The sequence below is a fragment of the Corythoichthys intestinalis genome, chromosome 8, assembly GCF_030265065.1.
Source record: "Corythoichthys intestinalis isolate RoL2023-P3 chromosome 8, ASM3026506v1, whole genome shotgun sequence".
Lineage (NCBI taxonomy): Eukaryota > Metazoa > Chordata > Actinopteri > Syngnathiformes > Syngnathidae > Corythoichthys > Corythoichthys intestinalis.
The window spans coordinates 51,410,563-51,632,616 of NC_080402.1; the positions used below are offsets into that span (position 1 = coordinate 51,410,563).

Genomic DNA, 222,054 nt, shown 5'->3' on the forward strand with positions numbered 1-222,054 from the left:
GAGTCAAGTTGTCTCCCGGGCAAGATAGGACAAGATAGAGCAGTGGTAATGAGCCAGACAGTGCTATTCGTGTGTGGTAGGCGTGTCTATACACCTAAACACCTGTAAAAATGTAGTGCAAGTGAGAAGACACTTAAGGAATATAGCAAAATCATAGCAATGGGAGAGTTACACCACACCCAGTGACTCAGTCACATAAGTATCTGTTCAAAGAAATGATAGACAATGAATCTCATATGCACATTAGTCATCAAAAGTGTGGTTCCAGGCATAAGAACGAAGGGTAATTTCAACGTCAAACCGGTCTGTGTGAAATCAGGAAGTACATGACTGGCTGTAGAAGAGGATTGGCTGGGGACCTTAGATAAATAAAACCAAAATAATACACAATCCAGTGGTTCTGAAACTTTTCATTACTAATGTCACCTAAAAATTATTGAGCACTCAAAGTACAGGTAATCCAGGGGTTACGACGTAACCAATTTACGTGATTTCTACTTTCCGACGCCAGGGTATCATCTGCTCTTTTGTCGCCAGTCTTTTTTAAATGTTTTAATTTTTTTAAAATAATGTTGACTTTTGTTTTGTGATACATGCTTTTGTTTTGGCGCAGGAAGCATAGAGCAGGTAATACTTCCTCACGCGAGTTAGAGTGCATGTATACACGAAGAAGAAAGTATTTGTGCACACACGTCCTTGATCTGATGGGAGGAGGAATTGGTTTGCTCAGTGGAATGTTGACTCATGCTCGGTATGAGGGAATACAAGAGACCAATGGGCAGTGCAGCCTCAAACTTTGACCTGTTTATGAAACATGCTGTCAAAATGAGAAGAATTTGGAATGGGTATTTGCCAAATTATTAGCTATTAGGTATAGTGGTCTTGAATTAGAAAAAAAATGCTTTATTATCTAAATCTGAAGGTTTCGGTGAATCCACATGTGAAGCTTGTGGTGTTCGGTACCTTTTTGATATACGTAAGCGCTCAGGGCCAGCCTGGAATCTCGACTCCCTGTATGGCTCCGAGAAAATCTGACGACTTGGATGAAATAAAATCATCGATTCAGAAATTGCAGGTCACCATGACCGACTTGATTCAAAGGCAAAATCAAGAAATCTCCAGCTCCAGCTACTGCGGGCTGAAAATGAGAAACTCAAGCAGGCGGTCGAGGAGAGAGATGTTCGCATCAAAAGGCTGGAGTTCCTAGCAGACAAGCTCGACCAGGGCAGACGTGCAAATGATCTCATCATTTCTGGATTACAACTGAAGCCTAGATCATTTGCCGATGTCACTAAAGGCTCCCTACAAGGGGTGGACCCAAGTGACGCTTTAGTTGCACAACAGGTAATTTCCAAACTACAAGAATATGGAATAAACGTCAAATCGCAGGACATCCAGCACTGCTTTCTGCTCCCATCTGGGGGGTCATGAAGCTGGCAGACCACAAGAGCAAGACTGCTCTGCTCAAGCAGGGCCGCAGCCTGAAAGGATCGAATATTTTTCTGAATGACAAGTTGACCCGCCGGAATGCAGAAATTGCAAGAAACGCAAAATTGCCGGCACCTGGGTCTCGGATAGCAGAATCCTCATCAAGACGCAAGACATGAAAACCAAAGCAATAAGGCGTCTCAAGGAGCTGATCCAATTCGAAAATTAATGATGACATCTGAAACCCTGTGCTCAATTCAACTAAAAGTGGATGACCAGAGTGAAGAGTGCTATGACGACCCAAATGAAAATCTTGACCCGCACCACAACTTCTACAACACCATATCGGATAAATGCAAATACTACTCAGTAGATCAGTATAACGATTCCATGGATTTGGGCGGTAAGCTTTCACTAATTCATTTCAACGGCAGAAGTCTATACAAGAACTTTGATCACAGTAAGGATTATCTACTTTCAATACCAAGTTTGATGTCATTGCTGTTTCGGAAACCTGGATAAAAGATAACAAAGGCTCTGACTTTAACTTGCATGGATACAACATGGCACTAATGAATCGGACTGCTAAGGGGGGCGGGGGGTGTTGCCTTGTTTGTTAAGGATAACCTTAAGTTTGATATCTTACATGACATGTCCACTAGGATTGACGATCTCGTGGAATGTATCACAATTGAGCTCCTTATCCCCAAATGTAAAAGCATAATTATAATTTGTGTTTACTGAGCTCCGGATTCAAATGTTCAGCTTTTCACTGAGTGTTTGGAAAAAATACTGTTTAAAACGATTAATAAGCATGTTTTTTGTTGTGGGTACATCAACCTAGATTTACTAAACCCCATGAATAATTCGCACATAGTAGACTTTGTTACTACCATGTTCTAGGCCTGCATCCTTTAATTACACAACCAACTAGAATTACGTCACACAATGCCACACTTATTGACAATATTTTCACAAACATCCTGGTGAATGAGACTCAAAGTGGTATTCTAATTAATGACATCTCTGACCATCTACCAATCTTCACTAACCACACTCTCCACAACTACTGCACAAGTCATACAAAGACAATTTACAGGAGACTTAGATCTGACCAGAACATTGCTGAGATGAAAAAAGATCTCCTAACTCAAGACTGGGATGGTGTTTTTAATGAAATTGGATGTACAGTAAATGCAACTTACGGCTATTTTATAAGCACACTTCAACGGACATATGACAAACACATGCTACATTGTGTAAATGGATAATAATTTTTGGGAGAAAATTGCGATGCTGTCTTTGCGTTCACAGGTGACCTTGGGGTCACGTCCTGCCAATTTCAGGGCACTTCCGATTGATTTGGGGACATTTCAGGTACACTTCCCGTTGATATCAGATCATTTCCTATTGATTTGGAGACATAATATGGTCACTTCCGTTGATATTTATAGGTACATGGTGGTCAATGGCATAGACTTACATATACGTCAATGGAATCCAAGTACATTGGCATCAGTAGAATTGACATGTATGGCCGTCAATGTCATGCACGTACATGGTCGTCAATGGCCAGGAATGTACATGGCATGGACATACATGGCCGTCAATGGCATGGATGTACACGGCTGTCAATGGACATTAACTTCATTGGCGTCAATAGAATCGAGACCCATGGCTGCCAATGTCATCGACATACATGGTTGTCATTGGCAAGGCCGTACATGGCTGTCAGTTGCATAGATGTACAGTACATGGCTGTCAAAGGCATCGACTTACTTGGGCACCAGTTGAATGTCAATGGGCTGTAATGGTAATGGTAATGGTAATGGTAATTTTTTGGTCAAAAATCACAACCACCCATGTTTTTCTGCCATTGACAATGAAGGGGAAATTTTAGCCATTCAAAATGAATGGAACAACATACCGTAATTTTCGGGCTATAAGCCACTACTTTTTTCCCTCATTTTGAATCCTGCAGTTTATTGTCCAGTGCGGCTTATTTGACAGACGTCATTAAGTGTCATCCAGCAAATTATGTCACTAACTCCATTAATGTCCAGCTCGGATCTTTTATTCCATTCAAAAGCGAGATAATTTGAAAGATAAAACAAAATGACAGCTGTTATAAGCATTCATTAATGCTCATGACAGTGTCATTTCAGAACTATGATTGTCAAATGACAGTCTTATGGCACCACTGTCAAATAAAGTGTTACCAAATACCATACCTAGCAATTCATTAAACAACTGGGACAGTAACTAAAGAAATAATTAGCACAGAACAGGAATTTTGATTGCTATTTACATCTGTAGCGCTACAGTGCATGCTAGGAGGCATGTTGTACAACAACAGTGTTGAGAGCAGGTGGCAGCAGAGGTTGACTGTCACTCCCAAGGGAGCAGTGATGGCCAAATGAAGCTTCTTGAAGCAGTGATGGTGTCTTATAACAGTCGTATGATGCCGCTGTCAAATAAAGTGTTACCGGTTAATATCTTCCGGTGTAAATATCTCATTATACAGTGAGGACAGCTGAGGCTTATGGTGCAGTGTGGCTTATCTATGAACAAATGTCGTTTTCTTGTCAAATTTGGTGGGTGGCGGCTTATAGTCAGGTGCGCCTTATAGTGTGAAAATTACATGGTAGTACATGGCAATGGTGGGCTATTAGAAACGAATGGAAATTTTTTTGGCGAACTTTGGGGGAACCGTAGGTTTTTGGCATATTCTGTATAATATTTTTATGCCTCACCTACCTGAAATTTTTTACTTATGATTTGTGTGAATTGGATAAAAATTGTAGGACAAGATACATTTTGGGACTTTTTTTTTTTTTCAAAAAACCCGTGATTTGGCGTCATTAGTCATTTTTTGGGGGTCATTTAAAAGATTCTCTACCTCGCACGAGAATTCCGGTCATTTCGGTATATGAATTGTGTCCATGGGATAAACTGTTTGGGTTGTGCGGTGCGCCAAAGAAACGCCATTAAAAAAAAAAACGAGAAAAAAAAAAACAATAACATACAGTAGATGGTTGCTTTAGCGTTACATGCAAAGATATCATCCAATTTAGCAAAAGGCAAGGAAATATAATGTTTTTTAATAGCCTAGTTTCCTAAACCGGTTATAGCAAACATTAAAATTCCATATGGGATTCAGGAATTTGAATCGGTTCTAAATAGCACCTTTTTGTGAGATGTTTAACCATGTTTCTGTTCACACTGCAGCCATTTCATTTAATAGGTGTCTTAATAGTTTTACAGTTATTGTTTTCGCTTGAAATTCCTTTCCGACTTTAATCCTTCAGAACATAAAGTTACCACTGAAACATGTCTGAGCTATACTGATTAGTCATTAACGTATAGAGATAAATTCTTTTACGAGACAACCAGTTAATGTTTTTCATGAGATGTTAAAAATCTGTTACTACCAAAATAGCATATATACTATAAATACATAGGAATTGTGACTTTTTTATCATTAAGTTTAAGGTTATAATTTAATTAATAATAACGGCACACACATTTTTGATAGAAAAATGCATGTTTTGTTATGTTATGACTTTAGTTAGTGGATAAAGAAACTCTGTTGTCAGTTAGGAATTGATTCATGATAGTCTTGTTTCAGACAGACGCATATTATTAAATAGCATAAAACAGCTACACAGTCCTCAGTATCTTCCAGGTAATTTGTACATAATAGCCCATGTTTTTATATTGTTTTTGCTATATTTTTTCATGACAGAATCTTACTTATTGTAATGGTTTTCTACGACTAATCCTGATTTTGTAAAAGGTAAATACGAAGCTCTGTCATCTTTCTGCTGAGTGGCACTGAATAGAGAAGTCATGCTTCATTACAACTATGATACCCAAATAAACAAAACAAATCCAATAATATTGTAGGCTTTCACAAAGTGTAATATTGGACATGATGCCAAATCCACTTTTAGATCGTGATCTTAAAAAAATAAATACCACTGTACTCTTTGATGTGTTAGTAGTGTAAACTGCATAGTATAAAATCCACTGCAAAGAAGCCATTAGAAATTAAAATTACAATTTAAATGTGCAATGTGCCACCAAATCATCCTCACCAGCGGCTGCCTTTTTTCTTTTTAAAGTAACTCCACTCTTTTTCTGCTTTATTATTTTGAGTTTATCATCAAAACCTTTTGTCATGATGGTTTAAAAAAATCTACATTATGTTTGTTCTCAAATCTAAAAAAAGAATAAGAGAACATTATTTTGAATAATGTTTACCTACTTTCACTATTTTGAAACTAAAATGTAACCCTAAGTATTTAGACCTGGGGCTATTTTTCCTGTACTATTGAAGTAAACACCCCCTCAGCCGACTTTGTTCGAACTTGTCAGCTGAAGGTATGAGTCACAGAACATATACATAAAATCACAGGTATTTGCAAGGAAGAGCACAACATATTCTTTTAGCACGTGTGTTTTATAGTTTGGAGGAGATCTATTTTCTTTTCTTTTCTTTTCTTTCCTTTTTTTTTTTTTTTTTTAACTTTTTGAAAAATGATCTGAGAGGCAGGTAGGACTCATTTTACTTATTTTTCTGAAGATGAAAGTTTTACATGGTAAATTATAGTGCATCATTTCAGCTTTTCTTCTCTGAGGTAGAAAAAAATTGATCTCTGCACAAAACATTGAAATAATTCGTGGAAAAATATAAAATTAGAACAAATTTTACATTTGTATACATACAAATACATAATGTATTTAAAATTTGCATCCCCACAAGAGGCACATATTATAGTTATTGTAGTTATTGTTATTGGCAACAACTCATTTTTTTCTGTTGCTGTTACTGTTGCTGTTGCTGCACATTGGGTTTAGGGTTTAGATCAGAGGATTGATTGCACTAATTGTTTTTTATTACAGATTTGTATTTCAATATTTAATTATCTAATTTACTGTTAATTATTCCTTTAACATTTTAATGTCAACTATTTTTTGAAAGCCCTCCGGGATATTTTAGTTATTTAAAGCTGCACTATAACTAAGCATAACTGCACCTAAGATAATAATATTTAAAATGAATAAATGAATAAATAAATTATATTTCAAAATGAGTCACCATTCAACATTGAGATATTGTTTTTGTTTTTTTTTCGTATTTATGCATATGAATGAGTTTCTTGGTGTAGGTAGAAGTTACTATACATACAAAATCAATATAAAGTAGAGCATCATGCAATATCCAAAGGTTTTACAACCAATACAATTTTTGTAATAATATTTCAGATCTGCATTTTGCGTGAATGTTGGTAATCACATAAAAAACTACCTGTATTTACACTACTGTTCAAAAGTTTGGGGTGGCTACGACCCCAAACTTTTGAACGGTAGTGTGTATTTTTTAAAGAGCCAGTTAAAAGATGGAGCACTGCAGCAACTACAGCCACATTTCATTGTAACTGGCTGCTTCAGTTGATGTTTGTGCAGTAGAGTAAAAATGACAGAGAGAATACATGAAAATGAAGAAAAACAATTTTTATTTACTGTATACAATATACTGTATGTGAATGCACTGTTAGCGGCTTTAAAATTCAATCATTTTTGAAAACATTTAAAATAGGGTCAAACACTCTATTGCTGATTGTCTTTTTTTTTTTTTTCTCCATAAACTTAAAACCAAAGGTAGGTTTTAACTGTTTCGAAACTCTGTAGGACTATGTTTAAAGTAAAATGCTTATAGAGTGCATAAAAAGCCACACCTTTTTCTAGCTTGCAGTGAACACTTTTAATCGGCGGCATGTTGGGTTCTGAAAAGCCTTTGCCCTGGAGACACAAATGCAAAACAAGCGCCCTGACAACCGTTAGGAAATTCTTGAAAAAGATTTGGTCAAACGTCGGCTTTTTTGTTAAGAGTTTAAATGTATTTTTATACATTGCCGTTTACATTATACATTACATTATACCCGTTTTATATACCCAAACTACTGCTCATGGTATTTTGTTACACACAGGATAATACAATTGTATGGTGTGAGCAAAAGTAGAAGTTACTTCGACAGATACCTTTAAAACAAGGGAGCCCATTACGTCACAATGCTACACTGTCAAATATGATAAGTTGTCTTTACTTAAAAATTAAAAAAAATTAAAAAAAACGAAAATAGAAACTTGCTGCTTTAGAAAATGTAATTTATGATACTTACATTAATTAGATGCAATTTACCCTTCCCCCCCCCCCAAGTTTTAAGAACACAACCTTAATAATTTGATTATTGTAAATGGTCTATTTTGTGTTTGCAGTAATTAAAATAACTTGAATTAGATTACAGTAATTTATTTATTTTGATTTTTGAGTACTCAAGTGATACCTTAGTTAGCTTTAGTGCTGCTAATATGCAGGTGAACTTCATTTCATTTTTTTTTTTTAACTGAACTAATTTTCATTTTCAAACAGTAATGACCCTATCCCCAAATACACGAAGGGAGAACACTCAGTGGATTAACTCAGTGGAATTAAACTTTATTTCAAAACATGCAACAATGCAATTAAAGCAACACTAGGTAACTGTTCAACCTTTATAAAATATTTTCATTAGATTTGTAATGCCATTTCGACTGACATCTAGTTGAATGACAGCTCCTCTATAGAATGAGTTGGTATGTATCACTTTCACCGGCACTAATTAACTTTGAGGAGGGTGGCAGGAGGTGGGGGAATAAGTTACAGAATCAAATGTTTCTCATTGTCAACATTGTCATACATTTAGCCACAACTGGATTCATTACCTTATAACAGTCCATCCTTCACACTGCCGCTGGAAACAGAAATGTCGTTTAATCCATCTGCAGGTGACTGGGATATCAGGATTTTACAACACTGTGTGCTGGTCCCTATGTGAAACTCAGTCTTCCTTAAGGCAAAACACTACTGCTTTTGTCCACCTGCTTACTTAGTGTTGCTTTAAGACACAAGAGACATTGGGTCTTGACACGCTACTTAATGTTTTATTAATGCTTGGTGTGAAATGAACAATAAGTAGTTTAACCAGAGCTCTCTTCAACAAGTAAATATTGTGGCGAGCAACATGGAGAAGAATGACAGAGGCTAAATTTTGCTATTAATAAATGCTCTTCTTATGCCCCATACGTACACCACTCGACCCCAAAAAACAGCACACGTTGTTGAACAGAACACACATGACAAAACAACATCAATCACTAATCTTGGTGACTCGATTGCCACAACTACCCATCATCCACTGTGGCGGAACAGATAACAGTCGCTCCATTATTTTACTCATTTATAAAGTGTCTCGATGCCATACACAACAAGGCAACTCGATAGTTTACAAAAGCGTAAAAGTTGTATATTAGCATTTACAGTGTAGTGTGGGTAAATAGCGGCACCGAAAAAACAAATACACATATGTAGTTGATTAGGTTGTTGGTGTTGGGCTGCTGAAGGACATGACACGTTCGTGTCTCTAAAGCAATGAATACACTGAATTTAGTTGCTATCGCCACTTCCGGGAGATGATTGGAGGAAACTTTACGTATCGAAATCAAATCATGAGGTTTGGCACGTACTCTTTGCTATTTTTGGCTCTTTAAATTGGCTGACCGAATGCAACTTCTAAAAGGATAGCGGAAAGTAATCATTTCTCATTAAAACACATAAACATTACCATTAAAAATAACTAATAAAAGCATTATATATCCCCGACCCAAAAAACTGCACTTTGTTGTGGTGTTTTGGGTAGAGTAAAAATCAGCCCAGCGGAAAAAAGGGGTTTAAACACGCATGTAGTTCCGATGAATTCATTTGAAAAATCTTAGCCAACACAAGAAATTTCAGTGTTATAGTGTCTTCTCATTGAAATACCTTCTGAAAAAAATCGACCTGACCTTTGGATTATCTAAAACAATGCATGTAAATGGAGAGTACTTATATAGCGCTTTATCTACATTGTTACAATGCCCACAGCGCTTTACATTAGCCCACATTTACCTATTCACACACACATTCACACACCAATGGTGCTGCTGCCACGTAAGGCGCTGCCGACCCATTGGGGGCAAGTTAAGGTTCAGTGCCTTGCCCAAGGGCACTTCGACAGTGGGCAGTCATAGCCGGGAATGGAATCGCTGACCCTTCGGTCCCAGGACAACTCAAGCTACCAACTGCGCCACGGCCGCATGTGGACTGTTTTTTTCCCCTTTTCATGTGTATCATCATTATCATAATATATGAAATGTGAAATCTGACATATGACTTCTGTTGTAAAATTGGCAGAGCTTTAAATTTGTCCTTAAAAAAATAGATTAATACATTATGAACGGCTGTTTCATTTATTTACTGTTCTGCTTTTTGTTAGAGAACAACAAATTTATGTCTAAAACGGGTTGTTTTTGTTCATAAATTAAAATCTTTTACCCTTCCTAGGTATTTGTACTAAATCAAGCCTGTAATACCAGAGACATGAAAATGCACATATTCAAAACATCGTTATGAACGTTGTCAGTGCTGGTTTGAACTTGAAATGGGCGAATAACTACAGTATCAGTCATTCTCAGCCCTGGGCTATGTCATTTCTGGAATCCAAGACTTAAAAAGATATAACATGATGGAACATTGAATCATCTTTTTTTCTTCTAGGTACCTGTTCCCTGTCTGCTAAGGCAAAACCAGTTTAATTTGGATCAGCACCAGAGGGAAAAAAATCTTCCCTACTTCAGAACATTGGTTGGCTGGTGAAACAGGCAAAGAGAGTTCAATAGCTTTAAGAGCTAAAATGAGTTCAGGCGTGGGACTTCGGGGTGAATTAGGCTCCTCTAGCATGTCTTCTGGGTTTGTGACTGTGGAAGACAAGAAAGAAGGAGGTACAGGTACTGTAACCTTTTCTAGGGTGTCCAAAACCTCCAGTGCAGATGGATTTGGGCAACCGACAAGAGGTTCGGCGTCTGCAGTTGCGTCTTCTCCTATTTTAAAGGAGAGGAAGATTTTGACCACTCAAACCATATCCCACCCTGATGTTTTTGACGGTTGGTCATACTTTTAGTTCCCTTTAAGATATATGACAAATTACATCAGTTATTCAATTCAAATAGAGATTATAAATGTCCACTTTTGATGTGTTGACATGTTTCAGGGAGTTCAAGCACAGACTCATCTCCAGAGTATTCCAGGAAAGATTATGGTAAATGAGTTACTTTGAAACACTTTATGAAAATTGTCAGGCAGGTGCTGATGTTATTCAAACTGCCAATCTTGTTTTATAACAGGCTCTTCAAAGGCAACGTCACTTTCCACCACACGAGGGCGAATTCCGAGTCGAGGTGCATATGCAGTTCCAAAATCAGCAAAGTTGTAGCGCGAAACCACTTCTGATAGCTGTGAAACTCATTTTGTCTGGATGAGTACTTTATGCTGCCCTCTGGTGGGCAAGATGCATACAACAAAAGGGGCTGCAACCATTGGTGGTACCTCTACCTACGAAAGTAATTGGTTCTGGAAGTAGTTTCGTAACTTGAAAATTCTGAAAGTAGAGATGTGTTTTCCATGTAAATACCCGAATCTGTTCCAAGCCCCCCCAAATACATAAATCAGACATAAATCTGTTATAGTGCATTAACATGCATCAAAACATGTAACAAATAATTGTTACAATTAGATTATTGCACAGTAAACATAAAATCAGAGTGGTGCATAATGTAAAAAAAACCAAGCGTAAGGAATAAAAGTTAATACACTCATGTAAAGCTGTCGGAACACGAGGGGCGAATGATGAGGACACTGGAATACACACATACACATACAGTAGATGTCCCTCTTAGCCAATTGGATGCTAGGGATGCTAGGCAATAGCCAATGGCAGAGCAGCTATAAGTATGTTACATTTGGTAAACTCTGGGAGCAGCAAGTACCAGCCAAACTATATTATTGCCTTTTGTATCCTGAAATTTCTTTTGTAACAAGAGGCAATATTTCCTCATCGAGGCATCTTAACCTGAACATTCTGTATGTAGAGAAATTCGTAAGTAGAGATACCACTCAACAGCGGAAACCAGTGCGCCTCAATTATTTTCGTGCCCCCCCATCAGGAAGATGTAAACGTTTCGCTGTCCTGCTGTTTTCTGTGTGCTCCTGCTTGGTTCAAAAATACTGCGCACACTGAAAATGCGCGCGCCACTGACACCCACTGAGTGGATGTGCTATTACACTTTTTTCTAGTACGGCAAAAAAGTATGTTCCCCAAGGTCAATTGGGGCGCCACACTATTTGAGAAGAACTGGTATAAACAATGATGTGCTAAGTCTTTAATTCCTTATGTTTTACTGTATGTCTATCTTATTTCTATAGGTACGTTTTTTTCAAATATAAATATTATTTTTGTCATCCCCTGGCATTTTGGGATTTCATTGCACTCTCTTTGCGTATTTCCTCTTTCAGAGAGTGAGATCCGAGCCAGGCTTCAGAGCGCTTCTCCCCCAGCAAGTTGTAAGTATTTAGCACTGTCACTTTGGTCTTATGCTATTAGTTTTCAGCACACCAAACAATTAATATGCATTTTGCAGGGACGGAACTGGGCGATGTGAAGCGTCTGCTGAGAGGAAGCCAGTCTGAGAGCACCAGCACCATTCAGTCCCCGCAAAACTCTTTGCCCATCCCCAAGAAGGCCAGTGTGGAAACTAGAACCATGTCTGAGAGCACTGACTCCGGCACCATTCAGTCTCATAATAACTCATTGATTATTCCCAAGAAGCCCAGCGTAGACACTCGGATCATGTCTGAGAGTACCAGCACTATTCAGTCGACTAACAACTCGCTGGTTGTCCCCAATAAGGCCAGTGTAGAAACCAGGATCGGGACAGAGACATCAAAATCAGGTCGAGCTTTTGTGTGATGAACAAATTCTGCATCTTTGCAATCTTTTCTTTTTTTTTCCTCTCTGGAGATTCTAAAGACTTAGTCATTAATATTTCCCTTTCCTTCTGCATGTCATATCCTTCATATGTGAAAAATCTTACCCCTGATCACAAGAAATATTATGATCTCATTGTCTTCAATAGGTTTGTTCACTGCTCCTGATCACTATGGTGGTGTTTGGCCTGGAAATGTTAGCAGTGTGAACAGCAGCTACAGCTACAGCACAAACCCCAGCAACCTAAGCACCACATCGACCCTTTACCACTCAGGTCGGTCTAATAATATACTATTCTGCAGTTTGTCACTGTGGACATTACAGTGGCTCACTGGTTTGCATCCCTGCTTTAATCTTGCTTTGTTTCGGTCCTAAACACATTCAGTTATCACCAAGGGTGAAAGTGGCTAGAAGTTCTTGCCAGAACTCCATGACATGAAGGTCGTCACAGAGCCTGAATGTTTTATTTTTTATTTTTATTTTTTATTATTCTTAATATTAGTTGTTGGAGTTGAGGGGGGAGGTAAAAACTCCTAAAACCACTGTAATGAAGACAAAAATGCCTTTGGCACAGTTATACCTATAACACATACACAAAAAAATGGTTTTACACATGCATTAAGCTACACATACTAGTACTGTCACAAAGCATATACGAGAAACTGATTTTCATTCAAAATTGTACTTTTTCAATATTTGCAAAATAACAGTTAACAAAACAGCAGTAACCACAACATACATTAACAAAAAAAGTACAAATGACTTACATTATGCACAGTGAAATGGAATATATTTTGAAGATCAGGCAATCATTGACTTTTTTTTTTTTAATTATAAGGAAATAAATAGGTAACCGAACATAAATGAACTAAAATAAGTCCAAAGTGAACATTGATATGGAAGGTAGGTGGTGCGTGCCCTCTTGCCATCCCTGAAGGCCAGTTGATGGGTGCGCGGGTGGCCCGGGGGACCACCCTGGATCCTGGGGGGGTGATGATGGCTCCTGTTTTTGGCTGTTCTAGAATACATTTGCATTGGAACCAATCAGAGCTAACTATTGATGCTGATCACATGTTAGTATGCCAGCCAATTGAACGGACTACTGAGTCCAGTGTGGTTTGCTGCGCGCATGCACAAATGGACGCAACTCATCAGACTCAAATAACTGCGGCAGCTAGGAAGAGCTCCATGCAGTCCATGGAATAAATAAATGATAAATATCAGTGGAAAAGGATTACGCTACACAAGCACTTTATTATACTTGTTGTCCACACTTGTGTATGTAAATCTAATGTTGGTAGATTGTTTTCTTCTTGGAGATGAGAAGTGCGTGTGGAAGCCTGGCAGGTTTATTTTTCAAAATAGGGTTTTGACGGTTGCTGTCATATTTAATTTATTTATTTATTTATTTAAAGCATCGTTCCGCTCCGTTCCAACTCACTTTAACCCTTGGTCATCACTCCTTCAATATCCTTGGTATTTGTTCAAAAGAACAATCTCTGCATGCTTATAATTTCGATGTTTATATTTTCCTCCAAAGATGGTTCAGTCACAGAAATAGTTGTTTCATAAAACACTTTTATGTAATCACAACATTACATTGTCGTGACCGAAAGGGAAAGCTGTAGGAAGTATTTGCAGACTGGAAAGTCTGACATGGACACTTACATAGACTGCCACTGGGCCCCAGATGAAGGATGGCTATTTTTTTTAATTAATGTACCTTATCACACTACTACTGACTGACATGATTTGTATCTCCAATGAATGTACATTGTGTGTTTTAATATTTTGCAATTTTAACAGCGTTTCATCTGTTGTTCAATATTACTTCGTATAGGAGGAGGAGGAGGAGGACTTGGAGGAGGAGGAAGTGGGGGAGGAGGAGGACTTGGAGGAGGGTCCGGAGGAGGAGGACTTGGAGGAGGATCCGGAGGAGGAGGACTTGGAGGAGGAGGCCTTGGAGGAGGATCCGGAGGAGGAGGAATTGGAGGAAGAGGGATAGGAGGAGGTGTTCAGAACAATATGGCCTTCAGCTCTTCCCCTGTGCACAGCGGACTATCCGTCAGCAGCACCGGTGAGTCTTTGGTGTTGATAAAGTCATGATTCATCATAAAATCACTCCAATTATGAGGCCCACTTGTGTTTTTTTGATCCTTTAGTGCCAGTGTACGGTGTTCAGAATAACCTCATCAGTAACACCAGTCCTGCAGTCCACTCTCCTGCTGCAGCTAATCCCCAAATAGGTAATCATGTCCAGATAAATTTAATGTAACATTTATAATATGCAGGAACCCGTATCCAACTCATTTACTGATAATGACAAGTATACTTATTATTTTTTTAATGAGGTAGTTGGTTCCCTGATGGGTTCATTGTGGATTTAAACCTTAAAAACAGTCTTACTTCTGTACAACTGCCTGCAGATGGCAGCGATGCACTATTTTACACTAGATAAGCACAGTTCACAGGTCAACACAACAGGTTTTTGGAGAATATATGCAGCATATGTAGTTAAGAATGTAATGGTACTTGTATTTGACCCGTACGGTCACAGTATGGGCATCACGGTTTGGTGTGCGCTGTCAGACGGTGTACATCCAGGGATCGATAGAGGTAATGTGCCTAAACCAACAACTGACTTACGGGAAAAAGAAGACAAACCAAAATAGATGAAATCAAATGGAGTTTTACTAACACATTTTGAAGTGTATTTATTTTATTTTATTTTATTTTATTTTATTTTTTTCAAATCAGGATATGTTTAATTTGCTCTAGCCGTAGGCTGAAGTCATTAAAACACTAAGTGAGTATTTATTTTTGCACTATTTGAAGAGATGTTTTTTTCAGTTTTGGAACTATTTGCACTTTTTATTTTATTTTGGCCAGTATAAAAATATATCTTATGTGGGAGTGTATGTTCACAACAGTTAACTGTGTGTAATCCAACACTGAAAATGGTAGTATCCAACTTTCATTAAAAAAGGTTGCCAGATGGCTACCTGACTTTAATTGTTACCTCAGTCGATCCCTACAAAAAGGGTGTGTAGCCTATTTTTGCACATATATTGTGAATTAAAAAATGTTAGAACAATAAAAACACAAATTCGCAAGTATGATGTTTTCTTGTATTAATTTTGCACTTTAATAAGAGCTGTGTTTTAGTTTTAACGAGGGGTGGAAGTGGCTAGAATTTCTTGCCGGAACTCCCTGACATGAAGGTCGCCACGGAGCCAGATTTTTTTTTTCTGCTGTGGGGTCAAACCTCCTAAAACCACTGAAATGCAGATAATACTGCTTTTGGCATAGTTATTCCGAAAACATACAAAGTAAAAGGAAGTGAGAAGCGTCATTATTTAAAGTAAAATCTTTTATTTTGTCCCTAATGCCATATTGACTTATTTCTCTTTTTCAGTTTATGGTGTGCAGAAAAATGTCTCTTCTCCTGGAATCAGCACAACTACAGGTAAATAATAAAAACAAAAACAAAAAAATCTAAGATTATTTCCAAATGACTCAATAGAGAAGTTTACATTTTTTTGTTAGAATCTGTTTGGCTATTTTGCAATTGACAACATGCATTTTTATCTTGTTGATTTTTTTTTTTTTTTTTTTTTTTTTGAGCATCCCCAATAAAAAAAAAAAAACAAAAAAACAAAACAAAACAAAACAACAACAACAAAAACTGAAGCCAGTTAAAACATTGCTTCTATGGCAATACAGTGTCGCAAGCCCAGCAAAACCAATACGGGCAGAAACGCAAAGCCATTTGAGCAGTACAATACAATATTTAATTCCGGTTATCACTTACCATTCCTTATCCATGGTGAACACATACACTTATACAACTCTAGTGCTTGTTGATCCAAGGGCGTAAGTTTGGTCTCAACATTGGTGGGGACGATATACGTAACAGCATAACCTGTACACTTTTTGCTGGAACACGACCTTAATAAGACCTAACTGATTGAGTGAACGGGGTCAGGGCTACATTTGCCACGAATATGAACCTAAATAATTGATAGGCTAAATGATCAATGCAAAATAAATCTGTGTTGACTTATGCTAACTTTCTTGTGTATTGGTTCAGGTGATACACAGTTTGATTCAAACCTTTGTTTCAAGAACTACTAACGAAACATTTTGAAAACTTCCAGAAGAAATGTCTGGATTTTATTATCAAATTTAAATTGCAATATTTGAACATAACTTAAATTATCTGAGCATACACAAGAAATACAAACTTGTTAATAATATCTACTGCTTTTGTCCACAAACACAGCCAAACTCAGCAAAAAATGAACGATCTTTTGGGCTGCTGTCAGACCACATAAATAAGAAAAAAATGAAAATTGACCGACACACAGAATGGGGACCTCTCTCTCTAAGGAGCTTCTTGCTCACGTTTTTCTGGTTCTCAAGTTTTCAGCAGAGTTCACTACATTTCTCACAGTTTAATTAACATTAACAGTGGAAAACACATACAGGAGGACACTTCTCTTTAAGCAGCTTCCACTTGTGTTTTGCAAGAAAGCAAGTTCACACAGTTTAATGTTATGCTAACTCTGATGCTGGTCAGACATACAGTAACAAAATTAATAATAATAATAATAATAATAATAATACATTTTATTTGAAGGCACCTTTCTGGCACTCAAGGTCGGCGTACAATTATTTAAAAAACAATTAGACAAAGACTAGAAACAGTAAAAATAATTAAGTATAGAATGAAAACGAAATTAGTGGTGTCTTTCCTACCTCGCTTCTTTTTCCATTACTTACAGTGGTTACTGCTGCGTGCCGAAAAAACTTCAAATATCCCTCCTCTTCGAATTGGGCGGAGGAGGCGGCATGTCGTCGACATGTAATTCTGTCGGAGCTGTGCTTGTGTTTGTGTCTGTGTTATGTCCCTACCGTCCCAATGCAAACCAACGTATTTGGGTCTAACACCATATACAAAATCTCTTACCTGTGAAGATTTACTGTACCTGGTTGTTTAATTTACAACATGATGTTTCACAATTAGTATTCATATATACAAGTAATGAATATTTCATTGTCCACTTTAATTTCAAATTAAAGGCTTTGCTGTATAATTACAGTATATAATAATGCATGTTTTAGCAAAGTTTAAATGATAGAATAAGTAAAATTCATAGTAGTGGTTTACGAGCATTATGACCGTATTTGGCTGGTAATCAGTCCGTTCAAAATCAGCTGGAATGGACTCTAGTACAGGGGTCCCCAACCTTTTTTGCGCTACGGACCGGTGTTACTTGTTTTTTTTTTTTGTCACGGGCCGGTCTTCTGAGAAATTTTGCAACCCATCAAAAATTGCGACAATGCGGTTCTGCACATGCGCGTAACTTTAAACATAGCCGCAAAATGCGCAAATGCAGCGATTCCAAAGTAAACACTAAAAACTTTCTTGAAGAAAGGAATATTAACTTATGTTTGATCATGGAAGGACTTGTAGAAAAGTTCTCCCCAGATACATCTTGCCATGTAAGCTGCACAGAACAACTGCACACCGCTCTCACCATTAACGACTTCGCCTTGTCGTTAAGCATTAATTAAGAAGCCTGCTTCACAAAGATACGATGTTGGAAATTGTAGCGATGTCAGGATATTCCGGAATGACTTTAATCCAGAACCTCGGTAGAGTTGTTGTCTCAAATGTACGTTTAATAAGGTCGCCGTCATTTGCGATCTCAACAAGTTGATCTTCCTGTTGGACAGACATGCTCGAATCACTCTGTTTATTCACAAGCGGGTCACGAATTCACTCCTTTGCCGTTCGTCGGTCTTCGAGGTTGTAGGCTTGTCAGGTGCCCTTTTCGCCGTAAAAATATCTCCAAAGACGTCTGTTTTCCAGTCATCTTCGCTCGTGTGGGGCTAATTATTTCCGGGTAGAAATGTGCTGCGCCCGCGGCCTAGTAATACTTTATTATCGAGGACAAGCGCACATAGATATATTATATACACAAACAAGATGTACTGCTAGCAGTCCAATCAATGGATTTCTAGGATGACATTCTAATCTATCCCGTCGTATTGTATCTAGAGTAGACAGTGATATTGGTGTGTTAAGCAGGGGGACAGGGTTAATTCGGTCAGAATGCGGTCTTTATTAAATTATTATTTCTGTGTGGCCCGGTAGCAAATGCGCCACGGACTGGTACCGGTCCGCGGCCCGGCAGATGGGGACCCCTGCTCTAGTATACCTGCACCCTTAAAGATATCGGTTATTCCTCCCATTGCTGATGGACTGAATTGAAAAGTATTGCCACATGTTATCATATGAATAATTTTGACTTGCAAATCTGTTACATGCAGCGCGTCCAAGTAGTCCTTCGGCTGATGAGACTTTGGGCAAAGATTTTAAATTCACGATGATAGAAAAGGACAATACACCTGTGAAGAAGGAGTCAGAGCGACTGGTCATGAGCAAAGATACGGGCAAACAATTCATGTCTACTGCTCCTGCAACTTCTACAATGTCTTCTGGTACCACTTGAGACTTATGACAAGCAATGCAGAACAATATAACGCTGATATGGAATACTTTTCATGCAATTACATTATTGCTGTGTGTTCTCTTTATAGCTGCCTACTCTGACGATTCACTGACGAGAGAGAAGCAAAAGCTTACTGCGAGCCTCATGAATGACGGAAGGGAAGCTAAAGGTACAGTATACAAGATAAAAACTTCTATATTGGGACGTGCCAATATTTTACTTACAGTAAGTTGTTTTTTTCCCGTAGGTCCTGCCCTGAAATTTGGTTCAAAAAATAAAGTTGGCTGTGCAGGTACAGTAAATTTCCAATTTTACTGTACATGATAGTCTTCCAATATGAAATTTCAGGGAACCATGACCAACTGTCAGTGTTAGTAAATTTCATTTTCTACATGAACACGCTATTATTGACAGACATATTAGAAACCCAGACAGCAATTATTTTATCCACCTAAACACTGACACGTTGTCAGATTCATCTTCTCATTCAACTTTAAATCTGCTGCGGCACTGGCCTATTCGTAAAACTCACTTAAATGTTGGGTCAGTGTTCAGTCAGATTTTGTACCCCGTCAGAAATTACAACTTACAAATAGCCGCGAATGCAGGGATTCCAAAATAATCACCAAAAGCTTTCTATAAATCAAGGAATTACCGTATTTTTCGGACTATAAGTCGCACCTGATTATAAGTCGCACCAGCCATAAAATGCCCAACTGAGAGGAAAAAACATATATAGGTCGCACCGGAGTATCATTTTCGGGGGAAATTTACTTGATAAAATCCAACACATCCACAAACAGATATGTCATCTTGAAAGGCAATTTAATATAAAAATACAGTAGAGAACAGCATGTTGAATAAGTGTACAGTATGATAATGTTACATTATGCATGAAATAAGAAATGCGAACGTGGCCGGTATGTTAACGTAACATCATTATTAAGAGTTATTCAGATAACTATAGCATAAAGAACATGCTAACAAGTTTACCAAACCATCAGTGTCACTCCAAAACACCAAAATAACCTGTGAAATGATATCATAATGTGTTAATAATTTCACACATAAGTCGCTCCCGAGTATAAGTCGCACCCCCAGTCAAACTATGAAAAAAACTGCGACTTATATTCCGAAAAATACGGTATGTACTTTTGTTTGGTCATGGACGCACACGAAGGACACTAGACTGACTTCGTTGTTCCTTATGGAGGCTGGCCTGACCGCAGTAGTTTTGCAGGTTAGCAAGTTCAGACCGTTTACTGTTATGCTAACTCTGATGCAGGTCGGACTTTCAGTAATGAAATTAGTGATGTTTCCCGCACCTCCACAATTTTGACATCTTTTTACATTACATACAGTGGCTGGTGCTCATCGAAAAAAAAAAAAACTTGTTATATCCCTCCTCTTCGAAGGAGGCAGCATATTGTCGACATTAATCTGTCAGGGCTGTGTTTGTGTGCTTGTGTGTGGTGGGGTGGCGGGGGGTGTTCGTTCAAGTCATCAGCCAATCAATAGTGCGTTTGAGGGGGAAAAAATAGACCTGCGCATTTAGCAAGTGATGCAAGTCTGGACATAATGAAAATAATTCACTTAATAATGGTAGGGTCTATTCTATCATTACAGCATATGGGAAGACAATCTAAATGACCGATATAACTGAACTCACAATATAGTGCAAATAAGGTTGCTTAAAAGTTGGTGGGGACAATTTGAGCATCCTGGAAAGTTGTTAGTGTTATGTCCCTACCGTCCCTATGCAAACCTACGCCATTGGTTTAAAAGAACCATTTATATCATCATGTGCTGATGAAGCCAGCAAAGAAACAAAATACATTTCCAAAAATAGAGAAATGCTGGTTTGAAAAAAGATTAATATTTTATTTTATTTGCTTTTCCAGACATGTGTTATGATGGCCCATGTTTCGGCTTGAGCCGGTGCTGCCGCTGCAGTTGGTGGAAGTGGCTCCTAGGCATCCTGCTCGGCCTCCTCCTACTTCTTGGTCTCCTCTTCGGACTGATTGCTTTAAGTGAGCGCATACTTTTCATCCTAATTGATTTCAATACAAAAACATACACCTACATATCTCATTATTGTCTCTGGCTTCTCAGGTGAGGAAGTGAAACGTCTCAGGAAGAGAGTTGAAGCTCTGGAAGCCGTGACCGGCACGTCTTCAGCAAGGACTAGTCGTCTCTCTGGCTCCTCTGGCGTCAATATTGTTGATCCCCTGGATTCCAAATTCACTGACAGGAGTTATTCTGGTTCCACACTGACCCACTCTGATAATGGAATTGGTGTCGGGACTGCAAGAGGGGGTGCATCCCGCAGCTCTGAAGACTTACAGAGAACTCTCCAACAGCTGGTTAGAGCCGAACTACGCTCTGATGCGTATAGAGGTTCGAAATAATTGACAATAATGTAATTAATTATAAGTTGTAGCGCACAGTGAATTGATCAAATCATTTATTTGTAGACTCACTAAAAGGAGCGAAAGGGGACCCTGGCATAAAAGGTGAGTTTGTAAAACTACTGTACATGTAGAAAAATGACTAATGAAAAAAAATACATTTTACTTTTTTTTTTTTTTTTTTTTTTTTTTTACATACGTCATGAGTGTCATGATTTATTCACAGGTGATCCAGGTGTTCTTGGGCTTCAAGGTAAAACCTAAATCAGTTTACATATTTTTGCCGTCGATGCTGATTCAGAAAGAACCGGTTATTATACAGAACTTTCTATTTCTAATAGGTGATGCTGGATTTCCTGGCCTACCAGGTAAGAATTTTGTTCCTGGATTAAAGCCTCGGAATAAATTATTCATGGGTCCTCCTCTTTTGCCACTTAGAGGGTGTGCTAGTAGTAGTAGTAGTAGTAGTAGTAGGCAGTGGTATTTTTAGTAAAGTGAATTATATATTATTTTTCAGGTCCTCCTGGACGGGTGGGCAACCCAGGAACTGAAGGACCCAGGGGTCCAAAAGGAAGCACAGGTAATTAATTCTCAGAGGTGGGTAGAGTAGCCAAACATTTTTTTTCAAAATAACATTACTCAAGTAAAAGTAAAAGTAGTCATCCAAAAAATGTACTCAAGAACAAGTAAAAAAGTATTTGTTGAAAAGTATACTCAAGTAATGAGTAACATTGTGAGTAATTGCTTACGATGTAAAAATTTTTTTTTAAACATTTTTTTTTTCTATCGCAGCACAAAGTTATCGGTGTGAAGTGTTAACGTTATATCGTACAATAACATACACCATCATGACATGGCCACATTAAGCCAAGTAAATATTAAAAAAAAAAAAATCATTGAATTCCGGCGAGAGAAAAAAATCTACAGAACTGAAGCATCAATCGTCCAAAGAGCATGAGTGCCCTCTAGTGGAGAAAATAGTTGTTCCTTCATAGTTCCTATAATATAATCAAAAGGATCATATCCTCGGTTTTCCTTGGTTAATCGGTGCCAATTAAAAACTGGCAGAGAGGTTGAAATCTGTGCTTTTGAGTCATGTTGATGGCAGTGCTCAATGTCAAATTCTTAATGTTTTATGATGCTCTAAAGACGCTACCTGTTTTAACAGACTGGCGTGATTATAGAACGGCAAGCCTGAGTCGTCATAGGGATCACGGAGTCATGTGTTTATTGTTGTGACGTCTTATTGGTAACCCTGGTAGAGCTACTGTTGGCATCACTGGCATTGGTGGAATGTAACGAACCTAAAGTACTTTGTTACTGTACTTAAGCACATTTTTGTGTATTTGTACTTTACTTGAGTACAAAGTGGTACTTTTTACTTTTACTTCACTACATACAGCAGGTATCTGTACTTTTTGCTCCACCACATTTCAAATTGTCACCTGCGTTACATTTTACTTTTGTTTGTTATCTTTTTTTCTCATTGAGAATTGATCATTTCATTCTCATGCCTCCAGCGCAATCAATAAGCCCCGTGCAACCATACTGTAATTGATCACGAGATGCAGCAACACGTGTACAAGCAAGATTAGGCAGGTGAAAGAGACAACGACCAATAAAAACCACCACACTTTTGTACAGTAGGTGGCAGTTTGCACCTGATAGTTGCTTGGAATCCGCCATTAAGCTAAGTCTTGGAATTGTTGAGCTTGTTAAGCTTCTTTATACAGTGCAGTCAATGTTATTGTTTTGCATCAGGAGAAAATACTTTTACTTTTTAATCTCAAAGTAAATTTTAAAGCAAGTACTATTGTACTAAGTAATTTTTTGCACCTGTATTTGTACTTTTACTTAAGTATAAAAAAAAAGTGAGTACGTCATGCACCACTGATTGGTTGCAAAAAATAAAAAATAAATACAATTTAATATGTAAAATAAAGAGGAATAAAGAGGAAAAATGTAACAACTAAAGATGTCCCGATCGATCGGCGTCCCGATCGGCATCCCGATCGGCATCCCGATCGATCGGGTCCGATCACGTCATTTTCAAAGTATCGGAATCGGCAAAAAAATATCGGACATGCCTTTTATATATATATATATATAAAAAAAAAAAAAAATAAATATATATATATATATATATATATATATATATATATATTTTTTTTTTTTTTTATTTAAATCATTTTCTAATTGTATTTAACGTTACAGACAAAATGTCTTACACTCATCCAGAGTAGTTTTGGCTTAAAGTAGGGCTATCAAATTTATTGCGTTAACGGCGGTAATTAATTTTTTAAATTAATCACGTTAAGTGATTAACGCATGCGCTGCACGACCCACTCACGCATTGTCGCGTTCAATCTATAAAGACGCCGTTTTACCTATAGATAGCGTTAAAAGGCAGCGTATAATGAGTAGAGAGAATTTTGACAGCCTTTGGAGCTATTTTTTATGTGGCTAAAGCCTTACAGTACTTCTCTCAGCAATTAAACATAATGTGGGAGGCAATGTGGGGAAGAAAGGTAGTAGTTGATCATTTTCTTAACACCCTATATTCTTTCCCAACGCAGAGAAGATATATCAATTAGTGCCCCTACGAACAGTCATGGTTGCACTTCCCATCATGCATTTGGGCAGAAGTTAAATGGCTGCAGTATCATTTACTGAAAGCTCAACAAATACACTAGATGGCAATATTTAGTCACAATATACAAAGTCACATTTATCGTTTAAGAATTACAAGTCTTTCTATCCGTGGATCCCTCTCACAGAAAGAATGTTAATAATTTAATTGCCATCTTGAGGATTTATTGTCATAATAAACAAATACAGTACTTATGTACTGTATGTTGAATGTATATATTCGTCCGAGTTTTATTCATTTTTTTCTTAATGCATTGCCAAAATGTATATGATCGGGAAAAATTATCGGGAATGATTGGAAATGAATAGGGAGCAAAAAAAAGCAATCGGATCGGGAAATATCGGGATCGGCAGATACTCAAACTAAAACGATCGGGATCGGATCGGGAGCAAAAAAACATGATCGGAACAACCCTAGTAACAACCAGTGTAGCCCAAAATAGCGGAGTAAGAGTAGCATTTCTTCTTCAAAAATCTATTCAAGTAACAGTAAAAAAGTATGGCTTTGTAAAACTACAGTGAGGCAAATAAGTATTTAGTCAACCACCAATTGTGCAAGTTCTCCTACTTGAAAAGATTAGAGAGGCTGTAATTGTCAACATGGGTAAACCTCAACCATGGGAGACAGAATGTGGAAAAAAAACAGAAAATCACTTTGGTTGATTTTTAAAGAATTTATTTCCAAATTACAGTGGAAAATAAGTATTTGGTCACCTACAAACAAGCAAGATTTCTGGCTGTCAAAGAGGTCTAACTTCTTCTAACGAGATCTAACGAGGCTCCACTCGTTACCCCTATTAATGGCACCTGTTTTAACTCATTATCGGTATAAAAGACACCTGTTCACAATCTCAGTCAGTCACACTCCAAACTCCACTATGGCCAAGACCAAAGAGCTGTCGAAGGACACCAGACACAAAATTGTAGACCTGCACCAGGCTGGGAAGACTGAATCTGCAATAGGCAAAACACTCAGTGTAAAGAAATCAACTGTGGGAGCAATTATTAGAAAATCGAAGACATACAAGACCACTGATAATCTCCCTCGATCTGGGGCTCCATGCGAGATCTCACCCTGTGGCGTCAAATGGATAACAAGAACGGTGAGCAAAAATCTCAGAACCACAAGGGGGGACCTAGTGAATCACCTACAGAGAGCTGGGATCGCAGTAACAAAGGCTACTATCAGTAACACAATGCGCCGGCAGGGACTCAAATCCTGCACTACCAGATGTGTCCCCCTGCCGAAGCCAGTACACGTCCAGGCTCGTCTGCGGTTCGCTAGAGAGCATTTGGATGATCCATAAGAGGACTGGGAGAATGTGTTATGGTCAGATGAAGCCAAAATAGAACTTTTTGGTAGAAACACAGGTTCTCGTGTTTGGAGGAGAAAGAATACTGAATTGCATCCGAAGAACACCATACCCATGGTGAAGCATGGGGGTGGAAACATCATGCTTTGGGGCTGTTTTACTGCAAAGGGACCAGGACGACTTATCTGTGTAAAGGAAATAATGAATGGGGCCATGTATCGAGAGATTTTGAGTGAAAATCTCCTTCCATCAGCAAGGGCATTGAAGATGAGACGTGGCTGGGTCTTTCAGCATGACAATGATCCCAAACACACAGCTAGGGCAACAAAGGAGTGGCCTCGTAAGAAGCATTTCAAGGTCCTGGAGTGGCCTAGCCAGTCTCCAGATCTCAACACCATAGAAAATCGGTGGAAGGAGTTGAAAGTCCGTGTTGCCCAACGACATCCCCAAAACATCACTGCTCTAGAGGAGATCTGCATGGAGGAATGGGCCAAAATACCAGCAACAGTGTGTGAAAAGCTTGTGAAGAGTTACAGAAAACGTTTGGCCTCCGTTATTGCCAACAAAGAGTACATAACAAAGTATTGAGATGAACTTTTGGTATTGACCAAATACTTATTTTCGACCATGATTTGCAAATAAATTCTTTAAAAATCAAACAATGTGATTCCTGTTTTTTTTCCACATTCTGTTCCTCATGGTTGAGGTTTACCTATGTTGACAATAACAGGCCTCTCTAATATTATTAAATGGGATAACTTGCACAATTAGTGGTTGCCTAAATACTTATTTGCCCCACTGTACTCTTAGAAGTACATTTTTCTCAAAAAACTACTCAAGTAAATGTAATAAAGTTAATATAACGCGTTATAACCCACCTCTGTTCATTCTTGAGTTTAAGTACTTTGAATTAGAATACAAATACTATCATACACAGTATGGGTCACCAACAAAGCAAAGAAGGTATGGTCCATTTATAGGTGATCCAGGCCCTCATGGATTACAAGGTCAGAAGGGGATGGATGGGCTGATGGGCCCCCGAGGAGATCCTGGTCCACCTGGCTATGGAATGAAAGGAGAAATTGGTAAGCAGGGCTGAATGTTGGGGATATGTATCAATCTCTTCAAATTTTAATTTTGAAACCCAATTTGGACAGGGTATCCTGGTGATCCAGGGCGAGCTGGCGCTCCTGGACTTGTGGGGCAGAGAGGTAAGTGGTAAATATCAAAGTTCAATGGTTGAACTGAAGAATAAGCCACTTAACAAATCTTATCATTGCATAAATTTATGAGGTCATGCATCATGATTAATTTAGAGTGTGTATGTATGTGCATGAGGCTTTCCCAGATATTCAATCATCTGACTTTGTGATTGTTCAGTTGTATTAAAGAAGGCAAAAATAATGAGTGTAATGTCTACAGGTGCTCCTGGTCCGAAGGGTTCCAAGGGTGATAGTGGATATCCAGGACAAAAAGGTTTACTTTAAAGCATTACTTCATTGCATTGTTAGGGCTTTTGTATACAGTGATTACATTTTGTATCCTTTAACAAAATTGTTGGTTACTATGGCAAAAGTATAGTGTAGATCTAGAACTTTGAGGATGAAGAAAGATGAACAAATGATGTGAGTTTCCACATTTGGAACACCAGGCATGCCAGGAGTCAAAGGCGACATGGGAGAGAGGGGACTGCGTGGCCCAGCAGGTATGTCTCTCAGAGCCTCAAAGGGACACTCCAGTCATTGTGATGATTTGTTTGGAAACCGGTACATTCCATATGTATAAACATAAATGCTGAAAATGTGAAAGTAAAGAAGAATTGAGTTGCAGCAAGAAACTCTTTCTACGTCTCAGCTGCTAGGATTTTCTGGGTGGCCCAAAAAGGGGCTGAGGTGACATTACCTAAAATTCTTCCGTTCTATGATCTGCCCCTCCCACTACATAGTCAGTAGTATATGTAGTATATATAGTAGCATATGTAGTTAGACATATACCACTGTTATATGAGTTTTATTTTATTTGGACTTTTTCTAGGCGAGACAAATGAGCAATGACGCAACGTGGCTGGCAGGTAGTGGTGTCTCGTGCAGCAGGGGCCAACACTATTCAATTCAATTCAGTTTTATTTGTATAGCCCTAGATCATAACAATGTTGTCTCAAAGGGCTTTGCAGTGGCAATATGATACACAATCAGAAACAGCAAACGAAGCAACAAAGATGAATAAATAAATTCAAGTCCTGGGTAACCCCCATCCTTAGAACCTCCATGTCGGCAAGAAAAAACTGCCAACACTGAATGCATTGTGGTCGGTTTCAGCTCTGTTAAGGGTCGTCTGACTTTTTAGCGTTCCTTTCGGAGTCAGCAACTTAAAAAATTAACACCTCCGGTACCAAATACATTGGGTTCCTATATGTTTTATGTAATATGGGCTTTGGGTAATGATGCACGGTGTAGGAAATGGCCGTCCGATAACGCCACCCAGATTGCCCTTCCTTTGGGGGTGTCTAGTCGAGGATGCGGACAGTTGGCTACAATATTGCAAAGCGCCTGCTAAATTTTAAGCAAATAACAGCCGACAGTACACATTTACTGAAGGCAATTGCTGCATAAGCTGCCATTCCCGCCGAACCTCCCGAGATTTCTGTTCACTGCCAGTCGGCTGTTTCACTCTCGCTCAGCCTCACTGACAAGAAAGATGCTTCTCCTCGCATTCACAAAGCCTCGCTAGCAAGGTATACGAGTTCTGTAGATCAGTGGTCCCCAACCACCGGGCCTGGGACCGGTGCCAGTCCATGGTGCATATGCTACTGGCCGCACAGAAATAATATATAACTTTTTAACGATCGTATTCTGGCCTGTGCCTCTAGACACACCAATCTGGCTTTCTACTCTATTGACTAATCCGAGTAGAGATATGTGGACGTTGCTCTCTAGTTGTGGCCACCATTACCGGGGTGTTTACACACCTTAGTAGCAGCCTAGCGTCAGTCAGTCAATATAAATAGTAGCATTAGCTGCCTGCTGCTGGCTGTGTGGTGCGGGCGGCACACCTCAGCAATGGCAGACAGGGTAGTTCCGTTCGTTTTGCTCGGATTAGACAATAGATATAATAATAAAACTGGATAGGATGTCGTCATAGGAATCAAATGGAGATAGCATCTATTTTTTTTTTCATATCAATACGCGCTTGTCCTCAATAATGACATATGACATACAGTGGGGAGAACAAGTATTTGATATCATATCATTGTATCAATCAATACTTGTTCTCCCCACTGTAGGTGCATCAGATTTTTTCCCGGAAATACTGTAAATACTGTATCACGGTGAGGCAGACGGGCGGTGCAAGAAGAAAAGTTATTTAATTGGGGTTACCAAAAAACAAAGTACAAACAAAACGACTGGAATCAAAAAGGCAACGGCAAACATAAGTCAAACTAACAATACTCACAGGAAAATAAGGCATGATGAGGACATAGGAACACACAGGGCTCAAACGCTGGCATGAATAGAATAGAATAGAATAGAATAGCCCTTTATTGTCATTATACAGTTGTACAATGAAATTGTGGAGCATCACCCTTTACAGTGCAGGGCAAGTAAAAATCTTGAAAGTGGCTTGCAAGAATAAAAGTATAAAATCTTAATAGATATAAAATATGTATGAGGTAATCCTATGTTCAGGCAGTGCAAATAATTGAAGTGAAGTAGTAGCAGTTGACAGTGAAGGCATTGAATATTGCACGTTAATATTGCATGCAAATAAGTATTGCACATAGAATATGTGTGAATAGAGGTTAAGTAGTAGAAGTTGACAGTGAGGCATTAAATATTGCATTTAGTAAGTATTGCACATAGTATATTGCATGTAAATGAATGTTGGACATTGGGTGATGTGGTGTTACATATGGCTGTTCAGGGTGGAGATGGCTTTAGCAAAGAAATTGTTCCTCAGTCTGTTTGTTCTTGCTTTTAAACACCTATAGCGTCTCCCAGAGGGGAGCAGTTCAAACAGCTGGCAACCAGGATGTGAGCTGTCATGGACAGCTGTCCTGGACAATGTTGCAACAAGGAATCAAAAAAACTGGGAGCTTCAATAAAATCGAATGCACTGAAGGCATCATACCTTGTGGCGAACTAATGCTAAAGGCAAGAAACCTTTTACGATAAGAGAAGAACTTATTATGCCTGCGAACGAGGATATTTGCCGTCAAGTTTTAGAAGATGCCGCTGTTAAAAAAAACGTTAATTCAGCATCTGGTGAGCTATATTTTCCCTGCACTTAACATTTGTTCTTAGCCCTGTCGTGTTATTGTATACTTACTGCATTTTTTTACAACACATTGCCGGTCCGTGAAAAACAGGCCCACATCACACCGGTCGGTGGTGTAAAAAAGGTCAGGGACCAGTGCTGTAGATAATCATAATAGAATGCAACAAAAAAAGTTTGCAAACGCACAGATCAAAAGCAAAATCAAGTAACAGGAAATTAAGAAGCCGTAACACGGAGCAGAACAGAGGTCATACTGGGTAAGATCATTGGAACAGGTAGCTCTTCAGTCTGGATTTGACAAGTGGAAAAAAAAATGCAAGTTACCTGGATCAGGGGAAGAGAGTTCCAGAGATGGAGAGCAGCGTTGCTAAACACTCTGGAGCCGTAAGTGACCAGATGGTCACGTGAGACAGAAAGGTGTAGAGTAGAAGAGCGTAGTGATCAAAGAGGAGTGTTAATAAGAAAAAGGTCGTATGGATAGGATGGGGCCAGACCGCGAAAAGCTTTGAAAGTGATGAGGAGGATCTTATAGTTAATTCTTTGTTTTACCGGAAGCCAATGGCTGTTGCCAGAAGATGGGGGGTTCATGTGGGTGTGTGGTTGAGGTTCTTTTAGATAAGCTCTGTAGTCTTCGGAAAATTTTCAACAAAGCATCATCCACGTTGTAACAAGCTATGGTAAAAGTAGAAATTTGGCACTTGAGCGGGGCGGGGTTTGAGCACAGTCAGTCGACACCCCTACAGCGTCTGATACTACATGGACTGGCTTAATTTTTTCCCCATTTTGAAGCCTTATTAAATATAGTTAACATTTTTTGTATTCATCAAAATTTTGCAGGGTTGTTAACAACACACATATCAATTATTAATGTTGACTTCCACTGGAGTGTCCTTTTAACAGCTGAATGCACTGCAAAAACATGTAAACTATTATTCAATTCATCGTTCCAATAGTACTTTCTAATATCCATTATACTCCAATTGGATGGATTAACACAATAAAACCTTCTGAATCGACTGCAATATATGACATTACTTGTTAACACCATTACATATAGAGAACAACCACATTAGATGGGCATTTTATCTTTGTCATTTTTTATCATAAAGGTGAACCTGGAAGAGATGGAGAAAAAGGATCCAAGGGAAATGCAGGTTAGTATATATTTATCTATCTTATAAGTATTTCAGAATTGACAGAAGAAATGAATTGATGTAAAATAACAAGACATTACAAAAAAAATTCGAACTGTAGGAACATAATTTCATATGATATAACTATAGGCCTCTCCAGTCGTTAAAGGAACTATCCTTCATCAGGCAGTTCGCACATGGGTAGTGCACCTGGTACAAACTGCTGTGACGTTGTCGTCTGCGCCAGTGAGGAATTATTTACTTGCCACACCCAACCCTGTTAAAATAAAACCGCGAGAACTAAACTGAACGCAAAACAACTAAATGGAGACCGTTGAGGACACAGTGGCAAGCGTCTCACGAAAGGTTTTAGGAACTACGAATAGTTGCTACAGTGCGGAAGTGCCAATTGTGTCATTTTCTATAAAGCCTATTGTTAAACAACCTCTTTAAATTGCAGGCGGTGCAGCTTCAGTGGGAACTACTGGTCTGAGAGGTCCACCTGGCCCACCTGGAGTTGATGGTCGTCCAGGTGCCCACAAGATTAAATTCACAATAAATACATCTTGTTACTCTTGCCACAATTTTGACCATTTCCCTGACAATATATCTTTTTCGGTGTTCAAGGTATTCAAGGTCCACCAGGTGAGAAAACCATCCAAAGATGAATCAGTTCACCCGTTAATAATATCAATACTTATGCTTTAAATAAATAATTACAACCCATTTTTGCAGGTATTGCTGGAATTCCAGGACAGCCTGGTGCAAAAGGTAAACGGCAAAAGCTGCTGCACCCAATGTCGTTTCTTAAAAGTGTTTTATAATGATGTACAGTGGTACATCTACTTACAAAATGAATTGTTCTGGTTCTGGTTCTGGTTCTGGAAGTAGTTTCGTAACTGAAAATTCGGTAAGTAGAGACTTGTTTTCCATGTAAATGCCCTAATCCGGTCCAAGCCCCTCAAAAGACATAAATCTTCTATAATCCTTAAAGATGCATCAAAATATGAAACAAATACATGTTAAAAATTGATTATTGCACAACAAACATAAAAGCAGAGTGGTGCATAATGTATAAAACCAAGAATAAAGAATCAAATTTAATACACTCGTGTAAAGGTGTCTGAACACGAGGGGCGAATGAAGAGGACGGCTGGGATACACACATACACATACAGTAAAGGTCCCTCATAGCCAATTGTATTCCAGTAATGAAGACAATAGCCAATGGTAGAGCAGCTACAAGTATGTTACGTTCAGTAAACTCTGAAAGCTGCGAGTACCAGCCATACTGTATTTTTGCCTTTCGTATGCTGAAATTTCTTTCGTAACAAGAATCAATATTTTTCCGTTGAGGCATGTAATTACCTGAAAATTCTGTATGTAGAAACGTTTGTAAGTAGAGGTACCATTGTACTGTAAATGCGAACATATTTGAGAATTTTCTTTATAAGTGCAACCCATTATCTTTTGTGGGAAAAAATGTGAACTCTCAATCTTTCAGGTGAAATGGGTCCAGCTGGTCAAGTCATTGCTCCAGGTGAGACTTTACTACACTTATTTCATTGAAAATTACCTGCAATAAATGTATCATTAATAAATAAAGAAATAAAGAAATCTAAGAAAGTACTTACTACTACTATTTTTCACTTCTTAATTTGTTTCTAGATGGCTCCAAAACGGTGGCCCTCCCAGGACCACCAGGACCATCTGGACCTCCAGGTTCACCTGGACTTCCTGGTTTAGATGGTAGGTAGTTTTAAATAATGACAGATAAATGGGAAATTGTGTGCTGTCGTCACTCTTATACCACTGGTATGTTTTAATTTTGAAGGACTACCAGGACAGAAAGGTGAGAGAGGAGAAGCTGGCATCACCGTCACAAGTTCAGAAACTGTCAGTGCAACGCGAACTGGTAGTAAGTACTCGTAACTTTTCCTTGGTTATCCAAAAATCAATATCCTAAAATTTTTAAATAGTGCATTCATACAGTAAAGCCAGAGTTACTACAATAGTTAAGTTCTGTGGTTCTTTTCAAACAGGTCTGTCTTCTGCTAGATTTACTGGCCCACCTGGACCTCCAGGGCCTCCGGGAGATCCAGGTCCTCAAGGTCCACCTGGTAGGTTCAGAGTGTACTGGTCGTTGGATGCCTCAAAGGTCACACAGTTAGGAGTTCAAACAAAAATACACAGTACACAGTTCATTCATCTATCCAATTTTCTCTGGAGTCTGTCCATACTGATTTCAGGCGAGACTGGTGGTACAGAAATCAGTGAGGCAAAAAAAAAAAAAGGCAGTGGCGGACTGAAGGGGGGGAGGTTATGTGTGAGTGTGTGTATGCGCAGTGTATGGCCATCTGTGCGGCTCTCTCCAGGAGAAGGGAGGGGTGGGGTGAGGGTGTTCGGGAAAGGAAAGAAAAATTATAATAAAATTAAGCCGAATAAGTAATTTAATATGCCCAAATACGGTTGGTCTTCCGTCAAATTTGCGCTCCTCACGGCGTAGGCGAAATCTCAGGTCCCCTAAGTCATTGCAAATATAGTCGCGGTCTGCCTCGACAATTCGGTCACCTGCCCCGACAGTTCCGTCACCTGGCGTAAGGTATCATCCACTTTTCTCCATCCATCCTCGGACCGAACCGTGAGTCCACGAAGCCAGTTCTCGATCCAAGCCTCGACGCGATCTTCCAATGCCATGAATCGCACCGTTTGATCCGTGGTAAATTTGTTGATTTCCTTGAAAGCTGCCGTCTTGGAAACTTTCTGGTAGAGCAGGGCACCTCATAGCAGAAGGAACCCCACCACCATCACGCCAAACAGCCAAATACAGTGGGGCAAATAAGTATTTAGTCAACCACTAATTGTGCAAGTTCTCCCACTTGAAAATATTAGAGAGGCCTGTAATTGTCAACATGGGTAAACCTCAACCATGAGAGACAGAATGTGAAAACCCCCCCCAGAAAATTCCTTTTTTTGATTTTTAAAGAATTCATTTGCAAATCATGGTGGAAAATAAATATTTGGTCAATACTAAAAGTTCATCTCAATACTTTGTTATGTACCCTTTTGTTGGCAATAACGGAGGTTAAATGTTTTCTGTAACTCTTCACAAACTTTTCACACACTGTTGCTAGTATTTTGGCCTATTCCTCCATGCAAATCTCCTCTAGAGCAGTTATGTTTTGGGGCTGTCGTTGGGCAGCACGGACTTTCAACTCCCTCCACAGATTTTCTATGGGGTTGAGATCTGGAGACTGGCTAGGCCACTCCAGGACCTTGAAATGCTTCTTACGAAGCCACTCCTTTGTTGCCCTGGCTGTGTGTTTGGGATCATTGTCATGCTGAAAGACCCAGCCACATCTCATCTTCAATGCCCTTGCTGATGGAAGGAGATTTTCACTCAAAATCTCTCGATACATGGCCGCATTCATGCTTTCCTTTACACAGATCAGTCGTCCTGGTCCTTTTGCAGAAAAACAGCCAAAAGCATGATGTTTCCACCCCCATGGTTCACAGTGGGTATGGTGTTCTTCGGATGCAATTCAATATTCTTTCTCCTCCAAACATGAGAACCTGTGTTTCTACCAAAAAGTTCTATTTTGGTTTCATCTGACCATAACACATTCTCCCAGTCCGCTTCTGGATCATCCAAATGCTCTCTAGCAAACCGTAGACGGACCTAGACATGTTCTTTTTTCAGCAGAGGGACACGTCTGGCAGTGCAGGATTTGAATCCCTAGCGGCGCATTGTGTTACTGATAGTAGCCTTTGTTACTGTGCTCCCAGCTCTCTGCAGGTTATTCACTAGGTCTCCTCGTGTGGTTCTGGGATTTTTGCTCACCGTTCTTGTTAGCATTTTGACGCCACTGGGTGAGATCTTGCATGGAGCCCCAGATCGAGGGAAATTATTAGTGTATGTATCTTGTATGTCTTCCATTTCCTGATAATTGTTCCCACAGTTGATTTCTTTACACCAAGCATTTTACCTATTGCAGATATTCAGTCTTCCCAGCCTGGTGCAGGTCTACAATTTTGTCTCTGGTGTCCTTCGACAGCTCTTTGGTCTTGGCCATAGTGGAGTTTAGTGTGTGACTGACTGAGGTTGTGGACAGGTGTCTTTTATACCAATAATGAGTTAAAACAGGTGCCATTAATACAGGTAACGAGTGGAGCCTCGTTAGACCTCGTTAGAAGAAGTTAGACCTCTTTGACAGCCAGAAATCTTGCTTGTTTGTAGGTGACCAAATGCTCATTTTCCACTCTAATTTGGAAATAAATTCTTTAAAAATCAAACAATGAGATTTTCTTTTTTTTTTTTCCTCATTCTGTCTCTCATGGTTGAGGATTACCCATACTGACAATTACAGGCTTCTCTAATCTTTTCAAGTAGGAGAACCTGCACAATTGGTGGTTGACTAAATACTTATTTGCCCCAATGTATCCTCGATATCTTCTACGGACAGGACTGTAAGACACGCTGGTTTCCAGTGATCCCATGAATCTCTCACATAACCAGCGGCGAATGTACCGTCCGGGCAAGATGGCTCTCCTGGTGCACCGTGTCTTGTTGAAAACATTTTTTCAATGGCGCTGAGACCAACTCAACAGATCCATTTTCATATGAGAGACCAGCGCCGTTGATCCACAAAGGAAAATACAAAAAAAAAAAAAGCAGACAAATTAGACTAGACGAAGATAGCAGCAAGAAGCAACAGGGAGGAAAACATGTCCGCCCCCGTCGAAGGCAGGAAGAACAACCATGCCTTACAAGCATGTTTTTGAGATATGTAAGGAAGGCAGTGTACCAATACAATACCCCAAAAAAACCATACAGTAAGTGAAGGTCAGAGATGCAATTTAAATACCAAAACCCAGAACTGCTTGGAAAAACATCCATCTATTATTTGTACCGCTAATACTCAAACAAGTGTCTGACCAACCAAACATGGATGTTTTTGGGAAGTGCGACAAAAGAGGAGTATGCAGATAAAATCCATGTAGGCCAGTCAACATGCAAATTGCATAGAGGAAGCCTGGAGTCAGAGCTGAACCCTTGATCTCAGAACTGTTGGCTTTCGTGTCACCAATCACCACACAGTGCTGCCCTTTCTCAGAAAATATGTTTAACAATTTTGATCAAAACGTGGAGTAGAAACCAGGAAGGTTAAGCAGAACCTATTTTAAATCTTCAGAAAATCTCTTTGGCATCAAGCCATGAACATCTTAAATAAAACGTGTGGTGCTTGCTCTTTTTGTGACACCACTCAAGGAAGGTACAGTTAATGGCAAAACTAAGACTATTGACAGAGGTGGGTAGAGTAGCCAAAAATTTTACTCAAATAAGAGTAGCATTACTTCAAAATAATATTATTCAAGTAAAAGTAGTCATCCACAAAAATGTACTCAAGTACAAGTAAAAAAGTATTTGGTGAAAAGAATCCTCAGTAAAGAGTATCATTGTGAGTAACTGCTTAAGATGTCTGATTATTTTTTTTAAAAAATGGCATTTTTGTTCTCAGCACAAATTATCTTTTTGAACTATTATTATTAGGGTTGCCAAAATTATCGCATTAACGGGTGGTAATTAACTTTTTTAATCAATCACGTTAAAATATTTGACTCAATTAACGCACATGTCCCGCTCAAACAGATTAAAATGAGAGCAAAGTGAAATGTCCACTCGTTACTTGTGTTTTTTGGAGCTTTGTCGCCCTCTGCTGGCACTTGGATGCGACTGATTTTATGGGCTTAAACACCCATGAGCATTGTGTAATTACAGACATCAACAACGGCGGGCTACTAGTTTATTTTTTTGATTGAAAATTTTACAAATTTTATTAAAATGAAAACATTAAGAGGGTTTGAATATAACATTTCTTTAACTTGTACTAACATTTATCTTTTAAGAACTACAAGTCTTTCTATCCATGGATCGCTTTAACAGAATGTTAATAATGTTAATGCCATCTTGTTGATTTATTGTTATAATAAATAAATACAGTACTTATGTACCGTATGTTAAATGTATACAGTATATCCATCTTGTGTCTTATCTTTCCATTCCAACAATAATTCACAGAAAAATATGGCATATTTTATAGATGGTTTGAATTGTGATTAATTACGATTAATTAATTTTTAAGCTGTAATTAACTCGATTGAAAATTTTAATCGTTTGACAGCCCTAATTATTATTATACTGTACTATAAGATATTACATAACCACATTAAGCCAAAGAAATACAACAACAACAAAAAACATTGAATTCCGGCAAGCGAAAAAAAATCTACAAAAATTAGGAATTATTTGTCCAAAGAGCATGAGTGCCCTCTAGTGGAGAAAATGTATTTCATATGATGATCATATCATATCTACGGTTTTCCGTTGTCAATCAGTGCCAAATAAAAACTGGGAGAGAGATTAAAATCCGTGCTTTCAAGTGATGTTGACGGCGGCGCTCCAAGTTAGTTACTTAATTTTTTACGGTATTTTAAAGACGGCACATGATTGAACAGGCCGGCGTGACCTTAGAACGTCAAGTTTCAGTTTGATTGGTAGAACTGAGTCATGTATTTATTGTTGCGACATCTCATTGGTGAAATTGGTAGAGCTACTGTCGGCATCTCTGGCAAAAATAAAGTCAATATGTAGAATAAAGAGGAAAAATGTAACAACTAGTGTAACCCAAAGTAACGTAGCAAGAGTAGCGTTTCTACTCGTCACAAATATACTCAACTGAAACGTATGGCTTAGTAAAACTACTCTTAGAAGTACATTTATCTCAAAATGTTACTGAATTAAATTTAACAGAGTAAATGTAATGCGTTACTACCCACCTCTGACTATTGATATAACTGATAACTTAATGCAATATAGGATACAGGTATTGCTGATCCATCTAATGTGTCGCTCTACCCGTACTAAATTATTTGCAATCGTCAGGGTTGAATGCAGACTTTGGATGCAATGTAATGTAGTAAAGATGGCCACTTGATGATTGCTTTATTTTGATCTCACCAAAGGTGAGACAAGACAAGGTCTTCCTGGGCGTAGAGGTCCGCCTGGAGAGCCAGGTATGGACATATTGATAAATATACAATATGTACATTTACTTTACTTTTTCAAATTAGTTATTGACATAAAAATTATTTGCAGGAATACCTGGACCCACAGGTCCACAGGGAGAACCTGGCAACTTTGTGCCTTCATCTGGTAGGTGAAGGATTTTTGAATTTGTAGAGAAAAATGTTAAGCTTATTACATATTTATTTATTTATTTATTTATTTCCCCACACAGAAACCTTTTTTGCTGGACCACCAGGACCCCCAGGATCTCCTGGACCCCAGGGCCCGAAGGGTAAACTTTATTAGATTAAGCGATTTTTTTCCCCCCTTCAGCAGTACAGTTCAGTTCAAAGCTCTGTGCATTACAGAAAACCAATGAAACAATTGTGGTACATGATCACTCTTCTCTTGCCCTCTACAGTTTTAAAAGTTTGGCACTAAATCAAACTTAATTAACATTTTAATGCTTAGGTCTTTATTTTCAAGGGGAAGTTCTGAATTTTTGACATAAGGCTTAATCTTCAAGGTAGGATGGGTTTAATTTGTCAGAGTTAATTTCAACAAATTCCGTACAGTTTGTCAGTTAATTGTTAGTTTCAGGGCTCTGGAGTGGCTAAGCTAGCGCAAGTCAGTGGTGCCTGCTTAGCATGCCAATAAAAAAACAATACTAACAGATCTAACATAGTCAAATAAATTCAAAATGCAAATCATCGTACGAAATACACATGCGCCCAAAACAATGTCACACAAAACTGCCGTAATTCATTTCATTCTGCAGGACTATTATTTTAGATGCGTAATCCGACCACAATCGAGTCAGCTCGTTCTGCTGAGAAGTCTCTTTCGTTCCCACGAAAAAATATCAGCGGTGAAAAAAACGATGTGATATCGCTCCGCCATACTTGCCTTGACAGCCTGTCCCTGCAGTGCTGCTGGAGAACAAATTTTGCTGTTCATACAACATTTACTGACATGCAACGGCAAGTTTTAAGAACTTTATTCTGAAAACATAGCCAACACTATTGATTGCATGGGTCATTGGTTATTTTCAAGTGTGCATATGTTGTGTTTTATTGTTATGCTAAGCAGGCACCATTGACACACGCTAGCTTAGTTACTCTGGGGCCCTGAAACAAACAAATAAATAACAAACTGCACAGAATTTATTGAAATCAACTCCACCAACTAATTAAACCCCCGATAACTTGAGGATTAAGCCTTATGTCAAAAATTCAAAATTTCTGAACCACCCCTCTAAATCCATTTACTGCGAAGTGAATTACATGCAATGACATTTTTTGGCCACGAGGGGAGGCAGGTGCTCCCCCTAAATCTCCGCCCATGTTCCTTGATGCAGAAGGATGACAGTTCTATGTGAAATTGATGAATGTCTGTTGCACTGGAGCAGGAGACTTTAAATTTCTAAGTAACATGTTTCTTATCATCATTATTAGGTGATCAAGGACTTCGCGGTTACCAAGGTATGAGGATGCAAACGCCTCCTGTACATGAATGACAACTTTACTCCCAAATTATGTTAAATTAATACATCTTCCATTCAATTTGACTTGTTACAGGAGAACCAGGTCAGCCAGGTTTGCCAGGAATTCCAGGAGAACCAGGTATGAATGGTTAGGTTTCTATATTGGCTACAGATGTGCCCTGAGATACCAGTGACTCAATTGCACAATCATTTGTAGTCTAAAATCAAATATGAGTGATTAATAGTGGCTGTAAACACAACTTAACTCACTGAAAATTAACAGCACTTTGGCAAATAGTGACCAATTCTTCTTCTTCTTTTTCTTCTTCTTCTTAAAAAAAAACAAAAAAAGTTTTAAAATTGTTATGTAAATGACACGACCAGATGAAGGTTACTGTTAAATTAAACATGAAAAAAAAAATAATAATAATAATGCTGTGCTTTCATTTTAGGTGTACTTTACGACATTAAGGCTTTATTAAATAAACTATTGTAGATTGCTATTTTGTCCCCAATAAAAACAAAAATGGACTGCATTTTGGGGAAGGTGGGTTTAAGGATGGAACAGATTAAGGTAATCAAATTAAATATAATGAGGAAATATATGAGTTACTAGTTTGATTAAAAAATGAATAAAACTCGTATCTCCAGGCACTGCTGTGCTATGATCAAAACATCAACAAACTAAAAACATTTGTGCTGTTCCCACAGGTGATTCAGGATTCTCCGGAGTCTCCCTTGGTAAGTTAATTCAAATATAGATTTAATAGCTAAAATATGGGTCAATGAGTTATAATGTCATATCCGGAGAAGGGTTGAGTAGCCAAAAATTTTACTCAAGTAAGTGTAGCGTTATTTGAAAATAATATTACTCAAGTATAAGTAAAAGTACTCATCAAAAAAATCTACTTGAGTACAGGTAAAAAAGTATTCAGTATTCAGTTCATTTTTTTTTTTTAAACAATTGCATTTTTTTCTCAGCACAAAGTTATCTGTTATATGTAAGAATTGTTATTATTGTACTGTATTATAACCTATTACATAACCACATTAAGCCAAAGAAATACAAAAAGAAAAATAATTTTGAATTCCGGCGAGAGAAAAAAAAAACATCTACTGAAAGGAAGCATCATTCGTCCAAAGAGCAGGAGTGCCCTCTATTCGAGGAAATAGTTCCTGGTTTGAATAGTGAATAGTTCCATCACAGTTCCTATTATGAAATTAAAAGTTCATATCTCCGGTTGTCCATGGTCAATCGATGCTCAATAAAACCTGGGAGAGGGGTTAAAATCCACACTTTCGAGTCATGTCGAGGGCAGTGCTCGATGTCAAATACATGATTTTTTATTGCGCTTCAAACGCGCCAAATGATTGAAAAGTGATCATAGAACAGCAAGCTTGAGTCTGATTGGTATAATGGAGTCATGTGATTATTGTTGCGAGGTCTCATTGGTGAAACTGGTAGAGCTACTGTTAGCATCTGTCAAAAAAAAAAAAAAAGTAAAATCTAATATGTAGAATAAAGAGGAAAAATGTAATTAATAGTGTAGCCCAAAGTAGCAGAGTAAGAGTAGCGTTTCTTCATCATAAATCTACTGTACTCACATAAAAGTAAATAGTATGGTGTAGTAAAACTAGTCTTGGAAGTACTTTTTTCTCAAAAAGTTACTCAAGTAAATGTAATGGAGTAAATGTGTGGCATTACTTTCAACCTGTTGTCATATCAACATCAACACCTTATAGCAGGGGTCCCCAAACTTTTTCCTGTGAGGGCCACATAACCCTTCTCTTCTCTGATGAGGGGCCAGGGTCAGTTTGTAACAGAAAAAGTGTGACGATTGCAGGAGTGCCTAAATGTAAAAATGTATTGTTTTTCAGAAAGCCACAATCAAATAACCCTTTCTGGATTCTTCACGGAACCAAAGTAAATAAAATTAAAATGATATAATATAATATAGTATAATATAATATAATTAGGGCTGTCAAACGATTAAAATTTTTAAGCGAGTTAATCACAGCTTAAAAATTAATCGTAATTAATCGCAATTCAAACATCTCTAAAATATGCCTTATTTTTCTGTAAATTATTGTTGGAATGGAAAGATAAGACACAAGACTGATATATACATCCAACATACTGTACATAAGTACTGTATTTGTTTATTATAACAATAAATCAACAAGATGGCATTAACATTAATATTCTGTCAAAGCAATCCCTGGATAGAACGACTTGTAGTTCTTAAAAGATAGATTTTAGTACAAATTATAGAAATTTTATGTTAAAACCCCTCTTAATGTTTTCGTTTTAATAAAATTGGTAAAATTTTCAATCAAAAAAATTAACTAGTAGCTCACCATTGTTGATGTCAAGAATTACACAATGCTCATGGTGCATAAAATCAGTCGCACCCAAGCGCCAGCAGAGGGAGACAAAAAACACAAGTAACAAGTGGACATGACACTGCTGTCATTTTAATCTGTTTGAGCGGGGCATATGCGTTAATTGCGTCAAATATTTTAACGTGATTAATGAAAAAAATTAATTACCGCCCGTTAACGCGATAACTTTGACAGCCCTTAATATAATATAATATAATACAATATAATATAATCAGGGGTGCACATAATTTTTTTGCCCAGGTTCTCAGAGGAGGACCTGGAGATGTGACTTGGTCCTCATTGAGCTTGAGAGCCGACCCACCTGATGCGATAAATTTATGACAAGCTTTACTTAGAGCCAATTAACTTTGATTAATTATATTAACAGTTAATGCTTGATTAACATCAACTGGCACAACAAAATTGCCATTACTTTGAAGTGAAATGTAAAGAAATAAACATAAAAGCACCAATTCAAAATAAAGGGCATTATGCGGCTCCCACATTAACTCCAAGCCTTTTTAAAAGTGGGATGTCCTCCTCATAAGACCTCATTGAACGTGTATGTTTAGCTTTGTAAAATGCGAGCAAAAACACGTTTGTCAGTGCATGTCGCTGTTCATTACCTTTATTCCGCCCTATTCCGCCACATGTCCATAGGGCGAGTGGGGTCCTGTTTGACATCGATAGTTTGCTTAATTGCCACATGCTCTCTGTTTTTTTCGTGCTTTTCAAAGTTTGGATGGCTGAAATTCTTTGACCCTACATAAAATGCGTTGCTCTAATTGGCAACATTGGGATTCTCACGGCACATTTTGTACCGCATTTCCGTGCGAGCATCATTCACTTCTAGCCATGGTACCTCCTGTAGCCACTTTTCAGCAAAAGTCCTTTTTTTCGGTAGCTCCGGTGACGTCTCTGTCGTCTGTCTGTCTTTTGACGGGGGTGGGGGAACACGGAAGTAATTACTCAGTGTGGCCTGCCTCATCGACATTTTGAGAAGTTATTTTCTCGTGTCCGCCGCAAATAGTGGTCAGCCATCGGTACGCAAAAGCGTATGGAAGCCGTTGAGGGCCAGCGCGTTTGTCTACGTCCAGTACGCATGTGCGGACCACTTATGTGCACCCCTGAATATAATATAATATAATATAATATCATGTAATGTAATATAATGTAATAATACTGTATTAATTAAATAGATAATAACCAAATAACCATTGCTCAGTTCTTCACAGAAAAAAGCCAGGACATAAATAACTCTATTGGAAAAAAAAAAAAAAAAAAAATTTTTTTTTTTTTTTTTTTGTTCAGGGGGCCGGACCAAATGTGGCTGCGGGCCGTATCCGGCCCGCGGGCCGTAGTTTGGGGACCCCTGCCTTATAGCATCATGCCTTATTTCAGTTTTCCCAGAAAGTTGATGGCCGTGCTGATAGGAAGGCATGCCTGACATGTTTCTTTAGCTGGATGAATAAAAATTTATTCAGAAAATGTCTCATGTCAGTAAAACAGCAAAAAATGGTGCCCAGCCTGAGCCCCCTGGGTGAGGCCACTTATATAATTATTGGAGGCTAGTTTATCTTTTTTTAAGTGACCACATCCGAAACAACATAGAGGCAGCCAATTCCCCAGCTACAGTATTCAGTACATTGTGCATTTAAGCAAAACGCTTATGTTGTTCTACAAGGAGGCACTTCAAGACGAGGACCGCCCGGGCCTCCCGGACCACCTGGTGCACCTGGAAGAGATTGGAGTGCATCAGGTTCTAGTAACATGGGCCAATACATTGCGGATTACATTCAAAGTGAGATGTAGTTTAATCATTTCCTTTGTCAATCTATTATGGTACTACATTGCAAAAAATGACTAATTCATTTAAATTGTTTTGACATACAGATGGGAACCTTAAGCAGTACCTCATAGGACCTCCAGGGCCACCTGGACCTCCAGGTGTCTCAGCGGCCTCAGGTGCCGCATTGGTGGACGATGTTGCAAACCGAGTCATCGCATATATGCAAAGTAGGGATGGACGACTATCGTATCATTATTTCTATTTTATTATATTACTTTTGATAGGATAGAGTAGCTTAAAGCACTACTTCTCAAACACGGGGGCGCAGAGTGGTGCCAGGGGTGGCGCATGTGACCTGGGGGAACTTTTTTGCCACACTAGAATACAGTGTCATTGCACATCCACCCAGTGGGTGGCAGTTATACACTCATTTTTAGAGTGTGCACATTATTTTTGAACAAAACAAGAGCACACAGCAATGAACACCGGAAATAAGAAAGATGAGGAAATATGACGAAGTTTATGCTGCATTTGGCTTTTGGCTTTGACTTTTAATGCAGTTGGAGATGAGGAAAGACCAATCTTTTTGTCTAAATATGTTGTGGACAGCAGAAAGCCAACTCAATTAAGACGTCACTTAAAGACACTAGACACCAATCACATTGATAAGCCGGTTTATTTTTTTTTTCAGGGAAATTGTGCTGAATTTTCCCAACAATGATCCCGCTTTGTCAGTGTTACATCAGTAAACCAGCGAGCACTATTAGCATTAAATAAAGTGGCATAGCAAGGTGCTCCATGCAAAATAACCCCACGCCATAGCAAAGGACCTGATACTGCTAACAGCAAAAATAAAAGATGTCCCTCGTTTCAATGACACTGTCGTATTTGTTCTATTAATTTTTTTTGGGGGGGGGGAGCAAAATTGTTTGGCATATTGTCTTCATCAGTTAATGTTGCCAATCAGTTTTAATTTATTATGATCTATTGATTTTATTCAATTTTATTTTTCAGTATCAAATGGTCAAAAAATGTACTTTTACAGTTTGAATGTGACTTTTTTTTTTAATTCAGGCAAATTGATGCGCTTTAAATCTTTTCTGTTACAAACAAAACAATGTTAATAAGGTTACTATAGAAATCAACTTACAATAAAGTATTACTTTTTAAGAAATATTAAAAAAGACAAAATGTTATGCAGAGGTGTACTTATAATATTATAAATTTTTTAGACAAATGACACTATTTGCAGTGGCAGCAGAGAGTCGGGGGTGTGTGAAGTGTTTACATCTTCCTGGGGAGGGGCAAACTGAAAATAATTGAGAGACACTGGCCTAAAGTTATAAACTCTTGCTTCAATACCAAGCATGGTACAGAACTGTTCAACTCAGAGGATTTGCAATACCAGAGGTCAGCCTCTATACTCCAATTAATGTTCGACTAAAAGTGATCGGTTTGAGTATAGCACTCATTTTTAGTTCAAGATAATATCAATGATTAACAACCATGTCAATGTGATTCATTGGTATATCCAATTATCCAGGTCAGGGCAGAGGATTTGGTGGGACTTCTGGATCTCTTGGCCTGGGTGCTCAAAGTGGCTCCATTTCTGTCGATGACCTCATCGCCCTTTTACAACGTAGGTTATATCCAACCACAGATGATACAAGGTTTTTCCAAGAGGATGACACGATCACAAACCCAGTGAAAATTAACCGGAATACACCCAACACAGCGTAATACGAGAGAGTCATTTTTTATTCTGTTTTGTCATTTGCAGGAGATGATGTGAGAAGATATGTTGCTGGTCCTCCTGGTCCACCAGGGCCAGCTGGAGCACCAGGTCATGGAAGCTTTAGATTTAGCATGCAGGATGTGGCTGAACGTGTCATCACTCTGATGAAAGGTACAATGAAGCAACACTTATTAAAAAAATGAATGAATGATTGAATGAATGAATTATTAAAGTATAAGGTATATTTTATATATTATAAAGTATATGTTAAGGCATGTATTTCCGCCCCTCGTTTAAATTAAGAATCATGGCGTGCCAACCTTTTTATAAATAACTGTTGTTCATTTATGTAATAAGACAGGGGCATGGTAGGTGTATCTGGACAAGGAAATGGGTTGTCAAGTAAGAAAAACATTTAATAAAGACATTCATTTAATTAATTAGTCTTTCTATCGTAACACAGCCTTATATTTTTTTAAATGCCCAATCAGGTGAGTATCATACTGCTGTTGGGCCCCAGGGGCCACCTGGTGTGCCTGGTCCACCTGGACAACCTGGACCACCAGGAAATGGAAACTACATGAGCTCAGATGTCCGGGAATACTTGCAAAGTGAGTTTTAGAACAAAATTATCATCACTCGCTTTTATATAATTGTACCTAGTACTTAACCAACAATGTGATTTAACATTTCACTTTTAAAGGTATTGCTGGGAGAGGTCTTCCAGGTCCACCCGGCCCTCCTGGGCCCATGGGTCCACCTGGTCCTATCTCTGAAATTTCCTACAATGGCGGCACCAACAGTGAAACAATTGGATCAGATAGACGGGAATATGTCAGCAGTGCGTATAGGACATTTCTTTTATCCTAAAATACTTTGTATGTTACCAGACTATCAATTCTTTCTGAAGAACTTGCTTCAATTTGAAATTCCACCCTTTAATGACCTTGGGCGTCACTAGACCTAATACAATAATGGGGCACAGCGGGGCACTGGTGAGCGAGAATGTTTTTTTTAAGCACTTATCTATCATAAAAAGTCAGAAACAGAGCTTTATACTATATATAATCATATCAGATTATATTGTTTCTGGATCTTTGACTAAACACCTAAAATGAACTGATGCATGGAGACTACTTGTGCACTTTACTCCAGATCTCTAAACCACTACTGGTAAAACAAAAAATTAAGTTATATCCTATTTGCAAATTTATTCCAACCCTTCCTGTTGACCAAAGTATATTGACAAATGATTGATAAATCAATGTTTCTCAACTGGTAGGTTGTGACCTAAAAGTGGTTTATGTTGCCTAGGTGGCTTACCTAGCTTACCGCTCTCATTCCTCCTTGCTGAAAATGACCTTGCTGCGAGTAAAAACTTTCTCATATCCATTTGCAAGAGTACATCTTGTTACTTAACTGCAGTAGCAAATAAAGTTCTTGTAAAACAGCTGGAAATTAGGATGAACACACATAAAAATTGTTAGAGGTTATAGCCAAAAGATAGGCAATTAATTCATACAGATTTATTCTATTCCTTTTGGTCATATAACAAATATAGCAAATAAAGCAATAAATAGCAATGGTATTGATACAGGTCAAATACCCCATGTCATATTAACATAACATTAGAAAAAGATCTTTGATTGAGTGAGAGCCTCTCACTCAAATCGCATTGAATTGTCATTGTATTCGTAGCCAGTTGGCTAAAAGATGGCTGATCTTCTACTTCAATTTGCGGCCAAAGTAGTTTACCGCAGTTAACTGTCTGATACGTAAAGAGTGAAGTTGAACCATTTAAATTTATCATTCATGGGAATAGGCGACCAAACAAACATCAACACAGAAGTAAAAACGAAAAAGGATGTGAGATTTATCTGGCACCAACCTGTAAAGCAGTTGGGAAGATGTCATTTGCACCGTTGACTGTCTGATGTACACATGCACGCAATATTGATGCAGCATTCACGTGGTGTTGGAGTAATCGAAAAAATGATCCTCTATAACATGGTGTCTATAAAAAACGCCAAACAATCACTCAACTTGTGATGTATTGTTGGAACATTAAAATAGGCTACTCTTCTTTGGAATAACCATGTTTTTATCTCACATTACAACTTTACAACACATCAGAACGATTTTCCAATTTGGGAAGTCGGATCTTCCGACACACAACGCAGCGTACCTTGCGAAGGTGTTTGCGAAAGTATCAACTAATCAAGTATCAATCTGTAAATGTCTTAAGGTGACAGGAGAAGAGGAGGTATGTTTGGCATTCCTGGACCACCGGGCCCTCCGGGACCCCCAGGACAGAAGGGAGATTCAGGGGTATCTGGTGGTAGGAACTGGAACGTGGATACTGGAGACTACTCAAACATGGCTGTCAGAGTGACTGATTATATCAAATGTAGGTGACAAATAACACAACACAGCACTGATAAAACAGAAGTACTCAAAGGTATGCTGTTGTCATTAACATCTGTTCACATGCAGCCCATGGCCTGCTCCGGGATGCTATGAGGGAATCTGGTGGTGCTGTCCAAGGGCCTCCGGGACCTCCTGGTCCTCCAGGAACTCCTGGACAAAGCCAGTGGTTTGGTAATCAAGATAATGTCGTGAATGTGGTGGAGTACCTTAAATGTGAGTAAACATGCTTCATTCCACGCAAAACTGATATGCAAAATTACAACGATGCTGAGGTTTTGAGCAAAAGGAGACTATTGACGATATTTGCAGCATTATACTATGAGGCACTGTGTTAACTCCTCAGCCCAAGGTCTGTTGTATGACTCCGGAAGGGATCAATATGGCCATACTGGGCAAGGAGTCAGAGGACCACCAGGACCCCCAGGGCCTCCAGGGTCCACCCGTTGGTATGGTTCTCAGGGAAATGCAACAGAGCTGGTGGAATACATAAGATGTAAGTAATTGACCAACAACAACAACAAAAAACATATCTCACCGTGCACTACAATTAATACAACCAAAACACTGTATACCATTATCTCATTTGCAGCCAATGGTGTGTTACAAGACATCATCAGAGACTACACCAATCACGTATTTCAAGGACCACAAGGACCACCTGGTCCTCCTGGCCGAAGTCAAGGATTTGGCTCAAATGATGATTACACACATCTTGTGGAATACCTCCAATGTAAGCAATCCAATGCCAACCAACGGTAGATAAGCAACAACCACAGTAACATTTTACATGGCCATGATCTGTTTTTCTAGCACGTGGTCTGATTGGTGACCGAAGATGGGACAACTACGATCGCACAGTTCAAGGGCCACCAGGACTACCTGGGCCTCCAGGAGCCCCCGGATACAGTCGATTGTTTGGCTCTCAAGAAAATGTCACCGATATAGTGGAATTCGTCAGAAGTAAACACTGCTTTTCAACATAACACTGAGCATCTTATTGTACCACACGAGAAAAAATAAAATGACGAATCTGAATGATTAATCTTAAGAGTTCCACCTGAAGCAGCTGACTGTTGAACATTTCTTCTACAGCTCATGGTGCCATTGTCGGTGCACCAGGAAGACCAGGACAAAAGGGGGAAATGGGATTCCCAGGCCCAAAAGGAGACAGAGGTACATATATATATATTTCCAAAATAATGTTTTGGTACTCTGATATTAGATACAATTAAGAATTCAGATACTGATCCTGTGACTAGTGTGTAATTCTTCACCTGTTGCCTAAAGTCAACTGGTAAAGGTGCAAACTTCCCTGACTGAGGACAAACAAACTAAAAACACATGAACCTGAGCCATTTCACCAAAACCAGATGCTTCCCACAGTGTTACACCGAAATATGTTAATAATAATATGAACCTCAGACAATTTCCACATCAACTTTTGCTATATATAACCTACCTATCACCTTCAAAATCCTCGAAATAACATTTGCCTCCCAACTCCATTCTCACCAGTCCCAAAATAACCTCTATAAACAGTTCCACTCCGGTTTTCGCCCACTCCACAGCACTGAAACAATACTTGTCAAAATAACCAACGACCTCCTCATGGCAGCTGATTCTGGACTCCTCACCATCCTCATTCTCCTGGACTTATCCGCAGCTTTCGACACCATTAGTCACACCACACTCCTCCACCGGCTATCCACCATTGGCATTACACACACCCCGTTGAACTGGTTCTCATCCTACCTTTCTGAATGCACTCAATATATCCGACTCAAGTCACTTGAAACTACCCCCTACCCCGTTACCTCTGGTGTGCCCCAGGGCTCTGTCCTCGCGCCCCTACTCTTTATCACCTACAGTACCTCCTTCCCCTCTGCAACATTTTTCAGTAAATTCAACATCCACTTTCATTGTTACACCGACGACACCCAGCTCTACCTCACTTCCGAACCCTTCTCCTCTCTCCCGATCACATCTCTGACTGACTGTATAACACAAATAAAAAACTGGTTTTCCCACAATCTCCTCAAAGCCAACAGCAATAAAACCGAGGTGCTCCTCATTGGCTCCAAATCAACCTTATCCAAAAACTGTAGCCTATCCCTCACCATCGACAACTCCACTGTTGCACTCTCCGCCCAAGTCAAGAGCCTGGGTGTAATCCTGGACAACACACTTTGTTTTCAATCCCACATAAATAACATTACCCAGATTGACCACTTCCACCTACGAACTATTAATCGGCTCATCACCTCACGTTCTGCTGCCATCCTGGTTCACCGTCTTGTCACTTCCCACCTGGACTATTGCAACTCTCTCCTCTTTGCCCTCCCTCAAAAAACTCCTTATAAACTCCAACTGGTCCAGAAATCAGCCGCCCACATCATAACCCGTACCCCCTCCATCCACCATATCACTCCTGTCCTTCAACAGCTCACATTCAACGCCATCCACAACCTCGCCCAGTCATACCTGTCTGACCTCCTTCATGTTACTCCCTCCCCTGCCCTCAGATCCTCCTTCTCCATAAACTTGTCTGTCCCCCCCCCTGCTCGCCTTAGCACCATGGGGAGCAGAGCATTCAGCCGCTCGGCTCCCCGGCTCTGTAATTCATTACCACCCAACCTCAGGAACACCGACTCTCCCCCCCTTTTCAGTCAAAACTCACCTGTTCAGACTTGCCTATCTCCAATACTTACTTACTTCGTATTTTAGTTTTCCGCTACTTATTTGTTATCTACAGTGGGGAAAATAAGTATTTAGTCAACCACTAATTGTGTAAGTTCTCCCACTTGAAAATATCAGAGAGGCCTGTAATTGTCAACATGGGTAAACCTCAACCATGAGAGACAGAATGTGGAAAAAAAAAAACAGAAAATCAAATCGTTTGATTTTTAAAGAATTTATTTACAAATCATGGTGGAAAAAAGGGTATTTGGCCAATACCAAAAGTTCATCTAAATACTTTGTTATGTACCCTTTGTTGGCAATAACGGAGGACAAACGTTTTCTGTAACTCTTCACAAGTTTTTTAAACACTGTTGCTGGTATTTTTGCTCATTCCTCCATGCGGATCTCCTCTCGAGCAGTGATGTTTTGGGGCTGTTGTTGGGCAACACGGACTTTCAACTCCCTCCACAGATTTTCTATGGGGTTGAGATCTGGAGACTGGCTAGGCCACTCCAGGACCTTGAAATGCTTCTTACGAAGTCACTCCTTTGTTGCCCTGGCTGTGTGTTTGGCATCATTATCATGCTGAAAGACCCAGCCACGTCTCATCTTCAATGCCCTTGCTGATTGAAGGAGATTTTCACTCAAAATCTCTCGATACAGGGCCCCATTCATTCTTTCCTCTACACAGATCAGTCGTCCTGGTCCCTTTGCAGAAAAACAGCCACAAAGCATGATGTTTCCACCCCCATGCTTTACAGTGGGTATGGTGTTCTTCGGATGCAATTCAATACTCTTTCTCCTCCAAACACGAGAACCTGTGTGTCTACCAAAAAGTTCTATTTTGGTTTCATCTGACCATAACACATTCTCCCAGTCGTCTTCTGGATCATCCAAATGCTCTTTAGCAAACAGCAGACAGGCCTGGACGTGTACTGGCTTCAGCAGGGGAGCACGTCTGGCAGTGCAGGATTTGAGTCCCTGGCGGCGCATTGTGTTACTGATAGTAGCCTTTGTTACTGTGGTCCCAGCTCTCTGTAGGTCATTTACTAGGTCACCCCGCGTGGTTCTGGGATTTTTGCTCACCGTTCTTGTTATCATTTTGATGCCATGGCGTGAGATCTTGCATGGAGCCCCAGATCGAGGGAGATTATCAGTGGTCTTATATGTCTTCCATTTTCTAATAATTGCTCCAACAGTTGATTTCTTTACACCAAGCATTTTACCTATTGCAGATTCAGTCTTCCCAGCCTGGTGCAGGTCTACAATTTTGTCCCTGGTGTCCTTCAACAGCTCTTTGGTCTTGGCCATAGTGGAGTTTGGAGTGTGACTGACTGAGATTGTGAACAGGTGTCTTTTATACTGATAATGAGTTAAAACAGGTGCCATTAATAGGGGTAACGAGTGGAGCCTCGTTAGATCTCGTTAGAAGAAGTTAGACCTCTTTGACAGCCAGAAATCTTGCTTGTTTGTAGGTGACCAAATACTTATTTTCCACTGTAATTTGGAAATAAATTCTTTAAAAATCAACCAAAGTGATTTTCTGTTTTTTTTCCACATTCTGTCTCCCATGGTTGAGGTTTACCCATGTTGACAATTATAGGCCTCTCTAATCTTTCCAAGTAGGAGAACTTGCACAATTGGTGGTTGACTAAATACTTTTTGCTCCACTGTATTAGTACTTATTTTCTTCTTATTTTTATTTATTTATTTATTTTCACTTCAGACATGACAAATCCAAACAAACATACATCATTTATATGTGTTTACAATTACCGGTAATTCAACCTGAAAAGAAAAGGGCTGACAGGAGAAGCCGAAGCTTATTGAAACCCGTCCCCAATATACTTTATAGGACGCAGAAAATATCGAATATCAATTTTTGACCAGATAACAGAGCTCAGGAAAATGCGTCTTTCGCCTTCGAGTGTTTGAGTGTTAGTGTGACACATCTGTTTAGTATTTTAATTTTTGTCCTAAATGTTCTATACTTTTATTTTCACTCATTCATTTTTATTTTTTTTTTAATTAATTAATTTATTTTTTTAAACCTTACATTTGCTTAAATGTTTTTAATTTTACTGTACGGTGACCTTTAGTGCCAGAAAGGTGCCTTCAAATAAAATCTATTACTATTATTATTATTAATATTATTAGCCTTGACTTGCAACTACTGTTATAAACCTGTCACTACTCAATTTAAATGTGAACCCTAATGATTGTGTTTGTATGGGTGCAGGTGACCGTGGTCCTCCAGGGCAACAAGGACCCAAGGGAGAAATAGGTCAGTGGTTAGCTTGATTTTTGATCATTTGTGACACAGCTCACTTTTTTAGTTCTCTGTAGGCTCCTATTATGATTTAGTTTGATTTGAACAGAGGTGGGTATAGTAGCCAAAATTTTTCCTCGAGTAGCCGTACTTAAAAATAATATTACTCAAGTAAAAGTAAAAGTAGTAATCTCAAAAAATGTACTCAAGTACAACTAAAATAGTATTTGGTGAAAATAATGCGCAAATAATAAGTAACATTGTGAGTAACTGCTTATGATGTTGCTTTTTATTTTTTTTTTTAACAATTATATATTTTTTTCTAGGCAACAAAGTTATGTGTTATTTGTAAGAATTGTTGTTATTATAGTGTAGTATAACCAAATCCATAGACATATTAAGCTAAAGAAAAAAAAAATCATTGAATTCCGGCAAGAAAAAACAAACAGTCTACAGAAAGGAAGCATCATTCATCCAAGAGCATGAGTGCCCTCTAGTGTAGAAAATAGTTCCAAGTTTCAATAGCTGGATCATGAATAGTTCCATCACAGTTCCTATTATGAAATTAAAAGGATCATATCTCCAGTTTTCTTTGGTCAAACAGTGCCAAATAAAAACTGGGAGATAGATTCAAATCCGCACTTTCAAGACATGGTGAAGGCTGCGCTCCATGTCAAATACTCATTTTATTATTTTATTTTATTTATTGATTGGTATAATGGAGTCTTGTGGTTATTTTTGCCACGTTTTATTGGCGAAACTGGTAAAGCTACTGGTGGCATTGCTGGCAAAAAAAAAAAAATAGTAAAAACTAATACGGGAATGAAGAGGAAAAATGTAATGACTAGTGTAGCCCAAAGTAGCGGAGTAAGAGTAGCATTTCTACTTCACAAATCTACATAGTAAAACTACTCTTAAATTTACGTTTTTCTCAAAAAATTTCTACGTAAATGTAACAGAGTAAATGTAACGCGTTACTACCCACCTCTGGATTTCAATTTAGTGAACACTGTAAGGCAATTACAATGTACTACACATTGTACACACAACCTAAAAATGTCATTTCATTGTTGATCAATCTTTGATTATCAATGTTGGTTTTACTGTAGCTATCCGTCCAATCAGCAAGTTTTTCTTTTATAGGTGACTACTCCACATTTTCAAGGCGTTCAAAGAGGCGTGTTGGTGTGTGAACCCCGACTGCACATGTAGATGAGGGTGCCCCAATATTCTGTTGCACATTGTCTGTTTTGTATGTACAGTATTTACAGTATGTAATACTTTTTCCCCCCAATTGTTCGCTTACATGTCAGGGATCATATTGAATACGAATTTCAAACCAAAATCCCACTGTTACTTTTCAATTGTAGCTTTACATTTACGAGATCTAATCAAACCAACTGCAATAATTCTACTGTTTATATTTTGTATTATGGGTAATTGAATATAGTTTGAAACTAATTTACCGTGCCAGCTACAGAGCTGGGGTTAATTTATGGGTTTTAATGCTGTGGGACTGACTTTGCTTTTTGTTTTTTTTTAGCATGAACTATTCTGTTCTACTTGTATTAATTCTCAAAGAGCAAATGCAAGCAATTAAGCACTGCTGTAGTACAGACAAAACTTCATTTACAGAAAAAAAAAAGAAAATGTACATGACACAAGGCCACCTGAAACTAAACTTTTAAAATGCATTATTTTTGTATGTATTATTGAAATTGACATTCACAACATCATTTTACGTACTTGAGACTTGATTTTATAATTACAGTTCTAAGTTGGTTTAGAAACCTCAGTAACTGCAAAAGAAGCAAACGTGGCAGGTTATATTGAACAGAAGAAGAAACTGTTTGTTTTTGTGGCATACAATTAAATACCTTCAGTAACACGTCAGGAAAAGATACCAAGAAATGAGTTGATCGATCAAGAAAGCCTAAACCAGTAAGGCCAACATTTTGCAAGACCATCAGAAATGAACTCAGAAATGTTTAGCAAAACACATACAAACACCCAAAGAGCTCAGCTTTCGCTTCTTTTACTAAAGAAGCAATTTAGGATTCGTAAACCAACCAATAAGCTTCCAACGTTTGAGCAGATACATCGTAGCCTGAATAACCTTTCCAAAGCATTAAGATAATGAGTTGTGTGAAATGTTTGTGAAATGCTTCATGTGGGGGATCATTGAGAGAAGACAAATAACAAAGCTCATGGTTGAAAACTTTTGTAGTTGTACATTAACACATAATCATGGTAATGATAAAATCATGCATCTTTGTCCCTGAATAATGATATTTTTTTACCCATCTCTGAATAATGGGAAAATGCTGACTGCCTTTCTGGTCAATAAATGCTGATTCATTACGAAACACGTTGGTGCTATCATTTACTGGACACTACACACATAAGCGGAGTTTAAAGGGGGGGAGCAGGTAGGGTAGGCCCCCCTGGCGGCCAAAGAGTGTCATTACATGTAATTGACTTTCCTATATATACACTGACCGGTCACTTTATTAGGTACACCATGCTAGTAACGGGTTGGACCCCCTTTTGCCTTCAGAACTGCCTCAATTCTTCGTGGCATAGATTCAACAAGGTGCTGGAAGCATTCCTCAGAAAGTTTGGTCCATATTGACATGATGGCATCACACAGTTGGTGCAGATTTGTCGGCTGCACATCCATGATGCGAATCTCCCGTTCTACCACATCCCAAAAATGCTCTATTGGATTGAGATCTGGTGACTGTGGAAGCCATTTGAGTACAGTGAACTCATTGTGATGTTCAAGAAACCAGTCTGAGATGATTCCAGCTTTATGACATGGCGCATTATCCTGCTGAAAGTAGCCATCAGAAGTTGGGTAAAGGGATGGACATGGTCAGCAACAATACTCAGGTAGGCTGTGGCATTCCAGCGATGCTCAGTTGGTACCAAGGGGCCCAAAGAGTGCCAAGAAAATATTCCCCACACCATTACACCACCACCAGCAGCCTGAACCGTTGATACAAGGCAGGATGGATCCATGCTTTCATGTTGTTGACGCCAAATTCTGACCCTACCATCTGAATGTCGCAGCAGAAATCGAGACTCACCAGACCAGGCAAAGTTTTTCCAATCTTCTATCGTCCAATTTCGATGAGCTTGTGCAAATTGTAGCCTCAGTTTCCTGCTCTTAGCTGAAAGGAGTGGCACCCGGCGTGGTCTTCTGCTGCTGTAGCCCATCTGCCTCAAAGTTCGACGTACTGTGCGTTCAGAGATGCTCTTCTGCCTACCTTGGTTGTAACGGGTGGTTATTTGAGTCACTGTTGCCTTTCTATCAGCTCGAACCAGTCTGGCCATTCTCCTCTGACCTCTGGCATCAACAAGGCATTTCCGCCCTCAGAACTGCCGCTCACTGGATATTTTTTTCTTTTTCGGGCCATTCTCTGTAAACCCTAGAGATGGTTGTGCGTGAAAATCCCAGTAGATCAGCCCTTCTGGCACCAACAACCATGCCACGTCACCCAAATCATCTTTCTTCCCCATACTGATGCTCGGTTTGAACTGCAGGAGATTGTCTTAAATCATGTCTACATGCCTAAATGCACTGAGTTGCCGCCATGTGATTGACTGATTAGAAATTAAGTGTTAACGGGCAGTTGGACAGGTGTACCTAATAACGTGGTCGGTGAGTGTATATATATATGTATATAAGTTGCAAAGCAGACAAAAGAAATGAATTAAATTAACAAAAAATATGTTTTTATAATAGGTCAAAATAATTTTTCGAACAGATCATGTGACTAGCACCTTAGACGGTTGTTTGCTTTGCATATTACTTAAAAAAAAAAAAAAAAATAGGGGAGGGCAATTTGATTTTTCAAATAATTTTTTTTTTTGTTTGAAAATACTTTTTTGGATTGAAGCAACTTTTTGGGGATTGAATGATTTGGATACAAATGTCCTACCCATGATATGACCCAAACACAAAAAGGATTGCTAAAATCAAACAAAACTTTTGAAATTAAAAATTAAGTATTCAAATGCCAATATTTGAGTCTCAAATATTTTTTCACATTCAAAATCTTTTTTTTTATGATTGAAATTTTTTTTTTTGATTGAAGTGATTTTTCGTTTGAAAATATTTTTTGTTTGAAGCAACTTATTTTTTGATTGACTTATGAAGACACGAATGTCCTAGCCAAAATGTGGCCCAGACGTAAAACAACATTACTTTGTTCAAAGAAGTTGCTTCTATATATATATATATATATATATATATATATATATATATATATATATATATATATATATATATATAAAAAAGAAAATGAGCTTTCAAATGCATTATTTTGAGTTTCAAATCTATTTTTGCATTCAAACTAGGGCTGTCAAACGATTACAATTTTTAATCGAGTTAATTACAGCTTAAAAATTAATTAATCATAATTAATCGCAATTAATCGCAATTCAAACCATCTATAAAATATGCCATATTTTTCTGTAAATTATTGTTGGAATGGAAAGATAAGACACAAGATGGATATAAAATTCAACATACGGTACATAAGGACTGTATTTGTTTATTATAACAATAAATCAACAAGATGGCATTAACATTATTAACATTCTGTTAAAGCGATCCATGGATAGAAAGACTTGCAGTTCATAAAAGAAAAATGTTAGTACAAGTTATAGAAATTTTATATTAAAACCCCTCTTAATGTTTTCGTTTAATAAAATTTGTAAAATGTTCAATCAAAAAATAAACTAGTAGCCCGCCATTGTTGATGTCAATAATTACTTACACAATGCCATGCGTGCTGAAGCCTATAAAATCAGTCGCACCCAAACGCCAGCAGAGGGCAGCAAAACTCCATAAAACACAATTAACAAGTGAGCATTTCACTGTACCGTCATTTAAATCTGTCTGAGCGGGGCATCTGCGTTAATTGCGTCAAATATTTTAACATGATTAATTTTTTAAATTAACGCCCGTTAACGCGATAGTTTTGACAGCCCTAATTCAAACACATTTTTTAAATCAAATTATAAGGACACAAATCTACCTCCATATGCCCAGAGGATACAATTTTTGACTGGGGTAACTACAGGGTAACTACATTGGCACGACACTGGTGGGCGTACCATATTTAATGGATAATGATCTTGGCGAAAAGTATAGCAGTCCTAAGCAGCCTGATTTAGAATTCCCCTCAAGAATGATGGGAAACAAAAAAAAAAAAAGCGCTCATCTTCAACTTATTATTATAAATATTCTTGTAAGTTAGTTTTATTGCTGACACTGTGTTTTGAGGTAATCATCATGCTGTGCCCCCACTGGCCCAAAAGTCAAACTCCGCTAATGACTACACATCACATCTTCAGTCTTTCTAATTCACAAAGGTATTCATTCTATCCAGCTGAAGAATAATTATGTTAACACATCCCCCGATTTATGAAAAATAAAAATGGTACCAGCATTTTACTGCTCGAGTGTCAAAACAGAAAGGCAAAATGAAGGGTTAAATTTGTTGCGCTGGAAATTTCACTTATTTTAACGAACAATATGAATCAAACAGAAATTCTAATGATATTTCCACAAAATTAACCGATTAGAAAATGTTGAATTGGACATCAAATATCAGTACTGCTTAGTGCAAATGTCTAAACTGTAAAAAAAAAAAAAAAAAAAAAAAAAACCAAAAAAACTGTGCAGCATAACATACAGTACCATATGGTACAATCTCTAATTCTGCAGGCACTGGACTCTTTTGGGAATGAAATTCCATGAGAAGGTGAGCCAATAAAAGAGGCTGCAGTGCCACTGAGTTGGTAGACAGTGCGCAGACAGAGGGGGAAGCCTTTTACACCCTTCGCTGGGGGCCCAAGTTGAAGAAAGGCGCAGGTTCGTTCGCATAATTCCATCTGTTGAGCGCTGACCTAAAACCCAGTGGACTTGGATGCTGGGGAATGGGTGGAGCTTAAAAATGCGACTTTGTGCAGAGGGGTTGAGGCACTCTGACTCTCCACTCATCTTTAATAACATTTCCTGTTCCTGCAACTTCCGGTCAAACTCTTCTTCTAGGGTCTGTGGGTCACACATGGAAACAACAACATAAATGCATACTAAGAAATGTTTCTTACAGCGCTAAAGAATGGCTTCCTTTTTCCATTTTTAAATAATATTTTGTCCTTGTGGGTATACTCTTTTAACAATGAAGGACGAAACTGATGGAGATGGAGAAACTTTCATACAGTTCTTTGTCCTTGCCATCTGTGGTCGGTACTTCCATTTCACATTCACAGAATTTGCCACTCCATAGTTTATTATTCTGTTAGAATCTACATGCAGTTTAGAAAACACTTCGGTCTCCATAACATGAGTTTGCCAAGTGTCAAGTCCAATAGCATCAAATAACTTTTTTCCTCCCACAATGCAGGATTCCACCTTCCATGTGTGGCGACGACAGGGGCTGATGAATTTTGGAGACCTTTATATGATAAACAAGTTTGCCTCCTTCCAAAAATTGTCTCAAAAATTTCACCTTCCGGTGATTTTTTATAGATATTTGCAGACAAGACATTTTATCTCAAGCTCCATCCCAGGGTTCCCAGATAAACCTCATAATAACGCAATTGATGGTATGATGTCTTTAACCCTACCAAGAAAAAGGGAGTCTCAATGATGCCGACATCATTCTCCCATTTAAATTCCATTTCTACCTCTAAAAATCAAAGAAGCTTGGGAGAAGGATTTTGACATTGTTATTAGCCCAACTGACTGGGCAGAGGTTCTGAGGAGAATTCATTCATCTTCATTTTGCGCAAAGGACTACTTAATCCAGTTCAAGATCATACACAGGTCTCACCTTTCTAAATATACAGTGTATCACAAAAGTGAGTACACCCTTCGCATTTCTGCAGATATTCAAGTACAATGGGGAAAATAAGTATTTAGTCAACCACCAATTGTGCAAGTTCTCCTACTTGAAAAGATTAGAGAGGCCTGTAATTGTCAACATGGGTAGACCTCAACCATGAGAGACAGAATGTGGAAAAAACACAGAAAATCACATTGTTTGATTTTTAAAAAAAAATTATTTCCAAATTAGAGTGAAAAATAAGTATTTGGTCACCTTCAAACAAGATTTCTGGCTGTCAAATAGGTCTACACAGGTTCTCGTGTTTGGAGGAGAAAGAATACTGAATTGCATCTGAAGAACACCATACCCACTGTGAAGCATGGGAGTGGGAACATCATGCTTTGGGGCTGTTATTCTGCAAAGGGACCAGGACGACGGATCTGTGTAAAGGAAAGAATGAATGGGGGGATGTATCGAGAGATTTTGAGTGAAAATCTCCTTCCATCAGCAAGGGCATTGAAGATGAGACGTGGTTGGGTCTTTCAGCATGACAACGATCCCAAACACATAGCCAGGGCAACAAAGGAGTGGCTTCGTAAGAAGCATTTCAAGGTCCTGGAGTGGCCTAGCCATGTCTGCAGATCTCAACCCCATAGAAAGTCTGTGTTGCCCAACAACAGGCCCAAAACATCAATGCTCTAGAGGAGATCTGCAAGGAGGAATGGGCCAAAATACCAGCAACAGTGTGTGAAAAGCTTGTTAAGAGTTACAGAAAACGTTTGGCCTTCATTATTGCCAACAAAGGCTACATAACAAAGTATTGAGATGAACTTTTGGTATTGACCAAATACTTATTTTCCACCGTGATTTGCAAATAAATTCTTTAAAAATCAAACAATGTGATTTTCTGTTTTTTTTTTTTTCCACATTCTGTCCCTCATGGTTGAGGTTTACCTATGTTGACAATTACAGGCCTCTCCAACATTTTCAAGTGGGAGAACTTGCACAATTAGTGGTTGACTAAATACCTATTTGCCCCACTGTATATCTTTTCATGGGACAACACTGACAAAATGACACTTTGACAGAATGAAAAGTAGTCTGTGTGCAGCTTATATGATAGAGTTAATTTAGTTTCCCCTCAAAATAACACAATAACACAAAATAGTGAAAGTTGTCAATATTAACATACAACATGTCAACTGTCAATATTTTGTGTGGCCACCACTATTATCCAGAACTATATTTACTCTCCTGGGCATGGAGTTGACCAGAGCTTCACCGGTTGCCACTGGAATGCTCTTCCACTCCTCCATGATGACGTTGCGGAGCTGCCGGATATTTGAGACTTTACGCACCTCCACCTTCTGCTTGAGGATCCCCCAAAGATGTTCTATTGGGTTCAAGTCTGGAGAGATGCTTGACCAATCCACCTTTATCCTCAGCCTCTTCAGTAAAGCAGTGGTCATCTTGGGGGTGTGTTTGGGGTCATTGTCATGCTGGAACACTGCCCTGCGACCCAGTTCCTGGAGGGAGGGGATCGTGCTCTGCTGCAGTATTTCACAGTACATGTTGGAGTTCATGTTTCCCTCAATGGAATGTAGCTCTCAAACACCTGCAGCACTCATGCAGCCCCAGACCATGACATTCCCACCACCATGCTTGACTGTAGGCATGACACACTTATCTTTGTACTCCTCACCTGGTCGCCGCCACAGATGCTTGAGACCATCGGGACCAAACAAATTAATCTGCGTCTCATCAGACCATACGACATGGTTCCAGTAATCCATGTGCTTTATTGACATGTCTTCAGCAAACTGTGGGCTTTCTTGTGTACCGTCTTTAGAAGAGGCTTCCTCCTGGGATGACAGCCAGGCACACCCATTTGATGTAGAGTGCGGCGTATGGTCTGAGCACTAACAGGCTGACCCCCCACCTCTTCAATCTCTGCAGCAACGCTGACAGCACTCCTGCAATGATCTTTCAAAGAAAGCATTTGGATGTGATGCTCAGCACGTGCGCTCAGCTTCTTTGGACGACCAACCCGAGGCCTGTTCTGAGTGGACCCTGCTCTTTTAAAACGCTGGATGATCTTAGCCACTGCCCGCAAACAGTTTGCTGAAGAACATGGATAACTGGAACCATGTCCTACGGTCTGATGAGACGGGCAGGCTTTCTTGTGTACCGTTTTCAGAAGAGGCTTCCTCCTGGGGTGACAGCCATGCACACCAATTTGAAGTAGAGTGCGTGTGTATCGTCTGAGCACTAACAGGCTGATCCCCCACCTCTTCAATCTCTGCAGCAATGCTGACAGCCCTCCTATAACAAGTCACATGACATTTTGGAGGGAAAATGACAAGCAGTACTCAATTTGGACATTTAGGGATGAATGTAGTTTCTATGCGGTGTACTCACTTTTGTTTCCAGGGGTTTATATATTATTGGCTATATTTTGAGTTATTTTGAGGGGAAAATAAATTAACTCCATTATATAAGCTGCACACAGACTAATTTTCATTGTGTCAAAGTGTCATTTTGTCAGCGTTGCCCCATGAAAAGACATACTCACTTTTGTGATGCACTGTATAAAGATAAATCCTTTTACAATACAACCAGTTCTTGTTTTTCATGAGAAAATTTAAAAATCTGTTACTTGATTTTAAAAAAAGACTATAAATGTTTAGATAGAGTGACTTTTTCCCCTTTTGAGTTAAGTTTTCATGTTTAAGTTTAAGATTGAAGTAATAACAGCACACACATTTTTAAAAGAAAAATGCATGTTTTATTCAGTTGTAGAATTGATTTCTAGGAGAAGTAACTTATGTTACTGTAGGCAGTTTAGAATTGATTTATGACAGTCTTGTTCGAGACAGACACATATTATTAAACAGCATTAAACAGTCCTCAGTATATTCCAGGTAATTTGTACATAATAGCCCATGTTTTTTATTGTTTGTGCTATATTTTTTCATGGGATAATCTGACGTATTGTAATGGTTTTCTACGATTAATCCTGATTTTTTTAAAAGGTAAATACGAAGTTCTATCGTCTTTCTGCTGAGTGGCACTAAATAGAAAAAGTCATGCTTCAGTACTACTGTGATAACCAAATAAACAAAGCAAATCCAATGATAATGTAGGCTTTCACAAGGTGTAATATTTGGGCATGATGCAAAATCCACTTTTAGATTATGATCTCAAAAACAACGCTGTACTTTAATGTGTTAGTCATGATAACTGCATAATATAAAATCCACTCCAACAACGCCATTTGAAATTAAAATGAAATTTAAATGTGCAATGTGTAACTAAATGATCCTTACCAGCGACTCTTTTTTTTTCTTTTTAATATAATTCCACACTTTCTCTCCTTTATTTTTATTTTCTGCCAAAACCTTTTGAATCGTCATTTTTTTTTTTTTTTTTTTAATTTACAGTATACAGCGGGGCAAATAAGTATTTAGTCAACCACCAATTGTGCAAGTTCTCCTACTTGAAAAGATTAGAGGGGCCTGTAATGGTCAACATGAATAAACCTCAACCATGAGAGACAGAATGTGGAAAAAAAAACAGAAAATCACTTTGTTTGATTTTTAAAGAATTTATTTCCAAATTAGAGTGGAAAATAAGTATTTGGTCACCTATAAACAAGATTTCTGGCTGTCAAAGAGGTCTAACTTCTTCTAACGAAGTCTAATGCTCCACTCGTTACCTGCATTAATGGCACCTGTTTTAACTCATTATCGGTATAAAAGACACCTGTCCACAATCTCAGTCAGTCACACTCCAAACTCCACTATGGCCAAGACCAAAGAGCTGTCGAAGGACACCAGAGACAAAATTGTAGACCTGCACCAGGCCGGGAAGACTGAATCTGTAATAGGTAAAACGCTTGGTGTAAAGAAATCAACTGTGGGAGCAATTATTAGAAAATGGAAGACATACAAGACCACTGATAATCTCCCTCGATCTGGGGCTCCATGCAAGATCTCACCCCGTGGCGTCAAAATGATAACAAGAACGGTGAGCAAAAATCCCAGAACCACAAGGGGGGACCTAGTGAATGACCTACAGAGAGCTGGGACCACAGTAACAAAGGCTACTATCACTAACACAATGCGCCACCAGGGACTAAAATCCTGCACTGCCAGACGTGACCCCTGCTGAAGCCAGTACACGTCCAGGCCCGTTTGCTGTTTGCTAGACAACATTTGGATGATCCAGAAGAAGACTGGGAGAATGTGTTATGATCAGTTGAAACCAAAATATAACTTGTTGGCAGAAACACAGGTTCTCGTGTTTGGAGGAGAAAGAATACTAAATTGCATCCGAAGAACACCATACCCACTGTGAAGCATGGGGGTGGAAACATCATGCTTTGGGGCTGTTTTTTTTGCAAAGGGACCAGGACGACTTATCTGTGTAAAGGAAAGAATGAATGGGGCCATGTATCGATAGATTTTGAGTGAAAATCTCTTTCCATCAGCAAGGGTATTGAAGATGAGACCTGGCTGGGTCTTTCAGCATGACAATGATTCCAAATACACAGCCAGGGCAACAAAGGAGTGGCTTCGTAAGAAACATTTCAAGGTCCTGGAGTGGCCTAGCCAATGTCCAGATCTCAACTCCATAGAAAAAAATCTGTGGAGGGAGTTGAAAGTCCGCGTTGCCCAACGACAGCACCCAAAACATCACTGCGCTAGAGGAGATCTGCATGAAGGAATGGGTCAAAATACCAGCAACAGTGTGTGAAAAGCTTGTGAAGAGTTAGAGAAAACGTTTGGCCTCCCTTATTGCCAACAAAGAGTACATAACAAAGTATTGAGATGAACTTTTCGTATTGACCAAATACTTATTTTCCACCATGATTTGCAAATAAATTATTTAAAAATCAAACAATGTGATTTTCTGTTTTTTTTTTTTTGTCCACATTCTGTCTCTCATGGTTCAGGTTTACCCATGTTGACAATTACAGGCCTCTCTAATATTTTCAAGTGGGAGAACTTGCACAATTAGTAGTTGACTAAATACTTATTTGCCCCACTGTATGTTTGATATCAAATCTAAAAAAAAAAAAAAAAAATACAATAAGAACATTCTTTTGAATGATGCTGACCTACTTTCACTATTTTGAAACTAACATGTAACCTTAAGCAACCTTAAGACTTGGGGTTATTTTTCTTGGCGTGTAGAAGTGAACGCCCCCTCTGCAGACTTTGTTCGAACTTGTCAGCCGGAGGTAAGAGTCACACAATATATTGTCAGGCCGAGATAACGAAGCAGACTCAGCTGCAAACAAATCTATTGTCAAAAACAAAGGTTCTTCAGCTTACATGCGGGAATGAGGAAGAAATCAAACAAAACAGTGCTCCAAATGGAGGAGAAAAAACAAAGATGACTGTGAACACTAAGAAACAAGACTGACGTGAGCGACATGGGTCGTAAAACACTTTGGCACAAGACAAGGGAGATGCAGACAATTTATAGAAAAGTTTCCGAGGTACTTCCGCTTTACTTATGCATTTCTGCTCGCAACTTCCGTTTTATTTCTCCATCCAAAACAACGATGGAGCTGGAGTAGCATTAGTTATCAAAATCCCTTAAAAAAGACAATTTATAAATACAGCATCCATCTGCCATCATCACGACGGGGGAGGACTACATGTTCATGAAGGCAGATGTGGAACCAAGCTCGTGCCACCACAAAGACCGGGTGTTTTTGCACCCATGTTGCCGCTGTGTTATGGAAGGTATGTTCTTCCTATTACTGCATTTTCATGTGTCCAGGGCTCAAAAAACCAGTTTACAAGTTACAAGTTTTTTTTTTTTTTTAATTTGTGTTTTATTAGGATCCCCATTAGCAGATGAACACATGCACTACTCTTCCTGGGGTCCACACAAAACATAAAACGGACATGACATCAACATACTAATCAACATAGGCTATATATAAAAGAAAGAAAAGAATAAATTCTTATCTAGAAAAGTTACACACTAAAACACATAATTCGACATACTAACAAAAAAATAGAAGAAAGATAGTAAGGAGATAAATAGACAATATGAGGATATTAGAATCTGCATCAGTGATTAAATACAGTTGACCCCAAAGTAATGCTTTATTTGTTTTTGTAAACTAAGTTTGGTCTGTGAGGGCATTCCATTCCACCATAGCTCTACATAATACTGTATGCAGAGGCGTCACGTCCCATTAGGCAAACCAGGCAATTGCCTAGGGCCCCCAGCCAGCAGGGGCCCTCAGAGGGCCAACAGATTTAGCACACGCAGCTTTACGGCACTGTCACAGTCACAAGTGTAGGGAGTGTTTCAATACCATGGAATCATTTGGCAGATTATCTAACGATTCTGTTATCAATCCCAATCAGCACTATCCATGTCACATAGATTATACATGTTTAAGAATGTCCAATCAGCTATTCATACCACATGATTGTATAAAGAGTGACTCACCAAGTACTCTCTGGAAAGTCCTTGCCGAGTTGTTTTACGTTGATTTTCAAAGGCCACCTCATTATTCATGTGACTAATTAAACAAATGGGGATTTTTCCAAAAAAGTCTATTAATGGGTCTATCGTATTCCTCGTCGAATACTCTATAAGAAAAATATAACATATATGCATCTAAAATCATCCTAAACAATTTTATTAGCAAATTTAATACTCATTTCGGTCTCAATCAGTGGTTTTTACGGAATAATTTGAATTTGGTGGATCATAGGGCCAATCTGACTACTGATTTCACACAAAGGTATATACCTCCGCATCCGATGGTGGTATTTCTGTGTTGCTACTCTTTCTTCTATTGTCCAAGTCCAACTGTCCCCCTTACTTGCACACGCTCGAAGGGCCCCATGTTGCTTGTTGCCTGGGGCCCCTGGCTGTATGTTGTTTTGAGTTAGTTTTCATGATAGAAATAGTATAGTTACTACTAATAACGTCTGGTGGGGCATACGTGCTTTTTACAGGTGGAAAACGCTGTTAGGCAAGGGAAGACAAGTTGATGTGCCACACAACAACACTCACTTTACGTTGAATGACATACATCGACACTTCATGCGTTATACCCAGGGGCGGCCGAGAAGCTGGGGCTGGGAGACGGTGGCTCACTTTGTGGCGGACCGTCAGTTCGATCCCGAGATCCAACTATGAGCTTTTATAACTGCTGCAACTTTAGGATACGCTATTGCAGCTGGAATTATCGAAGACAGCAGGAGATAGCCGTCTGGAGGCCGCCGAGGGTCTCCGTAATGTCTGGTGAAAGTTTGGCGAGGCTCCAAAGCTTTGCTGTCTGGTAAAACATTCTAGTGTAGCATGCTCAACCTCCATTAATATTTTCTAATAATTTTATAAATCTTGATTTATTGACCTGTTTTGCACAATCACCATTATTCACCAATCGTTTAAAATAAAACAAGAAATGGAATCATGTTGTCCAAATGTATTATTGCGTTCGATACCTGCAATAAAAAGGACATAATGTTTTGGCTATATTTACATACCCTGTAGTATTTCCTTGTAACAACAAAATTCGTGTCAGCCCTTCTGAATTCGGCAAATGTAATATTATTCATAATTTCACCTCATTTTGGCCACTCAAGTGTCCGGCGTATCAATCTACACCTCACGTCAACACAGGCTGACAGGTTGTTATAATTTTGTCCACGAATGATCAACGAAGTGATAAGAACAATCATACAATCTTTTAGGTATATCCATAGGTTTAAATCACATCCTTAACTTCTTGTCTGCAGCTGGTTTCGATTTAAGGCGTACGGTGAGGTAGATCCACAGTGGCACTTTGAAGCTGGACACTGTGCAAAACATTCCACTTAAAACCATATATATTCTCGCAGTTGGCGTGATGTCACGATGACGTCATCTCGCATAGCAACGTGTCGTCATTTTGAGATGGGGTAAGCAGGTAAACATCCGTAGACAAACGTTGTCTGAAATTAATTCTCGCAGTCGGCGTGATGTCACGATGACGTCATCTTGCATAGCAACGTGTCGCCATTTTGAGATGGGGGCATGCACAGATAAACATCCGTAGACAAACGTTGTCTGAAATTCATATATTTCAGCTGTTTTGTGTCTTTGCGTTTGTACTACAATGCACGACAGAGCAACTGCTTGTGACTCGTGTTTTGCCCCCATTTCAATATGGCGACGCTTTGTTGTAGCTGGTGACGTCATTAATGCGCAGATGTCCGACTGCGAGAATATATTTCAGCTGTGTTTTGCGTCTTTTTTTCATAAAAACGTCTTAAACATAACTTATTACAGTTGTGGTCAAAAGTTTACATACACTTGTGAAGAACATAATGTCATGGCTCTCTTGAGTTTCCAGTTATTTCTACAACTCTGATTTTTCTCCAATAGAGTGATTGGAACAGATACTTCTTTGTCACAAAAAACATTCATGAAGTTTGGTTCTTTTATGACTTTATTATGGGTTAACAGAAAAAGTGATCAAATCTGCTGGGTCAAAAATATACATACATGGATCTGAAAAAGCGACTTGAACAAGTCAGGAAAGTCACTTGGAGCCATTTCAAAGCAGCTGCAGGTCCCAAGAGCAACAGTGCAAACAATTGTTTGTAAGTATAAAGTGCATGGCACTGTTTTGTCACTGCCACGATCAGGAAGAAAACGCAAGCTATCACCTGCTGCTGAGAGAAAATTGGTCAGGAGGGTGAAGATTCAACCGAGAATCACCAAAAAGCAGACCTGCCAAGAATTAGAAGCTGCTGGAACACAGGTGTCAGTGTCCACAGTCAAGTGTGTTTTGCATCTCCATGGACTGAGAGGCTGCCGTGCAAGAAGGAAGCCCTTGCTCCAAAAGCGGCACCTTAAGGCTCGACTGAAGTTTGCTGCTGATCACATGGACAAAGATAAGACCTTCTGGAGGAAAGTTCTGTGGTCAGACGAAACAAAAATCGAGCTGTTTGGCCACAATGCCCAGCAATATGTTTGGAGGAGAAAAGGTGAGGCCTTTAACCCCAAGTACACCATGCCAACTGTCAAGCACGGTGGTGGTAGTATTATGCTGTGGGGCTGTTTTTCTGCCAATGGAACTGGTGCTTTACAGAGAGTAAATGCGATAATGAGGAAGGAGGATTACCTTCAAATTCTTCAAGATAACCTAACGTCATCAGCCCGAAGATTGGGTGCTGAGCGCAGTTGGGTGTTCCAACAGGACAATGACCCCAAACACACATCAAAAGTGGTAATGGAATGGCTAAATCAGGCTAGAATTAAGGTCTTTGAATGGCTTTGACTTAAACCCCATTGAGAACTTGTGGACAATCCTGAAGAAACAAGTCCATGTCAGAAAGCCATCAAATTTAACTGAACTGCACCAATTCTGTCAAGAGGAGTGGTCAAAGATTCAACCAGAAGCTTGCCAGAAGCTTGTGGATGGCTACCAAAAGCGCCTAATTGAAGTGAAAATGGCCAAGGGACATGTTACCAAATATTAGCGCTGCTGTATGTATATTTTTGACCCAGCAGATTTGATCACTTTTTTCTGTTCACCCATAATATAGTCATAAAGGAACCAAACTTCATGAATGTTTTTTGTGACAAAGAAGTATCTGTTCCAATCACTCTATCAGAGAAAAATCTGAGTTGTAGAAATAACTGGAAACTCAAGAGAGCCATGACATTATGTTCTTCACAAGTGTATGAAACTTTTGACCACAACTGTATTATCACGAATCACTGCCGACAGACGCTAGGAGGCAATACAACTTAAAATTAGCGTGTATTGGCCTGAAAATCTGCCCATACAAAGTCGCTGCTGATAGCTGGATAAACAATCCAAAGGAATTGCCTCCAGTGGAGTTCGGAAACATCTACAACTACCTCATAAAGTCACCCAGTAAGTTGACCTTTATCAATTACGTGAAATATGTACTGTGTAGAACTAAGAAAACTGGTCGTATATAGGGAGTGTTTATTTCTGCCGTAACCGGCAATTCGCCTCCAAGTGTTATTTAGCCGTGAACACGTCACGTCAAAATAACAAATTCCCACCAGGCCAACAATATACCGATTGGCCGATCAGAGCAGTTCACGGCAAAAGAAAAATAACGCTTTGCGAGTTGTCAGTTACAATAATAATAACCACTGCCTAGTCTATTGAATCATAGCAGCTAATTGGAGCAAAAAAAATGCAGCTGCAAACGTAAATGTGCCTGGATTTAGGTTCCCACTGGCGAGAATGGTCCACGGAACCGTCTTCTTTTACTGTTCCTCGATTGATTGCTTCCAGCCATTTGTTTGTCCTTTTCTTCTCACGAGAAAGAATGAAGAACTTCAAATGCGGCTCCGAACTCTTCCTTTTGTTACAACCCGCAACATGGCAACTTTTAGTCATTCCAACGGAAAAAAAGACCACAAAAAAGACAAAAGTTCAACGCGTTTGTACAACGATGCACAACAGAGCAATTGCTTGTGACTCGTGTTTTGCCCCCATTTCAATATGGCGACGCTTTGTTGTGGCTGGTGACGTCATTAATGCCCGGATGTCCGACTGCGAGAATAGTTGCTTCCAGGAATTCACGCACAGCACAGAAAGTCTCGGAGTCTCATCCACATCGTGCTGAATCAAGTTTTGGAGATTCCGTGGGTTCCTCTGGTTTGATTCTTTCAGTTTTAAGTCTGTCAACACACTGTTTACTTCAACCGCAATTCATGTTGTTGGCTCTGATCCGGAAGTTTGGAGCAGAAATTTTCCAAGATGGCGCCGCCCATGTTTCGCTCAGGAGACTTGGCTATACAGAAGAGGTAATGGGGAACAGGTTGAAACAATGGGTGATTAGGTGACAAGAGGAAAGGCAAGTGTACAAACACAAGGTTGAGGAAGCCTTCAAAATAAAAACAGGAAAAGACACGAAACACATGACACTTATACATAAAATCATAGGTATTCGTAAGGAAGAACACCGCATATTCTTTTAGCACATGTGTTTTACAGTTTGGAGGAGATCTCGTTTCTTTTCTTTTTTTTTTTTTTTTTTTTATGATCATTTTCCTTATTTTTCTGTTTGTGGGAAAATTTAAGAGGATTAAGTTTTACATGATAAATAATGGTGCATAATTGACAGGAGGAAGGGCAAGTGTACAGACACAAGTAGGAGGAAGCCATCAAAATAGAAATAAAATAGAAAATGACACGACACACCTCCTCCATGACGTGACACTTATAAATGAAATCACAGGTATTTGCAAGGAAGAACAAAGCATATTCTTTTAGCACGTGTGTTTTATAGTTTGGAGACCTTTTTTTTTTTTTCTTCTTCTTCTTTTTTTTGAAAAATGATCTGAGAGGCAGGTAGGCCTCATTTTACTTACTTGTCTGTTTGTCTGGAAATTTAGGGGGATTAAGTTTTACATGATAAATAATGGTGCATAATTTCAGCTCTTCTTTTCTGAGGTAGAAAAAAATGATCTTTGCACAAAACATTGAAATAGTTCCTAGAAAATAATTACAATGAGTTTTGCATTTGTTTACGGACAAATACATAACGTCTTTAAAATTTGCATATCAACAAGAGGCAGCAATCATACTGTATTTATTGTACTGGCAACAATTCACTTCTTTCTGTTACTGTTGCTGCACATTGGGTTAGGGGTTTTGATCAGGGGATTGATTGCACCAATTGATTTTTGTTTTTTTAATTTTTATTAAAGATGTGTATTTGCAATATTTAATTATGTAACTTACCTTTAATTACTTTTTTTTTTAAGATTTCATGTCATCTATTTTTTGAAAGCCCTTTGGAATATTTTATTTATTTAGAGCTATACTGTAAGTAAACATAACTGCACCTACAATAATAATGTAAAAAAATTAAAAAATACAAATCATATTTCAAAATGATGCACCATTCAAAGTTGAGATATTTTCTGAATTGTATTTATGCATATGTATGACTTTCTTGTATTAGTTGAAGTTACTATACATACATAATCAATATAAAGTAGAGTATCATGCAATATCCAAAGGTTTTACAACCAATACTATTTTTGTAATAATATTGCAGATCTACATTTTGGGTAAATGTCGGTGATCACATTTTTAAAAAACCCACATGTACATTTTTTTAAAGAGCTAGTTAAAAGATGGGGCACTGCAGCAACTACAACCACATTTCATTGTGACTGATTCTGTTGATGTTTGTGCAGGAGAGTAAAAATGACAGAAAAAACATGAAAATGAAGAAAAATAATTTTTGTTCATACAGTATACTGCATGTGAATACAGAGATATCAGTTTAAAAATCAACGGCTTTTGGAAAAAAATTTAAGTATAGTCAAACACTATTATCTGTGATTCACTTGTTTTTGTTGTTGTTCTTGTTGTTGTTTCAGTCAGAAACTTAAAACCAATGGTAGGTTTTAACCGTTTCCAAACTCTGTAGGACCATGTTTTCCAAGTAAAACCTTTTTTCCGGTTTGCAGTGAACAATTTTAATCGGGGGCATGTTGGGTTATGAAAAGTTTTTGCCCTGAAGACACAAATCCAAAACAAGTGCCATGACCCCATTAGGAATTTGTTCAAAAAGATTTAGTCAAACGTTGGTTTTTTAAAAAGTTTTAAATGTATGTTTATACATTGCCGTTTACAATATACAGTACATTATACCCATTTTTGGCATACTACTGTCAATTGTATTTTGTCATACACAGGATAATGAAATTGTATGGTATGGTTTCCACTCAGTGAGCAAAAGTAGAAGTGAATTACTTCGACTGATACCTTTAAAACAGGGGTTCCCATTACTTCCCTTTAAGAACTCAATCTTAATAATTGGATGATAGTAAATGGTTTAACTTGAGATTTCAGAACTGAAATTAACTTGAATTGATTAGATTAGTCACCCTTTTATTTTGAGTTTTCAGTACTGAAGTGATACCTTAGTTATTTCTAGTGCTGCTCAGTCATCATATGCAGTTGAACTTAATTTCCTTTTTACCTGAAATAATTCTAAATATAAAAAACACATGCTAACTTAATTAACAACACATTTTCAAACAGTAATGACCCTACCCCTACATAAATGAAGTGAGACCACTTGGTGGATTAACTCAATGGAATTAAACTTGATTTTAAAATGATCAGCAATGCATTCAAAGCAACACTAGGTAACCTCTTAACCATTATAAAATATTTCATACCATTTGTGATGAAATGTTGACTGACAACTACCATAATTTTCAGACTATAAGCCTCTACTTTTCTTTTGTTTTGAATCTTGAGGTTTATAATCCAGAGTGGCTTATTTGTTTATTTATATGGGTTAATGGGTAACACTCTATTTACCAGCGCTATAATAAGACTGCCATAAAACTTTCATAATTATGACATGGCACGATCATGGGCATTAATGAATGCTTATGACAGATGTCATTAAGTGTCATCCGGCAAATTATGTCACTAACTCCATTTATGTCCAGCTCAGATCTCTTACATCCATTCAAAAGTGAGATCATTTGCCGGATGACACAAAATGACACAAAAATGATGATGGTCTAATGACAGTCTTATGGCACCACTGTCAAATGTATTACCAACATACCATAACAAGCAATTAATGAAACAACTGGAACAGTAACTGAAGAATTGATTTGCACTGAACATGAGTTTTGATTGTTATTTATATCTGTAGCGGTGCAATGCATGCTAGGAGGCATGTTGACAACAGGTGGCAGCAGAGGTTGACTGTCTCCCCCAAGGGAGCAATGATAGCCAAATGAAGCCTCTTGAAGCAATGAATGGTGGTTCATGGTGGTTCATTTGGTCTGAAGATGGCGCTGTCAGATAAAGTGTTACCAGTTAATGTCTTTTGGTGTAAGTATCCCATAATACTGTGAGGACATCTGCGGCTTATTGTCCAGTGCAGTTTATCGATGAACAAATGCTGTTTTGGGGCTAAATCTGGTGGATGGCGGCTTATAGTCAGGGGTGCCTTATAGTCTGAAAAATACGGTTGTAGGTCTATATTGCTTTCACTGGCACTAATTAACTTTGAGGAGGGTGGCAGGAACTCTGCCACACACAAAAAAACTACAAATATCCTGACTTCTTTTTTTATTTTTTAAACTTTGTTTTTATTGCGTTTTTGTTTCCAGCATTACCAGTGTCGCGCATCAAACATAACAAAATGACCGACACAGATAAACTAAATAAAACCGAGAGAAAAAAAAGAAAGAAAGAGCCATCCAGGGTTTGTCTGTAGGAGTATACGAACAGAGGAATCACATTCTTAAGTTAGAAAGAGTTTCCATTTCCACTATCTTTCACATTTATCGGCTAAATTATTAAGGAAAAAGTCATTCGCTCGATAATGTAAATCTCGTGTATTATGTCCATCCATTCCGTGACAGTAGGTGGTGTTTCTTTTAACCACTTTCGAGTTATCGTTTTCTTGCTTGCAGCTTGCAATATCTGTACCTTAGGTACCTGTCTCGTTTTGTAAAACCATTTGGGATATTACCTAAATAAAACGTATTAAAACTTGCTTCTAATTTTAAACACAAAATCTTCTCAGAAACCATCGCTACATGTCTCCAAAAAGAGGAGATCTTGGGACACTCCCAGAAGATATGGCAGTGGCCCACAGATGAACTTCCACATTTCTGCCAACATTTACCATATTCAGAGTTTTTACTTTGAAGTTCCTTTATTCTTCGTGTAATGAAAAAATGCATAGTATTCTTCCATGTGAATTCAAGCCATAAATCAGAGCAAGATGTAGTAGCCGCTGTTTTACATATGTTTAACCAGTCCTCATTGTAAAGTTCTATTCCCGCCTCCCTCTCCCATCTGAGCTTGATGTATGTAGTGGTGAGGTTTTTCATCCTGTGCTGTGCTAAATATGTTTTAGAGATCAGTTTTTTGTGAGTGTGCCTCTTGAAGCATCCACAAAGATAGTAGTTATTGGGTGTCTGTCACGTTCATTTAAAATCCTTGTGTTAAGATAGTGGCGTAGTTGAAGATATCGAAAAAAGTCGGTCTTCCCCAGACCATATTTGTTTACAAATATCCTGACTTCTTTACGGCATAGGTCACGTCCCCTTTTCCCCATTCGCTATAAAGAAGGAAGTCGATGTGAATGCTTTCCCGTGAATTCTGTAAAGATGGCAGAGCAACAAAAGAGATAAAAAGTTTCGTCCGATGAGATGAAAAAAAAGATAACGGGAGGCTACCATGGCCAAATGTCTCCCAAGAATAAACATTAGCCCAGCTTTCACTCACTGGCGTGACCTCCCACCCCTCCAACCGATGGGGTTGGGGTAGGATGGCCGATGGGGAATACGGTACAAAATCCTCACTACTATTCGTCCTTCACACTGCAGCTGGAAGTTGAAATGTCCTTTAGTCCATCTGCAGGAAACTGAGAGTTTAGGATTTTACGACACTGTGCACTGGTCCTCATGGGAAACGCAGTCTTCCTTAAGGCAAAACACTACCGCTTTTGTCCACCTGCGCCGCTAAAATCGACCAAAACTCAAAAGTTACCTAGTGTTTCTTTAAGACACAGGAGAAATTAATACACTGCTTAAAATGTTTTGTTGATGCTTGGTGTGAAATGAACAATTGGTAGTTTAACCAGAACTCTCTTCAACACCTTTACCTACTGTACTTCGCATCGATTTGGTAAGTAAATATTGTGGGGAGAAGAATGACAGATTCTTACTTTTGTTAATAATACTTACTGTTCTTCTGCCCAACAAGCCACAAGACCCCAAGATACAGCACACTTTATAGAACAGAATACACATGACATAACAACATCAACCACCAATCTCAGTCGTGGTTGCCACAACTACCCATCATCCATTGCAGTGGAACAGATAAATAACAGTTGCTACAATATTTTAGTTATTTATAAACTGTCACGTTGCCACATACAAGGCAACTTGACAGTTTATAAGAGAGTAAAATATTTACTTACCAAATCGATGTGAAGTAAGTAAAGTAAGTGAAGGTGTTGATGAAAGCTTTTGTTGTCTGTTTGTCATCGTGGACGTATGCGGGAATGTTTTGGTGTGAGAAAAGCATGAAGTAGACAAGGCAGATCTGTGCATGTCTGAAAGAACGCCCAAAGAACATTGGATACAAAAAATTACTGCTTACCCATTAAAAATGAGTGTTTAAAACAGATTGATAAAAAGTTTTGTTCACTTATCATATTCAATTAAGTTGTGTATTCGTTTTTATATATAGTGTGGGTAGCTCGCGGCATCATAAAAAAAATACAAAAATGTATATTCGTCGTTAATTATGCTGTGTGAGCAACTTGTTGAGGTTATGCAGCACAAACACATAATCATTTGCATTTGTTTGCAACAACAGTTAAGCACTTATGTAGTTCCAGTTAGTTAATGTGAACATTCTAAGCCAGTACAAGATACAGTCATGTGAAAAAATTAGGACACCCCATTAAATATTCAGTTCTTTATTAAGAAATGTTCACATATCAATTTCTGATCTTGTTTTTCTTTATCTCTGGAAAAGTTATTTAATAGCAGGTAAACAATAAAAATTAACATGGTTTTACTCATTAAACCAAATTTATCAACAAAAATGCATATTCTAACTGAGGAAAACGTTAGGACACCTTACCACCTAATAGCTAGTGTTACCCCCTTTGGCTGAAATAACTTCAGTGAGACGCTTTTTGTAGCCATCAACCTGTCTTTGACATCGGGCTGAAGAAAGTTTACCCCACTCCTCAATGAAGAATACTTTCAAGAGTGACTGTGAGTCAGGGAAAACGCCATCTGAGGCCTTCAGAAAAAAGATTGTAGACGCTTTTGAGTCTGGTAAGGGATTTCAAAAGATCTTAAAAGAATATATAATCAGCGATTCCACTGTCAGGAAAATAGTCTTCAAGTGGAGGACATTCAAAACAACTGCCAACATGCCCACACCTGTCCGTCCAAGCAAGTTCACCCCGAGAGCAGACCGCAAGATGCTAAAAGAAGTGTCTTAAAACCCTAAAATGTCATCACGGGACCTCCAGCAGGCTCTTGGTACTATTGATGTGAAAGTGCATTCCTCTACAATCAGAAAGAGACTTCACAAGTTTAACTTTCATGGGAGGTGTGTTAGGAGGAAACCTTTGCTCTCCAAGAAGAACATGAAGGCCAGACGGAGGTTTGCCAGAGTGAATGTAGTCAAAGACCAGGACTTCTGGAATAACGTTCTTTGGACAGATTAATCTAAAATTGAATTATTTGGACACCAGAACAGAGAACATGTTTGGCGTAAACCCAATACAGCATTCTAGGAAAAGAACCTCATACCAACTGTGAAGCATGGAGGTGGAAGTGTCATGGTTTGAGGATGCTTTGCTGCAGCAGGACCTGGTCAGCTCACCATCTTATAATCCACCATAAATTCTATCGTGTATAAGAGAGTGCTTGAGGGACATGTGAGATTATCTGTGAAAAAAACTAAAGCTGAAGCGAAATTGGACCCTGCAACATGACAAAGACCCAAAACATACCAGTAAATCCACCGAGGACTGGCTGAGAAAGAAGAAATGGAGAGTCCTGGAATGGCCGAGTCAAAGCTCAGCTCTTAATCGCATTGAGATGCTGTGGGGTGATTTGAAACGGGCTCTACATGCAAGAAACCCCTCAAACATCTCACAGCTGAAAGTATTCTGCGTTGATATACAGTATTTTGTTTAGTGAGTAAAACAAGGTTATTTTTTGTTGTTTACCTGTATGAAATCACTTTCTCTTCCAGGGATAAAGAAATACAAGATCAGACATTGATATGTGAACATTTCTTGATAAAGAACTGAATATTTAATAAGATGTCCTAATTTTTTAACATAATGTTTTCACATGACTATTTCAGTGTCAGCGTCTTCTCATTGAAATACCTTATGAATAAATTTGGCATGACCTTTGGATTATCCAAAACAATGCATGTGGTGTGTTTTTTCCATTTTCATGTGTATCATCATACCATAACAAATGAAATATGAAAATTGACGTATGATTTTTGTTGTAACATTGGCATAGCTTTATTTATTTATTTCCTTTGCAGGCGTGACAGATCAAAAGTACAGCATTCATTTGTGTTTACATTCAGTTCAACCCAAAAAGAAAAGAGCTTTAAATTTGTCATTAAAGAACTTCATTACTAACAGCTTGTTTATGAATTTATTGTTCTGCTTTTTGTTAGAGAACAACAAATTAATGTCTAAAACTCATTGTTTTGTTCATTAATTAAAAACTGTCACCCTTCCCAGGTATTTGTTCTAAATCAAGCCTGTAATAACAGACATTAAATTCATAGATGCAAATATTAAAAAAAAGAAAGAAAGAAAGAAAGAAAGAAAGAAAGAAAGAAAGAAAGAAAGAAAGAAAGAAAGAAAGAAAGAAAGAAAGAAAGAAAGAAAGAAAGAAAGAAAGAAAGAAAGAAAGAAAGAAAGAAATTGCTGACATTCAAAGCATTGCCATGAACGTTGTCAGTGCTGGTTTGAACTTGAAATGGGCAAATAACTAAAGTATCAGGCATTCTCAAACTTTGGCAATGTCATTGGTGGAATCCAAGACTTAGATAAAGACAAGATAAAAGATATAACATGATGGAACATTGAATCATCTTTTTTCCCTCTAGGTAACTGTTCCCTGTCTACTAAGGCAAAACCAGTTTCATTTGGATCAGCACCAGAGGCAAAATTTTCTCCACTTCAGAACTTTTTTTGGCTGGCGAACCAGGCAAAGCAGTTGGATAGCCTCAAGCACTAAAATGAGTTCAGGCGTGGGATTTCGGGGCGAATTAGGCTCGTCTAGCATGTCTTCTGGGTTTTTGACTGTGGAAGACGAGAAAGAAAGAGGTACAGGTGCTGTAACCTTTTCTAGGGTGTCCAAAACCTACAGTGCAGATGGATTTGGGCAGCTGACGAGAGGTTCGGCCTCTGCAGTTGCGTCTTCTTCTATTTTAAAGGAGAGGAAGATTTTGACCACACTGGCCACAACACACCCTGATGCTTTAGACTGTTAGTCATACTCCCTTCAAGATATAAGACTAATACATCTGTTTTTAATTCAAATAGAGATGATGAATGTCCACTTTTGATGTGTTGACATGTTTCAGGGAGCTCAAGCACAGACTCATCTCCAGAGTATTCCAGGAAAGATTATGGTAAATGAGTCACATTGAAGCACTTAATGAAAACTGTCGGGCAGGTGATGATGTATTCAAACTGTCAATCTTGTTTTATCACAGGCTCCTCAAAGGCAACGTCACTTTCCACCACACGAGGACGAACTTTATGCTGCCCTCTGGTGGGCAAGTCGCATACAACAGAAGGCGCTGCATCCATTGACAGTGGTACTCTACTTAAGAAATGAATTGGTTCTCGAAGTAGTTTCGTAACTTGAAAATGCTGAAAGTAGACAGGCATTTTCCATGTAAAATGCCCTAATCCGTTCCAAGCCCCCCAAAGAACATAAATCATATATACATATTTTACAATACATAAACATGCATCAAAATATGTAACAAATACACGTTCCAATTAGATTATTACACGTTAATCGCATGTGTCATGTGATTAAAACAAATGTCCTATGTATGTAAAGTGCATCAATTTGCCTGAATTAAAAAAAAAAACTAAACAAAAAACAGTCACATCCAAACTAAAAATACACCCAAAGTACATTTTTTGACCATGTGATGCTGAAAAATAAAATGTAATAAAATTAATGAAGGAAAATAAATTCAAATTGATTACTAACAATAATTCAAAGTACTGTGGTATGAAAAAGTATCTGAACCTTTTGGAATTTCACATTCCAAATTCCATTCGCAAAATCTCACATTTCTGCATAAAATCACCATCAATTGTGATCTGACCTTTGTCAAAATCACACAGATGAAAAAACAGTGTCCGCTTTAACTAAAACCACCCAAACATTTATAGGTTTTCATATTTTCATGAGGATGGTATGCAAACAATGACAGAAGGGGCGAATATAAGTAAGTGAACCATCACATTTAATAATATGTGTCTCCTCTCGTCTGCTTGGCTGTCGCGCGCTTAATGGGGCTCGTGTGCGGCAGGTTGTGATACGGCGGCTCGGGTGGGGGGGTCCTGGTGCCGGGAGTGGCGGTGGGGCAGCGTAGGGTCGGTCACCAACGGGCTTACACTCACAAGGGATTCACACGATTATTGGGTTACAGAGCCGATTTGTGTACACTCTACCCCTTTCAACCACTTAGCTTATAGACTCCCCCACCCCTGTCCCCCTCTTTCCCTGGTCAACAGGTCCCCCACATGGTGTCAACCTGAAATACATCTAGCTGACGATAGTACCAACACATTAGTAGTTAGTGTAGACGTTCAATGTATTTCTTGTTGTCGTTTGTTTGTGTTTCTTTTCTTTCTTCTCTTGTTTCTTTTCTTTTGGTTCCCCATAACCCATTCCTGTTTGCTGCTTTGTCATAATAAACAAGGTATGTTGAATGATCACAATGGGAGTATGCAATACTCTCAATGTGAAACATTAAAACTGTTCAGACCATCCGGGCCCTTAGACTTCCATTCTCTGTGTCAAACAGCTGAATAGGAGAGGTTTAGAATAAAAATAAATAAATAAATAAATAAATAAAATTTTTTAAAAAAGATTTGTGGGAAGTCTGGCATGAAAATGGCTGTCTTTAGGTAATGCCACAGCATCTCAATGGGGTACAAGTCTGGACTTTGACTTGGCCACTCCAGAACGTGTATTATGTTCTTCTGAAACCATTCTGAAGTTGATTTACTTCTGTGTTTTGGATCATTGTCTTGTTGCAGCATCCATCCTCTTTTTAGCTTCAACTGTCGGACAGACAGCCTCAGGTTTTCCTGCAAAATATAGCAAAACAGCCCCTTCTCATCAAGACAATTCTTACCAGGTGTATGTTTTATAGTGGGCAGGACAGCTTTAAACCACTTATCAGTGATTGGGCACACACCTGACTTAAAATGTTTGGTAATAATTGGTTTCAATTGCTAATTAAGTCCCCAGGTAAGGTTCGCTTACTTATTTTTCCCCTTTCTGTTGTTGTTTACATGCTATCCTCATCAAAATATGAAAACCTATAAATGTTTGGGTGGTTTTAGTTAAAGCAGACACGTTTTTACATCTGTGTGATTTTGCCAAATATGAGATCACATTTGATGGCGATTTAATGCAGAAATGTGAGAAATTCCAAAAGGTCATTCAACTGTATAATACACCAAACAATTTGCCCCCCCCCCCCAAAAAAAAAAAAAATTAATAGAACAAAAACGACAGTGTCATTTTACAAAGGGACAGTTCATATTTTTTTCTGCAGGCAGTGCAGGCAGTATCAGCTCCTTTGCTATGGTGTGGGTTTATTTTGCACCGAGCAACCCGGTATGCCACCTTATATGATGCTAAGAGTGCTCGCTGGTTTATTAACGTAACACTCCCAAAGCGGGACGATTGTTGGCAATATTCGGCAGGTTTTCGCTGAAAAAAAAAAAAAATCAAACGTCTTATCAATATGATTGGGGTCTAATGTCTTTAAGTGACGTCTTAATTGACTACATGCTGTCCGCTGCTAACATTTTTAGACACAGTAAACAGATTGGTCTTTCCTCGTCTCCCACTGTATTAAAAGTGAGGGCAAACGCTACATACGCGTCATATTTCCTTATCTTAGCTTTCCGTATCTCCAGCTGTTTTCTGTATGCTTATATTTCATATCTAATTCCTATATTTACTTTTTTTCCAAATGTAAATATCATTTTTGTCATCACCTGCCAACTTGGGATTTCATTCCTCATTCAGTGCTTATTTCCTCTTTCAGAGAGTGAGATTCGAGCTAGGCTTCAGAGGGCTTCTCCCCCAGCAATTTGTGAGTATTCAGCGCTGTCACTTTGGTCTTATGCCACTAGTTTTCCGCACACCAACCAGTTGATATGCTTTTGGCAGGGACGGAACTGGGTGATGTGAAGCGTCTGCTGAGAGGAAACCAGTCCAAGAGCACCACCACTATTCAGTCCACGGAAAACTCCTTGCCCATCCCTGACAAGGCCAGTGTGGAAACTAGAACCACGTCTGAGAGCCCTAGCACCAGCACCATTCCGTTTCCTAACTACTCATTGATCATCCCCAAGAAGCCCAGTGTAGACACTCAGATTATTTCTGAGAGTACTAGCACTATTCAGCCGATTTTCAACTCACGGGTTGTCCCTAACAACACTAGTGTGGAAATCAGGATCGGAACAGAGACTTCAAAATCAGGTCGAGCTTTTGTGTGATGAATAAATTCTGCATCTTTGCAATCTTTTCATTTTTTTCTCTGGGGATTCTACGGACTTAGTCATTAATATTGCCCTTTCCTTCTGCATGTCATATTCTTCCTTTGTGAAAAATCTTACCCTTGATCACAAGAAATATTATGATCTTAATGTCCTCAATAGGTTTGCCCACTGCTCCTGATCACTATGGTGGTGTTATGCCTGGAAATGTTAGCAGTGTCAACAGCAGCTACAGCTACAGCACAAACCCCAGTGACCTAACCACCACATCTACCATTTACCACTCAGGTCGGTCAAATAATATACTATTCTGTGATTTATCACTGTGGACATTAGTCTTGCTGTGTTTAGGTCCTAAACACATTCATTTATCAAAGTGGCTAAAATTTCCCTGACATGAAGGTCGTCACGGAGCCAGAATGTTTTTTTTTTTTTTTTTTTTAATGGGGATGGGGGGGGACTGTAATGCAGACGAAAATGCTATTGGCTATTGATGAAGTGAGGTGCGCCAAGCCTTCGAAGCATGTGTCGAGTAATGAAGGGACATTTCTGCAGGCATGAAAATCTCTCACCTTTCGGTGAAATTCACCGTTTTGAAGTCAAATAGTGTGACCTATGTGAATTGTGTAGATCCGATGAGAATTTTTTTTATGGCGTGGAGGAGCTCGGGAGATCTTTTTAATGTCGGACGCTTGGTAAGAATGCGGCACAAAGCCAAAAAAGCGCACCAGAGTGGCCAAAACATTGACTTATTTCAACGAAATAAAGGCGGGTACACTGTTGTGTCCTGTCTCATCAATGCCAACACCTAAAGCGCCATCACCCGGTTGTAATTTTGGAAGACGAAAGGAGAGTCCATCTAACTAACTAACTAACTAACTAACTAACTAACTAACTAACTAACTAACTAACTAACTAACTAACTAACTAACTAACTAACTAACTAACTAACTAACTAACTAACTAACTAACTAACTAACTAACAACATTTGTAATTGAAGTTGCCAAGCCTGTTGCGATATGCAATCTATTTATCGCACGGTAAATAAAAATGAGGGTGTTAATTTTCACTGCTGCGTTTTATCGCCGAGTGCGTGCGTGCGTGCTTACATTTGTGCATGCGTGTACATTTAGATACAGTCCTTATATCTCGTTTAGAACATGTCATAGGTATCCGTCGTAATGCTCTAAAATGGTTGAAATCATACCTAAAACATAGAACATTCTCGGCAATGATTGGGGAATTTTCCTCCTCACAAACGTCTCTGTCTTGCGGGGTACCGCAAAGCTCTATTTTAGGGTCTGTTCTTTTTGCGCTTTATCTCCAACCTTTAGGATCAATTATGAAAAAACATAATACCGCTTTTCATTTTTATGCTGATGACCTCCAGCTTTATCTGCCCCTGAGACCTAAAGATAAAACTGCTCTCGCTAAATTGATGGAGTGCATATCTGATGTGAAGCAGTGGCTTGCACAAAACTTCTTACATCTTAACGAGAGCAAAACTGAATTTGTTACTTTTGGCACACCTTCTATGATGAATGCCCTTGAGCCCAACTCTGGCGCTCCGGGTGACATTTTAAAGACACATGTTAAAAATCTCGGAGTGATATTCGATAGCAGGCTAACCTTTGAAAAGCAGATTAGTACTGTTGTAAGAGCAAGTTTTTTCCAGCTCTTTCTCTGGCCAAAGTGAAGCCTTTTCTTAGTCGCCACGACCTTGAAAAATATATTTATATAAATTTATAAGCTCAAGGTTGGATTACTGTAATGCACTTTATGTTGGCCTCCCCAAGTCCTCAATTTCTCGTCTGCAACTTATTCAAAATGCTGCTGCCTGATTTTTAACAGGTACACCCAGACGTGAGCATATTACCCCTGTGCTATCATCACTCCACTGGCTTCCAGTCCATTTTAGAATTGATTTCAAACTTTTACTGTTTGTTTTTAATTCTATTAATGGCCAGGCTTCATCTTATTTATCGGACATTTTAACCTTCCGTAACTCAGGCAGGACTCTTCATTCGACCGGCCAGCTTCTTTTACATGTTCCGAGGTCGAAACTTAAACAGTGGGGAGACCGATCATTTGCGGTTGCTGCCCCTAGGCTGTGGAATAGCCTTCACCCTGAAATCTGCATCACCACGGATCTAGGTCTTTTTAAGTCTCGGTTAAAAACACACCTTTTTAGACTCGTCTTTTATACAGATTAGGATAGCCTGGTTTTATTTGCTTTAGGGTTTTTAATGTTTTTAGATTTTATCAGTTTTATTTTTTTATTTGCTGGACTTCTATCGCGATAAGCTGTTTTTTTGTTTCATTTCTTTCTTTTCTTAATGTCATTGTATAATATTTTCCTGCCTTTTATTTATCTTGAGTCATGTTTTATTGTAAAGCACTTTGAGGGCCTTTCAGGTTTTTGTAAAGGCCTATATAAATAAATTTGATTGATTGATTGATTGATTGATTGATTGATTGATTGATTGATTGATTGATTGATTGATTGATTGATTGATTGATTGATTGATTGATTGATTGATTGATTGATTGATTGATTGATTGACATGTGTGTGTTGATGGCATATGAGACTTCAGTTCTTTTCACAGATGTTTATTTGTCATCAACACGCCGTAGAATTAAAGTTCAGACATACAAAATAAGGAAACACGTCTATATTAAGCACTGTAAACGTGAGCATTGCTACATTGAAAAAAGACAACCTACTTTAGCCTGCTATAAAACATTGGCAGTCTTCTCCAAAACGCAAACTTGCGGTTAAAAGGTGACACTTCAAACATGAAAAATTGCTGGTTGACAGCATTTGCAAACGAAAAAATGAAAGAAAAAAAAAATCTATTACCTACACCACATGCGATTACAAAAAGTGTTTTTTTTTTGCCACGTGTAACTATGAACAATTTAGCGAACGTACTTCCCGAGGAACATTTCAAAGTAAAAGCACGTCATGTTCGTCATATAAATAACGATATCTGGAGTTAATCCCACATACTTCAGAATTCATACTCTAAGAATAGCTTTAAAATGACACCCTTTATGAAAAATCTGATTGGCAATGAATAATTATTATAATTATTATAATACTATTTTATATAGTAGTATACTATAATATTAATGCTAGATATTTTTTTAAGAATTGTTTTGAATCATGTTGGAAAGGCGAAGTCAGTGTTCTGAATATGTTTACATTCCATACTTTTGCACTAGTTAATGATTTCAGCATTTGACCTCATTTTTTATTTGTGATTTATTGTTGTTATTTACATGTTTATTTGTACTTTAATAAAAAATGTAAGTGTTCAAAAAATAATTTAAGTGTTCCAAAATGTTTTTTGTGAATTAATAAGCATCATCAAAAATTCCATTGCTGACTAATCGGGAGAAACTTAGTCATTTGGGACAGCCCTAGTTGTACAGTGTACCAGAATATATTTCCTCCACACCCTTTTCACCTTTTTAACCCTTGACCCATTTCCATGCATGTTTCTGAGAAGCGCGTACTGAGGCTCACTTCATTTAGGGGAAGTTCCGAAAACGATGACGTCCGAAGCCTCGCTGCCCAGCCGTACCACGTGATTGTTTCAGGGAGTGCTTTAGATTTTGCCGTGCGGTTTGACAATTCGCTACAGTATGTAAACACCTCTTGGTACATTCAAAATGTGGGTGTTTGAAGGAGAGATTTGATCAGGTGAGGGTCTGGTTAGTTTGGAGAGTGAAAGTTTAAGGAGTGGTAGAGTACTTGATATGATGGACCCCCCCCCCCCACACACACACACACACACACACACACTCCATGCCGTATATTAATGTTTAAGTTACACTTTGACTGTCCTCTGCCTGATTAACCTAATGCTGATTCAGAAAAAAACATTGCACAACCTGTAGTATTATGTTAATACCATCTGGGGAATAATTTTCACATGTACGCACGTCATACTATTTATTACAGTAATCCCTCACTACTTCGTGACTCAACTTTCGCACAGTCAGTGCATCGCAGACTTTTTAATCTTGTTTTAGGAATAAAAAGAGTTCTAAAAACATATTTATGGGCATTGATATTCATCTTCGTATTTATCTACACTTACACCTTCCACACACGAATCATATGAGAGAATGAATGTACAGTATGTATTATTTTTACATTATTTCATGTATGTTATTTACAACCCCTAGCAAAAAGTATGAAATCACCAGTCTCAGACGAGCACTCACTCAGACATTTTATCATGTAGAACAAACTCAGATAAAAAGCTTGAAAAAATAATGAATTAGTTCCAAAGTGCAACTCTTTAGCATTCAGAAACACTAAAAGAAATTGTGGTGGTCAGTAAATGTTACTTTTATAGAACAAGTGCAGGGAGATATACCGGTATATGGAATATCTCCATTCTATACCGGTATATGGAATATCTCCATTCTGAGGAAAAAAATATGGAATCATGAAAAACAAGGAAATAACAATCGAAACCCATCTCTAGTAATTAGTAGCACCACTTCTGGCTTTTATGACAGCTTGCAGTCTCTGAGGCATGGACTTGATGAGTATTATTCATCAATTTGGTGCCATCTTTCTTTGATTGCAGTAGACAGATCATCCTTGCAGGTCAGAGCCTTGCTGTGGGCCATTTTTTTCTGGGGTTTAGATATTAATGGCTATATTTTGAGTTATTTTGAGGGGAAAATGATTTAACTCGATTATATAAGCCGCACACAGACTACTTTTCATTGTGTCAAAGTGTCATTTTGTCAGGGTTGTTCCATGAAAAGGTATACTTAAATATCTGCAGAAATGCGAGGGGTGTACTCACTTTTGTGATACACTGTAAATAAGAAAACTAAGAGGTGTGCCTTGATCTCCAAGTACAGCACTTCGACCCTCCACTTGTTTGGGGTCAAAAGGTCAAATGACCTTAGCGTTATTGAGGTTTGAAGTTAGTCAATAAATTGAAACTTTTTTTTTTTTTTTTTTTAATATGGAGTCATAAATTGAAAAACTAAGAAGTCTGCCTCAGTCTCCAAGGAGAGAACTACGATCCTCCACAAGTTTGGGGTCATAAGGTCAAATGGCCTAGGAGATATTGAAGTTAGTCAGTAAATTTTAAAAATCATGAAAAAATTATAGAGTGATAAATTGGACAACTAAGGTGTGCCTTGATCTGCAAGTTGAGGACTACGATCCTGCACTGGTTTGGGGTCAACAGGTCTCCTTGCACTGGGTGCTGTGGGGGGTGCTCCCCGATGCCATATCGTGTACCCCTCTCGGCCCGGGGGTGAGGTTGGGGGGGTGCACCTCCGTCCCTTGGGCCTGTCTCAAGCTCCGACCTTCTCCCTGGGCCTGGGGACGCGGCCCAGACCCTGGAGGACACACGGAATATATTTTGGAGAACACGCAAACATTGACTTTTTTAAATTATAAAGAAATAAATAAATAAGTAGCCGAACATAAATGAACTAAAATAAGTCCAAAGTGCACATTGATATGGAAGATGTTCTGAACCTCCCTATCAGAGCAAATAAAAAAAATGAAATAAATAAGCCTCTTCAACTTTTTCCTTTCTCTTAAATATCTGATCAATTTTCTGTTGCATTGCCCTTTTAATCGCATTAATTCAACAAGCTTATTCATGTACATCAGAGCTAACTATCAATGCTGGTCACATGTCAGTATGTAAGCCAACTGAAAGGACAACTGAGTCCAGGGTGATTTGCTGCGCGCATGCGCACAAGGACGCAACTCATTAGACTCCAATAACTGCTGCAGCTAGAGAGAGCTCCGTGCCTTCCATGGAATAAATAAATAACAAATATCGGTGGAATAGGATTATCATACACAAGTGCGTTATCATGCTTGTTGTTAACACTTGTGTATAAAAATCTTACGTTGGTAGATTGTTTTCTTATTTGAATTGAGATGTGTGTGTGGAAGCCTGGCATGTTTTTTTTTTTTTTTTTAAAGGGTTTTGGCAGTTGCTGTCATATTATCGAGAACAAAGAACTGTTCCGGCCCACTTTGCCCCTTGGTCATCACTCGTTCAATATCCTTGGTATTTGTTCAAAAGAACAACCTCTGCAACGCTTATGATTTCGACATTTATATTGTCCCCCGAAGATGGTTCAGTCACAGAAATAATTGTTTAGTAAAATATTTTTAATTAATCACAACATTACATTGTCATGACTGATAGGGCAAGGTCGCTGATACAAGCGGTTGGAGTGAGCTTCATCCCCAGAGTGGCTGGGTGCTCTCTTAAACATAGGATGAGAAGCTTAGTCAATCAAGAGGAGTTTAGACTAGACCTGCTGAGAGGAAGCAGCTGAGGACGCTCGGGCTTCTGGTTCATATGCCTCCAAGTTGCCTCCCTATGAAGGAGTCCAACTGGGAGGAGGGCCTGAGAAGGACTTGGGACACGCTGGAGTGGCCATTTTTCACAATTGTGAAAGCTGTAGGAAGTAGGCTGCAACTGGGCCCCAGATGAAGGATGGTTATTTTTTATTATCATTATTACCGTATTGGCCCGAATATAAGACGGTGTTTTTTGCATTGAAATAAGACTGAAAAAGTGGGGGTCGTCTTATATTATAACATGTTATACCCATTCATGACGCTAGATGGCGCCAGATATCATTGAAGTGATGTTCTGTCATGTAGATCTCAGCTACTCTCAAGTTTAACCAGTTTGCATTATTTTATTGCAATGTTTTTCCTTTCCTTTTTCAGATTTGTTTCAAGACTACAGTTACAGTTAGAATTCACTTTTGATGGTTAATGCAGTTATTGTAATTTTGTTGTTTTATCACAATAGGTTTATTAACATTTCAAAACTAGAAGCCTTTCATTTACGAATGTGATTGCACTTTAGTTTACAGATTTAAATGTTTAGATATTAAGATTTGAATGAGGCAAAATAATACGCTTTTTCTCTCAAATATTTTGTTATAATCATTTGTTTCGGATGTACTGTAATTATTTTCTGTATAAAAATTAAATTGGTGTTCAAAAAGTCTTTTGTCAAACTTGAGTCTTGAAAAAGAGGGGGTCGTCTTATAATCAGGGCCATCTTATATTCGGGCCAATACGGAATCATTGTAGCTCATTACACTGCTTACTACTCACATGATTTGTATCTTGAATGAATGTACAATCTGTGTTTTAATATTTTGCTATATTAAAAGTGTTTCATCTGATTTTCAATATCATTTCATATAGGACTTGGAGGAGTGGGGGAAGGGGGAATTGGAAGAATAGGGGTTGGGGGAGGTGTTCAGAACAATATGGCCTTCAGCTCTGCCCCTGAGCAGAGCGGACTATCCGTCAGCAGCACTGGTGAGTCTCTGGTGTTGAAAAAGTCCCTCTAATTATAAGGCCGAGTCATATTTTTTTTGTCCTTTAGTGACAGTGTACGGCGCTCAGAATAACATCATCAGTAACACCAGTCCTGCAGTCGACTGTCCTGCTGCAAACAATCCACAAATAGGTAATCACGTCCACAGAAATTCAATAAAACATTTGTATTATGTCAGAACCCAAATATTGACAAGTACACTCATTATATTTTTAATGAGGTAGTAGGTTCCCTGAGGGGTTCACTGTGGATTTAAACCTTTAAAAACAATCTAACTTCTGCACAAATGCCAGAAGATGGCAGTGATGCACCATTTTACATTAGGTAAGCACAGTTTATGGGTCAACGCAACAGTTTTTTTGAAGAATATATATATGTAGTTAAGAAGGTAACGGTATTTGTATTCCACCCGTATCATCACAGTATGGGCATCACGGTTTGGTGCACGCAGTCAGATGGCGTATATCCATTGGTCGGTAGAGGTTATGCGCCTAAACCAACAATCGACATTATGGCAAAAAGAAGACTAACCAAAATAGACGATGATGAAAATCATTAATTATATCATCATCAATCATATCATTAATGACTAGGTAATAGGAAAGTTATGGCAAATGTACAGAGTAGGAACTATCAAAAGCAGTATTACTAACACTTTGAAGTGTATTTATTTTGTATTTTCAAACCAGGAAATCTTTCTTTTGCTTTAACCCTAGGCCAGGGGTCGGCAACCTGTGTTTTGAGAGCTGCATGCGGCTATTTAGCGCCCTCCCTATTGGCTCCCTGGAGCATTTTCAAAAATGTGTGAAAATGGACAAATATGGTTGACGGAAATATAATGTAACGCTTGCTAATTGAAAGCTTGGCAGCGAAAATAACACAGGAGCCTTAACGCTTTTAACCTCCTTTTTTATTCCTCTTTCCACCACCACACCAATGCAAAACAAACAATAACAATATACACTGGCGGCTATGCAGTCCACCAATCGGAGCGTCGCGCCGGCGCACCATTACACCAATAAGAGCCCCGCGTTGGCGCATAAATTACCGTGCCGATGACAGCCCCGGTAACGTTACAATATTTTTCGTTTTGATATGGTTTCTGCAGGAGGACAAAAATGACACAAACATTCTTAACATTTTCCAGTGCTGTAAAAATGTGTAGAATAAATAATACATTTCAACATTTCTGTCAACAAAGATTTGCGTCTATTAATGTCACATAGTTTACAAGTTTGATTCCATTGTTCAGGAATGTATGTACTGTATGTATGTATGCTGTAATGTAACTGGTGACTGGAAAACAATAAAGAACAAAATAAAAAAATAAATTAATTAAAAATGATTTGCGTCATAGCCTGCGACACACGTTCCTATCAGCACGGCGGGATGCTATGGCGTTATATTGCTGCCTCTATTCTGAGCGAGCAATAATGGATTTTGGATTCTTGACTCCCACGCTCGTCAGTTTTTTTTTTTCTCTGCACGTTCAGTTGAGCACACGCTACTAACCTCACGCACGACAGTATTTATGATCATAATTATTATAATTACTAAAGTACATGAGACAATATCATCACTAAAGTAAATGTGACAATGATACATGAGCTGTTCCATTTTGTTGTTTTTCGAAAACCCAAAATAAAAACGACATCAAAAATCGGATTTCTTTATTGCATTTCTATAATTTCATAAAAGCAATGAAACAATTCATTAGTATTCTAATAAAGTTAAACAAGCTGGCATCATACAACAGAGTAGTCACGTGGTGCGTTGGATACACTGCCAGGAAAATAAACATTAAATCATTAAGGCTCATTATGTATTTTTAGCCGACTTAGTCAATTCTGATAGTAGGCTAATAAAGCTAATACAGATACACGCAGCATGTGTTGCCTTCATTATTAGGCATATTTAAGGCTTTTAATTTTTTGCGGCTCCAGACATATTTGTTTTTTTGTTTTTGTTTTTTGGGTCCAATATGGCTCTCTCAACATTTTGGGTTGCCGACCCCTGCCCTAGGCTAAAGTCACTGAAACACTGAGTGAGTATTTATTTTTGCACTATTTCAAGAGATGCTTTTTCAGTTTTGGAACTATTTGCACTTTTTATTTTATTTTGACCAATTTAAAAATATATAAATATATATATATTATGTGGGAGTGTATGTTCACTCGTAATGGCTCAGTTAACTGTGTGTAATCCAACATTGAAAATGGTTGTAGTATCTAGTTTTTTATTAAAAAAAAAAAAAAAAGTTTGCCAGCTGTCAAGTGCTACATGACTTTAACTGTTAACTTGGTCAATCACTACAAAACTGAGTGTGTTGTCTATTTTTTCACATAAACTGTGAACTAAAGAATGTTAGAACAGTAAAAACAAAAATTCACAAGTTTCATGTTTTCTTCTATTAATTTTGCATTTGCTATTTAATTTTAGTTAATAGAACAAACTTTAACCTTCAAAATTCAAAAAAGCCTTTTTGTTTTTCCTGTTGTACCAATCCCGTACCGAACCATAACTTTCGGCTGATATCGATCTCGATCATCTCTCAATCTTGACTCCCAATTGTCAAGGTAATTCTTGGTCTCAGATAGTGTTTTTTACTTCTGCACTAATAGCATCTGGCAGTGAAAGAAAAACGAAGTGAGAACTGTCATTATTTGTAGTTCTTCTTTTTTCATCTTTTTTTCTCTAATGTCACATTGACTTATATCTCTTTTTCAGTTTATGGTGTGCAGAAAAATGTCTCTTCTCCTGAAATAAGTACAACTACAGGTAAATAAAAAATAAAAAATAAATCAGATTATTTCCAAATGACTTGGTAGAGAAGTTCACAATTGTGTTTTTGTTAGAATCTATTTGGCCATTTTGCAATTGACAGCATACATTTTCAGCTTGCAGATTTATTTTTCTGAGTTTCCCTCCCCCACCCCTAAAAGAAACCCCTACAGAATCCCGTCAAAGAAATGCTTGTTAGGCAATAGAGTGTCGAAAGCCCAGCTAAACCAATACAGGCAGAAACGCAAAGCCATTTGAGCAGTACAATACAGTGATTAATACCGGTAATCACTTACCATTCTTCATCAATGGTGAACACAGACACTTATACAACTCTAGTGGTTGCTGATCGAAGGACTTAGGTTTGGTCTCAACATTGGTAGGGATGACATAACAGCATAATTTGCATGTACACCTTTTGCTGGAATGGGACATCAATAAGACCAACAAGATTGGGTGACTGGGGATCAGTGCTACATTTCTCATGAATGTGAACCTAATTAATTCATAGGCTAAATGATCAATGCAAAATAAATTTGTATTGATGTATGCTAACTTTTATGTGTATTGGTTTAGGTGATATACATTAGATTCATACCTTGTTTCAAAAACTCAAGACTAATTTCATCTAGTTTTATTTGACGTTTACTAAAAACGTTTACGTCTGTAATTTTTTTTTTTTAATTACTCCAAAAATAAATAAATAAAGATTTCCCAATTTCGTCGAATTAGCATTGACAGATGAGCACATATTGTAGCGTCTACAAGGACAATTCAGGAAAACAGTACAATTTTTTCATTTACCGTATTGGTCCGAATATAAGACTGCCCTGATTATAAGACGACCTCCTCTTTTTCAAGACTCAAGTTTGAAAAAACACTTTTTGAACACCAAATTAATTTTCATACAGAAAATAATTACAGTACATCTGACACATGATTATTATAACAATATATTTGATTTTTAAAAAAGCATGTTATTCTGCCTCATTCGAATCTTAATATCTGAACATTTAAATATGTAAACTAAAGTGGAATCACATTCGTAAATGAATGGCTTCTGGTTTTTGAAATGTAAATAAACCATTCTATTGTGATAAAACAACAAAATTGCAATAACTGCATTAACCATCAAACTGAAGTCTAACTGTAACTGTAGTCTTGAAACAAATCTGAATAAGGAAAAACATTGCAATAAAATAATGCAAACTGGTTAAACTTGAGAGTAGCTGAGATCTGTCATGACAGAACATCGCTTCAATGATATCTGGCGCCATCTAGCGTCATGAATGGGTATAATGTCTAGACCGCGAATATAAGACAACCCCTACTTTTTCAGTCTTATTTCAATGCAAAAAACACCGTCTTATATTTGGGCCAATACGGTAATTATAATTTAATTATACCCACCTGGACGCCACGAACTGTATGTTAAAAGTTGTCCGAAGGTTTAAGAGGACGCTCACCGTTTGTATTTGCGTAATGCTAATGCGACAGCTATGCTAATGCTATGAGTTACATTTAGTATGTAATGATCACTCAGCACAGACATTTAAAGGATAAAGCAACACTGCATATTATCTCTGGTCAAGAAAACAAATCTTACCTATGTGCAAGCCTGCATGGACACTGGAGACTACACACTGGTGAGTCAGGACGTCACGTGCAACACAACCAGACACTGCTACAATGCAGGCTAATTACACTTAAAATGTCACACATTGTGAACATGTGACAGAAACTACTGCGCATTTTCTTTTCTGGCGTTTGTCTCGTCATGTTTTAGTCTCCCAAAACATGTTCTAGCTCGTTATCATCTTGTCATCATGATTGAAAACATGTTTTAGCTCGTTATCATCTTGTCATCATGATTGAAAAAGTGTCCGTTGACAAAATGTTTACAAAATATTCTCGTTACCGTCACCGTTGACAAAAACAACACAGCAAGTAATAAATATTTCATAGGCAGTTATATAATGATTGAGGGCCCAAGTACACCGCATGCGTGATCGTTGCGGTTCCGGTCCGACTCCGGTAAAAAAAATAGCGCCGGAGCCAATCCGTTCCCATTATATCCTATTGTTCAACGTATACCGGCCGCGTCAGTGCTCCGGATTGACTGCGAACCACCTCCGGCGTGCCGCATGCCTGCCGGATGGTATAGGCTATTTTCTATTTTTGCCGGTGTTCTGTCAAAATTTGCTCCCTTATAAAATTTTGCTCCCAAAGCTTTTGTGGCGCTAAAAAAGCCCTCTTTTAGATTCGGTTGGACTCTCAATGTTATCCAAAGGTGCTAACTAAACTAGATACATCATAAACATACATGTGCAACACGAAAATGGCGTAAATTAATACTTAACGACACGGCGAAGTCGTTAACGGTGAGAGCGCGGGGTGCAGTTGCTGTGTGCAGCTAACATGGTAGGATGTATCTGGGAACTTTTGTACATGTCTTTACATGATCAAACTTAAGTAAATATTCCTTTCTTTAAAGAAAGTTTGTAGTGTTTACTTTGGAATCGCTGCATTCGCGGCCATTTTTAACGTTACACGCATGCGCAGAACCGCAAGGTAGCAATTTTTGATGGGTTGCAAATTTTGTCAGAACACCTGACACGCATCCGACAAAATGGGCGGAGCTGGGCCTGACATCAAAAGCCCAGGTGCCTAATCACGGTTTAAACATGAGCGAAGATGGATGATGAGCGCTTCATCATGGAGGTGGAAAGTCACAAAGTGATATACGATGCAGCAGATCGTTACTATAAGGACACCATTAAAAGCGAAACTGCAAAGTGTCCGATTATGTGTGTTTTTCTGGCAATGATATCAAACACACGACGTGCTAAGCAAAAAAAAAAAAAAAAAAAAGCAGTGTATCTGGAAGTGGTTCCACTGCAGAAATTCTCGTGCCCCGCGCACAAACAATCTCGGTTTGTATACAGAGTCGAGGGGGAAAAGTACGAAAGAGAAAAAAGAGACACCTACAAGTTTCGACCTGGTGGTCTATTCAAGACGTTTCTCCTTCTTTCCTACATTTCACTTGACTCTTAATAGAAAAAACAACAGTTTGCGCTGGGCACATGAATCTGCAGTGTTGAGACACCAATTCCAAGTACGCTGTTTTTTTAGTTCGTGTCATATATAATTCGCTATCCATTTTATAAATATGACAGATTATTTATCAGTTGTTTATAACAGCTCTATGAGATGTTATGTGCCATAAATTTGAAATGTGCACAAAGATATAAACGCACCGACACAACCAAGGGCATAATAGCCCCCCTGCACGGAGCCCTGTTCTCAACATGATGCAGTCAATCTGGAATTAAGAGACAGACACAACTAAAATATTGTAGCCTCGCCGGTGTTGTGCCGACCGGGGCTGTCATCGGTGGGTTAATTTATGCACCAACGCGGGGCTGTCATTGGTGTGCTGGTGCACCAGCCCGACGCTCCGATTGGTGGACTAAATAGCGTCAGTGTAAATACAGTGGAGAGAACAAGTATTTGATACACTGACAATGGGAAAACCCATTGGCAGTGTATTAAATACTTGTCCTCCCCACTGTAGTTGTTGTTTTTGCATTGGTGAGGTGGCGGGAAGTTAATAAAGAAAAAGAGGGAAAAGGCGTTGAAGCTCGTGTGTTGTTTTTCGCGGCCAAACTTCCGCTTAGCAAACGTTACAATATCAATATGCAAGGAAAAAAATGTGCTCTCTCTCTGCTTCTCTGATGAGTACATACTACAGACTCCGTGTGTTTGTCGTTGTTTTAAATGGCACATTATCGCGCGCGATCACGCGAGAGCTCACGAGGGGACAGAGTTGGCGGACCGCAGCCGTGCAGCAGCCGGTATGATTTGCCTGTTTTTGACGGACTGCGTGGCACGCAGTCAACACTGAACTGGACCGGAACCGCAACGATCACGCATGCAGTGTACTTGGGACTTGACTCATAACTAATGCACGTTTTAGCAAAAGTGTAAATAATAAGTATAAGTAATAAGTAAAATTCATAATCATGATATACAAGCATAATGACTGCTTTTAGCAGGTGATCAGTTTGCCCATCATAACAATAATTTTGAATTGCAAATCTGTTACTTGCAGTTCGTCCCAATAGTCCTTCGGCTGATGAGACTGTGGGCAAAGATTTTAAATTCACAATGATCGAAAGGGACAATACAGCTGTGAAGAAGGAGTTAGAGCGACTGGTCATGACCAAAGACACGGGCAAGCAATTCATGTCGACTGCTCCTGCAATTTCTACAATCTCTTCTGGTACGACTTGAGACTTACTGCAAGCAATGCAGAACAGTATAACACTGAGATGGAACATTTTCTATGCAATTACATTCCTGCTTTGTGTTCTCTTTATAGCTACCTCCTCAGACGATTCACTGACGAAAGAGGAGCAAAAACCTACTTCGAGACTCATGAATGACAAAAGGGCAGCTAAAGGTACAACATACAAAATAAAATCTTTGCATATTGGGACATACCATTATTTTACTAACAGTAAGTTGTTGTATTTCTCGCAGGTCCTGCCCTGAAATTTGGTTCGAAAGATGAAGATGGCTGTGCAGGTAAAGTAAATTTCCAATTTTACTGTGTGTGATCTTCCAGTATGAAATTTCAGGGAACCATGACCAACTGTCAGTGTTGGTAAAATTCATTTTTATAAATGAACTAGTTCAAATTGCAGTTCACAAATTTTAAAATGAACCGTTCAGTCCATCATTCAACATTTTGAACTAAAGTTAATGAGTAAAAGCGATGTAGTTCTTTTGTAATTTTTTTTTGTAGTTCTTTCTCTTCCCCAATAATTACTGTGAGCTATTATTGACAGAGTCGATATTAGAACCACAGACTGCATGCAATTATTTTATCCACTTAAACACTGAAACTGTGTCAGATTCATCTTCACATTCAATTACAAATCTGCATCGGTAATAACCTGCTCGTAAAACTCACTTAAATGTTGGTACTGGGCCAGTGTTCGGTCAGATTTTACCCCATCAGAAATGGCAACTTTGCGGTTGCACATTGCACATGCATATCATTACAAACGGCAGTGAATGCAGCGATTCCAAAGTAAACACCAAAAACTTTCAATAAATCAAGGAATTATGTACTTATGTTTGGTCATGGATGCACACGAAGGAAAGTTCTCTTTCACTGTGTGTTCCCTGTGAGGTTAAGCATTTATTTACGCGGTATTTAGGTTGCAAAACTATGTTAATGATGCAACGTGTACTGATCCAAAGAACTAAATAAAGTTCAACTGAATGTAAAAGAATGGTTATTCGTCGCCATAAAAGCTTCAGTAGCAAAAGCTGCCATACTCGCTTAAACAACACACCCGTTCATCCTCAGGCAGCTTGAGTTGCCTGGTTGGACAGTTTTCCACTCCTAAGTGTTATTATTTTAATCAAGTGTTTTTAGCCTAGGGCTTTATCTGCAGTTTTGTTGGAAAGGCTCTAATTCTATATTCATAAATGTGGTATACGGACTACGTGTCCCATGATCACCCTGGGTTCACAACGACAATGGGATGAGACTTGGGGGATAAGGGAAATCATAGTTCTGATATAAATGACATCTAGTGAGATGTGCACAAGAGTTACGGTGCACTAAAATAAAAGAGTTGACATCATATATACAGCTGTAGTCGCAAATGTTCTTTGCTGCACAACACTAATACTTGACAATGAACGAGGTTATGAACGCCGCTCACAACCACTAGAATGAGAGTGTTCACATTAACGTTCATGAGACAAAAATATGATGCGTTCAGTTCACGTTCGCCCAAAATAATGAATGTGTTCATAAGCGATCGTTCATTAGATGAGTTTATACACGACATTGACAACTGTGAAAATCCACGAATAAGTGACAGAAATGTATTAAAATGCATTGCAAAACAAGGTGTGTAGGTTTGTTCTCAACATTAGTAGGGACGGTATAGTAGCATAACCTGCATGAACACTTTTTGCTAGGGACGGGATATTAATAAGGCAAGGCAAGGCAAGGCAAGGCAAATTTATTTATATAGCACAATTCAACGCAAGGCAATTACAGGTGCTTTACATCACATGAAGATCATAAAAATCACATTTAAATCAACACAACATAAAAACCAAGACAAAAGATCGCATTTAATCACAGAATAAAAATAAATAAATAAAAATAAAACAAAAATAAAAATAAAACAAAAACTACTACTAATAATAATAATAATTGAAATCAGCAATGGAGGTAAGCACAAGAGGAATAGAAAGCAGGTAGATTGAAATATAGAGACAGTTATGGATATGCAGTGCTAAACAAAAGCGTTTTTAGCCCTGATTTAAAAGAGCTAACAGTTTGAGCATACTTCAGACGTTCGGGTAACTTGTTCCAGAGGTGAGGAGCATAATAACTAAATGCTGCCTCACCCTGCTTGGTTCTTGTTCTTGGAACATGCAGAAGACCGGTTCCAGACGACCTTAGGGGTCTAGATGTCTCATAGGAATCTAACAAGTCAAGCATGTATTTTGGTCCAAGGCCATTAAGTGTTTTGTAGACGAGCAGTAGTATTTTATGGTCTATCCTTTGACTCACTGGAAGCCAGTGTAGCGATTTCAAAACCGGTGTAATGTGGTCCAGCTTCCTTGTATTTGCGAGGACTCTGGCTGCAGCATTCTGTACTAGCTGCAGCTTCCTGACTGATTTTTTTATCAAGACCTGTAAATATACCATTGCAATAGTCCAATCTGCTGAAAATGAATGCATGCATAAGTTTTTCCATGTCTTGTTGAGTCAGAAGCCTCTTAATTCTGGTTATATTTTTTAGGTGGCAATAAGCGGATTTAGTGACGGACTTTAGATGGCTATCAAATTTTAGGTCTGAGTCAATAATTACGCCAAGGTTTCTGACTTGATTTGTAGCTGTAAGTGACATTGTGCTAAGTTGGCTGCTTATCTTTGACCTTTCCTTTTTTGGCCCAAAAATGATCACCTCTGTCTTCTCCACATTTAACTGGAGAAAATTCTGGCACATCCATTCATTGATTTGATGAATGCATTTACTCAGGGAGACTAAGGGACTATAATCATGTGGGGACACAGAAATGTACAGTTGTGTGTCATCTGCATAGGCATGATAAGAGATGTCATACTGTTCCATTATCTGAGCTAACGGAAGCATATAGATGTTAAATAAGAGTGGACCAAGAATTGACCCTTGAGGGACTCCACACGTGAATTTGGTTCGTTCTGACTGATAGTTTCCGATTGACACAAAGAAATCCCTATCATGTAAATAGGATGTGAACCACTGAAGAATAGTGTCAGTAAGCCCTACCCACTGTTCCAATCTGCTGAGTAGTATGTTGTGATCAACCGTGTTAAATGCAGCGCTGAGATCCAATAGTAGCAGAACAGATGATTTGCCTGCATCGGTATTCCGACGAATATCATTTAGGACTTTGATAAGCACGGTTTCGGTGTTGTGTTGTGGCCGAAATCCAGACTGAAATGAGTTAAAAAGATTGTTTTGCATCATAAAAGTCTGGATCTGTTCGAACACAACCCTTTTGATAATTTTCCCCAGGAATGTCAGATTTGATATTGGCCTGTAATTAGTTGAGGCATCCAGATTAGGTTTTTTTAGGAGAGGTTTTATTACTGCAGTTTTTAAAGTCTGAGGAAACTCTCCTGTTTGGAGAGAAGTATTTATAATCTGAAGTATGTCTGGGGCTATGCAATGAAAAACAGTTTTGAAAAAGTTTGAAGGAAGGATGTCAAAGCACCATGTTGTGGGCTTTAATTTTGACACAATTTCTGTTAAAGTGGCATAGTCCAAGAGGCTAAACTGTCTAAGATTGACGTGGGGGACATTTTGGGAGGCATTTAGTTAATCTGGAGTTGCACACAGTCTGTTTAATCTTTAGTAATTTGTGTGTAAAGAATGCTGCGAAATGATTACAGGACACCTCAGATGCCAATTCCTGAGGTATTGATGCTTGTGGGTTTGTCAGTTTGTCAACAACAGAAAATAGTGTGCGAGTATTGTTGGTGTTTCTACAAATGATCTCTGAAAAATATGACTGTTTAGCATTTTTCAGTTCCTGGTTGTATTTGCGAAGACTCTCTTTGTAGATATCATAAGACCAAACAGATAAACAAATATGAACCTAATTAATTGATAGGAAGAATGATCAATGCAACAGAAATCTGTATTGCCTTATACGAACTTTCATGTGTATTGGTTCAAGTTGTAGGATCCACAACGTAAAAAAGCCCTCAGCCCGACGCTTTTCTCTTCCGTCTTCCTCGCGCACTGCTGGACAGCAGCCAAAAAAAAAAAAAAAAAACCTCTCACGCCGCTCTTTAAGTGTTTGTTCTTTAATCCAACTAAAAACTACTCCACTGAGTGACATCCAAAAACGTAAACAAAAGAACAAATGAGATCCAAAAACATAGAGAGTAAAGAGGGAGATTAATCCAGAGTTATACAAAGTGATACAAAGTTCGATTCAAAACTACGTTTTCAAAAACTACTAAGGAAACATTTTGAAGTGCAAGTCCCTTTATTATAAAACAAACAAACAAAAACAAAAAGCAGGGAGCTATCCAATAATGAGTCCACTTCTGGGGGACGCTGGAGCACTCCTAGACTCAAACCAAAGTATTACTAAAGTATAGTAATATAAAAGTATTTGGGAAAAAAATAATTTATAAAAAAAAAAGCAGAGGTATCTAAGGGCAGATTTGCATCTGAGGCATACTAGACTATCCCAAGGCCAAACCAAAGTACTCTCATGAAATTCTGATTTCATTTCACAATTTTTTTTTTCATGTCAGTTCATATTCATGTCAGTGTCCCCCTGAAGTGGACCAACTCTTGGATAGCGCCCCCTTTTTTTTAATGAAGGGCCTTGCACTCTGAAGCTACCGCGCTGAATTACCGTAATAAACATAATGCAAACAATGATCCAAATGAGGGACGGCTAGCTTGACTTCGTTGTTCCTTATGGAGGCTGGCCAGACCGCAGTAGTTCTGCAGGTTAGCGAGTTCACACAGTTTAATGTTATGCTAACTCTGATGCAGGTCGGATTTTTAATAGCAACATTAATGGTGTTTCCCCGTTTTACATTACTTACAGTGGCTGCCGCTGGCCGAAAAAAAAAAACTTCTTATATACATCCTCTTCGAAGGAGGCGGCATGTTGTTGACATGAATCTGTCGGGGCTGTGTGTGTTTGTGCTTGAGTGTCTGTGTGTCGGGGGAGGGGGGTGGCAAGTCATAAGCCAATCAAACGTGCGTTTGGGGGGGGGGAGATTGCCATGTTCACCAAGTGAAAAGGGGGGAATGTAAGTCTGGACATAATGAAAATAGTTCACTTAATAATGGTATGGTCTATTTTATCCTTACAGCATATGGCAAGACAATCTAAATTACCTATATAACTGAACTCATTTTAAATGCAAATAAGGTTGCTTAAAAGTTGGTGGGGACAATTTGAGCAGTTGGAATTGTAATATCCTTACCGTCCCTATGACAACGCACGTCCTTGCTTGAAAAGAACCATTAATAGCATCATGTGCTGATGAAGCTAGCAAATAAACAAAATGGATTTCCAAAAATGGAGAAACCCTATTTTGAATCAAAAAAAGATTAATAATTTTTTTTTTTTTTTCCAGACATGTGTTATGATGGCCCATGTTTCGTCTTGAGACGGTGCTGCCGCTGCAGTTGGTGGAAGTGGCTCCTAGGCCTCCTATTCGGCCTCCTTCTTCTTCTTGGTCTGCTCTTTGGACTCATTGCTTTGAGTGAGCGCATACTTTTCCTCAGAACTGATTTCCTTACAAAACCATACACCTACATTCCTCTTTATTGTCTCTACCTTCTCAGGTCAGGAAGTGAAACGTCTCAGGAAGCGAGTTAAAGCTCTGGAAGCTGGAAGTACCACATCAGCAAGGATTGCTCCTCCCCCTGGCTCCTCATGCATCAATATTGTTGATCCCCTGGATTCCAAGAACACTAACAGGAGTTGTTCAGGTTCCACACTGACCCAGTCTGATAACAGAATCTTCTCTGAAGACTTACAGAAAACTATCCAACTGCTGATTAGAGCTGAACTACACTCTGGTGTTTATAGAGGTTAGAAATAATTGACAATACTGTAGATGTGACTGAAATAAATAGTTAATCATAAGTTGTAGCATGCTGTGAATTGAACAAGTCATATATTTTTAGACTCACTAAAAGGAGCGAAAGGGGACCCTGGTATAAAAGGTGAGTCTGCAAAACTACAAATAAAAATGTAATAAGTAAAATATACATTTTACTTGTTTTTTTAATTGTTTACGTGCATCATGAGTGTCATTATTTATTTACAGGTGATCCAGGTGTTATTGGGCTTCAAGGTAAAACCTAAATCAATTTATATATTTGTGCCGTCAATACTGATTCAGAAAGAACCGGTTGTTATACGGAACTTTTCATTTCTTATAGGTGCTGTGGGATTTCCTGGCCAACCAGGTAAGAACTTTGTTCCTGAATTGAAGCCTAGGAATAAATTATTCACGGGTCCTCCTCACTTTTGCCACTTTATTTATTTGATAGGGACAATGCACATTAATGAACATCTATTTAGTGACATTTAAAAGACGTAAATATGCAGGATAATAGCAAGAATGCTAATTTCCATCCACAGTCCCTAGGCAGGTAACAGAACAGAAAGACACAAAAAGACATAAGAAAGAACTAGGCCTGCAAGCAGGACTGAACGGGCCCTCGCAGTTTGGTGCAACGCGGACGTCAAGCAACTCTGACGGCATGCATGTCAGGATGGTGGCAGATCGTCCACCTCTCATCATCTCATGAGAACCTAACATGCTCAAAACTCGCCTCTTTATTTGGGATTAGAAATAGATTCACACACCAAGGAAGAAAAAGCCCTATTGAAGGCCCTATTGAGTGTCATCCAAAAAAGGAGGCGCTACTGAGCTGTGCAGCCACGCCCGTATTCCAAACCAAAATGAATCATCTAATTGGGCCAATTCGACCAAGTGTGCAAAATTTTGTGGCTCTATAAACTGGTAAACAAAGAGTCGTCACGGCAACAGACAGAGACAGGTGAACATGGGCCATGAAATATAGTATTTAAAAAGGGCTTGTAACTACAAGGACCAACCTGAAAAGAACTGGACATGTATAAGTAAAATGAGTGACTTTCTCTTGCCACTAGTTGGCGCTGTCGGGTTTATGCAAATGACCCCTACAGGACCCTTCAGTTCAGTTTGGTGCAGATATGTTGTATGTCTGCCAACTTATGACTGTTCAAAATTTGTGGCAAGACAACATGGGAATGGTCATTTTCACTTTTCTGTTTGGACCCCTTTGCCTCAACCAAACCTCAATATTTTTTGTCCCCTTGCAGGCAGAGCCTGTCTTTAGAAAAAAAAAAAAAAAAAAAAGAATGTATCCTGTTCCTGACAGGGGGCGCCAGGTCCAATGGGTAAAATTTCAATGCAGTTGTGTTGAGGCTGGGATACCTCACATAAATGCCAGATATTAAAAACATTAAACCTTGTATCAGGGAGTTATTTGTCATTTACTGAATTTGGCGTGTTGTAAAATAAAATGACGAACTTTGGTACCCTGCCAAGGTCAGGCACGAGAATGAAAACTCACCATTTTGAAAACTTAAGATTTCATATGGTAAATGGTAAATGGTGTTATACTTGTATAGCGCTTTTCCACCTTTCAAGGCGCTCAAAGCGCTTTATCCAACCAACTACCTAGGCGCCAAGATCTCAAATGTGCACCCTGTAAATCAATAAAAATTTCACGTTCAATCCAAAATACCCAAATATTCCTGTTGGGTTTGGAACATAGGTGCAAGAGACTTTTTGGATAAGGATAATAATCCTTTGCAAAACAACAGGGCTGTCGCACACTTGGTGCTGGAGCCCTAACAAGAGGTTCTGATAAAACACAGCACAGTACAGTAAATTACTAAGAAGTTAAAAGTTAGTGGTTATACAACTGGTTTACTTTCAACCACTGATTGAGGTGAGTTTTGAAGGTTTGTAATGAAGGACACGCCCTGATGGCAAGTGGTAGACTGTTCGAGATCTTACTGGCCTTTACAGGGATAGGTTTTTGACCAAAGGCTGTTTTTATGAGTGGGACCTCACAGTCAACAACAACAACAAAAAACATTATGTATATATATATATACATGTATGTATGTATGTATGTATGTATGTATGTATGTATGTATGGATAGATAGATAGATAGATAGATAGATAGATAGATAGATAGATAGATAGATAGATAGATAGATAGATAGATAGATAGATAGATAGATAGATAGATAGATAGATAGATAGATAGATAGATAGATAGATAGATAGATAGATAGATAGATAGATAGATAGATAGATAGATAGATAGATAGATAGATAGATAGATAGATAGATAGATAGATAGATAGATAGATAGATAGATAGATAGATAGATAGATAGATAGATAGATAGATAGATAGATAGATAGATAGATAGATAGATAGATAGATAGATAGATAGATAGATAGATAGAAAGCGAATCTATGGTCTTGAATGTATTGACACCTGACAGTTGCCAACATGTAATGTGATTCAATGTGTGATAAAAATACTGAATGCAATAACATTCTTCTAGCCCCAAGCATTATGAAAGGTCGCATTTGTTTAATATTGTTCAGGTTGAATTTCTCTGTATTCCATATTCCTATAATGTGGCTGTTAAAAGACGTGGAATTAAAGTGTGCAATCAAGTGTCACTCCAGGGTATACGAATTCAGAGACAATTTGCAGTTCCTCTTATCCCCAAAATACACCAGGATGTTTGACGTCCAAAGGTCGCTTTGTGAAGGTCATACAAACAGTTTTAGTTGTGTTTAGTAGTAGGCAAGATTTGTAAAGCCATTCATTATAGCAGGGGTCAGCAACATGTGGCTCTAGAGCCGGATGCGGCTCTTTAGCGCTGCCCTAGTGGCTTCCTGGAGCTTTTTCAAAAATGTTTGAAAATGGAAAAAGATGGGGGAGGAAAATATATATTTTGTTTTAATAAGGTCTGTAGGAAAAAAAAATACATTCTTTTAATTCAATAATAATGGAATTGGAATTGGAAGTTAGACTTGAGGCGACATCGTAGAACAGAATAATCACGTGGTGCTTCATTCTCTATAGGATGCACTACAGAGAAACAAACATTTAATCATGGGGGCTTATTAAGTATTTGTAACCAGCTTAGTCATTTTGATAGTAGGCTAATATAGCCAATGTGGATACATACAGCATGTGTTGCCCTTATTCTAAGTCATTTACACAAGAATTTGGCACATCATTAACATACATAGAAAAAAACAGTGGGCCAGGTATTAACCTTAGACGGTGTGCTTGTCGTAGTAGTAGTAGTAGGCAGTGGTATTGATAAATTGAATTATATGTTGTTTTTCAGGTCCTCCTGGACGAGTGGGCAACCCAGGAACTGAAGGACCCATGGGTCCAAAAGGAAGCACAGGTAATTCATTCTTGACTTTAAATACTTTGGATCCGTACGCAAATACTGTCATACACAGTTTCAGTCACCAGCAAAGCATAGAAGGTATTACAGGTAGTTCACGCGTTACGAATGAGTTCTGGTCCTACGCTGGCGATGTAAGCCAAATTTCCGCGTAAGTCGGAGTTAACTCTTTAAGTACCCCTAAATATGCCCAACATCTCCAAAAACTATCAAAAACATGCATTATACATCATTGTACCGTCCTTGCCAAAACATTGGAACTAAGTCATAGCTAGACATTGAGCTGAGCTCCGAAATGACGATGATTGGTTGACTTTATTCAGCTGCTCATGACATCAACACTTGCGGGATGAAACTAAAATAAAAATGAAATTAAATCTGTTTCATCTTCAATAACAGCAATTCAAATTTGCATTTATAACTAGCTGCTGATACTAGTTAGTGTCCGCACATCATCAAAAACAATCACATAAACTCGCCGCAAGTATTCGACCATAATTGAAAACGCACAATAAACAGTACAAAAGGTGTTTTTTTTCAGGTGTTGTCTCCGATGCTACAAAAGCAACAAATGTACTGGCTTTCCCCTCTCTCTCTTTCTCACTCGGTTGCGCAACTTCTTCATTGAAACAAATGCACTCTTCCTCGTGTGTGCATGCCCGTGAGCTCTTCGTTTCCTGAGCGAAATATGGGCAGCGCCATCTTGTAATCTCCGGTTTAGAAAGAACAACGTGAATTGCGGTTAAAACTGCAAAATCAAACCAGAGAAACCCAACAGCAGCCCCAAAACATCAGTGCTCTAGAGGAGATCTGCATGGAGGAATGGGCCAAAATACCAGCAAAAGTGTGTGAAAAGCTTGTGAAGAGTTACAGAAAAGGCCTCCGTTATTGCCAACAAAGGGTACATAACAAAGTATTGAGATTAACTTTTGGTATTGACCAAATACTTAGTTTCCACCATGATTTGCAAATAAATTATTTAATAATCAAACAATGTGCTTTTCTGTTTTTTTTTTTTCCACATTCTGTCTCTCATGGTTGAAGTTTACCCATGTAGACAATTACAGGCCTCTCTAATATTTTCAAGTGGGAGAAGTTGCACAATTAGTGGTTGACTAAATACTTATTGGCCCCACTGTATGTCCATCAACGTACGTACTACGTGTTGTAGTGAACTTGTGATGCACATCAACTTGTCTTCCCTTGCCTAACAGCGTTTTCCACCTATACTGTAAACAAAGGAACAAAAAACTTGTAACATTTGCCTTTATGCGTTGACATAATTGTGCCATGCTTTATGTAATGATTAGCAACAGGTAAGCAGCAGTTACAGTAGTTGTACTGACTAATATTAAAGATCATAATAATTACAATCATCATCGTGATAACAATATCAAAGGCAACAAGTCGTTTACTGCGCAAGATTTTAGCTTTATTATTTTTTGTGCACCCGACACATGAAGATGCAGGGATAGGAAGAACATACCTTTCATAATCCGCAACATGGCTACAAAACACCGGGTCTCAAGGGATTTTGTTGAGCAATGTTACTCCAGCTCCTCTGTCATTTTGGATGGAGAAATTCTGAAACGGAAGTAGCGAGCAGACAAGCGGAAGTAAAGCAGAAGTGTCTCGGAAACTTGTCTATTAAAAAAACCCTAAAAAACAAGACTCCGGCGTCGTTAAGTCAAAATCACGTAAATCGGGTACATCGTAACTACCTGTATCCATTTATAGGTGATCCAGGCCCTCAGGGATTACAAGGTCAGAAGGGCATGGATGGGCTGATGGGCCACCGAGGAGATCCTGGTCCACCTGGCTATGGAATTAGAGGAGAAAGAGGTAAATAAGGCTGAATGTAGGGGAAATGTATCAAGCTGTTCAAATTTTTATTTTGAAACCCAATTTTGACAGGGTATCCTGGTGATCCAGGAAGAGCTGGGGCTCCTGGACAAGTGGGGCAGAGAGGTAAGTGGTAAATAACAACGTTCATTGATTGACCTGATGTAATAAGCCACTTAACAAATTCTGTCCGAGTCATAGCATAAATTCATGAGTTCATGATTTATTTAGAGTATGTATATGTATGTGCAGGGGGCTTTCCCAGAAAGATATTCAATCATCTTTTATGTGTTTATTGATTGTTCAGTTGTATAAAATGTGGAATTAAAGAGGTAAAAATGATCAGTGTCATGTCTACAGGTGCTCCAGGTCCGAAGGGTTACCAGGGTGATCATGGATATCAAGGAGAAAAAGGTTCACTTTAAAGCATTACTTCATTGCATTTTTAGTGCTTTTGTATCTAGTAACTAAATTGTTGGTTACTATCAAGAATATCTTATAGAAAAAGTATAGTGTAGAACTAGAAGTTTGTATGAGGATACGCAGTACAGAAGAAAGATGAACAAATGATGTGAATTTACACGTTAGGAACACCAGGCTTGCCAGGAGTCAAAGGGGACAAGGGAGAGAGGGGACTGCTTGGCCCAACAGGTATGTCTCTAGGAACCTCAAAGGGACACGCCAGTCATTTTAATGATTTTTTTCGAAATACATTACATATGGTACACACAAGGACACAGGACAGAGGTTGAGTCCACTTCAATCTATTTTAACTGGCTGCAAGTGTGATTTAATTATTGCCACCACCTGTTATGTGCCACAGGTAAGTACAGTGCTTCTCAATTATTTTCTGTTACGCCCCCCAAAGGAAGACGTAAATGTTTCGCACCCCCCCCAAACTCTCTGCCGCCACTGTAAATAGTATCATTTGTCTATAAAATTACTATTATAAATACGCATCTGCCTAACATTGCGTCCTTTTTTTTCTAATAAAGAAAAAAGGTAACATAGATCAACTTATAATAAAGTATAACTTTATTAACATTGTTTTGTCTGTAACAGAGAAGACTTGAGGCGCATTAATTTTCCTTAATTAAAAAAAAAAAAAAAAATCCAAACTGTTAACACTCAAGGTACATTTTTGACCATTTGATACAGAAAAATAAAATGTAATAAAATCAGTAAATAATAACAAATTAAAATTGATTAGAAACATTCACTCATGAGGACAATATGCCAAAAAATGTGACCGAAAAAACAAAACTGAATAAAAGAAAAAAAGAGTGTCCTTGGACAGAAGGACAGTTTTTATTTTTGCTGCTCACAGTATTTACTTCCTTGTGGTTTGGAGTTATTTTGCAATGAGCATGCTAACAATGCTCACTGGTTTAATGATATAACACTGACAAAGCAGGACGATTGTTGGAAAAATTGCGGCACGTTTTCGCTGAAAAACAAGCAGCTTATCAATGAGATTGGGGTCTAATGTCTTTAAGTGGCGTCTTAATTGATTTGGCTTCTGGCTGTCCGCTATAATTATTTTTAGACACAGTAAACAGTGGTCTTTCCTCAACACCCACTGTATTAAAAGTCAAAGCTAAAAGGCAAACGGCACGAAAAAAGCGCATTCTCGGCGGCAGAGGTAGAACCGTAGGTGAGGGCGGTCGTCGTGACGATCCCAAGCCGAAAATGGCACTTCTCGGGCGGCGAAGTGAGAACCGGACAAGGCAATGGGTCGCTGCGTGAGTGAGTCCGGTCGGAAAACGGCTTTCGAAAACAGCGGCGGCGCATTGCTCCTCATATCTGTTTTCTGTTTGCTGAGTGCTCTTCTTTAATTCAAAAATACTGCGCGCACTCTGAAACTGAGAGCGCCACTGCCACACAGTGAGTGGTTGTGCAAGTACACTTTATTCCAGTACGGCAAAACAAAACAACAAAAAAAGCATGTTCCCCGAGGTCACATGCGCCCCCCCTGGCATCGCTCTGCGCCCCCCCAGGGGGGCGCGCCCCACTATTTGGAAAGTACTGGGTAAGTAACAGGTGCTGTTAATTACACAAATTAGAGAAGCATCACATCATTTTTCAAAGGGTGCCAATTCCTTTGTACAGCCTGTTTTTGGATTTTTGTGTAAAATGACGATTCATTTTTTTTTTTTTTTTTTTTTTTTTTTTTCCATGTTTCATTTTTTCAGCAAAGAATAGGGCAGTTTACAGGAAATTCCATCCAGCTTCAGTGATGATGACTGTAGTGACAACAGTGATGATGAGTGGCTGCCAGACAACAACAGAGACATTGGTGCTTAGGTGTAGGAGTCACAACTACAAGTTTCATTGGTCTTCATATTCAACCCTACTCATTGTGCCTATAATGTTGAAAGTGTTGAAATTTCCCCAAAATTAAAAAAACATGTTTATCAAAGCATAAAAGAGATCAAGAGGTTTCTATATTTACAATAGAACACAAGTTATTTCATTTTTGATAGTGAACTAACATTGTTTTCAGTTGAGTGTGCAGGTGCATGGAGTCCACTGGATTGGACATGTCTGCAACTTTATGAAATAATCATATTTTTGAAAAATAAGAAATTGAACATTATTTTTGTGTGTGAGGAAGAATAAAAACACATCAGAAAAAATCTTGACCAAGGATTTTAAAATTCATTCATCGGAGGTTTAACAACATTAACAACAACAACAAAACACAATAAAACCTTCTGAACGGACCTCAATATATGACGTTATTTGTTAACACTAGGGTTGTTCCGATCATGTTTTTTTGCTCCCGATTCAATTCCAATTATTCCCGATAATTTTTCCCGATCATATACATTTTGGCAATGCATTAAGAAAAAAATGAATAAAACTTGGACGAATATATACATTCAACATACAGTACATAAGTACTGTATTTGTTTATTATGACAATAAATCCTCAAGATGGCATTTACATTTTTAACATTCTTTCTGTGAGAGGGATCCACAGATAGAAAGAATTGTGACTTTGTGTATTGTGACGAAATATTGCCATCTAGTGTATTTGTTGAACTTTCAGTAAATGATACTGCAGCATGCCCCAATGCATGATGGGAAGTGAAACCATGATGGGAAGTAAAACCATGACTGTGCGTCATGCTACCAATGGATCTATCTTCTCTGCTTTGGGAAATAAGTGAAGGTTTTGACAAAGATCTATTACCACCTTGCTTCCCCACATTAATTCCTATGATGTTACTAATAGTAGGAAGAAAGATTGCAGGGTTTTAGACAATTGAAGAACGACTTCAAAGACTGCCAAGATTCACGCAACGCATTTTTTGCTGCCTCTTACCTCTCTATATAGGTAAAGCTGCGTCATGGCAGATTGAGCGCGACAATGAGTGAGAGGATCGTGCAGCGTATATATTACTAGTGTTAAATATTTTGACGTGACACATTTATTAATAAATTAATTGCCGCGGTTATCGGGATATATTTGATAACTCTACGTTAAGCCTAAACTAAAGACTCTGGATGAGTGTAACATATTATGCCTGTAACGTTAAATACAATTAGAAAACGATTCAATTAAAATATACAGTGGCGAGAACAAGTATTTGATACACTGCCATTGGGAATTGGCAGGGTATCAAATACTTGTTCTCCCCACTGTATATAGATTAAAAAAAGGCATGGCCGATATTTTTTTGCCGATTCCGATACTTAGAAAATGACGTGATCGGACCCATCGATCGGCATCGGGACATCTCTAGTTACCACCATTAAATACAGAGAACAACCACATTGGATGAACATTTTATCCGTGTCATTTTTTGTCATGAAGGTGAACCTGGAAGAGATGGAGAAAAAGGATCCAAGGGAATTGCAGGTTAGTATATATTTATCTAATCTTACAAATATTTCACAATTGACACAAGAAATTAATTCTTGTAATATAATAAGACGTGAAAAACAAACCAACGGAAAAAAAAAAAAAAACTCTCAAGTTGGGTTTTCAACAGCAATCTACATTTGATCCACTAAGAAACTGTTGTCATTGTGGCATTTTCTATAAAGCCTATTGTTAAACAACCTCTCTAAATTGCAGGCGGTGAAGCTTTCGTGGAAACTACTGGTCTTAGAGGTCCACCTGGGCCTCCTGGAGTTGATGGTCGTCCAGGTGCCCACACGATCAAATTCACAATAAATACATCTTTTATCTCTTACCGCAATTTTTCCCATTTCCCTGACAATATATTTTTTAGGTGCTCAAGGTATTCAAGGTCCACCAGGTGAGAAAACTATCCAAATATGAATCAGTTCACCAGTTAATAATATCAACACTTATGCTTTAAATCAATAATTATCACCCATTTTTGCAGGTATTGCTGGAATTCCAGGACAGCCTGGTGCAAAAGGTAAACGACATAAGCTGTTGCAACCAACGTCATTTCTTTTAAGTGTTTTATAATGATGGACAGTAAAAAAAAGGGTATTGGCCAGCACCTGTCAAATATATGCAAATGACCTTTGATGGATGACGTAAGCAACGCCCCTTTTGTGCACCTGCCAAAATATGGTATGGTTAGGTGTTCCTTTTGACACCTGTTAAAGAACTATGGTTATTGGATGTCTCTGAAGTCTGGTTCGCGTGTAGGTGTGAGAGGAAACCTGTGGAGCTGAGGCGCCAGTGCGTCTGGTAGTCTTTTGTTATTTGGGGTCCCCCTGCGATGTGAGGTGTTTAGGTGGAAGTGGGCTGTGTGTTCGTGGTGAGGCACAGCGTCAGCGGTCGGTGGGGGGTCCGGCATGCAGGTGTTGCGCGGAGGGTCTTTGATGAGAAGAATAGTTGAGACATGTCCAGACAGCCCCACCTATGTAGGCCCACATGATCTGCGTGGGGTGGGACCAGCGAATAGGTTAGTTTAGCCTTGCAATGCTAAACAGTTATTTTCGTTAGCCTACCTTAACAGTGCGCTGCGACGGACCTTTCCTCCCCGGCTGTGGACCAATTTCCCAGGCTTTGACGGTTTTGTTGAGCTATACGTTTTAAAAGTCTTACATGAGTGCCTTTTCTAGATTTTTCTAACTCAACAGTGTTTTTGATCTTTTCCCAAACAGCGTCACCACATCTACTCTAAAGCACAACGTCTGTCAAGTTTGCTTGAACATTTCAACGCTGCTGATACTGTTTTTTTTTTGGTACAACATCACCTAGGTTTGATTTATTTTCACAAGAGCATTTGATAGTTAGCATGCTTTATGTATACTTTTTTTTTTTGGGTACAACTTCACCCTACTTTATTTATTTATCTTACAAGAGTTTTTGATAGTTAGCATGCTCTATTTAATGAAAAGCATCCAAATAAGAGTTAAATAGCGACCTACCAACAATGTTGCAGTTTTTGGAGAGTCTTCAGAAGATGCATCTTCCTTGCGTTGCCGCGGGAGACTGATTTGACACATGTTTCAATACACATTGCGAATCTCCGCCCCCCATTTTTGAGTCGGCCTATGTCGCATTGTGGTGGGCGTGAAAAGCTGATGACATAGACCAGAAACCCTGCCTCTGTAAACATGAACGCCATGCCCCTGAAACGTGATACAATTTCCAAACCTGAATGTTTGACCGTAAAGTAGATTTAATGTTTGAATTACTGCAGACATAGCCACTCTATTAACGTATGTGAGTTTTTTCTGCCACGGTAGATCTGTTTCTAAAAAGTCAATGTGTCTGTAAGGGCTATAAGTTAAGAAATGACGAACACATTCTTAATATCAAGATGACGGAAAAACAACAGGTTGTTGTATTGCGCAGTTTCATTACAAATGTGATAGTTCAAGAGAGTCAAACTTAAGGCGGGACCCTAATCAGTAGCAAAAATAAAAAATTAAATAATGCATTGGATATTTTAAAAACACACAGCAGCTGAGCTGTATTATTAACCGTCTCTGATAATACTGCGTTACATAGAAGCTTACATTCGTGTGTAACAGAATGTAGTATATCTGATTCAGATAAATATGAAATGTTTTAAAATACTGTCTATCGTGTTCTAATTCTTCAATCAGTAAGTATAAACATCTTTGATATGAAAGATATAACGTGTAGAACATGAAAAGTACAACATGAAATAATGGATATAAAAGAATACTCCATCCGAGGTGTTACAAACTGACTCTGTTAACATTAGTATATCTGGAGGAATTTCGTAGGATTCACTACAGACTTCAAAACGCATTGTCCCCAAACTATGTATAATAAAAAATGTACGCTAATTTATGATAACGTAATAATTTCTTAGTTTGTAAGTTTTTAAAGAGTTTAGTCAGCAGTATAAGTAAGTTCAGATCAAATACCGATCCACAAACACGTGCAACTAGATAAAACATTTGAGGTGTTAATTTTAACAAGGGGACAGGGGGAAGGCAAAGGTAGGGCCAAGCAAGCAAATTAACATAGAATACTGGAAGGCTTCAGAGCCCAAGACAATTATATATTTAAAAATATCTGCAATGATACTATTGTTATTTCAAAGGATTTCATGAACATTACTTAAGTGCAGTACGCATTTGTTTTGTGCATATATTCATCCATTCCATATCCTAAGAAATGATTCCACATCTTATACAGTTGGTATACCTTCTCTTGGAAAACAAAATCGGTTTGTAAGTGCATAATATGTGCTCTTACGCAAGGCAAACGTTTTCATTTGAAAAGTGCAACAAGCAACAAATACGGTACCTCGAAAAGCATACTGTAAGTTTCTGAACAACGATGAGGGAATTTGTCAGACCATCTTTAACCTTCTGTCCTTTCCTATTCCAAAAGCTACCACTACTTTCATACACTTAACTCATACCAGAGTCAATCCAAGTTAATTAAAACATTATGTTTACTAAGTTCTATTACATTCGTGCTTAACAGAATGTAGTATATCTGATTCAAATAAATATGAAATGTTTTAAAATAGTGTATAGAGTGTTCTAATTCTTCAATCAGTAAATAGAAACATCTTTGATATGAATACAGACTTCAAAACGCATTGTCCCCAAACTATGTATAATTAAAAAATGTACGATAATTTATGATAACGTAATAATTTTGTAGTTTGTAAGTTTTTAAAGAGTTTAGTCAGCAATATGAGTAAGTTCAGATCAAATACCGATCCACAAACACGTGCGACTAGATAAAACATTTGGAGTGTTAATTTCGACAAGGGGACAGGGGGAAGGCAAAGGTAGGGCCAAGCAAGCAAATTAACATAGAATACAGGAAGGCTTCAGAGCCCAAGACAATTATATATTTAAAAATATCTGCAATGATACTATTGTTATTTCAAAGGATTTCATGAACATTACTTAAGTGCAGTACGCATTTGTTTTGTGCATATATTCATCCATTCCACATCCTAAGAAATGATTCCACATCTTATACAGTTGGTATACCTTCTCTTGGAAAACAAAATCGGTTTGTAAGTGCTTAATATGTGCTCTTACGCAAGGCAAACGTTTTCACTTGAAAAGTGCAACAAGCAACAAATACGGTACCTCGAAAAGCATACTGTAAGTTTCTGAACAACGATGAGGGAATTTGTCAGACCAACTTCAACCTTCTGTCCTTTCCTATTCTAAAAGCTAGCACTACTTCCATACACTTAGCTCATACCAGAGCCAATCCAAGTTAATTAAAACATTATGTTTACTAAGTTCTATTCAAATAAGAGTAAGGTAGTTACATACCAGCTTTGTTAATGAGCATACGAATACGCAGTTTGATGATGAGTCGTGTTTCTCACTGATAGGATTTACACAAAATAATTTGAAAATACTTTAGCCTTAAAACTATTCATTTAACACACACGGCACCATCACCCCCCACCGTTAGGACCCGCGAAACACCCCCCAACTAGTTACAACATTTGAAGGGTTAATTTAAACAAGGGGACAGGCAAGGGTATTCCGTATGCTAGTAAGGCCTCTGATTTTTACCCATTTCATAGCTTGCTGAAGACTTAAAGATTGTCATTGTTTTTCTTCTTCCTCAAAACCTCTGTTTATTTTGTTTTGATATAGAACTAACTATATGTATTTTTAATACATCCACATCATTTAGCAGTTTAAATTAGTCTTTTTAAAAACTTCAGCTGTAGTCTCAGACGCCAGGCTCTAACTTTTTTCGTAACGCAATTTATGAATTACTTTTTTTGCATAACCACAATAAGTAGGTAAACTTTACAGTTACTTGAATGATAAATACTTAAAGACATCCTGAAGTACCTTCATCAACATGGATTTTTTTTTCTTTTAAGACATCCATTAGCTAGGTTATTGAAGACACAGAAGATATACTTTTTTCCTACAAAAGCTTTTGTTTTTTAATTGGAGTAATTGCAGATGTTTTTAATATGTCATAAAAAACATGAATTACGACAATAAAACACAACCAAGTCACTTTCGCACTATGTAAAAGAATTTCAGTCCCAGTGCTTGTATTTACTTTTTTGAATGGTGTTCATTTAAAGAGAATGACCTGAAAATATGTATATTATACAGTAGCAGCTTTTCTGCGATAATGTCTAAGTCAAATTATAGCCCAAATATTGCACGCCTGACTTTAGAACATATGTGGACAAAGGAAGCATGTTTCACAATCCCATGGCCATGGAGATTTTAAACATAGGCAGTGCTCATTTTAAATGTCTTTTTTTTTTTTTTTCCCCCTACCACTTTTTTTTCTTTGCTTGCGTTTGATTGCATCTAATCCATCTTTGCCCTACAACGTACAGATCACCTACATTGGCCGACATTTCTCTACTGTCCCATGTTTTGTCAGAATATGATGCTTTGTTATATTACGTTGTGGACTTTTTGCGAGTAAGACTGCAATGCCGAGGAGATACAAATACTATAACGCTGTTGCAACACTTATTCCGTCTTCGGTAGGTTTTAAAACAAAAATACTCAAGGCGGAGACGGTGGAACCGACTCGGGCGTAGGCGTCGCAGCGCCACCAGCAGGCAATGGCCTACATCAAGAGGTTTCTTCGCGACGACAACAGTTTTGGCGACTTGTTCGACAAAGACGTTGAGATGGCGCGCTTGCAAAAGCTGCTTAAAAGTACCGTTTATCCCATTCATTTAGCTATCTACATGTTTACATTGTGAAAATCCATTCATTTAGCTATCTACACGTTTACATTGTGAAAATGTTCATGTTTTCCTGTTGTCTTTGATTCGCATTCCCACCAGGTGATACGTTCCCATGGACAATTAACCTGGCTCAGTTTAGCGTGCGCACTTTGCTGGGGCAGCAGCCCAGCTTGAGCCTCCTCAAACCAAACACATCACACAAGCCGACTAATTATTCAGAAAGAAGACACTCTTCCACGGGGTCAACATGGCGGCAGACAACAAAAGAGTGTCTTCTTTCTGAATAATTAGTCGGCTTGTGTGATGTGTTTGGTTTGAGGAGGCTCAAGCTGGGCTGCTGCCCCAGCAAAGTGCGCACGCTAAACTGAGCCAGGTTAATTGTCCATGGGAACGTATCACCTGGTGGGAATGCGAATCAAAGACAACAGGAAAACATGAACATTTTCACAATGTAAACGTGTAGATAGCTAAATGAATGGATTTTCACAATGTAAACATGTAGATAGCTAAATGAATGGGATAAACGGTACTTTTAAGCAGCTTTTGCAAGCGCGCCATCTCAACGTCTTTGTCGAACAAGTCGCCAAAACTGTTGTCGTCGCGAAGAAACCTCTTGATGTAGGCCATTGCCTGCTGGTGGCGCTGCGACGCCTACGCCCGAGTCGGTTCCACCGTCTCCGCCTTGAGTATTTTTGTTTTAAAACCTACCGAAGACGGAATAAGTGTTGCAACAGCGTTATAGTATTTGTATCTCCTCGGCATTGCAGTCTTACTCGCAAAAAGTCCACAACGTAATATAACAAAGCATCATATTCTGACAAAACATGGGACAGTAGAGAAATGTCGGCCAATGTAGGTGATCTGTACGTTGTAGGGCAAAGATGGATTAGATGCAATCAAACGCAAGCAAAGAAAAAAAAGTGGTAGGGGGAAAAAAAAAAAAAAAGACATTTAAAATGAGCACTGCCTATGTTTAAAATCTCCATGGCCATGGGATTGTGAAACATGCTTCCTTTGTCCACATATGTTCTAAAGTCAGGCGTGCAATATTTGGGCTATAATTTGACTTAGACATTATCGCAGAAAAGCTGCTACTGTATAATATACATATTTTCAGGTCATTCTCTTTAAATGAACACCATTCAAAAAAGTAAATACAAGCACTGGGACTGAAATTCTTTTACATAGTGCGAAAGTGACTTGGTTGTGTTTTATTGTCGTAATTCATGTTTTTTATGACATATTAAAAACATCTGCAATTACTCCAATTAAAAAACAAAAGCTTTTGTAGGAAAAAAGTATATCTTCTGTGTCTTCAATAACCTAGCTAATGGATGTCTTAAAAGAAAAAAAAATCCATGTTGATGAAGGTACTTCAGGATGTCTTTAAGTATTTATCATTCAAGTAACTGTAAAGTTTACCTACTTATTGTGGTTATGCAAAAAAAGTAATTCATAAATTGCGTTACGAAAAAAGTTAGAGCCTGGCGTCTGAGACTACAGCTGAAGTTTTTAAAAAGACTAATTTAAACTGCTAAATGATGTGGATGTATTAAAAATACATATAGTTAGTTCTATATCAAAACAAAATAAACAGAGGTTTTGAGGAAGAAGAAAAACAATGACAATCTTTAAGTCTTCAGCAAGCTATGAAATGGGTAAAAATCAGAGGCCTTACTAGCATACGGAATACCCTTGCCTGTCCCCTTGTTTAAATTAACCCTTCAAATGTTGTAACTAGTTGGGGGGTGTTTCGCGGGTCCTAACGGTGGGGGGTGATGGTGCCGTGTGTGTTAAATGAATAGTTTTAAGGCTAAAGTATTTTCAAATTATTTTGTGTAAATCCTATCAGTGAGAAACACGACTCATCATCAAACTGCGTATTCGTATGCTCATTAACAAAGCTGGTATGTAACTACCTTACTCTTATTTGAATAGAACTTAGTAAACATAATGTTTTAATTAACTTGGATTGGCTCTGGTATGAGCTAAGTGTATGGAAGTAGTGCTAGCTTTTAGAATAGGAAAGGACAGAAGGTTGAAGTTGGTCTGACAAATTCCCTCATCGTTGTTCAGAAACTTACAGTATGCTTTTCGAGGTACCGTATTTGTTGCTTGTTGCACTTTTCAAGTGAAAACGTTTGCCTTGCGTAAGAGCACATATTAAGCACTTACAAACCGATTTTGTTTTCCAAGAGAAGGTATACCAACTGTATAAGATGTGGAATCATTTCTTAGGATGTGGAATGGATGAATATATGCACAAAACAAATGCGTACTGCACTTAAGTAATGTTCATGAAATCCTTTGAAATAACAATAGTATCATTGCAGATATTTTTAAATATATAATTGTCTTGGGCTCTGAAGCCTTCCTGTATTCTATGTTAATTTGCTTGCTTGGCCCTACCTTTGCCTTCCCCCTGTCCCCTTGTCGAAATTAACACTCCAAATGTTTTATCTAGTCGCACGTGTTTGTGGATCGGTATTTGATCTGAACTTACTCATATTGCTGACTAAACTCTTTAAAAACTTACAAACTACAAAATTATTACGTTATCATAAATTATCGTACATTTTTTAATTATACATAGTTTGGGGACAATGCGTTTTGAAGTCTGTATTCATATCAAAGATGTTTCTATTTACTGATTGAAGAATTAGAACACTCTATACACTATTTTAAAACATTTCATATTTATTTGAATCAGATATACTACATTCTGTTAAGCACGAATGTAATAGAACTTAGTAAACATAATGTTTTAATTAACTTGGATTGACTCTGGTATGAGTTAAGTGTATGAAAGTAGTGGTAGCTTTTGGAATAGGAAAGGACAGAAGGTTAAAGATGGTCTGACAAATTCCCTCATCGTTGTTCAGAAACTTACAGTATGCTTTTCGAGGTACCGTATTTGTTGCTTGTTGCACTTTTCAAATGAAAACGTTTGCCTTGCGTAAGAGCACATATTATGCACTTACAAACCGATTTTGTTTTCCAAGAGAAGGTATACCAACTGTATAAGATGTGGAATCATTTCTTAGGATATGGAATGGATGAATATATGCACAAAACAAATGCGTACTGCACTTAAGTAATGTTCATGAAATCCTTTGAAATAACAATAGTATCATTGCAGATATTTTTAAATATATAATTGTCTTGGGCTCTGAAGCCTTCCAGTATTCTATGTTAATTTGCTTGCTTGGCCCTACCTTTGCCTTCCCCCTGTCCCCTTGTTAAAATTAACACCTCAAATGTTTTATCTAGTTGCACGTGTTTGTGGATCGGTATTTGATCTGAACTTACTTATACTGCTGACTAAACTCTTTAAAAACTTACAAACTAAGAAATTATTACGTTATCATAAATTAGCGTACATTTTTTATTATACATAGTTTGGGGACAATGCGTTTTGAAGTCTGTAGTGAATCCTACGAAATTCCTCCAGATATACTAATGTTAACAGAGTCAGTTTGTAACACCTCGGATGGAGTATTCTTTTATATTCATTATTTCATGTTGTACTTTTCATGTTCTACACGTTATATCTTTCATATCAAAGATGTTTATACTTACTGATTGAAGAATTAGAACACGATAGACAGTATTTTAAAACATTTCATATTTATCTGAATCAGATATACTACATTCTGTTACACACGAATGTAAGCTTCTATGTAACGCAGTATTATCAGAGACGGTTAATAATACAGCTCAGCTGCTGTGTGTTTTTAAAATATCCAATGCATTATTTAATTTTTTATTTTTGCTACTGATTAGGGTCCCGCCTTAAGTTTGACTCTCTTGAACTATCACATTTGTAATGAAACTGCGCAATACAACAACCTGTTGTTTTTCCGTCATCTTGATATTAAGAATGTGTTCGTCATTTCTTAACTTATAGCCCTTACAGACACATTGACTTTTTAGAAACAGATCTACCGTGGCAGAAAAAACTCACATACGTTAATAGAGTGGCTATGTCTGCAGTTATTCAAACATTAAATCTACTTTACGGTCAAACATTCAGGTTTGGAAATTGTATCACGTTTCAGGGGCATGGCGTTCATGTTTACAGAGGCAGGGTTTCTGGTCTATGTCATCAGCTTTTCACGCCCACCACAATGCGACATAGGCCGACTCAAAAATGGGGGGCGGAGATTCGCAATGTGTATTGAAACATGTGTCAAATCAGTCTCCCGCGGCAACGCAAGAAAGATGCATCTTCTGAAGACTCTCCAAAAACTGCAACATTGTTGGTAGGTCGCTATTTAACTCTTATTTGGATGCTTTTCATTAAATAGAGCATGCTAACTATCAAAAACTCTTGTAAGATAAATAAATAAAGTAGGGTGAAGTTGTACCCAAAAAAAAAAAGTATACATAAAGCATGCTAACTATCAAATGCTCTTGTGAAAATAAATCAAACCTAGGTGATGTTGTACCAAAAAAAAAACAGTATCAGCAGCGTTGAAATGTTCAAGCAAACTTGACAGACGTTGTGCTTTAGAGTAGATGTGGTGACGCTGTTTGGGAAAAGATCAAAAACACTGTTGAGTTAGAAAAATCTAGAAAAGGCACTCATGTAAGACTTTTAAAACGTATAGCTCAACAAAACCGTCAAAGCCTGGGAAATTGGTCCACAGCCGGGGAGGAAAGGTCCGTCGCAGCGCACTGTTAAGGTAGGCTAACGAAAATAACTGTTTAGCATTGCAAGGCTAAACTAACCTATTCGCTGGTCCCACCCCACGCAGATCACGTGGGCCTACATAGGTGGGGCTGTCTGGACATGTCTCAACTATTCTTCTCATCAAAGACCCTCCGCGCAACACCTGCATGCCGGACCCCCCACTGACCGCTGACGCTGTGCCTCACCACGAACACACAGCCCACTTCCACCTAAACACCTCACATCGCAGGGGGACCCCAAATAACAAAAGACTACCAGACGCACTGGCGCCTCAGCTCCACAGGTTTCCTCTCACACCTACACGCGAACCAGACTTCAGAGACACCCAATAACCATAGTTCTTTAACAGGTGTCAAAAGGAACACCTAACCATACCATATTTTGGCAGGTGCACAAAAGGGGCGTTGCTTACGTCATCCATCAAAGGTCATTTGCATAAATTTGACAGGTGCTGGCCAATACCCTTTTTTTTGACAGTGGTACATCTACTTACGGAATTAATTGGTTCTGGAATAGGCATGTGTCAGTATAAGATTTTGATGGTATGATAACCTGAAGCAAAAATAGCACGGTTTCACGGTATCATGCTATTGCAATGATAGCTCTAAAATGTGTTATTTTGAGATGGATGGGTTAAAAAAAAAAAAAAAAATTCCATTGAACAGGATTTTTTTTCCCACAACATATTTGCAAATTGGAACATCAACATGAATATAATGTTAAACAAATAAATAAAATTTTAAAAAGTAAATAAATAACTGAAATATTTTTAATAAAATTTAAATAAATAGAAGTTATAGACTAAACCAACTCAATTTGCTCATCATTAGAACAAGAACAAAAAAAAGAACTGGATTGAAGCAATATAGGATCAAATTCTACTACATACCTGTCAACCTGAGGCCGTTGGTAATCTTAGAAATAGTGACGTATGCCCTTACAAATTGGTGACTAATCTTACAACGTTTTATATTAATGTGCAATATGAAACAAAAATAAAACTCAATTTTTAAAATAATATGAATTTATTGGCAATATTGTCACATATAACCTGGTGCAATCCAAGAACAATCAATATTTTCCACTACATCATGATTACTAAAATTTAACAGTGACTTTTGTTATAATTGTATGTAGCACTTTTGGCAACATCTATCATGTCTTTTGATGGCTGCACTTCAGCTCGCAATTCAAATTGACTTGAAGGTAGTTCATTAGTGTGTCCAATTATAAATTTAAAAGGTCAATTGATAAAATTAACTTACCGATGCAATCTTTGAGTCAGGGAACATTTCTTTTGCTAATTCTGAGAAGTGATCAGCAATAGTTGCAGGCAAATTGTGTTTGGCAACAAATTGGCAGAATAAAAATCTCCACTTTCGTCACAGCATAGCTTTTCATTCTGCTGACTGCATCTTTATGACCGGTATTGTTAATCTTACTTTAAAAAAGTAATTACAGTTACAAATTACTTCACCCAAAAAGTATTTGAGTTAGTAACTCAGTTACCTGAATGTAAGAGTAATTAGTTACTTGGCAAAGTAACTGGTATTACCTTTCATGTTTTTTTTTTTTTTCATTCAAAAAAAAAAACAACAACAAAAAACATAGTAACCTTTGCTATGTTTGGAAGTCATTTAATGTTGTGAATCAACCGTTAAAGTTGTTAAAATTGCTCCCGTTTTTGCATTAGTTCCCTTCTGTCTACTTTAGATAGATTCACGTCAAGATTTTTCCGATTTAGGGGTATTTTAGATAAAAAGTTACTAGGTTCGCTAGGAAGGTTCACGACAACAGAGTCTTTCTGAGAAGTCTACTGCTTTAAGATGACGGCTGTTTACTAACGCCTCCGAGTCTGTCATTTCGCATCTAGTTCTATATGCATGTGACATTAGTGTAGCATCAAGTGGGTGTAAATTGTAGGCTGTCAGCTACAGTCAGGAAATATTGGAGCCACCTAGCCTAGCATTGCGTTTGCAACAGCGTCACAACACTCCTTCCTCCTTTCCACTCCCACTCTTCTCTCTCCATGTCTGTGACTTTTCTCGCATCATTCAACCAACGTGGTAGCGCATAGTAACGCGCATTGTCTCTTGCCGAAACAGTGACAAAATCTGAATGGGAAAAAAAAACGTAATACACGAAAAACGTACAGATTTTGTGTTATGAACGGCAAGCCGTTGATGTGGATCCCAAACACAGACCAGAAGATCAGGTAGCGTGAATGCTTGTATTTAATAAGAACAACAAAGGGAGCACGCTGGAAAACACGAGTGTAACAAATTACAACTAAGAGAGCATGCTGGAAAACGCGAGTAACAAATTACAACTAAGAGAGCACGCAAGAAAGGCGCGAATATAACAGAGTACAAAATCCTAACTACAAAGACCAAAAGAGCACAAACGTAAAAATGATCAAACCAGACCACGACCGTAGAATGTCGGGAAGCACAAAGAACGACGATGAGAACACAGCGGTAAGCAAGGCAGGTAGCAAGCAATAGTCCGACACTAGCAGATGGTGACAGGCTTCCTTAAATATTGAGCTTTCAAGCACTTAATCAAGCACAGGTGTGTTGTGTTACCCCACCAGTCTGGCTCAATCAGGAGCTGAATAAAGAAAAAAGAGCTGAGAACACACAAACATGACATTTTGAATGTACAGCATACACATTTAAAAATCAGTGCTCACTTGTACAAATTACGCCGAAACCGTACAACTTGACAGGTAATTTTGGTTGAATATTAATGGGGAGTAAGAGCAAGAGACAGATTTGTGTCATTATTTACACATTATACACACACACACCCACACACCCCCTCTCAACTCAGAAAGCCACCAGAGAAAAAAAACAACACAGGCTGTATTATGAATATGTTATTTTGAACAGATGTTTACAATGGCGGAAGACTTAACAAAAGTAGGCTAATGGTAGAGAGGAAACTACTTGACATGTTAACAAGCCACGTTATCTGCCTCGTTAACAAGCTTTCCGTTGTGGTAATTGTTTTACCATGACTAGACACACTGAACCAGCTGGATTAAACTCTCATAGCTGGTGGGAAACGTTCAACACAGCGTTTACACGCCTTAATTTTTGTGTAAGGTGACGGATGATGGTCATGTACTGTAAATGTGAAATCATGTTGGAGGTCCTGCTGTCTTTCCTCCTGTAAGCCTCAGGCATCTGTTTCTTTTCGGTAGCCGAAGTATTCCCATACTAGTGACTTTGTCTTTTTTGAGGGGGGAAAATTTTTAAGTGTAGTGTCACTGACAGACACAGGACAGAACAATAACCGGAGGGGGAGGAGTGAGCGCTGCCGCTCCAAGCCACGGATTTCTTGCTGCATTTTTGGGGCATAGAAAATAGCTAATACCGTACCACAGTATGATGGAACATTTTAGTGGTTTTGAAACCGTGACGCTTTCATATCAAGGTAAACCTTGAAACCAGTAACTAGCACATGCCTCTTCTGAAAGTAGTTTCGCAACTTTGAAAATTCTGTAAGTCGATACGTGTTTTCCATGGAAATGCCCTAATTCGTTCCAAGCTCCCTAAAAGACATAAATCAAACATAAATCTTTCATTATGCATAAAAATGCATCAAAACATGTAACTAATGCATGTTACAATTCGATTATTGCACAATAAGCATAAAATCAGTGTGGTGCATATTGTAAAAAACCAAGAATAAAGAATAAAAGTCTATGCACTCATGTAAAGCTGTCGGAACACAAGGTGCGAACGAAGAGGACGCTGGGATACACACATATCAAGGGCGTACGTTTGGTCTCAACATTGGTAGGGACGATATGGCATAACCTGCATGTACACTTTTTGCTGGGGACAGGACATTCTTAGTGACCAATGCAAAATAAATCTGTATTGACTTATACTAATTTTTATGTGTATTGGTTCAGCCTACACCGTTCAATTCAAACCTTTGTTTTGAAAAATTACGAAAGAAACATTTTAAAAACTTCCAGTAAAAATGTCCAGATTTTATGAGCAAATTTAAATTGCATTATTTGAACATAAATTATATTAACATACACAATAAATACAAGCTTGTTAATCATCTCTTAACTATCCAGGAATGCAAAAAAAGTAAACATTTGTCTGAAGACCACATTGTCTAAATTAAGAAATTAAATATAACAGAAAAAAATTATTTTCAGGGAATAACAAAAAATAAAAAATGGAGCTGTTCTTCAGGTAAAAAACTACTACTTTTGTCCACAAGCACAGCCAAACTCAACAAAAAAAATGAAAGCTCAAGTGGGCTGCTTTAGGATGACATAAATAAAATAAAAAGTAAAACTAGGAAGAAGGGGTAAAACTCGGTTCACTACATTTCTCATAGTTTAACGTTAACAGTAGAAATCCCATCCAGGAAGACACTTCTCTCTAAGCAGCTACCTACTCGAGTTCTGCAGGTTAGCACGTTCACACAGTTTAATGTCATGGTAACTCTGATGCAGGTCGGACTTTCAGTAGCAAAATTAGTGGTGTGTTCCCCTCTTCCACAACATTGACGTCTTTTTACATTTCTTACAGTGGCTGGTGCTGACTGGGGAAAAAAACATCTAATATTCCTAATATCTAATGTCTGTGTGTGTGTTCATCAGCCAATCAAATGTGCGTTTAGGAGGAAAAATTTACCAGCATATTTAGTAAGTGAAAGGAGGTACATGTAAGTGTGAACATAATGAAAATAATTCACCTAACGATGGTAGAGTCAATTACACCAATTAAAACATGGAAAGACAATCTAAATGACCCATATAATTGAAGCCATTATATAATGCAAATAAAGTTGCTTAAAAGTTGGTGGGGACAATTTGAGCACCCTGAAAAGTTGGTAATGTTGTGTCCCTACCGTCCCTATGCAAACCTACGTTCTTGACACATATACAGACAGTAAATGTCCCTCTTAGCCTATTGGATGCCAGAAATGCTAGGCAATCGCTAATGGCAGAGCAGCTATAAGTGTGTTACATTCAGTGAACTATGGGAGCTGCGAGTATCAGCCATACTGTAGTTTTGTGTTTCGTATCCTGAATTTTTTTTCATAACAAGAGGCGATATTTTCCCGTTGAAGTGTGTCTTAACCTGAAAATTCTGTATGTAGTGATGTACGTAGGTAGAGGTACCACTGTACTGTAAATGTGAACGTTTTGGAGAATTTTCTTCAGAAATGCAACCCATTAGCTTTTGGGTGGAAAAATGAGAACACTCTGTATTACAGGTGAAATGGGTCCAGCTGGTCAAGTCATTCCTCCAGGTAAGACATTATTAAACTGATTACATTGAAAATGAACTGCAACAAATAAATAAATACATAAATTCACCTAAGAAAGTATTTACTGTAAATAATTTTCACATCTTAATTTGTTTCTAGTTGGCTCCCAAACGGTAGCCCTCCCTGGACCACCAGGACCATCTGGACCTCCTGGTCCACCTGGAGTTCCTGGTTTATCTGGTTGGTGGTTTTAAATAATGACAGATAAATGGGAAATTGTGTAATTAGACTATGCTGTCGTCACTCTTACACCACTATGTTTTAATTTTTAAGGACCACCAGGAGGCCGAGGAGAGAAAGGTGAGAGAGGAGAAACTGTCAGTGCAACGTGAGCTGGCAGTAATTACTTGAACTTTTCCTTGGTTATCCAAAAATGAATATCCTAAATTATTAAAATCTTGCATTCTTATAATAAAGCTATAGTTTTATAGTTAAGCTTTGTGGTTCTTTTCAAACAGGTCAGTCTTCATCAGCTAGATTTACTGGCCCACCTGGACCTCCAGGGCCTCCAGGTCCTCAAGGACCTCCTGGTAGGTTTAGAGTTTACTGGTAGTTGAATGCCCCAAAAGTCACACAGTTAGGAGTTCAAACAAAAATTTTCACAGTTCATTCATCTATCCAATTTTCTCTGGAGTCTGTCCATACCGATTTCAGGCGAGATTGGTGGTACAGACTGAATAGGTCACCAGTCAAACGCAGTGTAACTCACATACACACTTGTGTACAATTCTTTCAAGATTTCCAAATAGCCCTACAGGCATGTTTTTGAGATATGAAAGGGAGGCAGTGTATCAGAAAACATGTGTGAAGGTCCGAGGTGCAATTAAAACACCAAACCTCAAAACTGCTTGTAAAAATAGTACATCCATCCATTATCTGCAGTGGTGAATGAAGTACTTACTTGTTTTATTAAGTAAAGGTACAGATACAGGTGCAAAAAAAAACCTCAAGTAAAAGTACAAGTTTCTAAGAAACAATTTAGTCAAGTAAAAGTAGAAAAGTACTTGCTTTAAAATTTACCTTACACGTAAAAGTATTCCCTCTTAATGCAAAAATGTAATATACGTACAAAGTGATCCCTCACTACTTCGCGCTTCAAACTTCGCGCCCTCAGTCCATCGCGGATTTTTTTTTTTTGATTAAAACAATAAGTAAATGAACACAGTATTTTATAAAGCTGTCCCAATCCAATCATGTAGTGATCACTATCCCTCCTGCCGCTTTTCTTCAGGCACTGGAGTTGCTTGTTAAAGTTAACGATGATTGACAGGCGTTAAGGTTTGATCCTCCCAGAGATGCTTGGAAGCCGAAACTTCAAAGTGCCGCATGTGGCAATCAGTGTTTAGCTTGTGAAACATTTGTTGTGGCAACTTATTGTGTGTAGGTGAGCAGCGTGAGCGATTTTAAGTGGACTCACTCAATGACACATTTCATAAAGACAAGGATTTTTCTACTTTATTATTGTTTAAAAATAATCGGTGGTACAATAACATGTTTAAAAATTATCATAATTATTACATTTGACGTGCTTAAAACCATTTACTTGTACATAAAAGATTTTTTTTTTTTTTTACGTGATATGTATATTATACTGCATGTATCCCTTTCCAATGCTAAATATGAATGATTTGATTGAACACACACACACACACACACCCCCACACACAAAATGTATATATATATATATATATATTTTTTTTTTTTTTTTTCGCTACTTCGCAGTTTTTTACTTAGCGCGGGGGGTTCTGGTCCCCACTAACCGCATAAAACATTTTTATAATATACATACAGTACATACATACATACATACATACATACATACAGTAAATCGATCTGAATCAATATTCAAAGAAAGAACCAGAAAATTCATTGATTGCTCAGTTTTTACTTAAAACTGTGCAGAATGGAAAAAACAAGCAATCAAATTGAATGCACTGCAAACAAAAGCTTAACAAGCTCAAAAACTCCAAAACTCAGGTGCATACCACCACCAAGTGTACAAGAGTGTGCAGCACACATCTGAAGGTGGCTGCTCTCACTATTGTTTTTTATTGGTCAATGTCTTGTTCACCTCCCTAATCTTGTGTGTACTTGTGTTGCTGCTTCTAGTGCTCGATTACGGGATAGCTGCACGGGGCTTATCAATTGCACCGGAGGCATGATAACGAAACTATCAATTCACAATGAGAAAACAAACAGAAGTAATGTGTAAAGCAGGCGTCAATTTGAAAAGTAGTGGAGTAAAACGTACAGATAAGTGCTGTAAAATGGAGTGAAGTAAAAGTAAAAAGTACCACTTCATATTTGTACTCAAGTAAAGATACAAAAAAAAAAAAAACATACTGAAGTAGAGTCACAAAGTACTTTTACTTACTTATGTTAGATTCTACCACTGATTATCTGTACCACTAAAATCAAACAAACTTTCAAATGTTAAATCAACCAAACATGCATGTTTTGGGGTAGTGGGAGGAAAGAGTATCCACTTAAAATCCTTACAGCCCAGACAACATGCAAATTGCACAGAGGAAGCCCAGGGCCAGAACTGGACCCTTGATCTCAAAACATTTGGCGGTTGTGTTCACCGATCACCACTGTGCTGCCCTTTCTCAGAAAATATGTTTCAAAAATTTGATCAAAACCTGGCGTACAAGCCATGAAGGTCAACCAGAATTTAATTTAAAACTTCAGCAAAACTCTTGGGCATCAATCCATGAACATCTTAAAGAAAAAATGGGTGGTGCCTGCTTTTTTTGTGACACCACTAAGGTGCAATTAATAGCAAAACTACTGTAATACTATTGACAGAGGTGGGTCGTGCAGACAAAAATTTGTCTCAAATAAGAGTAGCGTTACTTAAAAATAATATTACTCAAGTAGAAGTAGTCATCCAAAAAAAGTGTTTGTGAGTATTTAGTGAAAAGATTACTCAAGTAATGAGTAACATTGTGAGTAACTGCTTAGGATGTTATTTTTTTAACAATGGTATTTTTTTCCTCACCATAAAGTTATCTATATGAACTAGAGGTGTGACAAAATATCAAAATGGTGATACAGTATATCGTGATACTTTGTATTAAAATACCATTTTAAAAGGTGTCATTGTTTGAGAAAAAAAAAAAAAAAAGGAACCAACAAGTTGCTACCAAAATCTTCCATTAGAATACATTAGCTCACTGGCTGCCTTCGACAGCTCTAGATGTCCAATTCATTTTGATTGGATTGGATGTCCAGTGCCGTCAATGCCACTGAAACCATAGATTTCAACAGTCAGTTTATGTGGGCATTTACAGGTCGCATCCTGTTCTGAAAGGTTACTTTCTGTTGATTTTGAATCACTTCCAATTGATTTTGGGGACATTTTTTAGTCACTTCCTTTTCAGTATCACCAATCAACAGGAAGTGGCCTATAAGTGCCCCAGAATCGACAGGAAGTGGCCTATAAGTGCCCCAGAATCAACAGGAAGTGACCCGTAAATGCCCCGAAAAGGATGTGAACGAAAATCAACAGGAAATGACGTCAAATACCCCAAAATTAATTCGTTGCCTGACATTGGCAGCCCTGGATGGCAATAGACATCCAATCCATTTGAACTGGGAGGGTGGCAGTGAAAGAACATTCATTCATTCTCTGCCATCCTTCCCACTTTAAACGGATTTGACGGCTACTAGTGATAAACTCACAGCACAAGGATGAAAATAGCTTGTTTTTCTTTTTATTGTAGAAAATCATAGAATATTTTCCTGACCCATGTATCGATAACTGTCTTATCACCATATCGTGAAAACATCTTCGTGAGCCTTGTATCGCAAATCGTATCGTGAGGTAGAGGTTCCCACCCATAATATGAACTTTTATTATTATACTGTACTGTAACATATTACACAATCACATTAAGCCAAAAAATACAACAACAAATGAATTCAGGCGAGATTTTTTTTTTTTTTTTTAATTAATTAAGCATTATTCATCCCAAGAGCATGAGTGCCCTCTAGTGGCGAAAACATTTCCTATTATGAAACTAAAAAGATCTTTTCGCCAGTTTTCCCGTGGTCAATCGGTGCCAAATAAAACCTGGGAGAGAGGTTAAAATCTGTGCTTTCAAGTCATGTTGACGGCTGCGTTCTATGTCAAATACAGTACTTAAATTTTTACGGTGCTTTAAGGACACCACATGTTTGAACAGGCCATCGTGATTATAGAACTGCAAGCTTGAGTCTGATTGGGATCATGGAGTCATGTGATTATTGTTGCAGTGTCTCATTGGTGAAACTGGTTGAGCCACTGTTGGCGTCTCTGGCAAAAAGAAAAAGTAAAATTTAATATTTAGAATAAAGAGAAAAAAATCTAGTAGACTAGTAGCGGCGTAACAGTCGCGTTTCTTCATCACAAATCTACTCAATTAGAAGTAAAAAGTATGGCTTTGTAAAACTACTCTTAGAAGTACATTTTTCCTCAAAAAGTTACTCAAGTAAATGTAACACATTGAATGTAATGCGTTACTACCCACCTCTGACTTGATAACTGATAACTTATTGCAGTATATTGCACAGGTATTGATAATCAGTGTAATGTGTCACTCTGCCGGTATTCAATTATTATCAATCGTCAGGGTTAAACGCAGACTTTGGGTGCAATGTAATGTAGTAAATATGCCCTGTTGATGATTGTTCTATTTTTGTTCTCACCAAGGTGAGACAAGACAAGGTCATCCTGGGCGTAGAGGTCCGCCTGGAGAGCCAGGTATGGACAGATTGATAAATACACATAATGTACATTAACTTTACTTTTTGGTATTATTGACTTAAAAATGATTTACAGGAGTACCTGGACCCGCGGGGCCACAAGGAGAACCTGGCAACTTTGTACCTTCATCTGGTTGGTGAAGGATTTTTGAATTTGTTGAGAAAAGTGTTTACCTTGTTACAGATTCATTTATTTATTCCCCCACACAGAAACCTTTTTGACAGGACCACCAGGATATCCTGGAGTCCAGGGCCCGAAGGGTAAACTTTATTAGATTAAGCTATTTCCCCCCTTCTGCAGTATAGTTCAGTTCAAAGCTTGGAACCAATGAAACAGTAGTTGTATATGATCACTCTTCTCTTGTCGTCTACATTTTTAAAAGTTTGGCACCAAATCAAACTTAATTGTTTGAGGAAAATGAAGCGTGTTACAATGCCTATTCCTTGAGTCAGAAGGATGACAGTTCTTTGTGAATTCAGTGGCGTTCCTAGCCTACATGGTTCTCTGGGCGACAAAATGCTTTGGTATAAATGCCATTAAACCAGTTGAAAGTGCACAACAATAAATATATGCAAGAGAACATTAATTTAAAATGACAAACAATAAAAAAAATATTGTAGAAATAATATAGAAAATGTGAAAGAATCTACTTGTGACTAGTTGGCTCAGATGTGTTGAGCACTACAGGGGCTCCGGTTAGAGAGCACAGGAGATGAAATCAAATACATTTTTGGGCTCATGTGCAGGTGTTAATACATGCATGTACACACGTTTAGTATCTGGTGAATAACATACAGACATATAGTCAACATTCAGAGACCTCTTACAGTGTTTAGCTTATTAAAAAGGAATCTATCTTCAAACCACTCCATTCACCGATTACATGAATTATTTTGATATGATGCTAAGAGTCGTAGTTGATAAAAAACAAGCTAACGAAAAAAAAAAACGGACGCAAAAAAATCTAACACAACTATTCCTCCACCTAGCATTGTGAGGAATGTTCACGGTCTATGTGCAGCGCCTTTAAGTCCCTTTATAAAGGCACAGACGCACGAACCAATAAACGCAGAACTGGAAATAAAAGCAAGTCAATTAAGTAATTAATTGATAATAATTCATTTAAAGTCCAAACTATTAAATGACTTGACAGAAAGAATACATATACATTATACCACGAGGTCTGATGGTAAATAGAGAGTACTTACTATATATAGCGCATTTATCTACATTGTTACATTGCCCAAAACGCTTTACATTACATTAGCATACATTTACCCTTTCACGCACACATTCACACACCAATGGTGCTGCTGCCATGCAAGGCATTAGGGGCAAATTAGGGTTCAGTGCCTTGCCCAAGGGCACTTTGACAGTGGGCAGTTGTAGCCAGGAATCAAACCTCTGACCCTTCGGTCCCAGGACAACTCGAGCTACCACTGCGCCACAGCCGCCTCAAAAATAAAAAAATAAAAGATTCAAAGATTCCAAAGTTAACCCTAGGTGAGTGACAGTTAACATATTTCAATTACCCTCCCCACCTCCTCCTCCTTTTGGGGTTGCGTGCAGACAGTAACTGCAGTCTGCAGGGAGTGTCATAACAACACTAGGGGCGCCAATTACAATAGTAGACACTCGCGTGCAAGCACTCCTAGCAATTTGCCGTCCCGGGTTACCGCCCAACCCGACCTTGCCAGGAATCGCCATTGTGTGAATTTGATGAATGACTGTTGCACTGGAACAGGAGACTGATTTCTATGTAACATGTTTCTTATTATCATAATTAGGTGATCAAGGACTTCGAGGTTACCAAGGTATGAGTATGCAAATGCCTCTTATACATGAATGACAACTTTACTCCCAAAGTATGTTAAATTAATGCATCTTCTTTTCAACTTGACCTGCTACAGGAGAACCAGGTCAGCCAGGGTTGCCAGGAATACGAGGAGAACCAGGTATGAATGGTCAGTTTTCTAAATAGGCTACAGTTGTGCCCTGAGATACCAGTGACTCGACTGCATATACATTTGGAGGCTAAAATCAAATACAGGACCTGGTTTGTAAGTCGAAATGGTCGTATGTCAAGCGGAAATTCCCCAAAGAATACATTATAATTCTATTCATGCGTTCCGTAGCCCAAAAACCTATACCAAATCCTTAATAAATACTGCAGGTGCAATTACAAATAGCAAAACAAAAAAAATAAAAATACATATTGGCATAATAATAACAAAGTAACAAATCGGGTTCTAATGTGGCGGTTGTGTTTTGCAAGCTGAATTGTGACTGGCGAGAGAGTGGGAATGGTGTGGGAGAGTGGGAAGTTTTTACTTCCTCTTTTCATGTTCTGTTGTGGGCGTCGGCTACGGTGTTGCACAAGTTCTGAAATTAATGATTACAAACCTGACGAAGCTGGCAACTTCTTTGCCGATGTTACAATAATAGTACCGGTAGTAATAAGGCCAGTCGTCCTGGAGATAGTAGACATTTTCCGGCCGTATTGTTGAGCCAGTTCACTGAAGCGCAAAACACACTCATATTATTGGGTCTTCTCCTTCTTAATTTCAATGGTAAGCGTCAGCTTTTTTCTTTTCCCCCCACCTGCACTCACCTTTTTGGGACCCAAGCTGATATCTCGCGCAAGAAAATCCGTGCATCCGTCTTGCTGGAAAACAATGAAATTACGATGCTATCATTAAATCCCCATTGAAAACAAAAATTGACTGCATTTTGGGGAAGGTGGGTTCAAGGCTGGAACAGATTAAGGCGATTATATTGATTTTAATGAGGAAAATATTTGAGTTACGAATGTTATTAAAAAATGACTAAAACTCATTTTTCCGGGCACTTCTGTGCCATATTGTACTGGTATTTAATATTACAAACAGCAACAAAGTTAAAACATTCGTGCTGTTCCTACAGGTGATTCAGGATGCTGTGGAGTCTCCCTTGGTAAGATCACTGAAATTCAGATCTAAAAGCTAAAATAAGGACCAATGAGTTATTTTGTCATACCCAGTGGTGGGTAGAGTTGCCAAAGATTTTATTCAAGTAAGTGTAGCGTTACTCTTAGAAGTACATTTTTCTCCAAAAACTACTCAAGTAAATGTAACGGAGTAAATGTTTGGCATTGCTATCCACCTCGGGGTCATATCAATATCAACCACTTATAGCACCATGCCCTATTTCAATTTTCCTGGAAAGATCTCCAAGTTGATGGCCGTGCTGATAGAAAGGCTTGGCTGACATATTTCTTTACTTCCACAAATAAGATTTATTTAGCAAACGTTTCATGTGAGTAAAACGGCAAAAAATGGCGCCCATACTGAGCTCCCTGGGTGAGGCCACTTAGGCTCAATGTTTTTTAAGCAACCACTTCCGAAACAACACGGAAGCAGCCAATTCCCCAATTACATCATACTGTACCTGGAACATTTTTGTGCACTTTTAGCAAAATGTTTGCGTTGTTCTTCAAGAGGGCACATCAAGACGAGGACCGCCCGGGCCTCCCGGACCACCCGGTGCACCTGGAAGAGATTGGAGTGCATCATGTTCAAGTAACATGGCCCAGTACATTGCCGAGTACATTCAAAGTGAGATTTGGTTTAATCATTTCCAATGTCAATCTGTTACTACATTGCAATTAATTTAAATTGTTTTGACATACAGATGGGAACCTTAAGCAGTACCTCATAGGACCTCCGGGGCCTCCTGGACCTCCAGGTGCCACATTGGTGGATGATGTTGCAAACCGAGTCATCGCATATATGCAAAGTAGGGATGGTAAACTATAATATCATTATTTCTATATCATAATATTACCACATTTTATGCAATAAAAGGCTTTTATAGTTCAGTATTGGCCAATCATGGCATGACATTCCCTTTAGCGCAGCTCTATCTAGTGGATGCATAACGCAACCCCAACCACTACAACTGCTGCCCCTTAAATAATGCAGTGCACCTTTTATATGAAAACAGTTTTAAAATAAACTTTTGGCCTGTACTGTAAAATACTTTTACCTTTTATTTGTAAAGTAAATTTCAAACCAAGTACTATTGTACTATTACTTGTGTTAATTTTTTTTTTTTTTTTTTTTTAGAAACTTGTACTTTTTTGAAAAAAAATTTTTTGCACCTATATCTGTACTTTTACACATGTATATGTACTGTTACTTGAGTAGAAAAGGTGAGTACTTCATCCACCACTGTCAGCTTCTAAACTAAGGTTTGTTATTGGTTTGAGTAATGCACTCATTTTTAGGTCAAGATAATATCATAGATCAACAACTATGTCCATGTGATTTAGTGGTATATCCTATCTTCCAGGTCAGGGCAGAGGATTTGGTGGAACTCTTGTTTTGGGTGCTGAAAGTGGTTCCATTTCTGTCGATGACCTCATCACCCTTTTACAACGTAGGTCTTATTCAACCACACACAAGACAAGGTTTTTTTTTCAATTTTTTTCAACAACCCAGGAAAAATTAACCGTAATACACCCAATACAGCGCAATATGAGAGTGTCATTTTTTTTTTTTTAATTCTGTTTTGTCATTTGCAGGAGAGGATGTGAGAAGATATGTTGCTGGCCCTCCTGGTCCACCGGGGCCAGCTGGAGCACCAGGTCATGGAAGCTTTAGATTTTGCATGCAGGATGTGGCTGAACGTGTCCTCACTCTGATGAAAGGTACAATGAAGCAGCACTTAGAAAAAAATTAATAAATGAATGAATGAAAAATAAGGTACTGTATATGTTAAGTATGCATTCCTCCCACTAAGCTGGTATCAAATATGAAAATTAAAAATCATGGTGTACCAACCTTATTATGAATAACTGTTGGTCATTTATTTCATAAGACAGGGGTATGGTAGGTGTATCTGGACAAGAAAATGGGGTGTCAAGTGAGAAAAACATTTCATTCAGACATTAATTTAATCAATTAGTCTTTCTATTGTAACAAAGCCTTTTTTTTTTTTTTTAAATGTCCAAGCAGGGGAGTACCATACTGCTGTTGGGCCCCAGGGGCCACCTGGTGTGCCTGGTCCACCTGGACAACCTGGACCACCTGGACAACCTGGACCACCAGGAAATATAAACTACATGAGCTCAGATGTCCAAGAATACTTGCAAAGTAAGTTTTAGAACAGAATTATCATCACTTGCTTGAATACAATTATACCAAGTACTGTACTTAACCAACAATGTGATTCAACATTTCATTTTTAAAGGTATTGCTGGTAGAGGTCTTCCAGGTCCACCCGGCCCTCCTGGGCCCATGGGTCCACCTGGTCCAATCTCTGAAATTTCCTACAATGGCGGCACCAACAGTGAAACATTTAGACCAGATAGATGGGAATATGTCAGCAGTAAGTATAAGACATTTCTGTTATGTTAAAATGCTTTGTACAATATGATAGCATACTATCAATTATTTCTGAAGAACTTGCTTCAGTTTGAAATTCCACCCTTCCAATTTTTTTAGCACTTATCTATCATAAAAGTCAGAAAAGTTGCTTTAAACTATATATAATCATATCAGATTATATTGTTTCTGCATTTTTGACGAAACACCTAAAATGAACTGACGCTGTGGACTTTACTCCAGATCTCTAAAACACTACTGGCAAAATGAAAAATGAAGTTATACCCTGTTTGCAAATTTATTCCCACCCTTCCTTGTGACCAAAGACACTTGATCAAAACACACGTTTCTGTAAAAAAGGTGTTTTGTTTTGTTTTTCAGTCATCAATATTAGGGCATCCCTTGTTGATAGTCAATTAACCTCTGCTCATTCTCATCAACTTCCATCTCTCCTTCACCTCTTCCTGCACTCTGCTGCTCTACTTTGTCTGGACAGAAATGGGGATATATCACTGTAAGAGTTACGCAATTAATCAGTGTTTCTCAACTGGTAGGTTGTGACCTAATAGTGGTTTATGTTGCCTAGTTTGGTTATCTAGCTTACCTCTCTCATTCATCCTTGCTGATTTATCCTTGCTGCGAGCAAATTACTTTCTAATCACCATTTGCAAGAGTAATGAATGCTGTTTGAGTCAAATAGAAATAGAAAAAAGAATACATCTTGTTACATACTACAGTAGCAAATAAAATGCTTATAAAACAGCTGGAAATTATACATAAACATTGTTAGAGGTTATATCCCAAAGATAGGCAATTAACTTATAGATTGATTGTCTTTATTTTGTTTGTATATAGGTATGTGCCGATTACCAGTATCAAGGTAAACCGTAGTATGAAAACGTCAAGGTTTCAAAAATATGTTTGCGGAGGGTGGCTGCCGAGGAGGCAATACCTCCACTATGATTTTGCATTTATACAAAATTAAAGGTTAGTGAACACTGTCATTGAATTTTATTTAGAATATTTCAGTTATTTTTTATTTCTTTTTTTATTTTAACTTAACATTATTTATGTTCCAATTTGCTAAATGTTTTGAAAAATAAAAATCCTGTTCAATGGATAAGTTTTTTTTTTTTCAACCCACATATCTCAAAGTAACACATTTCAGAGCTGTAATTGCAACACTGTGATACCTGTAAGTGCCTAAATTAAGTTTAGTTAGATGTTCATGTTAATTGGGAATAATTTATTTGGTTCTAAAAGACATGCTTGTTATTTGCTTATTTGGTTTCGTGGGACGAGCTTGTGACATCAGGTCGTACGATATAAATGCTAAGCGAGAGCTGTTTTGGGGAGTCTATTGGCGTAGGCAGGAAGGAGGAAATATGATCCCAGACAATTTTTTGACCATTCTCTTTATCTCTACCTCTCTTTCTATCGATCTCTCAGTTGCTCTTTTGTTTATGTTTTGATGTCAAACTGTGGATTTACTTTTGTTGGATTAAAGTAACAAACTCAAGAGAGCGGCGTGAGGGTTTTTCTTTGCTGCTGTCCAGCGGGCTAGTGAGGAAGAAGGAAGGAACAGGATAGCGTCGGGCTACAGGGCTTCGTTGTGGATCCTACAATACCGTTAAACAGTGATATTTTTGCTTAAGGTTATCATACCGTCAGAATCTCATACCGGCACATGCCTAGTCGTATAAACAAATGGTAATTAATAGCATCAGTATTGATACAGTTCAAATACCACATGCTGTATCATATTAACATAACAATAAACAAAGATCTTGTACCTCTCACTCAAATCACATTAAATTGTCATTGTATTCATAGCCAGTTAACTAAAAGATGGAAGCTAATCTGCTACTTGAATTTGCGAACACATTAGTTTACCACAGTTAACTGCCTGATACATAAAGAGTAATGTTGAACAATTTAAATTCACAATTCACATGAATAAGCGACCAAACAAACATCAACAGAGATAAAAACAAACAAAATGGATGGGCAGTTATATGGCACGAACCTGAAAAGCAGGTGGGAAGATTTAATTTGCACCCTTGACTGCATGATTAGCACACGCACCTAATATTGATGCTGCATTCCTGTGTTGTTGGAGTAATCGAAAGAATGATCCTCTATTACAAGGTGTCTATAAAACGCGCCAAACAATCATTCAACTTGTGATGTGTCATTGGAGCATTAAAAAAAAAAGTTTTTTGAAGCAAAACCCAAAATAATATACTGTATATATGGCGGAAAAAACAGACAAGATTGAAAAAGCAGTTTCTGCTTTTGCACTCCTCTTTAAAAGAAACTCTTCTATTTTAAGCCAAAACAACTGTTGTGTTTAATAGAACAATATGTCTATATGCTGCCATAGCAGATTCATGGCGCATTAAGTCCCCAAACTATTTTTGATTTGTCCGTTTTACCCTGAAAACCCCCGTTTACAGACGTCGCGCAACTGCTTTTGTTTCAACCCAGCCATAAAACAAAGGTAATTAATTATATTTATTATTCAAAATGTCTGTCGTTTTTAGCTTAGAATCAGTTATTCATGTCTCATATTTCGTTTAAAACAAAACAAAAAAAAAACTTTAAAAAATTATTCACTCATATATTTTAAACTTTTAAACAAATTATGTCACAATGAAAAAAATGTCTGTAAAAAAGTCACAGATATGTCTATGGCTTAATTGTATTTTTTTTGTTACTGTCGCATTTTCTCCGATATGTTAGATGATGAATAATCGATCCAAAAAAAGACAAATAGAAAAAAAGCGTTTATAAGGGTAAATATACGAAAAAATAAAATCTCGACCACTCCATGATGTCTGCGATTTCTGCATCGCGACCCTTGTAATATTACCATGTTTTACCCATAAAATCCCCCCAAAATCCAGCTGTGGCCATTCACAGCTGTGTCTTGACACTCAGTGATACATGCGACATTGAGTTTTTGGTTCAAAACAAGGTAAGTACGTGATAATATCTCATTAAAGTCATGGCGTCTGTAATTCTGCTCTCGCGTGCTCTCACCTCCAGATAGGGTTTTGCTGTTTAAAAAACATAAAATAAATAAATTAATTAATTAATTAAAAAAAAAAAAAAGCCCTCCTGTTCAAAATTTCTCTTCCCCAAGAAAATTGAGATTTTAAGCTTTTCACTGGTGGACAGTTTTGAAATTTGGCCAAATTGGGGGTCTCAGAGCGGAACTTCGACTCACCTGAGTGTTTTCCGCCAGATATATTTACTGTATCTATTTATTTTACTGGCACATTCCCCAGTAAAATATGTCTGGCAACGCCCATATTCTTAACCATCTCTGAAAATGATGATATACCATCTGGTAAATTTCTTAAGGTGACAAGACAAGAGGAGGTATGTTTGGCATTCCTGGACCACCGGGCCCTCCAGGACCCCCTGGAGAGAAGGGAGATTCAGGTGTATCTGGTGGTGGGAACTGGAACGTGGATACTGGAGACTACTCCAATATGGCTGTCAGAGTGACTGATTATATCAAATGTAGGTGACAAATAACAACCCTGATAGAAGAGAAGCACTTAAACGTATGTTGTCGTCATCAACATCAATCCATATGCAGCCCATGGCCTGCTCCGGGATGCTATGAGGGATTCTGGTGGTGTTGGCCAAGGGCCTCCAGGACCTCCTGGTCCTCCAGGAACTCCTGGACACAGCCAGTGGTTTGGTAATGAAGATAATGTTGTGAATGTGGTGGAGTACCTTAAATGTGAGTAAACATGCTGCATTCCACGCAAAACTTTTTTTTCCCACGATTGCTAACACACGCTTTTCAATACAATAATGGCTTTCTCAATACTGCACACACAAAACTGAAAACTGCACACACAAAATGCTAGACCTGACACCCACTTTTGAAGGAAGACTTGCCATCCATTGTGTTTACTCATGTTTTCATTTGCTACACATAGTCGTATTTCCACCTAAGCTTTTGTTGCACACTTCCAAGCATTTTCAGCACATTGTAGTGCAAAACTGAAAACACTATAGTCAAATGGAACACACCATATGAATGACAATAAATCTGGAAAATAACATACTTCCCCTTTTAGAAAAATGACTCAGTATGGCCTAATATGTCACAAAACAAACTTTCAAACAGCACACAAATATGCAGCCATTCTTTTTGTACATGATTCAGGATTCATAATGATGAAGCATCACCATGCCTTTCTGTCAGGCCAGAAGGCCCCTTCCACATTACAGGCAATGTTCTCTGGAAGAACCACCTTAAGTGGCTTGTAAAGCTACATTACAGTTTTTCTCACACACAAAAATCTACTTTGGCATTTATCATTAGTTCAGCCCGAATTGTCACGACTTGACACCCCCTTAACTTCCCTAGACTCTGACTTTCATTGTTTACACTCTGTAGCTAGTTGCACATCACGTTGTTGTCTAAACACTACACACAATGTTTGGTTGTTGCACACACCTTTCATATAAAAGCTCAAAGCTTCAAAATATAACACACTGCTGTCAATTACACATTAACCTGTTGTGAAAACAGTACAAATAATGTTCTGTTGTTACACACACCTCTCATGTAACATGTCAGTGGCATCAACCTACAACACACAAGCATTCAAAACTGAACACATTCAAGTCTAGTGACCTATTCATTCGTAATCAGGACCAGACATGTGCCGATTACCGGTTTCAACGTATACCGCGGTATGAAAACGTCAAGGTTTCAAAACCACAATTTTCCGTCATGCCGTTCCTAAGGTGTTCGCTATTTTTTTGTCCCAAAATGCATAGAGAAATGCCTCGCTTGCAACTGCAAGGCTCAACCCTCCTTCACTGGTTGTTGCTCAGTGTCAGTGAGTCTACACAATTGTTGGAGGAGGTGAAGCTCCGGAACTTTTTCCCCCAGCGAAGAAAATGAAATCGCTGGTATGGGAATACTTCGGCTACAGAAAACTTACAGACGGCCGCTGCTTACAGAAGGAAGGCCAACCAACATGTCAAACATGTTTGTGGAGGGTGGCTGCCGAGGAGGCAATACCTCCAATATGATTTCGCAATTATGCAAAATTAAAGGTTAGTAAACACTGTAACGAACGTTTCCCACTAGCTACGAGAATTGACCCCAGTGTGTTTAGTGTGTCTAGCGGTGGTCTGACAAGTCTGTGCAAGTGTCATATGACATTTTGGAGGGAAAATGACAAGCATTACTCAATTTGGACATTTAGGGATGTATGTAGTTTCTAAGGGGTGTACTCACTTATGTGATACTCTGTATCTGCTTTGATCTTCTGTTTAATTTGTCTTCGGGTAATTGCATTGTTTTCACTGACCATGTTAACAATAGGTTCTCCTGGTCTGGTGTGAAAACACTTCTTTTGCCCACACTGTGATGTTGTCTTTCGGTCCTGCAAATTAGACCTACCGTGAGGACACTGTATTACTGTACATTGAAATGCAGTATTGTATTACAGTACACAGTATATGCAATACACAATATATATAGTACACAAATACATAGTACACAACTGTTGCATTGTTTTATGGTACACTAGACAAAGATTTACAGATTCTCCATCTGGAATGTTCTTATGAGGCACCAGCTGTATGTATATCGGCTGATATTGGGCTGGACCCTCAAGCCAGCCTCCCTCATGCTCAAACCATGGGTCAGCACATGGTTTATCACTGTGGCCAGAATCTCATAAGATAGTACTTCTCCTGCTTCCTACTTATATTCCTCCTTTCTGTTCTCCTTGTGTTCCTGCTCTGCTTTGTCCACCTCATGCTCCATTCCTTCTTCCTCCTCCTGCTCCTCTCCATTTTCTTACTTCTCCTCCTGCTCCAATCCGTCCTCCCCCTTCTCTTCTCACCCTTACACTTTTCTGATTGCTCTCTTCAAGGTTCTCTTTTGTTCACCAAACACAGAGGAGGAGGTGCAATGCACTTATATGCTGCAGTCCTGATTCCGATTTGCTCACCGGACTTAAATGTGTTGCATTTTAAACACCTGTGTGTTGTAGGTTGATACCACTGACATGTTACATGAGAAGTGTGTGTAACAACAGAACACTGTGTGTAGTGTTTTGACGACAGGTTATTGTGCAATTGACTGCAGTGTGTTGTAGGTTGAAGCTTTGAGCTTTTACATGAGAGGTGTGTGCAACAACTGAACATTGTGTGTAGTGTTTAGACAACAACGTGATATGCAATTGGCATCAGAGTGTAAAGAAGGAAAGTCAGAGTCTTGGGGAGAAAAGGGTGTGTGAAGTAGTGACAGTTCGTGATAAAAGAATGGTACGTGAAGTTATGGTTGTGCAAATTGTGCTAAAGTTAAGATTTTTGTGTGTTAGCAATCATGATAAAACTGTAAATGCAAAATTACAACGATGTTGAAGTTTTGAGCAAGAGGAGACTATTCACCATCTTTGCAGCATTATACTAAAAGGCACTGTGTTAACTCCTCAGCCCAAGGTCTGTTGTATGACTCCGGAAGGGATCAATATGGCCATGCTGGGCAAGGACTCAGAGGACCACCAGGACCCCCAGGACCTCCAGGGTCCACCCATTGGTATGGTTCTCAGGGAAATGCAACAGAGCTGGTGGAATACATAAGATGTAAGTAACTGCCTCACAAATAAGGACAAAAACATCTCTCACCGTGCACTACAACTAATACAACCAAAACACTGTGTACCATTCATCACATTTGCAGCCAATGGTGTGTTACATAACATCATCAGAGACTACACCAATCATGTATTCCAAGGACCACAAGGACCTCCTGGCCAAAGTCGAGGAATTGGCTCAGATGACAATTACACACACCTTGTGGAGTACCTCCAATGTAAGCAATCACATGCCAACCAAAGGTAAATAAGGTGTACCACGGTGACATTTTAGATGGTCATGATCTGTTTTTCCAGCACGTGGTCTGATTGGTGACAGAAAATGGGACAACTACGCTCGCACAGTTCAAGGGCCACCGGGTCTACCTGGGCCTCCAGGAGCCCCCGGTTACAGTCGATTGTTTGGCTCCCATGAAAATGTCACCGATATAGTGGAATTCATCAGAAGTAAAACACTGCTTTTCAACATAACACTGAGCATCATATTGTACCAAACAAGAAAAAAATGAAGGACCTGAACTTGGAAGCCAGCTGACTGTTGAACATTTCTTCTACAGCTCATGGTGCCATTGTCGGCGCAACAGGAAGACCAGGACAAAAGGGGGAAATAGGATTCCCAGGCTCAAAAGGAGACAGAGGTATGTATATATTTCCAAAATAATGTTTTGGTACTCTGATATTAGATACAATTAAGAATTCAGATCCTGATCCTGTGATTGACTAGTGTGTAATTCTTCACCTGGCGCCTAAAATAGCTGGTAAAGGTGCGAACTTCCCTGATTGAGGACAAGCACATTAAAAACCACCAAAGCCAGATGCTCCCCGCAGTGTTACACCGAAATATATTTATATGATAACTTCAGACAATTTCACTTCAAGGCTTCCTAAAGTTGTGTTTTAGTGTGCTTTTGTAAGCAGATCCATCACAAGCATTAAAAAAATGGGGGGAGATCCGGGCTCAGGTCCTGCGCAGCCTTGCTGCAGCCTCTGTTTTCTTCCCGGGTATCCTCCTTGGGCTCCGGTGCAGGTCGCTGGCCGGGCAGCGGTGGGTCGCCGGGGTGTCGCCCACTCGGGGTGGGGACCCTGTCCTGCCCCAGGTCTAGCGGGCTGTGGTGGTCCTGTGTCGGTTGGGGGGCTGTGGCGGTGACTGGTGGGCCGGATGGGCAGGCAGTCGTGGGGGGCGATGGTGCTTCCCCTCATCCCTTCCCTGAAGGCCAGTCAATTGGGGCACGGAGGGTCCAGGGGACCATCCTGGGTCCCGGAGGGATGATGGCGGCCACCTTGCTGGAGCTGCAGAACGAGGAACGGGCTGCGCTAGTTCACCCACCCCCACCCTGGATTGGTTGGGGCCGTGGCCCTGGGGTACCCCTCCGTGCTGCTTTTCCACTTGTCTGCAGGACTATCAAACGTCTGATTGGTGTACTAGAGAAACTATCGGTGCCAGGATTAGCGATCAGGCAGCATAGAATCGGATGTCAACATATCCACACTTACAAGGGATTCATACAATACCCACACCTCACATTGCAGATTTGTGTACGCACCACCCCACTGACTAGGATGGATAATGGCCTTGAACGTATAATTAGTTGGACTACACGGCATGTCGGCTACACTAGTATGCCTATTATCCAGATTAGTTGTAGACGGATAATGTAGGCGGGTAATATTATTCTCTGCTTAATATGGACTGCTGTCTTCGTACAACAATCGCATGCTTAGGAAGTAACATCGTGCCGTCGCCATTTTTAATGCGGCATGATGGCATCGTAAACAATGGAGGCGGATGATCACGACGTGGCATTCCTTCTCCTCTTTTCTTTTCCACTTTTTCTTGAATCTTCAAACTACGTCTCAATAATATGCTTCAATTCAGTGCCCATGTGTGGTCCTCCCATTGTGGATGAAGTGGAGATGAGCGTTTTTTACAGAGCTCGTCTCTCGCGTTGTGTCCGATCAGCCAGCTGCGGGACTTGCCCCTCCCAACTCAATGCCGACCGATCATGAGTATTTAAAAATATGTTGAGGAAAATTAAACCCCGAAAAGTGACGTGCATGGTACCCCCAGTCAAATAGGCGCGCGATCAGTTTTTTTCCATGACATTTCTACCTGTCAAAACTGTCGCCACTTGCAGGATCGCAACTGTTATGCACAAGCACTCCTGGTTGCGGCATCCAGGAATTATACGCAGCGCCACACCATATGGTTTTATTTATTAATTTCTAAGTGGTGAGGGTGCAACTGAGCATCGATTGTAACATCCCAAGTAATGATGTCGGGCTTTCGTTGTTTTCTAAAGATTTATTTCAATCACAACTCGGCGACTGTTCGTAACAGCCAAGCGTGCTCTCCCTTCACTCTCGCTCCTGCGTGATGCGTTCAATTGCGTTCACGAAAAAAACCGTGATCGCAAAATAATGACAGTGTAGAAGGTGTAGTAATTTCGAAATTTGCCGCCGGCGCGTAATGAGTTTCCGGTTCAGAGGTAAACCGCGCGGGCGAAGACGTAATACCCTGGAGAAAGTTATGTCTTTGTGTAGATGTAGCCTTCTGATCCTGGCCCCCCTCCTTTTCCTCATGGTCATCAGGCCCTCTACATGGTGTCTGTCGGAAATACAATTGCTAACGATAGCACTACTATATTCATAGTCATTGTAGGCATTGAATGTATTTCTTGTTCTTCTTTTCTCTCTCCTTTTCTAATTCCCTTTCTGTAGCTCTATAACCCATAAAGAGCTAAAAATAAATATACCAAACTCACCTGTTTTCCATTGACTTCCACTGTATACAGATATCAGCTGCTAAATAGTTTTCAGAGATGACCATAATGAGGGTCAACAATCCGTATATTTTGGTTTTACCTCATTGAAATGTTTTGTGTTGTCCATACAAATCAATGGTACACATAATTTTCTGTGGGATTCCCCTATTATGTTGTGGGAGACCACAATATCAAATCAAAGCCACAGGACAATGACAGGACAGTTGGAGACTGTTTAAGAAGCAGTGAAGTCAACTGATCAAAAACAGCCCCTAAGAATAACTTGTTAATTCTTCCTGAGAAACTTTCAGGAACTGTCTTCCTGGAAACGTCTCCACCGTGTGTATGCACACAATTATTTGAAAAGTTGCTAGTTCCAGGACAGAGTGAGAAAAAATGCTTGTCCTTCCTATAAGTCACTAGTCTTGACTTGCAACGGCTGTTATAAACCAGTCACTACCTAATTTAAATGTGAACCCTAATGATTGTGCTTGTATGGATGCAGGTGACCGGGGTCCTCCAGGGCAACAAGGACCAAAGGGAGAAATAGGTCAGTGGTCAGTTTGATTTTTGATAATTTGTGACACACCTCACATTTCCAGTTCTCTGTAGGCTCCTATTATGGCTTAGTTGGATTTGAACGGAGGTGGGTAGCGTTGCCAAAATATTTACTTAAGTAAGTGTGGCGTTACTTCAAAATAATATTACTCAAGTAAAATTAGTCATCCAAAATATATTATTATTAGTATTCGGTGAAAAGAATACACGTAATAAGTAACACTTTGAGTAACTGCTTATGATGATTTATTTTAAACAATGGTATTTTTTTTCTCAGCGCAGTTGTTAACTGTAAGAATTGTTATTATTATACTGTACTACAACCTATTAAATAACCACATTAAGCTAAAAAAAATTAAAAAAAAATAAAAGTAATTGAATTCCGGCGAGAGAAAAAAAATAGCGTTCGTCCAAAGAGCATGAGTGCCTTCTACTGGAGAAAATAGTTCCTAGTTTGAATAGTTCCATCATAGTTCCTATTCTGGTTATTATTCCGTGGTCAATCGGTGCCAAATAAAACCTGGGAGAGGGGTTAAAATCTGCACCGTGGAGTCATGTTGAGGGCTGCGCTCTATGTCAAATATTATTTCTTTTTTTACATTATAGATGCCACGTAATTGAACAGGCCGGTGTGATTATAGAATGGCAAGCTTGAGTCTGATTGGTATAATGGAGTCATGTGATTATTCTTGTGACATCTGATTAGTGAAAAATAAAAAAATACTAATACGGAGAATGAAGAGGAAAAATGTAACTGTTTTGTAGCCCAAAGTAGTGGAGTAAAAGTAGTGTTTCTACTTCACAAATCTACTCGAGTAAACGTACAAAGTATGGCGTGGTAAAACTACTCTGAGAAGTACAGTACATTTATCTAAAAAAATTACTCAAGTAAATGTAACGGAGCAAATGTAACACGTTACTACCCACCTCTGGATTTGAATATAGTGAACACTATAAACCAATGACAATGTACTACACATTTTACACACAACCTAAAAATGTTATTTACGGTAATTGTTGATCAATTAATTTTCAACTTCCTCCTTACTCCATCTTTGATTATCAATGTTGTAGCTCACATTGTCGGTTTTACTGTTGCTATCCATCCGACCAGCAAGCTGTTTTTCTTTTTCAAGGTGATTACTCCACATTTTCAAGGCGAGCAAAGAGGCGTGTTGGTGTCTGAGCCCCGACTGCACATGTTGATGAGGGTGCCCCAATATTCTGTTGCACATTGTCGGTTTTGCAACAGTATGCAATTAGATGAGGGTGCCCCAATTTTCTGTCGCACATTTTCGTTTTTGTAACAGTATGTACTGTATGCAATCTTTTTTTTTTATTGTTACAGTTTTGGCTTACATGTCAGGGATCATATTGAATATGAATTACAAAACAAAATTCCATTTTTACTGTTCAAGTTTAGCTTTACATCTACGAGATCAAATCAAACAAACTGCAGTAATTCCGACTTTTTATACTTTGTATTATGTGCAATTGAATGTAGGTTGAAACTACAGTGTATCACAAAAGTGAGTACACCCCTAGCATTTCATCTTTTCATGGGACCACACTGACAAAATGACACTTTGACACAATGAAGAGTAGTCTGTGTGCAGCTTATATAATAGGGTTAATTTATTTTCCCCTCAAAATAACTCAAAATATAGCCATTAATATGTAAACCCCTAGCAACAAAATTGAGTACACTCCTATGAAAAAACGTACATCCCTAAATGTCCAAATTGATTACTGCTTGTCATTTTCCCTCCAACATGTCATGTGACTCGTTACAGGAGTGCTATCGGCATTGCTGCAGAGACTGAAGAGGTGGGGGGGTCAGCCTGTTAGTGCTCAGACCATATGCCGCACTCTACATCAAATTGGTGTGCATGGCTGTCACCCCAGGAGAAAGCCTCTCCTGAAGACGGTACACAAGAAAGCTCGCAGTTTGCTGAAGACATGTCAAGAAAGCACATGGATTACTAGAACCATGTCCTATTGTCTGATGAGACAGGTGGGCTTTCTTGTGTACAGTCTTCAGAAGAGGCTTCCTCCTGGGGTGACAGCCATGCACACCAATTTGATATAGAGTGCGGTGTATGGTCTGAGCACTGGCAGGCCAACCCCCCACCTCTTCAATCTCTGCAGCAATGCTGACAGCACTCCTGTTACAAGTCACATAACATTTTGGAGGGAAAATGACAAGCAGTACTCAATTTGGACATGTACGTAGTTTCTATGCGGTGTACTCACTTTTGTTGCCAGGGGTTTAGATATTAATGGCTATATTTTGAGTTATTTTGAGGGGAAAATAAATTAACTCCATTATATGAGCTGCACACAGACTAATTTTCATTGTGTCAAAGTGTCATTTTGTCAGTGTTATCCCATGAAAAGATACAGTATACTTAAATATCTGCAGAAATGCGAGGGGTGTACTCACTTTTGTGATACACTGTAATTCAGCGCGCCGGCTACAAAGCTGGAGTTAATTTACCGGTTGTAATGCTGTGAGACTGACTTTTTAAAAAAAAAAATTTGTTTTTTTTTTTTTTAAGAAAGAACTATACTGTTGTACTTGTATTCATTCTCAAAGAGCAAACTCAGGAATAATTAAGCAATGCTGTAGTACAGACAAAATTTTATTTACAGGAAAAACAAATCTCCATGACACAGGGCCACCTGAAACTAAACGTTTAAAAATGCATTATTCTAATATGAATTATTGAAATTGAAATTCACAACGACATCATTTTACTTACTTGAGTCTTGATTTTATAATTACAGTTTTAAGTTGGTTTAGAAAACTCAGTAGCAGCAAAAAGAAGCAAACTTGGCAGCTTTTATTGAAGAGGAGTACTCCCGAGTTATGTTACTGTGTAAAAATGTGCACTAAACTTTTTGTTTTTGTGACATACAATTAAATACCTTCAATAACACTTCATAGAAAGATAGCAAGAAATGTGTTGATCAATCATGAAAGCCTAAACCAGTCAGGCCAACATTTTGCAAGACTTCATCAGAAATGAACACAGAAATATTTAACAAAACACAAATACAAACATGCAAAGACCTCAGCTTTTACTTCTTTTACTTAAGAAGCAATTTAGCAATCAGGATTTGTAAACCAACAAAAAAAGCTTCCAAGGTTTGAACAAATATTTCGTAGCCTTAAATAGCCTTTCCAAAGCATTACGATAATGAGTTAGTCTGTTGAGACATACGTTTATGAAATGCTTTATGTGGACGATCATTAGGAAAAGACAAATAACAGCGCTCATGGTTGAATGCTCTTGTAGTTGTACATGTACACATAATCATGATAATGATAAAATCATGCATCTTTGTCCTTGAATAATGATATTTTTTTACTCATCAATGAATAAAAATGCTGACTGCCTTTCTAGTCAATAAATGCTGATTCATTACTAAACACGTGGTGCTATCATTTATTGGACACTACACATCACATCAGTGTTTCTCTTTTACAAAAGTATGAGTCTATCTAGCTGAAGAATTATAATATTAACACCTCCCCCGCTTTATGAAAAATAAAAATGGCACCAGCCTTTTACTGAGTCTCAAAACGGTAGGGCTAAATGAAAGGGTAAATTTGTTGCGCTAGAAATTTCACTTGCAGTTTCTCAGATACAATGTGAAACAAACAAATTCTAATGGTATTTCCACAAAATTTACCTATGAGAAAATGTTGGAGTGGATATCAATTTTTAGTATTGCTTATTGCAAATGTCTAAAGTGGAAAAAACGGAGCAGCAAAACATACCATATGTTTACAACCTCTAATTCTGCAGGCACCGGACTGTTTTGGGAATACCATGAGAAGGTGAGCTAATAAAAGTTAAGAGGCTGCAATGCCTCTTAGGTGGTAGATGGGGAAATTAAATGGAAAAAATAGCTGCGCAGACAGAGGTATCCAAAGAGGGGAAAGCCTCTTACATCCTCCGCTGGTGGCCCAAGTTGAAGAAAGGCACAGGTTCGGTCGCATGATTTTATCTGTTGAGCGTTGACCTAGAACCCAGTGGATTGGACGCTGGGGATTGGGTAGAACTTGGAAATGCGACTTTGTGCTGAAGGGTTGAGGCACTCTGACTCTCCGCTCATCTTAAAAAACATTTCCTGTTCCTGCAACTTCCTGGCAAACTCTTCTTCTAGGGCCTGTGGATCACAAGTGGAAACAACATTTATTGCATGCTAAAAAATGTTTCATACAGTGCTAGGGAACATTCTAAAATGAAAAAAGACAATCTTTGATATTTGAGGGTAAGGCTTATTGACCAGAATACCCTCAGACTAGGCCAGTGCTTCTCATTTTCTGTTATGCCCGACACTCCCAGAAAGACGTAAATGTTTTGCACCCCCCCAACTCTCTGCCACCCCTGTAAATAGTCTCACTGCTATTTTTCGATAAAATTATTATATATATAATACATAAGTACACCTCTGCATAACATTGTGTCCTTTTTAGTATTTAAAAGTAATATAGATCAACTTACAATAAAGAGTAACTTTATTAGTGCCCAAACATGATATTTATATCAAGTTACAGGGTGCATATTTTAGACATTGGCAACTTGGGAGTTAGTTGGAGCCTCCTCAAAATTGGTAAGACTGTTAATGAGACATGTGAGATCTTAAGTTATCAAAAGGGTGAGTTTTAATTCATGGGGCTGACCTGGGTGGGGAGCCAAAGTAGGTCATTTTTTTGGCAACACGCCAAATTAAGTAAATGACTAAAGCCTGAGATATGCTTCTGCGTAGCAGTGATGGCATAGCGACGATGTAGACCAGGGGTTTGCAAACCATTCCACATCGGGCCGCAGTGGTTGCTGGATTTCTTTCCAACAAAACAAGACGACACATTTGCACCAATCTGGTGTCTCTAAAGTGTAATCATTTGATTGTAGTCAGGTGCTACTTGTTTTAGCAGAAACCTCATTGGTTAAATGGTCTGTGCTCGAGCAGTAGAAACAAAAACCAGGACCCACAGCGGCCCTTGAGGACAGGTTTGGGCACCCCTGATGTAGACCCTACGGCGTCAATGAGCATTCGATAGTTCTGCGGCAATGGAACGCGATGCTCTGTTATTCACCGCCAAGCCACTAGAGGGGTGTGGCGTTGTGTTTGTACTGTTTTGGGGGACTCTTGTTGACTTCCTCTACTTTTCTTCCGGTTACACAACATTGCCAACGGAGATGGGACGCTTGAATGTGGATCTTCAGCTCATCAACATTGAACAACAAATGTTGAGGCGCAGGCGACACAGAAGACTGTTGCGGAGGTGGTCTGTCTGACTGTTGATGCCGCACAGAGACTGGCAGTCACATTACGAATTCTAGCAAAGGGTGGAAGCAAGCAAGCTGCGTTGTCCAGCGCTTTGTCCGATTTCTTTGCTGTGTCCTACAACCTGCCAGTGGGAAGCCATAGCAGATTTACGGCTGCTATGGAAATTCCTAAACTGCGTCGGAAGCCTCGATGGTAAACACATGATCAAAAAAGCACCGAAGCGCTCTCAATCAGTGATGATGTATCAAGTGTGTGAACTGTCTGTTATTGAAAATGAAACAACAAAACTCCTTCGACACCAAACCTGTGCTTTATTCTTCATATAATTGAAATGTAAACTGTAAATAAGTCACAGACTCACAGCAAACATATGTACACAATAAATGATAAAGTGCACCAACCAAAAATACGAAATAAACTGATAAAAAGCTGGCAGTTTGTGGCCGACTGTGTCACCGCTTCGTGTGGCCATTTGCTTCCGAACACACACATACTTGTCTCGGAGGTTGTTCAATTTTTTTATGCAATCGTCGACCTCCAGCCCCATATTTTCAGCAATTTCCTTCCAAGAATTGCTTGCCACGAATTGCTTACTTGCGGACCTCTTCGATGATAGTCTCGTCAGCTTGGTCCATTTTTGCGTGTAGCACAACAATATTTGAAAATGTTTGGCGTTGATTTTGCGCTGAACCGGAAACAACAGTCTGAGCAGACCAATCACAGTCCATTTGCGTCATGTCAGCAGGCGTTGACGTGATGTCCAGTCAGGATTCTGTGGAGGTGCACGTCAGGCTATGGCGGAGGATTTTAAATCGAGTCTGTCTTAACAGCGTAGGTCTGCCGCAGAAGCATAACTCAGCCTTAACTCCCTGATAAAGGATTCAGTCTTTTTCATATCTGGCCTGTATGAGAGGTTTCAAGGGGGGGAAAAAAAATCAATTGATCTCAAACCAGCATCAGGGGAGCCTTAAGACATGTGTTCAGGTGCCTGATGAAATCTATTGAGGTTTTGTTGAAGTAGAGGGGTCCAAACAGGAAAGTGAAAATGACCATCACCATTTTGTCTCACCACAAATTTTGAACAGTCATAACTTGGCAGACATACTTCATATCTGCGCCAAACTTCCCGTGCTTGTTGAGAGTCGTATCCTGAAGGGTCCTGTTGGAGTCATTTGCATCAACCCTACCCAACTAGTGGCAAGAGAAAGTCACTCGTTTTACTTATACATGTCCAGTTCTTTTCAGGTTGGTCATTATAGTTACAAGACCTTTTGTAAAACTACATTTTAAGGCCTATGTCCACATGTGTCTGACTGTTGTTGTGACGACCCTTTGTTCGCCATTAAAAGGATGTAGATTTTTTTAGGGACTTAGGCAGCTTATAGAACCACGAAATTTGGCACACTTGGTCGAATTGGCCCAATTAGAAGACTCGTTTTGGTTTTGAATAACGGCGTGTGTGTACAGCTCAGTAGTGCCTCTTTTTTTGTCGGACTCGTTACAATAGGTGTTTTTCCACCTAGGTGTGTGAATGTAATATTTATCAACACAAAAAAAGAGGTGAGTTTCAAGCACATGTTCCGTTTCTCATTGTATGATGAGGGGGACGATCTGCCACCACCCTGAGCTGCGTGCCGTCCGAATTGCATAATGTACGAGCTGCGCCAAACTGCGAGCGCCCGTTCAGTCCTGCTTGCAGGTTTAGTGAACATTGTTTTGTTTGTAAAAGAAAAGACTTAAAGCGCATCAATTTGCCCGAATTAAAAAAAAAAAAAAAAAGTCACATACAAACTATAAACATACACTCAAGGTGCATTTTTTTGACCCTTTGATACAGAAAAATTAAATTTAATAAAATCAATAAATAATAATAAATTGATAAGCAACAACAACTCATGAGGACAATATGCCAATCAATTTGACCAAAACAACCAAAAATTAATGGAGCAAAAACAAGAGTGTCATTGGACAGAGGGATAGTTTTTATTTTTGTGGCAGGAAGTATTACCTCATTTGCTTTGGTGTGGGGTTATTTTGCATTGAGCAACTTGATATGCCAACTTATATGATGCTAAGAGATTTCACACAAACAGTTTTTCTCATATAGTCCGTTTCGTTTTGTAAATGTGAACACGCATCCAAACTCTATAGTTTTGAAAAAACAAACGAACTCTGGTCCACTCAGAAATCTTGTGTCTTGGTTTGCTTTAGGTGCACCCAACTTTACTTGTGAATTCATCGATATTGTTCAAAACATTATTTGAAAGCAATTTTTTCTTGATTTATGGAGACAATGACCAATCTTTAGATGTATGGGCTAAATAAGAACAAGTATGAGATTTACTTAAAATAAGTGGAATAATCTTGCACAGTAATCTGTTAACTATTCTTGAACACTCAGTACAAGATGGGAAAAATAATCTCATTAAGGCATCATAAATTTTTCATTGTGGCTATGAATGGTCTGGTTTCAGTGCCATTGACGGTGCTAGACATCCAACTCAATCCAAAGAAATTGGATGTCTAGCGCCATCAGTGGCAGCAAGTTACCAAATATAGACACTACTCTACAGGAAGATTTTGGTAACGACCTGTTGGTTCCTTTTACTTTGCAAAAAGTGACATCTTTTTAAAATGATATTTCGATTCTTTGTAGGAGCATATCGGTAACCTTTTTTTGGGCTACAAAGTACCACGATTATCACCTTTTCGATATACTGTCACATCTTTACTTTGTACCAGGCACTGTTGGTATTTTCATCGGGGGCCAACCACCTCTTAAATAAACCATCTTCCATCCATTTATTAAATTTGCACTTCTCCATCTCTGCATTTTCCCGCTCACCTCTATAAGTGCAAATTACCACGTTATGGCGTCATGGCGATAACACAATTTGCTGTTGTACGCTGAGGTCGCGGACACCATACCATATAACATACATTAATCCCAAACTCTTTTAGTGCATGTCTATGAAAAAAAAAAACAAATACACATCATTAGAAGTTTTAAGGCGGGCTACAGTGATTTCCCTGGTATTAAACGCATAGTCTAGAAATGTAATACCTACTGCCCTTTTCCATCAAATTTAAGACCTTGATTATCTGAAAATTGAATTTAAGACATTTTAAGACTATTTAAGGACCTGTGGGAGCCCTGTAAATTTGGGGCCCCATAATGTTGTATTTAAAGTCAAACAATCAGGGAGGATGTTTTACCTTCTTTCTGGGCCTTAGCTTCTCTCTCCATTCTTTCAGTTCCACACTATGTTCCTCGTCCAGCTCCTTCAATTTCTGTGTCTCATGTTCAATCAGCAGATGACACTTCTCATTCTGTGATGCACAAATAGGAGAAGTCATTTTTAATCAGTTTTCATGTTTGCTCTGTGGGAAAAAACACATTTACTGTATAATCTGCACCTGCAACTGCTGCAGCTCTCGAATGTTGGCGTCACACTGGAGCTGTAAGTCTCGCATCTGATTTTCATGTTTCTGATGCTGGTGAAGTCGCTCATTCTTCTGTCTCTTTTCTTCTTGAACTGCAAACTGAAAAAGAGACTTTTTTTCCACGAAAAATTCTGTGATAAATCAAAACAACTTCAAATCAAGTTATGGAAAAGTGCCTATATTGCACCTCTATATTTATTGTTGGAATAAAAACCATGCAAATACCAGATTTTTGGATCAACTGCAAATGCTAAGTGCCACACTTTCAGGACAGTAAATGAGGTATGTAATGAGTTTACAATTCATTATTTTCCAATCATTTGTTGTTCATTTAATTTTTAAACTATGAATGCAAATGGTCTGCTCACATAACAAATCCCAAGCATCTTAGTTTCGAGACATCCAATGGTCAATAAGCATAACTGCTGTGCTAAACTGTGACCAGCCCTTGTACAAAGGCAGAAAGCTTCAACATTCACTTTGAAGGCAACATGAATATTGGCCCAAAACTGATGTCGATATTCCATCCATCCATCCATTATCTTCCGCTTATTCCGGGGTCGGGTCGCGGGGGCAGCAGCTTCAGCAGGGAAGCCCAGACTTCCCTCTCTCCAGCCACTTCAGCCAGCTCCTCCGGCGGGATTCCAAGGCGTTCCCAGGCCAGCCGAGCGACATAGTCTCTCCAGCGTGTCCTGGGTCGACCTCAGGGCCTCCCGCCGGTGGGACATGCCCAGAACACCTCTCCAGGGAGGAGTCCAGGAGGCATTCGAACCAGATGCCCGAGCCACCTCAACTGGCTCCTCTCAACGCGGAGGAGTAGCGGCTCGACACCAAGCCCCTCCCGGATGACCGAGCTTCTCACCCTAAGGGAGAGCCCGGACACCCTGCGGAGGAAACTCATTTCGGCCGCTTGTATCCGGGATCTTGTTCTTTCGGTCACGACCCACAGCTCGTGACCATAGGTGAGGGTAGGAACGTAGATCGACCGAGATATTATCCGATATTATTTTGAAATGCTTATATCGGTCGATATTATCAGCTACCAGATACTATCAGAAAACTCTAATAAAGCATGTAAAAAAGGTTTTGGCATGTTTACATAAATTTAGTGCCTCGGACATTTAGTTTATTGCTTTTTAAGGTCTGAATTTTGACAAAGTCCATTAAATGACTTTTAATGCTTTTTAATGACCCGCATAAACACTGTGCACTACCATTTTCAATGTTGGATTAACACACAGTTAACTGTAAACCATTACCAGTGAACATACACTCCCACATGTGATATATTTTTATATTGGCTAAACTAAAAAGTGCAAATAGGACCAAAACTGAAAAAGCATCTCTTGAAAAGTGCAAAAAAATGACCTACCCGTGTTTCAATGAATTCAGCAAAAAAATGACCTACCCGTGTTTCAATGAATTCAGCCTAAGGCTAGAGCAAAATAAATATTTCCTGATTGGAAAACATAAAATAAATACACTTCAAAAAGTGTAAGTAATACTGCATTTGGTAGTTCCCATGCTGTACATTTCACATAACTTTCCTCGTAGTGATCAATGATAACTTCTTCGTTTGTTTTGGTTAGTCTTCTTTCGCCCGTAATGTTGCTTGTTGCTTTAGGCACATTACCTCTATCGCCCCTCGGATTAAACTCCGACATGGATTTTTTCCCCCCTCTATCGTATTCGCTGTCTGACTGCGTGCACTGAACCGTGAAGCCCATACTGTGACCGTACGGTATGAATCCAAATACTGTTACACTCTTATTCAGTACATATTGCTGTTACCTGTTTGATCTTCTCTCTTTCCTGCTCCGGTGTCATTCCTGCTCCAGTAATACGAAGACTTTTTTTGAACATGGCCATGCGAGTCTTGGCATCACTGCGCTGAATCTTTGGCAGTCTGGCTCGTTCCTGAGTTTGCTTGTTCTTCATCTCTTCAATCAGTCGCTGGTTGTACCGCTGCATTTGCTCCATTTCCTGCAGGGGAAGAAAGAATTGTAGCACGCAGAGAAAGTAACATTTTAATCTCGAATCATTAAAAATTTAGTGGAACATATAAATTTACATGAATGAGATCATGCAAAGCATGTGTTTATTGTTGTAGTTAGCACAGGTATGTACATGTGGAAACGTTCAACCGAGATCTTGGTTCTACATAGGACAAGGATCACGATTGCCAAGTGAACGGTCAGTCAAATTAGTTGCAGAGTAACTGCCAGTGATTGGTCATTGTACACCTGTTTTTCATGTTCACTGGCGTTTGTATATGCTGCTACAGTGGGGCAAATAAGTATTTAGTCAACCACTAATTGTGCAAGCTCTCCCACTTGAAAATATTAGAGAGGCCTGTAATTGTCAACATGGGTAAACCTCAACCATGAGAGAATGTGGAAAAAAAAAAAATCAAGAAAATCACATTGTTTGATTTTTAAAGAATTTATTTGCAAATCATGGTGGAAAATAAGTATTTGGTCAATACCAAAAGTTCGTCTCAATACTTTGTTATGTACCCTTTGTTGGCAATAACGGAGGCCAAACGTTTTCTCTAACTCTTCACAAGCTTTTCACACACTGTTGCTGGTATTTTGGCCCATTCCTCCATGCAGATCTCCTCTGGAGCAGTGATGTTTTGGGGCTGTTGTTGGGCAACACGGACTTTCAACTCCCTCCACAGATTTTCTATGGGGTTGAGATCTGGAGACTGGCTACGCCACTCCAGGACCTTGAAATGCTTTTTACGAAGCCACTCCTTTGTTGCCCTGGCTGTGTGTTTAGGATCATTGTCATGCTGACAGACCCAGCCAGGTCTCATCTTCAAAGCCCTTGCTGATGGAAGGAGATTTTCTCTCAAAATTTCAATACATGGCCCCATTCATTCTTTCCTTTACACAGATCAGTCGTCCTGGTCCCTTTGCAGAAAAACAGCCCCAAAGCATGATGTTTCCACCCCCATGCTTCACAGTGGGTATGGTGTTCTTCGGATGCAATTAAGTATTCTTTCTCCTCCAAACACGAGAACCTGCGTTTCTACCAAAATGTTCTATTTTGGTTTCATCTGACCATAACACATTCTCCCAGTCCTCTTCTGGATCATCCAAATGCTCTCAAACGAACTGCAGAAGGGCCTGGACATGTACTGGCTTCAGCAGGGGGACACGTCTGGCAGTGCGGGATTTGAGTCCCTGGTGGCGCATTGTGTTACTGATAGTAGCCTTTGTTACTGTGGTCCCAGCTCTCTGTAGGTCATTCACTAGGTCCCCCCGTGTGGTTCTGGGATTTTTGCTCACCGTTCTTGTTATCATTTTGACACCACGGGGTGAGATCTTGCATGGAGCCCCAGATCGAAGGAGATTATCAGTTGTATGTCTTCCATTTTCTAATAATTGCTCCCACGGTTGATTTCTTTACACCAAGCGTTTTACCTATTGCAGATTCAGTCTTCCCAGCCTGGTGCAGGTCTACAATTTTTGCAATTTGCCCCACTGTACTTAACCTTAAAAAAAGCTTTGAAATGTCGAAAATTTCCTTGATTCAAGAATAGATATTGTTCAAAACATTATTTGAAAGCAAATATTTCTTGATTTAGCATAGATGAAAAATTACCAACTTTTGGATTAATTGGCTTAAAAAGAGAAAATTGTAATATTTACTTAAGTAAATAGAATGATCTGACACAATCATCTGTTACCTAGTCTGTAGCACTCAAAACAAGATGGAGAAAATTATTTGACTAGATTTAAGAAAAATAATCTGATTAAGACATTATAAATTTGCAGTTCACCTTTTCATGCCTTTTCAGCAGCTGGTGTCTCTGCATGAAGTACTGGTCTTTAAGCTGCTGCTTGAACAGCTGGTGTTTCTCCTGCAGATGACGCTCTTCTAGCTCCCACATGGCTGCTTCCCTTGCTGTGTGGAGAGAGAGCGACAGAAGTGCAATGGTTGGATCAAAAAGTGCATAGAAGGGCCAGTGGGAATATAGTAGGAGAGGATTAACAAATTTTATAACATTCAGTGAAGAACCAATAGATGTTAATGCATCTATCGGGGATTGATTTCCTATTCAACAACCCTGAAAGATTTTTGATCATTCCAGTGGCTTGACTGGTACAATAATTGGAATATGCTCTAACTTCACTGTGATTTACACAGAATAAGTGCCAGATGCTATTAAAATGAATGGAATGAATGAAAGCTGTAGGGGATTGTTTGCAGCCACCTACAAGGTAATTTGAAGCTCGCACAGTCACACTTTTCCTTCTTATGGAAGGTCATGTAGTAATTCTAAACCTCTGTTCCAGTCCTGGATGACTTGGGCAAACAGGTTTTTCTCAGATGTGTTCTTTGTTTGGCTGATCACATACCTAAATCCCATGCGAGCTTAATATGCAATAACAAGCCGTTGTTCACTGATCGGAGAGGGAGGGGTGGCAGTTATAGCAGGAATGTGGTCAGAGGTCCAGTCTTCCTCCATAAAGAGAGGGATTACTGCTTATCTAACTTGAAGAAAATGTTACGCTGACTGCATGAAGCCAGTGTAGCGTAGGTGGGTATGCATGTTTGTGTGTGTGTGAGTGAAGTGTGGGGGGGTAGTAATTATGAGAGACTGAACAAAAACAATCACAAATTCTCATCTTTCAGCTAAATTACAGTACACAGTGGGCCTGTGAGCGGCTTTCTGAACCATGTTTGATTCCCGATTTTAAGCAGTTTTTAACGACAAATGTATTATATTCCAGTAATGTTTTCGTCAAAAATGACTACTATGAAAATATTTAATCAACGAACTGTTTTTTCATCACAACGACGAGACGATAATGAGCTGAAGACGTGTTTTAGGAGACTAAAACAAAAGATTAATGCCAGTTTGCATCTGACAAGACGAGAAAGAGACGAAAATGTGCAATAGTTTCTGTCACATATTCACAATGTGTGACATTTGGATGTGTCACTTACAGTGGGGAGAACAAGTATTTGATACAGTGCCAGTGGGTTTTCCCATTGCCAGTGTATCAAATACATGTTCTCCCCACTGTATGTGACTTGCTGTGCCCTCAACCCCGACTCACCAGTGTGTCCTATCTAGTCTCCAAGCTTGCATACACGGTAAGATTTGTTTTCTTATTTTGGCCAGAGAGAATATGCAATTTTGCTATAGCCTTTAAAAGTCTGTGCTGAGTTATCATCACACACTGAATGTAACTCGTAGCGTTAGCATAGCATTCGCGTTAGCATTACGCTAATTCTAACGCCGAGCTTCCTCTTAAACTCCCGGACAGCTTTATTTTTTACATACAGTTCGTGTCATTCAGGTGGGTATAATTATTTGAAAACAATGTGCTGTTTTCCTGCTGGGTGTGTATTATGACCAAGTTGGCTTTGTCCTTGTAGACGCTACAATATGTCTTGTCTGTCAATGTTGATTTGAAATAGTTGGAAACCTTTATTTATTTATTTTTGAAGTATTTTTTATTTTATTTTCCAGATGAAAACATTTTTAGTAAACATCGACTAAAGCTAGACAATGACAAACACATTTTGAGATGACCAAAATATGACTAAGACTAATAATTAAGACCAGACGAAAATTAAAAGGGCTGCCAAAAACACTGTATTCTTCATTTCTAGACAAATGACGTATACTTAGACAGCACACAAGCTTTTGTCTTTCCCTGAATGTTTGCATGTAGCAACTATGTATTTAAAAATAAAATAAATCACAATGTTCCTTTTTTAATTTGCTTCCAGCTCAAAAAACACAAAGTTATCATTACCTCTGAGAAGCTGCTGCTTGTGGTTCAGGCACTCTCTCTCGATGGTGGCCAGCTCATGTTTGTGCTGCTGGATAATTTTTTTAAGAGCACTGTCAAGATCCTGCTGCTGCTTCTGGAGAAACTCTTGCTCCTATGAATGTATAAAACAAATTCAGCAAACATTGTTCTTTAAGTTGCTATGCCTTCGAGTTTAAAATACAAATTACTCTAAAAAAAATATTAACATACTAACACAAACGTTTCAGTCATTTTGAGGTTATTAAAATCAACAATAGTCTTGTAAACCACTGTATTACGGCCTACATTATTTATAAACTACACATGACGGTACCATTCAATCTGAGAGCAATTTGACTTTAATAAAACGTTCTCTGATTCCAAGGGAAATCAGTAATCCACTTCAAATTGACAACTGAACTTCATGTATGCTGGGTGCTTTGTGAATGCACAAGGTAACAAGACACTAGCCAGAATTGAATGCATTCTCATTGTGAATGAGGATGCATTTATAATACACAGGTGAGTTTACTTACATCCTGTACAGGAGCGTTACACAGGGTACATGAGGACAACTGAAAGGACTGAATCATAACATAGGCCACGCCCTGCGGATCAAAGTATATTACTCTCCAACACATAAAACTGTGCACCCACAGGTTGCCAATTTTACCGACAGAGGAAATACATGCAAGAGGAAGGTTGGAGGGGGGAGACGTCAACAGTAGCCTATTATCAACATTATACAGTTCATGTAAAAGTTGAGGGGGCTAAAAGGTTGAACTTGAAAGCAAACAGTCCACCACAAATTGCACGCTCATTACCTCCTCTTGGGGTACTTGAAAGATATCCTCTTTATTACGGTTTATAATTGCATTTCTCACATGCTTTGCAGAGAGTCTCACTTCCTATTTGATCAGGAAGGAAATTTATGGGCAATAAATGGAAACAATAACACAATAGCATGTGTGAATCAAAAAGCACAAAAGATTCCAAGATGTTGTGTTTATGTTAAGTAAGTCTTATTTTAGATATTGATAAAAAAATATCAGTGATTTTCATTTTTCTTTTTACATTTGACAAAATCATTATGAATATATAATACGGCTTCTACGGTCAGATATGAGTAATATTTGCCAATTATACTAATCATTCCATCACCATTTATGCCTGTTAGTTGACTTTAAATAAAATCACGTTCATTTTTTTCAAGAACAAAAAAACAAATTAAACTTTTTTTTTTTTTTTTAACACAAAAATATCTATTAACTTCTTTGTCATCAGGGAGATGAGGGCATAGTATCTCTGGCTGTTATAGCCCTAAATGCAGCTTAAGATTCCAGTTATTGATGTATTTTGATCTGCAAAAAAAGCCATGGATTGTTGATCACCGATCAAGAAATGATCGATGGCAGAGGGATTGGGACATCTCTACTTTATACCCAATCAGGAAGGAGCAACTCAACACCAACCTGCTGGTGACCTTCTACAGGTCAGCCAATGAGAGCCTGCTGACCTATGCCGTGTCTGTGTGGCACTCAAACTGCACAGAATCAGACAGGAGAAGACTGCAGATGGTTATAGAAACTAAACAAAAGGTCATCGGCCGACCTCTTCCTCTCACCTCACCATCTACAACTCAGTGCCTAGAAAGGGCAATGGGCATCATAAAAGACTATACACACCCCAGCTTCCACCTCTTTTAAGTAATACGTTCGCAGACACCTGTCTCAGTCTGGGTACCGCATAATCTGGGTACAGTATATGCAATATTTGCAATTACATTATAGCATTTTTGCACTGTTACGTCAATATTAAGCACAAACTGTCATTTGCACTATCATGTCAAGATATCAAAATATTTCGTCAACAAACAGTTTTTTTCATGAAGATGACGAGATAACAATGTGTCTTGGGAGGATAAAACATAACGAGATGGATGCCAGATTTGGTCTGATGAGACAAGAACGATATGACAATTCACCATAGTTTCCGTCATAAGTTTAGAATGTGTGATATTTTCCAATTGTATGTGTAGTTAGCACGCATTGTAGCAGTGTTTGGTCATGTCACTGATGTGACGCGCTGCGCCCTGACACACAGGCTTACTCATCGCCTGTTGAGTAAGCGTGTGTCCACTACAGGCTCCTTTTGTGAAATACAGTGCCTTGCAAAAGTATTCGGCCCCCTTGAATCTTGCAACCTTTCGCCACATTTCAGGCTTAAAACATAAAGATATGAAATTTAATTTTTTTGTCAAGAATCAACAACAAGTGGGACACAATCGTGAAGTGGAACAACATTTATTGGATAATTTAAACTTTTTTAACAAATAAAAAACTGAAAAGTGGGGCTGCAATATTATTCGGCCCCTTTACTTTCAGTGCAGCAAACTCACTCCAAAAGTTCAGTGAGGATCTCTGAATGATCCAATGTTGTCCTAAATGACCGATGATGATAAATAGAATCCATCTGTGTGTAATCAAGTCTCCGTATAAATGCACCTGCTCTGTGATAGTCTCAGGGTTCTGTTTAAAGTGCAGAGAGCATTATGAAAACCAAGGAACACACCAGGCAGGTCCGAGATACTGTTGTGGCGAAGTTTAAAGCCGGATTTGGATACAAAAAGATTTCCCAAGCTTTAAACATCTCAAGGAGCCCTGTGCAAGCCATCATATTGAAATGGAAGGAGCATCAGACCACTGCAAATCTACCAAGACCCAGCCGTCCTTCCAAACTTTCTTCTCAAACAAGGAGAAAACTGATCAGAGATGCAGCCAAGAGGCCCATGATAACTCTGGATGAACTGCAGAGATCTACAGCTGAGGTGGGAGAGTCTGTCCATAGGACAACAATCAGTCGTACACTGCACAAATCTGGCCTTTATGGAAGAGTGGCAAGAAGAAAGCCATTTCTCAAAGATATCCATAAAAAGTCTTGTTTAAAGTTTGCCACAAGCCACCTGGGAGACACACCAAACATGTGGAAGAAGGTGCTCTGGTCAGATGAAACCAAAATTGAACTTTTTGGCCACAATGCAAAACGATATGTTTGGCGTAAAAGCAACACAGCTCATCACCCTGAACACATCATCCCCACTGTCAAACATGGTGGTGGCAGCATCATGGTTTGGGCCTGCTTTTCTTCAGCAGGGACAGGGAAGATGGTTCAAATTGACGGGAAGATGGATGCAGCCAAATACAGGAACATTCTGGAAGAAAACCTGTTGGTATCTGCACAAGACCTGAGACTGGGACGGAGATTTATCTTCCAACAGGACAATGATCCAAAACATAAAGCCAAATCTACAATGGAATGGTTCAAAAATAAACATATCCAGGTGTTAGAATGGCCAAGTCAAAGTCCAGACCTGAATCCAATCGAGAATCTGTGGAAAGAGCTGAAGACTGCTGTTCACAAACACTCTCCATCCAACCTCACTGAGCTCGAGCTGTTTTGCAAGGAAGAATGGGCAAGAATGTCAGTCTCTCGATGTGCAAAACTGATAGAAACATACCCCAAGCGACTTGCAGCTGTAATTGGAGCCAAAGGTGGCGCTACAAAGTATTAACGCAAGGGGGCCGAATAATATTGCACGCCCCTTTTCAGTTTTTTATTTGTTAAAAAAGTTTAAATTATCCAATAAATTTTGTTCCACTTCACGATTGTGTCCCACTTGTTGTTGATTCTTGACAAAAAAATTAAAATTTTATATCTTTATGTTTGAAGCCTGAAATGTGGCGAAAGGTTGCAAGGTTCTAGGGGGCCGAATACTTTTGCAAGGCACTGTACAAGTGTAAGGTACTGCTTGGTAAGTTTTGTTTTCTTATCTTGGCTAGATATGCCATGTTGCCTTAGCTTTTAAAGGTCTGTGCTGAGTGATCATCACACAAAAAATTTAACTTGTAGTGTTAGCATAGTGTTCGCACTAGCATTTAGCTAATATGTTGTCTTAAACGCTTGGAAACCTTTTTACATAGTTTGTGGTGTCCAGGTGAGTTTAATTAAATGAAAACAATGAACCGTTTTCCTGCTGCATGTGTATTATCATCATCACAAAGATGGTGATGTCCTTGTAGACTCTACAATTATGTGCTTGTCTGACAATGTTCATTCAAAATTGTTGGAAACCTTTTATTTATTTATTCATGGACTAAAACTTCTGAAGTTTACAGACTAGTTGTCGACTAAAACTATACGAAGACGAACACATTTTGAAATGACTAAAATATGACTAAAACTAATAAGTATTTTCGTCCAAAACACTAAGAATGAGACGAAAATTTAAAAGGGCTGCTAAAAACAACACTGGTTCTATGTGGTCCACATTACGGCGAAGCTTTAAATCTCGTTGCACTCTGAACATGACAATAAAGGCTTTCTATTCTATTCTATTCTATTCTATTCTATTCTATTTAAAATCCAAGTATAGTAGTGTTTCATTCATTTCATGTTCACATGTACTGTATCTCAAAACATTGATAGCTTAATTTGCCTTTTCCGTGAATGGAAATGAAATAAATCCGTTCCAAACCCTTCAAAACAACCTGCATACAGTGCTGCTCAAAAGTTTGTGAACCCCCTCAACATTTTGGAATTTTCTATTATTTCAACCTGATTTCCTAATCAATCAATTCAGTAGTTTTTTTTTGTTTTTTTAACAGTTGTGAGGTCGAGACTAAATTAAAAAGAGTTTTCATCAACTGATGTAGGTGCAAAATTGAACTGTTTGGTCACAACCAAAACCGCCATGTCTGGCGAAAAGTCAACACTGCATACCACCAAAAGAACCTTCTCCCAACAGTGAAGCATGGAGGTGGGAATGTCAAGATCTGGGCTTGCTTTTCATCCTCAGGACCTGGACAACTCCACATAGTCCAGGGAATCATGAATTCTGAGGAATATTGTCAAATCCTAGAACATAACCTGACGCCATCTGTTTTGAAGTTAAAGCTTGGCAGAAGGTGGATCATGCAACATGATAATGATCCAAAGCATTCCAGCAATACAACCAAGGAATGGCTGAAAAAGAAGAAGATTCGTGTTCTGGACTGGCCCAGTCAAAGTCCTGACCTAAATCCCATTGAAATGCTGTGGCGGGACCTGAAGCGAGCAGTTCATGCCAGACGCCCATCAAATCTCTCTCAACTGACTGTGTTCTGCAAGGAAGAATGGGCAAAAATCCCCCAAAGTAGATGTGAGAGGCTGATTAGTCACTACAGAAACCGTTTGGTTGAGGTAATCTCTGCAAAAGGAGGCGCAATATCCTATTAACTGAAGGGGTTCACATACTTTTGCACACATGATATCTGAGTTTTTCTTAAATCAACCACTTTTGTTAAATAAAGAATGACAATATAACTATTTCTTTTGTTTCAGTCCATTATTTGGAATGTCAGTATTGTGGACTTGGGTATAACTTAACATTTAATAAGGTTATTTTAGTTTTTTTTACAAAAAATCTGACCATCGCTGTGGGGTTCACAAACTTTCGAGCAGCACTGTATGTTTTTTTAAACAATTACTTTCGAAACTAATTCTGCATTCAACAGTAGTATACCCAATAAAAAACACAACACTGAAGAACAATTTGTTCTACTCATAAACACACCGGTACAACACAGTCTAATGGTGCATTACTGCCACCAATTGATAATGTACGTCCACTGAAAGGAAATCAATGTGAATAGATGGTTGCGGGATGCTTTGACATGTGCTGCCGCCATCTAACGGTAGGGCTCTCGAGCACACTTGCACAGGAAAAATTACTGAAGTAATCTCATGGAAAAACTCATAAATCAAGGCATTCATATCTCAAGGCATTACTTTATATACAGTGTTACAAATGTGTAGTTTGTTTGGTTTCTCTAGATTAACATTGTTAATTAGGTGAATAATTTTCAAAACGAGCAAAGATTTTGCATTCATATCTTAATGCCAATAGCCTGTGGTTCGGACATCTGCCACACAGTTCAAATTTGTGTAGGGTTTACATGCCCTTCCTGTTTTTTTTTTTTTCTTCAGGCATTGTTTGGCATCCACACACTTTCCCCCAAAACTGTACTCGGGGGGAAAAAAAGATTAAAGGGTGGATTCTTTATTATCTTGTGTCTTCCGTCACAGTTTAGTGTCATTTCCCAGTAACATTTTGACATTATGAATTTTGGTTAGGGTTTGGATAGTTGCACAGAAAAAGTGAAGCAAAGTAATGTAGACAGAACACTGACCTCCTTTTTCCGGTTTTTCAGCATGTTTTGGTATTTGGACAATTCTTTGTCTTGTTCAGATTTAATGCGTTTGGCCTCATCCCGCAGTCGGTTGGTGTGTTCCTGTTCCAACCTCTCGATAGTCTGCTTCTGCTGCCTTTCTAGATTTTCTACCTCCTGGTCATATTGACGCTTCTTACTCTGGAAGCACACAAGATTAGTGTGGACAAAGTCATATCATATGAATAAGAAATCATGCAAAATACAGTGGGTAATTGTTATTTTCTGCTAATGGCGGTGTGGTACCGGGTTTTTCTGTAAAAGTATCTCTTTATCTTGCTTTTTAATGATTACAGCATTTTGTAGTGTGATACAAATTGTTTGATTGTTCCAGACTGTCTGAATCTTTGGACGACGTGACGATAACCTCAAGCTCGGCAATTTTTCACCAAGAAATACCTAATGGATATTGCTCTGCTATCTTTCTTTTCTAAATTGGGCAATTGGTGATCCTGACCTGTACCTATCTTGGCTTCTGAGAGACACATAAACTATTTTTATCCATAATCAATACTAGGGGTGGGAACCTCTTGGTACCTCGCAATACGATATGATTCGGGATACAAAGCTCATGATAAAGATGATCTCATGATATGGAATACAACGATTATTGATACATTGGTCAGGAAATCATTCTAGGATATTAAAAAAAACAAAAAAACAAAGTAATAAACAGAAAAATAAGCTTCTGCTGTGAGTTGGAATGAATTTATAACTAGTAGACGTACAATCCATTTGAACTGGGAGGGTGGGACATTCGTTCATTCGCTGCCATCCCTCCCATTTTAAACAGAATGAACGTCTATGGCCGTCAGTGGCAGCCAATGCCAGGCAACGAGGTAATTTTGAGGCATTTCAGGTCATTATCTGTTGATTTTCAGTCACTTCCTGTGTATTTTGGGGCATTTTATGGGTCACTTCTGGTTGATTTTGGGTTACAAGAACAGGAAGTGACCTGGGAATCTCCCAAATCAATAGGCAGTGACTCAAACTCAAGTGGAAGTGACCTGTAAATGCATGAAAATGAACCGAAAGTGACCTGTAAATGCCCTGAAAATCGGAAAGAGTGACTGCTTTGGTTTTTTAATTGAAAAAAATGTACTGTTTTCCTGCTGAGTGTGTATTATCACCAAGTTGGCATTGTCCTTGTAGATGCTCCAATATGTGCTTCTCTGTCAATATTTATTTGAAATAGTTGGAAACCTTTATTTTTTGAGTAATTTTTAAAAAATTTTACAGACAAAAATATTTTTAGTAAACAACTACACGTTGACTAAAACAAGATGAATTTAGTCTTGACTTTTCGTCAATAAAAACTAGACAAAGACAAACATATTTTGAGATGACTAAAATATGACTAAGACTGATAAGTATTATTGTCCAAAGACTAAGACTAAGACGGACATTAAAAGGGCCGCCAAAAACAACACTGGTTAAAATGGATTGGACCACTACTAGTGATAAACTTATTTAAAGAGTCCTGCAATTTTTCTGAGAGCGGCACCCAGAAGACGACGTTTGGACACTCCTGTCCCAAATAGTAACTTACTGTAGTCTCCTGCTCAAAGCGGCGGTAAATTTGATCTTTCTGCTGGTGTAGCTTATTGCTGAGCTGCTGCTGAGCCCGCTGCTCTTCCTTCTGCAGCAAACGCAACTCCCTGAGTTCCTGGCGTCTGGTGAGGTGAAGAAACATGAGATAGAGCAATAGTTTCTCAGCAAGAAAAAACCCATTAACATTTATTGTCGTTTGGTTAAGTAGAAAGAATGTTCTTTTTTGCAACAAATGCTACTTAAACATTATGTAAATAATGGCTGATACAGTACCTCAAGAATCTCATTTCCTCATTCTTAGTGTCATTGTCAGTAATGATTTTTGACGTAGTGACACTAACTTCCACGCCGTCCACAATGAATTTGCGTGTCTTTTTCAATGTCTTCTTTTGACGCTTTGTCTCCTTGGGAATAAAACAAGATAATGTGTGGCTTTGTCTGCAAGCCTTTGACAAACTTTTGGTTATCCAAGAGTCTTGCAATGCTTATGTGAGTAATAGTGCTGTGTTATACCTGAATAGAAACAGATCCAGGCTCCTTTGTTTTGGACAGGAAACTTGAGATGGATAGATTCAGGTCCAAGCTGTTATTATCTGCAGTTGAGCTCCTACCAGAGTCTGAATTATCATCTTTAACCTTGTCTTGAAGAATCTTCTCATCTACGGTTTTCATCTCTACTGTAGACTTCTCTCCATCTTCATTCTCATTTGTTAACGTTACCTTAACATGCTTGTCTGAGTCCTCATGTGTGTTGGCCAAATCTTTTGGAATCTCTGTAGTGGGCTCTGGATTGGTTAGAGCCTCAGTGGCATCAACTTCCTTTTCATTTGCAGAGCTGCTTTCAAGCTTTTCCGTCTCCTTTGCAGGTTGGTTTGACACAGGCCTGCCTGGTTCTATCACCTTTGTTCCTTCCACTGTCACCTGCTGCTTTTCTCTAGTTTGCTCTGCGGCTTTAGGGTTAGTGGACTCTTCGGCAAAGCTAGTGACCAATATGTGGTTAGGTGCGGGGACCTCATTAGGTGTAGCAATGGGGAGATGTTGTTCACCCTTCTCAGGGACAGATTCCAAGAAGCTGGGCGACAGTGGAATTTTCTCATCCTCAGAGCTGGCAACACTGACATCAGAGGGAGCACGTTTATGGCCCTGTATCAGGGATAGATCAGAATGTTTTAACAAAAACAAAGTAAGTAGCAACTAGCACTCATTTTAGCATCAACTTACCCTAAAAAAAATCGGTTCTATATAGAGATGCTATTAGCAGATATTATGTAATCCTACATTCATTCAATTTCCCATTACAGTTACAGTTTTTGCGGTTAATGAGGGGGATCCCATTTACCGTAGTTGAATCACAAAAATCGAAAATTCTCGAAGTAGAGCTTATTTTTATTTAATTTTTTTGTACGTGTGTTCAATGTACACTGCTCAAAAATAAAGGGAACACTAAAGTAACGTAGTAGATCTAAATGAATGATTTTTTTTTTTTTTTTAAATTAGATACTTTATTCTTTCCATATATGAATGTGCTGACAACAAAATAACACAAAAATTATCAATGATAATCAAATGTATCAACCCATGGAGGTCTGGTTTTGGAGTAATGCTCAAAATTAAAGTGGAAAAACACACTACAGCCTTTTCCAACTTTGATGTAATGTCCTTTGAATGAGGCTCAGTAGTGTGTGTGGCCTCCGTGTGCCTGTATGACTTCCCTCCAACGCCTGAGCGTGCGCCTGATGAGGCAGCGGATGTTCTCCTCCCAAATCTGGACCAAGGCATAACTCAGCTCTTGGACAGTCTGAGGAGCAACCTGGCAGCCTGGAAGAGACTCCAGGAGAGCTGGACAGGGCCGTTAAAGGTCCTTAAATGCTCAACAGGATTGGTATCAGCTCCTTTGTTCAAGGAAGAACAGGATGAGCACAGCCAGAGCCCTACATAATGACCTCAAGCAGGCCACTGGTGTGAATGTTTCTGACCAAACAATCAGAAACGGGCTCCATGAGGATGGCCTAAAGACCAACGTCCTGTAGTGGGCCCCGTGCTCACTGCCCAGCACCGTTTAGCATTTACCATAGACCAACAGAATTTGCAACTACACCACTGGCCCTGTGCTCTTCACCGATTAGAGCAGTTTCAGTCTGAGCACATGTGACAAGACGTGAAAGGGTCTGGAGATGCCGTGAAGAACCTTGTGCTGCCTGCAACGTCATTCAGCATGACCAGTTTGGTGGTGGGTCAGTGATGGTCAGGGGAGGCATCTTCCTGGAAGGACGCACAGACCTCTACAGGTTAGATCGGGGCTCAACAACCCGCGGATCTAAAGCCGCACGCGGCTCTTTAGCGCTGCCCTAGTGGCTCCCTGGAGCTTTTTCAAAAATGTTTGAAAATGGAAAAAGGTGAGGGAAATATATATATATTTTTTAATATGGTTTCTGTAAGAGGCCAAACATGACAAAAACATTCATCTCATTCATTATATCATATTGTAGTTAAGATAAACGTGAGGCGGCATCGTGCAACAGAGTACTCACATGGTTCGTCGTTCTCTACTGGAGGCATCGCAGGCAAAATAAACATTTAATCATGAAGGCTCATGATGTATTTTCAGCCAACTTGGTCATTTTGATAGTAGGCTAACATAGCTAATATACATAAAGCCTGTACTGCCTTCATTATAAGGATTATATAAGGCTTTCCATTTTTTGCGGCTCCAGATATATTTGTTTTTTGGTGCAATATGCCTCTATCAACATTTTGGGTTGCCGATCCCTGGGTTAGATAATGGCACCCAGATTGCGATTACGTTTCGGGATTACCGTATTTTTCGGACTATAGGTCACACCTGAGTATAAGTTTCGCCAGCCCAAAAATGCACAATGAAGAGGAAAAAAACATATAAGTCGCACCGGAGTATAAGTCGCATTTTTGAGGGAATTACATGATAAAATCCAACACATAGAACAGAAATGTCATCTTGAAAGGCAATTTAAAATAAAAATACAATAGAGAGCAACATGCTGAATAAGTGTACAGTATGATAATGTTAAATGATGCATGACCAACGAAATGCAAACGTGGCCGGTTTGTTAGCGTAACATAGATATTAAGGGTTATTCAGATAACTATAGCATAAAGAACATGCTAACAAGTTTACCAAACCATCAGTGTCCCTCCAAAACGCCAAAATAACATGTGAATGATATCATAATGTGTTAATTATTTCATACATAAGTTGCTTCAGTGTATAAGTTGCACCCCCAGCCAAACTATGAAAAAAACTCTGACTTATTGTCCGAAAAATACGGTAAATCCTTGGACCTATTTATATAAATTAGCTGATTCAGTGGGTGGGACCTGGGTCCCTCCTGGTCCACAACAATGCCCAACCTCATGTGGCTAGAGTATGCAGGCAGTTCCTGGAGGAAGAAGGAATTGATAACATTGACTGGCCCCTACGTACACGTGACCTACACCCAATAGAACACAACTGGGACATTATTTGTAGGTCCATCCGGTGCCGCCAGGTTGCTCCTCAGACTGTCCAGGAGCTCAGTGATTCCCTTGTCCAGATCTGGGAGGAGATCCCACAGGCCACGCGCCATCGTCTCGCTAGGAGCGTGACCAGATGTTGTAGGGAGGTCATACAGGCACACAGAGGCCACACACACTACTTAGCCTCATTTTGACGTGTTTAAAGGGCGTTACATCAAATTTGGATCAGCCTGTAGTGTTTTTTTCCACTTTAATATTGCGTATAACTCAGAATTCAGACCTCTGTGGGTTGTTACATTTTTATTTTCTTTGGTAATTTTTGTGTGATTTTGTTGTCAGCACTTTCAACTATGGAATGAACAAAGCATTTAATAAAAATTAGGGCTCTCAAAATTATCGCGTTAACGCGCGGTAATTAATTTTTTAAATTAATCACGTTAAAATATTTGACGCAATTAACGCACATGTCCCGCTCAGACAGTATTCTGCCGTTTGGTAAATTTTACAGCAAGGCTTTTTGTGCTGCAGCACAACAGCGAACTCTTGTGGTCGCTTTGCGACATGGTTTATTGCTTTCTTGCCAGTTCATATGGCTGCACGACGTCTCGGGCTGAAGCCTACGTTGTAATGTTGTGCTTATATGATCCTTGGACAAGATTTGTCCGTAAGTATGGTTGTTGTAAAGAATGTACATATTATGTTAGTAAGCGAAATGTTCTATTTTTTGTATGAGACGCTTTTTGTTTATGTTTAGTGAACCTGTATAGCGTGCTAAGCTAACGTTGTTGCTAATGCAATGCTTGTGTACTTTTTTTTGGTAGTTTTATGACGGTCTAAAGAGGACAATGGTTTGAGGCTATTTTATTAATAAATCAGATGAAAAAGGAAGAAGTCTGATTATTAAGGCGTCTTTCACTAGCTGTCTAGCTTTGGAAAAAGTAGACGCTTCGGAGTGAGGACAGCATAGACAGATTTAAATGACAGTAGAGTGAAATGCCCACTACAGTCCTTATGTATGTTGAATGTACAGTGGGGAGAACAAGTATTTGATACACTGCCAATGGATTTTCCCATTGGTAGTGTATCAAATACTTGTTCTCCCCACTGTATATATCCATCTTGTTTCTTATCTTTCCATTCCAACAATTTATTTTACAGAATATATATAATTTACAGAAAAATATGGCATATTTTATAGATGGTTTGAATTGCGATTAATTGCGATTAATTACGATTAATTAATTTTTAAGCTGTAATTAACTCGATTAAAAATTTTAATCGTTTGACAGCCCTAATAAAAATATTTCATTCATTCAGATCTACAACGTGTTACTTTAGTGCTCCCTTCATTTTTTTTGAGGAGTGTATTTATTCAGATTTAACAGCATTGGAAAGACATACATACTGTATGAGACATGTTTTTCCCCTTTTTACCTTAAGTACAAAAAAAAAAAAGAAAAAAAAAACACATGTATGTAATTATTTTTAAGCATATATTAAATTTTTTAAATAAAATACTTTTTTTTTTTTTCCCAAATGCGATGGACTGAGGGCACGAAGTAGCGAGGGATCACTGTATACTCATTATTTTATCATATCATATATTATCAGTGGATAAATTCCGCTCATACAATGCTGTATATTTGTGTTGCACACAACAAAGAAACCCAGATCACAAACATTTAAGCAGGCAAGGAGAGTTGACATTGTAAAATGGTTGTGCAAAGATTGCTTCACCTCTTGGTGGTGATAGAATAGGGTGCCTTGTCCAAGAGCAACTCGAGATTTGCCCTGAAGCAGACTAATATTAATCCAACAGGGCGAGTCTCATGAAGCTCTGAAGATTTTAGGGATATAGTCATAAAAACTAGTAAATTGTTCACTTTTAGCTGAAGGATGATGATGTCTATTATGTGGCCCAGCCCACGATTTGTTACCAAAATAGTATTTTGCATGTTTTTTTGTTTTTTTTTTAAAAACGATTTTCGGGTCATAAAATCATTACTGTAACACATCCATGAAAAGCTTTGATGTTTTCACCTTAATATGCCATTATAAATATTCAATCAATTTAATTGAAAAAATATATATTAATTTGCTTAAAACGATATGATTTAGCAGATTATGATTAACTATAATGGTTTATTAATATTTAAGGAAAATCTTGTGTCCAAGCATGTAACCTTCATTACTGTTTCATTGTGTTCGCAGTCCTTTCATAATCACAGTATTTTTTTTTCCAAATATGTTATAATGACCCATGATGCATCACAAAAAATAGATAGACAAAAGATGGCAACAAGGTAAGATTGTTTGGCCTTTTTGAATATACAGTGGGATGAAAAAGTATCTGAACCTTTTGGAATTTCTCACATTTTTGCATAAAATCACCATCAAATGTGATCTTTGTCAAAATAACACAGATGAAAAAAACAGTGTCTGCAACAACTAAAACCATCCAAACATTTATATTCATTCTTTCATTAATGATTACAAGTTGAGGCAGCAAAACAGCCCCAAATCATGATGCTCCCTCCACCATGCTTCACGGTGGGGATGAGGTGTTGATGCTGGTAAGCAGTTCCATTTTTTTCTCCACACATGACATTGTGTGTTACTCCCAAACTATTCAGATTTGGTTTCATCAGTCCACAAAATCTTTTTTCAAAACTTCTGTGAAGTGTCCAAGTGCCTTTTTGTGAACATTAAACGAGCAACATTTTTTTTTTATACAGGAGTGGCTTCCTCTGTGGAGTCGTCCCATTAACACCATTCTTGCCCATAGTTTTATATATATACTGCATATATATGTATACAGTGCCCTCCATAATTATTGGATTTATAATAATTATGTGTTTTTTAGCTTTTAATACATATTTTTTTCTAAATGATATGGGACCTTAATGGAAAAAAAGAGAAAAATCCAACCTTCATACAACTGCATTTAATCAGTGGGGAAAAAAATCCCACATAAAGAAATAATTATTTGACATCAAATAATGTGTGTCACAATTATTAGCACCCCTGGTGTTAATACTTGTACAACGCCCTTTTGCCAACAAAACAGCACCTAATCTTCTATAATGTTTCACAAGATGGGAAAAGACAGCAAGAGGGATCTTCAGACATTCCTCTTTGCAAAATCTCTCTAAATCATCCAAAGACCTGGATCCCCTCCTCTGTACTCTCTTCTTCAGCTCACCCCAAGTTTTCAATGGGGTTGAGGTCTGAGGACTGAGATGGCCATGGGAGGACCTTGATTTTGTGTCTGGTGAACCATTTCTGTGTGGATTTGGCCTTATGTTTAGGGTCATTGTCTTGCTGAAAGACCCAGTGACGACCCATCTTCAGCTTTCGGGCAGAGGGAAACATATTTTGATTTAAAATGTCCAGGTATTTCAAAGCATTCATGATGCCATGCACCCTAACAAGGTTCCCGGGGCCTTTGGAAGCGAAACAGCCCCACAGCATCACTGACCCACCCCCATACTTCACAGTGGGTATGAGGTGCTGTCTACACGCCAACAAGCTGTTTGGAAGGCATGCACGGAGAAAACCTTTCCTCACTCACAATCATAAACGCAAAAGTCTGGAATTCGCCAAGCGGTATTGGGGCTTCAACTGGGACCGTGTGCTTTGGTCAGATGAGACCAAGGTTGAGCTTTTTGGCAACAAACACTGTAAGTGGGTCTGGCGTGCCACGAAAGATGCACATGCTGAAAAGCACCTCATACCCACTGTGAAGTATGGGGGGGGGGGGGGGGGGGTCACTGTAAATCTGAACATAATGAAAGTAATTCACTTAATGGTAGGGTCAATTCTATCCTTACAAAATATGTGAAGACAATATAAATGATCTCTATAACTGAACTCATTATTTAATGCAAATAAGGTTGCCTAAAAGTTGGTGGGGACAAATTAGGCATCCTGAAAAGTTCCTAGTGTTTGTGGCCCTAACGTCCCGATGCAAACCTACGCCATTGGTCTATTAACAGAAGGACTAGTATTGTTGGGTTAATGTAGTACATATTAGGGCCAAATAAAAGAAAAAAGAAGGACTAAGAGATGTAAGTAGTACTACTGCTACACGACCAAAAAAAGTCGTATTATTACGTAGCGTAATGTAGCTGTAATCAGCTACGCATTTTACATACATGTACCGTAGCTGAGAGCTACGACATTAGGCTCATGAAATATTTCAAATGATCTTTGTTATGGTTCTTCTTGAAAAACAAAATGTGAAAAAAAATTAATTTGTCATGATATGACGCAATTTTGCCGTGGCACGACATGGTGAGGCTGTCCGACTCCGATGCAGCCCACCACCGCAGCTTCAAAAAATCCTAGGGGAAACACTAAAGTTAATTTGTTCAAGGACTAGGCATGTGCCGGTATGAGATTTTGACGGTACGATAACCGTGAGCAAAAATACCGCGGTTTCACGGTATCACGGTATTGCAATTATAGCTCCAAAATGTGTTATTTTGAGATGTATGGGTTAAAAAAAAAAAAAAAACTTCTTTCCATTGAACAGGATTTTTTTTTTTAGAACATAGTTGCAAATTGGAATCTAAATGTATTGTTAAAATATATAAATTATCAATAAAAAAAAACAAATTTTAAATAAAATTAAAATATAACGTAGACTATACCCACAGCCACAGCTCAAGTTGCTCAAGTTTAGAGCAAGAACAAAATAATTTCTATAAAAAAAGGTAAAAACTCTTTTGAATAAAATTTTTAAAAATTTATACTGCATAATTTTTTTTGAGGATTGAAAAGCTCAAGTTTCGCCATTTTCAGCCACTGTGTCAACTCTAGTCTACATGATGTCATGCTTTTGTGTTAGAAAGAACAAAGAATTCAAAAGTTAATAAGTTAGTTAAAAATGTATAAGTTAGTTAAAATGTAAATATTGTTGTGGAAAGGTTTCATCTTAAAAAAAATAATAATAATAATATTTGGGAGTGAGACCTCTCCATGATCCAGCGAACGTGGATTTGTGCTTAGGGCAAGATCATCTTTCCTCAATTAATGATCTTTGATGCTATGCCTTTTTTTCCCCTTCATTCAAGAGAATCATGCTTGTTTTCTCACTCTGCGTCTCTAACACTCGACGTAGTTGCTCTCCCAGCTAAGCCTAGGCTAACATTCGTCTTTTATAAGCTTTTAGTTAGTTTGTATATCGAATTTCAAAGGAAAATATGTGTTTTGTTTTTGGCGAACTCATAGTGCTACTCTGTTTAGCTACTCACACATGGAAAAATACAATTGTACAACGTTTTAAATGTATTCATTCTGTATATTTTACTTACCACGATTTGAGAGCTCAATAAATTGAAGAAATTGTTTGGAGTATTTGTTTAGGGTTCGCTGGCTGTTTAGCCAATAATCACTTTCACACGCAGCAACAAACGGGAGGGGGTGAGCGCTGCCGCGCCACGCCACTTCTGGCTGGATTTTTGACACATGAAAAATGGCGAATACCTTACTACGGTCTGACGGAAAATTTTAGTGGTTTTGAAACCACGACGTTTTCCCACCACGGTAAACCGTGAAACTGGTAACCGGCACATGTCTATCAAGGACCTTGTTTGTACAAACCAGATTCGGTTGAAGTTGGGAAATTGTGTAAAATGTAAATAAAAACAAAATACAACGATTTGAAAATCCTTCTCAACCCATATTCAATTGAATACACTACAGAGACAACATATTTAATGTTCAAACAGAGAAACTTAATTGTTTTTTTTTTTTCCCAAACACGTCCAGTAGAAGTTGGGAAAGGTGGCAAAAAAAATACTGAAAAAGCTGAAAAAAGCTCATCAAACACCTATTTGGAACATCCCACATGTGATCAGGCTAATTGGGGACAGGTGGGTACCATAAAAGGAGCATCGCCAAACATGCTCAGTTATTAACAAGCAAGGATGGGGCGAGGTTCACCACTTTGTCCACAACTGCATGAGAAAATAGTTGAACAGTTTAAGATCAACATTTCTCAAAGAAAAATTGCAAGGAATTTAGGGATTTCAACATCTATGGTCCATAATATCATCAAAAGGTTCAGAGAATCTGGTGAAATCAATGCACGTAAGCGCCACGGCCGGAAACCAAGACTGAATGACAGTGACCTTCGATCCCTCAGACGGCACTGCCTTAAAAACTCACATGAGTGTGTAAAGGATATCACCAAATGGGCTCAGGAAAACTTCAGAAAACCACTGTCAGTAAACACAGTTCGTCAATACATTAGTAAGTGCGGGTTAAAACTACCATGCAAAGCAAAAGCCGTTTATGAACAACATCCAGAAACGCTGCTGGGTTCTCTGGGCCCGAGCTCATGTAAAATGGACTAATGCACAATGGAAAAGTGTTTTGTGGTCTGGTGAGTCCACTTTTTGAATCGTTTTTGGAAACACTGGACATCGTGTCCTCCAGACCAAAGAGGAAGCGGACCATCCGCACTGTTATCAACGCAAAGTTCAAAAGCCAGCATCTGTGATGGTATGGGGTGCATTAGTTCCCATGGCATGGGTGACTTACATTTCTGTGAAGGCAACATGAATGCTGAAAAGTACATACAGATTTTAGAGCAAAATATGCTTCAATTCAAGCGACTTCATGTCATGTCATGGACGCTGCTGCTTATTTCAGCAAGATAATGCCAAGCCAAATTCTGCACGTGTTACAACAGCGTGGCTTCGAAGTAAAAGAGTCCAGGTTCTCCCCTGGCCCGCTTGCAGTCCAGACCTGTCTCCCATTGAAAATGTGTGGCGCGTAAGGAAGCGTAAAATACGACGGAAAAGACCCCGGACTGTTGAACAACTGAAGCTGTTCATCAAGTAAGAATGGGAAAGAATTCCACATGAGAAGCTAAGAGAATTAGTCTCCTCTCTTTCAAAACGTTTATTGAGTTTTATTAAATGGACAGGTGATGTAACGAAGTGGTAAACATGTCCTTCCCCAACTTTTACTGCATGTGTTGCAGCCATGAAATTCTAAGTTAATTATTATTTGAAAAAAAAAAAAAAGTTTATGAGTTTCAGCCTTAAATATGTTGTCTTTGTAGTGTATTCAATTGAATATAGGTTGAAAAGGACTTTCAAATCATTGCAGCAGACACTAGGCGTGTTGTGTTTCACAAGTTGATGGAATCAATGATTAGAAACCTGACGAAGCTGGCGATTTCTTTGGCGATGTTACCACAATAAGAATTGTCACCTTAACTTATAAAGACTGGCGAACGGAGGAAGACCGCTGGCCGAGATCGACATTCTACGGCCCTATTGTCAACACAGTTCATGGATGCACACACCATGCGTATATTTTTTCTATCATTTACATCTTCATTTTAATGATAAGCGTCACCTATTCTTTTTTTCTCCACCAGCAATAACCTTTTTTGGATGCAGTGTTGATTTCTCTCACAAGACAGCCGTGCGTCCGTCTTCCGGCAAAACAAAGAAAATGCGGCGCTCTCAAAAATCGTCGTATTTAGAGCATGTCGTCCGATATAGAAACAAATGGAGAGTCAAATTTTACTTCGGATGTCGAAAAGATCGTGTGTGGAAGCAATCATATATTGAGGTACCACAGTAGTCGATTGCACAGAGATATTGGACTGTACCAGTGATTTCTGTAACTCTTCAGCAGACACTCTAGGGTTCTTTTTTTACCTCTTTGCGTATTCTGCACTGAACTCTTGGCGTCATCTTTGGTAGACAGCCACTCCTTGGGAAAGAAGCAACAGTGCCAAACTCTCGTCATTTGTAGACAACTTCTCTGACTGTCGACTGATGAACATCCAGACTTTTAGAGATGGTTTTGTATCCTTTCACAGTTTTATACAAATCAATAATCCTTGATTGCAGGTCTTTAGACAGCTCTTTTGACCGAGCCATGAGGCACATCAGAGAATGTTTCTCATCAAGACAATTCTTAACAGGTGTGTGTTTTATAGTGGGTAGGGTAGCTTTAAAACACTCATCAGTGATTGGGCACACACCTGACTTAAATTGTTTGGTAAAAATAGGTTTCAACTGCTCTTTAAGTCTCCTTAGGCAGAGGGTTCACTTACTTATTTTTCCACCTTCTGTTATTGTTTGCATGCTAGCCTCATTAAAATATGAAAACCTATACCGTAAATGTTTGGGTGGTCTTAGTTAAAGCAGACACAGTTTTTACATCTGTGTGATTTTGACAAAGATCAGATCATATTTGATGGTGATTTTATGCAGAAATGTGAGAAATTCCAAAATTCAGATACTTTTTCATACTACAGTAGTTAAGTTGTTATGTTACGTCTATATAGTATATTTACTTCCCAATCATAGGTAATCATTACCATAATGTGTAAAATTGCATGTTTTTAGATATTAATCAATTATATATTTTACTGTAAAAAAAAATAATAGGGAGCTCTAACGGTTGGTGAAAAAAAACCTACTGTGTCATCATAGCATTCTGCTATTTAAGGCTAGCTTTGGTAAATGTTCTTCATTACCACAATGCATAGCTCTCATGAGAATCTTCTTTATATTTTTGTCCGCAGTACGACTTAAAGTCGTCTTAAACGATGACTTTAAAGTCCCTAAAAATGTGATTCTGCACAGCAAAATGATTAGTATTGTATTTTTTTGTTTGTTTTTAAAAAACCCAAAGAATTGTTTGTGATGAAACAAATGTAAGAACAAAACACAACATCTTATTTGTATTGTGATTGTACAAATGTGTGGCATCCATCTTAATAAATCTGAAAAACTGATGCAAAAATGATTTCATTTTCAGGTTCACAAACCATATTAACTTCGGTTTCTTCTTCTTCCTCTTCTTCTTTGTGTTCTTCAATCTCCTCGGTCACCTCAGCCTTGGCTTCAGCTATTAGCTCTCTCAGAGGCTTGCTGCCAGTCACACTGGACACAAATGAATGCTGCATACAAAACCAGAAAAAATAAAATAAAAAATAACAGGTTCATTTATACTTAGATTTTATCTTTCAAAAAGCAAAAGCACGTTGGTAAGCATTTTCCCATGCCACTCTACAGTAGTTAGGTAGGTATTATTGTAGCCAGTGTATTTTATACACACGTTTTCTCATGTTTTCAAGTGCTTTTTTTCTCTTTTCTTTTTTTTTCAACATTTTAGATTTATTGACTATCTTGGCTACACAAGAGGGTTGAAACTACCCCAAAGTGAAATTCTCTACATTCCCATATAATCTGGAACCAAGCAAACAACTATTGTGGTCTGTTCGAACACAAAAGAAGTGTCTAACCACCACAAATAGCTGGACTGGACTGGATCTTAAGAGCAGATAAACAAATCATGTCACCTTGGACATACTGCTAATACTAGGGGTATCCCGATCGCATATTTTTGCACCCAAGTCTGAGTCACCTGATTTTGAGAATCTGTTGATACAAAGTCCAGATCAGATAACATTTTTTTTTTTTTTTTTTTTTTTAAACCAATGTTCCAAACATGTTACATTTCTGTACTGGTTACAGTACTTCCCCTTCAGCTTTTTCCGGGAGTGTTGCGGAAAACATTTATTTTTATTTTTGTTTCTTTTGGCAATGTCATTGTATTCCTGGATTATTTTGTTACCTTTTAGCCCTTAGAAAAAGGAGATAAAAAATAAAAACCCAATCAAAAATGGAAATAAATGCTCATTTTCACCTGTAAAAGTTGTGCTGCACTCCATCTGTTATCCACATTTTTATCCAAACAACGCTTTAGGAAATCATTGAATTCTGAGGACCTGAAAGGTTAAAGATAAAACAGTTAAACATTGTTGTATAAAAATTAATAGAACAATTGAAATCATCATTGGAATCATTCACACTAACATAAAATGGCATATCACCAAGATCCTAAACAGCGGGTGTCAAATTTTAACCTTATATTTATGGTCCAATTCGCAAATATGTTCTAAATAATAAAAAAAATCCTGTTCAATGGAAAAAAAGTTTTTCTTTTTTAACCCACACGTTTCAAAATAACACATTTTGGAGCTATAATTGCAATACCGTCATACCGTAAAACCGCGGTATTTTTGCTTAAGGTTATCGTACTGTCAAAATCTCATACCGGCACATGCCTACTGCCACTACGCAAAAAAATCCTGTTTTTTTTCAACAGTGGTAAATGAAATGAAATGAAAATTCCATAATTGTTTCTAAAATTGCATGTTTAAGGATTCAATTATTATGAATAAAATATTATTATTCTTTCAGTCTTGGTTTTATTGGATTGTCAAAAAGCTTTTTGGCTGAAATATCACAGGGAAACAGGAACAAAGATGAGTAATAGAGATGAATCAAAGTTGAAAGTTAAAAATAAACAAAATTAGTGAGACAGGAATAAAGATGACAAATAGAGACGAAACAGTGTTGCTAAACAAAACAAAATAATCTAAAAAATGGTCTGATTCTTAAAGACACTACAATAACTAAAAAAAAAAACGAACAGATACAACACCATCAGTTTTGGCACACTGTCGCCATGACAACAACCTGAGGTGTACACTGAATGGAGTGGCACAATGACACTTTATTTTGGGCTGAAATTCATTGAGTCATTCAATGTCAAATCTCACAAATCTCCAGAATCTTCCCAGGGACGTCTCTTGAATTTGCCTGATTTGTACAATGTTAGTGCTGAATGATGTTAAATGAAAGAATCCAATGTTTGGCCCTCCTTAAAGTTTGGATGCCGGGCCCACTTTTGGGATCTGGGAATTGCACACTCAATTTTAGAACATAATGGGATGCATCATTATGCAACAAAATCATCTTTTATTTTAATGTAGGTACAGACCTGTAAATTGCTATATCTTTGTATTCTGCACTGTTTATCAGAATCTGCACTCAAAAATAGGTATACTATCTTTAGAAAAGTGATTTTCTTGACATTTTGGGGTCTATATCATGGAACTATTTTATGTTGGTTGAATGTTGACTAACTTATCATATTTTGGAAATTTATGTATTTAGAGAGGTTCAAGGCACTCGGGCTAGAAAGCTCAAACTTATTATTATTTTTTGATCATTTGACATCATAAGGCACTAATATAATATAAATCACCCATTTCATGTTATGAAGTGAAGTTTGATTTAATCTTATGCACAGAAAACAAGGTCTTCGCTACAGAGGATTTTTTAGTCAACATTTCTGATTAAATTGATATGAGAATTTAACTGTGTGACTCACCAGCGTGATGGCTGCATCAGCGTAGGAGGGTCTGATTTGGCTATTTTCAGAAGGACTCTCATGGGGTTCATCTCATGATTGGGTGGCTCAATTTGTGCCAGCTCAATTAGAGTGACACCGAGTGACCAGATATCGGCTTTGTAGTCATATGGACGGTCCTTAGATGTCTCACACATGACTACTTCAGGGGCCATCCTGTAGCAAAATGAGTAATATGGACAAAGAATTGGTGGAAGAAAATATTGTGACCAAAAAAAAAAAAAAAAGTCAATGTTTGATGTACCATTACTTGGTTTTGACCTTGCACGAAAAGCATATGCCTGTAAGTGTTGTTATATTGTCTATGACAAGATATGTGGTGACTTGTGTTTGTGTATTAATATCCGTTCTTTTTAAGAGTTAAACAAGCAGTATAGCCCGGCGTTGCTGGGCATATTACTTGTACTGGGTTATTGGGGTCAAGATTTTTTAAATCGCCAGACAAGAAACCTCGAAATCAGGGCTTCACCATGAATTTTGGCCGCCACTGAAAAGTTGGGACACCTGAGCATGTCAATGTTGCTTCGCTCCTAAAAATTTGGGCCGCATGGATACACTTCTGGGTTCACCTGCCCCAACAGTAGAACTGTTGTTACCCGGGCATATAAGGCTTAAAAGATATTAATAGCACCACATTTCGAAGGTGCCAATTTAACGCAGCAGTATCAGACTTCCACTCAGCTGCGATACTTTTCTTTACAACTTTTCCTTCTTGCTTGTAGCGTGACCATACCTTCACCTACAAAAACACCACTTTTAAAAGTAGTCCTAATAACGGTTTATCGATTGTCAATATGTTGCTCTATTTGAGGCGCACCTGTGTGAAAATTTCCATGGTGACTGTCAGTGACCCCAACAACGAATCTGCCAATTTTCGTAAAAATCCGACATATGGTTTGGGAGCAAACGGAATTTATCGGTTTTGGGATTTTGTCGATGTTCTGCACTATTAAAAGCTCTGCAACCTTGGAACTTCTGAGAAAACACTATTGATGTCACTCTCTCTGATTGCGTCAAATTTGGTTAAAATCAGGCAATTCCATCTGCAACCCGATTTTTTCGATGACTGATTTTCGATTCTTATCGGTGGTACTTCGATACAAAACCTACCTACGAACACTCGCAGACGCTCATAGTGCAAATGTATATTTTCAAGAAAACTGGTCGAGCCATTTCAGAGTCGATGGGAAGGAACACACGCACGCACCCGCACCCACACCCACACCCACAGACAAAATTCCATTTATATATAAGATTAGATGAGGCAAATCGATGCAAATTTCTTTCGCGCTTGAATGGTGTCAACCAGATGTCCAGGAGAGCTAAACCGACGGGAGGTGAAAATCAGCCAGCTGCGGCAGGAGCTTAAACTGCTTGGGCAGCAGTTTAAGGTAGCAAGGGAGGAGTATAGGGCTGGGCTAGCAGAGCTCTGTAGCATGGTGAAGAAAAAACTCACCACCCTCCGCCGAGCAGAGTGGCATAGGAGGAGAGGTTGGGAGAGAGCCAGGAGATGGGCAGCCTTCATCTCAAATCCCTACGGTTTCACCAAGAAGATCCTCGGGCAGAAAAGAAGTGGCCATCTCTCCTGCACCGAAGACTAGGTTAACAACTACCTCAATGCCTCCTACAGTGACAGTGCAAGAGAGGAAGATCTTGGGCCATGCAGAACATTGATAACCCTGCCAGAACCCATCGTGGCATTTAACACCAAAGAGCCAACTTTGAAAGAAGTTGAGGAGGTTGTCAAGGCAGCCAGATCTAATTCAACACCATGCCCTAGTGGAGAGCCATATGTAGTTTAAAAGAGGTGCCCCAGACTCTTAAAGAGGTTATGGAGGATCCTCAGGGTCATCTGAAAAAGGGGGAAGGTTGCCCAGCAGTGGAGACACGCAGAGGGTGTATGGATTCCAAAGGAGGAGAGCTCAACAACTATTGAGCAATTCAGAATCATCTCACTCCTAAGCGTCGTGAACAAGACATTTTTCAGCATTGTTGCCCGGCGCATGACGGAGTTCCTCCTGAGGAATACATACATCGACACCTCTGTGCAGAAGGAAGGAGTTCCAATAGTCCCAGGATGCATCGAGCGTACAGGAGTGGTCACCCAGCTGATCCGGGAGGCACGGGAGGGCAAAGGAGAACTGGCAGTCCTTTGGCTTGACCTCGCCAACGCCTATGGGTCTATTCCACTGAAGCTGGTGGAAGACTCGCTCAATCGACACCACGTCCCAGACAAGATAAAGGACCTCATACTGGACTATTACAGCTGCTTCAGTTTGAGAGTCACTTCTGGACCTGTTGCGTCTGCATTTCATCGCCTTGAGAAGGGCATCATTACGGGATGTACCATTTCTGTGTTGTTTTCCTTGGCTATGAATATGCTGGTGAAGTCAGCAGAGGTGGAGTGTAGAGGACCACTAACCAACTCGGGTATGGCAACCCGGGTATGCATTAGAGCTTTCATGGACGATCTGACTGTAACTACAACATCAATCCCAGACTGTAGATGGATCCTCCAAGGCCTCGAGCATCTCATCAGCTGGGCCAGGATGAACTTCAAGCCAGCCAAGTCCAGGTCTCTGGTGGTGAGGAAGGGGAAGGTCTCAGACAAGTTTCACTTCTCTATAGGAGACACCTAGATTCCACCAGTGGGAGAGAAGCCAGTCAAGAGCCTGGGGAAGATCTACGACAGCACCTTAAAGGACACCACAGCACTCCATGCAACATCAGAGGAGTTGGGAGCCTGGCTGATAGCGGTGGATAAGTCAGGGCTACCAGGCAAGTTAAAAGCCTGGGTTTACCAACATGGCATCTTGCCTCGACTCCTCTGGCCACTGCTGGTCTACGATGTGCCAATGACCACCATCGAGTGCCTCGAGAGGAAGGTTAACCCTTTCTTGAGGAAGTGGCTGGGCCTTCCACGAAGCCTCAGCAGCATCGCACTGTACGGGAAGAACAACAAGTTGACTCTACCCTTCAGCAGTCTGAATGAGGAGTTTATGGTCACCCGAGCAAGAGAGGTGCTGCTGTACAAGGACTCAAGTGGCAGCAGAGTCTCTTCGGCTGGCATACAGGTGAGGACCGGCAGGAAGTGGTGCGCTCAAGAAACAGTCGGCCAGGCTGAGTCCCGCCTGCGGCACAGTGAGCTAGTGGGATCAGTTGCATGCGGACGAGCAGGACTTGGGAGTAACCAAAGACCTTCCTACAACAAGGCACAGGGGAAGGAAAGGCGCCCGCTTATCCAGAAAGAGGTTTGGGAAGGGGTGGAGGAAGAGCGCTGCTGTAGGACAGTAGAAATGCGGCAGCATGGGGCGTGGACTCGATGGGAAGAGGCAGCTAGCCGGAAGATTTCGTGGACAGAGCTATGGCGATCTGAGCCACAACAGATCAAGTTCCTCATCCAATCGGTCTACGACATCCTACCAAGCCCATCCAACCTCCACCGCTGGGGCCTGGCTGAGAACCCACTGTGCCCACTCTGCCAAAGGGCCAGATCGCTGGAGCACATCCTGAGTTGCTGCCCACTAGCACTGGGAGAGGGATGTTACCGCTGGCGTACACCCTGTGGAACTTATTTCAGCCGCTTAAATCTGGGATCTTGTTCTTTGGGTCACAATCCACAGCTTAAAGTTCTTTTCCTGCAGGTTTTCAAATGAGAAGCGGAATTCTGGCAACCGGAAGGAGAAGGACACTTAGTCAATATTTTGATCTAGTTGCAGTTCCATTTTTGGCTATCAATCCTATATTGTGCATCTTTAAGCTAGGCATGGTTAGAAAGATAAAAAATATTTTATATTTAAAAAAAAAAAAACTTCTTGTTATGTGTGCCCAAATCTACAGGTGGATGAGTGTTTAGCACATCTGCCTCACAATTCTGGAATCAAGCGTTCAATCCCGGCTCCGGCCTCCCTGTTTCTTGTTTGCATGTTCTCCCCGTACTTGTTTGGGGTTACTCTAAGTACTCTGGTTTCCTCCCACATCTCAAAAACGTGCGTGGTAGGCTGATGAGACACTCCAAATCCTCCATAGGTGTGATTGTGAGTGTGAATGGTTGTTTGTCCGTATGTGCCCTGCGATTGGCTGGCAACCAGTTCAGGGTGTATCCAGCTTCCTACTTTATATTTACAAATACACACTCACCAATAGGGTGTCCCAATGAAGGAGTCCCTCCTCTGCATTGTTTTGGTGTTTCTAGCCGATACACCAAAGTCAGCTGGAATACATGGACAGATCTTAGCCACAGAAAGTCAACATTCCTTATATTCTGTAACTGTAAAAAGTCCAAAGTGAATTACTACACTTTTCATCAACACCGACCCCCCCCCCCAAAAAACAAAAACAAAAAAAAAACAAAACAACAACCACACACACACTGACACACGCAGGTGTGAAAGCATACCTCCGGTGGTCAGCTGAAAAAAATACGGATCTCTCCCAGAGCAATATTGTACTGTTTGATAAATATATGGTGTTATAATAGTTGTGTCTAATCATGTTTTGCAAAAGTGTAGTGAACCTAGCCGCTAATGATAAGTAGCCTTGCTTGGCTGTCCCTCCACTTCACACCTCCGTATCTGTCGTCCTCCCGTTATGCACTCTTTCACTCTGTTGCTGACGTAATTGCAGCATGATTTCCTATTTGGGGTACTTGACAGTTGAGAGAGACCACAGCCACATTCTGAAAAATACATTCCATTACATACCTACATTGTTTTTAAAACAACGAAAGTGGCCTAGATCGCATTTAAAATTTTTCGATTCCATGTGACTTGTCCCATTCAGACCGCCAAGAAAGCGTCTCATTCGAGTTAGATAAAGGTAAAAAAAAAACATTGAAACTGGGTCACTTCAGCCTGTGTTCTGAACATAGCCATTTAGTATCGTAATATGTTACCTGGACACAAATATACCTTACATTGATAATGACAATAACACTGTCGCGCCTGTGCACGTCATCATACTGCAAAACCCAAATTGAGACGTCATCAACAATAGGCCAATAGGAGAGCAGAATCGCATTATGGATGCATGGTTGGAAATATTATGACCAATAGGGCAGCTGGATCTTAATGCGTGACATTTAAAAGCAGAAAGTACATACATATCTTTTACAGTATTGAATAGTAATTTTGTTTGCCTGGTACACCAGACTCAACGCTGTTCCAGCTATTGAGTCTGGCCACCATTCCCACGGATACAATTTCCAGCGCGGAGCAAGCCACAGCAAACAGACAGCGGAGTGGACCAATCAGCGACGGGCAGACGTGACGTTGTTAACTGACGACGGAAGGACGAGGGACTTGCGCGCAGAAGTAAACATACGAATAGAGCGGAGTTTATTCAACATGGCTAGCGCGAGACAGACTATTGTCAATGACTCGTGTCGCTGTGTTTTTGGTAATTTAAAACAGAATTTACCGCGGATTGGAACATGTTCTCGGTTATCCCGTTGACCATTTGTGTTGTAGAGACGACTTTCGGCGCGCAAGAGTGACGTTGCTCGTGAAGAACACGTCACGCAAATAAACGAATCTGATTTGTCGATTGATTTTGTACCTGCTCGAAAAGGCCGTTAATGGGATGGTTCCTAGACTATTTCTCTCAGTGTTTGAAAAATACAGGGAGAATAGTCTGGCAGAGCCAGGCAATAATTTTGTCTCCCATAATCTGAAATTTCTTTCTTAACAAGAGACAATATTTTCCCGTTTAAACATGTCGTAACTTGACAATAAGGTTTGTAGAGACATTCTTTAGTAGAAGTACCACTGCATTAACATGATTATCCGAAAGGAAATGGGCCAATTGTTTTTGCATAATGAGCAACAGAGCCACTATATCGAAAAGAGGCAGTTTAGATAGAATAAACAAGAAAACTAAACGACCACATTGCTTATTAAATTACAATAGTCTTTGTCAAATTTTATCATTGGATATTAATGTTAGTTGTTGGCTAATCTCGGCAGCCCTAAATTTAGCTTTCATTATTATTACATTTGTTTATTTGTGAAGTTCCATAAATGTGGAAACCATTTTCATTAGAAGAATAGTGACGTTTGCAATGACAACTAAAATGGCCCAAATAGACCTAAGAGAATCATGTGAAAATATAATCCTCAGAAATTATAAAACTAAGTTACGCAGTAGGATTTGTGTGAATGGTGGTGTCATTGGACATTTTTGTGCTATTTCTAGAAATTAAATCTTAATAGTCTGAGAAAAATACCTGAAGATTACTTGCTGTCAAGTGACCACAAAGTTCGGTCTACACTGTTGTACTACTGATTCATTATTTGTACCTTTGCATATTAAAATGCACAATACTAATGAATGATGCATTGTCGAAACAACAATCATTGAGAACATGAGAATCCAACAAGATTTTACCGATTCTCACCTAGTTTAACATCACCGTCCAGAGTGAGCAGGATGTTACCAGCCTTTAGGTCTCTGTGGATAATTTTAATGTCATGGAGGTAGACAAGGGCCTGCAGAGTCTGCCGGCACACCACTTTAATCTGTGGTTCTGTCAGGGGTCTTTCCAGTTCTGCAAGAGTATTGGTTATTTATGGAGATTTAATAAAGAATGGCTCTAAAGATGAATGCGTAACATATGATGGTAATTGCTCACCTAACATGACAGCATCTACAGCACCTCCTGCACAGAACTCAATCAGAATCTAAAAAAAAAAAAAAAAAAACAAGACAAACAAAAAACAGGTAATGTTGTAGTAAATAATTGATAGCTGATTATCATCGACACAAAAACCAAGGGGATGAAGACAATAAAACACACAACAAGGCAAGCCATTATAAAGCCAGTCATTATGTTGTAAATCCCTGAGTGATTTGAACGTGATAAACTAAGAATTCAGTTCAAATGTAAGGCACGGGATAATTCTCATATTAAGAGGCAAATTGCAACACATTTGGAGGATAAAAGCGCATGCATTTCATATCAAATGTAAAAACAAATTATTATTCATCTAAACTACTGTCTGAATAGAATTTTTGCATAAACTGTACCTACATGAACTAATGAAGGACTTTGAGCTCTTAAAAGTCATTTAGAATCTTTCAATAGGGCTGTTCCTATAAGAGGATTGGCCCAGTTGGGGCTACATTGTGGGAACAGTTTCACACAGCTACTAGCTAGACCGCTTATGATAGGCCTTAGGCCTTCTGCTGTAAATAGGATTACAGTTTCTATGGTCACAGGCCCTTCAGTCGTGGGAATGTGGTGAGATGGATATTTTCTATTGAGTTTAAACAAGGCTCTTTTTGCATGTTCCTAAATCAAAGCTTGTTATCGAGTATGGCATACATTTACATGAATTATTTACATGCTTCTTTAACTACTGAAAAAAGCAATCTACTTTCATAAGTACATTTAGGCAATAAAGTTGTAATGAAAGTTACTCCGTATTCAAACTCAATCATTATAGCACCTATTAGATAAAACTACTCTTCACTGAGGTTTAATGACATTCCAAAACTGAGGAGCTTTTTGAGACTGAGCCACTTATCGTGACAAAGCCTACACAAGTCATAAAATGACTAAAGCCTCAAAACAATCTTAGCCATTCAACATGCACACTACTGTCATGTTTTGTCGTGACAAGCAGTTACTCTCTTGTTGTACAATGGGTCATACAGAATAGCGGCATCATTCATGGGCTGGGACTATGGTTTCCTTCCGATCTTGTTTGTTTGACATATGCGAATGTACAAATCAAGCAAACATCCACGTTTCCGTTTAAGGATGAAGATATCCAAGGGTAACGCCAACAAAATAATGATAAAACAAGATATCATGTGAAAGAAGTTGCGTTGTCTGACAAAATATATATGTTTTTGGTGATTTTAAAATTGGTATCATAGATGTAAAACAAATTGAGGTGGATTTTTAAAAATTGTAACTAAGGGCTGTAATTAACGATTATTTTAAGAATTAAATTAAGAATCGATTAATCGGACGATTACCGTAATTTTCGTGCTATAAGGCACACCTGACAATAAGTTGCCACCCACTGAATTTGACACAAAACCGGCATTTGTTCATAGTGTCCACACTGTATCATGGAATATTTACACCAAAAGATATTAACCAGTAACACTTTGTTTGACAGTGGCGTCATATGTCATAGGACCAAATGAACCACCATGAAACTGAACCAATTGGCTGCTAAGGTTCATTGCTTCAAGAAAGCTTGATTTGGCCATCGCTGCTCCCTTGGAGGAGACGGTCTGCCACCTGCTGTAAACACGGTTCTCGTCCAACATGCCTCTTAGCATGCATTGCATCACTACAGATGTAAATAACAATCAAAATTCATGTTTTGTGCTAATTATTTCTTCAGTTACTGTTCCAGTTGTTACATTAATTGCTAGTTATGGTATTTGGTAACACTTTATTTGACAGTGGCGTCATCAGACTGTCATGAGACCATCATAATTATTACATGTCACTGCCATAACCATTAATGAATACTTATGAAAGATGTCATTTTATGTCATCCGGCAAATGATCTCACTTTTGAATGGATGTAAAAGATCCTAGCTGGACATAAATGGAGTGACATAATTTGCCAGATCACACTTAATGACATTTGTCATAAGCGTTCATTAATGCCCTTGATAGTGTCAAGTCATAATTATGACAGTCTTATAGCAGTCTTACGGCACCACTGTCAAATATAGTGTTACATATAAACCCAATAAATCAACAAATAAACAGCACTGGACTATAAGCCGCAGGATTCAGAATGAAGGAAAAAAGTAGCGGCTTATAGGCCAAAATTACGGTGATTAAACGATTAATTGGATAAATGTCAGTTCTTTCCAATTACCGGTACCTTCACAATTTAACTTGAAGTTGTTTTAGGCATGCTGTAAGCGAAGACAAAATGGATGACTATTTCCTTCAAAAATAATAATTTATTACAGATTCCTAACTTAACTTTCGTCTCCAACAGTACTGATTTAAATACAAAAAACTTGTTGAAATTCTTAACATAAAAATAATTTCTCAGTACACTAATCAGACAAAACCCCTGTTCATTCAAATAATAAAAAAAGTGCTGCTGATTGACATTTTTTTTTTCTTGTGGGCAAAGCGCTGATATAAATTGTGTCAATGACCATTTATTTTTGTTTAAAAAAACTAAACAACAAAATTGAATAAGGAGGATGCAGACTGTAATTAATTAGTTTTGTTTATCAAACAGTTGTTCATAAATACAATCCAAATCCAATTTCAAAGCACACTCTCTTGTATGACAATTTAGTTTGAATGGGAGTTTGAGTTGTGTTGTGTTGTGTTGACTCTAAGCTGTTATGTGAACAGGTTTATGTGTGTGGTTTCTTTATAAAAAGAAATGAGAAAACTTTACTACTAAACAATAAATCAAGTGCTAATATACTTCTCCAAAACACAATACAAACAGACATTTAGGACACTGATTAGCATAACTGCTGACTAGCTTAGCGCTCCGTGCTAAGTAGTAACGTCTCATCAACAAAGAATACAAAAAATACAATTGGCTTCATTTATTCACCTCTGATGGAGGCACACTGGATTTAACAACACAAAATCTAACTCTCGACTCTTTGTAATATTACTGATTCAACAACCCAATCAGTAAACTCTATTTCTCTCTCTTGCTCTAACCACTGGCGCGCGCAGCCTCACACTAACCACTGGCACGCGCAGCCTCACATTACGCATAAACAAGGGTGCAACAGGACTGCTCATAGCTGCCGGCAAAAATCGATGATCAAATTTGATGGCAACTAATTTATTAATCGATTTTGATTAGTGGTCGAAATGCAGACTGACTACTGTTTTGTTAAAGGGAACAATCCCTCAAAAAGAATCCAATAGCGATGATTTTCAAGTCATTTATTACACTCCTGTTGAGGTAAACTGTAACTTTCTTTCATTATTAGAGAGATAGCCACACTTTTGTCCTTGTGCTATCTCCGTGTGTGTGTGTAATATTTGCAAATATTATTTTATTAGATGACAATAACTATTTATTTATTCAGGGACACAATGTTAGGAATATTCCGTATGTGGTTTGGTTGTAAAGTAATACAAACCAGCACATATTCGCCTGAAGTCTTGATAATCAAAAAGGGAATATTTAGCAATTAACCTCCAAAGAACTGGTCAGAAAGAGAGGTCCAACAAACTCTAGGTGTAAACAGATTTAATGCATTTTTCTACATGCTGAAGTTTTCACACTATATTCCGCCACTTTTTTTCCCTTGAATTGAATCCTGTGGTTTTTAGTCCAGTGTGGATTATTCATAGATTTTTACAGGCTACTGAGCTGCATGTCTTTTGATGTAGTTTCTCATAGTAAAATGTAGACCCGTGTGGCTTATAGTCCAGTGTGGTGAATTTGATGAATGAACTAATAACATTTCCTGTCAAATGTGACGGGTATGGCTTATCGTCAAGTACGCCTTATCGTCCGAAAATCACGGTAATTATATTGAGGATCATCAGAAGGTGACAATGTAATATACAGTGATGTTAAAAATAGAATTCCAATATTGACAGCTTTGACAAACCTGCATGATGATTAACAGCTGAAAGCTATTTAATTTGTCAAATGAACTTTGGCCCTAGCACTTGATAAGCATACAGCAAGTATGACCACAACAGTATGCTCTGAATGCCTTTCCGATCTTGCAACATTCTGGTAGTACAAACTCTTGTATGGTATTTAAAAAAAAAACAAAAACAAAAAAAAAAAAAAAAAAAAACAGCTGCACTGTTTTACCACCTTTTGCAAAGCGGGAAATATTCGTTTTAGAATTACTTATTGGGTTTCACTTCTGAGGCACAGCATGCAACTACTTACCCAGAGTTTGCCCTCAAAATAGAAAGCGTCAAGCAGCTTGACAATATTTGGGTGATCACATGAAGCCAAGATGTCGATCTCTACCATGTAGTCCTCCAACTCTTCTTCAGTCTTTGTGTCAATAACTTTGGCAGCGGCAAGCACACCTGTCTGTTTATTTTGAGCCTGAAGGATAAAAATGGATGATTATGAAATAAAGTTTGAATTTGAGTAATAGCTGTTGTACTGTTCATCGTTAGACAATAATCTAGAAATTGATAGGATTTCATTTTATCTTTTAAATATTTTAGCACTTATATAATAGCTTACTGTAAATAAATTTAATTGGGATCTAATGTTGTAAATGAAAAAAAAAAAAAGCATTCTATGAGTAAATGTTTCAAACTCAGTGACGCACAAGGCCCACATCTAAAAAACGTAACAGCAAAAATCAAATGGTGCTTTCATTTCTTTAAATGCAATGCAATACAAGACCATTAGGGAAATCTTTGTTTAATAAACTATACTATCACAAATCGGGGTACAGAGATCCCTCGCCAGTTTGCGCTTTGAAATTTGTTTCAGTTATTTATGAATTATTTGTTTCTTCATCATCATCATTATCATTTTTTTCATCATCATCCCCATTAACCGCGAAAAACGAGGGATCATTGTACTTTATACAGCCATTGTGCCAAAATTACAATTTTGGTCGGTAATCAAACTAAAGAGAAAACTATAAGTGGTCTGTATGTTGACACCCTTCTAGTAGAGGAACGTGGCTTTATTTTATTTACAGGTAGTCCTCAGGTTACGAACGAGTTCCATTCCTACACTGGTGACGTAACTCGAATTTCCGCATAAATCAGAATTACCGGTAATCCCTTAACTACCCCAAAATCTCAAAATAACTAACTAAAAAGTCCAAACATCTTGTATTTTGTTTCATGATTGAGGATACACTGCCCTCTAGTGGCTGGACTGTTGCCTTGTATGACTGAGAAGCAAACTCAGACGTCTACATGGATATAGGATAGCTGTGCTCTGGTTTGGCCCACGTAAGGCTGTAAATTGTTTCAGCTAATATTGTTTATGTTATATATATGTTTGTGTATGCATTTGTAATTAAGTTTACAACTACAGTTGGTGTAGGTTCGTGTGAGCAACTTTCTATGGAAATTGTAAATACGTTAGCATCCGTAGCATTTAAGATAGCGGACTTTTGTTAGGCAATTTAGGTTAATTTAATCGACTAAATTTACATATTGATCAGACTACATGGACCTTTGAACAACAAATGATTTGTGTCTAGTGTTTGATTGTTAAAATGTGTGTCGTTCTGAACATAAGTGTACATTTGTGTTACTGTGTTTTTTTTTGTTCTTTGTTTTTTTGTGCTTTTAATTGCAGATATGCATTCCCATTCAACCACTTATAGTTGGAGCCTATCCCATCTGACTGTGGGGGACAGATGTTTGTGGATTGGGCTCCAGTCAATAAAAAGGTGGACATAGTACAGACCAAGAATCATCACATTCACGTACTCTCAATTACTGTACATTACAGGTGTGACATTAGTAGATAGTTTATATTTCAAAAGCCTATCAATATGCTCCCGCCAAAAATGTATATATCATTTTAAAAAGGTGTCAATGTTGGAAAAAAAGGCACCCAAACATGACCACTTCTCGGTTTTGGGGGCATTTACAAGTCAATACATGTTCATTTTAAGGCATTTACAGGCGACTTCCTGTTCATGTTGAGTCACTTCCTATTTATTTGGGGTCACTTACTTTTCAGTAACCCAAAATCTACAGGGAGCGACCCGTAAATGCCCCAAAATCAACAGCAAGTGTCCAAGAAATGCCCCAAAATCAACAGGAACTGATGGAAAATCAACAGGATATGACCTGAAATTTCCCAAAATGAACTCATTGGCTGCCAATGATGACCATCAGCATCCAACCCGCTTGAAGTGGGATGGATGGCAGCGAATTAACAAATATTCATTCACTGCCACCCTCCCAGTTCAAATAGATTGGACGTATACAATTCATTCACAGCTGTTTGTTAGTTGTATAGTAGAGTATTGTAGAATGATTTCCTGACCCATGTATCAAGAAATGTTGTATATCATGTATTATCATGAGATAATCATTATCATGACCCTTGTATCTTGAGCTACACAGAGGTTCCCACCCCACACTTACTGCGCATTCGTGCATGCATCATGCATGTATCACTTAAGTCAGTAATGTTTTTTAATTTCAATTTTACAGTAATTTTAAGCTCATCATATCATATTGTACTTTCTATTGGTCTGGGATGTAGCAAGCTGGAATCTTGTGACCAAGTCATTGTGCCATAACAATAGGAGTAGTGTCAAAATGACAAAACATATAGTAGGCCCACACCACAGAAACTATTAGGTAAAAATCTTGGCTAAGAAAGACTATTCCTGGTGAACTATTCAGACAAATTAGGTACATTTTGGTGATTTGAATTAAAAACAAAATTGTTGCACTGTAGGTGCACGTTTCTGGAATGAAATACTCTTTCATGAGTAACTAGTATTTATCTGGGTGTAAAGTATTTAATATGGATTAGGCCTGAACAATATATCGTTTCAACATTGCCATCGCGATGTGCTCGTGTACAATAGTCCCATCGCAGGACATACAATAGTTTTTTTTTTTTTTTTTTTAATGTTTGAACACGTAGACTTTTGTTTTGCTTCGTAAAAGCAGCAAGTGTGTAGAGACATGAACCCAGCAATCTTCATCATTTATAGTTTAGCCTGGATTCAACTATTAAATAAATATAGTTTGGTCATAGTGAGTCAACCATAGTCTTCCCAAACAGAGATATTCAAGTCTAGTGACAATTCTTCTACTTTTAATATCGGAATATACGTGTATACCACAATAGATCGCAAACCCCCCAAAACTCACAAAAAACAATGTCCTTTTTTCCAATATCGTTCAGCCCTAACATGGAATAGAGATAGACCGGTTATTGGTGCCGATATTTGAAAATTTGACGTATATCGGAATCGGCCTTTTTTTTCAAATCTGACCGACCGATATGAAAAAATCCATTTAAAACTGGATTATTTCAACTCTGATTGCAGCCGCGTCTCTCTCTCCTGCCTGCTGTCTTCTGCATCAGTTATTCACCTCGTCCTCTGATTTGTTAAATGGTAATGGTAAATTAAGTTACACTTGTATTGCAACTTTCCACTTTTTTAAGGCCCCCAAAGCGCTTAACACTATATTCTCATCTACCTACTGGTGACGTAGCACCAGCAGCAATGTGGGGTTAGCATCTTGCTCAATGATACTTAGAAGAGGTCATGAGGGCGGCAAATCGAACCCTCAACCTTTTTATTCAACAAGAGATGTTTCTGAGACTAGGAAATTCAGTCACTTCTGGAGCTATTATTTTCTATTTGTGCAGATGTGGCAAAAATTTTACTCAAGTAAGAGTAGCGTTACTTCAAAATAATATTACTCAAGTAAACATATGTACTCAAGTACAAGTAAAAAAATATCCAGTGAAAAGAATACTCAATTCATGAGTAACATTGTGAGTACCTGCTTATTATTTTTTTTAAACAATGGATTTTTTTTCTTTCTCAGCACAAACCTATCTATATGAAGTGTTGTTATAATGATACTGTACAATAACCTATTAAATAACCACATTAAGCCAAAGAAATAAAAAATAAATAAATAAATAAATAAATCATTGAATTCCGGCGAGAGAAAAACAAAGACAGAAATGAAGCATTATTCGTCCAAAGAGCATGAGTGCCCTCTAGTGGAGAAAATAGTTCCTAGTTTGAATAGTGAATAGTTCCTTCAGTTACTATTATGAAATTAAAAGGTTCATATCTCCGGTTGTCCGTGGTCAATCGGTACCAAATAAAAACTGGGAGAGATGTCAAAATCCACGCTTTCAAGTCATGTTGAGAGTAGGGCTGCAGCTATCGAACATTTTAGTAATCGAGTATTCGACTGAAAATTCTATCGATTAATCGAGTAAAGAGGTAAAGAGCAATTATAAACATACATGAGAAAACAAGACATTTAATCGAATATTGAACCATTTTCAGTCAATTAATCTTAATCTTTATTTTCGATGTACATCGTTGAAAACAGCCAACAATTGCATCTCAGATTTGACTAGAAAAAAAAAAAAAAAAAAGACTAATTCACTGCTTTCACTCCAAAAACTTCTAGATCTTATAAAAAATAAAGATTAAAAAAAAAAATCTTATTTCTTACCTAGTAATGTCATTATGTTTGATAAAACACATCACTTAAAAGTTAGGTGTTTTTCCCACGTGTTTCAATTGAATTTCCATTTGTCTCAAGCTATTTTTAAGTTCTAGTTAAGTTTTAAGTTAGTTTAAACTGTAAGTCCCGATAGGATTTTGAGTTTTTGCAGTGTTCAAAATAAATGTATGATACCTGCTGTATTGGAGGACATTAGGGACCAGTGCTACTTGGTGTTTTATCCAGCACTGACTACTGAGCTAAAATTGACAGTTAGCTTTATTATGTTTTTATTTCACACCCTCATCACTCTACAGCGCTATGTTTTTACAGATTAAATAAAGCCTGTATGTAAGAAAAGTGAGCCACGCATCGGCAGTAGTCATAATTAATAGAAATCTAATCCTCCGCAGGGCTAACGTTACGTGACAGTAACATTAATCTTATTTATTGGCGCTGAGAAGTCTAGTGCTTTAAGATGGCGACTGTTAATTAACGCTGCCGAGTCTGTCATTTAGCATCTAGTTCTATATACATGTGATATCTATGAGACGCTTCAGACGCTACCTGATACCAGCGTAGCATCATGCGGGCGTAGTTTTTAGCAACGTCAGCATAGTTTGTAGTTGCTGTTGGCTGCAGTCAGATATTATTGCTTCTTCCTCTACGCACGTGGAGTCAGCGCGTTGTCCCGCATCAAAAGTAGTCCGGGCAAAACATGATGCTTAGAGCTGGCAAAATTAAACAATTCCTCGAGGCGAATAAAATTACTTGGATCAGTTTTTAAACTTGAGTTACTCGAGTTGTTCGAGTATTCGTTTCAGCTCTAGTCAAGAGCGGTGCTCTATGTCAAATACTTCATTTTTTAACGGTGCTTTAAAGATGCCACGTGATTGAACAGGCTGGCGTGATCATAGAGCGGCAAGCTTGCGTCTAATTGGTGTAATGGAGTCATGCGATTATTGTTGCGACATCTCATTGGTGAAATTAGAGCTACCCTTGGCATCGCTGGCAAAAAAATAAATAAAAAATCTAATATGTAGTTTAAAGAGGAAAAATGTACCGGTAACGTGTAGCCCAAAGTAGCGGAGTAAGAGTAGCGATTTGTCTTCACAAATCGACTCAAGTAAAAAGTAGGGTTCAGTAAAACTACTCTTAGAAGTACATTTTCCTCAAAAAGTTAATTAAGTAAACGCAACGGAGTACATGTAACGCATTACTATTCACTACCCACCTTTGTATTTGTGTGATTCAATAAACATGCTTTAGGCATTTTAATGAAGTTTAGTGTTTGCATTATTCAACATTTTCACGCTAATTTTTGCACTTTTACTGCAAATGAATATCTGCTCCAAAAGTCGGTTATCGTCCCGTGTGACTATTTATAATCTGTATCGGTCCTGAAAAACCCATATCGGCCGATCGCTGATATGGACAGATGAAGTTTTTTAGTAATTCGATTCTTTCATAAAACCTTCTGACTTAGTCAATGTTTTATGTAAGACATACGTTTTGACAACAAGTGTACTCTCACAATTCGTCCTTTAGATTTTAGAAGCAATGATAGCACCCGATAATTATACATACTGTAGGCTATACAAGGTCAATAAAATCACAGACACAAACTCACAATTCTGAGGTTTACCCATATGTGTATTGAACAGTCATGCTGTCACAAGGTTCATATCTCGCTTAGTTTATGTATAGTGGGTGGGTCTCAGACAGTAAAAACGGTCTCAGCTGACACCTAGCCTTCTGGGTACAATTACAGAGTACGATAGGGCATTTAAAAGAACTCTTAGCAGTTTTGCATTCCTCACCTTGAACACTTTCCCAAAGGCTCCATCTCCCAATTCGCCGATGATGGTCCATACCTCCTCTGGGTTCTCATCTCTTCGGACATGCTCGTATTGTTTCTTCTTCTTCTCAGACCCCAGTTTAAATATTTTACGGATGTTAAAGAATGACATGTTGAAGCATAAGTACTTTTCGGTTATATCAATCTATTTCCTTGTAGTTACATATATAAAACAGAGAAGTGTGGAGTTTATATAAAAAGTCAGTTGCCGCAGCTTGATAATAGTCCAAACCTAGCTTAGCCTACGACTCTCGATTGACCAGTCCAGAGAATTCAGTGTTCTTTTGTACATTGTAGGTCACTCGTGTCATCCAAATGGTGTAAATTCTCCTGGATTCGCCCCGACATTAAAAAACAATCCATACGAACAGCACATTCAATTTTGTCCAAAGCAGTTCGAATGTCGTTTTTGTTCCTATTCAGTGCGACGACCCACTGGCCCCGCGGGGTTCCTTTCTCAACCAAATTAGAAGTACAACGAATGTCTTTCAAACAGTTCCAAGGAGTAAAATCCTTAAAAAGTTTCCACTAAGAGCCAAGTCATATCCAAGATAGCTCTTAATTCTCCACGCGTTGAAGCATTCATCCTTCCTCGGTATGTGTTTGGTAATCTAGCGGATTTAGTATCAATGCGCGTCCTCGCGTGCGCGCGACGTTGTTTCTTTCTTAGTTTATGTTCCTTCTGATAGTTGATGCACACGTTACCAGTCGTTTGCTGCACTCGTCTGCAAGAAGACCATCGAAATAGATCATTTGGGCGTAGATAATTGATTAAATTAAAGCAGCATCATTTTGGATAAAGTTGTGCGTACATGTGTTCCGCAATCCGCATGTGGCATTGTTTCGTTTCCTTTGTACTCTACTGTTGCGGAAACTACAAATCCCATGCACCATCACTTTAGGCAGGCGCGTAGTTTGAATATTATTTTCCATAACATTTACGAATTTGCTTAATAGCTCTAATACATATACACACATGCTTAACCCCCATTACCAAAATATCACAAAAATATATTATTTAAAATAATATCACGTGATCATTGTTATGGCACAAGAAGACGGAAAGCTACGCGTAGCTTGTAGTTAGCATGTTTTCTAGCTGCCGTCTCTGTTAAAGCGCGTGAAGATAAATAATGTGATTTGGGTGTCGAAATTAAAAATTGGCATTGGGCAGTCGGGTCCAATGGATACCATGGAAGAGCTTCCATCTATGCTGTGGGGATTGGATCCTATCTTTTCTGCGTTCGCCAGGCTACACATCAGTGACATTCACCACATGAAAGAATCCTGTCAAGTGCCAGGTAATCAGTCTGCATAGGTTCTGCCATTTAAGGAAACTTGATTTGGTCAAAAGTGAAGTAATGCAAACTGTTACTCAAACATTACATTGCTTCTTGTTTTCTGTGTTTGTTTTATAGATATTTATTTCTACAAATCGCATCCGATCTACAACGTTGATGTTCTTGGGACAGTCGTTTATAAGAAGGAAAGAGAGGACTTTTTCTGTTATGGAGGTTATTTTGCTCTCTCCCTTTGTTAACAGTTAAATAATGTACAGTGCAAGGGTTGGTGCCAACATTGGTAGGGACGATATAACAGCATAACCTTCATGTACAGTTTTTGCTGGGGACGGGACATTAATCAGACCAAACAGATTGGGTGAACTGAGGTCAGGGCTACATTTCTCACGAACAAGGGTTTAGGTTTGGTGTCAACATTGGCAGGGACGATATAAAAGCATAGCATGCATGTACACCTTTTGCTGGGGATGGGACAATAATAATAATAATCTGCCCGTAGTTAGCTGGGATAGGCTCCAGCACCTCCGCTACCCTCGTGAGGAAAAGCGGCATGGAAAATGAATGAATGAATAATAATGATAAAGACCAAACAGACTGGGTGAACAGGGGTCGGAGCTACATTTCTCACGCGTATGAACATAATGAATTGATGGGCTAACATGATCAATGCAAAATAAATCTGTATTGACTTATACTATCATATGTACTGCTTCAAGTGATACGACGTCCGATTCGAACCTTTGTTTTCAAAAACTACTAAAGAAACATTTCGAAAGCTTCCAGAATAAATGTCTGGATTTTATTATCAATTTTAGATTGCAATATTTGAACATAATTTAAATTATATTAAAATACACAATAAATACAAACTTGTTAATAATCTCTTAATTTACTAGGAATGCAAAAAATAAACATTTGTCTTAAGACCACTCAACATTGTTTGTCTAAATAAAGAAATGAAATATAACTGAAAAAACTTAATTGTCTGGGAATAACAAAATAAATAAAAATTGAGCCTTCCTTCAGTTAAAGGGGAACTGAAGAGCTTTTCAGATTTCGCTCTTAAGTGTTTTACTCAGTTGAATTGTATTAAATGCGTCATTCGCTCTCTCAAAAAGTCACATAAAAAAATAATAATAATAATTGACCGCGTAGTTTTTGAGTTATGGCCATAGCAACACCATAGCAACGAGGGACGCGCCGTCCTGCCGACCCCTACCTCGTGACGTAACTTCCAGGAAGCCTCGCCACCACTCTGAACACGGAAATATAGCACCACGCTATCCTCGCCATATATTGCAAACATTTTCTGGGTTTTACTCGCGGGATTCGTCATGCCATCTCTATGTGTAGCGATATGAATTACTCACAGGAAGACTCGAGACTCTAGGAGTAGTCAAAAAAAAAAACTTCTGCAAAGGTTTGGACCGTTTTTGTTAGCATGCATACAGGTCCCCAATCGGCTCATTGTTTTCATCATTTCAGCCACGACAGCTTTGAAAACCTACAACAATGCAACCTTGGTTTTCCAAAGACGTAAGTAGAACATTAATGGCATGCTTTTGTCCAAAAGCACAGCCAAACTCAGCAAAAAAAAAAAAAAAAAGAAAGCTCCTTTGGGCTGTTTTAAGAACACATAATGTAAATAAAATAAAAATGAAAATTGGGGAGAAGGGGCTAAACCTTGGTTCACTAAATTTCTCACAGTTTAATACTTTTACAGTAGAAACACATACAGGAGGACACTTCTCTATAAGCAGCTCCCTACTTGAGTTTTGCAGGTTAGAAAATTAACACAGTTTAATGTTAAGCAAACTCTGATGCAGGTTGTAGCAAAATTTCAGTAGCAAAATGTGTGGTGTGTTCCCCACCTCCACAACGTTGACGTCTTTTTACATTACTTTCAGTTGCTGCTGCTGGCTGAAGAAAAAAATCTTCTAATGTTCCTCCTCTTTGAAGGGGGCGGAGGAGGCGGCATGTTGTTGACATGTTGTATTTCCTTCAGGGCTGTGAGTGTGTGTGCGTGTTTGTGTGGGGATGTCAAGTCATCAGCCAATCAAACGTGCGTTTGAGGGCAAAAAAGGACTAGCACATTCAGCAAGTGATAAAGGTGTAAATGTAAGTCTGAACATAATGAAAATAACTCACTTCATAATAGTAGAGTCAATTCTATCCTAACAACATATGGGACGACTATCTAAATGACCTACAGTGCTGCTCAAAAGTTTGTGAACCCCCTCAACATTTTGGAATTTTCTATTATTTCAACCTGATTTCCTAATCAATCAATTCAGTAGTTTTTTTTTGTTTTTTTAACAGTTGTGTTGTCGAGACTAAATTAAAAAGAGTTTTCATCAACTGATGTAGGTGCAAAATTGAACTGTTTGGTCACAACCAAAACCGCCATGTCTGGCGAAAAGTCAACACTGCATACCACCAAAAGAACCTTCTCCCAACAGTGAAGCATGGAGGTGGGAATGTCAAGATCTGGGCTTGCTTTTCATCCTCAGGACCTGGACAACTCCACATAGTCCAGGGAATCATGAATTCTGAGGAATATTGTCAAATCCTAGAACATAACCTGACGCCATCTGTTTTGAAGTTAAAGCTTGGCAGAAGGTGGATCATGCAACATGATAATGATCCAAAGCATTCCAGCAATACAACCAAGGAATGGCTGAAAAAGAAGAAGATTCGTGTTCTGGACTGGCCCAGTCAAAGTCCTGACCTAAATCCCATTGAAATGCTGTGGCGGGACCAGAAGCGAGCAGTTCATGCCAGACGCCCATCAAACCTCTCTCAACTGACTGCGTTCTGCAAGGAAGAATGGGCAAAAATCCCCCAAAGTAGATGTGAGAGGCTGATTAGTCACTACAGAAACCGTTTGGTTGAGGTAATCTCTGCAAAAGGAGGCGCAATATCCTATTAACTGAAGGGGTTCACATACTTTTGCACACATGATATCTGAGTTTTTCTTAAATCAACCACTTTTGTTAAATAAAGAATGACAATATAACTATTTCTTTTGTTTCAGTCCATTATTTGGAATGTCAGTATTGTGGATTTGGGTATAACTTAACATTTAATAAGGTTATTTTAGTTTTTTTTACAAAAAATCTGACCATCGCTGTGGGGTTCACAAACTTTCGAGCAGCACTGTATTTAACTGAAGTCATTAGATAATGCAAATAAGGTTGCCTAAAAGTCGGTGGGGACAATTTAACAATCCTGAAAAGTTGGTAGTGTTCTGTCCCTACTATCCCTATACAAACCTACACCCTTGCTCACGAATATGAACCTAATTATTTGATAGGCTAAATAAAGCTAATATTAATGTGGCTTGGTTCAGGTTAGACTCCATTTGAGTCAAACATTTGTTTTCAAAAACTAGTAAAGACACATTTTGAAAACTTCCAGAAAAAAATGTCTGGATTTAATCAACAAATTTAAATTGCAATATTTGAACATATCTTAAATCATATTAACATACACAATAAATACAAACTTTTTAATGATCTTTAAACTATCCAAGAATGCAAAAAAATAAACATTTGTGTTAAAGCACTCAATATTGTCTAAATAAATAAATATATAACTGAAAAAACTTCTTAGTCATGGTAGAAGTCATGGTAGAACAAAAATAAATAACAATGAAGCCTTCCTTCAGATAATACAGTACTGCTTTTGTCCACAAGCATAGCCAAACTCAACAAAAAATGAAGACTTTACCTTGATTATGATTAATATGATTATCTGAAAAAATCTCAGCATAGGCTGCAAATAAAAAACATTTTAAATAAATAATGTAGAAAATAAATAAATACATTTTAAATAAATCCAAGTCAATCAAACGTGTGAATATGGACCACCACATTCACCAAGTGAAAAGGGATAAATGTAAGTCTGAACATCATGAAAATAATTCACTTCCTTTTCAATTCCTTACAATCCTTACAACCAGGGGTCGCGTTAACCGAATATTTTCCATCGTTGACCGTTTTTTTAAAACGATGACGGAAAAAACTGAAGTCCATCTGTCATTTTGACAGGTTGCAATTCACACCCCAGACCACAGGGTGGCGAGTGAGCATATTAATTAGCTATTGTCTCTCTTGATGTATGACGTCGTTGGCCTTACTCGGAAAAATGTCAAGGCAACTTATATATATTTTTTTAATTACTAAATTTATTAGGATAATGGAAGCTTCCACTTGGGGAAAATATATACATACAGTATATACATAATATAATATATACAGTACTGTGCAAAAGTTCTAGGCAGGTGTCCTGCCTAAAACTTTTGCACAGTACTGTATATAAATACATTCATTCATTCATTCATTTTCCATGCCGCTTACAAATCGTTATAATAATAATAATAACGTAACGAATCGGCTTCTAATGTGATAGTTGTGTTTTGCATGCTGTTCCTAAAATAAAAAAGCGTTCTTATTGTCACCTTAAAATATATAGACTGGCAAACGGAGGTCGGAGGAGACCGGCCAGATTGTCGAGCCAGTTCACTCACATGCACACAACGCTAATTTTTTTCTACCATTTCCTTCTTAATATTAATGGTAAGCGTCACCATGTTCCTTTTATCACCACCTGCACTAACCTTCTCGGGAACCAATCTGATTTCTCTCACAAGAAAATTTGCTGTTCGTCTGTTTTGCGGTAAAACAATGACATTGCGACCCTGCCATAAATTGTCGTATGTATGTGTCGAGACAAATGATGAGTCAAATTTTACGTCAGATGTCAAAAGGATCGTATGTCGATGTGATCGTATGAGGAGGTACCACTTATTTCCCAATAACTTCTGCTAGGCTTTGTACATGTTTCCAGCGATAACCTTTAACACAATAACACTGTATTTCTTTCTTTCTTTTTCTGTCCCCTTTATTTACAGTGGACGACGGAACTGGTGTTATAAACTGCCTGTGTTGGAAAAACGATCCGATAAAAGAGGGGGTGGATTGTGGTAAATGTGAGAGATAAAGTGGATGGATGCAAGAAAAGCAAGCATTCGTACACCCATTTTCCAAGAAAATTTAAAATTTGTACGCATGTCTACAAATGGATGGTCTAATTCAGTATTTCCTCCCCCATTTTTTTCTGGAATCAGGGAAAGCTATGAATCCCCTAGAAGTATATAAGAACTGTAACGTACAAAAGTCAATGTGCAAGCAACACCACAGTTAACATTAGCACACCTATTTGTGTCACTTTAAACTTTTGACTCACAATTTTTTCTAAGTATTCAATCAATACAACTGTACAATCTATCATTTTGTAAATCCAGCTTGGGGGAAACCAAGTGCTGGCTTTCAGGGAGGCTTTAATCTAGCTGCTGAGCTGAAAAAGATGAGACAGGCCCAAAAGAGCCACTGCCATTTAGAGATTGGGGATCTTCTACGAATCAGAGGACCAGTGAAGACTTCAAGGCAACAGAGAGAGATTACAGCCTCTACCTACTGTAAGTAAACATAGCTGTACTGTTTTTTCTAATCAGATGCTCATTATTTAAGACAATTCCAAAAGTAGTAAGGACATACAGTGTACATCTCGATCACAAAGAACATTAAAATACTAGGAATGTCCCAATCTGTTCAAGTCATCGGAAACCGTGCCGATCCCGCCATTTTTCAGAGGATCAGAATCGTGTGAAAAGCACCGGGTTTATAATTTCGAAAATATGTTTGTTTTTCTACTTCACGCTCTTGGGAATTAATTCAAGTGAGAGGCTGTTCTCGGCAGCGTGAACGTCTAAGCGTGAGTGAATTTGAGTGGACTCACTCAATGAAGCATTTAATACAACCATTACAAGCATTTTTCTTTGTTATTCTTGTTTAAATATAAATCACATTATCAAGGCGGCAAGGTGGGACAGTGGTTAGCACGTCCACCTTACAGTTCTGTGCACTTCAAGAAAAAAGTTAGGTGCAACCAATGCAAAAAGTAAGTGTGGAGCCTTGGCAATATACAGTATATCGCAATTTTGATTTATCCAATATCATTTAGGCCTAATTATATATATATATATATATAATTATTATATATGTATATATATATATATATATATATTATACTTTTTAAGGGCTAAAAAAAAACAAAATAATCCAGAAATACAATGGCATTGCTAAAAGATACAGGTAGTACTGTAAAAAGTACTGTACTGTAACATGATTGGAACTTTTGTTCGAATTTAAAAAAAAAAAAAAAAATGGTGTCGGATTGGTATCGGCAGATTCTCAAAAAAAAAAAAAAAATAAAGTTCGGGACATCCCTATAAAATACTGTATACGATAACATTTTTCTGCCAGTAAGATATATTCACATTATGCATAAAGATACTTCAATGCAGTTCACTCTAATTATGCGTGCATACTCAAATGAACTACCCATTAAAAAGTACATGTTATACAATAAATTGTTATAAAGTGTACATACAGTGCATCTAGGACACTTTTAAAAATTAAAAAAAAAAAATCAGATTTTTTTTTTCAGAAACAACCACATTTACATAAATTCTGAATAAAAGGATCCACGCAATCATCCTTCCTTATGTGTTTATTTGTGTGTTTTCCCAGATAAAGTAAATGATCCAGTGATGTCAGTCCAGATTGAATGGATGATTGAAGTTTTAAAGCTGTACAGAGAGTTCTATGACAAACCACTTGATTTGCAAACCTACATGACAAAGTAAGGTCGTGGCCCCAACGCACCTATAAATATACACAGCAACATGAAGTATATTCCATAAGCACTGATATGACGTTTTCAACTACCGGTATTTTTTTTCTGTTTGCTTTTTAGTGAGTCTCCCGTTAGTTCCCTTAGTAAAGCAACAAATATCCTCAAAGATTTCTTCGAGCAGGGGTCTGTGAGCAAGTTCAGGCCTTATGATGTTCAGGACCTCCTGCTACCTCTGATCACTAGTTGTACTGAAATAGCACCTGGACAGCAGGTATGCCACATTTATTGAATGTTGTTGGGAAAAAAAAAACATTGTTGAGTATTATGATCATATGCTACTGTTTTAGGAGCCTGTGGCGGGTCCATCTCCAAGCCAACAACTAAGTATGCTTCTTAAAGAGGCCCTGGAAGTTTTACAGAATGAGGGTATTGTGTACCGCAAGGTTAAATCCCAGGATGAAGTATATTTAGTAAGAAACAAAGTGATTTTGATTTAACCTGGGAGGAATCATAGGGACATTTTTGACAGAATTGTTCTTCACTAGGTGACTGCACAGGATAAAGATCTTCTAATGGCAGTTAAAGACATAATCAGGGAAGACTCAAAAAGAGCAATGTGTATGTGACGTCATTTTATGTCAATGCTTCCACCTCCTGCGGTTAGACTTGGACTGTTGTAATGACTGTTTCCTTGTCTCTTTAGATCGAGAGAAGGGTTGCCACATCCTCCACATCTTGTCTTCAGTCAGACAGCGCTACAGCTTGAACGTGAGCAAAACAGAGCTTGAGCTGGTTCTCAAATTACTGGAGTGCAACAGTGACATTGTTAGCACCAGAGATAACTATTTTACTATTTTTGGCTTGGATTAAGAGTTTTTACTGACTGTTTATTATTTATATAAAAATAAAATGAGCTATTTAAAAAATTGTTGTCATACTAACTGTCATACATATTAATGAATAGATATTGCTATTATTGCACAAAATAAGCAAGGAACTCGAGCTGCCATATACCTGTCTAAAACCAACATCTTCACGAGCTTTTCTTACACTGTTGCTGGTATTTTGACCCATTCCTTCATGCAGATCTCCTCTAGAGCAGTGATGTTTTGGGGCTGTCGTTTGGCAACACAGACTTTCAACTCCCTTCACAGATTTTCTATGGAGTTGAGATCTGGAGACTGGCTAGGCCACTCCAGGACCTTGAAATGCTTCTTACGAAGCCACTCCTTTGTTGCCCTAGCTGTTTGTCTGGGATCATTGTCATGCTGAAAGACCCAGCCACGTCTCATCTTCAATGCCCTTGCTGATGGAAGGAGATTTTCACTCAAAATCTCTCGATACATGGCCCCATTCATTCTTTCCAATACACAAATCAGTCGTCCTGGTCCCTATGCAGAAAAACAGCCCCAAAGCATGATCTTTCCATCCCCATGCTTCACAGTGGGTATGGTGCAATTCAGTATTCTTTTTCCTCCAAACACGAGAATCTGTGTTTCTACCAAAAAGTTCTTTTTTGGTTTCATCTGACCATAACCCATTCTCCCAGTCCTCTTCTGGATCATCCAAATGCTCTCTAGCGAACCGCAGACGGGCCTGGACGTGTACTTTCTTCAGTTGGAGGACACGTCTGGCAGTGCAGGATTTGAGTCCCTGGCGGCGCATTGTGTTACTGATAGTAGCCTTTGTTACTCTGGTCCCAGCTCTCTGTGGGTCATTCACTAGGTCCCCCCGTGTGGTTCTGGGATTTTTGTTCACCGTTCTTGTTATCATTTTGACACCACGGGGTGAGGAGGGAGTTTAAAGTCCGTGTTGCCCAACGACAGCCCAAAACATCACTGCTCTAGACGAGATTTGCATGGAGGAATGGGCCAAAATACCAGCAACAGTGTGTGAAAAGCTTGTGAAGAGTTACAGAAGAAGTTTGGCCTCTGTTATTGCCAACAAAGGATACATAACAAAGTGTTGAGATGAACTTTTGGTATTGACCAAATACTTATTTTCCACCATGATTTGCAAATAAATTCTTTAAAAATCAAACAATACTATTTTCTGTTTTGTTTTTCCACATTCAGTCTCTCATGGTTGAGGTATACCCATGTTGACAATTACAGGCTTCTCTAATATTTTCGAGAACTTGCACAATTAGTGGTTGACTAAATACTTATTTGCCAGACTGTATTACCTTATAAATAATAAAAAACAGTATTTTTTTTGCTGCTGAAATAGATTAACTGCATTAACAATAAATTCAAAGGGGTAAAATACAAATTTGATTTTTAACAAGACACGCGTGTCTAAATGAACAACTGTATATTTAGCTGTGCTGCTATAGCAACGTCTTGTAATTTTTAGCTTCAAATTAAATGCTAAATGCTTTTGCTGCAAACTTGCTTTTATGCACAGCAGAATTTATATAATTTATTTTACGGTAAAGTTTTCTTTTTTGTTTATCATTTTTTTAATAATACCAGGTAGCTATTAAAATTCTTTTTTTAATTTTTTATTCAAACAATCACCAACAAAAATACTAAACTGCATGGCATTTTAAGAAACACATAAAACACACATGATTTAAAAAAAAAAAAAAGCAGGCACATTGTACACACTGTACCACACGGGGCAGAAATAAGGCACTTCAATTGTGATATTTACAGTATAAAACAAAAAAAAGTGCATATACTAGTCCTTCTAAAAAAATTAGCATATTGTGATAAAGTTAATTATATTCTGTACTGTACACTTTCACATATTTTAGATTCATTCCACACAACTGAAGTAGTTCAAGCCTTTTATTGTTTTAATATTGGTGATTTTGGCAAAAAAGTAAAAAAAAAAAACCTCCCAATGTCAAAAAATTTGCACATTTCTTTTTTTTTTTTCATATTTATAGTTTTTTATTGAAAAGCCATTTGTTCTTTCAACATACCAGACGAAAAAACAAATTTTTTAACGTTTTCTTCTGCTTTTCCTTTTTTTTTTAATAAACAAAATTACAAAAAAAGGTGTTTGACTCTGTTAGGTGGACCTCTTTATACAAGGTATTAGACAAATTTAAATTTCACAAATCTGTAATTGATATAATCTCAGGAATATATAATAAACCATCTGCGGGAATAAAAATTAATGGGGACCTCACTGAGTCAATCGTATTACACAGGGGAAACAGACAAGGATGTAATCTTTCGGCACTTTGCGTTATTTATTGAACCGGTCAATGGATGAGGCAAAGAAAAGATATCAAAGGAATTATGATGGCTGGTGAAGAACAAAAACTTGCTTTATACGCTGATGATTTACTATTAACACTAACCCAACCTACACGAACATTACCAATAACAATAAAAGCACTAGAACAATGTGAAACCTTTTCTGGTTATAAAATAAATGTAAATAAAACACAGGTATTAACTCTGAACTATTACCCACCCCAACATATTAAAGAGGAATATAAATGGAATTGGGATGCAGAAATGGTGAAATATTTAGGTATTATATACTACATAGAGACTTCTCAAAGATGTACGAGGTTAATTATGGACCTTTGAATGCCAAATTAAAAGCAGATCTCCTAAGATGGAATGCTGTGCCATTTATGGACCTCAATTCCAGAATCGAATCAGTAAGAACGAATGTCCTTCCTCAACTGCTGTATTTATTTCAAAATTTGCATATTTCATCCGACCAATACAAAAAAGTGTTTTTCAATACAAAAAAGTCAACCTTCAATTAATCATATCAGCTATGCACTCAATACTTGGTCGGGAATCCTTTTGCAAAAATGACTGCAGCGTGGCATAGAGGCAATCAGCCTGCGGCACAGCTGAGGTGTTATGGAGGCCCAGGATGTTTCGATAACAGCCTTAAGCTCATCCACAGTGTTGGGTCTGGTGTCTCTCAACTTCTTCACAATATCCCACAGACACTCTATGGGGTTCAGGTCAGGAGAGTTGGCAGACCAATTGAGCACAGTAATGCCATGGTCAGTAAACCATTTACCTGTGGTTTTGGCACTGTGAGTAGATGCAACGTCATGCTGAGAAATGAAATCTCCATTAAGTTTTTTAGCAGATTGAATCATGAAGTGCTCCAAAATCTCCTGATAGCTAGCTGCATTTACCCTTCCCTTGATAAAACACAGTAGACCAAAACCAGCAGCTGACATGGCACCCCAGACCATCACTGACTGTAGGTACTTGACACTGGACTTCAGGCATTTTGGCATTTCCTTCTCCTCAGTCTTCCTCCAAACTCTAGCACCTTGATTTCTGAATGACATGTAAAATTTTCTTTCATCTGAAAAAAGTACTTTGGACCACTGAGCGACAGTCCAGTGCTGCTTCTTTGTAGCCAAGGTCAGGCGCTTCTGCCGCTGTTTCAGGTTCAAAAGTGGCTTGACCTGGGGAACGCGGCACCTGTTGCCCATTTCCAGGTTCCTGCAGGTCCCCCAAGGTCTGGAATCGGCCCTTCTCCAAAATCTTTCTCAGTGTGCGGTCACCTCTTCTTGGTTGTGCAGTGTTTCCTGCCACACTTTTTCCTTCCCACAGATTTTCCACTGAGGTGCCTTGATACTGCACTCTGGGAACAGCCTATTCGCTCAAAAATTTCTTTCTGTGTCTAAGCCTTTTGCTTGAGGGTGTCAATGATGGCCTTCTGGACAGCAGTCAGGTCGGCAGTCTTGCCCATGATTACGGTTTTGAGTAATGAACCAGACTGGGAGTTTTTAAAAGCCTTAGGAATCTTTTGCAGGGGTTTTGACTTCATTCTTTTATTCAGATGATTAGGTTAGTAGCTTCTTTAGAGTACCTTTTCATGATATGCTAATTTTTCGAGATAGGGATTTTTGTTTTTTCTGGACTTTTTTGGCCAAAATAATCAATTTTAAAACAATAAAAGCCTTGAACTACTTCAGTCGTGTTTAATGAGTCTAAAATATATGAAAGTCTAATGTTTATCATTACACTACAGAAAATAATGAACTTTATCACAATATGCTAATTTTTTGAGAAGGACTAGTATACAACACCAAGGGTCAATCAAAGACAACTCCCTGAGATATTGCAGTGTGCAAAAACTTCTTTTGTCGTTCGTATGCTTGAGAGTATTTATATATGAATTGAATTTTAAAAGAAATACCTGAAAATGTGAAACCCTCATTTTGTGTAAGTAAAAATTTCCAAATAGCAACATCAGATTAACGACAAAAGACAATACAGGTAGTTCACGGGTTACGAATGAACTGGCGACGTAACTCGAATTTCCGCGTAAATCGGAATGAACCCTTAAGTACACCTAATTACCACCTATCAAAAGACCTATCCAAAAACATGTATTATACCTCATATTAATAAAATAAAGTAAAAAATAAGATTAGTAAATATTACTTCCTCCTTGGTAACACTGATCTCATCTTAATTCTTCTTACAACTGACATTAATAATTGTAATTTTCGGACTATAAGGTGCACCTGACTATAAGCCGCCACCCGCCAAATTTGAAACAAAAACGGCATTTGTTCAGAGATAAGTCGCACCGGACTATAAGCCACAGATATCCTCACTGTATTATGGAATATTTACACCAAAAGATATTAACCGGTAACACTTTATTTGACAGGGGCGCTGAAAGTCACACATAGCAAGGGGTGCTGATGATCTCATTTTGTTTTTCCGATCCTAAAACAGCCGTTTCAGTCCAAATATGTCATGCTCGCGCCTTTTCACAATATAAGGTGTGCACAATTGCAATCCACACGCATGCTGGATAGTTTTCGTATTACTACTAGGCTACTACAAAGACAGTGTTCTATTTCATGTAATACATGTGTTGGAGGTTTTATATTGGAAATAAAAGCGCCCTTGTATAAAAGGTCCAATAAGCCTCGGTTTAGCACCCACTTTTCACAACACTCAAATAATTTGCAAGCGAATATCCAGCAGCGCTCTGCACAGCGGTAGCTGAACAGCAATCACAAAAAATAATATGGCTACAATGTAAACTATTTGAACTTCTCAATGTTCTAAATCTGCAGCTAACCTTTCCTCTCTGGGCAATATTATAACCTATCATAATCATCTTCATTTTGTATTGAATTTTTGGAAATGTAGCTGTTTTTGTACAGTAAAACAATGCTAATTCGTTTTTTGTGCCATATTAACGCCTCCTCTGTCAACAGTTGACTATTCCGTTGCAATAGCGCTTTATCCAAGGTGACCCGGTAGCAAACAATGTGTCAGGTGGTGACCATGCTATTACCAAAAATAAAAAACTTTTTCAAAAAAAAAAAATAAAAATAAAAAAAAAAAAAATATATATATATATATATATATATATATATATATATATATATATATATATATATATTATTAAATTTATTAGGATCATGGAAGCTTCCGCTTGGGGAAAATATATACATACAGTATATCCTGTATATACATAATATAATAAAAATATACAGTACTGTGCAAAAGTTTTAGGCAGGTGTCCTGCCTAAGACTTTTGCACAGTACTGTATGTATGGCGTTAGTGACAACATTTGACACTTCATGACATCTGTAATAAGCATTCATTAATGCCCATGACTGTCGTGTCACAGTCTGCTCAAAATCTCTCCAAAATGTAGTTGTCACAGGACAGAAGTAAATGAAATGTATAAGTGTCTCAGGTTCAGACTGAACGAAATTGCATTTATCATCAATGGCCATGAACTTTGTAATTATGCTATTGGAGGGATAGATGTTGTGAAGTACTTTGAATTGGAGTTCCTTTATGTTATTTGAAATGCAAAATTGAAAGGGGCATAACCAAGCTTTATGCCAATTAATCTTATCGAAAATTCCAAAAGGATTTCCCTCTAGGACAGGTGTGTCCAAAGTTTTTGCAAAGGGGGCCAGATTTGGTTTGGTAAAAATGTGGGGGGGCCGACCTTGGCTGACGTCCTTTGAGTAGAACAATATATTTAAGCAAAGTTTAGCAAGCTATTCTGTGTGTCACATCTGCTTTATTATTTTTTTCAATTAATTATCTCAACAATCTAGCAGCTAGCCTTTGTGGCATTCTGTTTCGACTCTTGGGCTCTTGAGAAATACTGCTGCTGCGAAATTAAACTAGTTTCAAGTTGCTTCAAGTTCTCACTGCGTTTTTTCCCTGTAATGTTGTCGTATATGTCAGCGTGTCTTGTTTGGTAATAGTGGCTCACATTAAACTCTTTAAAAACAGCAACTGTCTTTTTGCAAATGAGGCAGACACAGTTGTTGCGTATTTTAGTGAAGAAATAGTCCAATTTCCACCTATCGTTGAAGCTTCGGCCGTTGCAGTCAACTTTTTTTTGTTGATTGTCGCCATTTTAGAAAATTGGAAGTAAAGGTAAGTAAATGTTGCTTAGAGTGCTGCTGCCTTATAGTGGGTAAATGAGGAGCAGCATTCAGTGTGTAAGCTACTTCATATGATAGTAGCAGTACTCCTGACCAATTATATTAAGTCTGTGTGCGGTTATTGATTTTATGACAGAGGCTGGGGGGCCGGATGAAATTTGACCACGGGCCGCATTTGGCCCCCGGTCCGGACTTTGGATATGTCTGCTCTAAGAGAAATTTTGTTACAACCATGAAGACTATTTCTAATATGCTTGTTTGTACTTTTTTTTTTTTTTTCCCATCAAGGATAACAATTCTTCCAATTGGGAAAGATGGCATCTGAATCATATTTTTTCTTATGAAAGATGGCATTTCATTAACTCAGGTATACCTTGAGAAATAGCCACCACAGCAGAATTAAATTCCTTAAATTTTACAGGAAAATATTTTGCTTTAATAAAGTTTTCAAATGAATACACATTACCTCTTACTTTCAAACAAATCTGAAGTATAAATGATACTACTTTCAAGCCAACCTTCATTGTAAAGTGTTTCACACCGAATAGTAATACAGTATTTGTATTGATCCAAATGATTTCTTAATGTGGCGAAAATTTATGCACATGACACAATTTCCAGGCTAACAGAGCTTGCTAATAAAGTTTTGACAGTTTCACAGGCAAGGGTGTAGATTTGCATAGGGATGGTAGGGACATAACACTACCATCTTTTCAGGATGCTCAAATTGTCCCCACCAACTTTTAAGCAACTTTATTTGCGTTATAAAATGACTTCAGTTATACAGGAAATTTAGATTGTCTTCCCATATGTTGTAAGAATTGACCCTACCATTATCAAGTGAATTATTTTTTTCGTGTTCAGACTTACATTTACCCCTTTTCACTTGCTAAATGTGCCGGTCCATTTTTCCCCTTCAAACGCACGTTTGATTGGCTGATGACTTGCATTTATTAATATGTATGTATTATTTACAGTACCTTGCAAAAGTATTCGTCCCCCTTGAACCTTGCAACCTTTCGCCACATTTCAGGCTTCAAACATAAAGATATAAAATTTTAATTTTTTGTCAAGAATCAACAACAAGTGGGACACAATCGTGAAGTGGAACAAAATTTATTGGATAATTTAAACTTTTTTAACAAATAAAAAACTGAAAAGTGGGGCGTGCAATATTATTCGGCCCCCTTGCGTTAATACTTTGTAGCGCCACCTTTTGCTCCAATTACAGCTGCAAGTCGCTTGGGGTATGTTTCTATCAGTTTTGCACATCGAGAGACTGACATTCTTGCCCATTCTTCCTTGCAAAACAGCTCGAGCTCAGTGAGGTTGGATGGAGAGTGTTTGTGAACAGCAGTCTTCAGCTCTTTCCACAGATTCTCGATTGGATTCAGGTCTGGACTTTGACTTGGCCATTCTAACACCTGGATACGTTTATTTTTTAACCATTCCATTGTAGATTTGGCTTTATGTTTTGGATCATTGTCGTGTTGGAAGATAAATCTCCGTCCCAGTCTCAGGTCTTGTGCAGATACCAACAGGTTTTCTTCCAGAATGTTCCTGTATTTGGCTGCATCCATCTTCCCGTCAATTTTAACCATCTTCCCTGTCCCTGCTGAAGAAAAGCAGGCCCAAACCATGATGCTGCCACCACCATGTTTGACAGTGGGGATGGTGTGTTCAGGGTGATGAGCTGTGTTGCTTTTACGCCAAACATATCGTTTTGCATTGTGGCCAAAAAGTTCAATTTTGGTTTCATCTGACCAGAGCACCTTCTTCCACATGTTTGGTGTGTCTCCCAGGTGGCTTGTGGCAAACTTTAAATGAGACTTTTTATGGATATCTTTGAGAAATGGCTTTCTTCTTGCCACTCTTCCATAAAGGCCAGATTTGTGCAGTGTACGACTGATTGTTGTCCTATGGACAGACTCTCCCACCTCAGCTGTAGATCTCTGCAGTTCATACAGAGTGATCATGGGCCTCTTGGCTGCATCTCTGATCAGTTTTCTCCTTGTTTGAGAAGAAAGTTTGGAAGGACGGCCGGGTCTTGGTAGATTTGCAGTGGTCTGATGCTCCTTCCATTTCAATATGATGGCTTGCACAGTGCTCCTTGAGATGTTTAAAGCTTGGGAAATCTTTTTGTATCCAAATCCGGCTTTAAACTTCTCCACAACAGTATCTCGGACCTGCCTGGTGTGTTCCTTGGTTTTCATAATGCTCTCTGCACTTTAAACAGAACCCTGAGACTATCACAGAGCAGGTGCATTCATACGGAGACTTGATTACACACAGGTGGATTCTATTTATCATCATCGGTCATTTAGGACAACATTGGATCATTCAGAGATCCTCACTGAACTTCTGGAGTGAGTTTGCTGCACTGAAAGTAAAGGGGCCGAATAATATTGCACGCCCCACTTTTCAGTTTTTTATTTGTTAAAAAAGTTTGAATTGTCCAATAAATGTTGTTCCACTTCACAATTGTGTCCCACTTGTTGTTGATTCTTGACAAAAAAATTAAATTTCATATCTTTATGTTTGAAGCCTGAAATGTGGCGAAAGGTTGCAAGATTCAAGGGGGCCGAATACTTTTGCAAGGCACTGTATGTATGTATATATGTAGTGTTTTACCTGAAGGAAGGCTCCATTTTTATTTAGTTATGTTATACCCTGACTAAGAAGTTTTTTCAGATATATTAAATTAATTTATTCAGACAGACAATGTTGAGTGCTCTTAAGACAAATCTTTAAGAATTTTTTTTTACATTCAAGGATATATAAGAGATTACTGACAAGTTTCGATTTATTGTGTATGTTAATATAATTTAAGCTATGTTCAAATATTGCAATTTGATTTTCCCAATAAAATCCAGACATTTATTCTGAAAGTTTTTAAAATGTTTCTTTGGTAGTTTTTGAAAACAAAGGTTTGACTCTAATTAGTATTAATCTATACAAATTTATGTTTGCATTAAATCATTTAGCCTATCAATAAATTAGGTTCATATTTGTGAGCAATCTAGCCCTGACGCCTGTTCACCCAATCTGTTTTGTCTGATTAATGTCCCATCCCCAGCAAAAAGTGTACATGCATGCTATTATATCGTCCCTACCAATGAAGAGACCAAGCCTACCCCCTTGTTCACAGGTAATTTTACCACTGCAAATTAGCATTTTAATAGTAAATCGTCATTGGCTGTTCCATACATTTTTTAAGCCGTTTAATTTTGAAAGTGGAATTGAGTTGGAAAAAGTCCAAAATACATTAAAATCTAGTTGTATTGCAGACAGTGATGCTTGTATGACAACCCCTAATGTTTTTTCCCCATGTTTTTCAATTATTATAACAAGTTTTCGATTTTTTTTTTTAATAAAAAAAAATTAAACATACAAAACAGATACAAAACTGATACAAAGAAACACAAAAACATACATGAAAGAAAAATAAATAAATAAATGAGGCACTTTGTACATACTGTACTACTCGTGAGTCGTGGCAGAATTCTTTAAAGTGATCCTCTAACTTAAATACATGTAGGCTCTAATAAACCACAATTGTTCTCTAGTACTAAAATATGTTGTTAGAAACACATAAAATGTTAAATCAATGGCATTATTTTATAATATTTAGTCCATATTTTGACCGTTAGTTGGCGCCATGGTTTGCGGGCTCACAGTGATGACGTAATTGGGATCTTTCCAAATGTGTAGCGTGTTCAACAATTGCTTATTGCTGCCTAAACTCGCAAAGTAAAATGCCACAATGTGCTGCTTTTGGATGCAATTACCAGTCAAATGGAAACAAGGGGAGTGAAATGAGTGGTCAAGGTGGAATTATTATTTTTAGTGAATAAATGTTCATAAGTGGAAGCTTCTCCCCCTTTTTGGTCCCTGTATGCATGTATCCTACCCACCACGCGTTACAACTGGCGCCTGAACATTTTTCCAGGGGCACAACCAAGCTTTTCACCAGTTAACCACATCAAAAAGTGAATTCCAAAATGATTTTCCTCAGGATAATTTTTGTTATAAGTATGGAGAACATTTCTAATATGCTTTTTCGTACAGTACAGTACATTTTTTATCTGGAATATCAATTCCTGCAATTGTGAGCGACAGCATTTGAACCTTATTTTTCTGATGTGTAAGATAGCATTTTCAAATACACTTTGAGGAATTGCTTTCACAACAGAATTGTATTCTTTAAACATTAGGGGAAAACGATTTCTCTTCCATAAAGGTTTGATATGTATAAACAATACATTTAATATCCGATCCCTAATGTGTTGTATATAGCCATAAGCGGAGTTTCAGGGGGGCCAGCCCCCCCGGTGGCCTAAAAGTGTCATTGCATATAATTGACTTTCCTATTTATATAAAAGTTGTAAAGCAAGAAAACAAACAACAAAAATGAATGAAATGAACAAAAAAAACAATTTTACTATTTTTATAATGGGTCAAAATTATTTCTCGAACAGATCATGGGACTAGTACCTTAGACGGTCATTTGCTTTGCATATTATCCCCCTCGCCCCCCAAATAAAAAATAGGGGAGGGCAATTTTATTTTTCAAATGATTTTTTTCTTTGATTGAAAATATATATTAAAAATAATAATAATATAAAAATATATGTTTTTGTATGAAGCAACTTATTTTTTGATTGAATAATAAATAAAGACACAAATGTCCTAGCCAAAATGATGCCCAAACACAAAACAACATTACTTCAATCAAAAAAGTTGCTTCAGTTAAAAAAAATGACTTCAGTCCCCAAAAAATTCAAATAAAAATAGCTTTCAAATGCATTTTTTTTGTTTCAAATTTATTTTTGCATTCAAACACATATTTTTTATTGACGAGACTTTTTTTCATAGAAAATATATATTCTGATTGAAGCAACTTTTTTTTTTTGATCAAAGCAACCTTTTTTTTTTTTATCGAATAATGAAGACACAAATATACCTCCATATGGTTCCGCCCAGGGGATACAATTTTTGACTGAGGTAACTACATTGGCACGACACCGGCGGGCGTACCATATTCAATGGATGATGATCTTGGCGAAACGTATAGCTGTCCTGCCAGCAGCCTGATTTAGAATTCCCCTCAAGAACGATGGGAAACAAAATTAGGCTTATTTTCAACTTATTATTATAAACATTATTGTAAGTTAGTTTTATTGCTAACACTGTGTACTTCTTTAGGTACTCTAAAGAAGCTACTAACCTAATCATCTGAATCAACAAATTCACTCAAAACATCTGCGAAAGAATTCTGAGGCTTTTAAAAACTCCCAGCCTGGTTCATTACGCCAAACCGCTATCATGGGCAAGACTGTCGACCTGACTGCTGTCCAAAAGGCCATCATTTACACCCTCAAGCAAGAGGCTAAGACACAGAAAGAAATTTCTGAGCAGGAAACGCTGTACAACCAGAAGAGGTGACCGCACCCGGAGAAAGATTGTGGAGAAGGGCCGATTCCAGATATTGGGGGACCTGCAGAAACAGTGGACTGAGTCTGGAGTACAAACATCCAGAGCCACCGTGCACAGCCGTGTGCTGGAAATAGGCTTCAGGTGCCGCATTCCCCAGCTCAAGCCACTTATGAACCTGAAACAGTGGCAGAAGCGCCTGACCTGCGCTACAGAGAAGCAGCACAGGACTGTTGCTCAGTGGTCCAAAAGTACTTTTTTCAGATGAAAGCAAATTTTGCATGTCATTCGGAAATCAAGGTGCCAGAGTTTGAAGGAAGCCTGGGGTGAAGGAAATGCCAAAATACCTGAAGTCCAGTGTCAAGTTCCCAGTCAGTGATGGTCTGGGGTGCCATGTCAGCTGCTGGTTTTGGTCTACTGTGTTTTATCAAGGGCAGGGTCAATGCAGCGAGCTATCAGGAGATTTTGCAGCACTTCATGCTTCCATCTGCTGAAAAGCTTTATAGAGATGGATTTCATTTTCCAGCACGACCTGGCACCTGCTCACAGTGCCAAACCCACTGGTAAATGGTTTACTGACCATGGCATTACTGTGCTCAATTGGCCTGCCAACTCTCCTGACCTGAACCCCATAGAGAATCTGGGGGATATTTAGAAGAGGAAGTTGAGAGACACCACACCCAACACTGTGGAGGATCTTAATGTCGCGATCGAAGCATCCTGGGCCTCCGCAACACCTCAGCAGTGCCATAGGCTGATTGCCTCCATCCCACGCCACATTGAAGCAGTCATTTCTGCAAAAGGATTC

General features: G+C 38.5%; 4 protein-coding genes across 5 annotated transcripts; 3 read left to right on the forward strand and 1 right to left on the reverse strand.

Moving 5' to 3' along the window:
* Positions 1–5,868: 5,868 nt before the first annotated feature.
* On the forward strand, positions 5,869–54,813 carry LOC130919869 (collagen alpha-1(XVII) chain-like). Its single transcript, XM_057842489.1, has 52 exons — positions 5,869–5,983; positions 10,067–10,452; positions 10,560–10,607; positions 10,693–10,746; positions 11,861–11,908; positions 11,986–12,297; positions 12,481–12,606; positions 14,173–14,409; positions 14,495–14,578; positions 15,748–15,798; positions 18,669–18,839; positions 18,939–19,019; positions 19,098–19,142; positions 20,752–20,880; positions 20,963–21,247; positions 21,325–21,363; positions 21,485–21,511; positions 21,600–21,626; positions 21,776–21,838; positions 26,201–26,305; positions 26,378–26,431; positions 26,643–26,696; positions 26,872–26,925; positions 30,605–30,649; positions 31,089–31,160; positions 31,256–31,273; positions 31,364–31,399; positions 32,133–32,168; positions 32,297–32,377; positions 32,463–32,546; positions 32,671–32,748; positions 37,652–37,702; positions 37,785–37,841; positions 37,927–37,986; positions 39,149–39,175; positions 39,272–39,316; positions 39,889–39,918; positions 43,244–43,360; positions 43,453–43,575; positions 44,892–44,987; positions 45,129–45,254; positions 45,441–45,485; positions 45,575–45,694; positions 45,787–45,924; positions 47,329–47,490; positions 47,577–47,723; positions 47,854–48,003; positions 48,100–48,240; positions 48,321–48,470; positions 48,603–48,683; positions 52,429–52,473; positions 53,602–54,813. Exons 2-52 carry the CDS (start codon positions 10,203–10,205, stop codon positions 53,649–53,651), a joined length of 4,755 nt encoding a protein of 1,584 aa, XP_057698472.1. The 5' UTR covers positions 5,869–5,983; positions 10,067–10,202; the 3' UTR covers positions 53,652–54,813.
* Positions 54,814–70,585: 15,772 nt separating this feature from the next.
* LOC130921090 (collagen alpha-1(XVII) chain-like) lies at positions 70,586–147,937 on the forward strand. The gene is made up of 53 exons (XM_057844732.1): positions 70,586–70,659; positions 71,700–71,719; positions 77,971–78,352; positions 78,451–78,498; positions 78,583–78,687; positions 81,175–81,222; positions 81,300–81,611; positions 81,791–81,916; positions 88,859–88,975; positions 89,043–89,126; positions 91,722–91,772; positions 95,887–96,057; positions 96,157–96,237; positions 96,318–96,362; positions 101,464–101,592; positions 101,675–101,923; positions 102,020–102,058; positions 102,163–102,189; positions 102,278–102,304; positions 105,274–105,336; positions 107,077–107,181; positions 107,254–107,307; positions 107,542–107,595; positions 107,770–107,832; positions 111,002–111,046; positions 111,266–111,337; positions 111,423–111,449; positions 111,540–111,575; positions 126,250–126,285; positions 126,403–126,483; positions 126,577–126,603; positions 126,762–126,833; positions 130,997–131,047; positions 131,126–131,182; positions 131,260–131,310; positions 132,838–132,864; positions 132,961–133,005; positions 133,973–134,002; positions 134,527–134,643; positions 134,720–134,824; positions 135,380–135,466; positions 135,612–135,737; positions 135,908–135,952; positions 136,042–136,182; positions 136,280–136,417; positions 139,780–139,941; positions 140,021–140,167; positions 142,894–143,043; positions 143,141–143,272; positions 143,352–143,501; positions 143,612–143,692; positions 146,322–146,366; positions 147,511–147,937. The coding sequence occupies exons 2-53, from the start codon at positions 71,717–71,719 to the stop codon at positions 147,558–147,560; spliced, it is 4,716 nt and encodes a 1,571-aa protein (XP_057700715.1). The 5' UTR covers positions 70,586–70,659; positions 71,700–71,716; the 3' UTR covers positions 147,561–147,937.
* A 1,041-nt stretch (positions 147,938–148,978) lies between these two features.
* slkb (STE20-like kinase b) lies at positions 148,979–201,283 on the reverse strand. Its single transcript, XM_057843520.1, has 18 exons — positions 200,403–201,283; positions 194,327–194,491; positions 190,087–190,135; positions 189,853–190,002; positions 187,599–187,671; positions 183,420–183,614; positions 181,887–181,968; positions 181,006–181,137; positions 169,227–169,856; positions 168,987–169,117; positions 168,712–168,835; positions 167,124–167,303; positions 160,900–161,029; positions 158,910–159,034; positions 156,914–157,105; positions 155,096–155,221; positions 154,895–155,008; positions 148,979–150,550 (listed from the first exon to the last, which is right to left on the reverse strand). Exons 1-18 carry the CDS (start codon positions 200,550–200,552, stop codon positions 150,404–150,406), a joined length of 2,895 nt encoding a protein of 964 aa, XP_057699503.1. The 5' UTR covers positions 200,553–201,283; the 3' UTR covers positions 148,979–150,403.
* stn1 (STN1 subunit of CST complex) lies at positions 201,180–210,598 on the forward strand. Of its 2 annotated transcripts, none has more exons than XM_057843521.1 (9): positions 201,180–201,741; positions 201,859–201,954; positions 206,654–206,731; positions 207,047–207,220; positions 208,335–208,446; positions 208,561–208,711; positions 208,788–208,910; positions 208,986–209,058; positions 209,144–210,598. In XM_057843521.1, exons 1-9 carry the CDS (start codon positions 201,624–201,626, stop codon positions 209,308–209,310), a joined length of 1,092 nt encoding a protein of 363 aa, XP_057699504.1. In that variant the 5' UTR covers positions 201,180–201,623; the 3' UTR covers positions 209,311–210,598. The 2 variants fall into 2 exon arrangements, with proteins under 2 accessions (XP_057699504.1, XP_057699505.1); XM_057843522.1 differs by having other exon boundaries at positions 201,182–201,741; positions 206,654–206,725; positions 209,144–210,288.
* Positions 210,599–222,054: the final 11,456 nt, after the last annotated feature.

Excerpts from the sequence above, each read along its gene's own strand:
- LOC130919869 (XM_057842489.1), top strand. The coding sequence starts at position 10,203 with ATGAGTTCAGGCGTGGGACTTCGGGGTGAATTAGGCTCCTCTAGCATG. Across the intron at positions 12,607-14,172 it reads ATCGACCCTTTACCACTCAG|GAGGAGGAGGAGGAGGACTT; the intron begins GTCGGTCTAATA and ends TACTTCGTATAG. Across the intron at positions 14,410-14,494 it reads ACTATCCGTCAGCAGCACCG|TGCCAGTGTACGGTGTTCAG; the intron begins GTGAGTCTTTGG and ends TTGATCCTTTAG.
- LOC130921090 (XM_057844732.1), top strand. Across the intron at positions 89,127-91,721 it reads TGCAAACAATCCACAAATAG|TTTATGGTGTGCAGAAAAAT; the intron begins GTAATCACGTCC and ends TCTCTTTTTCAG. Across the intron at positions 102,190-102,277 it reads AGGTGTTATTGGGCTTCAAG|GTGCTGTGGGATTTCCTGGC; the intron begins GTAAAACCTAAA and ends CATTTCTTATAG.
- slkb (XM_057843520.1), bottom strand. The coding sequence starts at position 200,552 with ATGTCATTCTTTAACATCCGTAAAATATTTAAACTGGGGTCTGAGAAG. Across the intron at positions 167,304-168,711 it reads GCTTTGAGCAGGAGACTACA|AGTAAGAAGCGTCAATATGA; the intron begins GTAAGTTACTAT and ends GTGTGCTTCCAG. Across the intron at positions 157,106-158,909 it reads TGCTGAAAAGGCATGAAAAG|GAAATGGAGCAAATGCAGCG; the intron begins GTGAACTGCAAA and ends CTTCCCCTGCAG.
- stn1 (XM_057843521.1), top strand. The coding sequence starts at position 201,624 with ATGGATACCATGGAAGAGCTTCCATCTATGCTGTGGGGATTGGATCCT. Across the intron at positions 207,221-208,334 it reads GATTACAGCCTCTACCTACT|ATAAAGTAAATGATCCAGTG; the intron begins GTAAGTAAACAT and ends GTGTTTTCCCAG. Across the intron at positions 208,911-208,985 it reads CCCAGGATGAAGTATATTTA|GTGACTGCACAGGATAAAGA; the intron begins GTAAGAAACAAA and ends GTTCTTCACTAG.